At 47.9% G+C, this 283,699-nt stretch overlaps 5 protein-coding genes, 2 long non-coding RNA genes, 1 other non-coding gene and 1 pseudogene across 14 annotated transcripts in view; 5 read left to right on the top strand and 4 right to left on the bottom strand.

Moving 5' to 3' along the window:
- NPEPPS (aminopeptidase puromycin sensitive) overlaps positions 1-79,366 on the bottom strand; it is a 94,861-nt gene extending 15,495 nt beyond the window's left edge. Inside the window, exons 1-15 of the mRNA XM_047845909.1 lie at positions 79,001-79,366; positions 69,394-69,478; positions 25,708-25,785; positions 17,027-17,148; positions 15,248-15,355; positions 13,580-13,780; positions 13,038-13,134; positions 12,893-12,926; positions 11,936-12,050; positions 9,742-9,906; positions 8,809-8,913; positions 8,332-8,392; positions 5,610-5,719; positions 3,721-3,784; positions 1,606-1,745 (exon numbers count right to left, since the gene is read on the bottom strand). Of these exons, the coding sequence (XP_047701865.1) occupies positions 1,606-1,745; positions 3,721-3,784; positions 5,610-5,719; positions 8,332-8,392; positions 8,809-8,913; positions 9,742-9,906; positions 11,936-12,050; positions 12,893-12,926; positions 13,038-13,134; positions 13,580-13,780; positions 15,248-15,355; positions 17,027-17,148; positions 25,708-25,785; positions 69,394-69,478; positions 79,001-79,255 (1,740 nt within the window). The 5' untranslated portion in view covers positions 79,256-79,366. The remainder of the gene's footprint in view (positions 1-1,605; positions 1,746-3,720; positions 3,785-5,609; positions 5,720-8,331; positions 8,393-8,808; positions 8,914-9,741; positions 9,907-11,935; positions 12,051-12,892; positions 12,927-13,037; positions 13,135-13,579; positions 13,781-15,247; positions 15,356-17,026; positions 17,149-25,707; positions 25,786-69,393; positions 69,479-79,000) is intronic.
- Positions 29,731-68,917, bottom strand: LOC125158496 (ubiquitin-conjugating enzyme E2 variant 1-like; annotated as a pseudogene).
- A 32,061-nt stretch (positions 79,367-111,427) lies between the features above and the next one.
- On the top strand, positions 111,428-124,321 carry MRPL45 (mitochondrial ribosomal protein L45). Its single transcript, XM_047846061.1, has 8 exons — positions 111,428-111,603; positions 112,753-112,930; positions 113,773-113,890; positions 117,294-117,392; positions 120,985-121,033; positions 122,914-123,063; positions 123,507-123,680; positions 123,863-124,321. The coding sequence occupies exons 1-8, from the start codon at positions 111,538-111,540 to the stop codon at positions 123,947-123,949; spliced, it is 921 nt and encodes a 306-aa protein (XP_047702017.1). The 5' UTR covers positions 111,428-111,537; the 3' UTR covers positions 123,950-124,321.
- Positions 124,322-127,018: 2,697 nt separating this feature from the next.
- Positions 127,019-144,268, bottom strand: GPR179 (G protein-coupled receptor 179). Its single transcript, XM_047845318.1, has 11 exons — positions 143,475-144,268; positions 142,033-142,141; positions 139,696-139,783; positions 139,021-139,256; positions 138,105-138,173; positions 137,387-137,496; positions 136,853-137,088; positions 136,510-136,648; positions 135,722-135,827; positions 135,025-135,171; positions 127,019-133,187 (listed from the first exon to the last, which is right to left on the bottom strand). The coding sequence occupies exons 1-11, from the start codon at positions 144,266-144,268 to the stop codon at positions 128,079-128,081; spliced, it is 7,143 nt and encodes a 2,380-aa protein (XP_047701274.1). The 3' UTR covers positions 127,019-128,078.
- Positions 139,730-140,376, top strand: LOC125158380 (uncharacterized). Its single transcript, XR_007149372.1, has 3 exons — positions 139,730-139,807; positions 140,029-140,177; positions 140,344-140,376. It is a non-coding gene; the product is annotated as an uncharacterized LOC125158380 (long non-coding RNA).
- A 4,062-nt stretch (positions 144,269-148,330) lies between the features above and the next one.
- On the bottom strand, positions 148,331-150,109 carry LOC125158677 (uncharacterized). The gene is made up of 3 exons (XR_007149456.1): positions 149,856-150,109; positions 148,961-149,148; positions 148,331-148,853 (listed from the first exon to the last, which is right to left on the bottom strand). It is a non-coding gene; the product is annotated as an uncharacterized LOC125158677 (long non-coding RNA).
- A 250-nt stretch (positions 150,110-150,359) lies between these two features.
- On the top strand, positions 150,360-181,792 carry SOCS7 (suppressor of cytokine signaling 7). Of its 3 annotated transcripts, XM_047845768.1 has the most exons (10): positions 150,360-151,507; positions 158,449-158,513; positions 161,893-161,997; positions 162,446-162,547; positions 163,414-163,544; positions 164,054-164,222; positions 166,244-166,372; positions 173,697-173,832; positions 174,247-174,397; positions 177,613-181,792. In XM_047845768.1, the coding sequence occupies exons 1-9, from the start codon at positions 150,543-150,545 to the stop codon at positions 174,365-174,367; spliced, it is 1,923 nt and encodes a 640-aa protein (XP_047701724.1). In that variant the 5' UTR covers positions 150,360-150,542; the 3' UTR covers positions 174,368-174,397; positions 177,613-181,792. The 3 variants fall into 3 exon arrangements, with proteins under 3 accessions (XP_047701724.1, XP_047701726.1, XP_047701727.1); XM_047845770.1 differs by lacking the exon at positions 162,446-162,547; XM_047845771.1 differs by lacking the exons at positions 173,697-173,832; positions 174,247-174,397; positions 177,613-181,792 and adding an exon at positions 169,336-169,537.
- A 19,075-nt stretch (positions 181,793-200,867) lies between these two features.
- Positions 200,868-273,323, top strand: ARHGAP23 (Rho GTPase activating protein 23). Of its 5 annotated transcripts, none has more exons than XM_047845576.1 (25): positions 200,923-200,985; positions 217,677-217,808; positions 226,192-226,353; positions 228,933-228,960; positions 230,587-230,685; positions 230,869-230,947; positions 231,111-231,165; positions 233,758-234,922; positions 236,529-236,684; positions 236,896-237,007; positions 237,191-237,248; positions 238,751-238,894; positions 245,550-245,618; positions 246,920-246,981; positions 247,261-247,391; positions 248,049-248,170; positions 248,561-248,716; positions 253,943-254,021; positions 256,828-256,901; positions 257,209-257,298; positions 258,085-258,210; positions 263,963-264,004; positions 264,563-264,659; positions 266,780-266,811; positions 270,841-273,323. In XM_047845576.1, the coding sequence occupies exons 1-25, from the start codon at positions 200,923-200,925 to the stop codon at positions 271,873-271,875; spliced, it is 4,368 nt and encodes a 1,455-aa protein (XP_047701532.1). In that variant the 3' UTR covers positions 271,876-273,323. The 5 variants fall into 5 exon arrangements, with proteins under 5 accessions (XP_047701531.1, XP_047701532.1, XP_047701530.1 ...); XM_047845574.1 differs by having other exon boundaries at positions 245,298-245,618; XM_047845577.1 differs by lacking the exons at positions 200,923-200,985; positions 217,677-217,808 and adding exons at positions 222,141-222,162; positions 222,374-222,554 and having other exon boundaries at positions 245,298-245,618.
- Positions 249,398-249,531, top strand: LOC125158735 (small nucleolar RNA SNORA70). The gene has a single exon (XR_007149468.1). It is a non-coding gene; the product is annotated as a small nucleolar RNA SNORA70 (small nucleolar RNA).
- Positions 273,324-283,699: the final 10,376 nt, after the last annotated feature.

Genomic DNA, 283,699 nt, shown 5'->3' with positions numbered 1-283,699 from the left:
TCATTCTCTGTAGGCTAATGACCGACAGGCAAAAATATTTTTGATAATATTTATATACCAAATACCTTAAAGGTAAAATAAGGTAGAAGATATAAGTACTTCACTATTTATGTTTTTAATTTTACTACTTACATGTAAGTATTTTTTAAATTTTATTTATTTATTTTGAAAGAGAGAGTGAGCACGAGCAGGGAAGGAGGGGCAGAGAAAGAGGTGGAGAGAGCATCCCAAGCAGCCTCCACACTCAGCACAGAGCCTGATGCAGGACCGATCCCAGAACCATGAGATCATGACCTAAGCTGAAACCAAGAGTTGGATGCTTTAACTGACTAAGTCACCCAGGTACCCCTGTAAGTATTTTTTTCAAATCACCTCACGATAATACAACTGCTATTTTATTGATTCCCTCTACCTTTTACGGCAGGAATAATACCTTTATTTACCCAGTTACAATCACAGCATACATAGGTTTTTCTCATTTATAAGAAAAATTTCATATAGCTACATAATCTTCCAGATGTAATTTCAAATGGTAACATAGTATTCTACTGAGTATGTATATGTGTGTATCTATCTGTATTTTTAAAGTTTTTATTTATTTATAATTTATATTTATTTATTTTTATAATTTTTTAAATGTTTGTTTATTTTTTGTGAGAGAGAGAGACAGTGTGTGAGCGGGTGAGGGTCAGAGAGAGAAGGAGACATAGAATCCAGAGCAGGCTCCAAGCTGTCAGCACAGAGTTCAATGTGGGGCTCAAACTCACAAATCGTGAGGATCATGACCTAAGCCGAAGTCGGCCGCTTAACCAACTGAGCCACCCAGGCACCTCTTAAAGGTTTTATTTTCATGTAATCTCTATACCCAATGTGGGGTGTGAACTCAACCCTGAGATCAAGAGTCTCACACTCTTCTGATGGGAGCCAGCCAGGCACCCCTCCACTGAGTATATTTTTAAAAAATCATATATGTGTATGTGTATACACACACACACACACACATATACACATACAAAAGTCTGAGATAATGTATAATTCCTATTAGGAACCTATAATTGGGAGAAAAGTTTATAGTAGATACTTTTATTATGAATGGTACAGAGTACAGAATAATGAGAAATAATCTTTACCAACTATTATTTTTATGAAATGATTTTAAAACACCAGTTACAGGAATTTCACATTTCAGTGACACAAACTCATTATTATATGTGTGGCCTCGCTTGACGATAGCTGTGCATACACAATGAGAGCACATCGTGGAGGTTAACATCTTGTTACAATGACAGCGCAGCTGGAAGTTGCAAGACCACAGACCTTTTGATTAATGTGACTTTACACATAATCTACTATTTTTTCCCCTTTGATCATATCCCTTTTTATCTGCTTATGTACCACTCCCTTACCTAAGGGAAGATATCAGATAATATTATTTGAAAATTGGCCCTAAATTTCACACAGGACAGTTTAGTAATGTTTTTGTCTTTGCAAGTCCTCATCTAAACTAAAGCAGAATTTACAGCCGGCCATAAAATGTATAAAGGAAGTGAGAGAAATCAATTCATTTAGGTAAGATAAAAATGGCTAGGCCATTTATGGACTCACCTTTACCCACTGGTCTGGTTTGACATTTTTCAAAACCACATTCATCTCTGGCTTGTCCATCAGAATTTTCAGTTTGGCATGGTTGGGGTCTTCACTAGTAGAGATTGTGATAGGAACCATCCACTGGGGACAGTCTTCTCCTTAAGCAACAGAAGAACAAATAGAAAACTTGAAAAATAATTTGTCATTGGAAGAAATAGAAGGTAAGGTGGAGAGAGAGGACTGGTATCTTACATATGAGCTTGAGTCTGTTAAGCCAATAGCTCATTTTCAATGGTACATAAACTCTTCCATAACCTGAATAATACTAGTATAAAGGAAGAGAGAATTTATTAACAAAAATCACAATAGCCTAAAAGAGAAAAGGAGAATAGTTTATTTAGTGTTTCTTTTTTTTTTTTTTTAAATTTTTTTTTTTAATTTTTTTTTCAACGTTTACTTATTTTGGGACAGAGAGAGACAGAGCATGAACGGGGGAGGGGCAGAGAGAGAGGGAGACACAGAATCGGAAACAGGCTGCAGGCTCCGAGCCATCAGCCCAGAGCCTGACACGGGGCTCAAACTCACGGACCGCGAGATCGTGACCTGGCTGAAGTCGGACGCTTAACCGACTGCGCCACCCAGGCGCCCCTATTTAGTGTTTCTTAATTAAAATTCGTGTTAAATTAAAACACAGTGATTTTAATTTAATCATTTCCCTTTACAGAGTAACAGAGACAGTAATGATTTTACTGTAAAAGAAATTTCAAGTAGGTCAAAGTCTTCATATAGCATTTAAAAACATTCTAAGGTGCAGTCCTTAACAAGTATACATAATGAAGGGTTGACTTAATTTCTTAGATAGGATACACCCTAGAGCTGACGGATTCCATCACTAAAAAGTCATAGCTAAAACTCAAAGCTTTTGCAAGGCAGATAACATACCTGTCTTTTAGGGATCCGACAGAAAAACAGACTTTGAATTAAGATGCCAAACAGAAGAGAGTCCTTTGCCCATTGCCCAGTACATTTAACTACAATTACATTTAACTATTTTACTAAGTTATCTAGTTTTGTGCTATCAGGTTAAACCACAAATTAAAATTTCCTAACAATGGGACATTTCAGGTTTTAATACTGCCTATACTGGTCAGTCACAGAATATTTGAAAAAAACTGCAAAACCTCTCAGTCCTACGATGCAGACTGTGGGTATGAGGCAGAAAACAGAAACTGTGAGACTTAGGGATTTATTTTGGATAATAAACTTGTCATCTGACTTGTCAGACAGCTTTACTTAAAAAGTAATTCCAAATGCTAAGGAAGGTTAAGGATGAAAGGGTATATACCTCTTAACCCTAGTAGAGTGTACCCTATTTTGGAACATGAAAAGGATAGGTGATTCTGATATACGCCTCCCCCTACTAAGAATTGTTTTAAAGGAGGTGAGAATACTTTTAATTTCCTGAGCAAAAGAATCTAATGACCTGTAGAAATAATTTGAAAAGCCAGAGTCGAGTGGTATAAACTCATGGAATCCAACTATTTCGTTTGAATTCCTACTCTCTAACTCATCAGATAGGCGACCTTGAGCAATTTAACTAACCCAGCTATGCCTCAGCTCCTTCATTTGTAGAAAGGAAATAATACTACCTACCCAGTAGGGTTGCTGAAACTATAAAAGAAGGGTCAGTGATACTGCTTTAGCACAGTAAATGGTACATAATAACTCTAAATAATCTTTGTGCTTTATTTACTTGTTTACTTACTTAGTATGCCCAAGAATTAAAAAGAAGACAAAGAATTAGCCACCCACACAAATGTGCAGCAAGATTCTTGTAAGGATAGAGACATCGCTTCTTGGGTGTTCCTATCCTTCTTCATTCCTTGTAGCCTCCAATAACATACAGAGACATGGAATTTCAAAAAACTGAAGAATATCAAAACACCACAAATACCTCATGAATCTCCTCTTTTGATTTCCTAGATTTCATTTGTATTTTATTACCATTTCCTTGTTTTTATTTAATCCTATCAAAAATATTAAAAAATATGTAATTACTTCCTGTTAATTCGAACACTACTGGAATGGTGTCCACATTCACTCATCAGCTCCCACTTACAGTCATTTGCTTACCAGCATATGGTCCACTGGCACAGAACTTTCTTTGGGACAACCTCAATAATCTGTCATCTTCTACCTAAGAAAGCATAAACAAAGGCTATTAATAGTAGTATCAACACTTTTTTTCCCCTTCTTTTTGGAGGGGCCAACACTTCTGTGACAAAGTAGAAGGTGAAACCAGTACAGCCAAATGTCTCATGGGAACACAAAGTGCAACAGTGAGGAAGAGGACGATAGTATGGAATGGGAGAAAAGGCGCTGTTTCTCATTTAGGCCCCCAAATAACAAGCCTCTAAATAAAAGGCCATGTTCTATGTAATACGGCCCCTCAGAAGGGTTATGTATACAGACAAGAACCTTAAAATGTTACCATTTTCACAAGGATACGTAACAATAAATAATACTGCAGCCAGTTGTTTTAATCTTTATAGAGGGAGGTTATGTCTTTAGACTCTTAAGCTTCTAAAAAGTGGCAACCTTACATTAGCACATGGACTCAACGTTCAGAATTCAAAGGTTTAGAGTGACTGCTAAACATGAAAGAGGCACACATTTTGTTTCAAAGGATGAGCTTTGCAATGAAGCACAAAAAAAGTGGTGGAGGAAAACTGCAAAAACAATTTAAAACAACCGAAGTGCATATTAAAAAAAAAAAAAAAACTTTGCAAATATGCAATCGTTTGCTTTACTTATCATTTGTTAATACGTCCTGGAACATTTTAAATAACATAATATATAACAGATTAGTATCACCCAAATTCAATGTCAAATTAGGCCAATGACCTTTATGGATAAACTGACTACACAAGACAGAATTGAAAAGCTAAAAAATTTGAGTAAAGAAGCAATGACCGGGGGCGCCTGGGTAGCTCAGTCCTGCTGGGAAGACAACTCATTCTGAGGTACAACTCTCTGAATTCAGGTAACAGTTCAACTAATAACAGTGCAATTCTGATCAAAATCCCATTGCCACCCAACCAACATTAAAACTAATTTTAGGGGCACCAGCTGGTTCAGATGGTGCAGCATGTGACTCTTGGTCTTGGGGTTGTGGGTTCTACACCGGGTGTAGAGATTACTTAAAAAATAAATCTTAAGTGGTGCCGGGGTGGCTCAGTTGCTTGAGCGTCCGACTCTTGGTATCAGCTCTGGTTATGATCTCATGGTTGTGAGATTGAGCCCTGGGTTGGGCTCTGTGCTGAGCATGGAGCTTGCTTGGGATTCTCTCTCCCTCTGTCCCTCCCCCGCTCATGCTCTCTTTCAAAATAAATAAATAAGCATTTAAAAATAAATGAATAAAATATTTTAAAAAGCGCTGATGTTTAAGAATGATATTATAAATGGGTGTTGAATTTTCACAAATGCTTTTCCTGCATCTTATTGAAGTGATTATGGGGTTCTCCTACCTATATTCTGTTAGTGTAGTGTTTATGAATCAAAATACTGATAGTTTTTTTTAATGTTATATCAACTTTGCAGTCCTAGGATAAACCCGACTTGGTCATTTTAGAATTCTATCAAGGGGCACCTGGTTGGCTCAGTTGGAAGAGCATGCAACTAGTGACCTCAAAATCATGAGTTCAAGCCCCATGTTGGGTGTAGAGATTACTTAAATAAACTTAAAAAAATGAGTTATATCAACAAGTTTACAGTGTTTTCCTTGGGGACAGTAAGAGTAGACAACATTTTGTTTTCTACTATAAGTATGTATTATTTTGATGATGGCGGAGGGGGAGGCAAACCATTTAGTATACAGATAACAGATCACCAAGAAAACAATGCAAGGGCTAGTTTAAATGTTACCTAGAATACTTAAAGTACAGAAAAGCAAATGAGGTAACACGGCCTGAATTCCATGTAGTACAGTAGCAGACAAATTGGAGGACTTTTTATAAGGTTACCTGTTCTGCTTCCACATAAATGAGGGGGAATCCCATTTGTTTGGTCCAGGTATTCATCACCGCTGCGATAGGTTTACCACTAGCATTTTCTAAACTTTCCCAGAGGTCCTCTAGAAGATAAACACGAACAATGAAAATCTAAAATGTTTACATTTTTATCTTCTGAAACAAACCAGAAATTTTATATAGCTCCTGACGCTATCTTGCTAACCAATTCTTTGGTTCTTTCAGGTTCGGGAGATAAACGGGGGGTCAAGCTAATGTCCACTTGCCTCTCCATTAAATAAACTCTATTACAAAAACTGGTCTTATAGTTTAAGATGCCTCTAATTGTTCCAGTTTAATAAAAAAAAATATCACAAATTATTCAAAAAAAAAAATCACAAATTATAGGAGTGCCTGGCTGGCTCAGTCAATAGAGGGTGCAACTCTTGATCTCAGTTTTTTGAGTTCAGGCCCCATGTTAAGCCTAGAGTTTACTTAAAAAAAAAAAAATCCATCACAAATTATAGTAAAGAAAAGACAAACAGGGAAGTTCAAACAAGAAGATAACAGAAACAAACAAACATATTCAAGATCACCACTAAGCATCACCTACAAACTTAAAACCATGATATCCATTCAATTAACAGAGGTTTAAAAAACACTCAGTGCTCTAAGGCTGAAGTAAAACTCATATGGTCAAATGGCACTGGTGGCATGGTAAGCAAAACAGCAATACAATGAGATACACGCTATAATGGGGGCATGAACAGAGGAAAAGTCCTTAAGGAAAAATCCAAGGAAGGGGCACCTGGGTGGCTCGGTTGGTTAAGCATCCGACTCTTGATTTGAGCTCAGGGCATGATTTCACAGGTTTGTGAGCTGACAGTGAGGCACCTGTTTGAGTTTCTCTCTCTCCCTCCCCCTCTCTCTGTCCCTCTCTCCTGCTCGCACTCTCTCTCTCTCAAAATACATATGTAAACTTTAAAAAAAAATTCAAGGAAAATAAAGGCTTCACAAGAGTTGGCTTCTGGTCTGCATCTTGAAGAGGAGTTGTTCATTAGGCAAAGGGAAAAAGGCATTCCAGGTGGACAAATAAATGGTTTATATACAAAGAAAAAGTGTAAGAAAGACACAAAACATTACTAATAGCAAATGTTCAATGCGCTGAAGCTAGAAGGCATATCCAGCAATGAGGCTGAAACAGTAGGCAAGGGCTGACCAGCTAAGACTATGTGTGGCTTGGGGCACCTGGTTGGCTCAGTCAGTTAAGCGTCCGACTTTGGCTCAGGTTATGATCTCATGGTTCGTGGGTCCGATCCCCACATCGGGCTCTGTGCTGACAGCTCAGAGCCTGGAGCCTGTTTCAGATTCTGTGTCTCCCTCTCTCTCTGCCCCTCCCCTGCTCACATTCTGTGTGTATCTCTCTCAAAAATAAATAAAATTAAAAAAAAAAAAAAAAAGACCATGTATGGCTTAAAAAGAACAGACTATATTGTGAAGGGACTGAAGTATCTCAAATGTTTTTAATCAGTAGGTGATGCAATAATCAGTAGGTGATGCAATCAAGTATTTGCTTTAGAAAGATAACCCTGGCTAGCCTCAGAGTGACAGGGAGAACTGAAGAGAGTGGGGCAGGCAAGAAGTAGTGAGTTGGTAGGCAGCTGTGGAATTCAGCAGAGATTGTGAAGGCGTGAATTAAGCAAAGGGTAGTGAGGACAGACAGGATAAAAACCATGGATGGTAACTGCAGTGTCTTTGAACTGCCAACTGTCTTTAGAAGTAACATAAACCCAAAAAAGGTACATGGTCGGTGTTGCTTTTCAAAGTGTGGCCTAAAGACTAGTGGCACTGGCTTCACCTGGGAGCTTGTTAGAAATGCAGATCCTCTGGTCTCACCCCAGATCTACTGAATTAGAAACATTTTCAGCTCTGGGTTACTGCATGTACATTACAGTTTAAGAACCAGAAAGCTCTTTCCTCATGTATTATGTATATATGCATGCTAAAGACTCAGAAAATTTGCAAGAGCACATCCTTCTTTGGCTCTGCTTTAAGGAACAGAATGCCTCTCTATTTCATAAACTGAGATGGACATTTATGGCCAGGGGAATGGGGGGTGGGTGGGTAGAAGGGCAGAGTGTCAGGATTACATCGTGTCCTCAACAGAGAGGCAGAGAGGTGTATGTATTTTTCATTCACAGGTCATAAACCTCAGGAACAGCCCATGGCCGGGCTTCTCTGAACTTTTGTCATTCTATTAGATACTAATGACATTATATAAATCTTGTTTTCTAAACTTTTTGTTCACTAAGAACTCAAAACTCCAACTCCGGTTCTTTGTCATTTTCAATCAACACTTACACCTTTATTCTTTCTTTGGACTCCCATTCACAATAAGTCACAGACCACTATACACTATAAATCTTAAACCTTACTTCATTGAAACTCTGTTATTCCGTAAGTTTACTCCTAAAAATGGTTAATTTGCAGCAATTTTAATGGCCAAACAGAACTCTTCAGACTCTTGGAAGTGGCAGGACACCGAGCCATGGAGAGCAGACTACCAGAGGGCACCGGAAGGAAGGTCCTGATTCATGCTGATCCGTGACTTAACACATGGCACCAGATAAGTCAACTTGATTTCCTATGTTAAGCATTTAGGAAGAATTAAATGTCCCACTCTGGATTGAGTGCCAACACCTTCTCTCCACTCCTATCTCAAGCTATTAAAGATTACCTGTGGCAGCATTCTTTTGTTGGAACTTGGTTAAATACATGTTCATTCCTTTCTTAAAGTCCTGAGAAAACACAATTTTTAAAATCCAGGAGATTAAGACCTTGGAATTTATAGTGTATCTGCATATTAGTACTCAAATTACCTGAGTGTCAGATTTACTGAAAAACACATATCCCTCGAATGTCTACTACCTTTTATTTAAGAATGCATACGCTTTGCCTTCTACTTTTGCTTTTAAGTTTTATACCAGCCTCCCACACATCCTCCAAACACATTTACAAATCATTCATCTAAGAGACCATGAGAGTCAGTATAAAAAGAAATGGAGGTATAAGCCAGATCAGAGTATATTCTTCTAGAATCTAGAAAAATTACTTAGGAACTTAATTTAAATGAAAGCAGACATTTTTTTTTCCATGCAAAACTCTATGATTTCACCATAAAAGAATGGAAGATTTTTTTAAACTGCTTTTTTACCTTATCCCCAATGTAGTCATGGAGCATTCGGATGACAGATGCACCTTTGCTATATGATATAGCGTCAAATATCTCATCGACTTCAGAAGGATGTCCCACACTGACCTGGCAGACAGTGTGATTCAGGGTTATAACAGGAAGCAGACAGCCTGTAATACTGAATTACATAAAAAGCTTTCTAGGAAAACCCTCCTAACTCATAAGATACTTTTCTGCCTTTAGCTCACTGATAAATGCATAATGATGATCCTTAAAAAGCATGTAGTAACTAATACTAAATAAAGTGGAATATATGACATGATCCCCATCATCTCTGAGGGTCCTGGCTCCGCTTTGCTGGGAGGTAAATCACTACGGATCTATTTACTGGAAGACTGGAGAAGGAAGAAAGGAGAGATGAAAAACATTTTATTTCTTGCAGCTAATTGTAATGGCTTACAATTATATAGGATCCTCGTTAAATACATCAAAGTAGACTGTAAGTCTAGTTCTTTGGAAGCAAAATTCATTCATATAAACTAAGCTGAAATAAGTCAAGAGAAATAAAATATACATAAAAACAGATAATGACAACAATAAAAAAAATACATTCAGAATTTTCTTGGAAACAAACAATGGAATCAAAATGTTCCCTTATGCATACTGCCCAATAGGCATGGTTCTCCCATTCTATGCAAGAAAAATGTACTTAGTGAATGTTTATGGGTACATAGCACTTACTTCTACAAAGATCAAATTTTTATACTGCTTACCTTAAAAAGAAACATAATTAGAACTTAACCTTGTGAGATTTTTCAAGACCGAAAATATAAGCTATAAAAACAAGTGAACTGCTCATGTAATTTTCTTTTCAGAGTCCTAAGTATCTCTATAACAAATTACTTATTTCATTAAATATGAGAGAAAGGCCGATGGTTGAAAAGTATGGCTCACTTCAATAGGATGGCTGTTATCTAGAGCGTCAAGTTCCTGGGCACGGGTGTAATCAGCAGAAACAAACTGAGTCCAGATATCATACTCTGGGAAGCAGTGGTCTACACACAGATATTCAATCCATGATGCAAAGCCTTCATTTAGCCAAAGATGAGTCCACCATTCCTAAAAACAAAAGAAAGAAATGTGTAAGGAAAACAAAATGCTTTTCATTCCACTAACTTGAAAAAGTCACATGTCTCTTCCACTATACTCTACAACTTACAACTTTAATAAACCAAAATTCAGTGAAAAACATTTAGTAAGTCACATGTCTGAACAACAAAAAAAGTGTTTAAAAGAGATGCTAAGAAAGGCCTACTGGTGATATTGGCATTATGCCTGAGGGACATTTCAAAACATAGCTAAGTCACTTTTTATTACCAAAGGTAGAAAAGATGTAAGGAGAAAGGGGGGGGGGGCGCTTATATGGAAAAGGGGAAGAGAACAGATAAATGTAGGCAAGAGCCTAAATTGTCAGGTAAAAGTTAGTTTGATAAACCAGAAAGCTACCAGGACCAAACACAGAAAACTAGAAAGGATTTTTATAATGACTGAGAAAAGTTACTGTCAACTGACAAGTTAAACTTTCTAGATAAACAGAAAAGCAGTACTGCTTATATAAATATTAGGTAAAATGAACAGAAATATGGCAGTAAGTAGTTCAGTAATGAATGTTGTTTTAAGTATTTATGGAATACAAAATTTCACCTGTTAATAAGAATTAATAGTAGAGTGGACAAGGAATATAAGTGAGTCACAGATAAAACCAACTTTAAAAAAAACGAATTTTTTAGAAAGAGATCATAATCTAAGTTTCATTAAAGCTGATTAAATCTCTTAAAAAAAGAAATCAATATAAGAATCCACGATAGAGATGCTAAAGGACTAATGCAATGGTGAAAAACAAAAAGGCATTAAAATTCTGGAAAGATCAGATGTTTTCAATACTAGGTGATGAAAGGCTATTTGTCTAAGTGCTCTGTGCACTTATTTAACTAGTAGCTCCCACGAAGATAAGCTGGTACAGAGCTAGCTATTCACCAACCTATCATTAAGCCCTTAAATTTCACTTAATGAAACAACTGACATCTAACAACTAGAACAGTTACTCAAATCCAGTAAAAAGTTGTTTTAAAAGCAATATGAGAATGTGCACATATCCCCCCACTAAAATGTATTGCTGGTAGTTTACTAGCACACTTAATTCCACATGAAATTATATGTCAAAAATTTTTTTTTACTCCTACGTAAAATTGTAAACATCCAAAGCAAAAGGAAATGGTTTAATCTCAAGGGCTGGCTTTCTTTAAAAACTCTCTCAGACATGTAATAGTTGTTAAATGCCGTACTTTCTTGCTTATTCCTGTGACATATGGACTCAACTAACATCCAAGTCAGGTTCTGCTCTTTGGCAACCTAAAATGCTATCAGGGAATTTGGCTGGCTCCAGAATCTCCAGTTCTTTCTTTGCGGAGGTACTTCTAGTTCACTCATTAAACCCTGTGCTCCCAAGCTCTAACATAGTTGGCTGCCATTGATAGCACTTACTTAGAGTAAGAGGGGAAAGGTCAAGACTTAAGGACAGAGATCGTTCACTGTAAACATTATAATAAACAATAATCTCAATGGAACAGTTGGAAATTTTAATATAATTTACAGTTATTCCCTACTTTCTTTGCTTCCATTTCTATTAAATTTCAATGTAATATTTTAGTCAGTGAGACAACTGACCCCTAAAAGCATTTCAGCCTAATCAAAGATCACGTTGTTATTAATCAGGTTATTTTTCAGCTACTGGACTACATAATAAATATTCCCAAGAAACTAGTGTCAGGCTGGCATCTCACTGCACGGAATCTCTGTACCTAAAAGGAACCCCTGTCACCCAAATTAGTATGACTTCCCATTTGTAGGCAAACCCTACAACAGTTTAGGAAGTACTTTGTGTTGAATAAAGACTGTCCACGTGCTCCTGGTTAATACTGAGATTCTGATAAACACTTTTCAAAGTGGACCTTCTAAAATAAAGATTTTCTATGATTCATTTATTTTTTAGCACAGTGTGCCAGTCAAACCTGAAATACTATGTAGCCAAAATAATGTACAGCAGGATGAAGACAAATATATTTGAGCACTTAAAAATATTAAATACCATAGTAACAAGATTTCCAAACCATTGATGGGCGAGTTCATGTCCCACAACCAGAGCAACCCACTGGCGTGATGAAGAACAGGAGTTTTTTGGATCGATAAGCAATGCAGTCTCCCTGTGTTTAAAAAAAAATTTTTTTTAAACAATAAAAGTATTGCAACAAAAGCAGGCATGCACAAGTGGGGGAGCTCCCCCCACTAAATAAGATGGTCAAGTTAGGCTTTAGAGATATATCAAGAAAACATTTCCTCCGAGTATACAAAGGAGAAAAAGTTCTGGGAAGATTAAAAACTATTCCAACAGAATTCATACAACAGAAGATCAAAGGTGTGACACAAGTTAAATCATCAGTTTGTAAATAGGACAGCTGCCTGAAATTTTTAAAGAATTTAGTCTGAGGGATTAGACTATTGTGCTAGACAGAGACAGAAGACAGTCCTTCCATTAAAAGAAGGGGACTGGCAAATTGGGAGAAGATGCATTCCACAGTCCGGAAAAGAACACTGAACAGGCTGTCCAAAACTTAACTCATTGAAGCAGGCAGGGCAAAAACTTGTTTACAGACCCTGCTTTAAAAATTATACAACCCACATGTTTGTATTGTGGTGACAGACATGTAAAAACCTGGCCAGAAAATATTAAAGCAGAGAAGGTTCTTCAAGCTGGAAAAATAACTGAAACTTCTGGGAGGAAGAGAAGGCACTGAAATGAGAAACTCAGCCAAAAATAGATCTAAAAATGTTACTAATGCCAGATGCTCACTTTAAAATCTTACAATCTCAGATAGTAGCACCAGAGGGTGTTCATGTACATTCCTGAAATGTGCACAGAAGTGGGGGAGGTAGGAGAATTTACCGCAGATCATAAGGCAGAAGCTACTCAACTGCAAGTAGGTGTGAACCTCTTACGAAATCAGTGATTGAAAAGACAAGGCAGGGGAATGTATCATTAACATACCTATAAGTAACAAGGCCCCAGTTCTCCATGGCACCTTCATAAAATAAATACAAACATTTATTGATATATGTACATAACTCTTCCTCAAAATCACAAAATTCAAAAAAGGTATTACAATTCGGCAATAAAATGAAATTTACTTTACCAGCTGCAAAGTCTGCAATAGCAATGAGATCAATTTTAGGTAGAGGATAAGGAACATTGAAGTAGTCCTTATAAAAAGGCAGGGTTTTAGCAGCAACCTACAAAAGTATAAACAAAAGAACCACCTGATAAATATTTCATTGTAGTTCATATAGAAATCCACACAGGAATCCTGTTGCAAGCCAAAGCACCTCAAGTTACTAGAAACCAACCCTGGGGAGCCCTACCTCCGAAGACTACCTTAGCCCCAAGCTTTGTTAAGGTTGGCCATTTAAAACTTGGTATGAAAAATATATTACTTATTTTCCCACCCACTGTCTGGATAAATAAATGCCACCCTAATATTCTCTTAATCATTATCTTGTAAAATGTTAATATAACACCAAGGTTGGTAGTTCCAAAATTCTATTAAAAATAAAATCAACGTAGCACAACAAATTTCAGACTAAATTATAAATAATTGTACTAATAATTGATCAGAAATGTAAATTCCCCAACCTGGAGTTATGGACTGTTGGAACAATCCTCTTCAAGTACATTTACCTCTAACGCAAATTTTCCTTGCTCTGCTTTGCCAACAGGGGTGTAAACACGGACACACACACCATCTTTTGACCTTGTTTCTACAAAGTCATATTCACCCACAACAAATGCCACCAGATATGTAGACATGACAGGTGTGCGGGCAAACTTCACTTCCACTACATTTTCATCATCAGGGTACGGTTTCCGATCAATTACATTCTTTAAAAAAAAAAAAAAAAAAAGAAAAGAAAGAAAGAAAGAGAAAAAGAAACAAAGAAAGAAGTAGAAAATTTAAACAGGTTTACATTAAATACCTTAGAGGAAATACTAGCCATAAACTGTGCTGCCTCTCCGCCCCCCTTTCCAGTACTGCTTACTGGAATTCAACCATTGCTTTCATGCTGTCAAAACCTCTCCCATTAAGAAGGATAGGAGCACCTGGGGGGCTCAGTCGGTTGCGTGTCAGACTTCGGCTCAGGTCATGATCTCGCAGTCCATGAGTCTGAGCCCCACGCTGGACTCTGGCTGACAGCTCAGAGCCTGGAGCCTGCAGCCTGCTTCAGATTCTGTGTCTCCCTCTCTCTCTGACCCTCACCTGCTTGCGCAGGAGCGCGCACACTCTCTCTCTCAAAGGTAAATAAACATTAAAAAAAAATTTTTTTTAAAGGATACATTAAGAGGTTGGGGGCTAAAGTGTTAAAACTACCAAGGATCTGTGAGAGAAAAGCAGCAACTTTTCCTGGATAACCTATTATATGCCAGCACTGGGATGTAAGACCTCAATGCTTTTCAAGTGAAAGGATAGAGGGCAAATAACTATTAATGAAGTGTAATTGTGAAATCTACATTTCAAAGGGTACAGATTTCTAAATTTAGCGCATTCTCTATACCAAGGCTGGTTCTAAGCAAATTTGTGGAAGAATCTCCACTTTTACCTACAGAGTTCCTCATTTCTCTTTCTTGTTACCCCTCTTTTTCCTATTCAGGCTCTCCATTTCCTCAAGATCTCTCTATTCTTTCTTCCAAGGAAGACTTACTCAAGAACAGACCTGATAATTTCATTCATACTAAACGGTAAAAGAATATCTCAGTTTAATGTATTATTCTCCTTTTAGGAATATTCGAGAAGAGAATGGCATTCTATCTATGGAATTCTCTCTACCGATAAAGGAGGCAAAAGCCAGTTATTTTCAGGTACAGTAGGCTTTTCCAAGTTCCCCAGATTCATATTATAGGCTATAGGGTACTCTCTGTCTTAATCAATATACTTCATGTGGTAAATGCCTACTCTATTTATGAAAGAGATCAATGACATCAGTGAAAAGAGCATATTCCAAGAGTACAATCAACCAAAAACCTAAATACACACTTCATTATATGGCTATATCTTTTGGCATTATTAACAAGAAAGCCAGATTTTTTTTTCAGGTAATATTTATTAAACTCATCACTTATTTAGTTTTCCAAATTAAAGTTTATAAGGAATTTCTTCCATGAGGAGGGAAATTCCAAATAAGGCAGTTTTAAAAAAGAGGGCTTACTGGAAATAAGAAAACTAACATTTATGTTCCCATTCTGTATCAAGCATTGTGTGCTAGGTGGTTTCACGCTATTCCATCTAACCAGCAAACTAAATATTCTAAACACTTATTCAAAATTTAAATATACTTACAAACACATACATACCATATTTGATAAAGCTACTCTGTCTTTAGGAACAACCAACGAGATATCAAAAGTTGCTTTGATGGCAGGCTCATCCCAGCAAGGGAAAGCCCTCCGAGCATCCGTAGCCTTAAGAAAAGAATATGAAATCTAAATATTACTGAATTAACCTAACCAACTATTTCATGAAGTAACTGCCATTGTCTTATTTCTATCATCCATTCCTTCACTTGTTTAAATGTTTACTTTCTACTCTGTCAGGCAACAAGCTAGGCAGTGACTACAAGGAGAACATAAGGCTTACTATCACTGCCCCATCAGCAACCCCAAACAAACAGAAACAAACAATAAACAATAATCCAGGAATTAGGTCTGCTACAGGTCTTAACAGTCTATAGTATTAGACTATTTTAGAATATTTTTAACAAAACATTTCAACATTTCAAAAATTCAATGTAAATGGCTTCAGCAGTAATGTTACAAAACACAGAGCATAGGAGAGTCAACAAGTACACAGTAACGATTCAGAGCTGGGAACACAGGTTGCCTCTCTGGATTTATTAACCGCCCCCCCCCCGGCCCAGCCCGAATCTTCGATGTGCTTTGTTCTTCATCCGAAATGACAGCAACAGGAATAAAGACAGATGCCCTCATCAGTTCTAAACAGGTCATTCGTTTAATGGCATTTCCATATACTACACATAAAACTGCCACCACTTGGCCTACTTAAAGAGACCTCATTTTTTCCTTTAAAAATAAACAAAGAACAAATTAATTTGTTTTTTAAGAAAGGCATCTGGATGGCTCAGTCAGTTGAGCATGTGACTCTTGATTTCAGCTCAGGTCATGATCTCACGGTTGTGAGAATGAGCCCCACGTTGGGTTCCACACTGAGCATGTAGCCTGCTTAAGATTCTTTCTCTCTCTCCCTCTGCCCCTCTCCCTCGCTTGCACTCTCAAAAAAAAAAAAAAAAAAAAAAGGGAGCAAACTTGTTAAGCAAAATAACGTTTAGTGGTTCAGTTTTGAAAGAAACTTGAACAAAACAGAATGAAGTAAAAAAAAAAAAAAAAAAGAACCGATGACAAGAGGCTGTATCTTGAAAAGAAGGAACAAAATATGCAGAAGTAGAGGAAGCACATACTTTTGGAAAAAAGTTTCTCCAAGGAAAATGTTAGATGGCTGGCTGCACTCTAAAAGAAGTTAAGTAAATGATGAATTCATTCTATTTACTTATTTGAAAAGTAAATAGGGTATAAGGAAAGAAATGGTAGCACAGAAAACTTTTCGATTAGGAGCAGCAGCAGTAGGTAAATGAATTGATACCAGAAGAAATTAAATGAATTAACATGGGGGGCGCCTGGGTGGCGCAGTCGGTTAAGCGTCCGACTTCAGCCAGGTCACGATCTCGCGGTCCGTGAGTTCGAGCCCCGCGTCGGGCTCTGGGCTGATGGCTCAGAGCCTGGAGCCTGTTTCCGATTCTGTGTCTCCCTCTCTCTCTGCCCCTCTCCCGTTCATGTTCTGTCTCTCTCTGTCCCAAAAATAAATAAACGTTGAAAAAAAAATTTAAAAAAAAAAAAAAACATGGATAAGATTTAAAAGTTTCTAAAAAAAACCAAAAAACCAGTTTCTCAAATATCTAAAAGACAAAGTGATGAAAGCTCTCAAAAATTCATTTGAGGGACAGACATTAGACATAAACCAATATGAAGGGAACAGAATAATCATGCAAATAATAGAACAGAACTTTGTCAGAATGTTTATACATCAAGATCGTAATATTTTAGAGAAGAATACCATACCTCAAACTGTGTGACAGCAGCATAACGCACCTCTCCAGAAGGGGTAGTATATTTACTTCTGTAGAAGCCTTTCATTTTGTCATTCAGCTCTCCAACAAAATCTATCTTTAAGGTTCCTGTACCTGTGATTGAAGATGAATGAAAACCACTTTAATATAGATATTGGTTCAAGTTATTAAAAATATGTCCTTAAGACACTAACTTCGTTGACCTGTTACAATGTTCAACTCATTCTTTCCTTTCTCAAACACTTCTCCCAGCAAAGGAGAGAATACAGTATTTACTAAAGGAAATGGCAGACTAATCCTAAAGTAAATCTTAACATCATATTTAGGGTGACTGCTTATAAAGTTCTTTAACTGTATTGGGGCGCCTGGGTGGCTCAGTCAGTTGACTGCCCGACTTCGGCTCAGGTCATGATCTCACGGTTTCTGAGTTCGAGCCCTGCGTCGGGTCTGTGCTGACAGCTCAGAGCCTGGAACTTGCTTTGGATTCTGTGTCTCCTCCTCTCTCTGCCCCTCCCATGATCATGTTCTGTCTCTCTCTGTCTCTCAATAATAAATGTTAAAAAAATTTTTTTTAAGTTCTTTAACTGTATTAACTTCATCTCAAATCACCAATACATAAAGATAAAAACAAAAGAGGAAATGAACATCTGTTAATAAATGTATGACACGCTACTGTGCATGGTGCTTTAAAAATATTTAGAAACTTGAAAGTTGGTATAGTCTCCATTTTTTTCAGATGAGGAAACTGACTTCAATAACTTGCTTGAGGTCACACGATTAGTAAGCAGCAAGAATGAGATAAAAATTTAGGCCCGCTTAATCCAAAATTCATGTCCTTTGCCAATTATGCCATATAAATTGGTCCATTTAGATGAATTCATGCCAATTACTCTATCAGTAAGATAAGACCTTATCTGTTCAATCCAAATGGAACACTGATTCCCTACTTTTGTAAGGAATTATATATGGAAGATCAATGATTTGGCTAGCAAAGGGGCATAAAAACTCTTATAGTCACCTCAATCATTTGAAATGATAAAAGAAATACATTTAATCAATAATTACTAAATGCAAATAAAAATGCAACTTGAATATATATTCTATTATTGTATAAGGGCAAACCAAATTAGACAAAATGGGAGTTTTTGTGAGTATATATACTTTCTTTCACAACAGAAAAATTATTATCTATAGTCATCTATGAAATTCAGATGCATGACAAAACAATAATCCCATTCTACATTTTACAAATTAAACCCCCCCCAAAAACCAACCAGAAAAATGTTGACTTTTACTTGATCCTTTTAAAAGTGCCTATTTATAACAAGAGCTAGAGCATGGGAATCTAACAAATCAAAGACATAGTATGATTATAAAGTAATTAGGCAATCATTCTAAAACATTTTATACCCTAATGTTTTAAACTGTCATTTTGGAATGCCACAGAGCAATGCCACTGACATTGTTTAAAATGTTCTTGACTCTTTATCTTTCTGACATATCCTTTCGGATGTTCTCAAAGTCAAATCTTCACCTTGCAAAATTCAACTTTTTTAAAAAGGTCCAAAAGTCACGAAGAGTCCAAGTCTACAGAATAAGTGAATGACAAACTGCAAACTGTTTCTGGACAAAACACTGTGGTCTATTAAGTATGTCAATTAAGTAATTAAACTGATTTCCTTATGTACCTCAAACTCATTCTGAAAGTAATTTCAAGTGAAAATTTCAGACCTTTGTGGCAAAGTCATCACTCAACAAAGTGCCATGTTCTATTTTTTTTAATTTTTTTAAAGTAAGCTCTACATGCAATGCAGGGCCCGAACTCATGACCCCAAGATCAAGAGTCGCACGCTCTCCTGATGAGCCAGCCAGGCACCCAAAAGTGCCATATTCTTAAAATAATCATGCTGGGAAAAAAACTGAAGTTTATTTAAATAAATGTTTGTGACTCTGATTTTTTAAAAATCAGACATTCTGTCTGAAGGGGACAATGAATACTTTCTTAAAGAGAATGACAGATTACTGGGACAGTAAATAAGAATACAATAAAAGAATGTGAAAGAATTCTAAATGAGTGATACCAAATGATATGTATATATAGTATTATATACTAAAGAATTATAGTATAAAATGTGTTTTCTTTAGGAATTCACTAATCTTTAAAAAAGCAGATATAGTCACATCAATAAAGTTTATAAGGAATATCTAATAGATTCTAAAAACCCACTACCTTTAAAGGGAAGTTGTATGATGCAATGTTATGTTGCAATTCCCATAAATGGAAACTGCCAGTCTGTTTTCACTAAGTCAACTGTTAAAATTTCTTTTATGTAATTCATACTCCATGGAAAATCTACTTTTGCCTTTTCCTATTTGGAATACAAATGGATTCAAAACTCGTAACTAAATAAGAAAGGCTGCTTACACTTTTACTCGGTTTTAAATCTCCAAGGCCATCAAACCATAACAAGATACTGATAGTGACCACTTCCAAAAAAGTGGCATACTAAACAAAATACAAAGTATTGGAAAAGGTTATTACCTGAAATTCAAACAAAACACAAGTTAAAGTTTTAAAAAATCATTAATAAATTTAAGTAGTGTTACATACAATACTAATTACAAAATGCTTACACTAATATAGAATTTTAGGGCAAAAACAGGAGAGAAAAGACTTCTTAATAAACGTCAACTTATCAAATTTACAGCATACTGAAGAACTGATTGCCAGACTGTCTAATTTTATACCTGTTTGTGTACAAAATTTACATTGTTCCTCACATTAGACACCTTATTTCAATATCCAGTGTATGCAATACTTATCTGCTTGGAATGGTAAACCTTTTAAAACATACAATAAATTCATTTATAAATTAAACAACAGAAAAATTGCAACTTCTACCAAAAACTCTATTTGCTATCCTGCTTAGGATAGAACTGCTATAAAACCTCATGTAGACCTTGAAATACTTCAATAAAAATTTAATGAGCCTACTAAATGCTAAAAAATTAAAGACAGATTAATTTGTATAAAAAAAGAGTAAAGGTCTCTGCCTTCATGCCACCATTTCCTGTGAACCTGTTTTTCACTCTTCGAAATGTCAGTATCACCCGGTATTTCTCCAAATACACACACAATTAAGGGGAAAAGAAGGGTACAGAATATGATGTGTGGCATGCTAACCTTTATGGGTTTTTTTTTTTAGGTTGGTTTGTTTGTTTAGAGAGAGAAAGCCAACAAGGGAGGGGCAAAGAGGGAGAATCCCAAGAGGACTTCACCCTGTCAGCACAGAGCCGGATGCAGGGCTCAAACCCACAAACCATGAAATCATGACCCAAGCCGAAACCAAAAGTCGGACATTCAACCAACTGAGCCACCCAGGTGCCCCTAACGTCTGTGTTCTTAAACAGTATATACAGACATGTTTACAAAACTATGGAATAGTTTTGAAAGGATACATAGGAAACTGGTTGCTTTTGAGTAGAGCTGAGTTAGAAAGGACTAGAATGGCAAACACATTTCCACTATATATCCTATGAATTTTATTTTTATTATTTTTTAAACTTTTATGTTTTATTTATTATTTGAGAGAGAGAGAGAGAGAGAGAGAGAGGGCAAGCGAGCCTGCATGGGGGAGGGGTGGGAGGGGATTTTTCAGAGAATCTGAAGCACGCTCTGTGCTGACAGGCTGACCGCGGCAAGCCCAGTGCAGGACTCAAGATCATGAAACTGAACAGAAGTCAGACACTCAACCGACTGAGCCATTCAGGTGCCCCTTTATTATTATTTTTTAATGTTTATTTATTTTGAGAGAGAGAGAGAGAGAGCGAAAGAGAGAGAGAGACAGAGAGAGAGAGCGACAGGGAGAGAGACAATCCCAAGCAGGCTCAGAGCTGTCAGTGCAGAGCCCTATGCGGGACTCTATCTCATAAATGGGAGATTATGACCTGAGCAAAAATCAAGAGTCAGAAGCTTAACCGACTGAGCCAGCCAGGCACCCCAACTCTGTGATTTCTAAATACCTTGCTTATACAGCTATTTCTTCATTTTTCAATTTTACATATTATTTTCTTTTTACTATAGAAAGTAAAGTTTTAGCTAAATTACATCTCCCACTCCTTTATTTTTGACAGTTAATTTGTTTTTTATGACCATGCAAATCTGAAAATATCTTCATTTTACCCTCTTTAAATTCACAATTTGGCTAAGCACAGAATTAATTCTAGGTTGAGAATCATATTCATTCATAATTTTGAAGGAATGGCTTCATTAGGGTCTAGTTTCCATTGTTCCTGATGGTCTACTACTATCCCTTTTTTAAAAACAAAATATCATCCATTCAGGTATAGTTGACACACAATGTTACATTAGTTTCAGGTATAAAACATAGTGATTTGACAAGTCTATAAGCTTTGCAGTGCTCATCCAAGTGTAGCTACCACCTGTTACCATACAAACTATTACAATCCCACTGACTATGTTTTTTATGCTGTACTTCTAATCCCCCCCAACTTATTCTATAAAGGGAAGCCTGTATCTCCCACTCCTTTTCACCCATTTTACCCACTCCCCAGTCTACTGTTACTTTGATTCCTGAACTTGGAAGGTAACCTGCTAGCATTCCCTCCTTCCTCCCAACCCCCTGACTTTGGGGAGAAACTCTTTGAGAGCCTCACTTTTATCCCTGGAAGTTCTAAGATTTGCAATGATACGACATTTTTTTACATTTATTAAGTTAGTCCCTCTCGGTGGTGTACCTTTTCAAAATGAAGATTCCAATCCCCTCAGTTCAAAGGAATTTTCTTGTTTGTGTCTTTAATAATTTTCTCTTCTCATTTTCTCTGTCCCCTCTTCTACTAGATGGATGTTGGTTCTGATAGATTGGTCCTCAAATCTTCTTCCCGTTTGTAAGATTCCTCTATTTCATTTTCCAAAACTTCTATTGAGTTTTTTCTTTCTTTTTTTGTTTTACGTTTTTATTTATTTATTTTGAGAGAGAGGGCACAAACATGTGCGTGAGAGGGGGCAGAGAGAGAGGGGGAGAGAGAGAATCCCAAGCAGGCTCTGCACTGTCAGTGCCCAGCCCCACACAGGACTTGAACTCATGAACCATGAGATCATGACCTGAGCCGAAATCAAGAGTCAGACGCTTAACCGAATGAGCCATCCAGGCTCCCTAGGTTTTTTTTATTTCTACTGTATTATAATTTCCAAAGTTTTCTTGCTCTAATTCTGTTTGATAACATTCTGTCCTGTTCTTATTTGATGAATGTGCTATTAACAATATCTCTAAGGATATTCATTTGTTTTGTGGGTTTTTTTGTGACTTTATTTTTGTCTTCTAGCAAGTTTCTATATTTCTATTATTGTCTGGTTTTTGACTCTTTCATAGAAGTTTAGTCAAATATCTGGTAATTGTTGCCCCAGTGACTTTGGGCTTGGCCATGCTATTTGCTTCAACCAGTGAAATGAGAATGGACATCAAGTATACCACCATTCGTGCAGAAGCGTTAAATGTATCTTTTTGGTTTGTTTCTGTCCCCATCCCTGAGTTGCAGAAGCTGCTTACTACAGGTCCTAGAAAGAGAAGAGTTGTGAGTTGAGTGGAGCTCTTAGGTAAAGGTGGAAAGAAGGCTGCAGCAGTCCTCAGGGCTGTATGTAAGCAAGAATTCTCTGCTGTAAGCCACTGAGATTTGTCATCCCATTTGTAGATGAAAATGTATGTATATACTTCTACATAGATGAAATATTTATTTTTTTTTTAATTTTTAAAAATGTTTATTTATTCTTGAGACAGAGACAGAGCGTGAACAGGGGAGGGGCAGAGAGAGAGGGAGACACAGAATCTGAAACAGGCTCCAGGCTCTGAGCTGTCAGCACAGAGCCCGATGCAGGGCTCGAACCCACAAACTGTGAGATCATGACCTGAGCCGAAGTCAGACACTTAACTGACTGAGCCACCCAGGCGCCCCTAGATGAAATATTTCTTGAAGGATTCACCAGATGATGGAAGTGGAAGGGATCAGAGGAAGAGAAATCTCAATTTTTATGTTGTATTATTCAGTATCTTTTAATACATGTTCATGGCAAAACATTTATTTTTATGATCATTTCATACAAGAAATCCTAGTTAGAAAAAGGCAAAATGAAAAGAGGACTGAAATAAAAAATAAAACTTCTCCGATTTAAAATTTTTCTAGGGGTGCCTGGATGGTTCAGTTGGTTAAGTGTCTGACTTCGGCTCATATGATCTCATGGTTTGTGGGTTCGAGCCCCACGTCAGGCTCTGTGCTGACAGCTCAGAGCCTGGAGCTTGCTTCGGAGGCTGTGTCTCCCTCTCTCTTTGCCCCTCCCCCACTTGTGCTCTATCTCTCTCAAAAATAAATAAATGTAAAAAAAGGTTTTTTTTATTTTTTCTAAAAATACTAGGCAATATATTATCAGTATAAAAACTATGGAAACTGGGGCACCTGGGTGGCTCAGTCGATTCAGCATCCGACTCCTGACTTCAGCTCAGGTCATGATCTCATAGTTCACGAGTTCAAGCCCCACATCGGGCTCTGTGCTAACAGTGCAGAGCCCACTTGGAATTCTCTCTCTCTCCCTCTCACTCTCTCTCTCTCTGCCCCTAACCTGCTCACAGTCTGTCTCTCAAAGTAAATAAACATTTTTAAAAATTACGGAAACTAAAAAAAAGGTATAAATAAGAATAAAAATAATATGTCAACAACCAGACATACCATTTTATTTGTACAATTTTAGGGATATGATTCATCACCTTGTATATGTAATTTTGTATTCTGCTTTTCGATTTTACACTATAACAAGCACTTCACAGCATTAAGAATTTATAACCTCACTTTTAATTGCTATATATATTCCACCATACTGATATGTCATAATTAGCTTAATTATTCCCTTACTGTTGGGTAAATATATTCACTCTTATTTTTTACTGCCTTAAGTAATGTCTCAACAGACATTTCTAAGCATAAAGCATTTCTTGCATTTAGGATTTTTCTTTATATTCAGAACTGCTGAGTCAAAAGACATGAACATGTTTAGACATGTTTTTTAAGTTTATTTTTTTCTGAGAGTGCAAGAGAGAGCACGACCAGGAAAAGAGCAGAGAGAGAAGGAGAGAGAGAGAGAATCCCAAGTAGGCTCCATGCTGTCAGCACAGTGCCTGACAGGGGGCTTGATCTCACAGTTTGTGAAATCATGACCTGAGCCAAGATTAAAGAGTCAGAAGTTGCGATCTCGTGGTCTGTGAGTTCGAGTCCCACGTCAGGCTCTGGGCTGATGGCTCAGAGCCTGGAGCCTGTTTCCGATTCTGTGTCTCCCTCTCTCTCTGCCCCTCCCCCGTTCATGCTCTGTCTCTCTCTGTCCCAAAAATAAATAAACGTTGAAAAAAAAAAAAAGAGTCAGAAGTTTAACCAACTGAGCCCCTCAGGCCCCCCAGGCTTTTGATACATATTTCCAGACTGCCTTCCAAATACACTGCATGGATTTGCACTCCCACCAGTAATATCAAAGTAGTCAAATCATTAAGAATCTTTTTTTTAACTTTAGCTTACATAACAGACAAAAACTGGTGTATCAGTAAATGCTGTTTTCATATTTCTCATTACTAGGAAGTCAAATGTCTTTTCACATGTTTTAGTCATTTGCATTTTCTTTTATACAAATTACTTGTTGCTTTTTTTTTTTTTTTAACTTTTAATTCCAGTTAGTTCATGCACAGTGTTATATTAGTTTCAGATTTTCAATACAGTGATCCAATACTTCCATACAACTCTCGGTGCTCATCACAAGTGTACTTCACCTGCTGCTTTTCAAATTGATCATAAATCAAAGTCATATAGTGCTTTACCAATTGACTTGTATGTAATTTCTTATACTACATTAAGCTCAGTCTTCTTTTTTCTTTGTGTGTGTTTTTTTTTAATGTTTATTTATTTTTGAGAGAGACACAAAGAGACAAAGTGCTAGCGGGGAAGGGACAGAGAGAGAGAGAGGGAGACACAGAATCTGAAGCAGGCTCCAGGCTCCGAGCTGTCAGCACAGAGCCCGACACAGGGCTCGAACTCACAAACCATGAGATCATGACCTGAGCCGAAGTTGGACGCTTAACCACTGAGCCATCCAGGCACCCCTTTCTTTGTGCTTTTATACCTAATAATAGTATCGTATCAACAAATATTTCCTTTCGTGCCCTCACTTGCATAATATACATCAAAATCATCTGTGGGAAATTCACCTCAGACATGTGGATTCAAGTATGGAAAGACAGAGCTGGGTAACTGTATTTTTTTAAAAGCTGAAACTAAAAAGGTGAAAAACAATGCATTATGTTCTAGGATAGGATGATCATTAGTTTTGGTCATCTTTTTTCCTGGTATCCCAAAAGCTTTAATGAACCTCTTTCAAAAGCTTTGTCTTAATATTTAATCTGCTTAAAACGATGAGGGGATTGAGGAGGGCACCTTTTGGGATGAGCACTGGGTGTTGTATGGAAACCAATTCGACAATAAACTTCATATATTGAGAAAAAAAAAAACGGTGAGGGGAAAAAAAAGGCACACAACAAATTTCTTTGGAAGAAGTAAGATGTCACTACTTTGGAAGAAATGAGATGTCACATGGGATCTTACAAAAGCCATGACTCTTACCTGTTTGGAGAGTGCTAGGAAAAGACAAGGTGACTTTTTCATCTTCATTCTGATAATTAAATCCTGTAGCATGTATTTCTGGAATGGAAATAAAAAACATTACTTCACATATCTGACTGAACTAAGACAAATCTAGACTGCAACAATTAACTTTTTTAAGAGCAAAATCTCTACTAAAACTAAATATTCTTTTTTTTTTTTTCTTTAAGTAGGCTTCACACTCAACGTGGGGTTTGAACTCACAACCTTGAAATCAAGAGTCACATGCTCTATCAACTGAGCCAGCCAGGTGTCCCTAAAACTAAATATTCTTAATTTAATAAATTAAGTTTGTAGTTACAAAAGTATCATTTCAAACTAACCTATTTTAGGCCACATCCTAAGTTAAAAAGGCTCATGAAAAACAATTACACATCTGTATTAATACACAAAACTTTCATAACATAAAGGAAATAGGGCTAATATAAATATGAAAAGGTTTTCTACCAGATTCCCAGACATGCTTCATTCACATCTTTGTGTGACTAAGATATTTAAGTTTGCTTTTATTTATTTTGAGAGAGACTGAATGAGCGGGGGAGAGGCAGAGAGAGAGGGAGACAAAATCCCAAGCAGGCTCTGAGCTGTCAGCACAGAGCCTGATGCAGGGCCCGAACCCATGAACCATGAGATCATGACCCGAGCCGAAATCAAGAGTTGGATGTACAACCAACTGAGCCACCCAGGCATCCCTGTCCCAGACAAGATACTGCTTTCTACGTTGTAGTTTTACTCACGAACGTTCGAAAGATATAGCAAATTGCCAAGATTTCGGTGTTAAAATATATCAATGAAAAGTTCTGTCCCCTAACCAAAGATAGGTAACAATTCCAACCAAAATACAGGTCATACTGGGGTGCCTGGGTGGCTCAGTCGGTTAAACATCCATCTCTTGATTTCGGCTCAGGTCATCATCTCATGGTTTGTGGGTTCCAGCCCCACATTGTGCTCCATGCTGACAGTGCAGAGCCTGCTTGGGATTCTCTGTCTCCCTCTCTCTCTGTTCCTCCCCTGCTGGTTCTTGCTCTCTCAAAAATAAATTAAAAATTTTTAAAAATCAAATGTAAAATACAGGTCATACTTCCAATAAAATTCTTTGTTGTTGCATTTTACAGAAATACAGGTGAAAACAGATGCGTGGATTAAATTACAGCTTTGATTTACTCTCTACCAGTAGTAACAAAAGATTGCTTATTTGATACTTCAGAATGCTCAATTGACACTTGAGGGAAAAGAGGGAAAAGGTAGATCAACTTCAACCACATCACATTCCCAACATCAGAAGTCAGCCAAAGAGGTAGCCTTAATAAGCACATGAATAGATGCTCAACATCCTTCAACGTCAGGGAAATGCAAATCAAACCACAATGAAACACCACTTCACACCCACTAGGATGCCTAAAATCAAAAAGAGAGAAAATACTAAGTGTAAGGGAGGATGTAGAGAAATTAGAATCCTGGTACATTACTGGTGGGAATGTAAACCGGCGCGGCTGCTTTGGAAAACAGCCCAGCAGTTCCTCAAATAATTATTAAATAGAATAACCATAAGACCCAGCTCCCACTTCTAGGTATATATCCAAGAGAAATAAAAACATATGTCCACACAAAAACTTATACGCAAATGTTTGTAGTAGCATTATTCACAATAGCCAAAAAGTGGAAACAACCCTAATGTCCATCAAATGATGAACAGATAAAAATGTGGTATACAATGGAATACTGTTTGACAAAAAGAAATAAAGTGTTGCTATATACTACAGTAAGGATAAACCTTGAAAAATATCGTAGTAAGTGAAAGAAACCAGACACAAAAGGCCACGTATTTATAAGAAGTGTTCAGAATAGGCAAATCTATATAGAGACAGAAAGTAGATTAGGGGTTGCCTAGGGCTGGGAGTTTGAGGAGAAAGGGAAAGTGACTGCTTACAGGTACGTTCTTAATGGGGTGATGAAAATGTTTAAAATTGATTCTGGTGATGGCTGTGCAATTCTGTGAGTATACTAAAAATTACTGAATTGTACACTTTAAATGAGTGAATTGTATGGTATGTGAATCCTACCTCAATAAAACTGTTATTAAAAGAGAGGGTAAAAAGACAGAGAGGTAGGCTTATCAGTCATGGACTTAAGTTTGATATGGGTAACAATGATTCAGATTTAATAACATTCTGTAAGCCAGGCAAAATGCCCACAATTCACTGCTTTTTATGAATCACCCTGATTGAATTTTCAATGTTTCTAATACTATTATGGTTCAAACATGTCTTTATAAAGCTAAATCTTCACAAAACCATTAAACTATAATTTCAGATTTTGTTTAAGTTTATTTATTTTCAGAGAGGAAGGGAGCGCAGGGGTGGGGCAGAGAGAGAGAAGGAGAGATAGAATCCCAACAGGCTCCATGCTCTCAGCGCTGAGCCCCATGTGGCTCAATCCCATGAACTGTGAGATCATGACCTGAGATGAAATCAAGAGTCAAGGCTCAACCAACTGAGCCACGCAGATGCCCTACAATTTCAGATTTTAAAAGAACTTTAGGGGCGCCTAGGTGGCGCAGTCGGTTAAGCGTCCGACTTCAGCCAGGTCACGATCTCGCGGTCCCTGAGTTCGAGCCCTGCGTCGGGCTCTGGGCTGATGGCTCAGAGCCTGGAACCTGTTTCCGATTCTGTGTCTCCCTCTTTCTCTGCCCCTCCCCCGTTCATGTTCTGTCTCTCTCTGTCCCAAAAATAAATTAAAAAAAAAAAAAACAACATTGAAAAAAAAAAATAAAAGAACTTTAATCAAATATTTGTTTTAAAGATGAAGAAAATGAGATACATAAAAGTTAATGATTTGCCTAAGGTCACATAGTTGGACTAGAACTCAGTTCCCTTCCTACTGCCAAAATTGTTTCTACCGTCATAAACTAGCTCCTAAATTTGAAAAGAACTCATGACTTGGCATATATACAATACTGATGAAATCTTCACTGAAATGACTTGCTGGCAAAAACTCGAGATTTGCTCTAACTTGATTCCTATATATAGAATCATACTTAGCCTAGAGGAAAACCAAGAATCACCTTAATGTTTAAGAATGTACCCCTCTGGGGGTGCATGGATGGCTCAGTCGTTGAGCATCGGATTCTTGATTTCAGCTCAGGTCATGATCTCATGGTTCATGGGATCAAGCCCCACGGTGGGCTTCGTGTTGACCGTGCAGAGCCTACTTGGGATTCTTTCTCTCCTTACCTCTCAGACTCTCTCCTGCTCACTCTTTCTTTCTCTCTCAAAATAAATGAACTTAAAAAAAAAAAAAGAGTCACATGATCCACCAACTGAACGAGCTAGGTGCCCCAAGAATAGCAGTTTTTAAATTGAAACAAGTTTTGTGGGGCACCTGGGTGGCTCAGTTGGTTAAGTGTCCTACTTTGACTGAGGTCATGATCTCGCAGTTCATAGGTTCACGCCCCGTGTCAGGCTCTGTGCTGACAGCTCAGAGCCAGGAGCCTGCTTCGGATTGTATGCTTCCCTCTCTCTCTCTCTGCCCCTCACTCTTTCTCACTCACTCTTTCTCTCTCAAAAAATTAATAAACATTAAAAAATTAAAAACAACAATCAAGTTTTGTATTGCTGTATTCCATTCTAATACGGGCTTTCAAGTGTACATAGCAACTATATTACATGTGTAAAAAAAAGAATAAACCCTCCTCTAAAATTCTCTTAGAAAAAAAAGGGTAGTATGGGGTGCCTGTATGGGGTGGCTCAGTCCGTTGAGCACTGGACTTCTGCTCAGGTCATGATCTCTCAGTTCATGGGTTGGAGCCCCATGTTAGCTCTGAGCCTGAAGCCTCCTTCAGATTCTGTGTCTCTCTCTCTCTGCCTCTCCCCAGCTCATGCTCTGTCACTCAAAAAAAAAAAATAAAGGTTAGAAAAAAGAGTAGTAATCATATATTTGAATTCTTAAAAAGTCTCTTGTATTATGGGACACTCTTCCAGTCAGTCAGTCGAACTGGGGGAAGGGGGCTGTGGTTTTTCTTTTTGAATACTTGTAACAGTGTCCTTCCAGTGGCTGAGGCAGTTTCGTTTTCTTTAGACATCATTAGGCGCTGAAGCTCTCACAGGACAACTTTGATGCTATATGAATTCTGCCATTCTGCTAACACTGATATGTCTCTTGGGTCCACCACTCCATTAGAACTCTTAACTCCATTCATATTAATTTTTATTACAAATCTTACAGATGGGGGTACTCCTGGGTATTTATATTCACATTTAATTTTAAGACTGCATATTTGATTTTCATAAATTGTCCAAGGCCATAATGGCTGCAATCTTATGTCACTAATACTAATTCTTTTTTCTTTTCTATTTTAAGTAGGCTTCAGGCCCAGTGCAGAGCCTAATGCAGGGCTTGAACTCATGACCCTGAGATTAAGACCTGAGCTGAGATCAAGAGTCAGATGCTTTACTGACTGGGCCACCCAGGCACCCCTAATACCTTTTTTAAATAAGCACATACCACTATGAGGGAGCCTACCATTATCATTAAAGCCAATCTGTATTATCAGTGGATAACACAATCGGTAATTATAAGGTAACTCCTGCTTTACTTAATAAAATCTAGATGAGTTTTTCTTAATTGAAAATTTGCTAAATATGTTCATATATGCTAACAATCCTATATCTCAATTTAACCTTTTATTCAACCAACACTATGCTACATAAATAATAGATATAAAAAATAAAGAATATATAAAATAGCTTCCTTCCTTTGTGAACCACAGGCTTCCTGTAGGTCTCACTGATTCTCTGATCTCTTGCATTCACAATGTGAACATAAAACATTATTTACATGCTGAACTATCTCATATTTTTCTTGACTTTAAAAAATATTAGTAGTCATAAAAACCAAATCTATTTTTACTCAACACCCCAAAAGCAAATAATCTAATATAAAAATGGGCAGAAGAAAAAGAGGTTAGAGTGGGAGAGAGCCAAAGCATAAGAGACTCTCAAAAACTGAGAACAAACTGAGGGTTAATTGGGGGGTGGGAGGGAGGGGAGGGTGGGTGATGGGTATTGAGGAGGGCACCTTTTGGGATGAGCACTGGGTGTTGTATGGAAACCAATTTGACAATAAATTTCATATATTGAAAAAAAATGGGCAGAAGACATGAATAGACATTTCTCCAAAGACATACACATGGCCAACAGTCAGATGAAAAGACGCTTAACATCACTTGTCATTGGGGAAATGTAAATCCAAACTACCACGAGCCATCACCTCACACTGGTCAGAATGGCTAAAATCAAAAACACAAGACACAAGCATTGGCAAGGATCTGGAGAAAAAGGGACTCTCGTGTACTGCTGGTGGGAATGCAAACTGGTTCAGCCACTGTTGAAGACAGTAAGGAAGTTCCTCAAAAAGTTGAAAATATACCATATGATCCAGGAATCGCACTACTGGATATTTACCCAAAAAGTACAAAAACACTAACTCAAAGGGATACATACGCGCACCCCTATGTTTATCGCATTATTTACAATAGCCAAATTATGGAAGTAACCTACGTGTCCACTGACAGATAAATGGATAGAGATGTGGAATATATACATACAACGGATTATTATTATTCAGCCATAAAAAGGAATGAAATCTTGTCATTTGCAACAGTATGGATGGTGCTAGAGGGTATAATACTAAGGGAAATAACGCAGTCACAGAAAGACAAATGATTTCACTCATATGTGGAATTTAAGAAACAAAACAAATGAACAAAGAAAAAAAAAAGAGACAAAGAGAGAAACCAAGAAACTGACTCTTAACGACAGAGAACAAACTGAACAAACCAGAGGGGAGGTGGGTGAGGGGGATGGGTGAAACAAGTGATGGGAGATTAAAGAGTACACTTATCAGGATGAACACCGAGTAATGTACAGAATTGTTGAATCACATAATACTCAAATTATGTGGAGCTAAATTAACCTAAATTATGTGGAGCTAAATTAACCTAAAATTAACATAATACTGTATGTTAACTATACCGGAATTAAACAAAATTAAATTAAAAAATAAAAAATCAAGTCTATTTTAACATAGCACTAACCTCACAAAAGGTTGACCAAAATCCTAATCAACAGATACTAGAAGTATCAATTACATGAACTACCAAATGGAGCACTACAAAGCAGTGGGGAAAGGATAATGTTCTAGTAAGTAAGTCTAGTAAGTACTGAGTAGTCTAGTAAGTACTAAGGCACAATTCCCTTTGGGGGTTAGAAACCAAGCTGGACCTGGACTCATACCATACCTTAAGAAGTACATTATATAAATCAAAACAAAACTTTTCAAAGGTAATATGGATGGGGGCACTTGGGTGGCTCAGTCCACTGACCATCCGACTCTTGGTTTTGGCTCAGGTCATGATCTCAGTTTGTGTGATTGAGCCCCATGGGGCTCTGCGCTGACAGCACAGAGCTTGCGATTCTGTCTCCTCATCTCTCTGCCCCTCCCCTGCTCATGCTCATGCTCTCACTCTCTCTAAAAATAAATAAGTAAACTTAAAAAAAAAAAGATAATAGGGGCACCTAGGTGGCTCAGTTGGTTAAGTATCCGACTCTCGGTTTTGGATCAGGTCATGATCTCAGTTTGTGGGTTCAAGACCTGCATCCAGCTCTGCACTGTCAGTGCAAAGCCTGCTTGGGATTTGCTCTCTCTCCCTCTCTCTGCACCTCCCCTGCTCGCTTACATGCTCTCTCTCAAAATAAATAAATACTTTTTTAAAAAGGTAATATGGGGGCGCCTGGGTGGCTCAGTCGGTTAAGCATCCGACTTCGGCTCAGGTCATGATCTCACGGCTCGTGAGTTCGAGCCCCGCGTCGGGCTCTGTGCTGACAGCTCAGAGCCTGGAGCCTGTTTCAGATTCTGTGTCTCCCTCTCTCTCTTTGACCCTCCCCCATTCATGCTCTGTCTCTCTCTGTCTCAAAAGTAAATAAACGTTAAAAAAAAAATTTTTTTTAATAAAAAATAAAAAGGTAATATGGATGATATCTTCATGATATTAGAATCGAAAAAGTTTTGTTTTTTTTTTTAAGACAAAAAACAATAGTCACAAAGAAAAAGAAAAGGGGAGGGGGGTGGTGCCTGACTGGCTCAGTCAGTAGAGCATGCGACTCTTGATCTCAGGATTGTGAGTTCGAGTCCCACACTGGGTATAGAGATTATTTAAAAATAAAATCTTTAGGGGCGCCTGGGTGGCGCAGTCGGTTAAACATCCGACTTCAGCCAGGTCACGATCTCGCGGTCCGGGAGTTCGAGCCCCGCGTCGGGCTCTGGGCTGATGGCTCAGAGCCTGGAGCCTGTTTCCGATTCTGTGTCTCCCTCTCTCTCTGCCCCTCCCCCGTTCATGCTCTGTCTCTCTCTGTCCCAAAAATAAATAAACGTTGAAAAAAAAAAAATTAAAAAAAAAATAAATAAAATCTTTAAAAAAGTTTTTAAAAAGAAAAAAATGATAAATTGTATTTCTCATGAAATAAGAATTTCTGTACATTAAGAGGCACCATTAATAAAGTTAAGATGCAGGGAGGGGCATCTGGGTGGCTCAGTCAGTTAAGTACCTGACTCTTGATTTTGGCTCAGGTTATGATTACACGGTTCATGAGTTCAAACCCCGCATTGGGCTCTGCACTGACAGCATGGAGCTTGTTTGGGATTCACTCTCTCCCTCTCTCTCTGCCCCTCCCCTGCTCTCTCTCTCTCTCTCAAAAAAAAAAAAGAATTTAAAAAATTAAAAAAATTAAACTTAAGATGCAGAAGATATTTGTGACACATAAGTGGCAAAGAACTTACATCCAGAACATAAAAAGAACTCCTTTAAATTCCAAGAAAAAGACATAGAACTCAGAATAAAAATAGGCAAAATACTTTGACACAGTAAAGGAAATATGTATGCCCAATATATATACAATAAGGTAACCAACTTCATTAAAATCAGGAAATGAAAATTAAATCCTCAGTCAGATACCATTACATACCTACCAGATTAGCTAACAGCAAGAAGTCTAAAAACACCAAGTGTTAATAAGAATGTGAAGCAGCTGGGGTGCCTGGCTGGCCTAATAGAAGAGCATGCAGCAGTGAATTCGTGAGGGTCATGAGTTCTAGCTCCACGTTATGTGTAGAGATTACTTAACTAAATAAACTTGAAAAAAAAAAAAAAAAAAAAAAAAAAGACCGAAGACCGTGGAGCAGCTGGAACTCACTCTTGGAGGTAATGTAACTGACATACCTTGAAAATAATTACACCCTATAGCACAGAAACTCCACTCCAAGGCATATACTTTATGGCAAAGTATGCCTATGTGCACCAGGCTGAACATTAAGAAAATACATAGCAGGGCATCTGGGTGGCTCAGTCGGTTAAATGTCCAACTTCAGCTCAGGTCATGATCGATTTGTGAGTTCGAACCCCACATCCATTTCTGCACTGACAGCGTGGAACCTGCTTCAGATCTTCTGTCTCCGTCTCTCTCTGTCCCTCCCCAGCTTGCTCTCTAAAATAAATAAACATTAAAAAAAAAAAAAAGTATGTAGCCACATTGTTCCCAATAGCCTCAAACTAAAACAATCCAGATGTCCATCAATGTCCACCAATGGAAGAAAGGATAAATATATTTTGGTATGTTTCTATAACGGAATGCAGGGTAGTGACAAAAAAGAATAAACTCCATGGGAATGCAAGCTGGTGCAGCCACTCTGGAAAACAGTACGGAGGTTCCTCAAAAAACTAAAAATAGAACTACCCTCTGACCCAGCAATTGCACTACTAGGCATTTATCCACGGGATATAGGTGTGCTGTTTCGAAGGGACACATGCACCCCCATGTTTATAGCAGCACTATCAACAATAGCTAAAGTATGGAAAGAGCCCAAATGTCCATCGATGGATGAATGGATAAAGAAAATGTGGTGTGTGTGTGTGTGTATATGTGTATATGTATATACACACACACACACACACACATATATGTGCCATTTGCAACTACATGGATGGAACTGGAAGGTATTATGCTAAGTGAAATTAGTCAGTCAGAGAAAGACAAAAATCATATGACTTCACTCATATGAGGACTTTAAGAGACAAAACAGATGAATATAAGGGAAGGGAAACAAAAATAATATAAAAACAGGGAGGGGGACAAAACAGAAGAGACTCATAAATATGGAGAACTGACGGTTACTGGAGGGGTTGTGGGAGGGGGGATGGGCTAAATGGGTAAGGGGCATTAAGGAATCTACTCCTGAAATCATTGTTGAACTATATGGTAACTAATTTGGATGTAAATTTTAAAAAATAAAAAATAAATAAATAAATAAAATAAAAATAAAAATAAAAAATAAAATTAAAAAAAAAAGAATAAACTCCAGCTGTATACAACGTATGGGCAAATCTTAAAAACTTAATATTGAGCAAAAGAAGCCATACAGTATTTTACTGTGTGATTCCATTTATATAAAGTACAAAAAACGTAAACTAAGCTATATTATTCATGAATGTGTACTTATGTTGTCACACTATAAAGCAAAAGAAGAAAATCATTACTTTGAAAGTCAAAGTAAGGTAAGATGGGATGTGATCAGAAAGGGGCATGGTAATAGGTCTTTAGGATTATAGTACTAAGCTGTACAATTGCCATAGGCACTTTTTTGAGGTACACAATATTTTTCACGATAAAAGATCTAAAAAATTTAAGGAAACGCCAAGTCATACTAAAAACAGATGGGTGTCATCTATCCTAACTCCAAAACATTTCTTATAGTTGCTTTAAACACAACTAAACTAGTTCAGTAAAAACAGATTAAGAGAAAAAAATAGTTTACCCTATAGATGCTGAAAACATGATTAAATGTTCATCAGCCACTCTTGGTAAAAACTTAGTAAGTATAGATAAAGCTGTATCAGTTATGAGACTGTATTTCAGGAAAATCCAAGAGAATCAAGTGAAAAGAAATGATTTAAAAAATTCAGTAAGGTAAAACAAGATACAAAATTAACACAGAGTGGAGGTGCCTGGCTGACTCAGTCAGTAGAGCATGTGACTCTTGATCTCAGAGTCATGAATTCAAGCCCCACATTGGGCGTAGAGTTTACATTAAAAAAAAATTAACACAGAGAAATCAAGAGCCATAACTAGAAGATATAACAAAAGACTTCATAATAGCAACAAGAAGTATAAAACACCTAGGAATACATATAGTAAGAAATGTGTAAAATCTTTTTTTTTCCTTGGGGGGGTGCAAGTGAGCGAAGGGCAGGTGGGGGTGAGGGGGGGGAGGGAGAGAGAGAGAGAGGGAGAGGGGGAGAGGGAGAGAGAGAGAGAGAGAGAGAGAGAGAGAGAGAGAGAGAGACAGGGAGAGACAGAAATGCAGCTCACCTGAAATGGGGCTTGTGCTCACCTGAAGTGGGACTCGAACTCATGAACCGTGAGATCATGACCTGAGCCAAAGTCAGATGCTTAACAAATGAGCCACCCAGGCACCCGAAATGTGTAAAATCTTTATGAAGATAATTTCAAACACTACTCAGAGACACAAAAGACAAACAATGGAAAGGTAAATAATAATCTTAGGGATAAATCTCATTGTTATTGTCTTTAGGTTACATATCATATGATCCCAATAAAAATACCAAGTTTTTCTTTTTTAATGGGACAATCTGACACTGATATTCATATGTAAAAATAAATAAGAAACTCAATGAATTCAGAACAAGAAATGTAATGAGAGGGCCTGTTATATAGCTATTAAAACATATTACAAAATTACAATAATTTTGAGTATGGAACTACACTTAGCAATACAGAATATTCAGAAAGTAAAAAGGAGAATCAAATACATATGATTTAACATACAATAAAGGTGGCATTTTGAATATGAGGGAAAAGATGGATTATTCCATAAAAGATGTTGTGGCAAAAATTTAAGTTGGATTCATACCTTATATCTAATATGAAAATAAATTCCAAGTGGAAGAAAGACTTATGTTTAAAACCAGAACTATAAAAATACTGCCTTTTACAAATAACCAATGCCTGGAAAAACCTTTCTAAACATGCCTTAAAATCTAGAAGTCATAGGGGCACCTGGGTGGCTCAGTTGGTTAAGGGGCCAACTCTTGGTTTCAGCTCAGGTCATGATCTCATGGTTGTGGGATCGAGCCCTATATTGGGCTCCGCACTGAGCATGAAGCCTGCTTGGAATTCTCTCTTCCTCTCCTTTTGCCCCTCTTCCTGACTCACACACACACACTCTCTCTCTCTCTCTCTCTCTCACTGATAGAAAAAGGGTTACTCTCCCTTAGATTTAGTATTGATTTTTTTAAAAAAATCAGTAAAAAAGGACAGCATCCGATTAAAAATGGGCAATGATATGAACAGGCACATCACAGAAAATTCAAACAAGAATTGTTTTAATTGTTTATTTATTTTGAGATAGAGAGAAAGCATGAGCAGGGGAGGGCAGAGAGAGTGTGAGAGAGAGGCTCCCAAACAGGCTCCATGCAGTCACTCCAGAGCCTGATACATGACCATGAAATCATGACCTGAGTTGAAATCAAGAGTTGGATGCTTAACTGACTGAGCCACCCAGGTGCCCCGAATATGAATGGTTTTTAAAACACACAGATTCTTAATTTGATAATATAAAGAAATACAAAGTAAAGGCATTATAAGATTACCTTTTACCTATCAGATTACCAAAGATAAAAAAATTTGAGATGATACGGTACTGAATAGAGTGTTTGATTAACAAGTTTCTGGATATTAGTATAGTCTCTATAAAGTGCAATTTGACAATATCAATCAACATTACAAATATATATACCTTCTGAACCAATAATTCAACTTCCAGGAATTTATCCCAAATACCTTCTCATATATGCAAAATGATGTGTGATATATACAATACTATTCACTGCAGCATAGAATTCCATATAAATATCCATCAGCAGTGGACTGGCTTAATGAATTATGATAAATTCATTTCACAGAATACTAATTAACCATTAAAAAATGAGGAAGCTTTTTATGTACTGATTTATAACAAGCCCCAAAATAAGCAAAGTTCAGTTTTTCATGAAATACTACTTTTGTATTAAAAAGTAAGTTTCTGGAGCGCCTGGGTGGCTCATTAGACTTCAGCTCAGGTCATGATCTCACAGTTCGCAAGTTCAAGCCATGCATTGGGCCCTGTGCTGACAACTCAGAGCCTGGAGCCTGCTTCAGATTCTGTCTCTCTGTCTGTCTGTCTGTCTGTCTGTCTCTCTCTCTCTCTCTCTCTCTCTGCCCTTCCCCCACTTGCACATGCTCTCTCTCAAAAATAATAAACATGAAAAAAATTTTAAGTTTTCAATTAACTAAAGTTGGTGTTTCACCAGGAAAATTCAGCAGAAGCAATAAGTATTAAGTTTAGGACAAAAGCACCTCTTCTCCACTCCATTTAACTTTTTCATGTTAGCCCTCTATATATGGCCTCTCTGTCTGCATCAAAAAACTCTTCCTATATTAATATTTGAGCATGAACATCATGCACTAAAAGGTAAAACATTAGTTGAACCATGCAACACTTTTTTCCTCTTTATGTTTAAACATGATGAAATTTAATCACGGGAAAGGAAGTACAAAGAGAGAAATACAAGAGAGTATACTCAGAAAGCCACATTTTTAAAATGATTGAAATAGAAAAAAAAATACATAAAGTCAGCCAAAATTGTTATAGCTTACATCATCTACACAAGCTTCGAGTGGATTCTGTTCTCGTATTATACTGAGATACAAGTATACAATCTTCTAAAAATGCCAGTAACAGAAGTTCCAATTCAACTGTACTTCAAAAGTTCCTTTATAAATGGTCATTTGGAGACATTTTCCAAAACAAGACATGCAGATGACCAAGAGACACATGAAAAGATGCTCAACATCACTCATCATCAGGGAAATACAAATCAGAACTACAATGAGGTATCATTTCACACTAATCAAAATGGCTAAAATTAACAACACAAGAAACAACAGGTGTTGGCAAGGATGCAGAGAAAGGGGAATCCTCTTACATTGTTGGTGGGAACGCAAACTGGTGCAGCCACTCTGGAAAACAGTACCGCAGTTCCTCAAAAAGTTAAAAATAGAACTACCCTATGACCCAGCAATTGCACTAGGGAGGTATTTACCCAAAGGATACAAAAATACTAATTTAAAGGGATACACGCACCCTGATGTTTACAGCAGCATTACCAACAAGAGCCAAAGTATGGAAAGAGTCCAAATGTCTGTCCATTGACTGATGAATGGACAAAGATGTGGGGTATACACACATCTGTCTGTCTTCTCTCTCTCTCTCTCTCTCTCTCTCTCTCTCTCTCACACACACACACACACACACACACTATGGAATATTACTCAACCATAAAAAAGAATGAAATCTTGCTATTTGCATCAATGTGGATGGAGCTAGACAGGATTATGTTAAGTGAAATAAGTCAGTCAGAGAAAGACAAATACTCATATGTGGAATTTAAAACACAGTGGGAGGAAAAAAAGAGAGGGAAACCAAGAAACAGACTCTTAACTATAGAGAAAAAACTGATAGTTACTATAGGGGAGGTGGGTGGGGGATGGGTTAAATAGGTGATGGGGATTATGGAGGGCACTTGTTCTGATGAGCCCTAGGCATTGTATGTAAAACTAAATTCTATACCTAAAACTAATATTATACTGTATGTTAACTAACTGGAATTTAGATAAAAACTTTAAAAAATAAAAATAAATTAATGGTCTATTTGGAACTCAGAATATCATTTCTTCCAAGCCACATCTGTATGTAACCTAATTAGGCAACCTAATCCACATAATTCTAGATAACCCACATATGCCTATATATTTCAATACTAAATCAAATGTGATTAGGTTTTGTTTTGTTTATTCAGATGGCAACCTATCGACCATAGTGTTTCTGTGGTTTCAGAAAGCAGTTCATGGTGCAATGAAAAAGAATCCAAAGTTCAACAGACGCTTCCAATAGCCACCTGCTACTTGCAACATACCTTGTTTTTTCATAAAAACCAAAATGGTTTTGCACTGGGAAAAAAAAAAACACACCATTCTGGAGGAATTACAGGGGAACCTACAGAGAACATGGAACCAAGAACTCAGTGTGAGGGGAGCGCTGCTGTCAAAAAAATAATAGCCTAGAACTGACTTTGTAAGGGTAACAATGGAAGGAGGAAGACAGTGGAATAAAATAGCCAATGTACTGAAAGAAAATAACTGCCAATCTAGAATTTGACGGCAAGGAAAAGTAATTCTTCAAAAATGAATGCTATGAAGGTGGGGGGTGATGCTTGGGTGGCTCAGTCAGTGGAGCATCCAACTCTGATTTCAACTCAGGTCATGATCCCAGGATTGTGGGATCAAGCCCCATGTCAGGCTCACATTGAGCATGAAGCCTGTTTGGGATTCTCTCTCTCTCCCTCTGCCCCCGTCCTCTGCTCAAGATCTCTCTCTCTCTCTCTCTCTCTCTCTCTCTCAAATTAAAAAACAAAAAAAGGAATATTATGGGGCACCTGGCTTGTTTAGTTGGTAGAACATGCAACTCTCGGGGTCATGTGTTTGGGCCCTACATTGGAAGTAGATTTTACTTAAATTTTTATTTATTTATTTAATTTTTTGAGGTGGGGGAGGGGGAGAGAGAGAAAGAAACAGGATCCCAAGCAGACCCCTCACTTTCAGTGCAGAGCCCAAAGTGGAACTCAAACCCATAAGCCACGGATGAGATCATGACCTGAGCTGAAACCAAGTCAGACACTTAACTGGCTGGGCCGCCCAGGTGCCCCATGTATTTAAAATTTTGTTTTAAGGGGTGCCTGGGTGGCTCAGTCAGTTGAGCGTCCGACTTCGGCTCAAGTCATGATCTCACAGTTCGTGGGTTCGAGCCCCACATCAGGCTCCGTGCTGACTGCTTGCTCAGAGCCTGGAGCCTACTTCAGATTCTGTGTCTCCTTCTCTCTCTGCCCCTCCCCCGCTCACGCTTTGTCTCACTGTTTCTCAAAAAATAAATGTAAAAAAAAAATTTTTTTTTAAATTTTGTTTTAAAAAATGAATATTATAACACTGGTAATACACATCTGTCAAAACTCACCAAAATGCAAGATGAACACTAAAAATTAAGTGTTAATAATATCTTAAAATTAACATATTATTGCATGTGAATTATACTTCAATAAAGTAGGAATTTATTTTTTTAATGTTTTATTTATTTGAAAGAGAGAGAGAGCAAGCAGGGGAGGGGCAGAGAAAAAGGGACAGAGAGAGAATCCCAAGCAGGGTCCGTGCTACCAGCACAGATCTCAACTTGGGGCTCAATCCCAGGAACCATGAGATCATGTCCTGAGCCATGATCAAGAGTTGGAGGTTTAACCAACTGAGACATCCAGGTGCCCCAATAAGGTAGGAATTTAAAATAAAGGCTAAAAAAATAAAGCAAAGATATGCTCAAAGAAGCAAAATCAGAGACTTTGCCATCAACAGACCCATACTAAACATTGTAAAAGGTATTCTTCAAACAAAAAAGAATAATTCTAAAAGGATTGCTAGGATGAACAACAAAACAACAAATATTTTGGTAAAGCTAAGGAAATATTATACTATATATAACAAAATAATGTCTTATGACTTAAAATTTTTAAAAATGGAGAGAGAGAGGAAAATTAAACTATACCACAATGACACCATGTAAGTCAGATGGAGATACATGGAGATTAAGTGCTCCTAAGATCCTTGTAGTGTCCAGAAGAAGGGTGAAATGATCAATTACCACTGGATTTTTTTAGTTAGGGATGGCTGTTGTAATTCCAGGGGTACTGACATACATCCAAAAAACAAGCATTACTTTTAGGACCTTTCTAATTAAAAGAATATGACAAAACACATAAAATATGGTAGATTTAAAGAAAAATTACAGTAATTACATTAAATGTAAATGGATTAGCAGCTTTATTTAGAAGACAAAGGTTTTCAGATTGTAACTCAAAGAAAAAAAAGTACAATGAGCTCTTTACATGAGGTATACCTAAAACACAATCATTCAGAAAGGTTAAAGGTAAAGAATAAGAAAAATCGTGACAAACACCAACCAATAATTCATAAAATAATCAGGGAAAAATCAGTAAAAATGAAGATTTAAACAAAATTAACAAACTTGATTTGGTTAAGACATATATAAAACAGTGCATCCAACAATTACAAAACCACACTCTTTTCAAGCACCCACGAACATTTTAGAAGTGACCAGGGGCGCCTGGGTGGCGCAGTCGGTTAAGCGTCCGACTTCAGCCAGGTCACGATCTCGCGGTCCCTGAGTTCGAGCCCCGCGTCAGGCTCTGGGCTGATGGCTCAGAGCCTAGAGCCTGTTTCCGATTCTGTGTCTCCCTCTCTCTCTGCCCCTCCCCCGTTCATGCTCTGTCTCTCTCTGTCCCAAAAAAATAAATAAACGTTGGAAAAAAAAAAAAAAAAGAAGTGACCAAATCTTGGTCCATAAAGCAAGAGCAAGTCTTAAAGTCCAAAGAAGTAAAATCATATACGGGCATACGTCATTTTATTGTCCTTCACAGATATCATGCTTTGCTTACAAATTGAAGGTCTGTGACAACCCTGTGTAGAACAAGTCTATTGGCCCCATTTTCCCCCCAAAGCATTTGCTTACTTTATGTCTCTGTGTCACATTTTGATAAGTCCTAAAATATTTCAAACTTGTATATGTTATGGTGATCTCTGATGTAACTATTATAATTGTTTTGGGGTGCCACAAACTGCACCTATGTAAGACCACTAACCTAATCAATAAATGTTGAGTACACTCAGAATGCAGATGTGATGGAAACAGCAAAATAACTAGAAATGGAGCCTGAAGGTGTGAGTAAACTGCTGCAATCTCATAATGAAGCATGAATGGATGAGAAGTGGCTCCTTTGAAAAAAAAAATATTTTAATGTTTGTTTATTTTTGAGAGGGAAAGAGACAGAACACAAGTCGGGGAGGGGCAGAGAGAGAGAAGGAGGACACAGAACCCGAAGCAGGCTCCAGGCTCTGAGCTGGCAGCACAGAGCCGGACACAGGACTCGAACCCACGAACCGTGAGATCATGACCTGAGCTGAGGTTAGATGCTTAACGGACTGAGCCACCCAGGTGCCCTGATGAGGAGTTGCTTCCTATGGGTAAGCAAAGAAAGTGGTTTCTTGAGATGGAATCAACTCTTGGTGAAGATACTTTGAAAACTGTTGAAATGACAAGAGCAATCTGGAATATTACATAAACTTCACTGATAAAGCAACAATAGGATTTGAGAGGACTGATTCCAATTTTGAAAGAAGTTCTACTGTGGGTAAAATGCTATCAAACAGTATCACATGCTACAAAGAAAGCATTCAAGAAAGGAAGAGTCAACCAATGCAGCAAACTTCATTGTTGTCTTATTTCAAGGAAATGCTACAGGGGCATCTGGATGGCTAGCTCGGTCAGTTAAGCACTAGACTCTTGGTTTTGGCTCAGGTCATGATCTCACGGTTTGTGAGATTGAGCCCCAAATCGGGCTCCATGGAGCCCACTTGGGATTCTATCTCCCCCATCTCTCTGCCCCTCCTCTGCTCGCATTCTCTCTCTCTCTCAAAAATAAACGTTAAATAAATAAAAAAGAAAATGCCACAGCCACCTCAATCTTTAGATCAGTCAGCATCTATCAACATCAAAGCAAGACTCTCCATCAGCAAAAAAAAAAAAAAATTACGATTTGTTAAAAGCTCTGATAATGATTACCATTTTTTAGCAATGAAGTATTTTTAAGTTAAGGTATATACATTGTTTGGGTTTTTTTAACCACATAATGCTACTGCACACTTAACAGACTATAGTATAGTGTAAACATAACTTTTATATGCACTGGAAAACTAAAAAAAAAACTCATTTGATTCACGTTACCATGATGATTTACTTTATTTCAGGGGCCTGGAACCAAACCAACCTATACTATCCCCCAGATATGCCAATAGTGTGTTACTTGACCATAATACAATTACTAGAAAAGCTCCAGGTACATCTAAATATTCCATGAATCAGAAAGTATTTTGAACTGAATGATAAAGACACTGTATGTCAAAAAAACGTGGAAGCAGATCAGTGGTTGCCTGGAGATGGGGAGAGAAGGGGAAGAATGGATCACAAAGGGGCATGAGGAAACACTGCAGGGGTGATGGATATGTTATCTTGGTTGTATCCATTGGCAAAAAGTATCAAGTTATACATTTTATTTATTTTAAGAGAGAGAGAGAGAGAGAGAGAGAGAGAGAGAGAGAGCACGAGTCAGTGAACAGGGAAGGGGCAGAGGGAGAGAGAGAATCTTCAGCAGGCTCCACACCCAGTGCAGAGCCCAACAGGGGGCTGGATCTCACAACTGTAAGATCATGACCAGAGCTGAAATCAAGAGTCAGACACTCAACCGACAGACCCATCAAGGTGCCCCCAAATTATACATTTTAGTACACACGGTTTATTACATGTCCAATATTACATAAACCTTATAAAGCTGTATTTAAAAAAAGGAAAGAAAAAAAGAGGAGAAGGCAGGAGGAGTTGCAGCTGCATCAAACCACAGTCACTACCTGGAGAATTTTCCCCAAAACAAACTAAAAAAAAGTGTGGGATGCACCTAAAAGTGGTATATTTTTAGAAGGAGACTTTTTAGCTTTAAATGAATGTATTACTATAAAAGCAACTAATAAGCCAAGCAACCATCTCAAAAAGTTAAAAAAAAAAAAAAAACTGCAAAACAAACTTAAAGAAAGGAGAAGGAAATAATAAAGAGCAAAAGTTAAGGAAACAGAAAATAAACATGCAATTGAGGACTTAAAATCAAAAGTTGGCTGGGTGGTTCAATCAGTTAAGAACCCGACTTCAGCTCAGGTCATGATCTCATGGTTTGTGAGTTCAGGCCCCGCATCAAGCTCTCTGCTGTCAGCACATAGCCCACTTTAGATCCTCTGTCCGCCCCCCTCCTCTGCCCTTCCCCAGCTTGTTCTCTAAATAAATAAACAAACAAACAAACGAATAAATAAATAACACAAAAGTTGGTTCTTAGACTAATAAAACTGAAAAGACTTGGGGACTGAAGGGGAAAAAAGAAAAGTCATGAGGAAATAAAATACGGTTGATCCTGAGCAACACAAGTTTGAACTGTGCAGGTTAACTTCTACATGGATTTTTTTAATAAATACAGTACTGTAAATGTACTTTCTCTCCTTTATGGTTTTCTTTTTTTATTTTCAATTTTTAAAATTGTATTTTAATTCTAGTACAGTTAACATACACTGTTATATTAGTTTCAGGTGTACAATATAGATGTTCAGCAATTCTACACATTCTCGGTGCTCATCAAGACAAGTGTGTTCTTCGTCCCCTTCACCTGTTCCCCCCGCCCCCTGCCCTGTAGCCATCAATTAGTTCTCTACAGTTAAGAGTCTGTTTCTTGGGGCACCTGGGTGAGCATGAGCCCCGCTTCAGGTGAGCCCCACTTCTCTTTACCTCTTTCTCTGCCCCTTGCTCACTTGCCCCCTCTTTCTCTCTCAATAAAAAGAGTATGAAAGAGTTTGTTTCTTAATTTCTTTTTTCCCCCCTTTGTTTCGTTTCTTAAATTCCATATAAGAGTAAAATCATATGGGTTTTGTCCTTCTCTGACTTATTTCTCTTAGCATAATGCTCTCCAGCTCCATCCATGTTGTTGTCAATAGCAAGATTTCAGTTTTAATGACTGAGTAATATTCCACTGCACGCGCACGCGCACACACACACACTACATCTTTATCCATTCATCCGTTGATGGATACCTGGGCTGCTTCCACAATTTGACAATTGTAAATAATGCTGCAATTAACATAGGGGTGCATATATCCTTTCAAATTAGTGTTTTCATATTCTTTAGGCAAATACTCAGTAGTGGAATTACCGGATCATATGACAATTATATTTTTAATTTTTTGAGGAACCTCTATATACTATTTTACACAGTGGCTACAACAAACTGCATTCCCACCTTATGGTTTTCTTAATAACATTTTCTTTTCTTTAGCTTACTTTATTGTAGAAATACAGTATATGATACATATTACACAAAATATGTGTTAACTCTAGGTTACTGGTGAGTCTTCCAGACACAGTATGCTACCAGTACTTAAGTTTTGGAGGAGCCAAATTATATGCAGATTTTCAACTGCACAGGAGGTTGGTGCCCCTAAACCCCGCAATGTTCAAGGATCAACTATTTATTAAAAAGTACAGTAAATTTATAAAGTTATTACTTATGTAAAAATATATATATAAATAAATAAAATGATATTTTGTTACATGAGATTTAGTAGCTAAGATCCTTTGTAATGTTAATATGTTGAAACAATTTACAGTAGAGTTTTTCAGTGTTTTGTGGCAGCTCCAAATATGAATTACAAGTCTGCCAAGATGCTGATTTCCTTGGCCCTTGGGTCCGCCAGATAGTGCTTGAACAATAAGATACTTCTGTCACCCTCCTTGTGTGAGACTCTTCTTTCCAGTATACCAAGAACACATTATCATTTTCTATGAATGTCTTGAGGAAAAAAAAGTTAAGAAGCACTGATTTGGAGAATAATTCTTCCAGCTTTGCCTTTAAGAACAGCATACATACTATCAAAAAGACAAAGATACTGGGGCGCCCGGGTGGCGCAGTCGGTTAAGCGTCCGACTTCAGCCAGGTCACGATCTCACTGTCCGTGAGTTCGAGCCCCGCGTCGGGCTCTGGGCTGATGGCTCAGAGCCTGGAGCCTGTTTCTGATTCTGTGTCTCCCTCTCTCTCTGCCCCTCCCCCGTTCATGCTCTGTCTCTCTCTGTCCCAAAAATAAATAAACGTTGAAAAAAAAAAAAAAAAAAAGAAAAAAAAAAGACAAAGATAATAAATAGGTGGTGGCAGGATGTGGAAAAAAGAGAACTCTTGTATAGTGCCAGTAGAAATGTAATTGGCACAGCCATTATGGAAAAGTTATGAAGGTTCTTCAAAAAATTAAAAATAGGGGTGGCCTGGGTGGCTCAGTTGGTTAAGTGGCTGACTTTTGGTTTTGGCTCAGGTCATGACGTCACAGTTCATGAGATCAAGTCCCGAGCTGGGCTCTGTGCTGAGCCTGCTTGGGATTCTCTCTCCCTCTCTCTCTCTGCCCTTCCCCTGCTCATGTGTGCATACATGCTCTCTCTCAAAATAAATAAATTTTAAAAACTTAAAAAATAAAAAATAGAGCTATCTTATGATCTTGCAATCCCACTTCTAGATGTATACACAAAGGAAATGAGATCAGTATCTCCCACATTCATTGCAGCATTATTCACAACAGCAAGACATGGAAACAACCTAAGTATCTGCCCCTAGATGAATGGATAAAGACAAGGGGGGGGGGGGGCGCACGTGTGTGTATGTACATAATGGAATATTATTCAGCCTTAAAAAAGGAAATTCTGGCATTTGAGAACATGTTTGAGAACAACATGAATGAACCTGGAGGACACTATGCTAAGTGAAACAGGCCAGAAACAGACAAATACTGAGCAATTATTACTTGTATGTGGAATTCAAAATAATCAAACAGAAGCAGAGAGTACAACGGTGGTTGCCAAGAGCTAGGGGGATGGGGAGACATTAATTACAATGTACAAAGTTTCAGCTATGCAAGATGAATACTTCTGGAGATCTAATACATAGCAATGTGACTATAGTTAACAAAACTGTTTTTGTATAGTTGAAATTTATAAGAAGGTAAATCTTAAATGTTCTCACCACACACACACAAAAAAAAAGAAATGAAGAAAATTAACTGTGTGAGGTGACAGATATGCTAATTAGCTTGTGATGATTACTTCATGATGTTATGTATCATAAAACATCAAACTATGGGGGCGCCTGGGTGGCGCAGTCGGTTAAGCGTCCGACTTCAGCCAGGTCATGATCTCGCGGTCCGAGAGTTTGAGCCCCGCGTCAGGCTCTGGGCTGATGGCCCAGAGCCTGGAGCCTGTTTCCGATTCTGTGTCTCCCTCTCTCTCTGCCCCTCCCCTGTTCATGCTCTCTCTCGCTCTGTCCCAAAAATAAATTTAAAAAAAAAACGTTGAAAAAAAAAAAATTAAAAAAAAAAAAGAAACATCAAACTATGTATCTTAAATATATATATAATTTTTATTTGCTAATTATACCTCATTAAAACTGGGGGTGGGGAACTCAGCAAATACAAAATTATAGAATCCATTTTTCTTTTCCATTTAATCCAAAAATTACATAATTTACAATTTTCATGCTCTTCATTGTCTTAATATTTAAAACACTGGGGATGCCTGGGTGGCTCAGTCAGTTAAGCATCTGACTCTCGATTTCAGCCTACGTCATGATTTCATGGTTCGTGAGTTTGAGCCCCACATCTATGCTGTCTGCGCAGAACTTGCTTGAAATTATCTCCCTCTCTCTCTGGCCTTCCCCCACTCACATTCGTGTGCTCTTTCTCAAAAACAAATAAACTTAAAAAAAATGAAACACTAGGGGCGCCTGGGTGGCGCAGTCGGTTGAGCGTCCGACTTCAGCCAGGTCACGATCTCGCGGTCTGTGAGTTCGAGCCCCGCGTCGGGCTCTGGGCTGATGGCTCAGAGCCTGGAGCCTGCTTCCGATTCTGTGTCTCCCTCTCTCTCTGCCCCTCCCCCGTTCATGCTCTGTCTCTCTCTGTCCCAAAATAAATAAACATTGAAAAAAAAATAAAAAAAAAAAAAAAAAAAATGAAACACTATACAAAATCATCTTTCTAACTTTAGGGACAATCTTTTTTTTTAATGTTTATTTTTTTAATAATTTTTAAAATGTTTATTCATTTTTGAGAGAGAGAGCACACAAGCAGGAGACGTGTAGAGAGAGGGGGACAGAGGATCCAAAGCAGGCTCTGTGCTGATAGATGTGGGTCTCAAACTCACAGACCACAAGGTCATGACATGAGCCAAAGATGGACGCTCAACCAACTGAGCCACCTGGGCACTCAGAGAATCTTAAGCAGGCTCCACACTCAATGCAAAGTCCCATGCGGTGCTCAATCCTCTGACCCTGGGATCATGACCTGAGCTGAAATCAAGAGTCAGACACTCAACTGAAGAGCCACCCAGGTGCCCCAGTACAAAATCTTTACAATTAGCAAATATTTTGACTGTATTCCTCAAAGGGAATAAAATACAAATTAAAGTCAATGACAAAATAATCCCAAATATAATGTAATTTTGTTACCCATAAAAGTCAATACCATATGAAGAAATTCAGTCCTAACAAACATGACACTCCATCTCTTTAGATTTTACTTCATTTTACTAAATATTTACCTATTATATATCAGATACTATCAAAGACCACAGAGGAAAAAGAAGGAATCATGGCTCTTGGTCCTTAAGGAACTTAGATTCTAATAAGCATGGACACAAACAAGTACTTACAATATGGTGTCGTTAAATTAATAACCAGCAACAGACTGTAGACCCTAGAAGCCAAACTACCTGGATTTGCATCAATTACCAGTCTTATGACCTACCATACATTACATGACCTCTCTGTACCTAAGGCTGTTGTCTCTATGAATATGTAATACACTCTGCCTGGCATACAATAAACCATGAATTCTCCAGTATTTTTATCATTACTACTAAACATGATCATTATTACGAAAAATGACACACGTGACTGGGCCCCTAACCTGGTCTACAGATTATAGGGAACCTAACCTAATTTAGGAAGCCAATGTATCTTTTATAATCAAATGACAAGTTATCTAAATTCTTAAAAACAACAGCCACTAAAGTAATCCATATCACGTTAAAGCTGTTTAAATAACGTTAAAAACCCACTAAATACAGATAAGATAAATTTTGAAACTATGATACACTGATATACTTTATATTCGTACATAACCGTATGGAACCTGGACTACTCCTTATCAGAGTTTTCCATTACCGTTCAAAACCAACTAAAATGAAAGCGAAAGAATTTAAGTGTGCACAACTCCAAACGTCATGTTTCTCATTTCTGACTTGTACTAAAAAGGAAGAAAAGCGTTGACTAGCAGTATCGTTTGTCCCTCCTTTTTTAAAAAAAAAAAATTATTTAATCTCTACACCCAACATGGGACTTGAAGTCACAATCCCAAGACTGAGTCATATGCTCTTTCAACTGAGCTGGCTCAGCTGGCACCCCCAATTTGTTCCTTCTAATGCAAGAATATATTCAATCTGACGCCAAGTTGAGCTAATCGTACTTACAGATTACTTATTTTAAAATGCATACATTTTGTATAGAAAGCAAAACACAGTTTCATATATAAACTTAGATATCCTAATAAGATCAGGAATTACAAATTTAAGATTTTATCTTGGGGCGCCTGGGTGTCTCAGTTGGTTAAACATCTGACTTCAGCTCAGATCATGATCTCACAGTTCTTGAGTTCAAGCTCCAAGCTGGGCTCTGTGCTGACAGCTCTGAGCCTGGAGCCTGCTTCAGATTCTGTGTCTCCCTCTCTCTCTCTGCCCCTCCCCCATTCACATTCTGTCACTCTCTAAAAAATAAACATTAGGGGCGCCTGGGTGGCGCAGTTGGTTAAGCGTCCGACTTCAGCCAGGTCACGATCTCGCGGTCCAGGACTTCGAGCCCCGCGTCAGGCTCTGGGCTGATGGCTCAGAGCTTGGAGCCTGTTTCCGATTCTGTGTCTCCCTCTCTCTCTCTGCCCCTCCCCCATTCATGCTCTGTCTCTCTCTGTCCCAAAAATAAATAAACGTTGAAAAAAAATTTAAAAAAATAAATAAATAAACATTAAAAATTTTTCAATTAATTTTAAAAAAATGTTTATTTATTTTTGAGAGAGAGAGAGAGAGAACCATGAACCACCCAGGCACCCCTACTGTGTCAAATTTTTAACACATATCAAATTACCTGCTGTAGATATGATTATCAAATATCCTCCTAAAGAATTGCTTCATATTATATGTCTATGAAGAGTACGAGACTGTGTTCTGCTTTTTATGAACCCGTTAGTAGTAGGGTTAAATATTTTTTCATCAACTTATTGGCCTTTTACTTTTTGTAACAACTATAAATCTGTAGTATTTCTGTCCAATTTTATATTGCTTGAACATACATTTTATATACTGTATTTATTTATACAATAAAATGTTCAAATAAAAATATTATTTTTTCATTTCTTAGATTAGAATAGAAAGACTGATAATAACATCCGGTGTGGTGACAGTATAGATTGATAACAATACTCAGGATAAATGGCAATATAAGGAAATGAACAGTCCTGGGATGCCTGGGTGGCTCAGTTGGTTAAGCATCCAGCTCTTAATTTCAGCTCAGGTCATGATCTCAGAATTTGTGGGTTCAAGCCCCGCATCAGGCTCTGTGCTGATGGTGTGGAGCCTGTTTGGGACTCTGGCTCCCTCTCTGTCCACTCTTTCTCTCTCAAAATAAATAAATAAACTAAAAAAAAATTTTTTTTAAAAAGGATATGAACAGTCCTATATTCTTGACAGGCATGTAAAATGACACAACTTTTTAGGAAGGATACTTGATAATCATAGCTACAACAGATAATTTGATATGTGTTAAAAATTTTTAAAGTACTTTTATGCGTAATACAATTTATAACTATATTCTCACTGGTACACAAGATATCCTTTGCACTACCGTTTACAACAGCCAAAAAAGGGAGAGATAATGTGCATTAAGAAATGGCTTTGGGGGGGGCTCCTGGCTGGCTCAGGTGGGAGAGTATGTGACTCTTTATCTCAGGGTCTTGAGTTCGAGATGCACGTTGGGTGTAGAGCCGACTTTAAAAAAGAAAAGAAAGAAATGGCTTGTAAAGTGACACATTTATACCAGGTTTTTATGAGACAGATCTATGTATATTGTCCTAAAAAGTGAATATCATCTTAGTTTAAAAAAGCAAGTTCTAAAGCCCTGTATATCAAAATCTCACTTCTGTAAATTAAAGGGAAAAATTTGCACGTATAAAATAATTCATATGACATTATTAACAGTGCTTACTTCTGGGGCTAGAGGGTAGGTGGTACAATGAAGGGAGGGAAAAAAAGGACTTTTTATTTTATATTATTATTTTTTTAATGTTTATTTTTTTATTTTGAGAGAGAAAGAGAAAGTGAGCACAGGGGAGGGGCAGAGAGAGGGAGAGAGTCCCAAGCAAGCTCCATACTGTCAGCACAAAGCCCGACATGGGGTTCAATCCCATGAACCATGACCTCATGACCTGAGCTGAAATCGAGTCAGATGCTTAACCGACTGAACCACTCAGGCACCCCAACTGTTTATTTTATATTCTATGTTGTTTGATTTTATGACAACAAATATAAACTTTCTTTGTCATTAAAAAAAAATAAAATAATATATTAAACATCATGTTAATGAAGATAACCTATAACTGTTTTGTAATTGTTCACATTTTAAAAATTATTCGTATGCAATGTTTACAAAGTATTTTAACCTTTAATAACAATCTTCAGATCATTAAACCATCATATTAATACTGATGATAATGTGTATCCAGATTAAGGCCAATAATTGTACCTACAAGTAGCTGAATGAGGGGCACCTGGGTGGCTTAGTCATTCAAGTGTCTGACTTGATTTTGGCTCAGATCATGATCTCGTGGTGTGAGATCAAGCCCTGCGTGGAGCTCTGTGCTGAAAGCACAGAGTCTGCTTGGGATTCTCATTCTCTCTCTCTCTCTCTCTCTCTCTCTCTCTCTGTCTCTGTCTCTCTCTCTCTCTCTCTCCACCCCTCCCCACTCATGCTCGCTCTCTCTCTCTCGCTCAAAATAAATAAAACATTTAAAAAATATATTTTAAACAAATAGTTGAATGAAATACCGTCTTCTACAGATCTCATAATGAATTGTTTCACTTTTTTTTTTTTTAATTTTTTTTTCAACGTTTATTTATTTTTGGGACAGAGAGAGACAGAGCATGAACGGGGGAGGGGCAGAGAGAGAGGGAGACACAGAATCGGAAACAGGCTCCAGGCTCTGAGCCATCAGCCCAGAGCCCGACGCGGGGCTCGAACTCACGGACCGCGAGATCGTGACCTGGCTGAAGTCGGACGCTTAACCGACTGCACCACCCAGGCGCCCCTCACTTTTTTTTTTTTAAAGCAAGCTCTTAGCCCAATATGGGGCTTGAACTCACGACCCCAAGATCAAGAGTCACATGCTCCACCAACTGAGCCAGCCAGGCCCCAGTTATGTTTCGCATTTTTAAATGATGCATCTAGACTTCTGCTTCTGGCTATCACAGCTTAGGTGGTATCAGAACATTTATAAAAATCGGATTAAAGAACTTTTAAGTATTTGAATGGGAATCACACAAAGAACAACTCTATATTCACAGGTTCTTTATTCCCTTGCTGCATTTTCTGACTCCTAAACAGAACACAGAGGCCAATGAAGAAAGGAGAGCCATAAAGCTTGCAGCAGTCTTGCTGGGCTGAAGACACAAAAATTGGAATTCAGAACTACCAAAGCAGCCAGAATTCAAATGGCCAATATCCCAGAAAAATGGAATAACAGATTGTCTAACATTCTTTATTCAATTTTCCCTCAAGACATTTGGTGACTCCTAGATTTCAGCAGTTTTATGACGGGAGGGAACTAAATACTGAATTTCAGGGCCCAAAAGGGAAAGGAAAACCTTAGTAAACACCCCTGACCAGGCTACAAACCCGGAATAAGAGCAATTTAGAAAAAACAAACAGATTCAATTGTATCAAGATGATCTCGCTTATTAATAAAAGATTGAAAGCTTTCCCCCTAAGGTCAGGAATAAAACAGGATGGCTGCTTTTGCCACTTCTATCCAACATAGTACTAGAGGTTCTAGACAGAGTAATTAGGCAAGAAAGAGAAATAAAAAGCATTCAAATTGTAAAGAAAGAAGTAAATGTTCTCTGTTCAGAGAAAAATGACCTTATATATAGAAAATCCTCAGGGTTCCAACAAAAAAACTATTAGAATAAGCAAATTCAGGGGCGCCTGGGTGGCGCAGTCGGTTAAGCGTCTGACTTCAGCCAGGTCACGATCTCGCGGTCCGGGAGTTCGAGCCCCGCGTCAGGCTCTGGGCTGATGGCTCAGAGCCTGGAGCCTGTTTCCGATTCTGTGTCTCCCTCTCTCTCTGCCCCTCCCCCGTTCATGCTCTGTCTCTCTCTGTCCCAAAAATAAATAAACGTTGAAAAAAAAAATTAAAAAAAAAAAAGAATAAGCAAATTCAGCAAAGTTGTAGGACACAAAATCAACATACAGAAATCAGTTGTATTTCTACACACTAACAATGAACAATTTCAAAAGGAAATTAACAAAACCATTTCATTTGCAATAACATCAAAAATAATATAAACATACTCAGGAACAAATTTAACCAAGGAAGTGAAAGACTCATACACTCGAAACTAAAAAATGTTGCTAAAAGAAGTTAAAGAAGATATACAAACAAATGGAAAGACATCCCTTGTTTATGATTAAAAGTCAATATTAAGGGGCGCCTGGGTGGCTCAGTCGGTTGAGCATCCGACTTCGGCTCAGGTCATGATCTCGCGGTCCATGAGTTCGAGCCCCACATCCAGCTCTGTGCTGACAGCTCAGAGCCTGGAGCCCGTTTCGGATTCTGTGTCTCCCTCTCTCTCTGATCCTCCCCCGTTCATGCTCTGTCTCTCTCTGTCTCAAAAGTAAATAAAACGCTAAAAAAAAAAAATTAAAAAACAAAAGTCAATATTAAGATGCTCATAATATCCATGGGGCACCTGGTGGGCTCAGTCAGTAGAACATGTATGACTCTTGATCTCAGGGTTGTGAGTTTGAGTCCCACCTTGGGTGTAGAGATTACTTAAAAATGTTTTTAAACTTAGAGGCACCAGGGTGGCTCAGTCAGTCAAGTGTCCAACTTCAGTTCAGGTCATAATCTATGGTTTGTGAATTCGAGCCCCATGTCAGGCTCCCTGCTTGTCAGCATAGAGCCCACTTCAGATCTTCTGTCCCCCTCTTTCTTTGCCCCACCCCTGCCAAAAATAAACAAACATTAAAAAAATGTTTTTAATTAAAAAAAAAAGATGTTCATAATATCCAAACCAATCTATAGATTCAGTACAATTCCTCTCAAAAGCTCAACAATGTTTTTTGCAAAAATTTAATAACCCATCCAAAAAAATCACATAGTATATCATAAAGACCTTTAGAGCCAAAACAACCTTGAAAAAAAAACAAAGTTGGAAGTTTCACATTTCCTGATTACAAAGGTATAGTAACCAAAAAAAAAAAAAAAAAAAAAAAGTGTGGTACTAGCATACAGACAGACATACAGACTAATGGAATAGAATCAAGAGCCCAGAAATAAACTCTTGCATATATGATCAAATGATTTTCAACAAGGGTACGAAAAGTATTCAATAAGGAAAGGTAATCTTTAAAAAAGAAATAGTGCTGGGGGGCACATGCACCCCAAAGTTTACAGCAGTGCCATCAACAATAGCCACAGTATGGAAAGAGCCCAAATGTCCATTGACAGATGAGTGGATAAAGAAGATGTGGTATATATATATACAATGGAGTATTACTCAGCATTCAAAAAGAATGAAATCTTGCCATTTGCAACTACACAGATGGAACTAGAGGGTATTATGCTAAGAGAAATTAAGTCAGAGAAAGACAAATATCATACGACTTCACTCCTATGAGGCATTTAAGATACAAAACAGATGAACATAAGGAAAGGGAAGCAAAAATAACATAAAAACAAGTAAGGGGACAAAACATAAGACTCTTAAATACAGAGAATAAACTGAGGGTTGCTGGAGGGGTTGTGTGTGGGGAGGTGGGCTAAATGGGTAAGGAGCATTCAGAAAGGCACTTGATGGGATGAGCACTGGGTATTATACATAGAGGATGAATCACTGGAATCTACTCCTGAAATCATTATTGTGTTATATGCTAACTAACTTAGATGTAAATTAAAAAAAGAAGAAGAAAAAGAATAGTGCTGGGAAAACTAGATATCTACACACAAAAGAATAAAGTTGGGCTTTTAAAAAAATGTTTATTTCTTATTTATTTTGAGAGAGAGAGAGACAGAGCATGAGAGACAGAGCATGAGAGAGAGAGAGAAAGAGAGAACAAGCAGGGGAGGGGCAGAGAGAGAGGGAGAGAGAAAATCCCAAACAGATTCCACTCTGACAGCTCGAAGCCCGATGTGGGGTTCCATCCCACAGTCTGTGAGATGGTGACCTGAGCTGAAATTAAGAGTTGACACTTAACTGACCAAGTCACCCAGATGCCTCTAAAGTTGGACTTGTTGAATCACCATACTGTACACCTAAAACTAACACAACACTGTAAGGGTTCCCCCTGCCTTTTTTGGGAATCTCTACACCTAACATGGGGCTCAAACTCACAACCCAAGATCAAGAGTCACATGCTCTTTAGACTGAACCAGCCAGACACCCCTATAACACTGTATGTTAACTGTACTGGATTAAAATACAAAACTTAAAAAAATGAGCTCAGGGTGCCTAGATGGCTCCATCAGTTAAGAGTCTGACTCTTGATTTCAGCTGAGGTTATAATCTCATGATTAGTGGGATTGAGCCAAAGTCAGGCTCCAAGCTGAGTGTGGAGCCTGTTTGGGATTCTCTCTCTCCCTCTCTCTCTGCCCATCCCCCATTTGCGCTCTTTCTCTCTCTCTCAAAAATAAAATAAAAATAAAACTTTTTTAAAAAATGAGCTCAAATGAATCAAAGACCTGAATGTGAGAACTCACACTACAAAACTCTTAAAAGAAAATGCAGGTGCACCTGGATGGCTCAGTTGGTTGAGTGTCCGACTTTGGCTCAGGTCACAATCTCACAGTTCATGAGTTCAAGCCCAATATCAGGCTCACTGCTGTCAGCTTGTCAGTGCAGAGCCCACTTCAGATCCTCTATCCCCCTTTCTCTGCCCCTCCTCTGTTTGTGCTCTCCCAAAAAATGAATAAGTGTTTTTTAAAAATGCAAAGTTTCAGGGGTGCCTGGGTGGCTCAGTCGGTTAAGCATCCAACTTCGGCTCAGGTCATGATCTTGAGGTTTGTGAGTTCGAGCCCTGCGTCGGGCTCTGTGCTGACAGCCGAGAGCCTGGAGCCTGCTTCAGATTCTATGTCTCCCTCCCTCTCTGCCCCTCACCTGCTCACGCTCTCTCTCTGTCTTTCAATAATAAATAAACGTTAAAAAAAAATGCAAAAGTTTCTGGGAATGCAAGCTGGTGCAGCCACTCTGGAAAACAGTATGGAGGTTCCTCAAAAAACTAAAAATACAACTACCCTACAATTCAGCAATTGCACTACTAGGTATTTATCCAAGGGATACAGATGTGCTGTTTCGAAGGGACACATGCACCCCCATGTTTATAACAGCACTATCAACAATAGCCAAAGTATGGAAAGAGCCCAAATGTCCATCGATGGATGAATGGATAAAGATGTGGTGTGTACATATATATGTATATATATATATATATATACACATATGTATATACATTTATACACACACAGTGGAGTATTACTCAGCAATCAAAAAGAACGAAATCTTGCCATTTGCAACTACGTGGATGGAACTGGAAGGTATTATGCTAAGCGAAATTAGTCAGAGAAAGACAAAAATCATATGACTTCACTCATATGAGGACTTTAAGAAACAAAACAGATGAATATAAGGGAAGGGAAACAAAAATAATATAAAAACAGGGAGGGGGACAAAACAGAAGAGACTCATAAATATGGAAAACACACAGAGTGTTACTGGAGGGGTTGTGGGAGGGAGGATGGGCTAAATGGGTAAGGGGCATTAAGGAATCTACTCCTGAAATCATTGTTGAACTATATGCTAACTAATTTGGATGTAAATTAAAAAATAATAATAAAATTAATTTAAAAAATGCAAGTTTCATGACATTGGATTTGGCAACGACTCCTTGGATATTATGCCAAAAGCACAAGCAACAAAACAAAAAGCTGAACCTCATCAAAATTAAAAACTGTTGTACATCAGAACACAATCAACAGAGTGAAAGGCAATGTACAGAATGTATGAGCATGCATGAGCCAGGAAGAGGCAGAGGAGAAGGAAGAGACAGAATCCCAACCAGGCTCCACGCTGCCAGCGCAGAGCTTGACACAGGGCTTGAACTCAACTGTGAGGTCATGACCTGAGCCAAAACCAAGAGCTGAACACCCAACTGACTGAGCCACACAGGTGCCCCCCATCTCATTATTAAAGACCTATTTCCTGTGGTTCTTTTTACTCAGTACATCATGTCTGGGTCTCAAAAACTATTGGAAGGCATACTAAAAGGCATAAAATGCAATTTGAAGAGACTAAATAAACATCAAAACCAGAGTCAGTTATGACAGGAATGTTGGAATTATGTGACCAGGATTTTTGTTTTAAACTATGATTGATAGGGGCACCTGGGTGGCGCAGTCAGTTAAGCGTCCAACTTCAGCCAGGTCATGATCTCGCGGTCCAGGAGTTCGAGCCCCGCGTCAGGCGCCGGGTTGATGGCTCAGAGCCTGGAGCCTGTTTCCGATTCTGTGTCTCCCTCTCTCTCTGCCCCTCCCCCGTTCATGCTCTGTCTCTCTCTGTCCCAAAAATAAATAAACGTTGAAAAAAAAAAAAAATTAAAAAAAAAAAAAAAAAGTTCTTTAGAGAAAAGGAAAATTATATAGGTCAGAAACTTGGATCTATACAAAGGAAGAGCATTATAGAATGAATAAATGAAGGTAAAATAAAAATATTTTTGTTATTTTTAAGTGATCTAAACAATAATTTGTTCAAAATATTAATAATAACAATGTATTTGATTAGGTTGGCTTTTGTGTGTGTGTGTGTGTGTGTGTGTGTGTGTGTGTGTGCGCGCGCGCGCGCGCGCACGTGCTTATGCATAAGGGAAATGAATGATAGCAATGATACAAGGCATGGCAGGAAGGAATTGGGAATATTTTGTTATTACATGGTGCCTGTACTACTTGGGAAGCATGATGGTGTTATATGAAAGTGACTGAATTAGTTATAAATGTATACTGCAAAATCTAGGGAAACCACTTAAAAAAATTTACAGATTAGAAGTAAAGGGATGGAGGGGTGCCTGGGTGGCTCAGTCAGTTGAGCGTCTGACTTCAGCTTAGGTCATGATCTCACAGCTTGTGCGTTCAAGCCCCACGTTGGGCTCTGTGCTGACAGCTCAAAGCCTGGAGTGTGCTTCAGATTCTGTGTCTCCCTCTTTCTCTCTGCCCCTCCCCCATTCACGCTCTGTCTCTCTCACTCAAAAATAAACATTAAAAGAAAATAATTTTTAAAAATTTTTAAGAAAGTAAAGGGATGGAAGCAGATACACTAACACTAATGAAAACAAGTGCAAGTAGCTGCATTAATTTCAGACAGAGCTGATTTCAAAGCAAAAAGAGAGGAACATTACATAATGAGAGAGGGGCCAATACTCCAAGAAGACATAACAATCCCTATTGTGTATGTGTCTAACAATAAAGCATCAAAATACATGAGGCAAAACCTGACAGAATGGCAAGGAGAAATACATGAATCTAGTATTAAAGCTAGAGACCTTAACATCCTTCTATCAGAAATAAATAGACTCAGCAGCAGAAAATCTGTAAGGATACAGTTGAACTCAACAGCACCATCAATCAACTGGATATAATTGACATCTATAGACTATTTCATTAAACAGAATGTGTTACACATTTTACTCAAGCTCATTTGGAACATGCATCAAGACAGACCATATTTTGTGTCATAAAACACACTTTTAACTAATCTAAAAGAATACACATCAGGGCGCCTGGGTGACTCCGTCAGTTAAGTATCCGACTTTGGTTCAGGGCATGATCTCACGGTTCATAGGTTTGAGCCCCACATCAGGCTCTGTGCTGACAGCTCAGAGCCTGGAGTCTGCTTTGGATTCTGTGTCTCCCTCTCTCTCTGCTCCTCCCCCACTCATGGCTCTGTTTCTCTCTCAAAAAGAAACATTTTTTTAAAATTAAAAATAAATAAATAAGAGAATAGAAATCTAAAACCTCTGCTTTTTGACCACAGAGGAATTAAACTAGAAATCAGTAACAGAAAAATAGCTGGAAAAATTCCCAAATACTTGGAAATTAAATTTTATATATATATAATATATTTATATTATATATAAATATTATATATTAATATTAATTATATTAATTAATTATATATTAATACATTAATATTATATATAAGTTATATAAGTTATATATATTATATATATATAAAATAACACACAGGTCAAAGAAGAAATCTCAAGAGAAACCTTTAAATATTTTTAACTAAATGAAAATGCAAATACAACTTATCAAAGTTTGTGGGATTCAGTGAAAGAAGTGCTTAGAGGGAAATTTATAGTACTGAAAACATATATTAGAAAAGAAGATCTAATTTCAATTATCTAGGGGTACCTGGCTAGATCAGTCAGAAGATACAACTCTTGATCTTGGGGTTCTGATTCAAGCCCCACGTTGGGTGTAGAGTTTACTTATAAATAAATAAATAAAATCATCTAAGCTCTCACGTTAGGAAACTAGAAAAAGTTTTTTAAATCCAAATTAAATCCAAAATAAGCAGACAAAAATAAGTAATAAAAATTTGAGCAGAAATCAATGAAATTTAAACTAGAAAAACAGGGGGCACCTGGGTCACTCAGTCAGTTAAGTGCCCAATTCTTGATTTTGGCTCAGGTCATAATCTCATGGTTTGTGGGATTGAGCCCTACATCAGGCTCCATGCTGACAGCACAGAGCCCGCTTGGGATTCTCTCTCCCCCTCTCTCTCTGCCCCTTCCCTGCTTGCACGTGTGTGCTCTCTCTCATTCTCAAATAGACTTTAAAAACATAATAAAAGAAAATAAAATAGAAAGTCAGTAGAGAAAAATCAACAAAAAAACCCCACAAAACTGATTCTTTGAAAAAAAAAATCAATAATCCTCTAGCCAGGTTAAGGGAAAAAGAGAGAAGACACAAATTACTAAAATCACAAGTGAAAGAGGGAACATCAGTACAGACCCCATGGACATTAAAAAGATAATACAGAAATATTATAAAGAAGTCTCTGCCCACAAATTTAAAAACCTCAATGAAATGGACCAATTCCTTGAAACACACAATCTACTAAAACTCACACAAGAAGAAACAGATAATCTGAATAGCTATATATCTATTAAAGAATTCAATCAATAATAATCCTCCAAAACAGAAAGCACAGGCCCAGATAGGTTCACTTGTGAATTCTACCAAACATTTAAGTAAGAAATTATATACATTCTCTACACTCTCTTCCAGAAGATAGAAGCAGAACTCATTTTATGAGTTCCTAACTTCCTAACTCATTTTATGAAGTCAGCACTACCATAACATCAAAACAAAAGACATACAAGAAAACTATCAACCAATATCTCTTATGAATGTAAACACAAAAATCCTCAACAAAATATTAGCAAATCAAATGCAGCAACATATAAAAATATAAAAAGAGGGCTGTCTGGGTGGCTCAGTCAGTTAAGCATTCAACTTCAGCTCAGGTCATGATCTCACAGTTTGTGAGTTTGAGCCCCATGTTGGGTTCTGTGCTGATAGCCAGAGCCTGGAGCCTGCTTCAGATTCTGTCTCCCTTTCTCTCTGTCCCTCCCCCATAAATCCCCCTCACTCAAAAATAAATACATGTTTAAAAAAAAGAAAAAGAAAAAAATATATAAAAAGAGTTATGGGCCATGACCAAGTGGAATTTATCCTAGAATGCAAGGCTGTTTCAACACTCAAAAATCAACTAATGTACTTCATCATAACAGCCTAAAGAAGAAAAATCACACAATCATCACATGTACAAAAAGCATTTGACAAAATCCAATGCCTATTCATGATAAAAACTCTCAGCAAAGTAGAAATGGATGAATTTCTTCAACTTGAAATTCCAAGCTTTCCAGCTAAGATGAGGAACAAAGAAAGCAAAGATATCCCTTCTCATCACTGCTTTTCAACGTTGTACTGAAAATCCTAACACAGTAAGACAAGAAAAGGAAACAAAAGGTATACATACTGGGATGGTAGAAATAAAACTGTCCTTGTTCATGGATGACATGGTCATGTAGAAAATTCAAAAGGATTAGCAAAAAACTGGAACTAATAAGCAATTATAATAAGGTTGCATGATATAAGATTAATACATATAAGTCAATCACTTTTCTATATGCCAGTAATGAATAAGTGGTATTTAAAATTAAAACCACATTATCATTTACATTATCATATTCAAACATGAAACAATGAGGTATAAATCTAACAAAACATATAGAAGATCCATATGAAAAAAACACAAAACTCTAACAAAAGATACCAAAGAACTAAATAAATGGAGAGATATTCCATGTTCATGAGTAAGAAGGCTCCATACCGTCAAGATGTCATTTCCTCCCAACTTGATCTATAGATTCAATCCCAATCCCAATCAAAATCCCAGCAAGTTGTTTTGTGGATACTGAAAAACTGATTCTAAAGTTTATATGGAGAGGCAAACAACCTAGAATAGCCAACACAATACTGAAGAACAAAGTCAGAGGACTGACACTACCCTACTTCAAATCTTACCATAAAGTCTACAGTAATCAAGATAGTGTGGTTTTGGAAAAACAAAAGGCAAGTATATCAATGGAAGAGCATAGAGAGCCTAGAAGTAGATAAATACATAATTTAAATACATAAGTATTTAATACAGTCATAAATACAGTCATATTGATTTTTGACATAGGAGAAAAAGCAATACAAGGGAGCTATCTTTCTGATATATGGTGCTGTTAACTGGACATCCACATGCAAACAATCTACACATAGACCTTACATCTTTTACAAAACCTAACTCAAAATGGATTATAGACCTAAATGAAAATGCAAAGCTACGAACCCCCTGGAAGATAACATTGGAGAAAACCTAAATGATCTTGAGTATTGTGATGGCTTTTTATTTTTAAAAAATTTGTTTTAAAACATTTATTTTTGAAGGAGAGACAGCGTGAGTGAGGGAGGAGCAGAGAGAGAGGAAGACACAGAATCTGAAGAAAGTTCCAGACTCTGAGCAGTGAGCAGAGAGCCAGATATGGCACTCCAATTCACGAGCTGTGAGATCATGACCTGAGCCAAAGTCAGACACTTAACCGACTGAGCCAACTAGGTGCCCCAGTGATGACTTTTTAGATAAAACACCCAGGATATAATCCATGAAAAAGAAATGATAACCTGGACTTAATTAAAATCTAAAAATTCTGCTCTGAGAAAGACAATATCAAGAGAATGAAAAGACAAGCCACAGATTGGGAGAAAATATCTGCAAAGGACACAGCTGATAAGGACTATTATCCAAAACACAAAGGATTCTTAAAACTCAACAATAAGAAAAAGAACAATCCAGTTAATATTGTGTAAATGAGCTGAACTGACATCTCACAGAAGATGATACACAGATGACAAGAAAGCACATGAAAGAGTTTCAACATCATGTGATTAGGCACCTGCAAATTAAAACAGTAATGACATACCACTCTACACCTACTAAAATAGCCAAAATCCAAAACACTGATAACAACAAATGCTTGGGAGCATGCAGAGCAACAGGAACTCTCACCCATTGATGGTGGGAATGCAAAATGATACAGTTACTTTGGAAGACAGTCTGGCAGTTTCTTACAAAACAGTTTTGTTTTTTAAATAATCTCTACATCCACTGTGGGGCTCAAACTCACAACTTGGCAAACAAGAATTAGATGCTCTACCAACTGAGCCAGCCAGGGACCCCCTAAATGCACTCTTATCATAGGATCCAGCAACCATGCTCCTTGGTATCTATCAAAAGGAGCTGAAAACGTACATCCTCACAAAAACCTGCACGTGGAAATTTACAGCAACTTTACTCCTAACTGCCAAAACTTCAGAGTAACCCAGAAGTCCTTCAATAGGTAAATGGACAAATAAACTGGTATATACAGACAATGGAATATTATTCAGAGCTAAAAAGAAATGAACTCTCAAGCAATGATGAAAAGACATGGAGAAACTTAAGTGCATTAATACTAAGTGAAAGAAGCCAATCTGAAAAGGCAACATACTGCACTATGACTCCAACTATATGACATTCTAGAAAAGACTATGGAGACAATAAAAAGATTAGTGGTTGCCAGGGGTTAGGAAGGAAGATTGGCAGAGCACAGAGGATTTTTAGTTGTGGTGGTACAGTAATGGTGACTACATTTGTTAAAACCCATAGAATGTATAACACCATGTAAACTATGGACTCTGAGTATTAATGAGGTGCTAATGTAGGTTCATCTACTGTAACAAATGTACCATTCTGGTTCAGGATGTTGATTATGAGGGGAAAGGGGGTGGGTGGGACAAGGAATACATGGGAAATCTGAGCTTTTTACTTGAAACCGCTCTAAAAAAATGAAGTTTACTAGCACAAAAAATAAAATCAGAGGCGCCTGGGTGGCACAGTCAGTTAAGGGTCCAGCTCTTGATCTTGGCTCAGGTAAAGATCTCACCGTTTATGAGTTCAAGCCCCACATAGGGCACTGTGCTGATGGTGCAGAGCTCGCTTGGGATTCTGTCTCTTCTCTCTGCCCCTCCCCACCTGGGTGTGCGCACATGCTCTCAAAAGAAACTTTGAAATGAATGAATGAAGGGGCGCCTGGGTGGCTTAGTCAGTTAAGCATTCGACTTTGGTTCAGGTCATGATGTCACAGTTCGTGAGTTCGAGTCCCGCGTTGGGCTCTGTGCTGACAGCTCAGAGGCTGGAGCCTGCTTCAGATTCTGTGTCTCCCTCTCCCTCTCTCTCTCTCTCTGCTCTCCCCGACTCGCACTCTGTCTCTCTCTCAAAAATACATAAACGTTAAAAAAAAATTTTATAAAATGAATGAGTAAATAAATAAAATCACCATTTAATTCAGAAAACAGGAGGTCCTGAAAGTTACCAAAGACCTGGGAAAATATCCGGTTCTTCAATACAGCCTGGAGTGGTGGTTAGCTTCTGCATTTACATACCCATTCTTCAGAAGAATAATAGCACATGATAGACTTTTACGTTCAAAATCCCCAAAACTCAGTATACTCAGGACCGGTAATTAAACCAGAGACAAAATAAAAATAACAGCTCAGAAATAAGGCCATTTTAGTGCCCCCAAAAAGCTAGCTACCTAAGAAGAGGTATTATGCTAGATTCTGAATCTTTAAAAAGTATATACCACTGGAACACATACAGCAAACTAACACAGTTTGATGAATATATTTAATAGTAATACAGCACAGTATACATCAGTTTCAATTAAAAACTAGAAAAATTTCGCACGGGGTTTTTGCTCTTCTTTTTTTTTTTTTTTTTAAATGTTTATTTTTGAGAGAGAAAGAGACAAAGCATGAGCAGAGGAGGGGCAGAGAGAGAGGGAGACACAGAATCCGAAGCAGGCTCCAGGCTCCGAGCTGTCAGCACAGAGCCTGACGCAGGGCTGCACCTCGTGAACCTCAAGATCATGACCTGGGGTGAAGTCGGATGCTTAACTGACTGAGCCACCCAGGGGCCCCGGGGTTTTTGCTCTTTTTAATGAGACCGCTATGCTCACGTCTTATTTTCATGTCCAAATGATAAAGAATATGCATAACACACCACAGTTCCCTGGGAGGCTGCAAATTCAAAAGAAATCAATATAGCTCACAAAAATGTTGCTGGCCAGAAAAGTTCTTTAAAATTTGAATATTTACGTGAGACGTGCACTCTTTGGTTTGGCCTCTGTTCCAACACACTTGTTTTCCTATATCCAGTCCAATTCATTCATCTTTTATTATTTGCTTAATCCCAACAGTAACTTTGGTTTTAGGCTCCTACTCTACACTGTTATTTATAATTAAACTCATACTTTGATTCTTTATTTAAAATTTTCTTATGGGGGTTGCCTGGGTGGCTCAGTCAGTTGAGCGTCTGACTTCAGCTCAGGTCATGATCTCATGTGTCATGGGTTTGAGCCCCGCGTCAGGCTCTGTGCTGACAGAGCTCAGAGCCTGTGTCTCCCCTCTCTGCCCCTCCCCTGCTCATGCTCCCTCTCCCTCTCTCAAAAATAAACAAACATTAAAAAATTAAAAAAATAAAAATAAAGTTTCCTTATGAAATTCTGTATCATATTTCAATATATTTGTATTAAAAATGGGTATTTTCCCTTCTCTTTCAATTTTCCAGATTTGAGGGCTAGCACTTAATTGGTCATGCATGTATTTTCCGAATGATGACAAAAACAACTCTATTGCAAAGAAATGGTAGTTTATTAATGTTATTCCTCAACCACACTTAACTGTATGACAGAATATATATTACTAATAGGCTTATAAAGGCCTATTGAAGCTTATGATCAAGTGTTAGGAACCATTCCTTTTTTTCAAGTTAATAGTTTTGTTCTGAATTATTAATATCTGGCAGTATTTCTGACTAAGCTGTTTCCTTTCATTAAACCCATGCACACACTGAAACTCTTATGCACACACTGAAAAATAGAATTCTACTTCAAGAATAAATGTGTTAAAATTTACATGCCTTACAAATAAACCAAAGTGATACTAGTGGGCCTGAAAGTATGTATTAGAACCTTCTATGAAATATTATGTCGCCAATGGAAAATTGTTTCCTTATACAGCTAATGCCACAAACATACCTGACAGAGTATACACTAAGGGAAAAGTTGGTACAAAACTTTCAAGTGATCATTCTCCATGTGCTTATGCCCAAGCCATCTATTAACGATAAATTAAAAAACTCTTTACCTGTCAGGACCTGAGTTCAGGCACTCAAAAGTTTCGTATTTCTCTTGCAGAGGCTGATGACAATACTAATCCCTGCCCTGTGTAGGGAGGTGCACTCCTTGTACTGGGGCTTAAGTGCTAGTGATTTCACCAACCCTTGAAGTGCAGAACAGTAAAAAAACAGTTTTCAGCCGTTTTTCTTACTGACTTCTCATTTTTTAAATACTACAAAGATCTCAATTAGGTTTTAAAATAAATTATTTCTGTTTAAAAGGCAGTGCCTTAGTTTAAGGAGACACATGCCAATAGGTCTTTCTGGGTTACTGCACATATCATAAGATGGCCTTTTCTCATCAATTAAAAACTTACACAGAGAAGCAACAATTTTGTGCTTTCAAACGATTTTCTGATTTTACCTTAAAGCACCAAGATTTAGTGGGTACAGATATGTAAATCAGTTTTGCAGAAGGCAATCTGTAAGTATTAACAAGTACCGGACTAGATGAGATTAGTTGGGTTTAAAAAATGAGTCCTATTGACTCAAATATTCCCCTGCCAACTCATACAGTCCTAGAAGGAGCTGGCAGTCAAATTTCCAACTACTAATTTCTAAAGAAGCAATGTGTTGTACTCGCCCATAAGGTAAAAATCAAGAAATGCTATTCTGTCCAAGGGCAAAATTAAGCTGGGTATGTATCTAGAAGGCCAAATCTATCTGTTTCTGACTGAAACCTTAAAATACCACATTAATATAATTTCCCCTCTTCTTATCCCTTAAATTAGAGGTGCTTGCACATGACCCTAGGTTTTTCCCATTGCTGTAGGAGAAATGAGTTGAAAAATATACCTTAGCTAGTTTTGAAGAAAACATTTTAAGTACCTAAAAAAAATTAATATTTTATCTGAATCTCTCTCCAAATCCCCTTACTTCCTATAAGCTTTCATTTCTCTTCTGACCCTCTTAGTGAGAACACAAACACTGCTTCCTTGATATTCAGGCTGGTATGAGCTTGGCACCATTCAGTTATGCATATTCAAAGCATTTAAGTTCTCTGAATTCTTTCCTGGCGTTTTAGTAGAGGAAGATAAAAACAAACCTGAGCTGAAACCATGCCAGCTGGAGGGTGAACATGTATTTTACTGGGCACCATTTAAAAACTCTGTATTAAATTTAAATGTTCTCTACCTGTAACAAAGCATGTTTGCATTGATATGCGTGGCTAAGGTGCTTATATTTTTCTTCACAGGTAAAGAAATTAAATCATCCCTCTTTCATTTACCAAACAATTGCTTTAATGTTGGCACTCACTCAAAGTCCATTGGAAGGATCTGTTCCTCTAACTTAAAATCACTGCAGTTTGATCTCACATACAATCAAACATCAGTACTTCTTGGCAATAATCCGCTCAACTGATACTTTTTTTTTTTGTCTTTCTATGGACAAAACAATCTAAGAAAAACTCACGAAATAAATACTGCCTGGTCATAAAATGTTACTTGTATGCTTCTTTTCAGAGTAAAGGAGAGGGGAAAGAGCAATACTAAATGGAAATTAAAGGGTCAAATTCCTAACTTATTTGATATCAAATGAAAAGATTTTTTCTTTTCTTTTTAAAGTAAGCTCTACACACAACATGGGGCTTGAACTCACAACCCTGAGACCAAGAGTCACATGCTCCCCCAACTGAGCCAGCCAGCCAGCGCCCGGATATCAAATGAAAAGATTTTATGGGGCTTCTGAGTGGCTTAGTCGGTTAAGCATCCAACTCTTGGTTTCAGCTCAGGTCATGCTCTCGCAGTTTGTGAGTTCAAGCACTGTGTTGGACTCTGTGCTGACGGACTGGAGCCTGCTTGGGATTCTCTCTCTCCCTCCCACTCTCTCTCTCAAAATAAATAAATAAACTTAAAAAAAAAAAAAAAGTAAAAAGCACTTCAGTTCCAGTATCAATATACTTGTGAGTTTTTGCCAAACTTGACAACTTTTTAAAAATGTAGCTTATGTGGGAATAGGATTTCAGGCCAAAACTGACTACTCAATTTAATCCTTACTGTAATTACAAGGTCTAAAATAGTTCTCATTTTAAAGATGCTAACTGAATTCCCATGTGTTCTATATAATGTTTCTTTTTAACATATTCTTACCCTGTAACTAACTTGGTCATCTAGCGTCTAACCTCCACATTCAATTTCATAAGGCCAATATTTTTCTCTCCATTACGAGTAAGATTTATTATCCCTGTTGTAATCTATTGCTCAAGAAGGAAAAAAAAAAAACTTTTAAGAAAACCACATATGAACTAAGCCGCCTGGATGAACCAATCTTTCATGTTCAAAGTACTTATTTTTAAACTAACTCTTTGGCTTTATATGCATGTTACTATATTATATATATTTTACATTTATAAAAATGTAAACTGCCTAGAGTCAAAAAATAAGTTAATGTTTGAAGTAGAATTAAAATTGTGGCATTTCCTTAATCTCATAATATAGATTATTAAAATATTTCCCATGAACATCTAAAAATGTTTCCTATTTCTAAAGTAACAAACACTGATATCTTAATCTGAAAATGTATATATCACCATACACACATCATACACACAGAGAGACAGCAAATCAAATGGAAAACAGCTCTTACCTTCATCTCCCTCTGGTGCATATGAAGCTGTAATAATGTCAATATCAGCACAATTCATCACAATCTGATTGGTTGCCTGCCTCACCTAAAGGGAAAAGAAAAACCAGCAGTGTCAGAAATAGCCTAGATTAGTAACATGTACATCTTCACCTTAGCCTAATGTATGTCACAGGCAATTTTTTTAAAACCCAGACATCACTAAAACCTAGACTGAGTATACATCACCATGGTAAAAATAAATGAGTTGTTTTAAGTAACCCAAGGCAATTTACACTTTCCAAATTATATTAAAAGCAATAATAAACACAAGTATTTCACAGAATTTAAACATCTGACCAATGAGCGAAATAAAAGCAATTTTTTTCTACTTGAACCTTTATTTAAAACAATTACAATTTTTCAAATTAAAAAAAATCAGGAAACATTTCTCATAGGTTGCAATTAATTATGTATTATAACCTATACATCAAGCCCATCATAAGACCTTCTATAAGGATAGAGGAAGAAAAGTGATATCATAAACCATGTCAAAACTTCATAAAACTCTTAAATTTTTTGCTTACCAAAGAAACATTTTGGATGTAACAGACACTAATGACTCACCATCAAGACCAAATAAACTTTTTAAGATTTTGTCTTATGTGCTTCAGATCCCCAAAATAAAATACAGACATAACGAAAGCCCCATCCTCTCTTCCTCATTCCCTGCAGCCACTCTCCAAAGGCTAATGTAGCTCTTTCTCATGTATGTATAGTACTTCTGCTACATATATAAATACCAGCAAGCAATGTTTTTAACTTTATACAAATAGTATCAAAGTGTATATAACCTTTGCAACCCGCTTTTTTCATTTAACATTGTTTCTGAGATGGGTAAATGCAGGCAGATGTAGATCTAACTCACTAGTTTTAACTTCTGCCTAGTGGTATTCCATTCTGTAAGTAAACCACAGTTATCCATTTCTGTCCTGAAGGAAGTTAGTTTAGTTCCATTTTTTTTGTTGTTATTTAAAATAGTGCTACAATACACATCTTGGTCCATGTTTTCTTATCCACCTTTTTCTTTACCAAGAATTACCCAATTATCCTCTAGAGTATTTTCAGTTAATACTCCAATGAGCAAAGAATAAAGAAATTTCACTTTCATTATCCTCTGAAAACTTAAAAATTTTTGACAATCTGATGAGTCTTAAATGGTATTTCACTGTTGCATTAATTAGAATTTCCCTTATTACTAGTAACACTAATAAGCATCTTTCCTAAAAGTTTCTTTCTTCCTTTTTTTTTTTTTTTTTGCCATTGTTTTTCCTCTGCAAATTGTCCATTCATAACCTTTGCCCATTTTTCAATTTGGTTGTAACCATGGTTTTACATACTTGTTGCATTAAACAGAAACTCAAATTCATTTTCAGACATTTGAAAAGTCTAAATTTAAAGCAATAAATATACAGATGCCCTAAATCATCAACAAATGTCTACAGAGGCCAGCCAAGCAGGTGAGTACAGTAGGCCAAGTGAAGGCTCTGTGTAAAAGTAAGGTGGAAGTAACCAATTCTTGGAGCCAACCAATTATTGCTATACTGAAAAGCAGACTTAGTAGTGACAGATCTTCCAATTAAAAAAAAAAAAAAGAAAAGCCACAGGGGTGCCTGGCGGGCTCAGCCAGTAGAGCATGAAAACTCTAGATCTCAGGATCTGAGTTCAAACCCCACATTAGAGACAGAGATTACTTAAAAAAAAAAAAAAGCCACAAATTTCAGATTTCATGTGCAATCTCTCAAATTTTAACTAATGGCAATGAATGCAAAATTTGCAAAAACACTGCATAGTCCAAACAAAATCCACGTGTAGGTCAATAGCGCCTTGAGATCACCAACAGACCACAGGTAAGGACAAGAGAGTAGTGTAATATCTGTAGGGAAAAGCTATACCATAATCATTTTATTAATAACTAAACATGATTAATCTCAAGCTAAAATTATCTAACCTAAATTAGAGAGTATGTTATTAAGCCTGTAACACACTGTCAAAATCTCTAATATATAACATTAAACTATTTTGGCTCATTAAAAACAATCCTTTCCGGGGGCGCCTGGGTGGCGCAGTCGGTTAAGCGTCCGACTTCAACCAGGTCACGATCTCGCGGTCTGTGAGTTCGAGCCCCGCGTCAGGCTCTGGGCTGATGGCTCAGAGCCTGGAGCCTGTTTCCGATTCTGTGTCTCCCTCTCTCTCTGCCCCTCCCCGGTTCATACTCTGTCTCTCTCTGTCCCAAAAATAAATAAACGTTGAAAAAAAAAATTAAAAAAAAAAAAAAAAAACAATCCTTTCCAGGGGCTTGACTTGCTCGGTTGGTAAAATATGAGACTCTTATTCTTGGGGTCCTGAGTTCAAGCCCCACGATGGGTATAGAGCTTAGTTTTTAAAAAATCCTTTTCATAAGTCCGTTTCTAAACAAAAATATCATTTAATGAACTTTAAAAAATTTTTTCAAGTAGTAGAGGCAGCTGGCTGGCTCAGTCAGCAGAGTATGCGACTCTTGATCCTGGGGTCGTGAGTTCCAGCCCCACATTGGGTGTAGAGACTAATTAAAAATAAATCTTAAAATAAATACACACATACATAATAAATTTTGCGAGTGGTAATATTCCTTCATACCATTTACTTCACCAAGATCATATCGTTCCCTTTTTTAATACTCATTTATTTTTGAGAGAGAGGGGGGAGGATGGGTAGAGAGAGAGAGAATCCGAAGCAGACTCCAGGCTCTGAGCTGTCAAAACGGAGCCCTATGTGGGGCTCAAACTCACAAGCCATGAGATCATGACCAGAGCCAAAGTCAGACCGTTTAACCAAGTGAGCCACCCAAGTGCCCCTACTTATTCATTTTGACAGAGAGAACGAGCATGTTCTCTGTTTCTCTCAAGGTGGGGGGGAAGAGCAGAGAGAGAGGAAGATAGAGAATCCCAAACAGGCTCCTTGCTTTCCACTTGGAGATGGATGCAGGGCTTGATCCCAGGAACAGTGAGATCATGACCTGAGCCGAAACCAAGACTTGGACTCTTAACCGCCTGAGCCACCCTGGAATCCCACACCAGGAACATTCCTAAACAGCAGTAAAACTTTTGTGTCCCAACTGGCCATTTAATAACACATCTGAACAAAAACAAAAAAACAAACAAACAAATCTTTGCCTATTTATAAAGTGACTTTAAAAAAATTCAGAAACAGAGAAATGAAGCACTTAATGAGGCTGCGGTGAGGGGCAGGGAGGTGTCTCCAAAAAGTTGAATGAATAAAAGTCTTCCAGAGTTTGAAGTTTATGCCAACAGAATGACAACAGTAGTTTAGTTACGCATCTTAATCTTTATCTAGGCAACCGTATTTTCATCCATCAACAGCTTTGGTGAATTTAATGGTAGCCAAGCAGTTAATCTGCCAATGTCAAGATACCTGTACAAAACTACATATGCCAAATGACATTTATCTCACTACTACTGTAACATTCTGAGGGAAACTGCTTGCGTACTTTGGAAAGGCACAGTGTACAACATCCAGTTACCAGTACATTCTAATTTCTCCTGTGTTGAAGGAAAACCCACCTGTTTATAAGCTGCTTGTTGAATAACTACTAATTTTTTTTGCAGGGTGGCAGGGAAGAACCAAAGGAACAAAAACACTTATTTTAATAATAGAAAGCTACTCAAATTTTAAAAACCAGACAGTATATTCTGCTTCATATCAGACCATGCATTTTAAACAGGATGGAAAGTGCTTGTTTTAGCCCTTAGTGCCTGATACACAGTAATTACTTAATAGATGTTATTATTAAGACACACACACAGAGGAGCACACAGCTGGCTCAGTTGGTAGAACATGGAACTCTTGATCACAGGGTTGTGAGTTCAAGCCCCACATTGGGCACAGAGTTTACTTAAAAAAAAAACAAAAAAAAAGACACAGAGACCAAGATTAAATGCACTCTAATCATAAAAATGTTAACTCTGAATATCATCTAACAGCATTCACCTAACAGTTTATAAAGTGCCTAGGAGAATGATATAAAACTTAAAAACTATGTGCTATTATATAGCACCATGGGTATCAGCATACATATACTGCCGAAGGTTTAAAATATCTCCGTGGACTTAAGTGCTTGACTACCACAATATAACACTACTCTTTTTGATGCTTTCCCAACAGTAGCACTGACCTGATGATTCAGTATGTGATTTCTCACATATTAACATCACCATGTTAGTGAATGTTACCTGTGTGTTCCACTATTAAAAATATGGGTAATAATTCAAAGGAATTTCAGCATTAAGACCTTCACAATTTACAAGCTTAAAATAGAAGCAAAAGGCTGAAGTTGGCATATATATTGTGTGGATAACAAACTCATTTTCAACTTCTCCATTTGATTCTACTAAAGAATGGAACAATAATATATCCTTTCCTTGTTTCAAACCTAGGGTTATGTCTTCTTGAAGTTTGATATAGACTGTATTTCAACTGGACCAAACGCTAATAGCTCTACTGAAAAGACAGCTTTTCAGTGTTACCACTGGTAACACTTTTACAGTGGAAGTTTCCTATGAGCTAAGAAGGCAGCAACATGAGATAATTTTTTTTCCTGAATAAGTCTTTATTACAATCACCCAGAAATACATCTTCCAGGTACTGTAAGACTCAAGAGGGTTTTTTTCTGATTGCCAAAGTCCTCAGATTTTAGTAAAAGGAAATCTCCAGTGTAATAACTTCAAATACCAATCAGTCTGAAGCCTGAGCCACTTTGCCTCACAAGCAGTTTCATAGTTAAAATTCTGTAATAATCATTGCTTCTGCAGAACAGGGCTATAATTTCTAAAGACAATAAGGAGCAAATAATTAGCAAACACAAATTGAGCCAAGTTTTTTAATGAGAGACATTGACAAGAAAAGAACAAGTTGCAGAAAGTCAAATGTAGTAATGTTTTCCATTACCACTAATGTAAAAATTTTTAATGTACAGAACACTGCTGTGTGTTGTTGGTGGCTACTTACATATGCAATAAAAGTTTAACAGTTGGTGGCTACTTACATATGCACATAGGAATAATACTCACCTACCTAAAAAGAGAAGTTACCCCTGAGAGTAGGGATGGGAAGAGATGGAAATGGACTTCAGTGGTATCTGTGACCTTTTATTTCCTAAAAAACATTGTGCACAGTCTGAAGCAAATGCTGGGGGGGGGGGGGGGGGGAGCATTAATATCTGCTCAATCTGAGTGGTGAGTTACTCTTCTGTATTTATAAAATGTTTCCTAATTTAAAGTAAAATTTTAAAGTGATTACAAGTGGCCAAATAAACTGAGAACTACAAACTTAAATGATGTTCAAAACTGAATCTCCAAGATCTGGAGAACGAATCCCAGTTAGCAACAAAACAGCTACCTAGGAAGACTCAGTCCTTTGCCACTGACTCACATACAGATTAGAGTAGGATTTACCTTCCAATAAGAATAGGCTCATTTATGTAGCAAAGTTCGGAGAAGTTGCATAGATAATTTACTGCTCAAGATCACATGTGGCCAGGTTGTACTGGACAACACCAATTATCCAGAACCAGGAAGTTTAAAAAAAAAAAAAAGAGCCTGTATAGAAGCCAGAATAGATGATACAAAGTCCATACAATAAAGCTCATACCCTTCACTCAGAAGAGTCCATCAAACTCTCACTTAGAAATTTCTTTTTAAACTCACAAAAGCCTGTTTATCTGGTTAGTTAGACCTCTTCAGATCAAGTTCAATAAAATAGAAGAGGGAAGAAATTGCACAATCGGCAACAACCAGGCACCAGAAGCAGCAAGAAGTAATAACCTAACAGTAAGAAAAACAAACAAAAAGACTTTATAGATATGAAAGTAGCAAATTATAGTAATAATTGGGTAAATCTGTGGTTACAAGTATCAGTGACAGATGTTCAGAACAATGTCCAGTATTTAAAAAAAGAGGAAAGCAACAAACCTAGATTATAAGGAACTAGAGTTTTAAAAAAATACATTTTTGGCATATTTCCATCCAAATCAGTAAATATTTTTTTTAAGTGTAAAGTGCCTCAAAGGGTAAACTTCATTTATCCGGAAAATTCACTGCAAAATTCATTGCCAGATGATAGTAGATAAAGCTTAACATATAAAAGCTGCTTATATTTAGGTGTTTCTTCATACATATAATTCAAGAAATAAAAGAAAATCTGAACAACTTCAGTTCCTTATTACCAATCTTTCCAATTTAATTTCTTAAGATCATTTAGTGATTCCACACAATGCTGCACAAATTATTAATTTTATCACTTTTTTAAGTAATAAAACACAACCAAAATAACTGCATAGAAAATATGCAGGAGCGCCTGGGTGGCTCAGTCAGTTAAGCATCCAACTCGGGCTCAGGTCATGATCTCTTGATTGGTGAGTTCAAGCCCTGCATAGGGCTCTGTGCTGACAGCTCAGAGCCTGGAGCCTGCTTGGGATTCTGTGTCTCCCTCTCCCTTTGCCTCTCCCCTGCTCACATTCTGCCTCTCTCTCTCTCTCTCTCTCTCTCTCTCTCTCTCTCTCAAAAATAAATAAACATTAAAAATTTTAAAGAAAATATGCGAAATTTGGGCATAAAATTCCATAACACAGGGTTGACAATAACATCCATTTAGGTGCCAGGTTTTAGCCTGCCAAACAAACTACTATATCTGTAACTCTCCGCTAAGTGCCAATTTAGTCATCACCAACATGAGTATTTTGTTGGCAAAGACCAAGGATTGTCTACTATATCCTGACTTCTGGCCTTGAAGGATGAAGTTAATTTCTTTGGCACAGGTTAACTATTTCCATAAGAGAAAGCCCAATTACTGTATAAACCACAATACACTAGTAACAAGAAAGTGCAGCCACTCACATAAACATCTTATCTATTTTTTATTAATTATCCACAAAGCAAGAGAAATTAGAATTTGAAATAGCTACAAAAGCTCTCAAGTATCCTAATGTAAAGGGGGATGGGGGCAGTGGTAGTAGAAATGTCCCATTTCTCTAGGCCCTTGATAACACATTTGCAAAAAAAACCTGCTGACCTAGACCACACTCACTTATGTAAAAGACAACTGCTTTTAAAATTGGTGCACGTTGACTAATTTCTTCACCTTCCCCAGGAGCCCACACCCCAGACCAGGTTAAAAATCCACTAAACTTCTAATATGTAACCTGTACAAATACTCTGAGCTTATCATAAAATTTTGCAACTAAAGCAACCAAGCAACTTGCATACTTTGTGTAATATGATCCCAACTGTTAGGAAACTGACCCAATACCAGTTATAAATCTAGATTTCTAGAGATATAATAATCTCGTCCACATTTTTAGATCTCCACAATAAGATACCATCTAACGCCACAATTGTTGCTCTAAACCATGTATCTCAAAAACATGACTATGTGCTTTTTACTACTAATGCTAACTTTTTACCAACATTAACTCCTTTCCTCTTCCAAAGGTGGCAATGTGTGCAATTAAAAAGTCCAATCATTCTTTAATCAAACCTGTTACAAGTCACTATCATACCATCTTTCATTCATGTTACCACCTAACCTGCAAAGAATTTCTGGAAAGAATTGCTTTGAAAAGCTCCTGTTACGAACAAAGATCCATTTACTTCCTTGTATCAAATTAACAATTCCCCATTAATATCTAGTACGTTACCATGTGCTCCCTCAATGGCCCAAAGCAGTCTTCCACATAGTTTTCACCACTTTGGAAAAGCAAGTAGAAAGGCGGTAAGGAGAAGCATGTCACTGCATCTTGTTCTGTCCCAACACTTAAACAGAACTGTCACTTCACTTCCTAACAATCACTGAAAAATCTTTATTTAGATAGTCTTTTTCTGAAAAATTCCCTTAAACATGCATACCTCTCAAAACTCGGAACCCACGTTGCCAACTAACGAGGTAAGGAAACAAATTATTTTTTAAATCTAACTCAGTCTTTTCACATAATGCGAACTCATTCATCATAGGTCCTTCTTCCCCCAGGTTTGCCAAGTCACAAGACACTACTGTTTACAATCCCTCCCATCTGCCCCCTGCCAATATATATCAAACACTCTAGTCACTTGGCTTAAACAAACAGTCTCCCAAATAACCCTCTCAAATCCTAATTTAGACTGAAGATACACTCATTCTGATTCATATTCTTAGTGGAAATTTTTTTAAATCACCTGACTTTCAAACGGGTTAAGCTTTGCCTTTTGAAACAGCCAGACCCTAGAGCCCTCGTGCTTTCCCACAAGCGCTTCATACGTGACACTATACTTTTTAATTCTACACTTGTAGACGTATTTTCAATCTGAGTACTCGGCTTTCAAAGACAACTTCAAACTTTCAATTCATTCCAGCACCATACATTCCTTTCATTTCGCTGCGATATACACCCTGTTCTTCAAGCTTGAGGCCTACTGGTTTTCCCTCTCTGACTGCAGTAGAGAAAGAACTGAAACAATATATTTGCCATCATTCTTTTTAAAGATAACTGCTAAACGGTTCCCATTTCTCACCGCAGACTTCACATAACACATCATAAAACATGGTATATCACAAATGTCTATTGTTCGGGACCTTTGGAGGGCATCGGTACTAAAAGTCTCCAAGATCAAACAATACTTAAGATAATGGGGGGGGTGGGGGCGGGGGGCATGATTCACCAAAAACTGCAATGAAGAGTAATGGAATATTTTCAACAGTGGTATGCTAAAACTAACAGCTTCTTTCAGAGGACTGTTACTGCTAAGCAACCATCGCGGTAACAATAAATCCACCTGCTTCACAGCCTGCAAAGCTAGGAAAACGGGAGGAAAAGCGGAGATGGGGTCCTCCTTCAGCTTCTCTAGAGGTTAGGAGAGAACAAAGTCACTGCTGCACTGTCACTTGAGGGGAAGGGGGAGGGGGCGGATCATCTTGGAAACCCAGCCCCTGGGCCGGAGCAGGCGGGGAGAACTCAGCAAGGCTGCCCGGGATTAGCATTCTCCTTCTCACCCTCTCCCCCCCTTCTAGAATCTCCCGTCCACGCTAACGCGCGGCGGTCGGAGTCTCAGATGACCGCCCCTTCCAATGTGTCCTCCGTGGGGCGTAGGGAGAACCAGAGAAAAGAACTGAGTCAGGAGGGTGAGACGGAGCGTGGACTCCCATGACCCCTCTGGCCTCCCCCAACAGCCTCCAGCCTCGCCCAGAACACTACCGAGCCCGGAAGGGCCTGGGGTCGGGGGGAAGCCCAGCACAGGTGTGCTCGCCCGGGGCAGGGGTGGGGAGGGGGGGGGTGCGGGCGCTCGGGCAGGGCCCGCCAGCTCCCTCGGCGCTCCCCGCAGCGCGGCCCGGGGCCCCAGCCCAGCAGGGCAGAGCACATCGGCCGGGGCGCCCCGCGGCCGCCCCAGAGGGGCGCGCCGCTCCCCGAGCCGGCCTCGCCAGCCCCAGGCCCGCAGCGCCCAGGCCCGCCGGCCTGCCCGCCCTCCCGGCCGGGCCCCCAGCCCAGCCCGCGGCCTAACTGCTTGCCCCGCAGCTCGCCCCCGGCGCCCGAGGGTCGCCGTACCTGGGCGGCGGCCTCCAGCTTGCCCTCGAAGGTGAAGTCCAGCAAGTCGGGCTTGAGGCAAAGGCTGTAGTTGATGGGGGAGACATCGGCAGGCAGCCGCTCGAAGGGCCTCTTCTCCGGCATCGCGGCGCGGCCCAGGCTGTGGAGGCGGCGGCGAGAGGAGCGGCTGAGGAGGAGAAGGAGGAGGGGAGGAGGCGGAGGGCCGAGGAAGAGCAGGCGGCGAGCGAGGGAGGGGGCGGCGGCTGCCAGCCACATCCACCGAGCGCGGGCGACCGCCTGAGGAGAGCGACCGGGGAGCCTGGGGTAGGGGGGGGCGGGGGAGAGACCCAGCCGGAGCGCTCGCGGCCGGGAGGGAGGCAGTGCGGGCGGGCGGGCGGGCTGCCTACGGGGAAGGGGGCGGAGGGGAGGGCAGGGGAGGAGGGCCTGCAGGGAGGGAAGGAGGCGGCGGCGGCGGCGGCAGCTGCGTGCGCGGCCCCGCCGGCCGGGCGCGCCCCCGCCGCTGTGCGCGCGCGCGCCGGGGCAGGGGGCGGAGCGGCGAGGGCGCGGCCGGCTGCGCGGGAGGGTGCGGGGTCGCGGGCGCGTGCTGGGGGCGGAAGGCGGCTCCCCGCGCTGCACCTGTCGGCGCCACTGGGGAAAGCCGGATCGTCGCGAGCCGAAAGGAGCCCAGAAGGGTTGGAGAAGCGGAGGGAAAGCCGCGTGAGGACCCCCCCACACACACACCCCACCCCCAGCTACATTTGGAAGTTGAAGTCTGTGCAATTGGCTGGTACATCAGGGTAAAATGTTAAAGTATCAATTCAGAGCAAAACCCCAAACTGGATTTTTACCTCCAGATCAGCGGAAAGCCCTGACTGGAGGCTATTTGGCAGTACTTATTGCTGTTATTTTAAACAGCAACTTGAAGGGATGATTATGAAAAAAAAAAAATTGCCAGAAAACTTTTAATAATCCAGGTTACTTAAACCAATGCCATTTGGACCTTTGAGGGAGTGATTTCAAAAGTTAGGAAGATTTTCGTTTCCGTGATTTAATGTTCACAGTAAGATATGTTTTTCATCTTTTTTCCGTTTTCATCTTTGTTTCTTCTTTTTTAAACTAAAAGACCCTTTGCCAGTTGTGTCCTCTTTAAAGTTAAACTAGCTGTGGTTCCCTCCGTAGATAGTAGTTCTGTAGATATCTCACAAATTGGGGTTATATATATTTTAATAGAAATGTATATTAATCATATATAAATATGTATTTATACATATATATAAATATGTATTTTTAAAGTGTCAAGGACAAAGAGATTCATCCATAATCCCCATATTCCTTTATAGAAGCGTCTCATGTAGTACCCCTTGATTTCCAAACTCAAATGCTGAATGACATACGGACCAGCACTGTACAATGGAAATATATTGGAGCCAACTAAGTAACTTTAAACTTTCTAGTAGCACATCAGAGAACAAATGACCACTCTAGGTCATAGATATAATAGTAGTAATAACTTCTCTATTACCACTATGACCACTTCTAGGTCATAGATATAATAGTAGTAATAACTTAGTTATATGCTAATAATCTAACTAGTAACTGAATAATAATGTATTGAACGCTTACTACACACTTTTCACATATTAATTCATTTAATCCTTTCAACAGCCTGTTTAGGTGGACCCCATTTTTCCCATTTTACAGATGAGAAAACAGACACACATAGATTCAGTGACTTGTCATACAGCTAATAAATGGCAGAATTGGCAGCAGAACACAGCCATTTTTATTTCTCTCCTGAAAAATTTTGCGGCAGCTTCCCTATTTTTCTAACTCTTCAGTTTTGTTTTATTCCAGTCCGTTTGTATCTCTGCTTCTTAAAAAGTTATTCTCATTATGTGAGTACCCATAAAACTCCCTCTTGTCTGTTAAAGATAACTTGATTTATAACCATTTAAGGCTCTCCATGAACTGTCCTTAGATTTGTTTTTTCTCACCCTGTAACATAGATTCTCCAGCCTTAGCAAGCTAACCTGTTTACTATTTGGCCCTTATAGTTCGCTCATTCTCTCCTCTCTACCATTGCCATGCGTTATTGCTGGAAAGACCTCCTTATCCTCTTTTGCCCAACCCATGCTTCTTCCTTCAAACCTCACCTTTTCCAGAAAGTTCTCATTGACTAACTCCACTCAACTCTAACCCCTTTCCTGTCAGCTCCCAAGTACTGGCTTTTGCTGATTTGTTTGTATTTCGTCTGTTGTTCTGTAATTATATTTTTAATTTGTTTATATGGATATCTTTTCAAGATGTACTTCTAATTCCTTCATAACTGTAGGTATTGAGCCCTGAACAAATACATCTCAATTGTTATTGACCCAACTAACCGATTGATCAAGAGAGAATATTTTATCCAGTCTGTAGCCTTTCCTTTTTGTACAAGACGTATGCCCTATAGAGAAAGTATGTGAACCTAAGACTAGAAGCAACATTTTTTTTTAATAAAATCACAGAAGCAATTAAAAAAAAAAATCACCAGGGCCATAGACTTCATAGTAGCAGTAATTGTGACCCTGCTGAGGGAAAAGGAGAGAATCTTACCTGGCCCTCTCCGTAGTCCCATGACCCAGGAAGTTCCAATGTAGCAAGTCAGGAGTGAAGCCATACTCACTACCTATAAATTGGGATTGGGGAATGGAAGGTTGAATTGGGGTATGGGCATACAGTTCTCATAAATAAGACTGGCTAACAATCTAATATGCTCCAGGCAGGCCTCTCTGGAATAACTGAAATGAAGAACACGAGGGCTCTTGGAAATTCATTTCTCTCCACGATGCTTCAGAAGGAATGGGGCGGGGTGGGGGGGGGGAGATTCAGTAATGTCTCAAGGTCATTAGCCTTACTTCTAGCAGATCTCTAGGCTTCTGTTTAAGGAAGCCCTTGAAAATCTAAATCCCCCCCCCATTCCCCCATTCAATCGTGGCTGCCACAATTAGACAGAAAGCGTGAGGACAATTTTTTTCTTACATCTGTAATAGGAACCTTAGCAGCAGACAATAACTGCTCCAGGTCTGTCAAATAGATGCATGAAAATCTAAATTTCAAAACCCATGCAAATTGTATACTTCAGTAAAAAGTTAAGAAAGAAAAACGTAGGGGCATCTGGGTGGCTCAGTTGGTTAAGCCTCTGACTTTGGCTCAGGTCACAATCTCACAGCTCAAGACTTAGAACCCCGCATTGGACTCTACTATCAGCAGGGAGCCTGCTTCAGATCCTCTGTCCCCCCCTCTCTCTGCCCCTCCTGCACTTGTTCTCCCTCTCTCTATCAAAATAAATAAACTTGAAAGAAAGAAAGAAAGAAAGAAAGAAAGAAAGAAAGAAAGAAAGAAAAAAAACACCAAAGTTATTCTAGGGGCTCTTGGCTGGCTCAGTCAGTAGAGTATGCAACTCTTGATCTTGGGGTCTTGAGTTTAAGCCCCACATTGGATGTAGAGATTACTCAAATAAGTACATAAACCTCAAAAAATAAATAAATGAAGTCATTCTAAGACATTTTTGTCCTTAGATTTTAGGCACTAGCCTGAGTCTGAGGACATAAGTCCCAATCTTACCGCTGACTTTGTCTATGGCCTGGAACAAGTCTTACAATTTCCCTGCTTCAGTTTCCCCATTCGGAAAGGAGACAAGTGCATGATGAATGCTTTTCTCGAAGAAAAATATTATGTTACCTGTGGGTTAGGAATTTCTAAAAGAAGTCTATCATGTTCTTAATGTCAGTATGGTCTTCATAGCAGGAATGCTAGATAAAGAGCTGGGAGAAATGATATGTCGAACAAACGTAAATCATTGGAAAACATGTTTTAAAGCAAAGATAATATAAAGGAGTTGGGACAGGAAGCCAAAATATTCAGGGAGGAGGGAAACACATCCTGGCTGTGGAACGTTGAAAGGAGAAGAGAAAGATGTGGAAGACTTTGGGAGACCATTACAAAACCCACTATATTAGATCGAAACTAAGCATAACTACTAATATGTAACCTCCCTGACGTAGAAATTAAAGCCTTCAATGTCACTTTCAAGCATGGAAATTATAATTCTAATTTCGCTATTATGAGTCTTAACCTGCAGAAGGTAGTGAGGGGGTTCCAAGCACCAGGAACACAAAAAGAAAGAGAGCAATCCATGGGAGCTTGGATGCCATGAGATCCCAGCTTTGACTCTTTGTAACGTAAAATGGCTGTTGGAATGACTGTTGGAAAAGTGGGGAGTACATCTACCCATCCTGTGTTTTTCATGAAAGGAAATCAGATTAATTCCATATGCTTTTAAATGTATACTATACCAATGGATACTACCTATAACAGGTGGTGTGTATGTTTGCATGTGTATATAAATACAGCTGAACTTTGCAAAAGGCAGGGATTGAGGCACAGACCCCTGTGCAGTTGAAAGTGCATGTAACTCTTTGACTCTGACTTAGCTACTAATAGCCTACTGTTGACTGGAAGCCTTACTGATATCAGTCAATTAACGTGTAGTGTGTGTGTGTGTGTGTGTGTGTGTGTGTGTGTATTTAAGTTTATTTATTTTGATAGAAATAGCACAAGTTGGGGAGGGGCAGAGGGCAAGGGAGAGAGAGAGAATCCTAAGCAGGCTCTGCATGGTCAATGCAGAGGCCACTGCGGGGCTCAAACTCAAGAACCACGAGATCATGACCTGAGCCAAAGTCGACTGCTCAACCAACTGAGCCATCCAGGTGTGTGTGTGTGTGTGTGTGTGTGTGTGTGTGTGTGTGTTTAAGTTTATTTATTTTGAGAGACAGAGCATGTATAAGCAGGGGAGGACCAGGGAGAAGAAGAGACTGAATCCCAAGCAGGCTCCACACCAACAGTGCAGAGCCTGATGTGGGGCTCCAGCTCACAAACCAGGAGATCATGACCTGAAGCCGAGGTCAAAAGGCAGATGCTTAACTGACTGAGCCACCCAGGTGCCCCTGTGTTTTTTTTTTTAATTAATGTATTTATTTTAAGAGAGAGAGAGAGAGGGAGAGAGAATGAGTGGGGAAGGGGCAGAGAGAGAGAGGAGGAGAGAAAAAATCCTGAGCTGTTAGCACAATCCACACTGGCAGCACAAATCCTGATGTAGGGCTCGAACTCATGAACTGTGAGATCATGACCTGAGTTGAAACCAAGAGTCAAATGCTTAACCAACTGAGCCACCCAGACACCCCAATTAACATGTAATGTGTATGTTATATATGTATTACATACTGTATTCTTACAGTAAAGCTGAAGAAAGGAAAATGTTTTAAGAAAATCATAAGGAAGAGAAAATACATTTACAATACTGTGTTTATGGGGGAAAAAATCCATGTATAAGTGGGCCCTCACAGTTCAAACCTGTGTTTTTCAAGGGTCAACTTTATATATATTTGGTGGCAATTTGACATTATTATATATACATCCAGATATGGCCAAAGAAGGGTCCTCAGAGTCAGAAGGAGTTTTATTTCTTTTGGTATCTTTCCATCAGGAAGTTGAAAAAGTCATACATTTCCACCTACCGTCTTTCTTTTCTAGCTCCTCCCAGCTTTTTTTTTTTTTTTTGTCTTCAGTACTTCTGCTTCCTTTTCCCCAGCCACTACTCCAGGATTAATTACCAATCCCGAGTGACTGACAACTACAGGACTAAACCCAAGCCCTTTGTTGCTGATCTTCATACTGAGATGAGCCTTTCTGACTGTACTTTTAGGAGAGATTAGCCACCAGAGTCTCACAAGAAGATGAGTTAAGCAGGAACACCAACACCCTGTGCTGCAGGCGAGAATGCATATGTCTGTGTCTGATGCGTAGGTCTCTGGAATGCTGCTGCAACATTTCTCATGGAATCCCAAGTCTTTAAAGGTTACAGTGTTCTGGAGCTGGCATGCTGGAATTGACTTAGCAATGTTGTTGCCTTGACCTCTCATCTAGAAAAATGAGTGAGGGCTCAGCGGGAACCAGCCCGGTAGAGTAGCTGAGAGGATTAGAAGTCTCAGCAGCTTGGCAACAGTCAGATAGCCTCAGTTTCTCCACCCTTGGCTCTATTTCTGTTTGCTTTTTAAATCCCTGACAAAAAGAATGTACATCAGAGTTGGCCCTCACTCAGGACACTCAGTCAGTTGAGAGTCGGATTTCCACTCAGGTCATGATCTCATGGTTGGTGAGTTCAAGCCCCATATCCGGCTGCTTGGGACCCTCTGTCCCCCTCTCTCTCTGCCCCTCCCCAGCTCATGCTCTCTCTCTCTCTCTCTCTCTCTCTCTCTCTCTCTCTCTCTCTCCACCCCACCCCCAATAAATAAACAATGGGGCGCCTAGGTGGCTCAGTTGGTTGAGCACCCATCTTCGGCTCAGGTCACGATCTCACAGTTTGTGGATTCGAGCCCCACGTCAGGCTCTGTGCTGTTGGCTCAGAGCCTGCTTTTGATTCTGTGTCTCCCTCTCTCTGCCTCTCCCCTGCTTACATACACACACTCTCTCTCTCTCTCTCAAAAATAAATAAACATTAATTAAAAAAAGATTGCAATTCTAAAATAATAATAATAATAATAATAATAATAAAACATTAAAAAAAAGGAATTGGTCTTCACTCAATACCTGATGCCATGCCTATCAAAGAGAATACTCTCAACCTCTTTGCAACCCTGAGTTAAGGGTGAGGTGAAAAAAGAGACCCAAGACATTTAGGCCTGCCAACCTGGCGGGATCACATCTTATGGAGTGAGATTTTATAGGAGCGATTTATCTTGGAGTTTAAATAAGTGAGGATGAAAAAAATCTGCTGCCAGCTTCCCTACAGAATTTGCATAGGAACCAAGATTAATAAACACTTAAAAAGTGTAGAGAGAGCTAGAAATTGGCTTGTGGCCTGCTTATGCACAGGACTGAGCTGAAAGTCATCTTGTCCCCAGTAAACAAGTAATTCTAGAGCTGAAGAAAAACTGTAAATTATGCATCTAGGTCCCTGTCATTTTCAGATATTCTGTATTTTCTGGGAAAATGGTCTCAGTATGGAGGCTAGCCTTTGGGATATGGTGCCTTCCCCCCTCCCCCAAATAAATCTATATGGTAACATCTCTGTATTGTGAATTGACTCAGTAAGAAACCAAAGAGACAAAAAGCATTCAAACTGCTCACATTCTTTCGTCCTAGGAAGCCGTACCAGCCGATTTCTAGATATGATCTATTTTAGCTCAAAGTGCGATCACACTGTATAAAATATACATTCACTGAGAATGAGACCTAGCACAGATCACAGATACCCCAGGGACCTGACATCAGGAATTAGGACAGGCCAAAAGAAAAAAAAAAAAAAAAAGACAAAACTCTTTAGGCAACAAGGCACAATTCAAACATTCAAGAGAGATTTATATTTTTGCCGCCCCAAACATGCATTAACTATGAAGTGGAGACCACAGTTTTAGGAGCTCTGCATCAGGAAACCTGAACTCTTGCTGTGCCCTATCCTGATGGGTCTCAGTGACAAGAGATGCCAGAATGTGGCATCTTTGTGTTTTTTTTTTTAACGTTTATTTATTTTTGAGACAGAGAGAGACAGAGCATGAACGGGGAAGGGTCAGAGAGAGGGGGACACAGAATCTGAAACAGGCTACAGGCTCCCAGTTGTCAGCATAGAGCCTGACGCGGGGCTCGAACTCACGGACCGCGAGATCGTGACCTGAGCCGAAGTCGGCTGCTTAACCACCTGAGCCACCCAGGCACCCCTGTGGCCTCTTTTTTTAGTCCTGTGTACTTTTGCTAGAGTGATTCATTACTGTCTTATCTCAATTTAAGAGGACATTAGTATATGGAGGGGAGGTAACAGGATCAAAGGAAATGAAGAGGTTGAGTGGAGAAAAAGGAGTCACTATTTCCTAGAAAATACTTTTCTTACTGTCTGAGGGGGTAAATTACTTTCTTTAATTTATAAACCCCTTTTCATTTTTTTCCCAGGAATGAGAATACTATGGCTCTATCCAGGTTAGGTTCAGACTTGAAGTTGACAAATGGCAGTCCTGAAAGCAGACGCAAGTTTCATTCTCCTAAACAAGGAAATCAAATGGTAAAATCTTTAAGAGCTTTGTTTTCCATAACTTCTCCCCTTTCATGGTAAAGAGAAAGAGAAACCCAATAAACCAAGTTACAAACGCTAGGTTTCAAACTCAAATGTTAAGGCTAGGCAAAGTAAGTCAGAGATGAGTGCCTTTTGCTCTGTTCTTTTTTTCTTTAAGCTTATTTTTATTATTATTACTTTTTTGGTACAGGGGGCTTCAAATTCAAGGGGATCAGAAACAGGACAGAGGTAGCGGCAGTAATTTGCCCAAGGTTAACTACAAAGCAGTGATCAAAGCCATGTTGAAAAGAATTCTGACTCTCAGTCCTGTCTCCTTTCCAAATATCCTCACCGTTGTGGGTAACTGTCAGAGGACAAGTGTTGAAATCTTGGGGAGACCACGTGTCCTAGATTTTACAGGAAAAGTCCTGATTTCACATATTCTCTACTGTTGGTACAGCCATGTAGCTGTCCTAGAAATTCTAATATTCTGGCATTTGAGTTTAAAGAAAATGAAAGAATTGTGTGTCTGGGAGTCAAGGCAAAGAGGGTACATGATAGCTGGTGTCAGGCCGGGTAACAGGAAGGAGACAGAAAGATCTGATTGCTAGAATAACCAGGCAGCTCAAATGAGGGTAACAGAATCCTGTGCTGCAGAGCATCAGCTGATGCTGAAAAGAATGCTCTCCCTAAGAGTGTTAAAACAGACTCAGCGAAGTATTGCTGTTTGCAACCCACCTCTGGAGTACTGGTACCCCAGACTCCATCAGAAGCAGGCTCTCCTCTTGGAAACATAGTATATGAGACATCTCTGACATAATGTAAGTCTTTTTTTTTTAATTTTTATTTTAACATTTATTCATTTTTGAGAGACACAGCACAAGTTGGGGTGGGGCAGAGAGAGAGGGGGACACAGAATCTGAAGCAGGTTCCGGGCTCCGAGCTGTCAACACAGAGCCCAATGCAGGGCCCAGACTCACAAACTGGGAGATCATAACCTGAGCCGAAGTCGGACAATTAACTGACTGAGCCACCCAGGCGCCCCTAATAGAAGCCTTATAAAGCAAAACAATGTGGGCAATCCTTTAGTAAAAGGGGTGCGGGAATAACCTCATTAGGAAAAAAATACTTTCATGTGGCGATTTGGAAGTCTTTAAATCGCTTTACAAAGTCTGGTCTGTTCATTCCTTACTAGGAAAAGCAAACCTAGCAAGGGAAATGAGTTCTCTAGGTTTATAAATCCGTATGGTAAATCCTAGGCACTTAGCCCCTACACAAACCGTAGAGTTCCAATATCAAGTGTATTTATTTAGTACAACCAATTCATTACCACTTAAAAAGACTGGAAATACATTTCAATGCTTTTCACCATATTTTTCAGTGTGACAGAGTAAAAAATCCAGGAGCACAAGAAAGGTTCAGGGGCAGCTGGCCGGCTCAGTCAGTGAAGCATGTGACTCTTGATCTCTGGGGCATGAGTTCCAGCCCCACATTGGGGGCAGAAATTACTTAAATCTTTAAAAAAGAAATGGCGGGGGGGGGGGGGCGACACCTGGGTGGCTCAGTCGGCTAAGCGTCTGACTTCAGTTCAGGTCATGATCTTACGGTTTTGGGTTCAAGCCCCGCGTCGGGCTCTGTGCTGACCGCTCAGAGCCTGGAGCCTGCTTTGGGTTCTGTGTCTCCCTCTCTCTCTGCCCTTCGCCTGCTTGTGCTCTCTCTCTAAATAAATTAACTAACAACAACAACAAAAATAAAGCTGTGCCAGGGGCGCCTGGGTGGCTCAGTCGGTTAAGCATCCGACTTCGGCTCAGGTCATGATCTCGCGGTCCGTGAGTTCGAGCCCCGCGTCAGGCTCTGTGCTGACAGCTCAGAGCCTGGAGCCTGTTTCAGATTCTGTGTCTCCCTCTCTCTGACCCTCCCCCGTTCATGCTCTGTCTCTCTCTGTCTCAAAAATAAATAAACGTTAAAAAAATTTTTTTAAAAAATAAAGCTGTGCCATTCCTTCAGATTAGATGAGAATAAATATTTAAAGAAAGAAAAGAAAAGAAAAGAAGGGCGCCTGGGTGGTTCAGTCAGTTAAGCGTCTGACCTCAGCTCAGGTCATGGTCTCATGGCTTGCAAATTCAAGCCCCGCCTAGGGCTCTCTGCTATCAGTGCAGAGCCCGCTTGGGATCCTCTGTCCCCCTCTCTGTCTGCCCCTCCCCTGCTTGTGCTCTCTCTATCTCAAAAATAAATAAACATTAAAGAGAAAGGTTCAGTTCTTCTTTTACCATAACCATCGTTAACCTTGTAATTCCACGTACTAACCGCAAAGCCTCATCCCCCTCAGCCTGGTGGGCCCTCTTGTCCTGCAGGGAAGTAGCACTCAGCGTTGCTGGATGAAGTACGGGATGCCTACTTAAATTTGATCTTCAGATAATACATAGCTTTTTAGTATAAATATGTCTCAAATATTTCATGAGACGTGCTCATACTAAAAATATGCAATATTTGGAGGGAACGCTTCTATTAAAAACTGTTCATTGTTTTATCGGGAAGTCAAATTTAATCGAACATCCTATATTTTTATTTGCCGAATCTGGCAACCCCACCAAGTATCTACTTTCAGATTTTGAAGATGGCAGCCAATGGCTTTTGAACTGTTTGATTTTATAAAAGGGAATTTTATCAACGTTTATTTTTGGGACAGAGAGAGACAGAGCATGAACGGGGGAGGGGCAGAGAGAGAGAGGGAGACACAGAATCGGAAACAGGCTCCAGGCTCCGAGCCATCGGCCCAGAGCCCGACGCAGGGCTCGAACTCCCGGACCGCGAGATCGTGACCTGGCTGAAGTCAGACGCTTAACCGACTGCACCACCCAGGCGCCCCTAAAAGGGAATTTTAAAATAGCTTTGCATGTTTGCGACAATCTTTTTCTTGAGAGTCGATTGGCATTCTGTCATGTTTACTTTTTTAGGCTGTGAAACCCCCAGAAGGATTCTCTGTCTCCCCTTTAATTTTCCTGTACCCCAGGGTATTAACCTTAGGGCAAAACAGCATAGGTTAACATCAGCTGGCTCCATAAACCTTAGCTCGTCTCTTGAAACCTTTCAAATACTTTAAATACTTTTTTTTTTTTTTGAGATTAAGTACCCATGTTTAAAATAGGGTGGTGATTGTGCCATATTTTATAAGAGAAATTGCTTTGAGAGTGATGTTGGCAGGATTATGTGGAAGAGCAGCCAAATGCTGATCTACCTCCCTGGGAAACCAGTGATGGTTTTTAACTTCTTTCTCTCACCGCTGTTACTATCTTGATAATACTTTTAGTGTTTCCACTCACCTGCAAATGATGCAGACAGACATCATAGACCTGATTCTGCCACTCCTGTAGATATCAAAGCTTACCCATTTTAATGGGGGGAGGAAAAAAACTGCCGTGAAGAATAAATATTCACAAGCTTTTAATCAAGGGGTATCCCAAGAGACTCTCACATTTTACCATAACCCAGGAGAAGGAAATCTTTTCTATGATTATTAATAATTTGGTTTCCTTAGAAAAATCATCTCCGTTTGTTCATTAAACATTTGTTGAGTGTGTCTGTGCTACTCTTTGTGTATGTAAGCTTTTTTAAAAATATAATCTACATACAGTAAAATGGATAAATCATAAATGTGCAGGTCAGTGCCTATTGACAATTGTAACCACTATATAACCACCACACAAAATAAGATAAAGAATATGTTCATCACCCCGGAAAGTTTCCTCATGGCCCCTTCAGTCAATCCCCACCCCTGACCCCACTTCACCCAAGCAACTACTTTCTGATTTCTATCACCATAGATTTGTTTTGCCTATTCTTGTACTTCATATCAATGGAATCAGTCAATATGTGTTTGGTGTGTGTGTGTGTGTGTGTGTGTGTGTGTGTGTGTGTGTGCACTTATGGCTTTTTTTTTTATACAACCATGTTTTTGATCTAACATGTTGTACATATCAATGGTTCATCCCTACATATTGCTGAGTAGTATTATAGGACTGCGGTTTATTTATCCATTCTCTTATTGATAGACATGTGGTTTATTTCCAGTTTTGGGGCTATTATAACTAAGGCTACCTATGAGCATTCTTGTACAATCTTATAGCTACATGTCCTCATTTCTCTTGGGTACATACTTAAGAATAGTCATAGGTTAAGTGTGTATTTGACCTTCTAAGAAGCTGCCAAACAATTCTCCAACGTGGTTGTACCATTTTACAGCCCCACCACCACCACTGTATGAGAGTTCCAGTTTTTCCGTATCTTCATCAGCATTTGGTGTTGTCAGTCTTTCTTCAAAGCCCTTCTAGTGGATGTGAAATGGCATCTCCTTATGATTTTAATTTGCATTTTCCTGATGATGACTGATGTTGAGCATTGTCACAGTTGGGGTTCCCTTGGAAGCCGACTCCGAGAGGGAGATTAGTCAGCAGGAGGATGTTTTTGGGAGTGCACTTGGGTTCAACACCTATAGTGTGGAAGGCAAAAGGATGATTGGGAAGAGGAAAGGCGAGCTATGATGTAGTCTCAGAGGCTTCAGCTGACCCTACAGAGAGCACTGAAACTGGGATGACCCTTCAAAAATGTTATGAGTTTGAGCAAGTGGCTAGGCCTTTATACCTCCATGTTGATTTGTCATTGGATACAGGCCACTGTGTAAAGAAAGAATGACCTTAGGCAAGTCAGGGCTCTTCAGCTGAGGCAATCAATCATTGAGATGGACTGGACAGTCGAAGGCTGTCTATTGGCAGCCTTTCAACACCTGAAGAATAAGTCCTTCGTTCCAAAAGAAAAATCTGGGTGATGTAGCATTTACCATAAGTACCCTTTCATGGCTTATTGGCCATTTATGTTTCTTTTTTTGTGGTGTCTGATTAAGTCTTTTGACCATTTTTTAATTGGGTAGTTCATCTTTTTTTGTTGTTGGTTTTTAGGCATTCCTTATATTATCTGGGTATGAATCCTTGGTCAAGTAAATATACCATGAATATTTTTCCCTGTCATTTGTCTACTCATTTTCTTTTTTTTTTAATTTTTTTTTTCAACTTTTATTTATTTTTGGGACAGAGAGAGAGAGAGCATGAACGGGGGAGGGGCAGAGAGAGAGGGAGACACAGAATCGGAAGCAGGCTCCAGGCTCTGAGCCATCAGCCCAGAGCCTGACGCAGGGCTCGAACTCCCGGACCGCGAGATCATGACCTGGCTGAAGTCGGACGCTTAACCGACTGCGCCACCCAGGCGCCCCTGTCTACTCATTTTCTTAATGGTGTTTTTTGATGAGTAAACATTTTTAATTTTGATGAAGTCCAATTTTTCAATTTTTTCTTTTATGTTTAGTGCTTTTAGTGTTCTGCCAAGAAATCTGTGCTTCCTTCAAGCTTGCAGTGATATTTTTCTGTATTTTTTCTAGAAGCTGTGTGGTTCTTGTGCTACTCACTTTCAAAAGCAGGGGTGCCTGCTAGGAATTTACCCAAGGGATACAGGAGTACTGATGCATAGGGGCACTTGTACCCCAATGTTTAAAGCAGCACTCTCAACAATAGCCAACTTATGGAAAGAGCCTAAATGTCCATCAACTGATGAATGGATAAAGAAAGTGTGGTTTATATACACAATGGAGTACTACGTGGCAATGAGAAAGAATGAAATATGGCCATTTGTAGCAACGTGGATGGAACTGGAGAGTGTGATGCTAAATGAAATAAGCTATACAGAGAAAGACAGATACCATATGTTTTCACTCTTATGTGGATCCTGAGAAACTTAACAGAAACCCATGGGGGAGGGGAAGGAAAAAAAAAAGAGGTTAGAGTGGGAGAGAGCCAAAGCATAAGAGACTCTTAAAAACTGAGAACAAACTGAGGGTTGATGGGGGGTGGGAGGGAAAGGGGTTGGGTGATGGGTATTGAGGAGGGCACCTTTTGGGATGAGCACTGGGCATTGTATGGAAACTAATTTGACAATAAATTTCATATATTGAAAAACAAAACAAAACAAAAGCAGGGGTGCCTGGGTGGCTTGGTCGGTTAAGCATCTGACTTCGGCTAGGGTCATGATCTCACGGTCCGTGAGTTCGAGCCCCGTGTCGGGCTCTGTGCTGATAGCTCAGAGCCTGGAGCCTGTTTCAGATTCTGTGTCTCGCTCTCTCTCTGCTCCTCCCCTGTTCATGCTGTGTCTCTCTCTGTCTCAAAAATAAATAAACGTTAAAAAAAAATCAAAAGCAAAGGTTATTGTGAGGGTGTTTCTGTTTATAAAAGTATTGCTTGATCAACACGTGAATTAAGAGAATTTAGATGAGCATTAAGAAAACAAAAATGGCAGGGGGCACCTGGGTGAGACTCAGTCGATTAAACATCCAACTTCGCCTCAGATCATGATCTCACAATTCGTGAGTTTGAGCCCCGCATCGGGCTTTGTGCTGACAGCTCAGAGCCTGGATCCTGCTACTGATTCTGTGTCTCCCTCTCTCTTTGCCCCTCCCCTGATCGTGTTCTCTCTCTTTCTCTCCCTCTCAATCTCTCTGTCTTTAAAAAATAAACATGAACAAATTTTTAAAAAAGAAAAAGAAAACAAAAATAGGGTGCACCTGGCTGGCTCAGTCAGTAGAGCATGTGACTCTTGATCTCAGGGTCTTAAGTTCGAACTCCACATTGGGTGTAGAGATTACTCAAAAATAAAATCTTAAAAAAAAAAAAAAAAGAAAACAAAAATAACCAGTAATTCCATAAATATCAAATAATTGGTAATTCCATAAATATCACTGTTAACATTTGGTATACTGTCTTCCTGTCTTTTTTCTATGCACATATACATTACACACACACACACATACATGCATGCACACCATACTGGGATCATAATATATTTTGCTTAATATGTTATTCATGTACTCATGCTATTAAATATTCTTCAGTATGACTTAATAACTGTAGATGATCACATCTTAATTTAATCTGTTAATCTATAGATTCATTTATTTAACTAATTTCCTATTCCTGGATATTTAGAGTGTTTCTAATTATTTTTGCTGTTTTAGATATGATCCACGTAAAACCAAGCTGATAATAGCCCAAGCTAAGATTTTAAAGAAACATCACTCCAACAATTAAAGGGGCGCCTGGGTGGCTCAGTCAGGTGAGCGTCCAACTTCGGCTCAGGTCATGATCTTGCGGTCTGTGAGTTCGAGCCCCGCATCAGGCTCTGTGCTGACAGCTCAGAGCCTGGAGCCTGCTTCGGATTCTGTGTCTCCCTCTCTCTCTGCCCCTCCCCTGCTCATGCTCTGTCTCTCTCTCTCTCAGTCAAAACTAAATAAAACATTTTTTAAAAAAATTTAAAAAGAAAAAGGGGGCACCTGGGTGGCTCAGTTCGCTGGGCGTTCAACTTTCGATTTCAGCTCAGGACATAATCTCACAATTTTGTGAGTTGAACCCCCATGTCTGGCTGTGCACTGACCTCACAGAGCCTGCTTGGGATTCTCTCTCTCCCTCTCCCTCTGCCCTTCTCCCTCCCCTACTTGTGTTCTCTCACTCTAATAAATAAATAAATAAATAAATAAATAAATAAATAAATATTTTAAAAATAAATGAAAAAGAAAAAGAATAATAAGAGAAAAGGAGGATGACAAAGAAGAAGAGAAGAGAGAGAGAGAAAGAGAATGAGAATAAAGAAAAAAGAAAGGGGTGCCTGGCTGGTACAGTCAGAAGAGCAGGAGACTTCTTAATCTCAGGATCATGAATTTGAGCCCCACATTGGGTGTAGAGATTACTTAAAACAAATTTGGGGTGCCTGGGTTGAGCACCCAGTCGGTTGAGCATCTGGCTTCCGCTCAGGTCATGATCTTGCAGTCCGTGAGTTCGAGCCCCGCGTCGGGCTCTGTGCTGACAGCTCGGAGCCTGGAGCCTGCTTGGGATCCTGTGTCTCCCTCTCTCTCTGCCCCTCCCCCGCTCATGCTCTGCCTCTCTCTGTCTCAGAAATAAATAAACATTAAAAAAAATAAAAGTAAAACAAATTTTTTTAAGAAAAGGAAAAAAAAACAAGAAAAGAAAAAGTAAATTTTGACTCTCTCAAGATAAAACCTTGCATTAATAAGACATAATTAATTAGCATTAATAAGCACTTCTCAGAATCCTCTCTTCTCTCTCCTGTCTCTTCATACCTCACACATAGGACAATTATTTGAAGCTTCTCTCAGCCAGCCCCTTTTTTCCTGTTTCCACCTTCCCTTCCTTCCTTTGCCCATCATGTCTTCCTCCCTCTTAAAATGTTCTGATAAAATTCCTCTCACGTTCCTGTAAATATCTGCCTTCAAGGTCAATTAAATCGAAGCTGTATCTAATTTTCTCCAGGACCTACTCATCTAGCAACAAAGCATTCTTCTTACCGTGTAGGAAAGAGGAAAGTTGTGAGAACTCATCCTTACTGTATTTCTTCCTATCCTATAAAGCATCTATATGAACTAAAACTCCACACGTGTAATTGTTTCCTTAGGCAAAATACCTAGAGTAAAACCCTGAATCAGAGAGCATAGACTTTTCTGCTAAAGATTTTATTTATTTTTATTTTAAGTTTATTTATTTTTTGTAGTAATCTCTACAGCCAACGTGCGGCTCAAACTCATGACCCTGAGATCAAGAGACACACGCTCCCGCAACTGAACCAGCCAGGTGCCCCCAGAGCAGGAACATTTTTAAAGTTCTTAACACACATTGCCCAACGGACCTCCGGAAATTTATCAATTGACACTCCTTTCGGCAATCTGTGAGAATATCTGCTTCCACCCCTCCCCTCCAGTGTTATTAGCTTTGTTTTCATCTTTGCCAATTTGGTGGGTGAAAGTGGTACCTCGTTGCTCTTTATTTTGCATTTCTTTGATTCATGGTCAGGAAGAAGTTTCGGTGTTCTTTTCCTATTGGCCATTCTTATTGCTTTGGTGAATTGCTGTACACTTTATACTATGTATTCTTTCCCTTACACCCCCAAGTATCATTTGAAGCAGATGTTACTATTCTCGTTTTGGAAAACAGAAACACTTGGATTAACTGATTTCCTGCGATCTCAGTGGCTGGTAACTGGTAGAACCCGTACAAGAGCCCAAGCTGGCTTGACTTAGAACAGGCATTCTTTTCTCATCTTCTCATGATCTTCTTCTGTAAACTCCAGAGCTGATTGATGTAATTCAATGCAAAGAATGGCTGGAGAGTACGCGACTCAATCTCAAAGTTATGAGTTCAAGCCCCCTGTTGGGTGTAGAGATTACATAAAAATAAAACCTTAAGGGGCGCCTGACTGGCTCATTCAGGGGAGTATGTGATTCTTGATCTTTGGGTTGTAAGTTCAAGCCCCACACTGGGTGTGGAGATTACTTAAAAATAAAAAATAAAATAAAAATTTTTTAAAAAGCAAGGGCACCTGGGTGGCTCAGTTGGTTAAGTGTCCAACTCTTGATTTTGACTCAGGTCATGATCTCACAGTTCATGAGATCAAGCCCCACATTAGCACAGAGCCTGCTTGGGATTCTCTCTCTCTCTCTCTCTCTCTCTCTCTCTCTCTCTCTTTCTCTGCCCCTCCCCTGCTCGTCCTTGCTCTCTCTCTCAAAATAAATAAACTTAAAAAAAAAAAAGTAAAGAATGGCTGGAACAGTAAGACTAGAGCTTGAGTCCCCATTTTGCTCCTCCCTAACACACAGTTCAGATGAGTTTTCCTCACCTGTTTAATTTAAATTTCATTTAAAAACTTTTTTTCACTGTTTACTTATTTTTGAAAGAGAAAGAGAGACAGGGCGCGAGACGGGGAGGAACAGAGAGAGAGGGAGACAGAATCCGAAGCAGGCTCCAGGCTCTGTCTGAGCTGTGAGCACAGAGACAGGGATGGGGCTCGAACTCCATCCCGTGAGAGCCAAACCGTGAGAGCATGACCTAAGCCAAAGCTGGATGCGTAATCGACTGAGCCACCCAAACGCCCCAAAATTTCATTTAAAAAAAAAAAAAAATAGGCTTCACTCCCGGCACAGAGCCTATCACGGGACTTAAGATCAAGACCTGAGCTGAGATCAGGAGTTGAACGCTCAACCAATCGAGCCACCCAGGCGCTCCTCGTTTAAATATTGAAAACTTACTAACAGACGTCATTTTCTCTTGATGGTCACCACAATCTCTTCTTGGTTTTCCAGCAGCACCACCCAAATCCTTTTATTTGTCTCTAGAACCTCTCAGTCTTTAGTTTCTTCATCTGTAAAGTTGAGTGTTGGACTAGATCATCTTTAAAATTCTTTCCAGGGGTGCCTGGGTGGCTCAGTTGGTTGAGCGCCGCACTTTGGCTCAGGTCATGACCTCTCGGTCTGTGGGTTCGAGCCCCGTGTCGCTCACAGCACAGAACCTGGAGCCTGCTTTGAGTTGTGTCCCCCTCTTTCTCTGCCCCTCCCCCACTCACACTCTGTCTCTCTACCTCAAGAATGGATAAACATTAAAAAAAATTTTTAATAAATAATAAAAATAAAGTTCTTTCTTGTTCTTAGTTATAGTTCTTACTACGTTTCTATTAATTTTCTGTAGAAAAAGCTAGTATGTTCCCATCTATCAGCTTTGGCTAATGAAGGATGCGTCCAACCGTCTGTGAAGTCTAGGAAATTCCCCTTAATAAAAGTATATGCTACAAGCAGTGACAAACTTTGAGTTTCTTTCTTTAAAATATACTCACTATCTAAATCCAAGTTGGGCATGGGAGATCAGTGTTGAACATCGGGTGTTTTGTGTTTTATATTGATATTATAATGTTCAAAATGCAAGTATAACATTTTAATATTTGTCAATTACTTTTACAAAAATAAATCCTAAATTACTAAAAAAAAAATGCTTTTTTCTTTCTGACCTCCCTTTCTGTCCTTCTCACTGTCCTTTCCTCCTGATCTGTTGCATTCTTTTCCAGAGGATGTCTCTCTCTTCCTATGTCTCTCTGTTCACTGGATTTGGATATCGCTCCCCCACCCCAGTTTTGTTTCCATGGTCACATTCTGTGTGTTTCTACTTTTACCCTCCATCATTCTCTGAACTCGTTACTGTTCTCCTTGCTTTACTATTTTTTACTATTCTCTGTGTTCCTCTCCATCAAAGTTACAAGATAACCATAAAACCTAGAAACATAGCAAATAGCTTAGTTTTTACAGATTGAAACCCCTTGATTACTTCTTCTGAGGTATGTAGGTTTATTCATTGAAAATGAAAATCAGAGGCGCCTGGGTGGCTCAGTCAGTTAAGCATCAGACTTTGGCTCAGGTCATGATCTCACGGTCCCTGAGTTCGAGCCCCACATCAGGCTCTGGGCTGACAGCTCAGAGCCTGGAGCCTGCTTCAGATTCTGTGTCTCCCTCTCTCTCTGTCCTTCCCCTGCTTGTTCTCTCTCTCTCTCTCTCTCTCTCTCTCTCACACACACACACACACACACACAAACATTAAAAGAAAAAAGAAAATGATGGGGTGCCTGGGTGGCTCAGTCAGTTAAATGTCTGACTTCGACTCAGGTCGTGATCTCGCAATTCGTGCGTTTGAGCCCCACATTGGGCTCTGTGCTGACAGCTCAGAGCCTGGAACCTGCTTCAGATTCTGTCTCCCTCTCTCTCTGCCCCTCCCCCTCTCATGCTCTGTCTATGTCTCTCTTTCAAAAATAAATAAACGTTAAACAAACTTTTAAAAAAGTTTAAATAAAGAAAATGAAAATCAAAGTTAAATTATATGAGACAAGGCATCACAGACTCATTTCAGGGATTGATAGAAACTCCATTAGTGCTTCATGCACTGTGGATTGGCACATCACATTGAACTAAGCATTCCTAAGGCGGGGCATTCTATTGACCACGTGATGTAATGTTATTGAACATAGCATGTATGGTAATATCCATAAGCCTTTTATTATGTATGTTCGCCTGTGTTTCCAGATTTTTATGGCCATTTGTAGCTCATCAGTGGATTTTTTTCCTTGCCTTTTCTCTCTCTGTGTGTTATCCATATTTCTTCATAAGTGTGCTCTTCATTAGAACTCGCCCTTGTTTTAATGATTTAGCTTTGAAGATACAACTGAATGCTTAAGTGGGGTCCACTGAGAACCAGAAGTTGTAGAATGGTTGAGTTCTATTTTGGCCCTTCTTATGTTCCTGTCAACTGCCAGAATTTCTGTCCCAATTAAGAGGAGGAAGTTACTCAAGAGAGGTCCCTCAGCAACTCTCAACCTCCATTTAAAAAATAGCATATCAGCCATGGTCTTTTTACTTTTCTGAAACAGTCTGAGAAATTATTAAAAACAATAAAATACGTCTCTACAGAGTACTATTTTTCCTGAGGCCTTTAAATGTGTATCTATGAGTCCTCTCTTTCCTTTTTCACAATATCATTGGGAGACAAACATTTATTATTCCCACAGCACAAAAGAGAAACTGGATGTACAGATAGGTTTTGAATTTCCAAAGCTCTCCGTAAGTTGGACCCTATCTGAAACCAGAAACTGGGTGTCCCTGCTGGCTTAGTCTCTTGTCCAGAGCTTTTAATCCTCCCACAAGAAGCTGTCCGGTTCATGTAGAGGATGTGGCTTGCTTATTCATTGCTGTTGGAAAATGAACCTCTCTCTTCCTTCCTACCTTTTACCTCTTATTAAAAAAAAAAAAAAAAAAAAAAAAGCCAAGGGGCGCCTGGGTGGCTTGGTCGGTTAAGCGCCCGACTTCGGCTCAGGTCATGATCTCACAGTCCGTGAGTTCGAGCCCCGTGTCAGGCTCTGTGCTGACCACTCAGAGCCTGGAGCCTGTTTCAGATTCTGTGTCTCCCTCTCTCTCTGCCCCTCCCCTGTTCATGCTCTGTCTCTCTGTGTCTCAAAAATAAATAAACGTTAAAAAAAAATTTTTTTTAATAAAATTAAAAAAAAAAAGCCAATAATACCCTCACTTTATTAAATAAGAGAAAGAGAATGAAGAATCCATAGCAGCCTGCCATCTGGAATGGCTCAGGTGATAGCCAGCCACCTAGAGGCAGGGAAATGGCCATAGTCACTGGTGATTTCAGTGATTTTTTTTTCCCCCACGACCAGCTGTCATCACAATTTCCAGAAAACCTGCCAAGAAAAAACAGGAATTCGCATTTCATGGAACCCCCTCCCCCACACTATTATGAACCTTGGAACTTATTCTGACTGCTCCCTGCCCTCCTACCTTCATTCCCCCACTGTTCGAGATAAACAGGCAAAGTATTTGACCTCACCTGCCTTTGAAGAACTTAGTATTCAGGAAGGTGCCTCCCTTCTGCCAGAAATACTTACCGAGACTGAGTTATTATTTCTTTCCCTAATCGAGATTGTTTTCTTAAAATAAATCAGAACTCCCAGGGATAAGCACCTTATCCACACTTTCCCTTTCTCCTCTTGTCCTCTCGCCCGCCAGACAATACACTCAGGTATGTAGATGTAGGTAACTGGCGGTTGGAGTGCTTATCTTTGCTTCTAAAGCATGTGACTTATTTATGTTGTACCCAAACACAGCACAGTGCCTGGCCCATTGTTGGGACTCAGTGAATGTTTGTTGAATGGAACTTGCCTAAATTGGCCTTAGGCACCTCTTGCGTTTCACAGTGTGCTGAGTTCCAGGGAAAATCAGACTGACTAAACCAACTGCTCCCTTCCTGTCTGAGGAGACCCACCCAGAGACCAGAACAGGGAGGCCACACCTCTGCAAAGGGAAAGGGCTTGACTGATGTCCCCTTCTGCCTGTGATCCCACCCGATACTTTTTCCTCTGCTGCAGGCTAAGTAAAGCCTTCCTGAAACTTGTTTTTTCCAGGCACCCTTGTGGGGCAGAAATGCCAATAGAACAGGCTGTGGGCTAGATAGGCGTCAAGAGTAAATACCAGAACCTGAATTGTATCACTGGCATTGCTCAGAAGGGTTAGAATTTGATGGGGACCTAAGTAGACTAATCTCCCAAGAGAGGTATCTGTCTGCAGTGGTTAAGGGCATGATCTTTAGAGACCTACTGTGTAGGTTTACATAATTTTTGCAATTTCTAAACTGTGTGACCTTGGAAAAGCTAAGGATAACAATGGTACCTGCATCATAAGGTTGTTGAAAGGATTAAATAAGTTAATATTTAATAATAAGTTATAATAGAGTTCAATACTGCTATTACGAAGGAGGATGGCTTTGGATGGTAACAAATTTATTCTCTTGAGGTTTGCATGTGCAAATCCAGGTCTGGGTCAGAGTTAAGAAGGGGAGTCTGGAGATAGCAGAATTATTTTGCACAAATGAATGAGAAGAATTTGGAATTCAGCGTAGGGGGACAATCAGAGGAGGGTGTAAAGAGGAGAAATGAGGGAGAAGGGAAAGATTAAAAGCAATTCCAAATTTACAATAGTATGGCAAGATATCTTTTAAGAACAGGCTTTTTTTTTTTTTTTTTTTTTTTTTTAAAGCGTTTATTTATTTTTGAGACAGAGAGAGACAGAGCATGAATGGGGGAGGGTCAGAGAGAGGGAGACACAGAATCGGAAGCAGGCTCCAGGCTCTGAGCCATCAGCCCAGAGCCCGACGCGGGGCTCGAACTCACGGACCGCGAGATCGTGACCTGGCTGAAGTCGGACGCTTAACCGACTGCGCCACCCAGGCGCCCCCAGGCTTTTTTTTTTTAAGTTTATTTATTTATTTTGAGAGAAAGAGAGAGTGAGCAGGGGAGGGGCAGAGGGAGAGAGAGAACCCCAAGCAGGTTCCGTGCTGTCAGGGCGGAGCCTGATGCAGAGCTAGAACTCAGGAACCATGAGATCATGACCTGAGCCAAAACCAAGAGTCAATTGCTTAACTGACTGAGCCACCCAGGCTCCCCAAGAACAAGCATATTTAATTTGAAACTGGTGATGTTGCTGAGATCTGAACCACTGCTAAAGTAAAATGGTACAACTCCTCCGAGAGCAATTTGGCGCTATTGAAATTAAACTGTACATATCTTTTGACCCTTCAATTCTATTTCCGGGAATTTATCTTACCTAAGTACTTGCAAACAGATTCATGTCTTCTGTGTTTATAACACCAAAATCTTGGGAGTCACCTAAGTGCTCATTAATGTAGTATACCTACACAGTGAAATACTATATAGCCACTAAAAGATTGAGGCAAGGTTATAATACTATTTATGGAATAATACCCAAACTAAAAAAACAAAACAACAACAATAACAAAAAAAACCAGTTCTATTGTAGGCAGAGGGAGAGCACCAAGAGCCAATGGGAGGAGCCATGCCCAAGTCCAAGCCAGAGTCTATATTCTAGAGGAGTATAGAGACATCATGTTTGGAGTGGCTGCTAGGGGTGATCAGGGTTGGGTCACAAAGCCTCCCACAAAGTTGCACAGAGGAAAGATCCCCATGACAGCGGTTGGGGAATTATCAAGAAGGAAGGCCTCTGATGATTCCTTTTAAAAAACAGCTGGTGCAGAACACCTGGGTGACTCAGTCAGTTGAGTGTCCAACTCTTGATTTTGGCTCAGGTCATGATCCCAGGGTCATGGGATTGAGCCCCACGTCAGGCTTCACTTTGGGCTCCCCGCTGACCATAGAGCCTGCTTAAGATTCTCTCTCTCTCCCTCTGCCTCTTTCCCCCACTTGCACTCTCTCTCTCTCTCTCTCTCTCTCTCTCTCAAATAAAAATAAATACTTAAATACATAAATACATAAATAAACAAGATGATAACACGTTATATATATATAAAAACAACAACAGCTAGTGCTTATGGCCCCCTTATAGAAATCTGTAGTTGTATGGTTCCTGGGTGGGTTTGGTGCTTAATGGGCCAGGGGCAGATCAGAAAAAGGTAATCAAGGAGCAGGAAGATGGGGCTAAGAAAATGAGGCAGGGGAGTTGTGGGTAGATAATCAGTTATGTAGATTTTTAACTAGCCTTTCAACTGAACGCAAAGGATATTGATTAAAAGATTGATATCAACAAAGAGAGGCCTCATTGTCCGATTGAGCATTTAAAAAATCAATAACTTGCATGATCTAGCTGGGAAAGATAATTAATAGAATGGATGATAGTAGCAAGATTTAAAATCATCTTGACAGATTGGAACCAAGAGCCAAAATCAACGAGATGAAATTTGACAGGGATAAAGTGAAGACCTACATTTTGGTTTAAAAAAAAAAAAAAATCAATTGTACAGGAAGCAGTGGTACTGGCTTGGCAGCATTTTATGTGAAAAAGGTTTAGGCCTCACCAAACCCAGTGCGGTCACAGTTTCATGAAAACACACAATGTCAAATCAAGAGAGATAATAATCTCACTGGGTTTTGAACTGGCCAGTCCTAGGTGCCCCATATTGAAAAAGACATTGATGGATGAGTGTATACCCATTGAGAGAACAGGTTGGAACAGGATCCAGTAACTTTACCAGGTGAGGAAGCATTGGGGGAGTTTAGAGATGTTACACATGGAGAAGAGAAGACTAAGGTGGAGAAGTAATAGCTGTCCTCAAATAGGTTACTTTGTCAAGTGTAAGGCAAACAATATGAAATCGACAATGTTCAGCCATTTTTAATATAGAAAAATGGCAATTTCATGTGGCTCAACCTGAATAGAAGATGTCAACTCATTTTGTAGTTCAGCAGAGGGCAAATGAGAATCATTGGGTGAAAAGGGGAAGCCAACATTACATCAATCTGGAAGGAATTTGTCACAATCAGATGCTCAACAGCAGGATGAACTGCCTTACCAAGTTCTAGGTTCCCTGTCACTGAGACAGCTCAGGTAGAGCTGGGCAACAGTCTGTTGGGGACATTTAGAATTTTCTGTATTTAGTGGGAGACTCTCCATGATCCAGACTGAATCTCCAGCTTCTCCAGCTAGGCACCAACAGTATCGCGACAGCACGCCAGAGTGCCCTGGCCATCCTACGTTCTGAGATATCCATAGGGAGAGCACAAAATTGGAACGGGGAGATACGTAAAGAACAAAGAATAAGCAGAATGTCCTGAAGTGGGACAATCAGGACAGATAAGTACATGTGAAAGATAAAGGAATGGGGTGAAAATAAATCCTGGGGAAGGGTTAGGAGGAAGGAGAAGGTATAATACTGCTGAGTCAGGATTTTAAGCTTGCAGATCTGATTTTCTTTTCTGACTATGGAGTTTGGGGTTACAGCCCGGTAGCTTTCTTCTTCCCTCTCTATAGCTCATTCTCCCTTCCTCCCCTTAGGCAGCCCTTATGGAAACTCTGAAACTCTTTTTCTCTTTTCTTGCAGATGGGGAGCTCTGGCAGAATGTTCTGGCCTGTGTGCAATGACTGAATTCTCTCTGCCAAGGGATAAAGCTAAAATCTGCTTTCTTGGAAACCAGCTAATGTCTTTAAGAAGCATGACCCCGGTTAGGGAGAGACTGGGAACTTTGAATAAAGCGGAGGGTAAGAAAATAATTTTCAGCGTTCACAGGTACGGTAATTTACAAGGATATTAGGATCTGAATACCAAGAAATAATTTAAAAATAGAATTTTCAGTCTTGAAATCTAACCTCACACAGACTACTACATTGGCCTTCTTTGAATCTTCGATAACTCTAAGTGTTTTCAACAATCTGTGGAGGAGGCAGTAAACATATCTCACATTTCCATAGGACAGATATTGAAAGGGACACGTATGAAATAAGCAAAATACAATCGATATTCTATTGAACCCTCAGGAATTTGCGGGCTTTATAAAGTCCAGAAAACCCAGAATATTGCTCGAGTCCATAAGTAAGGAGGCTGAAGGAAAAAGAATGGAATTTGGGGTGGGGTTAGGAAACCTGAGTTCTGTCCCTAGTTAGGCCACTGACTCACTATGTGATAATGGCCAGTCACTTCCTGGCTCCGTGTTCCAGTCCCCATCTCCCCAGCCCCTGTCCCTGTCCAAATAAAATAAAAGAACAATTTTATTCTTGCTTGAGAAAGTTAAGCATGATTGTTTCTATAAAGCAATCTGGAAAATAGCCATTCCCTTAGTGAGACGATTGTTCATTTTATAACCAGTGCAACCTCCTGGGTGGCACATAAAGTCATAAAGACCCTACATTTCTTATTTGTTTTGGGGATCCTCAGATGGGGATGAAATAAGTAGGTGGTCTGATTTCCTCTTCTGCCTCTTCTGCCTTCTGGGATGACATGGTCCTGTTGCTAAGGAGGGCTTCTGGAGAGAGATTTGGGAGATAACTGGGTAACACCCAACTAGGTCAGGGAGTGAGTCAGGGCTCAAGGACTCGATACCAACCTCTCCCACTCCTGCCAGGAAACCTCTGGGGTAAGACAGAGATGAGAGAGTTGCTGAGGGGCGGGCCTCACGGCAGCTTGCCCTGAGGCCTCTGGCTTGTGGTTTCACCCTGGTCTGCCCTGCAGCTGTAACGTGTCTGCTGACACGCAAGCCCTGACAGGCCTTCCCTCTCCCTTTCCCAGACTTCTGCTCAGTCCCAGAAACAGATGGCACATTCCACCCTAGAAGTGAGTATGGGAGAAAAGAGAGGAAAAGGGAAGAACAGAACCAGGAGGAGATGGGACGCTTCAGAACACACAGGACAGAACACAAGAGGCCTTTGTCCAGGAGGTGAGTAGGAGGTAGAAACTAAACTCACCTCCAAGGAAACCAGGATAAGAAAAAGGCAGAAGAGTCCCGAGTACCGCAGCTGGGCTGACACAGAGGGTAGAACAGGACTGAGGGCTAAGCCTGAAGAGTATTCAGCAGCACTAGCCTGGAAACCTGTAAGACTCAGAGCAAAATGGCCAACTGTGACATTTCTTGTTTGGAGGTACTCAGCTCTTGCAAATCCATCCCTCTTTCCTCAACTCCATTCCCAGTTTGTGGCAATTCTTAGAACTCTTCTCCAGTGCAAAAGCAGTTTTGGCCACCTAACTGGCTGCCAGTCACATTTTCCATATGTGAGTTCCCTTAGTGCTCACAACAACCCTGCAAGGTAAGTTTCACGATCCCCGTTTCACAGACGGGTACATTGAATTTGGGAGTAGTGGAGCCAGGTCTGTATCAGTCGCCAGAGCCCTCATGGATCCCACTCTGCCAAGCTGCCTTTGATTTGAAGTCAAATCAGATCAAAATGATGTCAAGGTAGTAGAGACTTCTTAAGCCCTCCAAGGAGCAGTCAGGAGCAGACCAGTGAAGGAACAATGAACAGAGATCTCTAAATCTCTGAATGTAGTATTTGAAAATTCTGAAATTGTTAGGATTGCTAGGCCTCCCTGCAGTCTGAGATCCCAGCGCAGACTTGATGCCCTCTAGTGGAAGTTTTCTGCATTCACACAGCCTCTCTGGCTTCAACCCCAAATCGCTGCGAGGGAGGCCCTCATTCAATCACTGGAGAGCATCCCAAAAGAACAGTCAGCTGAAAGATACATGTTTCTATGTCAGTGTCCATGGGGGACAGAGGAAAGACTATAGGGTGGAGGGGAGATGTACTGAGCACTTGGTTCAGAAGGCACTCTAAAGGAAGTCCTTGTTGGTATATAAATGAACTCAGATATTTGTATGTTATTAATAGGAGCTCAATACACATCGCATGGGACTTTGGTTTTTAGGGCTCTAGAGAGTGACTTTTTTTTTTTTTTAATGTTTATAATTATTTTTGAGACAGAGACAGAACACGAGCAGGGGAGGGGCAGAGGGAGAGGGAGACACAGAATCCGAAGCAGGCTCCAGGCTCTGAGTCATCAGCACAGAGCCCAACGCGGGGCTCAAACTCACAAACCACGAGGTCATGACCTGAGCTGAGGCTGGATGCTCAACCGACTGAGCCACCCAGGTGCCCCGAGAATGACTTTTTTTAATGGTGAAAATTAGTGATCAGAGCCACAAAGTGACTTGCCTGAGACCACAGGGTAAGTAAACATCAGCAATGGTGGGACTAAATCCTTGTCTCCTGTCTCCCAACCCAGAGCTCTTTCCAGTATATGACACTCCGCTATTTGTGGGTCGATTGATTTTAGCCATTAGTTGGTGTGCATATAAGGACATGAGGTTGTAGGCATAATGAGGGAATTGTTTTTGCCCACAATTTATTTCCTGCCCGCAATCTATATACTTTGCATTCTTTTGTTCAGCACATTTATAGAGTGCCTGTTATTGCCAAACAGTACTCCAGGCATTGCTTTTCAGGTTTGTGGACTTTCCTAGGGTGCCCAGCATTTGAAAACAGGCTCCCAAGCTCCTGAGCCCCATGCCTGCAGCCATCCAAGCCCTTCTGGAGTGTCTTCCCCAAGTTCCCAATGCTAAGGTGTTAGATTTATTTCTGTCTCCCTCCTCCTGCAGAGGTAATCCCTGAGAATGGAAGTGGGTTAGAAACAGATTACTCTGATCCAGGGGCTTTGCCTTCTCCTCCCTGAATGTGGCATGGTGGGGGGGGGGGGGGGAGCGGAGAGGGGAAGTTACAAATAGCCTGAAATTCCCTTTTAGGATTATTGCTTGATTTAGCCAGCTGGGGTGAAAGGGGAGCAAGAAGAGGCAAGGGATTAACTCTAGACTGGGCTTGAACAGCAGGATACATGGGCTTCTTTTCTGGCTGAGCCAGATGAGCAATATCTCCTCCCAAACATACCTTTAGAAATAAGGAATTTGAGGCAGGGCAGAAAAAGGTAAAGGAAAAGGCCTTTGTCCTCAGCAGCAGGGATGAGTGGAAGGACAGATGAGAAAGAACAGCTCATAGAAGAAAGTTGTGCAGCACAGAAATAAAGGGTCACGTGTGGGCTTGGAAGTTACCAGCATTCCAGGGATCTTAGCTTCAAAAGAGGTGAAAACTGCTCCCTAGGGGAAGACAGCTAACATACAGGGCTTCCTGAGGATCTCTAGTTAATATCTAGGTTAGGGACATAGTGTTTCATAGCCTCGCTTTAGTGACACTGCACTGGGATGGACACTGGGGGCAGGGACGTGATCTGTGTCCAGAACAAAGAGCCGTTACACTTATCAGGATTCTGCTAGGCTCTGTTTATACCTTCCAGGCCTATCACAAAGCTTGGAAGCAAGAGCCATAACTAACCAGAGTGGAAACATGCATTAACTCATTTAATGAGTTAACAATTCTGTGATTTCGGTATTTAATTACCCCCTTTTTATAGGTAAGGAAAAAAGGTGGAAGGAAGATGTAAATTCAGGTGCTATAATGTTCTTAACCACTATGTGAAAGCTATAGACAGTTAATTCTCGGAGTGACCGAGAAGTTTTGTTAACATTGTTAGCTAAAGATCGGTTGAGAACATTTCTTAGGAAGTCAGAATTCTTGGTTTCTTCTGTCACTTTATCTTGAACCACTCACTTATTTTGCTTTTCATGCTTTCACTCAAGGGAGGGGAGTACAATATAAACACATGCCAAGCCTATCACTCGCTTCAATCCAAGTATCATATTGTTTACTGTCATCAATAAACATTATAATCAGAATCTCCCAGTTCTCCAGAAGGATTTTCTTCATTCAGATCAACTGTGTTTCTAGAATGTAGGTCACTAGGCACAATTTCAGAACTTTCAATCTTTGATGTCATCTGCCACTGGGAGGGGGGAGAAATGCAAGTACACGTCCCACTGCTCAAGGGATAGCCCATCCTCTTTGGCTCCCTTTAGAAATTTCAATAGGAAAGCAAGGGATTCCAAGGAACCCCCTGTATTTGGAGAAATGGATATCAACTTTGCTCTCTGTCTTATCATATTCCATCTGGGATTCTACTCATCCATCTATTGAATACATATTTGAATATTCTACTAGGCGCAAGACTGTTTTTCGAGAGGCAGAGCTCCCAGCCACCTTATCACTTCCTCTAATTGCTTTTAATTTTGCCTTTTCAGAAAGGCAAACTACTGGGGTCGTAGGATTTGAAAATATCCTTTTGGTGGTTGGTGTTACTTCCCCAAAACACAGCTCCCAGTGTTCTGGGGAGTTAATGAGGTAGGAATATAATATAAATTTTCCAAAAGAGCAGTTATTTTAAAAAGCCTACTTATGATTCATCTCAGAATGAATTGATATTGACTTCCCTTAATATTTCACCCAGGCTGATATAGAACAAGTTTTCATTCCCTGAGAATCTGATCAGAGGGGCACCTGGCTGGCTCAGGTGGTGGAGCATATGACTGTTGATCTTGGGGTTGTGAGTTTGAGTCCCACTTGGGTGTAGAGGTTACTTAAAAATAAAATCTTTAGGGGTGCCTGGGTGGCTCGGTCGGTTAAGCATCTGGCTCTTGGTTTCGTCTGAGGTCATGATCTCACGGTTTGTGAGCTTGAGCCCACATCGGGGTCCATGCTGAAAGTGCAGAGCCTGCTTGGAATTCTCTCTCTTTCCCTCTCTCTGCCCTTTCTCCCCTCAAAAAATTAATAAACTTAAAAAATAAACTTAAAAAAAAGAAAAGTAAAATCTAGAAAGAAAGGAAGGAAGAAAGAAGGAAAGAAAGAAACTGGTCAGATGGCAGACAGAGGTGACCTGGGATGTATTGGTTACCATGTGGGTACATGAAAACTCAATGGTGGAGGAGTGCCTGGGTGGCTCAGTCAGTTGAGCATCTGACTCTTGATTTCGGCTCAGGTCATGATCTCACAGTTTGTGAGTTTGAGCTGCGGTGCAGAGCCTGCTTGGGGTTCTCTGTCTCCCTCTCTCTCTGCACCCTCCCTGCTCTCTCTCAAAAATAAATAAATACACATAAAAAATTCAACGGTGGAGGAAATAATCTCAGATAGACTATGTCAATGTTCTGTATTAATAACCATTCTCATGGAATGGAGTTTCCTCACTTCAGTGGGGAGACCAGTAAAAAAAAAAATCATGTTTTATTTTCTGGGGTGTAGACAGACAAGAGTCTATTAAGAAATAATGAGCTGGGGTGCCTGAGTGGCTCAGTCAGTTGAGTGACTGACTTCAGCTTTGGTCATGATCTCATGGTTCATGAGTTTGAGCCCCACATAGGGCTCTGTGCTGACAGCTCAGAGCCTGGAGCCTTTTCAGGTTCTGTGTCTTCCTCCCTCTCTGCCCCTCCCCTGCTTGCACTCTCTCTCTCTCTCTCTCTCTCTCTCTAAAAAGTAAATAATAATAAAACATTTAAAAATTAAAAAAAAGAAATGAGCTCTCATTTAAATGCTTAATAACACACATTCTTTAATTAACACATACATATAGCACCTAATTTCATGTCACAATTAATGTGTCATGCTCCAGGTTCAATGCTGTGGCTAGGACTTGTGGGGAATTCTTACCCTTGAAGAATTTACAGTATAATTGAGAAGTCAAGATTTTAGGCAATACAAGTGATTCCCAAACCCAAAGTAATCCCTCTCTTTTGATAGTCCATAGCATTTTATTTGGACTTTCGTGATAATTATATTTTGGCCTGTAAGCTCTTGTATGTACGTACCACGAGCTCTTAACTCATTGCAAAATGCTATAGACATGTGCTCAATAAACAGTAATTGACAGACTACATAAGAACCTATAGGTAAGTGTGGAAGGTGTTTGCCATTCAGCAATGATTATAGTATGTATTTTCTAGGATGAACTCAACATCATAAATCCTTTAACAACTGAATGTGAAGCAATACAGTATAGTAATTAGAGCATGGTTTCTGGATTTAGTCTGCTTGGATTTGAATCCCAGTTTTGCCAGTTATTAGCCGTGTGACCGTAAATAAATTACTCACTTAATTTCTCTGTGGCCCAACCTCATATGTAAAAGTAGGGTATTACTCTTGTTTGTGGTGAAGAGTAATTGAGTTAATATATGCAAAATGTTTACGAAATTGCCTGGCACTTGGTAAACATTTCTAAGTATAAGCTATTGTTATTATTAAACTGGTGCCTCTTTCCCGAAAGGACCAACAAGAAACGTCTTTGTCAGTCCATGTGTCTTTTGCTTCAATAAACAGTAGTCATTATGTTTGTTCAATAAACACAGTAGTCATTAATCTCTAGTTTGACAGAATTTTCTTCAGGTTAAGGCTGAGAAAACTAGGGCTGTTTAAGGTTACACAGCATATTGAGGTCAGATCCAGATCCAGAAACTATTCATTTTTGGTCTTTTCGTGATCAGAGGAAAACACTTGTCTCCGAAGGGCAACACCTTTTTTAGGGGATGGAAACAAGGTGCAGCAACGTCCCAGTCTTGCAAGAATGCGGCAACTCCTGGCGCCCAGAACACCTCGAGCGCAGGCGCAGCTCCCGCTCCGGCGCTCTCCGGCGCGTGACAGCCGTGCGTTCCACCCTACCCCCAACGCCTCTTAGTGCGCACGCGCGCAGTCTCTACTCTCCCCCTGCCCTCCTCCCCTCAACGCGCACGTGCGCGTTCGCGCCGCTCACACTTCGGCTGAGGGCGCGCGCCCTGGAAAATTCCACACCCAAGCTAGCTCCACCCTTTGCGCCCTTTCTTCAGCCCCCGGCTCTTCACTCCTAGTCCCCATCCCAGCGGCCTTTGCGGGAACAAAATGGCAGCCCCCACGCTGCGGGGTTTGTGTTGTTTATCCAGAGCTTTAGGATGGTGGTCTCGGCAGGTGGGTAGGGACTGGATGAGTAGGACTCCTGGGGCCGGATGAGGACCACAGAGTCGAGGGGGATACTCGCTTTGCACTTGTCGTTGGTGGGCTTGGGCGATACCAGTCACACCTAGCTACGAAAGAGTTTGAGGTAGACGCGACCCAACGACTAAGCTAAGTGGCGGGGTGGGGCGAGCCCGGGTTAGGCCACGAAGACGGGCAAGTTCTCGGAGACGAACTTTCTCCAGTTTGTTCTGCGTCTCTTTGGCGGGGGGGGGGGGGGGGTATTAAAGGGTAAAGAAGTAATGATTTGGAAGTTGGGCTCGCTACCCCCTTGGTTCTTATAAATACCTTACGTTGAACAGCAGCTGGGAAGGAGGGAGTCTCCCGTTGTCCGTCTGACTGAACAAACCTCACGGTCATAGAGAAAAGAGATCTGGCCTCTAAAGAGGTTACTGATCATTTGGGAGCCAGAATGACAGAACAGAGTTTACAGTTAGCCTCCCAGTGGAATGGGCAGTATGTTATCTGAGTAAATATAAAGGAGATGCCAAGAACAGGACTTTTCTTAGGCTTTAATAATAGCATTCCTCTCATTTCAGTGTTGGGTTGATGTTTAAGTTTCCTATGGGATTGAAGGTTCTTTGAGAGCAGAAGTCTTGCTTTAATCAACCGTGCATCCCTGGGACTTGGCATAGTCGTGTGCTAGGGGAAAGCCTTTAGTAAATGTTGAGTGCTAATAAAGGTTGCTTACAGGCTTCTGGTTAAGACACCCATAAGTGGTCCCTGCCCTGGTATGTGGCTTTGTAATTGTTTCTAAGTCATTCTTTGAATATGTCCTTTCTGTCTTTGCTTAGAGTTTGTTCAAGATAGATTTCTTTCCAGGGACGCCTGGGTGGCGCAGTCGGTTAAGCGTCCGACTTCAGCCAGGTCACGATCTCGCGGTCCGGGAGTTCGAGCCCCGCGTCGGGCTCTGGGCTGATGGCTCGGAGCCTGGAGCCTGTTTCCGATTCTGTGTCTCCCTCTCTCTCTGCCCCTCCCCCGTTCATGCTCTGTCTCTCTCTGTCCCAAAAATAAATAAAAACGTTGAAAAAAAAATTAAAAAAAAAAAAAAAAGATAGATTTCTTTCCAGGTTACCTTCATCCTAACTTTTTCCTGTCTTGCAGCCAGTCCTGGTGACTCAGTCCACTGTTGTAGTTCCAGTGAGAACTAAAAAACGTTTCACACCACCTACTTATGAACCCAAATACAAATCAGAAAAGGAGTTTATAGAACATGCCCGGAAAGCGGGACTGGTCATTCCTCCGGAGCGTTTGGAGCGTCCTCTGCACCTGGCCTGTACAGGTGAGGCCTGGTCTTTCTGAGACCCTGACCAAATCTCCTGTCAGAGATAGTCTGGAAAGTGGAATGATTTGGACTGTGATTCATTGTATTTAACTGACTACAAAATCAGTTCAGCCCTGATAGTGATTTACTTTATGTACACCATATTTTATGAGGTCATCTTTGATCTTGTTTTCACACTGTTCCTGGAAGTCAAGGGTGAAGTTGCTCTATTTTGTACAAGAAGAAATTGAGGCTCTAAGAGAAAACTTAAATTATCTTATTTTTTTCTTTTAATTTTGGGGTTTTTTTTTAATGTTTTTAAATGTTTTTATTTATTTTTGAGAGTCAGAGACAGACAGAGCGTGTGAGTTGGGGAGGGGCAGAGAGAGAGGGAGACACAGAATCCAAAGCAGGCTCCAGGCTCTGAGCTGTCAGCACAGAGCCCGACGTGGGGCTCGAACCCATGAACTGCGAGATCATGACCTAAGCTGAACTTGCATGCTTAACTGACTGAGCCACTCAGGTGCCCCAGTTTGTTTATTTTGAAAGAGAGAGCGAGAGCGCGCGCAAGCAGGGGAGGAGCAGAGGGAGAGAAAGAATCCCAAGCAGGCTCCTCGCAGTCAGTGTGGAGCCTTATGTGGGACTTGAACCCACAAACTGAGATCATGACCTGAGCCGAAACCAAGAGTTAGAGGCTTAACTGACTGAGCCACCCAGGTGCCTCTTACTCTGTTTTTTCTAATGTAACATAGTTCCCTCTACACGGAAGTCTACTTTATGTCCATGATACTTCTCAATTTTATATGACCTCAAGATGACTTTTTAAGCTTTTGATGCCTTGTTTTCTTCTTTCATTACAGCTGGTATCTTTGACGCCTATGTTCCTCCAGAGGGTGATGCTCGCTTGTCCTCTCTCTCGAAGGAAGGACTGGCACAGAGAAGTGAGCGGTTGAAGAAGAAGGTGACCTCCCAATTGTCGTAGGTGTCGGAGACAACTGGGAATCCATATTAGAATACAAATTTCTTGTTGCTGCTTTATTCCAGAGAGGCCGTTGTAGGTTAACTGGGTTGGACATAACTCCCTTGATGACTTGGCAGTGTATTTTTTTCTGTAATAGAATTTAGTTAATGTTGGAGAATATGGGCATTTTGATTTCTTAGCATCTCAACCTTTATTGGTATTTTTGTCACTTCAGTTAGAGAGTGACTTAGAAGTTTGTAGAACACTTTTTTGATCACATACTTTAAATTTTAAAGTAATAATAAAAGCATCTTTCTTTGAGAAGTACCTTAGAGTTGGAACTACAGAGAGTAAAAAGTCAAAAAGGGTCAAGAAGACAGACCTGGCCTATGGAGGTAGCTAGGTCTTAACTAAGGAGCAGAAGCCAAAACCTTCTTAGTCTTTCTTTTAATTGAAAGGATGGAAACATTTATATTTGTCACTCCAAAGTTCTTTAGGGTCATTTATAAATTTCTGTGCACAGGCTTATTGAGTCATTGTTAATACTTCATGTGGCCATAATTTACTTCTCTAAATTCACATCTTATCACACCACCTTTCTGTTAAAACTCTTTTATGTTTCCTTATTACCTGTAATAAAATCCAGACTTCTTCAGTGGTATTCAAGGCTTTTTGTAAATCTGGTTCTTGCTTAACCTTTCTACTGTCATCTTACTCCATTTTTCTCATCCTAAACTTCACCGTTTCCAAACTAATTGCCACTTCCTTGACGGTACTGTGCTATGACTGTGTTTTTGCACATTCTTTCCTTTACCTGAAAAATGCCTTTTTCCTCCTTTACTTGGTAACTCCAACTCATTTCTCAAAAATGAGTAGAGCATCGTGTCTGCTTTTCGTCTTTCCCGGACTCTTTTTGGAGCTGCCTTTACTGTAACTGTAACTATACACTTCTAGTAATTGTACTGCGATGGTTTCCTCTCATGTATTTCTCTCTGGGACTGTGCTCTCTTTTGTGGTAAGGTCCATGATGATGATGGACAAAACACATGTGATTTTATCATTGAGTTATCATTTAAGGGAGGAAAACAGCCATTAAATACTGATTACACACAGTTAAATAATTATAGGTGTGGTGAAGTAGGGGTGTTATAGGATCATACGACAGGGAAAGATAACTTGGTTTAGGAGTTCAGGGAAAGCTTCCCGAGGAAATGACATTTAAAGGTGGCGCCTAAAGAATTGCTTGCAGTTAGCTGGGTAGAGAGGTGTGGTGAGGAAGAGCATCCTAGGGAGACAGAACAGCACAAGCAAGGCTCTCAGGTGAAAACAGTGTGAAGTGGGTGTTGGATTTTGTCAAATGCTTATTCTGTCTGTTGAGATGGTCATGTGATATATGCTTCTTTAGTCTGTTGACATATTGTGTTACGTTAACGGATGTTTTAATGTTAAGCCAACCTTGCATTCCAGGGATAAATTTCAGTTGGTTATGGTGTCTCTCATCCTTTAGTATGTTCAACACTTTGATTAGATCAGAATTCTCTGTTTACATTATAACTATGAGAATATTGTTGACCGCTGAGTCATGCAGTACATTATCATGACTTTTCCTGCCTAATATTTCTTTTCTGGAGTTAAGTGTGAGTGTTTTTTTTGTTTTCTGTTTGTTTTTCCTCATTTGCTTACACAACCTCGCATTGTGCAAATTTCTTCTCAATACGTTGAAAACATTAAGTATTTTATCAGTTTCATCTTCAAGAAGAAATCCCTCCAGGAGTTTTCTTACCTGCTTTCAGTCTGGACTGGTTGCTTTATTATTATTATTATTATTATTATTATTATTATTAAATGTTTTCATTTTATTTTGGGGAGAGCGTGAGGGGGTGGGGGACAAAGGATGGATCCAAAGTGGCCTCTGTGCTGACAGCAGAGACCCTGATGCAAGACTTCCAACTCATGAACTGTGAGATCATGACCTGAGCCTAAGTCAGATGCTCAACCAACTAAGCCACTGGTTGCTCCTGGACCAGTTGCTCTATAGGCCCACTGTACATCTTGGGATCTACTTTTCTCATCATCTTGATAACTCCTTTTGTCTTGCCCTTGTGTTGTGTTCCCTGTTTCCTGGATCTTATGTCTGTCTTTCATAGTTTATTCTGTTATGTTGGTGGAGCACATCAGCTTCCTGAGAAAGAGGGCATGGTAAATAAATGAGATCTTTCAAGTCTAAGAAAAACTCTTTTAATTTTTTTTTTTAATGTTTATTTATTTTTGAGCGAGAGAGAGACAGAGTGTGAGCAGGGGAGTAGCAGAGAGAGAGGGAGACACAGAATCTGAATCAGGTTCCAGGCTCTGAGCTATCAGCACAGAGCCCAATGTGGGGTTTGAACCCATGAACCGTGAGATCATGACCTGAGCCGAAGTCAGATGCTTAACCAACTGAGCCACCCAGGTGCCCTAGGAAAAGCTCTTTTGCTTACTCTCCTATTTCATTTATAATTTGCCCAGGTAAAGAATTCTGAGCTCAATAATTTCCTCAGTTAAAAGCACTGCTTCATTGTCTTTCTAATTTCTAATGTTGATGTTATTCTGATTCTTGAGTCTATGTGTGAAACCTGTGTTTTCTTCCTTAGTGTTTATAGGATGTTTTCTTTGAAGCCAGAATTCTGAAATTTCACTTTGGGAAGACTTGGTCTTTCTTTAGCATGATTAAGTGTGAGTTAGAAGGTTGAATTTATAGGGCTTGGCACATTCAGAATTTTTGAATAAGTGAACAGACATTAATGGAGGTTAATGTAAGCTTTGAGTTATGGATATTGTATGAAGTCTTTAGAGATGATTCTTGGGGTGCCTGGCTGGCTCAGTTGGTAGAGCATGCAGTTTTTGATCTCAGGGTCGTGAGTTCAAGCCACAGTTGGGCGTAGAGCTTACTTAAAAAAAAAAATAGGCAGCTGGGTGGCTCAGTTGGTTAAGCATCCAACTCTTGATTTCAGCTCAGGTCACGATCTCACGACTCATAAGATCAAGGCCCACATCAGGCTCTGCACTGAAAGCGTGGAGCCTGCTTGGGATTCTCTCTCTCTGCCCCTCCCACTCTTGCTCACTCTCTCTCTCTTTCCCTCAAAATAAATAAATAAGCATTAAAAGGGGGCGCCTGGGTGGCGCAGTCGGTTAAGCGTCCGACTTCAGCCAGGTCACGATCTCACGGTCTGGGAGTTCGAGCCCCGCGTCAGGCTCTGGGCTGATGGCTCAGAGCCTGGAGCCTGTTTCCGATTCTGTGTGTCCCTCTCTCTCTGCCCCTCCCCCGTTCACGCTCTCTCTCTGTCCCCAAAATAAATAAACGTTGTAAAATACTCTTAAAAAAAAAAAAAAAAAAAGCATTAAAGGAAAAGAAAGAAAGAATTCTTATACTTAATTTTACAGAGTCCGGAAGATAAGAGAACATGATCCTAATTTCAAAATAAAGGACTTCCCTGAAAAAGCTAAGGATATTTTTATTGAAGCTCACCTTTGTCTAAACAAGTAAGTGAACTCGTATTTTATACCTGTTATGTTTTTAGCAGTTATTCTAGGCACAGATTTTTTTTTTTCCTTTGGTTAAGAGTTCTAGAGTGACCCGGGTACCTGAGTGACTCAGTCAGCTGATTTCGGGCTAGGTCATGATCTCATGGTCAAGGGATCAAGCTCCGCATTGGACTCTGTGCTGAGCGTGGAGCCTGGTTAAGATTCTCTCTCCCTTTGCCCCTCTCTCCTGCTCGTGTATGTGTGCTCTCTCTAAAAAAAAAATATATAGATTGATTGATTTAAGAGTTCTAGAGTGACCTAGATAGGTCTAGGTGTGTGTTTGAGCCAGCCAGTTTTTAACGTTAATTTCTTATCTTAGGAATTCTTATACAGGTATCATAAATTCTGTCTTCACATCTGAGCATAATGTGGGCTTATGACTTTATTAGCCGCTCCCGCCGCCCCCATACACGTACCCAGCCAGCCCTAGACAGAGAGAAGCTTTATCTCTCAGTTGGTGAACTATTTTTGTAGTCTCCCTTTGCTGCAGGTGCAGGATTCTTAAGGGTCCTAGCTTTGTGCAGGGATCTCAGTTCCAACTTCCTGTTCTTTGAGGGTTCAAGGATTTAGGAAGAGTCTGTTCCTAGCCATCAGATCCTGTTTCTTTCTTTTTTTTTTTTTTTTTTTTTTAATTTTTTTTTAACGTTTATTTACTTTTGAGACAGAGAGACAGAGCATGAATGAGGGAGGGTCAGAGAGAGAGAGGGAGACACAGAATCTGAAACAGGCTCCAGGCTCTGAGCTGTCAGCACAGAACCCAACGCGAGGCTCGAACTCACGAACCATGAGATCATGACCTGAGCCGAAGTCAGATGCTTAACCGACTGAGCCACCCAGGCGCCCCTGTTTCTTTCTTTTTTTAAAGTTTTTTTTAAAGTTTATCTTATTTTGAGAGAGAGTGAGAATGAGTGGGTGAGGGGCAGAGAAAAAGAAAGAGAGAATCCTAAGCAGGCTCTGTACTCTGCACTCATGAACTGTGAGATAATGACCTGAGCAGAAACCAAGAGCCGGATGCTTAACTGACTGAGCCACCCAGGTGCCCATCAGATCCTATTTCTAGATCCCTTTAATCATCCCATATGCTGTCATGGTGTCAAGTTATATTCCTTCCATTCTGGTTTTAGTTCTCTTTCCTTTTGGCATCTAGTGACTTACCTTTCTTGTGAAGTAGGCTGGAGAGTTTAAAAATGTATGTATGTTTGTGTGTATTCTATCCTGTCCCAACATTTCTAGATGTTTATAGTGGGAGTAGTTTTATATGAGCTCAGTCCATTGTGTTGTTAGAAACAGATGTCTTCCTCTTATTTTTCAGTGTAAGTTTTATCGTAAATGGTAAGTGAACTCTTAGACAAGGGAATTTATTTCCACTGAAGATTTTTAGGTCAGGATAGTGAGGAGGAAGAGTTCATTGAGAGGTGCCTGGCCTGGTGGTCATGGTAGCTGTCACCACAACTCAGGTTAGTCCAGTCTAGTCTAGTCTAGAGCTACAGTGGGGGAAATGACTTGAAATCTTTTCTTTTGTTAGGAGTAGAGGTGGAGGCAAAGCACATGGATAAAACTAATCCCATTCTAGCATTAGGGACAAGATTTAAAAAAAAATTTGTTTTTTAATGTTTATTTTTGAGACAGAGACAGAGCATGAGTGGGGGAAGGGCATAGAGAGAGGGAGCCACAGAATCCAAAGCAGGCTCCAGGCTCTAGGCTGTCAGCACAGACCCTGACATGGGGCTCAAACCCACAAACCATGAGATCAAGACCTGAAGTTGGACACTCCACCAACTGAGCCACCCAGGTGCCCCAGGGACAAGATTTTTTAAAGGAACAAAGACTTAAACTTCCCAGGAGGTATTAAACTGTGGGGAAAAGTCATGAATGTGGATCTGAAAGACATTAATCCATGCATGACCTTAGGTTTACTTGAAGCCTGTCTGTTAGGAACCTCCTAAAATTCTGTATGTACAGGAGCTGGGGTTTGCTGTCTGTTTTCTTACTATTGCTGCCTACTGCATAGAATCAGCATAACAAGTCACTGTGGTTGCAGCAAAGGTGGTAGGGGAGTAGAAGGAAAGGACCAGAAAAGACCGATGCTTATCTTTTGGTTAGGTTCACAGATAAGAGTGTAAGAGATGGGGTATCTGATTGGCTTAGTTGGAGGAGCACGTGACTCTTGATCTCAGGGTTGTGAGTTTGAGCCCCACATTGGGTGTAGACATTAATTTTTTTTATAAAAAACATTTTTAATGTTTTATGTTTGTATTAGAGAGAGCGCACATGTGTGTGGGGGGAGGGGCAGAGAGAGTTGAAGACAGAATCTGAAGCAGGTTTCAGGCTCTGAGCCATCAGTACAGAGCCCCATGAGGGTCTCAAACTCATGAACAGTGAAATCATGACCTGAGCTAAAGTTGGACGCTTAACTGACTGAGCCACCCAGGTGCCCCTAATTTGTTTACATGTTTATTTATTTTTGAGAGAGAGAGAGAATGCATGCGAGTGGGGGGAGGAGCAGAGAGAGAGAGAGATACAGAATCAGAAGCAGGCTCCAGGCTCCGAGCTGTCAGCATAGAGCCCAATGCAGGGCTTGAACTCACAAACTGCAAGATCATGACCTGAGCCGAAGTCGGACATTTAACTGACTGAGCCACCCAGGTACCCCAAGATTACTTTTAAAAAGGAAAAAAAAAAAAGAATAGTGAAACTTGCAAGGCCAGTCCATTTGGTATTGATGATGTGTTTGAGGTAAGAGAAGATGAGAGGAGCTTTTGATTTTTTTTATGATGGATCTGTGAGAGTCTCTTACCCATCGTAAGGATGTATAGTAATTTCTGAGAAATTGGTTTCTGCTCCTGAGATTCAAACATAACTTCAACCTGCAATTAGATCTCAGGGTATTCTATTTTTTTTTTTTTTTTTTAATGTTTATTTTTGAGAGAGAGAGACAGAGCATGAGCAGGGGAGGGGCAGAGAGAGAGGGAGACATAGAATCTGAAGCAGGCTCCAGGCTCTGAGTTTTCAGCACAGAGCCTGATGCGGGGCTTGAACTCACGAACTGCAAGATCGTGACCTGAGCTGAAGTCAGACAGTTAACCAACTTGAGCCACCCAGGCACCCCCCCAGGATTGTTGTTTTTTTGTTTTTTTTTAAATTTTTTTTTTTCAACGTTTATTTATTTTTGGGACAGAGAGAGACAGAGCATGAACGGGGGAGGGGCAGAGAGAGAGGGAGACACAGAATCGGAAACAGGCTCTAGGCTCTGAGCCATCAGCCCAGAGCCCGACGCGGGGCTCGAACTCACGGACCGCGAGATCATGACCTGGCTGAAGTCGGACGCTTAACTGACTGCGCCACCCAGGCGCCCCTGTTTTTTTTTTTTTTTTTTTTTTAAATCATGTTCATCTTTGTGTGCCAGGTAACATAGCACGTTACGTGGCTTACAGTATGTATGCAGAGAATGTTTGTAAAAAGGAATTGTTTTCCATTTTGAGGGCTATTTTCAGCTTTTGTACAGTGTCATAAAGCAAGAGCCAATGATCTGTATCTCTTTCTTTTTTAGCTCAGACCATGACCGGCTTCATACCTTGGTAACTGAAAACTGTTTCCCGGTAGGTTCTCCACCTCTTTAGAACTGTGGGAGTTCTGAATGGATAGATTCTAGACATTACCTCTGGGTTCTTTTTTTTTTTTTTTTTTTTTTTTTTTTTTTTTTTTTTAATTTTTTAACATTTATTTATTTTTGAGACAGAGAGAGACAGAGTATGAACGGGGGAGGGGCAGAGAGAGAGGGAGACACAGAATCGGAAGCAGGCTCCAGGCTCCGAGCCATCAGCCCAGAGCCCAACGCGGGGCTCGAACCCATGGACCGCGAGATCGTGACCTGAGCTGAAGTCGGACGCTTAACCGACTGAGCCACCCAGGCGCCCCTCCTCTGGGTTCTTAAGAAGGGCCGATTTTGAAAGTACAGGAAGTTTAAGGCAAATGCTGAGGTTCCATTGTTTTTTGACTGAATGGTACTGACTTGACATGGACTTTGGTAAGGGCCAGGCAGATGAGGTAGGAGGAAGTCCCTCAGCAAGCAGTACTGAAACCTCAGGGTATGGATGCTCAGGTCAGGGTGTGGACCACGTTAGGCAGCCCTACAAACCCCTGCAGTGTAATAAAGGATTTAGCATTTACGAGGCTTACATTTTGTGTTAGGGTGCTAAGGTACTTTGGGAGACTTCCCAATATCGGGACTTTGTGGTTCAAGAATAAGAACAATAAGAACTTCAGTTTCTATCAACTTAGCCTCATCTTCCTGTGGTCAAGTATAACTAATTTGGTCTTAGCAGTTTAGCCTTTATTCGCTATAAAATTCTATTCTTCACTGATACAAGGCAAGGGGCGGAATAAAACAACATATATGCAGTCAACAGAAACATGTACAAGAACTAGCAGATTATAAAAGTGTAAGGGAGGGGCCCTGGAGTTGGTAGAGCATGTGACTCTGGATCTCAGGGTCATGAGTTCGAGCCCCATGTTGGGTATAAAGATTACATAGAAATAAAATCTTTGGGGGGCGCCTGTGTGGCTCAGTGGATTGAGTGGCCTACTTTGGCTCAGGTCATGATCTCATGGCTTGTGAGTTTGATCCCTGCATCAGGCTCACTGCTATCAGCATGGAGCGCATTTTGGATCCTCTGCCCCTCTCTCTCTTTCTGCCCTTCCCCGACTCGTGCTCTCTCTCAAAACAAAATAAATGAGTAAAATAAAATCTTTGGGGCGCTTTGGTGGCTCAGTCAGTTGAGCATCCGACTCTTGATTTTGTCTCACCCATGATCCTAGGGTTATGGGATTGAGCCCTGAGTTGGGCCCTGCGCTGAGTGTGGACCCTGCTTGAGATTCTCTGGTTCTCTCTCTCTCTCCCTCTGCACCTCTCCCCAGCTCACACTCTTTCTCTAAAAAAAAAAGTTTTTTTAAGGAAAAAAATTTTAAGTGTAAGGGAGGGGTAATGGGGTATTTTAACCGGCAGTTTGGAGTATGTTTTTCATTGATTTGGAGAAGGTTCCTTGAGGAGGTAGGTGGGTCTTGATTTGTTGATTTAGATGAAAAGAGTGGTTTCGAGGTGGACTTGAGCAATAAATTAATCAAAACTTGGAACGGTGGGGTGTCTGGGTGGCTCATCGGTTAGGCGTCTGACTCTTGATTTCAGCTCAGGTCATGATCTCACGGTCGTGGGATTGAACCCGGAGTTGGGCTCTGTGCTGAGTGTGGAGCCTGTGTGGGCCCCTCTCTCTCCTCTCTCTCTCTGCCCCCCCCCAAATAAATATTTTTTAAAAAAACTTGGAAAGGTGAGAAACAATAGGCACAAGAAAGCATTTGGTGGGAGATGTTAGGTGATGCCTGTAGTATCTCTGGAAGTGAGAATAGGTGTGGAATTCCAGAAGCACCAGCTTTCCTAAAGGAAAGTAAAACCCCAGTTGAATTTTTTCTCCTCTGCCCTCAGGACATGGTCTGGGACATCAAATATAAGACCGTCCGTTGGAGCTTCGTAGAATCTTTAGAACCGCCTCAGGTGGTTCAGGTTCGCTGTTCAAGTCTGATGAACCAGGGCAACATATATGGCCAGGTCACCGTCCGCATGCACACCCGGCAGGTAGAGGCACCAGTCTGCTTTCCTCCTAGCTTTTCTTCATTCTCAGGTTGGGTATCTACCTCTGGAGTCCTGGGTACAGTTTCCCAGGACTGTGGGCTCTAAGGAAAGGTTCACCATGGTCTTCCTTGCTCTGTCAGGGTGCCCTTCCCACTGTGGATGTTAGCTCTGCTAAGACAGGTGTGAGGACACTCTCCCCCACCCTTCTTGATCCTCCCTCTCCCACCTTCCTATACCCTGTCCCCAGTCAAAAACCCTCTAAGAGTAAACTGTCAGTAGTTGATCACTTAGTCTGAATTCAGAATTCCGAGGTAATTTTTTCTACCCATTAAAATTTTTTGTTATGGTTGTTTCAGAATGGTTGTGTGGCATAGAAAAGGAAAAAAAAAAAAAAAAAAGCAAACCAACTGAGTACTAATAGGCCAGATTTGCTTTCATCCTTGCAGACTCTGGCCATCTATGACCGGTTTGGCCGGTTGATGTATGGACAGGAAGGTGTGCCCAGGGATGTCCTGGAGTATGTTGTGTTTGAAAAGCATCTGGTAAATCCCTATGGGAGCTGGAGAATGCATGGCAAGGTCATCCCCCCATGGGCACCCCCTAAGCAGCCCATCCTTAAGGTAAGTCGTGATTTGAGAGTGCTGTGCAATCTTAAGCCACTCCTCTTGGGCTCCTCCTAGTGGAGAAACGGGGTGATGCAGCACCAGGGAAGGGGAATCCTCCATAGAGGAGGTGGGGGTGAATCTCTCCTCCGTAAGTCATGGGCCTGGAAGGTAGATAACTCAGCTTCCTGCTCTTTCAGACGGTGATGATCCCTGGGCCCCAGCTGAAACCTGGAGAAGACTATGAGGAGCCACAAGGAGAGGCCCATAAGCTTCAGCAACCCTGATGGCAAAAATGACTCCTGGGGTGAAACATGGCTGATGAGATGGCCAGAAGCTATGGAGTCTGGGAACTGTGAAGTCAGTCATCTTTTCATCATGCTGTAGAAAGACCTACCTTTGTCCTCTCCTGTCCTGCTTGGGTGTTTTCAGCTGTCTCCTTGGCAACCACGGCTGATGGCTGGGCCCAGGTGGGTGGCTGATATGCACAGCCACGAACCCACTTCTCCCTTTTTAAACTGTGTTTCTAGCTGCTGAGTCTCAACGAAAATACGTTTGGATACCTGTTTTTTCTGCAGCAGAGACTGGCAGAATTTTCTTTTTAATTACAAGGCAGGGATCAGAGTTTGAAATAAAACACTGTCAGGGTGTTGGACAAATTGTGGCGGGTTCTGTACCTCTCCCAGGGTTTACGCTGGAAGTAGACCAGCTTTCAGATGGCACAAACGGAAGGTAGGCTGAACTGAGCGATGTGACTTCCGGGAGATCCAGGTTTGGGACACATAATTAGCGTTCATTGAAGAGGGTCTTTTCTCATATACTGACTCACGTAGTCATCATTTGTACTTCGTAGAAGAATGTAAATCCAAAGAAATCATTTATCTTTCAGCCTTTCGATCATGTTCTTAATTATCGGCTGCATCCTAGTGCGATCCCAGGAAGCATGGTAGGAGGCAGGGGCCATGGAGGAGTTGATCCATTTGAGAATTCCATCTGTAAGACTTCCCTGATTTCTAGCCCCCTTTGGAGATGGTGACCATGCTTTTCAGCCCCCATCGGTAAAGCGATCGTACTAGAATATGAACCTGTTGAGAGTGAAGCAGTCCAGCTCCTGCTTGTTCCTGGGCTCTAGCTGGGCTGTCCGGAGGAGGTTGTGGGGCTTCACCTGCTTGTGTGTCTGGGTCATCTGAGGTACGACCAGGGAAACCACTGTACCAGCAACAAGCTTGGCTTTTACTATTTATCAGCCCACTGGGGGCCCCCCTTAAAAAATAGGACCTTAATTCTCATACTTTGTATTTTTCAAGCCTAGAATTTTCTTTTTTTTTTTTTTTTAAATTTTTTTTTCAACGTTTATTTATTTTGGGGACAGAGAGAGACAGAGCATGAACGGGGGAGGGGCAGAGAGAGAGGGAGACACAGAATCGGAAACAGGCTCCAGGCTCTGAGCCGTCAGCCCAGAGCCCGACGCGGGGCTCGAACTCACGGGCCGCGAGATCGTGACCTGGCTGAAGTCGGACGCTTAACCGACTGCGCCACCCAGGTGCCCCTAGAATTTTCTTTTAACAAGTCTGTCCCTTAGGGTCAGGATTAATCTGTTCTGATCTTATCCTGAGAGCAGAATCCAAAGAGACCAGAATCAGTTTCTAGTAACTGATGTAACTCCTCTACATCTAGTAACTGATGTAACCTAACTCCTCAGTCTCTCTACAACTACCGTCTCAGCAAGGCAGACAACAGACCAGTCCTCACTGGGGAAAGCTGATCTTTTTACAACAGCTGTTGAATGCAGACTGTGGGAACAAGATGTGTATGCCCCGGGGAGAGGCAGCACTGGCGGCTTAATCCAGAGCAGCCACTCTTTATCATATACCGTTTAGTCTCAGCCCTTTTGGCTTAAAATGTGCATCAGTCTGCAGCATGTCTGAAGTGAGGTCTGGCCACATCCTATTTGCCTGAGCCCTGGATTAAGGCAAAATGAGAAGGCAAGTGCTTTCAGCAGGATCCACAGCTGGGGAGTATGGAGGAAGGGGAAGTAATCCAGGGAGGGCAGGGAAGCAGAGATGTGAAGAAACACGCTTAGTGGGCACATGACCGATTGATTTCTCTGAATATATAAAAACAGTGCTTCAAATAAGCTGTTTCATCCCACTCCCCTAGATCTGTCTCAGGGGTCTCTAGATAATCCTAAATAGCAGCTAAGCGGTAGCTGCCACCAGGGAGCCAGAGGATAAGTGCAATTTTCATTTCCCCTTGGGATCAAATCCAGCTGAGCAAATGGCCCAGATGTGAAGGATTTGCTTGAAGGGCCAGGCAGAGACCATCTGCAGTGCCAGCCATGGAGCTGGATACAGGCCGAGAATTAGCCAGACCACCTCAAAGTCCTGAAGGCCGCAGTGTAGTTACCTCCGGCTTGCTCTTGTTTGACCGATCCGTCCCTCTCTAAAAACGTTGGAAAAAAGAAAATCACCATAATGAATAAGCTAGAACCCACTGCTTAGTGGTCAAGAGAAAACATTCTTTATTTTTTTTCCCCCATGGTTTATTTCACAGCAGTGAAAGGAATCACTTTTCTGTTCCCAGCTAGACCAGACACAATGGAATTGTTCTGTTGTGCGGTTAGCAAAATTCTCACCGACTTAGGAGCGGTGAGGTTAACTAGCAGGAGCCCAGAGCAACACTACATTTTACTCCCCTGAAATCCCAGGCCAAGGGACCAGGTAAGTGGGAGAGGCTAGATATGGGAACAGGGGCATCTGGTCCCTGAATGACAAAGTTTTTCCATTCCTTCTTTTTGGAAATGGAGCATTTTGCTACTTCTGTAAAGTCCTGAATCTGCCTACAGTATTTGTATGCAGACTCCTTTTTTCCCTCCCCATTGGGTATTTGGTCTTCTCGTTTTGTCTTTTTCTTCCCCGTGAATGGCATCAGTATCTGTGCAGTTAGAGGGTGGGCTTACTGCCATCTTCAGTGCCCCTGCCCGGCTCAGCCTGTTTCCTCCCCCCACCTCACCCCTGCCAATTCCAGGGCTTTTTTGACCAGTGCTTTTCTCCTTCCTGGTTTCCCTCTGGTTAACATCCTCCTATTCCGGCACTGGTCTCTAGGATTACTTAAGCCGGGGTAGCCTGAACTGACTTGAGAGGATAGAGCCGAGCTCACTAAGAAGAAAACTGTTTACATGATGCCTTTTCACCGGTCCTCAGGACAACCTGCCCTGTAGCGCTACTCTTTCTGAGGGTAAATCTTGTGCTGACTGCAAACAGGACCTTCTTTCTCGCTTCTCAGGAAGGTAACTGTTGTGGGCCTCTTGTTACTGAGCAAGCGGTTTGGAGTGCTTCTCACATCAGAGCCAGAAATTCCCCTGCCTCCAGTTGCGTGGACAAGCAGAGAGGGGTCCCATTGGTGACAGCCCTGAAAGGCTGGGAGGAGAATGAGCCAGTGAGATGAGCTTGAGACTAGCCAAAGATGGGGCAGAAGTGGGGAGGAACGATTTGAAAAAGCTGGCAAGAGGCACACTCCTTAAACTGGAGGGGGTGTCTGGAAGGGAGAACTTTCCCTTGGCCAGTGTGGGGAGGACGTGGAGCCGCTGCCTTGCCTTCTATGCTGTCTCTGGTGTTGCTTTGGATGGCAGATGTTGATAAGGAAGGAAGAGTGCTTGATTGGCTCTACCTGAGCAGCCAACAAGGGCAGGCATGAGGATCAACACAGCAGAAACTGGAGCTCCAAAGTCAAAATGACAAGGTCTTTAAGGCATTTGGGGTACTTTTTTTGAGCCATTAAGTTTCCCCCCTGCTTTGCGCTGATGGTGTGGAACCTGCTTGGGATTCTCTCTCCCTCTCTCTCTCACTCCCTCACCTGCTCTGTCTCTCTCTCTGTCTCCCTGTCTCTCAAAATAAATAAACTCAAGGTTTTCCCCCTGATTTATCTTTGAACTTGAGTTAAGTGGCTTCTTAAGCTTCCTGTGACGACCTTTTATAGCATTCCTCAGACCCTAACGCTGCCAGTGCCTTGCATGGTTTATAGTTTCTTCTCAAAAAAGGGGTCTTTTTATGAGAAAATGTGGGCTGGGCACTGCTGACTTCCTTTCATCCCAAACACTGGCCTTATGAGTGTCCAGACACAGCTGTGTTGAGTCCTCTAGCTGGATGGGGGGATTCGTCAGAAGCAGAGGGTCTCGCCTTTGTTCCCTGGAGCAGGACGAAGAGTGGGATAATGAGAGGACAAGACTTTCTGTTGGGGTCTGAGCTGCACCCTTCTTGTACAATTTGTTGTCCAAATGATTGACTTCTGGCCTTCATGGAGAGGGCAAGTGGCCAAGTGTCTTTGACTCGGCTCTTGGGGAACATGGAGGACTTGGAAAGGACTTTGGCTCTTGAAAACCAGCCACCAGATGTCTGGCCTCACCCGATGGATCTGTTACTCACAGTCCCAAGGATAGACAGTTGGAGGGGAGAGTTCTTCATATGGAGCTTTAGAAGCCACTTCTTTGTCTTCAGCGAAGGAGGAAGACTCGTGAGCCTCAGCTTCTTGGAGACTTGGCTCTGGGACTGAGCTGGTCCTTGGCTCGTGTCCTGAAGCTCCTTGGAGTTCTCGGACCCCTTCTAGAGTAAAAGTAGTGGCTGCCTTGCTCCCCTCAGGGCGGGGGCTTTTGCTCTCTGGAAGGAAGCTACCCGGAGGTCTGTGGACTAAAAGGCATGGTGGGTTCTCAGGGGCTGGGGGGAGAAATATTTCTGTCTGAGTTGCTGTTAAAGCCAGAAGGCCAGATTCCTCAGGTGGGGCTCCGGTTCCCTCCCAATCACAGATGTCTGCCATGGTGCCCTTTATTTTATTTCCTTCTGGATCTGTGATTTCCCATCGACACAGCTCTGCCATCCTGCTCCCCATACTGCTTACTCCGTGGGGACTGACTTGGGGTTGGTCAGTGTCCGGAGCCTCTGGCTGGGGGAGGAGCTCCCCGGAACCTGAACAGACTGTCTCCTGCTCTCTGCTGACTTTTGCTGCTGCTTTTGAAAAGTGTTCTTCAGTCCTCGGAGATGCCGCCTTTTGAGGGATCATCTCTCCTTGCCCTTGGGATTTTCCGTCCACCTCTTGTTCCAGTCCCCCTTTCTCAGCAGCTTCTGTCTTCGCCTCCCAAGGGCGGATGTCTGCTTCTTTAGCAGATGGAGACTCTCTTGCTTCCCACGGACACACTTCTGCCACCCTGGCCCCCACACTGCCTGCTGCCTCCGAACTGCCTTCGCTTCTGGCAGAAGCTTGTGGGGCTGGTTGCGGAGACGGACCCCCACAATCCTGACTCTCCCAGGGACACACCGCCTCCTGTTTCCCATCTGCCCTCTCTGGCTTTTCCTGAACTGCCACAATTTGGGGCTCTGGTCTTCCTGGGACCTTCCCCTTCTCTTGAGGTGTCCCTTTCCCATCCTGTCTTGCCATCCCTTCGTCAGGGACCCTTTCAGTCACCTCCCAGGGGCAGATATCAGCTTTGGCGCTGCCATCAGGGTTAGGATCATCCCACGGGCACACCTCAGCAAGCCTGCCCCCAACGCCAGCCAGGTCCTGAGAGCCGGCCTTAGGTTGGTCACGGCATTGACCGTCCGGGTGGGAGGAAGCACCTGCCGGGGTCATGCTCTCCCGTGGACAGACAGATTGTAGTTCTTTGCTTGCTTTCCCCCTATCTTCAGTAGTGAATTCTGCTTTTGAAGATGGGGCTTCTACTGGGGTTCTGTGTTCTGGGAAGGAGCCCATCTTTGCATCTTGTGTCAGGTTCCCTTCCTCCACTGCCTCATCCCTCGCTTGCAAGGAATGTCCCTCTTTCACATTGCCACTCGTGCTGAGGAATGAGTCTGAGACCTCAGGGCCCTGAGCAGAGGGAGCCCTCAAGTCCTTCTCCCAAGGACAACTAGCTTCCTCTTCTTGACTCTGTTTTGTCTCCCATTTTGATCTGTCTTCTCCCAGGGAGGTGAGTCTCCCCTTTTCTAGAATTTTCTCCTGTCCTGCTGAGTCACTCCCCCTTTCTTGTTCCAATCTTGTCCCAGTAGCTCCTTCGTTCACCTCCCAGGGACAGATCTTGGCTTTCTCACTGGTAGGTGCTTCCTCCACTTCCCAGGGACACACCTCAGCTGCCCTGCACCCCACATGGTCCATTTCCTGGAGTCCACCTTTTGGTCTGTCAGTGCCCAGAGTGTCCGAATGCTGAGAGGAGCCCCCTGGATCCAAGCTTTCCCAGGGACAGGCCACCTCCCGCTCCCAGGCTGGCCTCTCCGGCTTCTTTGGAGAGGTAACAGCTATCTCGCCGGGTCCAGGACCTGCAGAAGCCTTTCCTGTGTCATTTGGAAATTTCCTAATGGCCTCAACTCCCAAAGCTCTCTCCTGCCTTGCTCCAGCACTCACCTCCCAGGGACAGACCTCAGCCTTCTCAGCACGCATGGTTTCTTCCATGTCCCAGGGACAGATCTCAGCAGTTTTGCCTCTCACGCTGCCTGACATGTGGAAACTGGCTTCGGCTCTACCTGTGTCTTGAGGACCTGGTTGTGGGGAGAAGCTGCCAGGGTCCACATTCTCCCAAGGACAGACTGCTTCCGTATTTTGGAGCTGTCCCTCAGGCTTTTCCCAAGCTGCGCCATCTTTGATTCCTGATGTTCCAGGCATTTTCTCCTTGTCCTTTGGAGATTCTCCTGCTTTTGCTGCCTGTCCTGATGTCCAGTCCTCTCTTATTCGTTCATTTACCTCCCAGGGACAGAGTTCTGCCCTGGCAGGTGTTACTTCCCTCAGCTCTGGCCTGGGCTCTTCCCATGGACATACCTGTGTTGCCCTGCTTCCTCCATTGCTGAGGAGTTGGCCAGCACCTTTGGCTGAGAAATTATCTAGACATGGGCTGGGGTGCCCAGGGGCTGTGCTGTCCTGGGGACACACTGACTCCTGCTGTTGACTACTTTTCTGCACTGCTTTTCCAGTTTGTCCCCCCATCTCTCCAAAGAGCCCTTTTCTAGAGGCTTTCCCCTTTCCCTGGAGAAATTCTCCACCTGTCCCCTGACTCGGCAGTTCCTTCCCCACTACCTCATCACCCAGCTCCCAGGGACAGACCTCTGCTTTCCTGACGGGAGCATCTCCTGCCTCCCATGGACACACCTCCGAGATGCTACTGCCCAAACTCCCGGAGCACACAGGGGTTCCCGGGGCCGGAGTAGAGACTGCTGAGGGACCCCGGAAATCTGTCCTCTCCCACCGACAAAAAGACTCCAAGTCTCCACTCAGTTTCTGTTCTTTCCAGAAGGTTGCTTTCTTGGGGGTTTCCTGCTTTTCCTGGGGAAGCTTCACTCCCTCCTGGAATGGTTTTCCATTCTCTCCTTCACATGCCTCCCAGGGACAGAGCTCTGCCTTGGTAGTGTCAGGTATACAAGCTCCTGGGCCTGTGGCTCCCTGCTGAGGCTTCTCCACCTCTCTAGCATCTAGCCGGCCCGCTGCCTCAGACCTGCCGTCGTTTCTGTCAGCGTCCTGAGAGGCTGACCAAGAGCACAGACTCCCAGGATCGGCACCCTCCCAGGGACATACCACCTCCTGCCCCCTGACCAGCCTCTCTGGCTTTTTCCGAGCAACGACAGCCACGATTTGGGGCCCTGACTTTTCCGACTCCTTCCTTCTCTCTTGGGAGTCATCTAGAGCTTGTTGTTGTGTCCCCTTCTCAGGGGCCCCTTCACTCACCTCCCAGGGGCAGATCTGGGCCTTGTTGCCACGGTCAGGCTGACTTGCTTCTGACTGGGCGACTTCCCTGGGGCATACCTCTGCCATCCTGCGGTCAGCACTGCCCGTGGGCTGGAGGCCAGCTTTGGGCGCTTCCCGCCAGCCCACGGGGGCTTCTTTTGCTCGCTCGGCAGTTTTGTCCCCGACTGTGCCCTGCCTGGCTTGCCTCAGTGCAGCAGACCCCGCTTTACCGTCTCTCTCTACTTTTGCCTCCCCGGGACCTTGGGATGCCCTCCTGCCTCCCTCTTCTTGTTCCCTGCCGCCCTCCTGGTGGTACACTTGGAGCATTCTGCTGGTGTGAGCGTTCTGTTGGTTCTGGAGGGTCTCCTCATCGTCACAGGGTGCGAGGGCGGCCTGCTTACTCACGGCCTTGGGCCGGCCTAGCCTGGGAGATCGGGGGCAGGCCCCCACGCCCTCTCCCGAGGCTCTGCCCTTCTCCTCCGGCTCAGGACTCCCTTCCCCGCTCTCCTTCTCTCTGTGAGTGCTCCGAGAACGGGTCAGAGCTTTGATAGCCAGGCCGAGACTGTGCATGGAACCCTGCTGAACAGGGGTCTTGAGGCTGTGGGATTTAGAGAAGACCTTGGACTTGTCTTCGTCCCCCTCACCGGCTTCCCCTTGGAGACGTCCATCCTCTGTGGCCATCCCACTCTCCCCCGTCCCTCTTCTCTCAACTGCAACCGAGAGGGCCCTCCAGAGCTTGGCCCGAGCCGGGGCAGGGGAGTGGTTGCCTCGCTCTGGCCCCGCGGGGCCCTCTGGAGCTACATTTCCTTTCTTGACTGGCAGTTCTGCATTCTCCCAGGGGCAGATGAAGGTGAGCAAGCTGGGGCTCTGGGGGGGTACTGGGACTGGTGCCAGGGCGGGCAGCGGGGTCGGGGCTGGGGCTGGAGCCGGCATCAGAGCGGGAGCCAAGGTGGAGGTGGGGGAGAGCATCCTCGGCTCTCCCAGGCAGGCCCCGGACAGGGCCATGATGGGTGTGGAGACCTGGTGCCGGACGGGCGGGTGAGGCAGCCTTTTCGTGGCCTCCTCCTGAAGACTCCCGGCGGCGGCGGCGGCGGCATGGGAGCCGTGCACACTGCGGCTCTTGGCAGGGGAAGGTGGGGCTGACAGGGGCGCCCCTCGAGCTCGCTCCGGCCTCCTGGCCGATGGCCTCCTCACTGGGCTGGCCGAGGCTGCCTCGGCCTTCTTCCTCTCCTCTCGCTCCTTCGCCAGCCGATAGGTCTCCTCCAGGTAGGCCTGGCTGGCTAGGAGCAGGGCCTGTTCCCTGGAGCCCGCCACCACGCTGAGCGACTTCTGCAGGGACGCGGGCCGGGCCCGGGGCAGCCTGTCGCCCACCGTCAGGTTGTGGGCGCTGGCCGACCTGAAGCCCAGGCCCAGGGGCCCCTCCGCCGCCTCCCGGCTCTCCCTGCTTTCCCGCGAGGCCTTCTTGGCCAGCTTCCTCCTCAGCAGCGAGTCGAGGAGCGGCGGGTCCTGCTCGCGGCGGCGGCTGTGGCGGTCGTGGTCGTAGGCGCTGCGGGACTTGCGCAGGGCTGGGGGCCCCTCGGGGTCCTGGAGGCTGGAGCTGAGCAGCCGGCGGCGCGAGGAGCCGGGCAGGCTGCCGAGGCTGGGGGAGCCCGAGTCCCGGGAGTGCTGGCGGGCCAGGGCCTCCGGGAACTCGGCCAGGCACCTCATGAAGGAGCGGCCCAGGCCCTGGCGCCAGCTGCCCCGCTTCTTGGGCAGGTGCGGGTTGTTAGCGGCCATCTCCTTGGTCTTGTGGACCTCTAGCTGGGCGTAGAGCTTCTTCAGCTCGTCCTGCGGGAAGGGGAGGGGTGGGGAGAGCAGAGCCCCCGGTCAGATGCACGGCTAAGCTCTCTCCATCCCCCTGGGGGCTGCCCTGCCTCCCCCTCGGCCGTTATTTGGACCACTGTCTCTGCACATCTCTTTCTCACCAAGCTGTGTTCCCTCCCTGCTTTGCACACTCTCAGAATTCGCCTGTCCACTCCCAGCCAGGTCCTCTTGGACCCAAGGATGCAGGGTGCACCCCTTCCTCTGGGGGCACTGTCATCTGATGGGAAGCCACCGGCTTGGGGGGTGGGAAATCTGGGTTTGAGACCGGTGACCCATCATGTGCCTGGAGGCTATTTCTAGAGCTCTCTGTCTCTCTGTTTTTTTTGTTTTGTGTGTTTTTTTTTTAATTCATTTTGGAGAGACAGAACGTGAGTGGCAGAACGTGGTTGGGGGCAGCGGCAGAGAGAGGGAGACACAGAATCAGAAGCAAGCTCCAGGCTCTGAGCTGTCAGCACAGAGCCTGACACGGGGCTCAAACTCAGAAACCATGAGATCATGACCTGAGCCAAAGTCGGACACTTAACCGACTGAGCCACCCAGGCTCCCCTCTCTCTGCTTCTATGGATTCAGTCCGTCAAGCAGCCGACGTCCAACTTCAGCTCAGGTCATGATCTCACGGTTCAAGAGTTCGAGCCCCGCATTGGGCTCTGTGCTGACAGCTCAGAGCCTGGAGCCTGCTTCAGATTCTGTGTCTTCCTCTCTCTCTGCCCCTCCCCTGCTCGTGCTCTGTCTCTCAAAAATAAACAAACATGGAAAAATATTTTTTAATTAAACAACAAACAAAAAAAGAACCGGCCACCTACTGTTAGCTTCCTTAAGAGGATCGCATGAGCTCAATGGTGTGAAAAGTGTCATATTCAGGTGCAAGTGAGGGAATGGGACTTTGAGAGTCTTACACTTTTGGGTTTCTCCCCAGAGTCAGCATCGGGAGAGAGACTGGGTGCTGTTCCACAAAGCGGGGGGCCCAAGGCAGCACTGCTGTGGCAGCGCGCCCCCATACTCTCTGGCCTCCCTGCTCGACGGGGCCTCAGGTCAGCCTCTTCCCAGGGGAGCAGAGCCCAGAGGGTGAGGAGGACATGGGGGAAAGCCAGGCAGAGACACTTGGGACAAGGAGGGAATTGGGAGATGCAAACAAGTCAAGTGTACAGAAGCCCCGTGGAGACAGAAGGAATGGACAGATGGCTTCCAGAGATTGTTAACCACACCTTACGTTTTATCAGACAACGGGCTTAGACCACCAAGTTTCCTTATTTCCTACCCACTGAGCCTCTCATTTGGGTTCCGTGACTATGACCCTCCTAAGCAGAAAAAGAAGAGTAAAGACGCTCTCCCGAGGTAAGACTCAGGAAGAACTCCCTTCCTCTAAGACCGCCAGGTCCAGGGAATGGGTATCCTGTTGTGGAAATCTCTGGTAGCCGCTAACTGCCTGAACTACCCAGCCCCATAGCTGGCCCTAGGGTCACCTGCAGCCCGAGTGTAATGGGGACTGAGAGGCTTCTTAATCTGCCCCTCATGATGCCTCTGCTGAGTGGGGGTGGAGCTCCACTCATGGGTCTGCAGCCTGGGCCACAGGGACTTTGGGGGTCTTTCCACTTGGGTGGTTTGTGACCTCATCTGAATAGAGTCAGGGGGAAGCAGCTTAGGGCAATGGTGGAGAAGGGAGGGAGGCAGGTCTTAGAGAGACAAGCTGGGGACAAGAGGGGACCTGCAGTGGTACACAGCCCAGCTGGCAGGGCAGCAGCGATCCTGGCCCAGTCCCGAAAGGCTAGCATCCAAAGGAGGCAAGGAGGGCGGCGCATACCCGAATGTCTCCGGGGTCCAGGCTGCGCTCGCTCCAGGCCGAGGCGATGCTGCTGTCCAGGTAGGAAGCTGACCGCTGGAGGTCCAGCTCGTCCTCATACACCTCATCCACAATCTCCTCTCGGGGAGGAGCCCCCGGCTTCTGGAACTGGCCAGGGTGGGTGTGACAGGGAAAAAGAGTCAACTTCGCTCCCTGTTCACGCCTATTCCCACCTGCCTCATGAAATCCAATCTTCACAGCCTCTCTAATTTGCAATTCTGAGGGCGTGGAGACTTTTGCTCCCCCTCATTCTCCCTGAGTTTCTCTAGCTCAGAGACCGGGGAGGGGAGGTCCTGAGCCCCTGCCCCCACAATTCCTAGCCATGTCCTTCAGCTCCCCAACCCATCCCTCTGTAACTGCTTCCAAGATGATTTTTCAGGGTCCACCAAACGAAACTGCCAGTTGTGTTACAAGGACCCCTACAGCCCTAGCTCTTATTTCCTTTGCCCTGAGAGTCGAGGCGTTGAGATACAATAGCTTCCCCCCGACCCCCACCCCAAGTGGGCTTCCACTCAGCGCCCTGTGGCTCCGCCCTCTCACCCCCGGGTGTCATCCTCACTCTGACCTGGAGAGGGCGCTGAGGCAGCAACAGATCCACGGCGCGCCCCTTTCAAAGGGGCTGGGGTCTGGCTCACAGCCAGGAGGGGCAAGACCTCACCTTAGGAATGAAGATCAGAGCCAGCGTGGTGGTGACCGTGCTGTGGGTGTGGAAGAAGAAGAGGAGCAGAGTCCAGTCCGGGTGCAGGGAGGGAACCAGCACAAATCTGAGGGTGGGAGGGGAGGGGAACGAACGTTACCGGTGGGTGGGAGGGAGTGGCCTGTTCCCTCTCACCTGTCTCACTGGCCCACCACCCAGCCTGAGCCCTGATCTCCGTGGAGGTTCTGGGTGGGTTGGAAAGGGCAGTTTTCCTTCTTCCTGCCCTCTCTTCGGATGTAGGTCCCACTTCAAGCTCACGTTAACCCCCACCTCCGAGAAACCCTCCCAGACTACTCTTCTCTGGTTGCCTAGAGCACAGACTTGTCCTCCACACCTCTGTGATGGGCTGTCCCGTGGGTCGATTCTGCCTGTACCACAGGGCCAAGTCCTAGCAGACCCTCATAGCAGGCCTGTTGCTGGATCGGCTGAGGTGGGAGGGTGGTGGGGAAAGGCAGGGAGAATTGAGCACGTGTGGGAAGGAGCATGGTGGAGGTGCCGGAGACGGGGCTTGGGAATAGGAGAGGAGTTAGGAGTGCGCATGCTTCCTCTTTCTGGGTGTCGGGTGAGACACGGGGTGCAGGAAGGGTGTCTGCCGGGTAGGGAGAGAGCTACAGATGAGAGGCCTTCCTCGCCTTGCCAAGTCATAGCTGTGCTGCGAGGATGGCTGTGGGATGGGGTTCCCTGGCCTGGGAGAGGCAAGGAGAGGTGTGAGGGTGGGAGGAGTGGTGGGTAGGAGGGCCCGTGCTCACCTGGCTGCATGGAAGGCCGCAGAGAACAGCAGCTCATTGTGCAGGGCGATGCCCATGTAGCGCGGCTCATGGAAGGCCGAGGGGACAGCTCGGGTGGCGTAGCAGAGGAAGCTGCCCCAGCACAGGAGCAGCATCTCGGCTGTGGGAAAGCAGGGGCCACCGAGTCAGGCACCGCCTCAGCAGCCCCTTTCTCTGTCGGGTGTGCTGGGGGGAGCCTGGGCCAGGGGTCTGGAGACAAGGCAGGAGGACTAGGTCAGGAGCACTGCCCCCCCCCCCCCACCCCCCCCGCCGGAGGTGCAGGGCTGAGGGCCAGAGTGAGGCGGGCTCGGCGGGAGCAGCTCACCCACAACCATGATGTAGTCCCAGCGGTCGTGGTGGCACAGGTAGAAGTGGCGGCCTGCGAGAGTGTGGCCTCGGGTCACCAGGGGCGTGTGGATGCCTCGTTCCAGGGCCCCCGCCGTCCACACGGCCAGGAAGCCCAGCACTAGCAGCAGGAGCAGCCCCAGACGCTGCAGCAGCCGCCCGTTGCTCAGGTGGGGGCCCCGCTGGGCCGTTCGGGACAGAAACAGCTGGAGCACCCTACAGGGGTGTGGGGCATAGGGGGAGGACCAAGGAGAGGGGGGCCAGGTCTCTGGCCTCTGTCCGTGGCTTCCTTCCCCTCCGTAATACCCATCCTCCTGTCCCTTCCATGGTGTGCTGCCTCCCCACCCCACAAAATGTTGCATGCTGGGGAGGGCTACTGTGACAGGGGCAGGCCTGGGGGGGTGGGCCCCGCACAGGGGGGTGGAGCTGGCTGGGAAGAACTCCACCCTGTTCCAGATGAGCTGGGGGAGCCCGGAGTGAGCAGCATGAGAGCAAGGTCTGCCCCAGACCCTACCTATAAAGCTTGAGTATAATGGTGCCGTAGACAGTGGCAAAACCCAGCAACCGGACCCAGCGGAGAACGATGCAGCGGAAAACACTGGGCTTGAAGTACAGGATGAACACCTGGGGGGGGGGGGTGAGAAAGGGGGGGGCAAAAATAGCTGCTCTTAGCTGCACTTCCTCTTTAAAAAAAAATGTTTTATTTATTTTTGAGAAAGAGTGTGAGCGGGGGAAGGGCAGAGATGGGGTGGGGAGGGACAGAAGATCCAAAGAGGGCTCTGTGCTGACAGCAGTGAGCTGATGCAGGGCTTGAACTCACAAACCGTGAGCCAGTGACTTGAACCGAAGTCAGACGCTCAGCAGACTGGGGCACCCAGGTGTCCCCACCACTGTACTTCCTCTAATGTGCTAGGCCTATGCTAAGCCCATTGCTGACCTTCCTAACAGCCTTGCAATAGAGGCATCATCACCTCCCTTCTGCAGAGGAGCGGCTCAAGTATCAGAGAGGTTAGGTAAATTGTCCTAAGTCACACAGTAAGTCATAGCGCTCTTTTTAGCCTGGACTCTTTGGCTCCAGAGCTCACTAGGCCAGCCTGTCATTTGTAGGTTATGAGTATGGGGATTTGGAGGTCTCTGAATCTCCCCAAGAGAGCAGAAAGGAGGAAGGATTCTGGGTTGTGGAGGGCGCCAGCCAGGGATGAGGCGGGGCCAGACTCTGGCCACAAACTCACAGGGAAGTAGAGAAGCAGGGATCCAAAAAGGATGGTCTCCAGCAGGACAACTCCAGAGGCTCGGATCCTCTGTGAACCCAGGAAAGAGAGAGGCGTATAAGCAGGGCAGTGGGAGGACAGAGGCTGGACGATGGTGGGAGGAGAGTCTCGGGCCTTTTTTAGGGGTCACTTTTACTGGCCTTGAACCAAGGCCTTGCCTTGGAACATCAGCTCCGCCCGCTCCGCCCACAGCCACGGCCCCACTCCCACCACAGGCTCTTAGTTCCACCACGCTAAGCGGGGTGCAGGTGGCATAAAGCTCGAGTCCCCCAGCCCCATGCCTCTCCCAATCCCAGCCTGGGCCTCGCTGGAGACCTGGGCTCAACTCACAAGTTGTTGGAGCTAGAAGGGATCTCACGCGTTCCCTCGAAATTTTGGGTCAGACCGATTCTTTGTCTAGGTAACCTCTTCTCTGCCTGGTAACCATTTAGCTGGCCCTCAGGCCTGGCTCAAGCGTCACGTTCTCCGGAAAGTCTCTCCCGGACCATCTTCGGCAGGACAACTGGGGCCTTTCTCTGAGCTGCCACAGCTATACCAATACCCACTTTCCCCCCTCGCCTCTGTTTTGCTGCGCTTTTTCCTTACTTGCCTGCTTCCTCCTTTCAACTGGGAGCCCCACGAGGGTCCAGATCACTTCCCCCGAGTACCTACACTGTGTTTTGAGCCAAGTCCAATGCCTCCATTTTCCAGGTGAGGAAACAAATCTAAGGCAGCGGGGCCACTTTGCCTAATGTCACACAGTGGGTGAGTTGAAGAATTCAGACCAGAACCCATTTCTTCTGAGCTCTAGTCTTAGGTAGTCTCTGGTCTCCAGTTGATGCTGGGGACTCGAGGTGGGAAGGACGTGGGTAGGGCAGAGACGTGGGGCCTTGCTTGCCTTGCTTCGGCGGCAGCGGTAGGAGGCCAGCATGCTCAGGAAGACGGCCAGCATGCAGCAGGCCTGGCAGGCCAGGACCGCGGCCCGCAGCCCCAGAGCTTCCTCCACCAGGCACGGCGTGGCATCCACGCAGCTGGTGCAGCCCTCGGCACATGGCCGGCACCGCAGCAGCCTCCCAGAGCTGCCCTGAGGGGACCCGAATTGCCCAGTAGGCTGGGCGGCACTCTCTTCTAACCCTATAAAGAACAAGATGGGTGCAAGGAGAGGGGCATGGCCCGGGGCATCCCAGCCTGCTCTCGCACGGGTCACCGTAGCCCTCTCCCTCTCCGTCCGATGTCACCGCTCCGATGTCGTCCTTGTCACCGCCAGGGCAAGGGCTGGGAAGGGGAGGAACGAGGAAGTGGATGTTCCCAGGGGAGGACAGGGTACTAGGAAGAGGTGATGCCAGGCTAGGGTTCGCTGCAAGGTCAACTTGCATCCGATTGGCCTGTTGTGGGGTCATTTTCAGAAGGCGCGGACACCCCCAAGTTGGACCCTGCCTGCCTCTCCTGCTTCTCTTGACCTTCTGCCCTTGCCCCACAAGTCTCCTCCCAGCCTGCCTTTTTCCCTCAGGTGCCCCGTCCGCCCGGCCCAGCCTGACCCTCACCACAGTGACCCTCACCACAATTAACATACCCCCGGAGTGGCTTGCCCCGTAGAAGCCCGGTCGGCAGCGGCACAGGTAGTGGCCAAGGACAAAGCCCTGACTCTCCAGGGGGACACACTGCGGGGATGACAAACATGATAGGTATTTATATGGGGATTTCCCTTTTGGGAAGAGGTGGAGGGTACATGTACCTTCCAATCCACGGCCCCTGGTCCATACGAGGGGCCCCTCCCTACCGGAAGTCCTCCCTAGTCCTTAGGAAGCCTTCCCTCCCTGGAAGCCCTACTCTAGCCCCGCGGTTACCTCTTTTCGACATACAGTTTGGGGACAGATCACCCTTTTATTCTGACTTGCAATGACAGGAGCCATACAGGTCTCATTTCCTAGTGCCCAGCTGTCGGAGCGAGGGACTGGGCGAGGTGGAATTTGGGAGAACTCGGAGTCCGATCGCACCTATGTGCCTACATCCTGCTTCAAAGGGTCCCCATCAGTCTCCCTCTTTGGCTCACAGGTGAGTTGAAAAGGCCCCCACAGAGGAGCAGTTTCCCCTACCAGGTGCCATCTGGCTTTGGCACAGGACTGCTTTCCCCAGCCCTAATGCCAGGCTAATGCCAGGCCAGTGGGATGCCAAGGCCAGCTCTTTACTCCACCTTCACCCATTGATGTTTGCCCAGCAGGGGACCGAGCAGACCTCAGAGCCAGGCAGGGAAAAGGAGCACGTGGATGAGGTCAGCTCTGCTGCAGGGAGTGGTTAGGGACAGACAGCAGTGGGATAAAGGAAGGGGTTCACCCTGGGAGATTCCATATCTGGCACCTTTTACCTAGAAAAGTTAGAGGGTGATGCTTCTGAAATTGGGGCCCAGCTTCCCCTCTTGCCCGGGGCCCTAGAACACGCTCTGTTTTTGCCACAGTCTGCAGAGTCAGACAAATGCGTATGGAGACGAGCCGTGGCTGGGTTTAATAAGGCACCGAATAATGGCGGCCCTTCTCCATCCCTGGACTTACAGTTTCAAACACACGTGCCCTGAAGAGCAACGGATGCCCAAACCCGCCCCACCTCCCAGCAGCCTGCAGGGCTCGCCTTGGCTCCGCTTCAGCCTAGGAACAACATGCAGTCGAGTGCAACCGTGGAGCGGATTAGTTCACTGGCCTCCCAGTTTCCCAGCCCTTGGCTTTCAGGATTACCAGCCATTGCTTTCCATCATCCAGATTCTCCTGCATCCATGGCTTTGATTCTGCCGGCATCTGGCTTTGGTTCCATCACCTTTACTGGTCCCAGAGCTCTTCAAGCTCCTTCTTTGGTTAGATTTCTCCCCTACTCCAACCAACCATTACACTTGGATCAACAAACACCAACAGAGCATCCTTTGTGGGTCAGAAGGAACCCAGAGCTCTGTCGACAAGGAGAATGTAGTCCAGGGGAAGGAAAGGGGATGACTAATAGGGGCTCAGGTTGCGGTCCTGGGGATGGATGCTGGAGCACCCAGTACCAAAAGGGAGAGGCACACTGAGATTTCAAAGGAATGAGGGTGGCTGTCTCCAGTGGGAGGTGGGGAGTAAGCTGTAAGTGTCCTCACTGTTTTTTTAATGTACGCTCTACGCCCACTGTGGGGTTTGAACTCAAGACCCCGAGATCAAGAGCTGCATGCTCTACCGACTGAGCCAGCCAGGAGCCCGGTCACTTTCTTTTTCAATGTTCATATATATATATATATATATATATATATAATATATATATATATAAATATATACAATTATATAAAATTTATATAAATATGAATATATAAATATTCACATATATAAAAATATTATATATATATAAATGTTCATATATATATATATATATATATATATATATATATATATATATATTTAATGGCTCCGAGCTGTCAGCAAAAAGCCAGACCTGGGGCTCGAACTCACACACCGTGAGATCATGACCTGAGCTGAAGTCAGATGCTCAACCAACTGAACCACCCAGGCGCCCTCAATGTTCATATTTTTGATTATTCATTCAACCTTAAGCGCTATTGCGTATCAAGCCGGGGGAGTTGGGAATTTCTCAGAAATGACCATCAATGCATCCTTTCTGAATTTTCTTCTTCCTCTTTTTTTTCTTTCTTTCTTTTTTTTTTTTTAGTTTCTGTTTTTTATTGAAAGACAGTTGACAGTAAGTGCCCTCACTTTTAACAAGCCTGGTATCCCATCTCTGTTTATCTCATCACTAGGGATTCCCCCGAGGCCCTGAGAGGCTGGTACACTTTTGTCAGCTACTCCTGGGAGCTGGGTGGTGGCAGTGACGGGAAAGGGGAAGGGAGGCAGGACCCTAGCGCCCCACCCCACGTCACCATCCTCCTTATCCTTACCTGGGTGCTGTTGAGGTCACACAGGTGTGTGTTAGAGTACCAGCCCGGCCCATTGGCACACTGATTGATGTCCACGCTCTGAAGATCGACGATCATCTGCACCTGCCCCCTAGGGCAGTGAATTGGCAGTTAGGGGTACCATGAAGGATGCCAAGGTGGACGTGTGTCCTTGGGCCCCAGACTAGGGAGGAATGCAAGCTTTGCAACCTTCAGCCTAGTGGCTGCAGTGTGTCAGGAGAGAGGGCAGGGCTGCATTCCATGTCTCTAGAGCTATTAATCCTCACTGTTTCTGTGGGCAACGATCTGCTTTCCTGGAAGGTTGTCCCCCCAACATCCCTCGGCTTTTCAACATCCTGGCATGTCCTGGTTTCTATCAATGGGTGGAGGGAGGGGGCATGTCAAGACATGTGGGAGCGGGGGCTCTGATGATCTGTCTGAAGGGGATCTTCACACTTCTCCACTGCATGGACACACACACACACACACACACACACACACACACACACACAGAACTCAGCTATTAACCACACCCCCCACACTCTGCCCAAACCAGATCTGAATTGATCACAGCAAAGGAACTGTGGAATGGAGCTGCCTGGTCCAAGGGCTCCCCACCCCTGCTCTGGGCTGAGCGGGGGAGAGCGCTGGCTAGGAGCCAGGCTGCTGGCTGGCACGAGGGAACCCTGCTAGGAGCAATGAATGGGGACACATAGCTGGGAAAACAATGTTGATTGTCGCATGCCTTGCAGTTCTGTGTCCATTTGCTGCCTCCTTCCCACCAGGGCTCCCAGTGACCTCTTTATTCTGAAGGAGAAAGTCGGTTATTTGAAGAGTACCAGTCAGGACAGGCAGGACTGGAACCCACTTGATCTAAGAGTATAGCCATTGGGAGTGACCCTGGGGACCTGGCCGACTCCTAGACGGAAAGGGCAATGGTTCCAAGCTTCCCCACCACCCCCGCCCCCGCCCCCCAAAGAACTTTTCCTCCCTCGGAGAAGTCTCCTTTTATAGTTCTAGACGGCTAGAGAGCAGCAGGTTTGGCTCCTGGAGTGCCCGCCTGGCTCTTCTGAGACGTCTCGTGCCTGGGCCATCACTGTCATCCACATCAAGCCTTCCCCTGCCTTCTCCCCACTACTCAGACGTGGACGCCAAGACCTATGCCCTGCTACATCCACACGTCCATACGCACACATGCGTATCCCCACATGTAAGTGGATTGATTCATACACACTATGTCACTATGTATACTCGCACCTGTGTGTGCTAACAGTTACAGAATACCAGAGTCAACTGCAAATACACACAGCTGAATGCGAATACGCACATCTGTGCCCCCCAGATACGCATGCGTGTGCCAAATGGCCCACGCACAGCTGGCTGGACTCGAGCCCCCCACCCCCACATACCCACAAACGCGTCGAACACTGCACAAACGTACTTACCTGACCTCTGGGCTGAGGTCTGGCTTGAGTCCATAGAAGGTGGCAGAAAGCGTGATAAGCCAGCCAGGACGGAGCCGGCCGGCCTGGCATTCCAGAAAGGGGGGAGATAGCTTCACATGCTGCATGTCTCCCACATAGCCGTCCCCCTGTGGCCACTTGGGGCTGCCGAGGCTCCCTAGGTCATTGGTCAGCACCCGCTTCTGCAGGGCAGAGGTGTCCGGGGCCCCGGTTGGGCTCTCCTCCTGTACCCTGCTTCCAGACAAGTCCTGAAGGATGGTCTCCTCCCCTATCCGGGTGGCCTGCAGGGCCAGCTGCAGGTGGCTGGCCCCTGGTGGAGGGTTAAAGATCAGGAAAGCCCGGTACGCCCTTGGGTCCCCCTCGGCCACGCTGCGGACCAGTGCCTGGTACCACTCCACATCCTCCTCCACACTGGACTCGCGGATGTCGTTGGCTTGTAGCAGCATGTTGAGGAAATTGGCGGCCTGGGCAAGGGTGCCCGCTGCCCTCCACAGGACTGGGGGGAGCCCCGGTCTGGCTCCTGCGCCGTGGGCTTCGTAGCGCTCAGTGCAATTAGCCCCTGACAGCTGTTGGGCATCTCCAGAGTAGAGAAAAGCCAGGGCTGCCTCAGCCCCCTCTGGGGGTACCCACATAGGTACGGAGCCCGGCTTGACTTGGGAGGACAGTGGCGGCAGAGAGCGGAGGGGCCGTGGGTCCCCCAGAGCCCAGCTGCAGAAGAAACAGCAGCCCAGCAGCCCCCATACAGGGTGGGGCGCGACCACTGCCCTGGTGCCCATCTTCGGGGCAGCTCTCGGGGACCCCGGGGTCCAGGCTGCCTGGGGGATCAGCAGGCTCAGGAGAGCCCAGGCAGAGGCTGGCTGGCTCCCAGCCTCCTGTCCTGGCTTTCTCTCTTCCTCTCTCCCTCTCTCTCTCACACTGGGCTGTCTTGCCTGTTTTTCCTTCTCTCTAACGTCATCAGCAGGCTTCTGGATGTAGGCATGAGGGCTCTGCCCCTCCTCTCTCAGTGTGACCCACCCCCCCATTGGAAACCCTCTTAATCCTGGCACCACCCCTCTTCCCTCCTCCTCTCATCCAGCATCTAGGCTCCCTCCCCCCACTCCCCACCCTGCATCAGCTCCAGAGAGACATAAATGGGAGGGGAGAGGAAGAGACCAGTTGTTCTCTCCCTCCCTCCTCCCTCCCTCTGCCCTTTGCTCCATTAGGAGCGATGGGCAAATCCTGGATGGGGCGCCATAGCAACCACAGATGAGCTCGTGCCCCTCTCTCCACCCCTCTGCTCCACTCAGCCTCCTGGCAGCAATTGCGACGGGCACGATAAAGGGCCAAGCTGCGGGTCCTGGCAACCTGCTGTGGCTGCCCGTATCCCCCTGGCACCGTGCTGCCGAACTGGAATTTGAGATTGGGGGTGGCCAGGGTGGGGAAGAGAGCCTAATATAACTACAGTCAATCTTTGTACAAATGGTGGCAGTTTATTAAGTGTTTTTCATGTACGTTATCTCAATGAATCTTCCCCACAAGCACGTAAGTAGGGTCAATATCCTCATCCCCATTTCACAGATGCAGACACTGAGGCTCAGAGACTCACCCAAGATCACATAGATGCTCACTTTAAGTTGAGACTCAGGGGCGCCTGTGTGGGCTCAGTCGGTTAAGCGTCCGACTCTTGGTTTAGGCTCAGGTCACGATCTCGCGGTTCGTGGGTTCGAGCCCCTCATCGGGCTCCGTGCTGACAGTGCAGAGACTGCTTGGGATTCTCTCTTTCTCCCTCTTTCTTTCTCAAAATAAATAAATAAGCTTAAAAAAAAGTTGAGCCTTAAACCCAGACTTCTGACTCTCCACGCTGCCCCCCCATCAAACCCACCACGACCTTGTTCAACCTTAGAGACCTTAATAAAGCCTCCTTCCTGAGGAGTAAATCAAGGCCCAAAGAGGTAAAGACTTCCCCTAGGAGCGCACGGTTGTTCGTTACAGAGTAGGGGCCTCCACGAAGTCTTCACCTCCACACTGGGGGGAGCCTTTCTTCTCCAGCACCACGGAGGTAACAACCACAGCCAATGGGTGTGTGTGTGTGTGTGGTGGGGACAGGGAGAAGAGAGCAAACAACGTTTTGCTTCTGCTTCTTCCCCTTTCATTTTGTCATCCTAAGTCCTGTCTCCTCCCTTCCTTCATGAAAACTGTGCCTAACCCCTCTTGCTCTCCCCCCGGTTTCTTACCCCTCACATCCTTCCCTACGCTGGACTCTTGCAGGCTGTCATAGAACAAATCTCCTGCCTTCCTCTCCCTCCCTCTTCCACCACTCGTGCTCCCCACCCACCCAGAGACCTGGCCTCACTTACACATGCTGTCTCTTGGCTTCTTCCCCTCTCGCTCTGCCCACTCCCTTGAACCTTTGATGTCCCAGAGCACCGGAAGTATGTAGGAAGGGATGGGTGGTGGTTGCTAAAAAACTTCCCTTCACAGGGAAGAGCTTTACAGGCAGGCCCTGCACACAACTCTGCCTTGGAACCTAAGTGGGGACGGAACAGGGGGGAGGGCGAGGAGGGGGGTTGAGGACAACCCCCCAGCAGAACCGCTATGATGTCAGACCTGGACGTGCCTATAGCCCAGAACTTCCTTGGATAGAGAAGGAAACTAAAACCAAAACTGAAGGCCAGTGAAGTTGTGGCTTCTCAAAGCCACAAAGCCAGGGAGTGGAGGCAGGCCTATATCACACATCCATAGTCTCTCCGCGGCCTCTCTGATTCCATGTGCTGAGAGAGAGAGATGAAGGGCAGAACGACCCATTCCAAGTTCTTGGTCTTACTGGTGACTGTTAGCGGAGGGGCAACAGACACACTGTATAAAGACATAATAATAATCGGTTTTGCCCCCCAAGAGGCTTTTCATAATAATGACAACCAACGTTTGGGTAGCGTTTTACCATTTCTGTGTAAGCTTTCACGTAACCCCCACAACAGCCCCGGCGGCGGGGGGATTATTATGGAACTATTTTTACCAATGAGACACAGGTTCAAAGGTACTAAATCATTTGCTCTTGGTCATACATCTAGGAAAGGGGGTGATTAGGGCTCAAGCTAGCTGGGAAGCTCCAGAGGGGCAGGGGCAGTGTTGATCGCCTGGTCACCACACCCCCGAAGCCCAGCCCATTGCTGAATGACTAAGCGAACCTCAGGACTGGTTTAAGTTCTCTGAGTTTTTATTTTCATTTCTTATGTTTTTAAGTAGGCTTCATGCCCAGTGTGGGGCCCCGTGGGGGGCTTGAACTCACAACCCTGAGATCAAGACCTGAGCTGACATCGAGAGGCGGACGCTCAACTGACTGAGCCACCCGGGCGACCCATTCACAAACCTTTTAAACTAGGGTCCTACCACTTCAGGGACCCCCTAGATAGTCCTCAGTGAAAGAGAGGTGTAGACACAAAACTTGCTCAGCAAATGCAAATCCAGCTCCTACAAAGATATACTTCCTTTGCTCGGGCATTTAAGGAAATGGAGAAAGGCAGTATTCCTCGCCCAACCTTAGAAAGAGCCTGTGTGGGGGTGCCTGGGCGGCGAAGTCATTTCAGCCTCCGACTCTTGATTTCACCTCAGGTCATGACCTCACGGTTTGTGGGATCAAGCCCCACGTGGAGCTTTGTGCTGATAGTACTGAGCCCGCTTGGGATTCTCTCTCTCCGTAACCCCCCCCCCCCGCCCCTCCCCTGCTCACGCTCTCTCTCTCTCTAAAAATAAAGAAAACTAAAAAAAAAAAAAAAAAAAGAAAAGAGCCTATGTGCGTTTCCCTGTGCTTCTGTGTGCTCTGGAGGAGAGCCGAGATACCCCAGATGGGGACACACCAGGTGGGGACATAGCTTCCCTCCCCAACCAAGAGAGTAGCTGGACAGCAGAGGGCGCTGCACAGCTACAGACCTTGCATTCATGGGCTAACCTGTTCCGGGGCCAGGAAGGTTTGCCAGAGACAGCCAAGGACCTTGGGTGATCTCCTTTGGCTTCAAGTGTTCTGTGATCCTATAGCAACTTCTCTTCTTCTCTCCAGAAATCTGAGTGACACCTGAGAGGTAGCTGAAGGAGAGAGGGTGGTTTTGAAATCCACTGTACCTTTTTGAACTGTGTGACCTTGGGTGAATAACTCTCTGAGCCTGTTTCTTCATGGGCAAGGAAAGATACTGTGTTGTGCAGAATTAGAGATGAATTTGTATCAGGAGCCCCTTGCAAGGCATGGGGTTGAACAACCATTCCCTGCTTATGTTCCAGCATCCCACTCTGTGCCAGGAACAGTCCTTGGCCCTGGAGAGTCCATGAATGGGCCAAAAGCAAACCTGGCCCCTGCCCTTACAGAATTTACAGCCTAGTAGGGAAGGCAGATTTTAATCAAATAACCCCACAGACAGATGAAAAATTACACGTGTGCAAGTCAGTGCAACAAAGGAGTGGTTTTGGAGCTGGGTGGGGAGGAAGTACCTAGCAGGGAGATTTCTCCAAGGTGGTTGTTGGTGGGAGATGAAGCCAGAGAGAAGCAGGGATCAGATCACACAGGACCCCATAGGCCTCCTTAAGGAGTTTTGTCTTTAGCCTAAGAATGATGGGAAACTACAAAGTGTTACAGTCACAGGTTATGGACAAATTTCCATTTTATTTATTTAGTTAGTTTTAAATAGTTGTGAGAGAGAGTGTGCACAGGGGGAGGGGCAGAGAGAGAGGGAGACAGAAGATTCAAAGTGGGCTCTGTTGCTGACAGCAGAGAGCCCGATGCGGGGCTCGAACTCATGAACTGTGAGATCATGACCTGAGCCGAAGCTGGGCACTTCACTGACTGAACCACCCAGGTGCACCTCTATTTTCGCTTTTAATTTTATTGTTAAGTAAAGTCCACACCCACTGTGGGATTCGAACTTAATGACCCAGAGATCAAGAGTTGCATGCTCTAGCAACAGAGCCAGCCAGGCGCCCCAACAAATTTCCATTTTAAAAAGGTCTCTCTGGCTCCAGGACTCATATCTTCTTCACCTCAATGCACCCTGAGGTGCAGAGTTGCTAAGTTCTGCTGGCTGATCCTTCCTCCTCCTCTCTTGCATCCCTCAGCATCTCTCATGGGATTGCAATGGTTTCCCAACCGATCTCTCTGCCTGCAGTCTCCTGTCCAGTCCTCTCCGTCCCCTCCAGTCCAGTATCCTCAACAAGCTTTACCTTATTTGATCTTCACAACAGGCCTGCAAGTAAGCGAAGCAGCGGTCCTTATCCCTATTTTGCAGATGAGAAAACTGAGGCGTAAAGCTGTTGGGGAGCTGGCTTGTCCAGGACCGCGAAGGCCAACTGTTAACACTTCAGGAATTTTGCAAGCCAAATTGTTAAACACAGCCACTATTAAAAATGAAATTGTACACACTTATAATTAAATGAGGTTTAAGACAAAGGTAATAAAATTTCAAAACTCATCACTTTCTAATAATTTTACTATTACTACTTACCTATGCTCTTGGAGTTGTTATTGTACCTGCATGAGGAAACTGCTACGAAAGGGTATGTTACCACTCGTCTCTTTCCTTCAGTAACAATGTGTGCGGCAGATTGAAATCAGCCATGGTGGGAGTATTTACACCATGGATATCAGCAAATGCTACAAATCAGGGCCTTGATTTATTGTTGTGTCGATTATCTAGATTTAAGAAAGTGATGGAGAAAAAGTTAACAGTTTAGATTTTAATTTAATGTGCTACGTATGCCTATAGCCATTACAATGTGAATAGCAAAGAAACTGAGGAAATGTTCTTTCAGTATTTGAAAACTGTTTTCTGATTCAGCAAGCAAGTCACTCCCATAATAAGACCCTCTTTATTTTTTTTCACTCTCCTCTTACACTGACATTGAGGAGAACATCAACCAACATTCATGCTGCAATTCCATACCACAGGCTACCCATACAAGAGACTGCCAAAAATCAATGAAAGGATTCTTTTTTTTTTTTTAATTTTTATTTTTGGGGTTCTTGGGTGGCTCAGTCAGTTAAGCATCCAACTCCTGATTTTGGCTCAGATTATGATCTCCTGGTTCGTGAGATCGAGCCCTGCATAGGGCTCCACACCGACAGCACTGATTTTGGGATTTCCCCCCCCCCTCAAAAATCAAATAAATAAACCTAAAGAAAAAGATTCTTATTTTTAAGTAATGTCTACACCCAACGCGGGGCTCACAACCCCGAGATCAAAAGTCGTATGCTCTATGGACTGAGCCAGCCAGGCGCCCCAATGAAAGGATTCTTGAGAATCAACGAGTTATATGGAATTTGCAATTGTACTATTATTATTTGTAAATTGTGTGCTCTACATCCTTTACATCAGTGAAATTGGGAATAAATTTATGTACCATATATATGCATATATTGCTCTCTTCCCTCCAGAGAGTCGGCTGTCGAACACTTATCAGCACACCACTGGCTCTAGAACACACATTATTCATGTGTCATTCCATCAATATTCACTGGATGCCAGCAGGGATACAGATAGTCAGTGTAGAAATGACTCGGCCACGGCCACACAGCGCAAGCGGCAGAGGCGGGACCAGATCAGAGGTCCTCCCAAAGCCAGCGGCTCTCGGCCAGGGCTAAACCCGGCTTTCCAGGGCCCCTCGAGCGTACCGGGGAGGGGCGGCTTTGGCCTCAGCGCCCGGGAAGTAAAAAGCAAGGGTCGGGGCAGGGGACCAACGGCCAGGCGAGAAGCAGCCCACGGCCAATAGCGGCCCAGGCCGCACTTCACGTCACGCTCCGTGGAGGCAGGCGCGAGCACGCCCTGGGGGAGGGGGCGTGGTCATAGCCTCCCGGAAGTGACGCCATCCGGGGGCGGTCCTCGGCGGCGGCGGCGGTGGCGGCGGCGGCGCGCGGCCTGGGCTCGCGCTGGGCTCCGCGCGCCCCCCGCCCCCCTCTATGAGGCAGAGGCCGCGGCGGCCGTTAGCGCTGTCGCTCCGGGGGCCGCGGCGGGCGGGGCTCCGGCGGGGCCCGGCCTAGTCCCCACCCCAGCCCGGCTCCCAGCCGCCCGCCCTCCCTCCCTCTCCCCGATGCAGGGGGCCGAGCTCCGGGATGGCGAGGCGGCGGCGGCGGCCGCTTCGTACCGCGTCCTGAGCCGCCTGCTCGGCTATGGAGAGGCGGCCCCCGAGCCAGGCCCGCCGCCGCCGCCCCCGGGCCATGGCCCCCCGCCGCCACCCTTCCTCGCGCGGCCCGGTCCGCGGGGCTCCCGGCCGCCGCAGCTGATGGTGTTCCGCAACGTGGGTCGGCCGCCGGAGGAGGAGGACGCGGAGGCGGCCCCAGAGCCGGGACCCTCAGAACTGCTGTGTCCCCGGCACCGCTGTGCCCTGGACCCCAAGGCCCTGCCGCCGGGGTTGGCGCTCGAGCGGACCTGGGGCCCGGCGGCTGGACTGGAGGCGCAGTTGGCGGCTCTGGGGCTCGGGCAGCCGGCGGGGCCGGGGGTCAAGACGGTCGGTGCGGGTTGCTGCCCGTGCCCGTGCCCCCCGCAGCCGCCCCCTCCGCAGCCCCAGCCCCCTGCTGCCGCCCCGCAGGCCGGGGAGGACCCCACGGAAACGAGCGACGCGCTGCTGGTCTTGGAGGGCTTGGAGTCGGAGGCCGAGAGCCTGGAGACGAACAGCTGCTCAGAAGAGGAGCTCAGCAGCCCGGGCCGCGGAGGAGGAGGGGGAGGCCGGCTTCTGCTGCAACCCCCGGGTCCTGAATTGCCCCCGGTGCCCTTCCCGATGCAGGACTTGGTCCCCCCAGGGCGCTTCAGTAGAGGGGAGCAGCAGCAACCGCCCCCGCCCCCGCCTCCTCCCGGGCCCCTCCGGCCACTCGCGGGCCCTTCTCGGAAGGGCTCCCTCAAAATCCGTCTCAGTCGCCTCTTTCGCACGAAGAGCTGCAACGGCGGCTCCGGAGGTGGGGATGGGGCCGGCAAGAGGCCTTCTGGAGAGCTGGCTGCTTCAGCTGCGAGCCTGACGGACATGGGAGGCTCCTCGGGCCGGGAGCTGGACGCGGGGAGGTGAGACTGGCTGGGGGCGCTGGCCGACAAACTTCCTTGTTTCATTTCCCTTTCATTCTGCGAACAAGATCCTGACCATTCTTAACGATATGCTTTTCGTAAAGAGGCAGAGACTTGGGGCTAAAGGTGGTGACCTCGCCCATAAGGTCAGAGCTCTAATTGTGGGAACAGCTTTCACTCCAAGGGTCCACTCCGGTGACACTCCTCAGCTGGTTAGCATCTCTCCTGTTGGGAGATGATTTGAAACCAGCCCCCCACCCCCACCCTGGCCTGGATTTTAAAGTTTTCCAAGGTGTCTGTCTACCATTACTCTTGGTAGGGAGGTTGCTGGAAATGATTGGGGCAAATCTTTGGGGCAAAAAGTTGGTGTTGTAACCACCTTGCTTAGTATTCTTTCCGTGCACCAGCACCCCCACTGTTTTCACACTCAATCATACAAATGATGTGACACACTTGTGCAGTTGTAGGCCAGCAATTGTTTGGGCATCTCTGTTCCAAATTTATTTTTTATTTAAAGTTTTATTTATTTAAGTTATCTCTACATCCAACGTGTGGCTGGAACTCACAAACCCTGAGATCAGGAGCGGCACACTTTTCCTACTGGGCCAGCCAGGTGCCCCTCTGCTCAAAATTTTAATGTTTTCCTGGGTGGTCCCTTAGATGTACTTGGTATCTCAAGCCTGTGTGCGGACACATTGTGAGAATAGAAAATAGTTTGCTCTCGGGGTGCCTGGGTGGCTCAGTCGGTTAAGCGGCCGACTTCGGCCCAGGTCATGATCTCGTGGTCCGTGAGTTCGAGCCCCGCGTCGGGCTCTGTGCTAACAGCTCAGAGCCTGGAGCCTGTTTCAGATTCTGTGTCTCCCTCTCTCTGACCCTCCCCCGTTCATGCTTTGTCTCTCTCTGTCTCAAAAATAAATAAACGCTAAAAAAAAAAAAAAAAAAAAAAAAAAATAGTTTGCTCTCAAGCCCATGTGAGTATTCTAAGTGTAAGGTATAGACATGGGTGCCTGAGTTCTAGGCCAAGTGATGAAAATTCCAGACTTAGATGTTGATTTTTTTTTTTTCTCTGCATTTCTGAAGGACGGACAGCACTGTGGCAACCAGTGTTGGGTGTGCATATGGGTTTAGAAAGCTTTCAACTTTTGTCTCAAGAAGTGAGACTTGTGGTAACTGCCATTGTGGTTTGCACTGCTGAGTGGGTTCTTACAAAGATAGGAATTGGTTTTGGTGCCGCTCATATGATGGATTCTTGAGACACACGGGCAGCCACAACCCAAGGCTGAAGAACGGGTAGACCCATAAATTTGAGAACTTGACTGTGCACCAGAATCACATGGGAGAACTTTGGGCAGAGATCAGTCTGTCTGAGGGCCCAAGAATTTTGAATTTCTGCAGAGTTTCCCACTTGACCCCGAAGTATGACCTGGACTGGGAACCACTCATCTATGGACTTCTCCTTTCCCCGGAGTTTGGGTACCCCAGGAGGAAAGTGTGGGGTCAGTTTTGACTTCGCTGCCCTTTTTGACCAGCTGTGCCAGGGGCTCATCTTGGGGATCCGACCAAACCCAGACTGCCTAAAGAAATCAGTAGGTTGATGTGTGTTGCCTCCTCAGGTAGACCTGTATTTCTGCATTTGCTTCCCAATGAACTTAGGCTGGGAGCTCAGGTCTCGAAAAATGCGTGGCTGCCGGAACAGCTTTTTTTGTAGTAGGCTCTGCATTCGATGCTCCACTTACCAGCATAGGTGAAATTTTCATCACGTTGGGGGAGGGCAGGATTGAAGCTGTGGGTAATGACATAGGATAGACTGCTAATTTTCTTGTGGTTTGTCTTGTCTTTGTTCCATATTGACCAGGACTTGGTCTAAGATTCCAGAGACGCCAAATATGAGGTGTGGCGTGAAATTGGCTGCTACGTCTAATAGATTAGGAAGAGGAAAAGGCATATAACATTATACGGTTTTTTGCCTTTGGAAGCAGAATTTAATGGTCATTGGCTGCTCTGTTACCAACCCTCACGCTAAGCACAATACAGATTTCTGCTGCAGAGCAAATTGGGCTGGAGCTCTGCAAAGAAGCTTAGTTCAGGGCACTGGAGAATTACATTTTTTGGTCCAAGGGCTTTTTCTGATGAATTGGAGAAGAGCTAGGTATTTGTGTATGAACAGTTGGTTGACTGCTATTAGGAGGCAGCATGTTGTACAGAGAACAACAGGAACATCTGGATTCCCCTTCCAACTCCAACATCAGCTGGGGAATGTAGGCCAATTTTGTCTTCTTCATGCTTCCTCTTTTTTTCCATCTGTAAAATGGGAGTGATTCTTGTCTTGTTCCTGTCCCTGTAGGAACAGACTGAAGACAAGATAAATTGAGATGGAATATTTTGTGCCTTTGGAGAAGTAATAAGATTGAACTGGTAGTGTTTTTTTTTTTTTTTTTTTTTTAATGCTTAGGATTTGGTGCCTTTAGATTTGCTTGTTAGCTTTTCCACAGCTTACTACGTGCCAGTCTTGTTGGCAGCCTCGCAGCTGTGAGAAACTTGGTAAGTCTGGCCAGGGTAGTTGTGTGATTTCTATGGATCTGCACCTCCTAAGTAAGTCCGCCCTGTTGGGAAGAAGGATGAGTTTGGAATTTTAGCTTGTTCTCTTGTTTTGATTGGTAGGGACCTGGAGGCTGTGAGAATTGTCAGTCTTTTGCCAGAAGGTATATGCCTCCCTCCTTATTGTTGGTTGGAGTTAATTATGAGTCTCTGCGGTCTCTGCTGTATCATTTGGAGCTTTTCAGTAACCTCTGGGTATGATTCTCTGTGCCCTTCTTCACACCTACCTTTCCCACAGCTGTCACTAGAAAGTACTTCCTATAGTCATTTTATAAGCCTTAAGAGTTTCCATATTTTAACATGAAACAAACCTTTAGTTCCTTTCAGGTTCTTTAGAGTCTGCTAAGTGGACCTGCCTGGATATACTGAGTCTTAAGTCTCGTATGAATTAGCTTAGAGAACTCTTTTCAAGTGAAGGAAGAAATGGGCCCAGCAACTAATCAGGTTTCTGTTCTGGAGAACTGGGCGAGGCCTTGTAACACACATATGTTGGAATTCAAAGAGCTGGGCTTGATGCCTGTGGGCCTTGGTGTGATATAGAATTGCTATTTCAGGAAAACCAGTGAAGTTCCCTTGTCTGTTTCACATATGTTGAGCTGATTGTCTTCCTTTGTATTTGGTAAAGAGTAGCATTTGCTCTAACCTTTTCAAATCATCACGGAATACACACATGGTTGGAAATGGGTACCTTGTTCATTTTTCAAGGTTTGTCTTTTGTGAGTTAACAGTTGAGGCTATTACTGGCAGTTTTGAGAGTTGTGAGGTGGAAAAATGGAGAACGGTTATGTAGTGGTTTGCTGTCTATTTGTTTGGAAAAAAGATACGGTTCTGGAAAGAGAGGCAGCCTGCCTTGGCATCAGTTTGGGGCCCTGTTGTCGTGGACAGACCTGAGATGTGAGGAGACATTGGAAAGCCTTTTCTGTTTCCTTGGGTCTTCGGGTCTAAGGGGGGTCTTTTTGAGAAGTAGCATGACATGCCGAGAGCAAAATGATTTTATGGTGTGTGCTGAGGAAGTTCTGACTTTATGTTTGGGTTTTGGGTCAATACTCCGTTGATCTTTTCAACTATTTTTCACCAAGCGGCTGTGGTTGGCATCTCTCTTTCAGAATGAGCAGCCTAGCTTCAGAAATCTCTGTCCATTTGGGCCCGTGTCTTTCACTCCTTGACATTTTCCCTGCTAATATTTTAAGGTTTTAGATCTTGGACTACGTCTCTTGGCTTTCCCCTGGAAGTTCCCTCCATAGGTTCTTGGTTTATGATGGAGTTTTGGATCTGACCTTGCTGCACAGATGTCTGTGTATTGGAAGTAAAAATGAACACATGGTTTTTGTGCCTGTAGCACATGAACAGACACTGGCTTATGACGTGTTGGAAATGGCACAGGCTGGCTGACTTGGCACTGTGTGCGTTAGCAGGGGCAGAGGTAAATTGTGGCCACAAAACCTGAAATTTGGACATCCTAGTTTGGGAGTTACTGTAGAAAAGGACATGTTGGAGTCTTAGGACATCAGTGGAGGGGATTCATGGACAAGAGAGGGAGGACATTATTCTTGCGTTGTTCATATTTTAGGTTTCAGGGAATTTGAGAAGTGGCCAGTGGTTTTATCAATGTGTTGTCGGCCCCATCTAGCCTAATGCTTTTAACTCATTTTATCCCAGGGATCTGTTGCTGTACAATTAGTAATTTGCAGAGTGGAAATGGACAGAGGCCTTCTCTTTGTTTTCTGTAGCACAAGCCATGCGTAGCTGACACAAAGGACTGCTAGCCCCAAAGAAGACCTTTGCCTAAGGTCTTCTGCTGCCCCTGTGCTTTTCTGCCACCTGAGGTATAGCCCACCAAATCCTACCCCACCCTACCCCTCAAGTCTTTCTGCTGCTAAGATGCAAGTGGCCCACTGGCAAAGTTACGATGACTTAACTTTACACCCTAATGCTTATCAGGGTGATCTGGGGAGGAAGCAAATAACACAGGAATGTAGTATAGAAGGGTTTAGTTAAAAATGTTGCTGGACCTGAATCATTTGTGTCGCTTTCCAAAAACAGCACATCCAGCTTAGACGGGCTTTTCCCATTTTAAATGCTTCATATATACAAAAGACACATAAAGTGCATGTACTATAATAATAATGAATTGCATACTTGGGTACCCACCGCTAAGCTCAGCAAATAGAATGTTATCAGTATCTTTGAAGACCCCTGTGTGTTGCTTCCTGATTACATCTCTTCCCTCCCCCCCGCATAACCACCATCCTCAATTTTATGCTAATCGTTCCCTTGCTTTGTTTTTTATAGTTGTCTAGATTGGTCTTTTCATGAATGACTGCCATTAGAATGCTCTCAGGATCCTTGAGACAGAAACTGCCTTAGACTGTTAGTTAGACCGTTTCCACCCAAAGAAAGAAGGAAGCACTCATTTTTATTATTAGCCTTTCAGCCTCCTAAACCTTCTCCCTCTTCAAGCTTCCAGCCCTGCGGCCCCCTTATTTGCCAGAATAAGCCATCCCAGGGCTCTCAACTGGCTCTGGCAGTGTTCAGATTCATACGTATTTCTTTTTCTAGATCCTAGAAACTATGGCTTTCTCCTTCACAATGCCGGGGGTGGGGGAGAAGATGAGCTGGAGTGAGAAGGCCCCCGCAAGATGTGGGCATTTGGGTACTGCCGTTCTTCAGTGCTTGGCACCGAAGAGGCGCGTCCCCAGCATGGGCAGATGGCAGAGTAATGCAGCTTCCTTTGAAAAGAGGCAAACGGCCAAATGGCTGAGGTGCGAACCCTTTGAGAGGCCAGTGCTGTAGGTTTCTACTTGCTGAGTTTAACGTTGGACCCACAAGTTATCACATAAAAATCAGCTTGGAAGCTCTTCAGTCTCAAAGTTCATGTCCAGTGGAAATTAACTTTCCATTGCAGCCCTCTGGAGTGTTGGAACTAAGCTGCAGCCTGTCATGAGCAACTTGTACAAACAGAGGACCATGTGTGGCTGTGTCTCGTTTGGATGCGGCCAGCTCTCCTGTGCGCGCCTTGGGTGGGGCAGGCGCGGTGTGCGCCATCATCAGATGAGAAGTCTCAGCACGGAAGAAGATGCAGGGGAGTGTGAGATAAGAATCCAGCGTCTTGGCTGTTTCTGAGGAAGGTCTTCACGAGACGCTTTTGAAATTTTGTTTGAAGTGAGTCTTGAGAAGCTTGGGCATCTGTGTTAAAACAAACGCGCAAAGATCTTCCGAAGTCAAATAATTTTAAGTAGGGTTTCTATTTTGGACTTCCTATGCTTCTCCTCTATGGTGCATTTGAAGTTTTATTTAGTACTTTGGGTAGAGTTAATTTTGGAAGGTGAGCCAGGTGTAAGGCCTAGAGGCAGGCACTCAGTTCATGGGATTTTTTTTTTTTTGTTGAGGTCTAATTTATGGCCATCTAAAATTTACCTCTTTTAGGTGTCTCGTTCTATTAATTTTGACAAGTGTATTCAGTCACATAACCTCTGCCACAGTCCAGATATAGCATATTTTTATCATTTCGGCAAGTTCTTTCCCTTGTCGTCAATTCAGTCATCCTGAGGGGAGTTTTTTTGAGCTTAGCACATTTCTTTCCAGAAAGTCTTTGTCAGAGTCTTTTGGATTTCTTTCATTTCTCCCTGAAAAGCTAGTTGAAATTGGTACAAAGTGAAGTTACCTTTGGTGCCTCTTGTCCCAGGGTTTTCCAGCGGGGTCCCTGGAGCAGCATCCAGAAGCCCTGGGGGGAGCTGTGTGATGGGCAGCTCAGAGAGGGGAAGGGGCCATTTCTTGGGGTGCCAGGCAGAGCCCCTGACCCGAGGGCACCCCCTTGTTAGCTGGTGGCTCTGCCCCACAGCTCGGGGACATTTGTGCTTGTTGTAGTGCTCTTCTCAAGGCCAGGTCTCTTCCCTGCTTCACTGGGGGGCCTCCTGCATGTTGGGGCAGGGCCACAGGGAAAACTTTTGCTCTGAGATGGCACCTGTTCAGGTCAAGAGCCTTTTTCTTGCTTCCTTGTGAAAATCAACCCTGCCTCTGACTTCCCTCCTCTAGAAATGGACTTGCTAATTACCACCCAAGGTGTTTTACTCTTGTAATACGCTGGGTGTGGAGACATCCAAAGGGATTTCTCATTGCTTTGTAGGCCGAATTGTGTAGCCAAAGCTGTGTAGAAATTGCCTTGTTTCATTCTCCCCCTTTAAATGTCAGGCTTTATTACAAAAGTGTGGCTGACAGTGACTAGGATTTGCTTTTTGTTTTTCAGTGCCTCTGGAATTGAGTGTTGTAGTGATTTAAATGCATATGTGTTCATTTCCCCCACCCTCCATTATTCTCTCTCTGTGTGCTTTCTCACCCCCTAGGAAACCCAGGTTGACAAGAACTCAAAGTGCCTTTTCTCCGGTCTCCTTCAGCCCGCTGTTCACAGGTAAGGGTGATCTCTTTCTTTTTCTTCTGACATCTGAAAGCAGAAGTGTTCTGAGACCTGTCAGGAAACACCTGCAGATGCATCACGGCGGGAGCTTCAGGCGTGTCTACAGTTACTGTCTTCATTCCATACCCGCTGGGTTTGGGGTGAGGCTATTTTTATGGTGTGGAATGTGTTCTTGACTTTGGATGCTTTATAGTTTGAGATAGAGACTGCTTACTGGTAATTAGGTGGCCCTGGCAGTTATGCAGTGCTTAGTTCAGGGTCATCACATATAAATTAAAAGTAGGAATTGCAAATTTATAGGCTCACAGTGCATAAAGGACTCTCTAGAAGGCGTACAATTCCTGTCCCTGCTTCCAAGGGAGTTCACGGATTCTCTAATAAACACGATCCACGATTATCTGGTCTATTTTTAAGGACTTTGGGCAAAGGGGATTACGTGAACTCTTGTCTTACCCATTTTAGGGGCCAGGAGTTCTTGCAGCTGTTAGAATTCTTCATCACGTCTAATTTAAGTCTTTCCTCTTGCAGCAGGGAACACAGTTGCTCAAGTAGAAGAGTGGCTGGATCTCTCTGGGTAACTGCCTTCTCTTTAGTGGGGGAGCTTGTTCAGATAGGGAGCCTTTTTGTTACATCAGTCCCATACAGAGCTCCTGCTTGAGTAAGCTGTCGAGAAAGTCTTTAGCACGCTGCCTGAAGTCTCAGGAACTGAGTACTCCTCAGTGCGGACTAACCAGAAAGGCCTGACTTCAAACTCTTTTGGAGATGGTATCCCTCAAAAAGATGCCTGGAAGAATTATGATTTAGGAATGGACATTTCCAGAAGCAAGCTAGTGGGACCCCCATGACTGCATGGAGTCCCCCAAGTTGCCAGAACAAGTGTGCTGGTGTCTGTAATAGGCACAGGTGGAGAAGGAGGCCACTGTTCTTACCCCAAGCCCAGAATTAAAGATTCGTATCTTGTAGCAGCATGTTTTTCTCGTTAATCAGTGTTGCCTCTTTAAAGCAAGGAACACCTAGGGGAGCCTGGGTGGCGCAGTCGGTTAAGCGTCCGACTTCAGCCAGGTCACGATCTCGAGGTCCGTGAGTTCGAGCCCCGCATCGGGCTCTGGGCTGATGGCTCGGAGCCTGGAGCCTGTTTCCGATTCTGTGTCTCCCTCTCTCTCTGCCCCTCCCCCGTTCATGCTCTGTCTCTCTCTGTCCCAAAAATAAATAAACGTTAAAGCAAGGAACACCTATCCACATTTGTACTTTAAGGTTTGGTATTCCTGTTTTTTAAGCAGCCTTATTGGGGCGCCTGGGTGGCTCAGTCAGTTGAGCATCCGACTTCGGCTCAGGTCATGATCTCGGCTCCACGTCGGCTCTGTGCTGACAGCTTGGAGCCTGGAGCCTGCTTCGGGTTCTGTGTCTCCCTCGCTCTCTTCCCTTCCCCCACCCACGGTCTGTCTCACCCTGCCTCTCAAAAATAAATCAGTGTTAAAAAAGAAATTAAAAAAAAAAACAACAAAAAACTCCAGCCTTATCTCTCTTGAATTACACATTTTATATAAATGCTATATCTACCGTCCAGACCTCTGGCCCTTCAGTAAACATGCTTGTCTGGGCTTACTGTGTTACTCTGGGCTGCTCGGCTCTCAGTCACTAAGCCATGTGATGATTTTGGTTCCTGCTTCCAAGAACTTCTGATGACGTTTAACAACTTAAAAATTTTTTTTCTTTACCTTTTACTCATTTTTGAGAGGCAGAGACAGAGCGTGAGTGGGGGAGGGGCAGAGAGAGGGAGACAATGCAAAGCAGGCTCCAGGCTCTGAGCCATCAGCACAGAGTCCGACATGGGGCTTGAACCCATGAACCGTGAGATCATGACCTGAGCTGAAGTCGGATGCTTAACTGACTGAGACACCCAGGCACCCCTCCACTGATGATTTTTAACCCAGCTTTTCTTTTTTCTTTTCTTCCTTTCTTTCTAAATGTTTATTTATTTTGAGAGAGAGAGAGAGAAAACACATGTGCATGTGAGCAGGGGAGGGGCAAAGAGAGAGGGAGAGGGAGAATCCCAAGCAGGCTCTGTGCTGTCCCTGCAGAGCCCAGTGCAGAGCTTGGGGGTATCACAAAACATGAGATCGTGACCTGGGCTGAAATCAAGAGTCGGATGCTCAACCAACTGAGCCACCCAGGAGCCCCTCTTTCTTTCTTTCTTTTTTTTAAAAGTAAGCACAACACCCAACATGGGGCTTGAACTCGCAACCCTGAGATCAAGAGTCACATGCTCCACCAACTGAGCCAGCCAGCCGCCCCTTGCAGAGCTTTTCTGCTTATCTTGATTAGTGCTCAAGACCTTTGTGAAAAACCATGTATTAGATTCTGAAAGCCCAGCTCTTGGCCTTTTGGAGATACTGGTTACCTCATTTTTCTTAACTGGGAAATAATAAAATTCTAGCTGAAGGGTTCAGCCTCCCAAATGAGAAAAAAAAAATTGTCGGAAATAACACCCTAAGGGCCAAATTAGAGAAATCTTAAATTCTGCCCTGTAGGTCAGACCTACCAAAATTTGGCTGTCAACCTTTGTTAATAAAATACCCTCTTGTTAATAAAGTCACCCTCTGGTGACTGAAGTAGAGAGAGGGTAGATGGGGTTGGGTGGCAAGAAGGAGTGTATATGGCAGAGAATAGAACTTATGCTGGAAGTAAGGGAAACCATGTGCCAACCCCCATCAGGCTCCTATGGAGCTTAGCTGATTTGCTGACTGTGGAAGTAATTCATCATTAAGATTGTAAATGCACTTTTCAGCCTTTGTAGCCTCAGCTTGTTAGGAGCTAGTTGATAGCTGAAATGATTGCTTCTCTTATGAGTGAATATTCTGGAAAATCTAGATATGGAAAGCCATTTAAGAAGAAGTTGGGGCTCACATTGGGACATTTATCTGCATTCAGTTTACCGTGCTGTTCTTATGTTTTTCTGGCACTTGCTTTCCATGTCCATTTGGACCTCTAACAAGCTCCTTGCCTTGCTCCCTCAGGCAGAAATTGGTATACATGTCTGTAAAAATAAATGGTGTGGGCTCTATTTGAATAAAGAGCCCTTGTTCAAGGTTACATAGTGGCGCAGCCACAATTAGTTGGCCTTTCTACTGTCGATCCCGTGTTTTTGTCCTAAAGAATCCTTGACCTTTAACAGGGCAAAGAAATGATAGAATTTAAAATGGACTGCCCAGGTGTTTGGGAGTGATTCCAGCTCTGGGAAACATTAGATTTTTGGGGGTTTTGAGAGCTGAGGACCTCGAGCCTTTCTCGCTTGCCCTTTACCTTTTTCCACTTCCGGCCTCGGCTTCAGGCAAGGTGCTTCCATAACATGCTCGCTCCGTGAATCCCTCAGGTGAAACTGTGTCGCTTGTGGACGTGGACATCTCTCAGCGGGGCCTGACCTCTCCACACCCTCCAACTCCCCCCCCTCCTCCGAGAAGAAGCCTCAGCCTCCTAGGTATGGTCTCTGACCTTCTCTGCCTTCTTGCTTTAGTGGGAGGGGGTGAGTTTTAGGGACCTGTTGTTCTTTTCCAGAAGGAGCAAACAAGCTCCTGAGCTTCTAATAATGACCCAAATATTCCCTGTCCCTTGTCATCTCCCTGAGCAGTTAAATGGGTGTCTTATCTGCATGCTGTAACATTTGCTGTCCATGTGTTGATTAGATCTGTATTTATCTGGCCCCGAATCTACTGCTTGTAGACTGCTCTAGGGATATCCTTACTTTTCTGCTTTCGACAGAGGAAACCAGGTTAAGATGATTGTTGCCCTCTGTGCAAAAAGCCAGGGTGAAGGTCAGGCCATCTTGCTCCAGAGGGCAGCCTGATGATCCTTCTCCCTCTCCTGTGCTTCACCTCACTCATCTGTGCTCATATTTCTGAACCTCTTGCTTCTGTTCTCTCTTCTAGATGATATCAGTGGGACGCTGCCTACATCTGTCCTTGTGGCTCCGATGGGGTCTTCCCTGCAGTCTTTCCCCCTACCTCCGCCTCCTCCACCCCATGCCCCAGGTTAGCTTAGCTTAGAGGCAAGCCTTGTAAAAGTTGGGAGTACCAAGTGACGTACTCTTGAAGGATGGGAGAAGTCTATTTATGGAAGTAACAGGACTTACGAGAAAGCTTAAATCTTATCCCCTTGGCTGGGCCAGAACTCCTTGGAATTGAGGCCAAGAACTGGTTTTTCTGACCCGTTTTCCCTGTGGAGGTGAATCTGACTTTTGCTAGGGATAAAAAGACTATTGAATTTTTCCCCTCCTTGTTGCTGAGACTGGTTTGCAATCTCTGAGTAGATCTCACTTGGGAAACTTCCCTAATCTCAGGATGGTGAGGAGATTTAAAGTTTTCAAAGTTCCCTGGTTTTTCTAAGCTTTTAATGTTTACTGCAGCCTTGTAAATAAGTACCAAGCCTTTAGTAGCCCATACCTGCTTTGCCAGCCTCCAGTACCCACGGAGTAAAATGAATGAAATCGGCATTCTTTTCTACTTGCCTGGCAAAATGGTTCTTCTTCCTGGGCAAGTAAGCGAGTCACTATTTCCAAGGCTGCTTTACCGGCGCTTCACCTCGAGGTGGGAGAAGCTGGAATCGCTCTAGGCTGGTGAAGCCCCTGAAGTAGTCACCTTAGTCAGGTTAGTGAGCAGCCCCCCTCCCCCTCTCCTGGGGCAAAATGCCCCCACCCATCCTTCACAGCTTCCACGAGCCCACACAGCTTTTTGTTCCAGCCCATCCAGCTCTTTTCCACTGCTTTGGCTTCCACCCTTTCCAGCTTAGCTTCTAATGCCTTGCCCCTCTTCAGTTAGCATCTCTGTTTTGGGGGGAGGATCTGCTTGTGGTTGGGAGCAAGGAGGGAACAAGTGACCATCACCCTTTTGCCCTGCAGACGCATTTCCCCGGATCGCTCCCATCCGAGCAGCTGAATCCCTGCACAGCCAGCCCCCCCAGCATCTCCAGTGTCCCCTCTACCGGCCCGACTCAAGCAGCTTTGCAGCCAGCCTTCGAGAGTTGGAGAAGGTGGGTGGTGCCTGGGGACTGGTGGCTGGCCTCCTCTCCCACTCCCCTTCTTCTGTACTGGGCTCTCGTCTCATTATTTTTAGAAGAAGAGTAGTTATCTTGCCTCTGTATTTACAGCGCCAAAACAATTGTGCTGCTCTGATCAATTCCATAAGAGACGTTGTAAAATTAAATCTTGGAGGAAAAATATTGAACGTGGTAAGAGAGGTTGTGGAGAAATGTTTACGTAGTTGAAGCTGACTTCAATAGATTAACTGACCCAGTTCCCGCTTCTCTTCTTCGGAGGGCTTCAGTAATGCAATTGTAGGCTTATTCTTCTGTTACTTTGGAGGTCTAAAACAATGAGCCTGCCGTTCGTTGCTAATGGTTAAGACACTCTTAGCTTTTGTCTAGCGAAATGTTTAGGAAGTGATAAGAAGGGGGCTTCTCCTGTGGTAAAATAGATTGTGCTGAGAACTTGAACATTTCCCTGTGCTGTAAATCACTTGACCAATTCTTATCTTTGGTAGTGTGGTTGGTACTGGGGACCAATGAACTGGGAAGATGCAGAGATGAAGCTGAAAGGGAAGCCAGATGGCTCTTTCCTGGTACGAGATAGCTCTGATCCTCGTTATATCCTGAGCCTCAGTTTCCGGTCACAGGGTATCACCCACCACACGAGAATGGAGCACTACAGAGGTAAGAGGTGCTGTTTGAAGAAAGCCTTCTTCCCCCTTTGCCTGCCTCTACTTGTGCTGTCCGGCTTTGTCATAGGAAGGACTTGTAGAAGTGGAACTATGAAGAGGGAGGAGAATCTCATACTCAGTTGAATGTTGTTGTGGGTACTGGTTTCAGTCACTAGAAGAAATGTTGGCGGGGGTAGGGAGGAAGGTAAGGGTTCCATTTAGTATTCTCAGCATTTTGTCTCCAAAATAGGAGGGCCTGCACAAGACTGCTGCACAGAGCAAAGCCAGTGAAATTCTCTTGATAGAGGGAAGAAATAATCTAGGACCACTAGATAAATTCTCCCAAGCTTCATTCATAATTGAACTTAACATCTAGAGAGACTTTCTATTAAATCCTATACACAAAGAGGAGAATTTAGTGTCCACCCTGTGACTGTTCTGTAGTAAATTTCTTTGCCCGATAGTCACATCCGCTCTTCCTGCCAAGCAGCATGGTGTTAATTTCTTTTGGCCAGCTTATGTAGTCATCAGAACTCAGAGACTTTGCGGGGTCAACATGCTTTAGACTCTCTGCCTTCCTCCCTAGTGGTGCCTCCACCTTTGTGGCCTGCTTGTGCCTCATGCTGCGGTCACATCTAGAAGCTGATTTGTTCAGCACCACTGTCGGAATTGGCTTTGCATCATGGCATTCTGGGTTTGACATGTGCCAGAAACCTGTGATGGTCACAGGTGGTGGGGCTGGGTAACACGGTAATCCATCCTTTGTCAGAATAACTGCATATGTTACAAATTTGCTGAGCGTAGGGAACTTTGGGGAGTTTCAGGGACTTGCCCCTCCTATCCCTCACACTGTCCCCACACGTGATCAACATTAAACAAGCGGTTAGACACAGCATCTCAAAGGGAGAGTTTTTTTTCATGCTCTTCTCAGCCACCACCACGTCTTTTCTGCTCTCGGCCATGTTGTGCTGTGTTTATCTGGTTTGCTTATGCGAGTCAGGAAGGTAGCGTGTTAGGCCAGCGTAGCTTTGTCCATGGTTTTCTCTGTCACCGCCTCTGCCTTAAAGATGCATGAGGAGAAAGGAATTTTGGTCCACAGACCTGAGAATTAGTTAGATAACCGTGGCATAGACTGCCTGTGCCCTCCTAAAAGCCAAATAAGACCAGCAGAAAAACAACATGCAAAATAGAGCATTTCAGAATGAAGTATTTTTATAAATCTGTGAAAATACTGAATGACTAGGCTAGGAGAATGATGAATAAATGCCTGACCTCTAGGTCCCTGATAGATGAGATGCCGGTAACGAGAGAACTTTCAAATGGTTCTCCAGTTACTTTTTGTTCAAAGCGGCTTTTCTTTCTTGAATGAGAGGGATTTTTAATAGAAGCCGTGTGGGTCTTTCCGTTGCCAGTTTGCAATGGAGCATCTGTCTTCATCTTTTTAAGTGATACCGTAAGAGTGGCTAGAGAGACTCAAATCTGCAGTTCTCTTGAGTGATTTTGTCCCTTTTGTGGGTGACTTCTTTGCACTTAGTGCTTGGGTTTTTGTGTTTTTCTTTGGCTTTGGGGACTTTAGAATTTGGGGTGGGATCTTTGCAACATGTTTGGGGCGGGAGTGGGATTTTAGAAGTTAAAGAAGACCTAGAATTTGACTTTTTGTGCCTAACACATGAATGAATGAGACTTGCAGAACTGCTGTTCCGTTCTTTCCACAACTATTCCATGAATGCTTGAAGACAGGTAGACAGATCTTTAGAGGGGATGTCATTTAAACTTGCTTTTGCTATGGCAGTCTTTTCTTATGGTCCATGATTTAAAGATTAGTGTGCATTCTAATATCTTATTAGAGGCAACATCTTTTCTTCCCATTCATTGTGGAACAAACAGGAACAGGTGGCTTCAGGACCTTTGTCCGACAGCTTTTGCCCACAAACTACCCTCCCAGAACTGAGAATTATTAAAACGTTCAAGGTAACTTCCCAGATCTTTTGAAAGTAAGTTTCTACATTTTTACCTCTCAATTTTCCGTGGCAGGAACTTTCAGCCTGTGGTGTCATCCTAAATTTGAGGATCGCTGTCAATCAGTGGTGGAGTTCATTAAAAGAGCCATCATGCACTCCAAGAATGGGAAGTTTCTCTACTTCTTGAGATCCAGGGTTCCAGGTAAGGCTATAGTTACATTAATTATTTAACATGGTCATGATGCAGTACAGTACCAAAATGTGCCCCCCCTTCTCCCCAGAAAAAGCCATACTTTGTTGAAGTTTTCTTTCTGGCTCTTACGGTAACCACTCTTCCTAGAGTCTAGTGGTTAGGTTAATCCCCTGCCCTTGAACATTAATCCTTCAATATATTGAGAAGGAATCTTTGCTTTTGTGACCACATGAATGAGAAAACGGATCCCGCCTCTGATGTCCAGGTGTCTTATGATGAATATTTAACATTCAGAGGTGTCTCCTTGTCCTTGAACCAGGGATCTCACACTTCTGTGTGAAGCAGAGAGGTGAGAACTTGCTCAGGCAATTTCTATGGGAACAGGGAAGCTACAAGAGTATTCACTAGAAAGCCAATGCTGTGTGTCAAGGAGGCTGAATTCAGTGGCAGTCTGCTGTGGATTTTGTCCTTCTGCACTAAACTTCCTATTAAAGAGTAGGTAGTCTTTGTTGTGCCTCTTGTCTCTACCGGCATTGACTATAAAGATGTCTCTCCATCTGGGTGCACTGGGAAGTTCCCGTCCTTGCTAGTGCGATTACATAGTCTTTCTGCCCACTTAGTAGTGCGGTATCTAAATAAACTTTACTGAAAGAATGGTTTGAAAGAGCCTGCTGTAATAGGGCTGGGGAAAAGCAAAACAAGCATATTAATTGAGGAGTTTGTAAGTTACAAACAGAACTGAAAATGAGAACTTTATCCATTCCCAGTGAATCAAATTAAGATTCTTAAACACACTGACTGCCAAGAAATTGCTCTAAAAAGAAGTTCCCAGTGGAGCCTCAGGCAGAACATCAGTAACAGGATTGAGCCAGGTTATAGGAATGTGTTTTATAATCTTGGTGATTTAAATAAGGCATGACAGGGTGCGAACTGTATTAATTCTCACTTCATTTAATATTTGCCTCAGCGCTGTCAACACAGTTGGGTCTCATGCAGTTGACTTGGTTAAAGAGAAAAGTTAGAATCCTTTCTTACAGGAATTGACTCTTTAGCAGTTTTTTTTAAGTTTGTGGCTTTTGAGGGGCTGGGTTAAATGGGTGACGGGCACTAAGGGCACTTTTCGGGATGAGCCCTGGGTGTCACATGTAAGAGATGAATCACTGGGTTCTACTCCTGAAAATAAGACTACGCTGTATGTTAACTAACTTGAAAATAAATAAATTTAAAAAAAGAAAAAGGAAAAAAAAAGAATTGCTAGTCAAACTTCATAAAAAAAAAAAGTTTGTGGCTTTTGGGGGTTATCATTATCAAAAATAAGCAACATCTCTACCCTCAGAGACCTCGTTTCCTCAAAGGGGAGACAGGTAGGAAGATAAAGGCAGAAGCACATGTAAAACTCAGTACAAGGCACGGCGGAGATTGACAAGGGCAGAGACGCAGCTGTGTTTATGGGTAAACCAGGGAAATCCTCTCACAGGATTCTGAAGTCTGGAGCATGTATCTACTTGTAGAGTATTGAGAGACTTTTTTGGACTCCTCTGGTATAGCTCGTTTCCTTCTACAAATGTGCCCTGTCTGCAGAAATTTTAACTAAGATTCTTACCATTGTTAACTAAGCGGCTAGAACTTTGAACAACGGCTACTATTTGTTGAGATCGTATCGTATCGTGTGCCAGTTATTTTGTCAGATTCTTTATTTAAACATCTCTGATTACTTACAACAACCTAATAGATCGGTCCGTTTATAGATAAGACCATTTTCATTTTGCCAGCGAAGAAACTGAGGCTGAGGCTCAAAAGTGAAGTTCCTTACTCTAAAAGTCACTTAGCTGATGAGTGCTGAAGTCAGAGTTCAGACCCAGGCTCAACTAACTCCAAACTGTGCGCTTTATTTGCCGCCACTCTGTTAACGGGGCAAAGTAACAGCAAGCAAAGTGAAACGCGAGCTTGCTGGGATTTGTGGAGACTACAGGGAAGACAGCAGTGTTTTTATTAGTGGAGGGTGTCTTTTTAGGACCCATGAGGAATGCTGCAGATAGGATATCTGTTTGCACTTCGAGCTGTAATCAAGTTGAGAAGGCAAAGCAGAGTTAGTATTTGCTCCTAGACTGTAAATGACCGCTCTCAGAACGACTGGGACAAAGGGCAAAGCCAGTGTTCTTTACCATTGTTTGCTGTCCTCCTTTGCTGTTGTAAAGGTCTAGACTTTCTGTGAGATTGATTCTGTGAGGGACTTGGTGTGAAGAAGAGGTAGTCATTAGCATTTGGGTTGAGCTTTCTCAGCCGGCACCAGGGATTTTAACTCCGTAGTTTTTAAAAGGAGCCTATTTGTTGAGACTTTGGGATGATGGTAACTGAATGCCTACAAGGGGCCAGGTATTATTTCATTTAACCTTGACAAGATCCTTTATTATTTATTAAAAAAAATTTTTTTTAATGTTTATTTTTGAGAGACAGAGACAGAGCATGAACGGAGAGAGAGGGAGACCCAGAATCTGAAGCAGGCTCCAGGCTCTGAGCTGTCAGCACAGAGCCCGATGCAGGGCTCGAACTCATGGACTGCGAGATCATGACCTTAGTCGAAGTCGGATGCTCAATAGACTGAGCCACCCAGATGCCCCAAACCCTTACAAAATCTTAAAGGCATACTACAGTATCCCTTCTCCCTTTCCTCCCTCCCATCCTTCCGCACAGATTAAGAAACTGAGGTACAGTGAATTGCAGAGCCAGGATTCAAAGTCAAGTTTTTCTGAGTTGGCTGCACTAACAGGGCATGCAGGCTGGTGATAAAGGGATGCTAGGGATCCTAGGAATCATAAAGCTAGGACTAATGGGAAAGTTCTGGATGGTGGCAAGTAAGGAGCAGAAGGAAGGAAATTAGAACAACTATAATAATTGACATCAGGGGAGGGACCCTTAGTGAAAATAAAAATGATGGCACCTGATGTTGCTTTCCCCTTATCTCTTTTTAGCACAGTGGAGCGTGATTGTCACAGATCCGAGGTCACTGTTTGCATCTCAGTCTGGTCCATTCCACAGTTATAAACCAAATGCCTATACTACGGGGCAGCAGTCTCAGAGAGAGACTATGATTGGATTAACACAGAACTCCTGATGCTGTTCGAGTCAAACTGAAAGTGAACATATCTTTATTAGTTGGGAGAATCTTTGTCAAGTGTGAAGTACATGAAAAGAAAATGTTTTTTAAAAAGATTTTTATTTTATTTTATTTTATTTTATTTTATTTTATTTTATATGTTTATTTTTGAGAGAAAGTCATGAGCAGGGAGGGACAGAGAGAGGGAAACAGAGAATCCAAAGCAGGCTCCATGCTGCCAACGCGGAGCCCAGTGCAGGGCTTGAACTCATGAAATGTGAAATCACGACCTGAGCCAAAATCAAGAGTCGGACGCTTAACTAACTGAGCCACCCAGGTGCCCCTTAGTTTATTTTTAAATGTTTATTTTGAGAGACAAAGTGCACGAGCGAGTGATGGGAGATGAGACTGAGAGAGAGAGGGAGAGAGAGAATCCCAAACAGGCTCCATGCTGTCAGCACAGAGCCTGACGTGGGGCTCGATCTCCCAACTTTGAGATCATGACCTGAGCCAAAATCAAGAGTTGGACGCTTAACCGACTGAGCCAGCCAAGCACCCCATTAAGATTTTATTTTTAAGTAATCTCTACACCCAGTGTAGGGCTTGAATTTATAACCCTGAGATCAGGAGTCACACACTACCAACTGAACCAGCCAGGCACCCCAATACCTTTTTTTTGTTTTTGTTTTTAATTTTTTTAAGTTTGTTTATTTTGAGAAAGACAACATGAGTGGGGGAGTGGTAGAGAAAGAGGAAGAGAGAGAATCCCAAGCAGCCTCCATACTGTCCACGCAGAGCCCAATGCGGGGCTTGAACCCACAGAAGTGAGATCATGACCTGAGCTGAAATCAAGAGTTGGATGCCTAACCGACTGAGCCACCCAGGTTCCCCAAATTTTCGTTTTTTTAATCACACTTTGAATTACACAACCCTAAGGAAATAGGTCTCTCTTTTGTAACCATCATTAATCTTATAATTGTTTGTTCAGTGACAGGTCTGTATCCCAGGATTTCTTTTTTTTTTTTTTTTAATGTTTATTTATTTTTGAGAGAGAAGGAGAAAGCACATCCACGCAGGAGAGGCAGGAGAGGGGGACGGAGGCTCCAAAGTGGGTTCCATGCTGACAGTAGAGATCTTGGTGTGGGGCTCGAACTCAGGAACCGCGAAATCATGACCTGCGCCGAAGTTGGCCACTTAACTGAGCTCCTCAGGTGCCCCTCCCAGTACTGTTGACGTTTTGAGCTGGATAATTCTGGTCTTCAGGAAACAGTTTGGTTTGGCAGAAAGACCTATGTGTTGGGGTGCTCAGACTTGGGAGAGATTTGTCACCCCTAACCTGGTCCTTGAGGTGGGGGGGCAGGGGGAGAGAAAATAATGAAGTGGCTGGAAACTGTATTGGAGCCCAGGTCCCCTGGTATGAAGGACCAGAGGAAAGTTCCTGATGACCACTGTTCCATCTTGTCCCTTCCCTTTCAGCTGACCTGGTGTCTTGTCTTGGATTTCTTTCCATCTCTAACCTCTTCCCTTAACATGCTCTGGATGCAAGAGCTCCAGTTGTTTGCTGTGTTTGGAGGCAAACAGTAAATGGTCAGGTTGACACCAGGGGATATCAGAGAATTAACAGGTTTCAAATCGCTATTTGTGAACCTAAGGCTATAAGTAACACAATTAAATAGGCAAGTATATGTGGTCATTAAAATTCAAGTAGGCAAACAATCAGATAATTTTTTGCTGCATATTATCCTGGTCTCTTTAACCACAAGTCTGATAGTACTGTGTCTTTGGGAATAAATAATTAGATACATAAATTACCTTTATCTCTGAAACATCATGTTGAATTTAGCGTTATTATAACCCATCCCCAAAAGCTTTCTGTTTGCCATAGTTTAATTCACTAAAGAATATTTTTAAAATGCAAGAGAGAGAAAGGGTAAATTCAAAGAGGCCTTTGAACCCAATACCATTTTAAAACCACTTGAGTTTAAATATATTCAAGAGAGAAATCCATGTGTGGATTTTTTTTTTTTTTTTTTAATAGCATGTGGGAGGAGACGACCAACCATGTGGGTGGAGGAGGGCTACAGTGCTTCAGAATATAAGCCCTAGGATTGAAGGGGTAGGAGCAAGGAGAAGACTGAGAGCAGCTGGTCATGAATCAGAGTGCTTGGGGCTGCCCTGGACAGCGCCCCCGTCAGACAACAGAGGGAGAGTTGCTCTGGAGAGACTCCTGGAGAACCTTCCTTTGAGGTTCTGTGGGCTCAGCTTTTCCTCAGAGCAGGTGTTCATGGCAGGCCAGCTTTGTTGGTTCTGTGCCATGAGAGAGTGCTCTAAGCCTGGCCTCAGCTTCATCATATATGAAATGGGGATAATAGTGATATCTGCCTCAAAGTATAGTTTTAATGACTAAATGAGTTAAATTTTTTTTTTAACGTTTATTTTTGACAGTGTGTGCCAGAGGGGGAGGGGCAGAGAGCCAGGGGGACAGGGGATCGACAGCAGAGAGCCTGACTCAGGGTAGGAACCCCTGAGCTAAAGTGGATGCCTAACTGACTGACTCGGGCCCAGGCGCCCGAGTTAGAAGTTTAAAAAAATTTTTTTAACGTTTATTTATTTTGAGAGAGAGAGAGATAGAGAACAAGTGGGGGAGGGGCAGAGAGGGAAGGAGACAGAGAATCCCAAGCAGGCTGTGTGCCGTCAGCACAGAGCCCGATGACGTGGGGCTCAAACTCACAAACCATGAGATCATGACCTGAACCGAAGTCATGAGTCCAACACTTAACCGACTGAGCCCCCCGGGCACCCCTGGGTTAAGTGCTTTTTTTAAATTAATTTTTTAAAGTTATTTATTTACTTATTTTGAGAGAGCCTGAACAGGGGAGGGGCAGAGAGAGAGGGAGAGAGAGAATCCCAAATAGGCTCCGTGCCATCAGTGCAAAGTCGGACGTTGGGCTCAAACTCACGAGCCAGGAGATCAGGACCTGAGCCGAAGTCGGGTGCTCAACCGACTCAGCCACCCAGGCGCCCCATGTGGTAACAGCAGAATACGTATTCGGACTTTTTTCTTTTTCAGAGAGTCCATTATCAATGACCACGAAAAGGCTTTGGGAGATAGTCCACAAGCTTTAATTTTTTCTTCTCATGCCTTCAAACAAAATTTTAAAACTGTTTGAAATTGAACTCCAAAAACAGTAGATGTGTTATTTTCCAACAAGTTGTGTCTACAGAATTTCTTTTGATGGGACGGTGACTGAGAAAAGAATTCTTTCAGAGCCTTTGCACCTGAGCTGCTTTCTGAGAGCAGTTTGCTTATTGGCCTCCAGTAGCCCCTTGTGTATCGGAACCAGAATATTCTTTGCTCCCTTGAGCCATTGTCCGTGTTCCTGCCATTCTGGAGGTCTCCGTTCTGTGGCATTGACTCTCGAGGGGGGTTGGAACTCCCCAGCACCAAGCCTGCTGATGCTGACGACACCAGGGTGTGGGACTCCCCTTGGGCCTGGCTGGCATCAGTCAGCAGGCACTCTGGCACGGAGCAGTACTGACTCCAGCCTGCCCAAGCTACTGTAGTTGCTTCTCTTTTAAAAGCATCCTCTTTTTTTTTTCTGTTCCTGCACCCGGGCTAAAATTTCAGGAGCAAGAAGGGTGGGAGGAGGTGAGGGGGGCAGTGTGTGTGGGAAATAAGAGGTGGTTAAACCTGCTTGTCCTGATTTGAAGTAAATGGTAGGAGTGATAGGCTTATAAACTCTGATCCCAGCCGTTGCCTTCTACTTACCAGCCTCTTAGCTGGAATCGGCTGGGGACCCTTCTGAGCAGCCCCAGTTGTCCCGTGCAGGATGCTGCTAGATGTGCTGCGCAAGTACGTCCCGTTCCTAGGAGGGATGCTTTGATTCTTGCCCTTCACTGAGAGCCTCGGGCCTGGGATTGGCCACTTGGCTCCAAGTCAAGTCTGTGGCTTGGCACTTTGCATTGGGCTGTTCTGAAGAGCAAGACTGTCAGCTGTCACGAGTAATGCTCGGGGGGCCCTTGGTGGGGGCGAGTAGAGTCCCTTGAGTGAAACACAGCGGTAATACTTCTGACAATGGAAATCAGCAGGTCTTTGTGGAAGGGAGCTTTTGCACAGAACGCACACATAAACTATAAAGAAGCCCCGTTTCCCTTCCCTGGATTCTCTTCACGAGGGCAGTGGTAGTTAGCTGCATTGTTCCCTCTGAATATGTCTCTTGGTTTTCGTTCCCAAAGGACTGCCTCCAACTCCAGTCCAGCTGCTCTATCCGGTGTCTCGATTCAGCAACGTCAAATCCCTCCAGCACCTTTGCAGATTCCGAATCCGACAGCTCGTCCGGATAGATCACATCCCGGATCTCCCACTGCCTAAGTAAAGTGGGGTCTCTAGGGGTGGGGCGGGAATGGAATGGAGGGTTGGTTGTAAATGTTAGTGAGGCCCGCCAGCTGATCGTGCCGTCAGTGTTCACAGGCGTCGCCCTTTCACTTCTCACGTGTCTTAGCACCCAACTCTGGAAATGTCAGCTGGCAGCCAGAAGGGAGGAAGGTGTGTGCGTGTGTGTCAGCCCCCCTTCTGCAGTCGCTATGCAGAGTGGAGTGGAGGTGGTAAGAGGGAGGGAGACAGAACTGTAATAAGTGAGAAAGTGGGAATTTTCTGAGGTCGACAGCTTTTTGTGTAGTCTCGGCCATCCAGGGGTTGAAGAAGAAGGAAGGATTGAACAAAAGCGGCCTTTTGTTTATGATCTTCGTATGTAACACTTTACGTGTATCCCTCTTGTGTTCACAGACCTCTGATCTCTTATATCCGAAAGTTCTACTACTATGATCCTCAGGAAGAGGTGTACCTGTCTCTAAAGGAAGCGCAGCTCATTTCCAAACAGAAGCAAGAGGCTGAACCCTCCACGTAGCGAGGGGCCCCCTGCTAGTCGCCACCAAGGGTATGAGCTCTCTGTCTCGCTGCCCAGCTAAGTGTTTCTGGACAGTTATCATCGTGGGCCTTGCACCCCTCCTCCACACCCCACGCATATACTCTCGATCCAGGCATCTGCCCATACAGTTACCAGATCTGGTCATGGAGTCCAGGGGGCACATACGCCAAATGGGAGAAGAACAGATAGACATGAGAGGCCTCAAGAGTATTTGCCAAGCAGCATGCAAGCTAATCACTGAATATAAATAAGGAGGAGGGCACACGAGTGTAACTAAGTGTGCGGTCTTCTCTCCTACTTTGACCACTCTTCTTGCTGTTGCACAAATGACATGTAAAACAGGACACCAAAGGGGAGGAAACTTCATCAAAGGGGAGGCAGACGTGCCTTTAATTGCAACAGGCATGTGCTTCGGTGGGAACTCCCGAGTCCCATGGCTTGGCATGTGAGGGCGAGAGCAAAAAAGCTCACCACTCTTCTACTTAGATTTCCATCCGGACCACTGAAAAGTAAATTATTGAAAAGAGTAAGTGAATTAGCTAAGGAATTCATTTATCTAAGTGGCTGTTCTCCCGTCACTACATTAACTGACTTCTAGTCATTTATTCTCCCCATAAAATATCTTGGAATACTGGTTTGTGCAGATGAATGGTAATTAGTCTCTTAAATTGCAGTTACGTGAGCATTGAAAGGTAAGGATGAGTAGGGAACAAAATTGCCAGAGAGTTGTGATTTTTGGTGGTGTGGATTACCTGCAGGATCTCACGTTCCGGTGATCTGCAGGGTGCGGTGATCCCCCGTCTTTCACCTTTGCGTAGAGTGTCCTCTTGAAGCACCCACTACGTCTGCTTCCCTCTAACCTTCTCTGTTCCCAGTGCCCCCTCCCACACCGAGCAAACTAGGGGAAAAACCGGCAGAGTGACAGCCTTAGAACCAAGGGAGCCATCATCTCCCCATGCTCTCTGCTGTCTTTATAACCGGAGAGCGTGACGGCTGGCGTTGATGTCCCACGGGTTTTCCTGGGCCATGACCAAGGTGATCCCAGCTGTGTGTCTCCCCTTAGCTCTGGACATCCCTGAGCCTGTGCTCTTGGTGGAAAGCATGTGAGCTGGCCTAGTAAAGATTAACAAGAGGAGAAGGAATGAAAGGAGAGTGATCAAGAAATGGTGACCCTGGGAGGCTGCGTAGCTTTAACTTAAAGCATCCTGGGCTGGGTGTGCAGTCTCTTGTCGTATCTTCAGTTGTAGGCAAGTTGTATGCCCTCAGAAGCGACTCCTACAACATCGAAATGCTCCGATGTCTGGGAGGATTTCTCTGCTTGGTGGCTTTGCAGTTGAGATTAGGAAGGGAAGGCAGGCGGGAACGGCGGCACCTGCACGGTGGCACCCTGGTGGAGTAATTAGGACCCTTTAGTCAGAGCACTGCTTCTGTAGGCGCCGTGCCTTGGGAGGAACCCTCACAGCACGTTCAGGGGTGGGCTCGGGGTGGCCGAGGGCTCCAAACTTCATCATATGGGGAATACCTGATTAACACGGAGCAGAGAAGTTTTGAGGTGAGAGGGGCTTGATGGCTGAAAGAAATACAAAGGAAGAGTGGTTGAACTTAGTCTGTGTGGCTCCAGGGACCACAGTGGATGGAAGTTATAAGGAGCTAGACTCTAGTCCAACTTTAGAAGAACTGGGTTTTTTTTATGTTTATTTTTGAGAAAAGACAGGAGAGACAGAGTGCAAGCAGGGGAGAGGCGGAGAGCGGGGAGACACAGAATCCGAAGCAGGCTCCAGGCTCTGAGCTGTCAGCACACAGCCCGACGCGGGGCTTGAACTCACAAACCGTGAGATCATGACCTGAGGCAAAGTCGGATGGTTAACTGACTGAGCCACCCAGGTGCCCCTAGAAGAACCGTTTTAACAGAGAGGTCCAAAAGTGGAATGGTTTTCCAGAGGCGTTAGTGAGTTCCCCCATTTGTTTATGCACTTAGCAGATATCTGTCTACTTGTTGAGTACCCAAAGTAGGTTGGGAAAAGTGCTGTGCGGGATAGTCCCTGGCCCTGACCTCGCTGAGCTGCAATTCTCATAGGGAGAGACAGACAGACAGCAAACATGTAAATAAGTGAATAGGCTGATTTCAGTTGACTGTACTGTTACGAGGAATAAAACTTGGTGAAGTTTAGTGATTAGGGGTGGGAGAGTGGTACTTAGGTTTGGATGATCAGGGAAGGCCCCTGTGAGGAGGTATCCTTTCAGCTGAGATCTGAATATCAAGGAGTCAGAAGAGGATCTGGGAGCAGAGCATTCTGGGCAAGCGGTCCAATAAGCATAAAGGCCGTGAGATGGGAAGGGGCTTGATCTGATAAGGTACAGGCCAGGGGTAGCCATTTGTCGTGAGTATGGGGGACGGTCGTGTATTGGCAAAGGATTGAACTGAGCTCCCAGGGTCTCTTCGCTCTGTGTGACACCGGGACTGTTGCCTGTGGCAGAGAGTAAGCATCATGCCGTACTCCCTCCAGATTCAGACCTCAGGGCCCCTTGAAAAAAGGGAAGTACCACTCCTGAAGGGGGACGGCCCTATTTTGTGAAATTCAGCCCTTATGACTTCTTGTTGGTCAGCCTGCTTTTAATTTGGGAGTTCTGAATGGGCCACTTGGTCTGTGCGTACTGTCACCTGGGGAGTTTCGTGTCAGGGTGCTTGGAGTCAGCAGACAGAAGAACAGTTGGGACAGTGCCCTCATTAAGTCAGGAGGTAGAAGCCGCGTTGGCATTTGTGATTATATATCACTCCTCTTCGGTAGCCAGAAGCTGCAACGACCTATAGCGTTTTCTAGCCAGGCTCACCAGGGGTTACTCCAGGGGCTCAGTTTTTTCTTTCTTTTACTTTCTAGTCCCTGTAGCAGACAAGCCTCAGGAAAGGAGGGGGGGGGGGGTGGAAGTGGGTGGAAAATTAAAAGGTGAGGGAAAAGGAGAGAGAGAGGTTAGGCAATGTGATGGAATATGTTTATTAGTCATTTTAGGACCTTTTTTTAGCGTCCAAGTCCTAGGCCGCTCAGGTCCCTGCAGCAAAGGCCGTTGCCACATCCTGAGCCGGGCAGCCGTGTTGGTGGGAGCCGTTGGCTTTTCAGGTCTCCGTTCTCTGTTTGAGCTGTACTTTTCCCCAGCCGAGGCTGGGCTGCTCTCCATCTTGGTTCCACTCCAGTGGGCTGCTCTGATTTTTTCCTTTTTTCATCTAGGCATTTGGTTGCCAAGCTCCAGTTTTGAAGAACCAAATGAAGCTACCGTGGAGGGGAGTGAGGAAGAACGAGGGAACGGGAAGGGCGGAGACCCTCTGTGCAAGGACTTTGGCTCCCCTCGCCGCTCTGGGGCTTGGAAGAAGCACACAACCACACTCTTTGAGCGGGGGCTCCGCCTCTTCGTGTCCAGCCCCTGTGCTATCCTGGAACTGGACGAGCTCCTTGGAAAACTGGAAGAAGTCTCAACACTGTTCCTTTTTTAGAAGTTTTGTTTTGGGTATTTGCATTTCTCCGTATGGAAAACTTCCTTTAAAGGCAGCTGGGGTTTGTGCCCCATTGGGCTGGAAGTGGCACCAAGGGCGAGACAGGTCCATGGGAGGGGAGAGGAGGAGGGATTGCCAGTGACGGTCATTCAGCTGGTGCCAAAGGCAGAGTGCGCGCGTTCACCATTGACCTTGAAGAAGGAGAGAGGAGGAGTCAGAAGTGTAAATCAAGTGGGGAGTTTCTGAGAGATGAGAATCTGCCTCTCTTTAAGCATGGGTAGCCTCAGTAGCAGCAGGAAAGAAAGGAGGGTGGGTGGTCTCGAACAGAAGACAGCTGAACAAAAACCGGCAAAGGGCCCGCCCCTGCTGGGGAAAGCAGTGGCTCCTCACATCCTTTCCTTCTAAGGTTTTAAACGTGATTTCAGCATCACCTCTCATAGAAGCTGTGCTAGTTTTGTCTTACGGAATTCCTAAGTTCTGTGACCTCAAGCCAGTCCCATTCTTCCTCCACCCGCTACCCTCCACCCCTCCCCTCGAGATGACTGTACATTTCACTCCGATCATGGCAACATCGTTCCTATTGCCTCTGCCAGCTGTCAAGGCAGTGGATTTTCTCATCACCTGAGCAGTTGAGAGCCCTCATCGTGAGCTGCTGAAGTTAATGGAGCATGCTTCCAGATTCTTAACGGCAGGCTGTACCCGTGACTTAGGAGTCAGTGGTACTTCCCTCCATATGTCTGTCAGCTAGTGAGAGGGAACATGGAGGACGGTGAGAAACGAAGCTGTTGTACTTGTGCTCTTCCGAGAAGAAGCTCTCCAGTGTCTCAGCCTTAATGGAACGTCATTGGATCAGAGAGGAGGAGAGCATTACATCTCCTGTTTTTAGGTTTATCGCTGTTGTCCCACTTCCGTGACGGGAGGTAGCAAGAGCTTTTTTATTTTCCTGTGTCTTTTCTAGCAACCCAAGCATTTTCGTGAGTCAGATCCTGTTGGCCCCCCTTCGTGGGGCAGTGTGTCAGATGCTGATTTGGGAGTTGCCCACCTTCCAGGTAGAAGTGGAGGAGGAGGGAGAAAGACTCCAGCGCTTTTCAGTGGTCTTTGATTTTTTTTCTGAAGCGGGCCATTGTCAAATCATACGATATTATGAGTTTGCTTTTCTATAGAGTTACTCTGGGGAGAGGTTTGCTATTAAGATGTGAAAATCAAGCTATTTTGGTCTTTATTGTTCTTTTGTAGTAATATTCCATTAGACTGCCTTTTTTGGTTCCCCTGTGCTTATATCTGCCTCATCTCATGAGATAAAATAATATGGTCAGGTTTGTGGTTTCCTGATGGTTTGGGGGTGAGGCCCCAGTGTCTCAGTAATTTATAGGACTGTCTCATCTAGAAGTGTTGGCCTTCTGCCTTATGTCCTGCATGGAATGGCCAGTCTTCCTCCTTGTAGTGGGATTGGGAGGAGACTTGCAGTGTTACCTGTGTGTAAGCATAAGTAAAGAGGGGGCCCACAAAATGAGCTTGTAGTGTAAACACAGCCCACCTTTGTTTTGTTGTGAGGTACCTCTTCTCTCCTTGAATTCTGTGTGGTACTGCCCGCCAATTAAGATAGTGATCCCAGAAATTGGCTTAGTCTGTGAGTCTTGCCTCTTGGGGGTGCAGATTAACTTGCCATCTTGCAGAAAGTGCCACCCAACAGTAGACCATATATCTGGAATCCAGTGGGATCCTTGAGTGGCTGATGTGCAGCTCTTTGGGATTCTTTTTTTTATATATATATATACCATTTCACCCACCCATCATTTAAAATTCTTTTTCTTAGTGTGTTTGCCTGGCTCTGGGCTAGATACTGTGGAAAACACAAGAGGGGAAAGACATGATGTCTGGCCTAAGGGATCTTTTAGGTGACTGCCGTCCATGAAGCAATTGGAGAATGTGGCAGAAGAGTCAAGGGCTGTCTTTAAAGAAATTCAGATGGTTAAGATCGGGGTAGATGAGGTAGTCTAGGAGAGCTCTTTGGTGGCGGGGCGTTGGGTCCTGGGCGAGGGTAGGACAGTGAGACAGGAAACACACGAATGGAAGGCTGGAAGCGGAAATCTGCAGGCTGTGTGCTGAGTAGTGTGTGCAGCCCCAATCCAGAGCAGCAGCGTCAGTCCCTCCTTTCTCAGTTTAGATGGAAACTTCCTAGCATCAGGCAGATCTGAGTACTGAGGGCTTGTGATGGTGAATTGGAACCCAAAGCCAGAAGTCAGCTGGCTCCTGCCCACGACCAGGGGCCTCACTGCCCTCAGCACAGTCTGGGTGCTACCCTTTGTGGGACCAGGGGTTTCCGCTGGAGTATTCAGACAGTCAGGTCTAGAAGCAAACCTTAGCTGAAGAGGCATGACCCAACCTCACCACCGTCCTTCTTTCTCCTCCTGGCAAAGGGTAACATAGACCTGTGTCCGTGATCTGTTGGTGCGCTAGTCATGGCCCAGGCTGTAGCCTCGTCCTTCCTCAGGGTGGGCTGTGAGACAGAGTTGCACAGAGGGGAGACAGACTCTCTCCGGAGATGAGGGGGAAGAAGAGGCGGGAGTGGGGCAGCCGGCTGAGGGACCGGCCTGGTGAGAGAGCAGAGAGAGAGCAGGAGCGGCTGGCCTGTCGCCAGCACTTCCGCTCAGCTCTCCGGGCTGGGCCCACTCCTCCTTTGCCAGTTCTGTGTCGTGCTCGTTGAGAGGCGGTCCACAGACGGAACTCATTCCTCTTTGTTGTATTTTAAAGTCACAAACTGGAAAAGGTTCTCACCTCTAGGGACCCACCATTGATTTCTAAGTTGTGGATGGGTCCTTGCTCGTGTGACCCTTACTTGTTAGTGGTCAACCTACTGCAACCTTCCTCAGGACAGGTGTGAACCACCGTAAGCTAGTGACAGCTACTGCTACAATTTGCTGTTACTTGAAATTCGCGTGCTGTGGCAGGAACACAGAGTGAGGAGGGTGGGGCTTTGCTGTGAGGACTAGGCAAGTGGGGGACGACTGGAAGTTTGGGACCATTGACGGTGGCCTTCGCCTGTTGGCCAGCTGGTGCCTGGATCTAGTGAATGTGAGCCACGGGCGGCGGCGTGCAGGCCCCTGAGAGGAGAGGCTGGGCGGGAGCTCGCCACCAGGTTTCCTCTCCCCTTGTCCTTCCTTTCCCTGGGGCTCATGGTGGCCCTCGCCAAGGATGGGAGTGGTGTGGGGACGGCTACAAACACAGGGTGCCCATCCAGGAAGATCGGGGGAGCAGGGATGGTGCTTGGTGTTGGCAGATCCGAACGTGAGAGCCTAGAGGAGAGCTGGATGCCTTGGGGTGCCCTCAGCCGAGGCCCTCAGGGGAGCCAGGCTGCTCGAAGCCCTCGGGTCCCAGCAGGAAATGGGGATGGGACTTTTCCCTCCAGTTACATCCTTTTGCACTGATGCCTCCTCCTTGGCCTCAGGCCCTGAAGTTGGAGGACTAGGTGCTGGGATAAAGCTCCATGGCTGCAGGAAGGAGGTCTGAAAGTCAGCGTGCGTCTGCGTGCGTGCGTGTGTGTGTGTGTGTGTGTGTGTGTGTGTGTGTCTTCATTTGCGGAGGTCTTGCCACCAGTTGGGGTGTTGAGAGCATCTCCATCGTGGGGAGACCTGCCATTTGTTTTCCACTTTTAAGAGAATGACACGCCCCCTGTCCCTAAGGGAGGAGCTTCTGAGTTAGACATTTTCCCTATGGGAATCCTCTTGGTTTGGTTTGTGGGAAAGGGGGGAATGGATAAATGATTTTTATCTCTAATTGTCAACACAGCTGTTCTTACACTGAATTTGTGCTATTGCATACATGTAGCCATCTTTCTTTTTCACTGCAGCAGTGTTTATCAGTAGTTCAAAATGATTTATTTGCTCCTGGGGAGTAAAATCTTTTTTATTAAAAAAGAAAAAGAAAAAAAAAAAAAAGAAAGAAAGAAAGAAAGCAAAGCGTGGCTCCCTCCCCCTGTGATAGCTGTAGGATTAGTGGGCCTCAAAGAAACTCAAGAAGGCAAAGTCGAGTCTGCCAGTCCCTGTGACCTATCCCGTTTTGCCATCGGAGCCCTCGTGCTCAGCACAAAAGGACAGGAGGCCTTGAGAAGATGGAGAGCAAAGCATTGGGAGGAGTGAGGTGGGGTTTGGGCCGTAGAGACGGAGGCACTGGGGACTCAGGTGCTTCATTCGAAGAACAGAGTAAAGTGTATTTAAAATACCGATTGTCTAATCTGCCAGGGAAAGACCTTTCTTTACATACAGATTCCATACTGTCTTTGTCCTTTCCATCGCTTCTTGACCTTCCTGGGAGGTGCCGGCCCAGTTGCTCCCTGCTTCCCGTCCGTCCTGTCCTCTGTACCCCTTCTCTCCTCCCTTCCACCCCCATCTACCTCTGGGAAGCCAGTCCTGCATGCTGAGTCTGTAACTTGCCTTCATGCTCATTTCATCTCAGTTAGAGGGTACCTGGAGCTGCTCCCTCCCCGCTCCCTCCCAAGTGCCAAGAGGCATGAAGGGGCAGGTAAAAAGCAGCCAGCCATGGAAGACGCAGATGTCTGGTTGCAGCTGGACTGCAGCCTTGGCTCCTGGAGAGAGAGTGTGAAGAAAACTTAGGACACTCTTGTTCGGAACCCAGGATAATCACACACCGCCCGCCCAGCTCGGGTGGGGCAGGAAGGCTGGTCTGGCTACTCCATCCCTGGTGCTCCCTTGAACGGGGACCTGCCCCTCGCCGTTCAGCCCAGAACCTTTTTCAAGGGACAACATAATCCAGGCACCGCTCTGTGGGCAGGCCGGTCGTCGGAGTGCCCACGCTGGTGCTGCCCGTGGCACAGCCACTGCTGTACATTTTTTGGTTGTTTTTAAGAAACTCAATGAAGAGGGGTGTCATTCTGGGCTCAGGGTGGTTGCCAGTTCTTTCCCAGAAGGGGAGCCGCACCCCCTGCAACCGCCTCTGTCCTGTTTGCCACCCTGCCCTCCTCCAAGCCAAAGTGTGGCCTGGCTTTTGTCTTCCCCTTTAGTTTTCCTCCTCTCTCCCCCCCCTCCCCTTTTTGTGCTTAATTTATTAAAATAGTTGCTGTATAATTTATTTTCATAAACGATAAAAAATTACTAAATGGTTAAAATAGACTTGCAGGCCAATCTTAAATGGGGCGGGAGGGTCTGTGGGGCGGGTGGGGTGGGGAAAGGGAAAGATGTTTTGATATAAACAAATGCACTTTGGGTGTGTTTTGGTATTTTTCTGGGGATAGATGGGTGGGTGTTGGGATGTCCCTGTAGATCAGTTCCAGAATGGGGTGTCTGTATATACTGTATTAATAGGCATGTTTGACTCTCATAAAGGGATGTTAGTAGCTCTGCTGCAGGTCCTGTTTGGAAACCCCACGTACAACTCCCAGTTTTTGTAAGTGTCAGTGCGGGGGACATTTGACTCTTGTGTTTGTATCTCCTTTTTATGATTGCTGTACTGACCCATGTCTTTCGGGGGAGGGGTGAAAAGAGATTTGAAATAAAAATGTTTAGAAATTACTTCACGTTATTTGGGTTCGTGTTTGTCAATCTTTCTGCCCTCTCCTACGGCTCCTCACCGCCACCAGCCCCGCAGGCTCACGCGACCCACCCCTGGTGATCATCGGGGCTTCTCCGCGATGTCAGCCAAGCCGCACACATCCGGAACTGGTCTGGTCAGAATTCGAGACGTTGGAAAGTTCCCCCAGACCAGTGGCCATTGCTCAACGCTGCTTTCGCCTTCCCCGGCAAGCGCAGGAGAATTCCAGAGCGTTTTCTGGGGCCAAGCGCCCATGGCCTTCCGGTTGGTGAGCAGTGGTGCGGGACTGTCGCGAGGGAGGATGCATGTTTCCCCTAGGGGTCTTCCCCGCTGTCTTCCCCCCCAGGCTGGCAGTCAAGGTTTCTCGAGAGTTTAACCTGCATCCCTCGCGCCTCTCCAGCCCAGTCTCTTCTGGAGCTGCTCCCTTTGGAGACAAAAGGAACAGAATGTTTCTCTGATGGACAACCAGGCATACTTGGAGCCACTCGAAACTCTCCTCTTCACTTTCCCTCCTAATCCCTCTCCCAAGTCCCCCACTCAGAGGGCCACTGTGCCACCTTGGCACATCGAGGGGAACTTTCTGCAATTTCTCTGCATCTTCAGAGCAGGAAGCATGTGAGATGAAGCCCGGTTTGGAGGAGTTGTGTTTTCATAGGACTGGTTAGAAGCGCCTCACGGGGGAGTCTGGGAATCCCCACTCGCGCCAGTCACGGGTCGTGTGGGGAGGAAACGGCGTATCAGTTCTGACAGCCGTTCTATGATAGCATGAATTCCCCATTAAAGTTTTCTGCCCTTTTGGAAGGAAAGGTGCTCCAAGCAACGAAATTGAACAACACTACAAGGGGAAAGGCTTAACTCAGAACCAGCAATTGAAATGCTCTAATGGCTGCCGTTGGGACACAGTTGTCCATCATAAGGAATCTTTGCTAACACCATCAGTCAAGAGTGTTAGTGTGCATTTCTTCAAAGGAGAGACGTAGGTTTTCCTCATTTCCGACCAGCATTGTTGATATTAGTAATGACTTATTAGGAAAGATAGAGCCTCTGACTTGGGCGATACAGCCCGGGAAAGGCATTCTTTTGGTAATAGTAAGCCCCAAATAAAAAATGACCCCCTGCCATCCTCTTTACCCCCAAAACTTGACCCCACCTGCATCACCCCCTGTGTTCCCTGGCCGTTCTCTCCAGCCACCACTTTCTGGCACGAAGGCTGTTCCATCTCCCCTGTGAGTGGTGCCTCGTTGTGCACCTGCCTGACTAGAATTCAAGTACAAGCACGCGGCAAGCGGTGACCGTGTGGGGATTCCCCTCCTCGTTCTGTTTGTTGCGTGTCCCCTGAGGAGGAGGTGCGAAGAGTGAATTTGCTGTCTTGGTTCTCTCCAGCCTCTCGTGAGCATCTTGTGCATGACGATTCTTGCGCCACGTGGATTCTGGAGACCAACCCTTTTCATCTGGCGCTCAGCCAAAGGCACAGGTGTTGACTCCAGCTCTGAAGAGGCGTTAGCTGAGTTACCGCTGGCCTTTAGTGGAGCCCCTTCTCGGGAGATTTTCAGAATGAATTTTGATCAATCTAATCCTACGCACTGATCCCCATTTAAGCTGCCACTTCAGACTTCATCCTGCTCTAGCCGCCATTGTCATGCCCCAATTTATACGTCCCCCTTTTCTCACCTGGGCAAGTCCAGCGACTTCCCAGCTGGTCTTTCTGCTGTCTCCCCTCTCCAGTCCTTCTAAAAAAATTTTTTTTAACGTTTTATTTATTTTTGAGACAGAGAGAGACAGAGCATGAACGGGGGAGGGGCAGAGAGAGAGAGGGAGACACAGAATCGGAAGCAGGCTCCAGGCTCTGAGCCGTCAGCCCAGAGCCCGACGCGGGGCTCGAACCCACGGACCGCGAGATCGTGACCTGAGCTGAAGTCGGCCGCTTAACCGACTGAGCCACCCAGGTGCCCCTCTCCAGTCCTTCTAAAAAGTCCTTCCATGGGCGCCTGGGTGGCTCAGTCGGTTGAGCATCTGACTTCAGCTCAGGTCACGATCTCACGGTTCGTGGGTTCGAGTGCCGCGTCGGGCTCTGTGCTGACAGCTCGGAGCCAGGAGCCTGCTTCGGATTCTCTGTCTCCCTCTCTTTCTGCCCCTTCCCTACTCTCAATCTGTCTCTCCCTCTCTCAAAAATAAACATTTAAAAAAAGTAAAAAAAAAAAAAAAAAAAAAAAGAAAAAGAAAAGTCCTTCCAAAGAAGGTGCTCAAGTTCCTTTCTTAGTTTAAAATCATCGGTGGCTCATCCTAGAGAAGAAAATCTTAACTCCTCAACCTGACATTCCAGGTTGTTTTTCCTCCCCCGGCCACACAGGCTGCGCTCTGGTCATGACACGAGACTCAAAGTCCCCAGATGTTGGCATCCCTTCCCCTGCCACTCCAGCTTCTCTCATGCCGGAGGACCCCGACCTGTCACCCTCTTCATTTGAAAACTCACCCTTCAAGGTTTTGCTCCAGGGTCACCTCTGGAATTTTCGCCAGCCGCTTGTGGCCAAGTCCTCCGTCCTCTGTTACTTGTTCATGTGTCTGCCCGCTTGCTCCTCTGTGACCTCTGGTCTGAGAGGGATGGAGCCTGTGTCCCGCTCAGCTTTCTCCCTGCTCCCAGGGCTGGCACAGTTGGGTAGATGTGCCAAGGTGGTGGTGGTGGTTGAGGAAAGGTGAGATCAGCCCCCTGCCCAGTCAGCCAGCCTTGAACCTGGATTTTCACTGTTCACACGGGAAAACTTGTTGGTAATGAAATAGGGATTCTTTGTTAACTGTCGGGCTTCTTCGGGATTTTCTCAAGAGATTGGAGTTTGGGTGGTTGAAGTAAGAGTGGGAACTATGTGACATGACTGTAACCCAGGATAGTCCAAAGGTGGGGTGTGGACCCCTTCCTCCTGGTGTCAGTGCTGGCAAAGCACCAGAGCTGTTGCTGCCCTTTGGTGGAAGATGTTCCCCATGTAGGGTCAGCAGGCTTTGTCCAGTGACCAGAAATTGCACTGAACCTCCCCCCCACCCCACTGAATTCTCTGCCAACAGAAAGCCTGCATTGAGGGGCGCTGGGGGAGGGGGGGCTCAGTCAGTCAAGCTTATCTGACTCTTAGTTTCAGCTCAGGTCATGATATCGTGGTTCATGGTATCGGTATCGAGCCCTGAGTTGGGCTCTGCATTGGGATTTTCTCTCTCCCTACCTCTCTGCATCTCCCAGCTCTCTCTCTTTCTCTCTCTCTCAAAGTAAAAATTAGGGGCGCCTGGGTGGCTCATCGGTTGAGCATCTGACTTCCACTCAGGTCATGATCTCGTGCTTCATGAGTTTGAGCCCCGCATGGGGCTCTGTGCTGATGGCTCAGAGCCTGGAGCCTGTTTCAGATTCTGTGTCTCCCTCCCTCTCTGCCCCACCCCCACTCACACTCTGTCTCTCTCTCTCTCAGAAATAAAAATAAACATAAAAAAAATAATAAAGAGCTCAGCTCAGGCACCCTTCTTCATGTCCTGGGCTTCTGGTCGCATCCTATGTGGTGTCACAGCCTGGCTTTCCCTGCCCACTTCTGAGAACTTGGTTTTGTTTCTAGGCCTTTATTCTGCAGATCCAGGGGTGATAAGACAGGTGGGGAATAGGAGATGCCAGCTAGGTTTATACTGGGAGGGAAAAATCAGTGTGAGCAGGTCACAGCTGAGTCCTGGTGGGTGGGATAAGACTCCTTTCTCCAAGTGGAGGGAGCCTTTGTTCTCTCAGTTCCCAGGCAGAGTGGGGAGCTGGTGGAGAGCACCCTCAGGGCAGGGGGGCTGTAGTTTGGAAAGTCTGAAATGTGAGGGACAGTCTGGTAGCAGCCATTCTGTGTGGGACATTGGTAGAGCTAAAGGAGATTTCTAGAAGTTTCTTCCTTTCTTTGTTTCTTTCTTTCTTTTTCTTTCTTTCTCTTCCTTCCTTCCTTCCTTCTTTCTTTTCTTTCTTTCTTTCTTTCTTTCTTTCTTTCTTTCTTTCTTTCTTTCTCTTCCTTCCTTCCTTCTTTCTTTTCTTTCTTTCTTTCTTTCTTTCTTTCTTTCTTTCTTTCTTTTCTTTTCTTTTCTTTTTAATGTTTATTTATTTTTGAGAGACCGAAAGAGAGTGCAAGGGCAGGGAGGGGCAGAGAGAGAAGGAGACAGAGAATCCAAAGCAGGCTCCAGGCTCTGAGCTGTCAGCACGGAGCCCGATGCAGGGCTCGAACTCACAAACAATGAGATCATAACCTGAGGCGAAGTCAGACGTTTAACCGACTGAACCACCCAGGCGCCCCAAGATTTCCAGAAGTTTCACTGCACCTTGGCTGTCATCTCTTGGCACCCCTTCCCTGCAGTTGCCACCCCCCCCCCCACACACACACACACACATGCCCTGGTGTCAGTGAAGGAAACAACAATAGGAGTAGATACCCTTTTCTTCTAGGATGTAGGGCTATTTCTCTGAATGGACGTCATATGCAGAAGTGAGCACAGGCCCAGCTTTCAGTGTGAACTCTTATTGCATCTGGACAGTGGGTGCTGCGTCGCGCTCATCTTCTGCTCTGTCCCCCCCCCCCCCACAGCCCAGGGCTGTACCAGCGCACCAAGAGATGCCCACAAGAACGAGTGCTGCAAACAAGGGAGTGGGTCAAAGACAGCCAGGCCGGAAGTGAAGGTAGGGGAAGGTCCTCTGGGCTGGAATCCCCTTTGGTCCTGAACTGGGGCGGGGGGCGGGGAGATGGGGGGGCAACCATACCAGAATGGAAATTCACACCGGAAGCAAGGTGGGTAAGGAGAGAACCCAGAAGGCCGTTGTGGAGTGTGAAGCAGAAGCATGAAGCTAGGTTGCGGTGCTTCTCAGCCAGAGCAAGGGTTTGTGAGCCTGAATCACTCAGGCAAACTTTTTAAACTTCACACTCACCCTGAGACTGAGACACCTCCCCCCCCAACGCTGGCCCGCTTAGAATCTCAAGGGGTCAGGTATGGGGGGGGTGGGAGGGGGTTAGAATGGTGGACACGATGCATCTGAGAGGTCCATGCCTACACCCGCTTGTGAACACTGTTAGGGAGGACCCTGCCCGGCATTTGTCCACCTGGTTCGAACGTGGGCTCCACCACTTGCTAGTCATGTGATCTTGGGAGTCTATTTATGCTTTCTTAGTCTGTTTCCTCTCGAAAAGAGGGAGAGGGTTTTTACTTACTTCAGGAGCGAGTCAATGAGATGTTGCATGCATTATTAGCGGCATTTTGAAGAGAAAGGCTGAGGGCTTTCTGCCTTCTGTAAAGCAGAAGGAAACGTGATAAGACTTCAGGGCTGTCGCCGCCGGAGGCTGCAGTGAGGAGTGGGTTGGAGGAAGAAGGGAGGAGGGAGGGAAGGTTGCTGGAGGGTCAGGCTGGCAGGGGGAGGGGGGAGAGGGTGGCGGGAACAGGTGTAACCGGTGAGTTGCTGGGCTTTTTCTGCCACCTAGTGGCTCCTCTGGGCTATGCCATCCCCTCCTGCCTGGCCGGGCGCAGTGGGGCGAGGCTGGATTGAATATTCCTGAACTCCGCGTCTCCGGTTCTCTTCTGCTGCCCCCATTTAACGCCCTGTCCCCTCGGAGACCCTGGCCTGTGACACATCCTCCACATGGTCCTGGTGTGTGGGACAAGACTCCTTTCTCCTAGTGGAGGGAGAGGGGGGAAGCCTTTGTTCTCTAGGCTCCTAGGCAGAGGGGGGAGCTGGTGGAGACCACCCCCGGGCCCCAGTCTGCCCTGCTGGCTTGATGACTGCTAATGGTATTATGCCCTGGGGGGGTGGGGGTGGGTGCCAGGCCTTCTGGCACTGGGGGCCCAGACCGGCCCGGGGTCTGCGTTGGGTTTTATTGAATTCTATGTGTGCTACTGTGTGCAGAGCCTGGGTCAGGATTCTCTTGAGCTTGGCCACCCCACTGTCTCCAGAGGATTTCGCCTTTGTCTCCAGGATGAGGGGAAGGGGACAGAGAGCCGCAGCCCGTGCACCCCCTGACCACCCCGCGGAGGGCCCAACGGGGGAGGGGGCCTCTGAGCCAGCTCTGCCTCTGGGTCTCGTCATCTCCCTCCCCCAGGAGAGGTGCCAGCCCCTCGGAGGAGGCTGCCTGGAATGATGTCCTACTTGCATCATGTCTGGCTCCCGCTTCAAAGGCAGCTGTGACTGTTTGGTGAGGGGTCTGAGCTTGGGTGAGGGGCTTCAGGAGGAGGCCAGGAGCTACACGTTGGGCTGGGAATCCGGGGTCGGGCGTCCACAGGCCCCCTGCATCCGCCCTGCTGCCCGCTGCCCTCCCCACCCTCAACACCCACTTTTCCTCTTAGGGCCTCGCAGCCTCAGCTGCAACCAGGCCAGGATTGCATCATTCTTGGCTTTGTTCACAGAGCAGCAGGTGGAGGAGTGGGGCCCGCTGTCCGCGCCCCCCCCCCCTCCTGCTCATCTCCTTCCGCTCCCTCCTGGGTAATCCTCCTTCCTCCCTTCTCCGGCTCACCGCACCCCCACCCTGGGAGTTGTCTGCCTCACCCGTGGCTCTCAGATCCCTTTCCACCTTCTCCTGCTCCCCAGGGAGCCCCTGAGGCAAAGGGAAGGAGGCTGGGGCGGGAACGCAGAAATCCCCACGAGGCTGGAAACTGCCCTCATCATGTCCCCCACCCAGTTGAAGGCAGGTGCCACCCTCAAAAGCAGCACCTGGTTGCAGTCAGGGTAACGGTCTCTCCGAATTTGGGAACAAGGTTAGAAACCGTCACCTGATAAAGCTAATAATAATTAACATGAGATGAATTAATTCAGCTCTCTGGAGAAAGTACTTCACTTTTATCGATGATTTATGTGCCTGTCCGTGAACCAAGAATGTTATACCAATCTTTCACCAACCCTGTGAGATGGTACTATTATCACTCTCGGCTTACGGAGGAGGAAGCCAGAGCTCAGACAGGTGAAATACCACACGGCCACTAAATGGCAGACGTGGGACCTGATCCTTGGTCCGTCTTCCTCCAGCAGAACTCAAAGCTTCTTGAAGAGATGGCTGGAAAATTAAATGCTGACCAGACTGGGATTGTCTTTTTACCCCCTAACTAGACGTGGTTTTTTGTTTTTTTTTTTTAAGTTTTATTCGTTTATTTTTGACAGAGAGCATGAGCATGGGCAGGGGTGGGGTGGGGAGGGGCAGAGAGAGAGGGAGAAAGAGAGAATCCCAAGCAGGCTTCACACGGTCAGCACGGAGCCCTACACGGGGCTCAGACCCACGAACTGCAAGATCATGACCTGAGTCAAGACCAAGTGCCGGAGGCTTGACTGACTGAGCCACCCAGGCGCCCCTGAAAGGAGGTTTTTGCCCAAGACACTCATCAAGAGACGAGACTACTGTCCTCTTTTAATCTTAGGAAGGAGATTCTATAAGACCTATGTCAAATGGCCTGGGCAGGGCCCTGCCCCCATCCCCCACTGCTGCCCGTCTGAGGAAATGCTGTTGCTGATGATTCTGGCCCTTGTGAGGCGTAGCAACAGGAAATGAAGAGCTTGTCCAGGATGCAGGCTGCCAGGGAAGAGGGAGGACTGGGGGCTGCCCGCTTGGATCTTGCAGTCCTTCTTAGGGACCCTGCTCGCGGAGCTTCCTGCAGTGCTCAGGTGTGTTGATAAACCAGCTTTGGGGTTTAGCAATCGAGCCACCGTGACTTTGACTAGTAGGAGTCTATTTGTCAGGGCCAGATCAGCATCTTTGGGGACAGACAGTTCTCAACCGCGCGAAGCCCAACCCCAGACTTTAGGTCTAGCCAAGCAGCAGCTGTTCCAGAAGCCCATCGTGGGTGGCTGCTGCCTTGCCGCCACCTCCCCCTGCTTGTTTGCACTTCCCAGTGGCTGCTTCCGCCCTGAAAAAGAATCACAGGGAAACGGACTGGGCAGACTGGAGCCTGCCTTCACAGCCCAGGGCCCAGCTCCACCACGACCTGGGGGGAGGCCGGGTCAGGGTCTGGGGGACTTGCTTGCTGGCACTCTTCTCAGCTGCTTGTCTCTTTAGCCCAGGACAGACTCCGTCTGAAGAGACAAAGGGCCCCATTGACCCCATAGCCTTGTGACCCCACCCAAAACTGTCCCTCCCCTCCCCAGGCAGCCGAGGGCACTCACTCACTTGGGTTGCGGACAGGGCCCTCGAGGCCACTGAAAGGACCGGTGGCCGGGGACAAGCGGCTGCCAGGACGCCTGGCTGTAGTCCCAGGAGCAAAGCCACAGATACCCCACAGGCCAGAGAATGGGTGGGGGTGGGGGGGCACTGGGGGAGTCCAACCTCAGCCCTAAAATGGGCTGCCCATGAGCTCAGGGCCTCCCCGGCCTGCATTCCTGCCTCCCTCCCCCCAGATGTCCCCCACACCCAGCCTATAAAGCCCCCTTTGTCTGGGCCCACTGAGGATCTTAACTCTCCCCATCTCAGCTTCCCGCCCCCTGCCCCCTCACCCTCTGGTGCCTAACAAAGAGGCCAGGGTGCAGTGAGAGGTGGTGAAACCCCCTCCCTGCCAGCCTGGGCAGTGGCCCAGGGGGTTTGGGCAGCCAGCCCCTACCCACCGACACTCTCCCCCACCTCAGGACAGGTTAATTCCCACCCCTGTCCACTCTGGACTCCACACTCCTGGGCAGCATGCCTGCCTCTCACATGCCTGCTCATGTGATATCACCCTCAGTTCAGCCCTGCCCTGTCAGGGGCAAGGCACAGGGGCAGTGGGCAGGCAGGAGTCACCCCTGATGGGGCAGGGGGAGGGGGTGGGTAAGGGGAGTGGAGGAGGCAGTCTCTTTGCCACCTCTTTGGCTCTTTGGCCTTCACCAGAGTGGGTGGCCCCATTGCCACAAGTCAGGTGCCTGGCTGGCATCTGGGGCTGCAGATGACCCTTGTCCGGCAGTGGGCAAACGGTTCAGCCCCTCTTCCTGCTTGGCATATGCCTGGGGCATGGCACACGGTAGGCGACAGGAATCTCCATCTCTGCTCCCCACCCCCAGCCAAGGGCCTCAGAGCACGTTTGAGCAGAGGCTGGATCCTGGCAACAGGGAGGGGCGCCTCCCGACCATCTCCTGCGCTCACAGGGTCATAGGATCCAGACCCCTGCTCACAGGGTGGGGGCCGCTGCCGTGTCTTCCTGTGTTCCAGGCTCCGTGGGTGTCTGTGACCTGCTCGAGGAGGGGCATCGGCCTGGGAGACGAGTGGTTTGGGCCACGGGGTCAGCTCTGTCATCAAGCTGCTGTGTGACCCCTGGCAAGCCTTTCTGTGGCCCCTGTAGGATGAGGGGTGGGGCCCCTCTCACTCATAAATCTCAGAAACGAAGAGAGGGGCTTCCCTTGGACGGATGGTCCTCTCTGGACTAACAATGCCCCCAGGACAGGCAGAACAAGGGGTGCTGGCAGGGATGCGGCCCTGGATGTGTGAGTGGGTGTGCATTATGCGTGTGAGATTGTGAGTGTGTGGGTGTGTGACCGGGCGCGTGCGCGCGCGCGCGTGAGCGCGGCGCCTCCACCCGCGGGTGGGAGGGGGAGGGGGCGGGGCCTGCGGGGCGGGGCGGGGCGGGGTGTAGGGGCGGGGGGTGTCTGGGCGGCTGACAACCGGTGCTCCTCGCGCTGGGCGGTCGCCGGGTTGCCTCACCGACAGGGCGACAGGGCGCATGGAGGGGCCGCCGCCCCCGGCGCCCCCCGGGGCTGGCGCGGCGAGGACGGCGTAGAGGGCAGCAGCATGGAGCAGGTCGGCGGGCGCGGGACGCGGGTGCGTGTCTGGGAGGGGAGGGCGGGGGCCGTAAGCAGGGGACGAGGGTGGGCGCGCCAAGGGGGAGGGGGGGTTGGGGCGCTGGGGCTGCGAGCGGGGCCGGAGCTCTGGGGGGAGGGATGGGGCTGGTGTGACACACAGCTGGTGGTACACACACACACACACACACACACACGCACACACGCACACGCACACACGCTGACACACAGGGAGGCGCGCACAGAGGGCGCGCACGCTGCCTCTCTCCCCACCCAGGAGAGCACCCGCATTTAGAAGCCCCCCTCCCCACTCGGTGAGGTCTCAGCCCTGCCAGGATCCTAGGCCTAAGGGGGCTGCAGGCTGGGCGGAATGAAGGAGGCACAGGAGGTCGAGGTAGCTGTCCAAGGCCACAACGACCGCTGACCCCCTAGCGAGACCTCAAGATCCAACCCCCTCCCTCCCCCACCTGCACCTCGAGGGGCTTCTCCCAGCCAGCCTCCTCCTCCCCTCCCAGTTACAGCAGCTGCTGCAGCTGCCGTCACCATTTCATGGCAGTGAAAAGATGGGGTGGGCTGGGCAGTTTCTCTATAGGCGCCCCAAATGCACACCTGCAGCCCCAGCCAGGCCCTGGGGGCTGTCTTTTCCTTTACACAGGCTCCATCGCAAGGGGGCAGGGGTGAAGACCCGCTCAGGTTGGAGCTCCTCACCCCCTCCGGGGAGCTCAGCAAATGGACAAGTGGGGCCAGTCCCCTTAAGTGAGCGAGGGGGGCCTCTATCCTGACTTGTAGTCTCCCGCTCAAAGAAGGGCACAGCCTGACGTGGGCAGGAGTGAGGGGGCTGATCCTGAAGCTGTCTTACTCCCTTCATAATCTTCATAGTCTTGACTTGGGGTGGGGTCTGGAGTGGTGGGGTTTTCTGTTCCTGGGCTTGCTGAGTTCAGCTGCACTCCTGGGCTCATTGGGATTGATCAGCCTAACGCAGTAGCCTGGGGACCCGGGCTCTGAGACCCCTCCCCTCCAGGCTGAGCATGGGCCCCCTGCCTCTGGCAGAGGGGTTCTTGGGTTGTCTGTGCCGGTGATGAGGAGGGGCAGGAGGAGGGATAGAGGGTGAGCAGTTGGTGGCGGGGGCGGGGGGGGGGGGTGTGCGACGATGATCCTAAGTTCTGGGGAGGCATGAAGTGCTCTGGGCATCTTTCCTGGGCTGCGTGTGCTCTTTGGGGCGGAGTTGTGGGCTAGTCTAGTCTCCAGGCCTGTTTGGCATCTTGGTTGTTAATTTAAATGGCTGGTGGCAGCACCAGGCCTGGCAGGGGGAAGGGGACTCCATTCGTCATTATCTGCTGTTGCTGTCATTACTGACTCTACCCTCGGCTCCACTCTGAGTGCAAACAAGTGGGGGGTGGGGGGACAGTACTAAATGCCACTGAATTAAAATAGTTAATTTTATGTTATGTGAATGTTGCCTCAATTTAAAAAAAAAAAAAAAGGAAGGGTAGGGCTAGGGACCCTCACTACTTTCTGCCTAGAGGACCCTAAATGCATTTCACCGGGAGTGCTGCTCTGCCCAGATTGCTCCCAATTGCCCCCATCTGCCTTCCCTATACGTCTTCGGGGGGGTCAGCTGTTTCCCCTTCCCCAGAGGAGAGAGCCTGGCTCCCCTGTGCCCTGGCACCGTGGAAGGGAGGAGAGAGCTGGAGGAGAGAAGGACATTGGGCTCCTGCCCGTCCCCATCAAAGGGACACTGGGAGGTCTTGGATATCTGTCCTCTCTCTGGGCTGCTGTGAAATCCCTGCCAGCTGTGCTGAGCGGTGGCTTTCCAGGTCCCTTCTAGGTGTCCTAGGACACCTCTGCTGAACAGCACAGCAGCCAGCCTGTGACTGCTAGACTGTGAGACACCCGCCCCCCCCCCCCCCCACTCCCGCAAGACAGGGACTCTGGTGATCAGCACAACCAGGGAGGTGCCCAGGCTGATGGCAATGTCTTAAGGCAGCCCCAGCCCTGCTGGCCCCATGGGCGTCACCAGCTTTCTGGATGTGCCGGGAGCACGGTTTGTATGGGGTACTTCTGAAATCGGAGCTTCTTTCACCAGGGGAAGCTCCTATTTTAAGTTTCCCATGTGCTGAGCCCTCTTGTAAAGCAAAGAATCCTTTTATAGTGCAAGAACCGCCCCAATGTGTCTGTGTGGTATGTGTGGATTTTGGCATGTAGGTTTCTTAAAGGGGAGCATGCCTGGAATCTCTCACAGGGGCTGGAACTGCCAGGTGGGGTGGGTGCCAGGACTGAGGGGCTTGCCCCCTGCGGTCGGAGCCCTGCCCCTCTTTTCTCTCCATCCAATTCCCCTCTCCCTCCCAGGGCTGGCTCAGAGCCAGACAGAGGAGAGGGAGCAGCTGCCGGGGATTTCCAGAGCTTCCAGGGGGAGGTGGGAGCTACCCTTCCCCTCCTTCTTCACCCCTCCCCTCTCTTTCTCTTCCTTCCCTCTACGTTTCCCTCTTCTCCCTTTTCCTCCTCTCCACCCCCCTCCTTTCCTAGAAGGGCAGAATGGAGACGGGGAGGAGAGGGGCCAGGGCCCTTCTGTGTGCAGGATGCGCAGTGGTTCGGGACAGCCAGGCGGGGTCTGGGGGCCCGTGGCAGAAGCAGGACTGCAGGCCAGTTGCTGGAAGAATTTAGAAGCCCTCACACAGAACCTCAGAATTTAGCGTCCTGGAACTGGAAGGGACTACCTGGCCTAGCTCCTCCCGGAGAGATCCTGCTTCGTAGAGCAACAGCTTGGCATCAGACCTCAGCAAGTTACTTAACCTTTTCTGAGCTTTGTGTCCTCATTTATATAGCGGGGCTAATAATGCCCCCCTTACAGGGTGGTCATGGGGAGTAAATCGAATAATGTTGGTAAAGAGCTTGGCACACAGTAGGCACTCGACACATTTTAACACGTCTTCGTGATGTCCTAGGTGGTGTCATCACCCGTATAAGTCATCTGTTAGCCTTGTACACTCAGTCCAGGCCACCGGGTCCTCAATCACCCAGTGTCACACAGTTGGGAGCCTGCAGGGCTGAGACCCCAGCCCAAGGCCTCTTCTCCCTGCATCCCGACAAACACGGGTCCCCTGAGGGGCTGCCAGGGGAGAATGGCAGGACGGGGCATCTTTCATCTGGGCCCCTGCTCTGACAGCAGGGTTTTATGGGGTGTGGCTTGTTTGATAAACATCTCTTGACTTGAATGAATGGGCCCACACCTGCTTTGGAGATGAAAATTTCGGTGGGGGTAGGTTCCTTTGAGGACAACCTGGGGGCCCGAAAGCCAGAGAGGCATAAGAACAGGCTCTCCCCTCTGGTCCTGCCCTCTCGCCCTTCTCCACCAGGGGGTGCTCTTTCCCCTTCAGTGGAAGGGCCGCCCCTGTCGTCCAGGTTTAGGGCTGCCGGTCCTATAACCCTGATCCTCTGTTTCTCCTTCGCAGCTTACGGTGTGCTTTGAATCCAGTATCAAATGTGACCCGCACATGGGAGGCAGGCCGAGAAGGTCTTGTTGTTCCCATCTTACAGAGGGTGAAACAGGTTCAGAGAATGTCCTTTTCCTCAAAGACATAGAGCTATCAGGTGGGCAGGATGGGAACTTGAACCCAGGTCTTTGGACTCTCGAGTCAGTGCTCCTTGATGACACCATACGACTCCTAGCTGGCTCCTGGGCTAGGCCTGATCCTGACTGGATGGCTCTGGTCCGAGGACTCCTCCCTGACGGTGGGGAACACAGGTTCTCCCTCTGGAGCCCCACACGCTCTGCTTTTTTCTTTACTCCAGGTCTCTCTCCCACCCAAGTCTCTCCCACAGCTCACCTGTGCTGCTTTCTTTCTTTCTTTTTTTTTTAAGTTTATTTATTTATTTATTGAGAGAGAGAGAGAGAGTGCGGGGAAGGCAGAGAGAGAGAGTCCCATGCAGGCTCTGCGCTGCCAGTGCCCAGCCCAAGTGCAGAGTTCGATCCCCTGAACCATGAGGTCAAGACCTAAGCCCAAATCAAGAGTCGGGCGCTTCACCGACTGAGCCACCCAGGCACCCGTGTGCTGCTGTTTTTTTTTTTTTTTTAATTTTTTTTTCAACGTTTATTTATTTTTGGGACAGAGAGAGACAGAGCATGAACGGGGGAGGGGCAGAGAGAGAGGAAGACACAGAATCGGAAACAGGCTCCAGGCTCTGAGCCATCAGCCCAGAGCCCGACGCGGGGCTCGAACTCCCGGACCGCGAGATCGTGACCTGGCTGAAGTCGGACGCTTAACCGACTGTGCCACCCAGGCGCCCCATGCTGCTGTTTTTTAACAAGCCCGATTCCACTTCCTCACCCCTGACTCTTTCTGCCTGTATGAGCTGGCCTCTGCCTCCTCCAGTCCCCTGAAAGTGCCCTCTCTGCCCAACACAGTGCCACTTCCTCTGGCCCCCTGCTTCCACTCTGTCTTCTCTGTCGTCCTCACGCCCTCTTCCTTCCTCACGTGCCCCTAAAGGTGGGTGCTCCTCATGTCCTGTCACCTACCCAGTCTCCTCCCTGCACCTGCTCTTGTAGAATCGGAATCACACTCCTGGTCTGCTGACGACTTCCAAGGCCATGTCCCCCGCTCGGGCCTCTGCCCGCAGTTGCCCACTGGCAAAACAGCCTGTAGGTTCAGTGTGTGGACTCTGGAGCCCACATGCCTGGGTTCAGATCCTGGCTGGACTTAGGTAAGAGACTCAAGCTCTCTGGGCCTCCGTTTCCTTATCCGTAAGTGAGGATTATAGTATCTCTTTCACAGCTCCTTTGCAAGGCTGACCTGGAATAATACATACAAAGGCCCATATGGGGCCTGGCATGCCCCCTCTCCCTCGAGAACACTCTCCTTCCCCCAACTCCCAGTTGGTCACCGCGTCCTGGGGTCTCTGATGTTTCTTGCCCCTGCCCTGGTGCAGTGTCTCCCCCACCCCGCTCCCCACCATTCCCATCTCCTGGTTGCCCTCCTTCTTTCTGGCGACGTGGCACATCTCTGCTTCAATCCCTGCCCCCGGCCAGGCTAGAATCAAAGTGCCTCAAGGCCCAGTCACTCCCTCGTCATATCCCCGCCCACATTTCCTTCCTCTTCCCTCCATGCTTCCTGCCCACGTATGTACCTTCCATACCCTCTGCTTGGTGCCAGCCACGCCACTAGACTCTGCTTTCTCCTGCCTCCCTGCCTTTGCCTATGAGAGTCCTTTTCCCTGGAGCGCTCCCCCCATTCCCCACTCCACCCCACTGCCCCCCTCATCCGTGAAGCTCCCAGAAGCTCAAGGCCACCTCCTTGTGGAAGCCTTCCTCTGTTTCTCTAGCCTCCCTTTGCTCCTTTTCAGAGATGTCACTACAGAGTGAGGATTGGTAAAAGCCGAGGACTCCTCAAGGGAAGGAGCTAGGTCTAATCGCCATCTTCCCAGGGGCGACCTCCACTCCCTCAACCCTTCATCTACTAGGGTTCCCAGTAAGCATTTGTGAACAGAGGCAGGTGACTGGGCTGGGGGGAGGGTCTTAGAAAGAGGGGAAGTATAAGGAGGGTCCTCAGTGAGGGACACCTTCTGCCCCTGTTCAGCGGTACTTCTAGGACCCTCTAGAGCAAGAGTGTGCCCGCGATAGAGTGGATTTGGGGGCGGGTAGTGGGACCAGGGAGCGAGACCCGGGGAGTCTGAGGGAAAGGATGGGAGGAAGAGGGGCTGGAGAAGTTCGATGGGGGGAGGGCCGGGACAGGATGGGGGTGCGGGGTCAAGGTGCAGGAAGAGGTGGGAAGGGCAGCAGGGTGGGGGAAGAGCGCACTTTCTGGGAAGTGGGAGAGGGTGGGGGAGGTGAGCGCAGTGCATTGTGGAGGGAGGAATTCATCTGCTGGCCGGTGTGAGCTCATTTCCTCTCACTGCCTCCCGCAGGGTCTGAGGGCATCAGACTCTGGAAAAAGTGAGCCAGGGGCACCCCAGTGGTCACCTCCCTCCTCTCCTCCCCTCCCCCACAGCCTCAGTTCAGCCAGGATCCCTGATGCTACTGCTTCCCCCTCACACAGACAGCCCGTTTGTTCTGAGAGAAAAGGACCCCGAGCCAGGGTGGCAGCAAGCCTTGAACCACAGGAACCATGGGACAGAAAGAGGTAGAAACGGGAACGTTGTTGAAAACGAAGCAAGAGAATACAGGCAGCATGACGGATTACAGTTAGATAGCAGGAAGCACTTCTCAGAAGTGGGGGATAATTCCAGCTGCATGTGACCTTGATGGAGAGAGGAGGACAGGAAGAGGGGTCATTAAGTGCCCTTCCGTCATCGTAAAAGCATCCCTCTGCATGGACTTCCAGGGGATGTAAAAGAAATGAAATAAAACATCAGATTTAAAAACAAGTCAGCGTCTCCTTCCTCAGACTCACAGGAGCAGGGATGGCCCAGTTAGTGGCTGAGCCCCTCAACCCCCTCCAGGACCTGAGTCCCTGATCTTGCGGGGACTTGGGGTTGGTGATGGTGGTGAAGCAAGCAGGTTTTTTGGTGGTCTCCTTGCCCCAGAGGGGTTGGGTGATTCCAGTAGGTAGAGTCAGCCTTCCACTTTCGTTGCCTGTCTTGTCCAAATCAAATTCCTATCTGCCTGTGGCCTCTGCTTTCTTTTCTTCATAATCTGGGAGAAGGAATACAGGAGCCCTTGAAAACTGCAAGAAGGCATGGGAAAGAGGTAAGCATGGGCTGTCGGAAATAGGAAGTAAGAAGGATGTCAGTTAGATAGCAGAAAGAACTTTCCAGCAGAAATGGAGGACTGAAGGACTATCTCTTCCTGGCTCATCAGGAGATGGCCTGATGAGGGGTCCTGCTTGGGGGCAAGGAAATGAACTGGCTCAAGACCCCAGTGGCTCTTTGGGCCCATCTTGGAATGAAGCCCCAAAGGGAGGCTGTGGAGAGCGCGTAACTGGGAGGCCTGGGGGTATCTGGGCTCTCACTGTTGTCTACTGCAGAGCAGATCTATGGGCTGGTCCAGAGGCCTGAGCCCCAGGCTGGCTGGCTGGGGGTCTGAAGGGTTGGGGCACCTGCCCACCTCTTTCTTCCAGCCTCCATTCCTCTGTCTCCCTGGGGTCCTGGGCCGAGACTCTCCCTGGGACGGGGGCCCTAGATAGAGGGGCCCTATCTAGCCCCTTCCGCCCCCACCCCCGTGGGCATCACCATTTCTGCCCTGTCTCCATGAGGATGGAAAAGTTCTGTAAGCCTTCTTCCGTCTTTCCGTCTCTTCAACCCGCGTTTCTCTTCATCTTTGTCTCTTTCTCTGCCGCTCTCTACTCTGTCTCTATCTTGTCTCTGCCTCTTTCATGCTTTCTGTGTCTCTCAGTCTTTGTTTCTGAGCACCTCTGTCTGCGTGTGTTTCTCTCTGCTTCTCTCTGCCTTTCTTCCTCCTTGCCTCCCTCTCCCTGTGCTAGTTCTGGGTTCGGTGCCCTTGGCCTCTTTCCTGGGCCGGCCAGGATCACCATCTATCTGGGCCGGTTCCCGGGAGGCTAGTCCAAATTGTCTCCCTGAGACCACCTCCCTTCTCCGGGCTATACTGCCCTCTAGCTCCGCTGCCGGCGCAAACCCCTGCGTGAGCCCCCTTTACCAGTCAGCTGCCCTGGGGAGAGGCGGCGGGTGAGCCCCGTCGAGCGCAGGGGGCGGAGCGAAGGGGCTGGCCCCCGGGGGTGGGGGCGCTCCGCGCTCGGCCCCGCCCCCTCCGGCCCCGCCCCTCCCGGGTCCCTGCCCGCGCCCCCGGCAGTGCCCTGGCCGCAGAGCCGCCGCTGCCGCCCGATGAATGGAGTCGCCTTCTGCCTGGTCGGGATCCCGCCCCGCCCGGAGCCCCGGCCCCCTCAGGTGAGGGCGCTGGGCCGGGGGAGGGAGCGGATCCTGGCGCTGCGGGGGAGCTGGCCGCGGGGGGTCGGGGTCGCGGCGCCCCCGCTCGGCGGGCACAGCCGGGGGCGCACGGTGCGGCCACCTCGGGCACGGCTGCTGGGAACTTCGGCTGGTGGTGGGCCGGGGAGGGAGCCGGAGCGAGAGCTGCCCTGGGCAGGGGGCGGGAAGGAGGAAGGCAGGCCGGGGGCCGGGACGCTCACGGGGCTGCCAGGGCAGAGGGCACCGACCTGGGCAGCCGTGCCAGGCCCCCAGCGGCCGGGCAGCGGGGGCGGGAGGCCCGCGCCTTTTGTCCGGGTTTTTCAGGCGGGGCGCCTGCCGCTGTTTCCTCTGCCCGAGTTTTCGTTTTCCGTTGGCGAGGCCCCGGCACAGCTGGAGCGAGAGGGAGTGGGGGAGGGGGTTCCCGGAGCGGGATGTCCTTGGCCACTGGGGCCGGACACCCCCCTCCCCGCGCCACACTCGCCCCCTACCGGGCCGGGCCGCACGACGAGCTTCGGGGGAGCTGGGTCAGCCGCCCCACTGGCTCCTGGGACCGGGATCCCGGGCCCCGAGGGCTCCGCTGCCCTCCCCTCTGTCCCCTCGGGCTGGCTGTGGGTGGGTCTGGGCGCGGGGTGCCAGGGGCATTACTCAGCGCTGGGCTGCTTTGCTTGGATTCTTTCATCTGCCAGCTGCTGAAGCTGGGGATGGGCCAGTAAAGGCCTCCGGGCCCCTTTGGAGCCAGCCCCCTACCTCGGAGCCTGGCTGCCCTGGGGCTACTGGAGTACCCCAACACACACCACCCTCCTTCCCAAGTTGAAGGGCTGGGCACTGTCAGGCCAGCTCTTTCCCAGTTTGGAAGAGTTTCCTAGGGGTCCAGGTTGTGGTCAAGGTCTGGGCTGAGGCCTCTTCCTCTTCTGACAAGGCTTACTGATGGATGTTCTTCCCTAGCTGCCTCCCCTTCCCACCATCCCACGTTGGAGCTGGGGTCTGGTGCTTTGCAAACTCTTTCCGAGACTGGTGTGTTTCTCAGGAGCTGGATGTATGCTCAGTTCTCCCTCAATCTGCATCTCTCTTCCTGGACTCTCCCTGCGCCTTTCAGCCAAAGTGTTTCCTAATTACAAACTTGAATTTCAGGATGGACAGGGGGTGGGGGTGGAGGTCATTAAGCCTGAGTCCCTTGGAGTCTCCCCCTCACCAACACATACTTCATCTCCACCCCCCCTACCATGTCCACCCCCACCCCCCACCCCTACCCCAGGCCCAGCTGGGGGTGGATGGAGTTTGATTCCCTGTGGTTCTCCCCCTCTGCCAGGGCAACAGCCTTATTCCCCAAAGTGGCTGCTCTCCCTGAGATGTGCTCATTGGCATGCGATTTGAATCTCCATTACATAACCAGTCATTTCGCCTCCAAACACAGCCCAAAGGTCCCCCAGTCCCAGCCTCTTCCACTTGCTCACAAGGTGATTGGGTCTACCCCTAGGTGCCTGGAAACTCCAGTTCCGCCATCTGAGGCCTTGCCCTCCCCTTGGGAATGATGAGAGCAGTAAATCCCTTACCTCCAAGGCTGGTTTCCAGGACCTCCAGAAGCCCGGGAGCGGGCAGGGTGGGTATCAGGGTCTGAGACTACACAGCGATCGTGCCCGGGCTAGAACCTGGGTACCCTGATGAGAATCCTGGCATTAGGTGAAGCTTTGGAGAGGGGAGTGCTGTTAGGAAAGTGGCTCTAGGACACCGTGGGGAATGGGGCAGGCTTTCAAGGATCACAGCCCGAGCAGAGAGGGACTGAACCCAGTCGCTCTTGCGTAGGCCTTGTGCTAGGCTGCCTGGATGGGGACTTCTCTGCCCCCTCATCAGGTTGCTCCTGAGCCCCTGCGGAAGGGGAGTTAGCTATCCAGGGGAACTTGTAGGGAGAGGCTTGTGAGCCAGTCTGGCTTGGATGTCACTCTAGGAAGTTTCCTCCGGTATAGTGGGTTACATAGTGGGTTACGTAGCTTCCTGCGATGTTGGCTTCCAGTGCAGGATTCTGGAGAGATTCATAGGGGATGCCAATATATTCAAATGAGTATATGTTCTTTGCGGGGGGGGAGGGGGCTTGTTTTTAAGGGAGGGAGTTGCTTTATTAATACAGCTGAGAGTTAAGAGATAGGTAGCAAGGTCAGGATTTTTATAAATTACCTCATTTTATCCTCACAACACCACTGTGACGTGGGTCCCGTTATTATCGGCATTTTACAGTTGAGGACACGGAAGCATAGACAGCTAATCGCTTGGCCAAGATCACATCGTAAACAAGTGTTAGAGCCAGGCAATCTGGCTGCAGAGACCACACTCTCACCCTGCCATCCTGCTTCTCGGGACCTCCCTTGCCCTGCTGTCACTCCCACCCCGAATCTGGGTCCATCGTGGACACAGCCCAAGAACAAGGTTAGCCTCTCGCTGGGTTGGAGCTTGGATGCGTGTTGTCAGGCTGCTACCGGGAAGGCCACCGGAGGCCTCAGGGTGGCGAAGCCCCAGGCGCCCATCCATGTTGGTGGGTCTGGAATCTGCTCATTTTCTCCTCCAACACCCCCACCCCCACCCCATGTCGGCCCATAGCACTTGGACTGTGGCTCAGTTCATTGGTGTTTTCCTTCCAAAGGGACATCAGCCCTGCTCTGTTGGCTGCAGGGGTTCAAAGGTGAGATATTGGCTTGGTCAGGGATTTGGACAAAGCCTGGTTTTAATTATCCTGCTGTGTCTCCCTCCCCAGGGAGAGCTATGAATAGGGCCTGTGGGAGCTGGCTCTGCCTTTCCCCAGCACCCCCCACCCCCTTCAAACAACCCGCCTTTAGATCCAGGCCCCCCTATTTCATGTGAAATTGTGCCAGCTCTTCAGCAAGGCAGTCCCAGTCAGTGCCAGGCAGACATCTCTTCCCCACTGCCTCAGTGGGCCAGCCAGCAGGCTGGGATGGCCTAGGGACTGCACTTGGGGTGAGTTTCAAGCTCTGTGGGAGTGGAGTTATTCATCACCTGTCAGAAGTGGGGCAGGACCAGAGGGGTCATCTTGTCCAACTCCTTCATGCCACAGTGGGGAAACTGAGGCCAGAGAGGGCCCAAGGTCAGGTACCCCGTGCGTGGTGGACATGAACCCAGGTGTTCTGATTTCCAGGCCTTGGTTCTCTCCACTTTGTTCTGTTCATGATGCCCCCCCCCCACCCCCCTCAGTGCAGGGTTCTGGGATTGGGCCTTGGGAGAGCGGGGAGGAGCACGGATGAGTGGACAATGTGTCCCGTTCATCTCTGTGTCCCCAGTGGCCAGCACAGCGCCTGGCACAGAGCGGCTCTCTATAAATGTTTATGAAGTGCAGGCCAGGGAGCAGCCCTTCTCCTGGCCTCCCAGGGTGCCCCGTGCCCAGCTCTACCCCTGGCATTGTGACAGTTGGTCTACACATCAGTCTCCCCCATTATCCTGGAGTTATTTGAGGACAAGAAAATAATAATAGGAACCACTTCCATAGTGTTTACCACTAGGTAGATGCATTCTCACTATCCCGCTTAACAGGTGAAGAAACTGGCACAAATAAATTGTGTCTCCCTAAGGTCACGCGGCTTAGTAGTAAGTGGCAGGGCTGAGGAATTGACTGTGCTCTCAACCTCATTCCAAGCAGCCCCAAAGGTGCGGTGTTTGTCTTGTTGTCCACAGGGCCAGGCACACAGCCGGTGCTCAGAGAATGTTTGTTGACGGACTGATTGACAGGATATGGAAAAACCACAGAACCCTGTAATCTCACCCTTTGGAAGTAGCTGGAGTTGGAGTCTTGGGAAGGCAGCCTAGAGGTGCATCACTGTGTTATCTGTGCTGGGGGTGCCTGATCTAAACCTAGAGAGGAAAGGAAAGCTACTCACACCCGGTCACGACTGCCTTCTAAGGCTTAACAGGGGCCACTGGGGGGCCTCAGTCTTCTAGCTTCTGTCTTGCTCTCACTCCCTCCTTCTCCACGCCCCCCCCCCTCGAATTCTAAGGGGATGGTGCTGAGCATCGGGCACATGGGTAAAGACTACAGGTAGGATTACTGAGTTTCATTCCTTTTTTATCTCTGTGGCCCTGAGATCTTCAGCCCAAGGCATCACCTTGGTGGAAAATTCTGCCCTTTTCAAGTTGGAGGGTGGACAGAGTGTTTGGTTTAAGGCGTGGCTTATCATAGCTGCCTCTCTACCTCTCCTCCATGGGAAGAGGTTGAATTTCCAGCCACCTCCAGTCCTAAACCTTAGCCCCAGGGTCGTCTCCTCCACCCTCCTCAAACCCACGTGCCCCTGGGCAGGTGGCTTCTTTCCCTCTGACTATCCCTCTGCTCCCCATTTGCTGGTCTGAAATAATATCAGTCATCCGCCATGCCCAGGCCACACTTCATCTGCTGGCAAAGGCTGCTGGGAAGGTCTGTAAGAAAAACGAAGACCCCCGCCTGGGGATGTCCTTTTAATACAGACAGGCAACCGTGGGAGACAAGAGGCCTGGGCCCCTCGGCACGTTGGGAGGCAGGTTGGTTGTTCGGGCCCTGCCTTCCGCCTGTGAAGGTTCAACTTTCAGCTTTTACCCTTTACTCACTGTGTGACTGGGACCTTGTGACCGAGTTATTTAGTTGTTTTTAGCCTCAATTTTCATATCGCTGAAATCACCCCTCAAAATCATTGACAGGATTCAAGGGGGTGATGCAGGTAGAGTGGCTGATATGAGATAATTTCACCTACTAGGAGCAGCTGTTATGAAACAGATAATCACGGGGCGCCTGGGTGGCACAGTCGGTTAAGCATCCGACTTCAGCCAGGTCACGATCTCGCGGTCTGGGAGTTCGAGCCCCGCGTCGGGCTCTGGGCTGATGGCTCAGAGCCTGGAGCCTGTTTCCGATCCTGTGTCTCCCTCTCTCTCTGCCCCTCCCCCGTTCATGCTCTGTCTCTCTCTGTCCCAAAAATAAATAAACGTTGAAAAAAAAAAAAAAAAAAAAAAAGAAACAGATAATCACCAATGGATGGAAATGAGAACAACATGCTTTTGGCGCAATAAAGAGAATCCCGTCTGGTCCGAGCAAATGAGCTGCCCCTGGAGGTAATGAGGCGCCCGTCAGTGGAGGTGAACAAGCACAAGCTGGTCTAGAAGGAATTCAGGCATGGGGTGAGGAGCTGAGACAGAAACTTTAAGGGCCCTGCTTTGGGAGCAGCACCGTGTGGTAGGAAGTTAGAGGAGCGGGTGAGACCCGGTTTCTGCTCTGGGGTACTGGGGAGAAGGGCCAGAACCCCAGCGTCCTGGGAACCTGAGATGGCTGCTGTGGTTTGGGGCTGTGAGGCTCCTCTGAGGAGAGGGAGTCCTGGGAGGCTGCCTGGAGGAGGCTGTGGTTCTGAAGGATGGGAGAAGGAGGAGGCCACCGCAGGCCTGGGCAGGGCTTGGTGGTTGAGGGGCAGTGAGGCACATGGGCCACCAGTCCTGAAGTCGGCTCCAAGGCTGCCTTCACATCCTGGCAGCCCGAGGGGGTATGGTGGCAGTGGTGGGGGATCTGCCAGCTCCCCGTCCCCCCATGCCCCAGCCCTCTCCTGAAGGAGGGGCCAGGGTTACTCCCAGTGGCAAAGAGCTGGGGCCTGTAAAGAGCGGAACTGGGGGAAAGAAAGACTTCTTATGCCCAGTGCATTTGGGGGCGTCTGGGGGTCGGGGGAACAGTGGGGCCTTTGTCCCCAGCCTCCGGGAATCTGGCCGAGGAGGAGCCGTGTCCCTGGGTCTGGCTGGGCCCTCAGCAGGCAGGTCCTCTTTGAAGTGACCCTTTCAAAGCTCAGCCTGAATCCCTGGGAGGAGAGACAGCTCAGGGCGGGGCTTAGGAATGACTGGGACCCGCAAGCCAAGGATGGAAACAGACCCAGTGCCAGCCTCTTTGCGAGGGCAGGCTGGCAGGAGGGGCGTGGGCTGGAGGAATTTGGCCAAGCTAGGGGGACATGTGGAAGCCATTTAGGAGGACAACCACTCCAAGAGGCTCGGCCCCAAGTGTGGGTCAATATAGAGAAGGGTAGAGTTCACTTTGGCCCTGTGCCCGGTTTCTATCAGTCCCCGCATTGATTTCTGTCTGATTCTGGGCTCCTAAATCCATAGCTGCGTCTTCCTTTTTAATTTCCTCAAAGAGCACGAGCACACTCCTTGGAGGGAATCTGGTGCCAACACAGGACTTAGAGCCCCCGGTAGGAGGCACGGTGGCAGTCTGGCCTATTGGAGCTTTTCCTGCTCTTGAGAACCCCCCAAAAGGCTGGAGACTCCCACCTCCCTTCACACTCTCCTTCATTCTCAATGTGGAGGAAACTCTGGATTGTTCTCCAAGAGAAAGGGAGGGAGGGGAGAGAGAAGCCAAATGAAGGGGAGACATCTTTGAAAATTTCAACTGGAAGGTTTTTATAGGCAGCACCCCCCCCCCCTCCCACCACCTCCCAACTCCCTGCTTGACTCATGGGGGAGCCAAGGCCTAGAGAAAGGCCAAGGTCAAAGGGATAAAGGCAGAGGGAAGGGACAGGCAGAAGTGGGAGGAAGATGAAGGACAGAAGCCAGGTGGGGAGATGGTGCAGGTGGCTGCATAGTTATACGTAATCCCTGGGTAGTGGAGAAGTTTCCAGAGTCTCTTCAGCTCTGACCTGCCGTGACTCTATGAAAGGAGGGAGAGGAAGGAGCGGGTGGCCGTTGGTGGGTTTTTTTTTGGACTGAGCAGTAGACAGTGGCACCTTGGTGAGCCCAGGTGAGCTCGGGTGAGAACCGTACCCCACCCTGAGGCTGTTTTCTAGTTCATGTCCCCACACCCCGATCTGTCCTTGGCATCCTGGCACTCTCTATACTTGAAATGATTCTTCTAAATCTTCCTTTCCTCTTCTGAGGGTGTGGCCCCTGGTTCCTCCCCAAGAGACGGGGAGGAGGGAACTGAGCACCCCCGGGCCCTGATGGGGGGCTGTGGGTGGTTCTGGTACTCTCCTGTATCTCACACTGGCATCTGCAGAGCTGAGCCTTCATTAACTCTAATGAATCCTTGGCACTGGGCCCTCCCACTGCCCTGCAGCTCCTGGTGGGGGTGAGGGGGCAGCTGACATTGAACCCAGAGCCCAGGAGGTGGTGAGATGTCTGCTAGAGGGGAGTAGGAGGCAGCAACCAGACCGAGACTGCTGCTGGGACAGAAAAACAGCCCTCTTTCCTTCCTTCCTGGGAGCTTTTCCTCCTCTGGTGGCTCCCACGCGCTTAGGTCCCCACTGTGCTGGCTAAAGTGTTATCTGAGAGACTGGGTGCAGCCTGGGGCGCTGAGGACATTCCCAGGCCTGGCATAATACATAGAGTGTCCCTATGTATATGCCAGTCGTGGGGGTTAGAAGGAGCAGACTCCAGGAACTGGAAAATCAGGCAGTGGCCAGATCTCAATGCAAACCGACCTTTGTTCATTTGGTGACCATTTCCTATGCACTGTCTGTGCTCTCAGCTCTCTCTGTGGGTCTTGGGATCTGGATGAGTAAGACACAGCCCTGCCCTCAAGGGGTTCATTGTCTGCCTTCCCTACCACCCAAAAGCTCCAGTACAATGTCATTAAGCATGGGGTCTGAGATTTATCTCTATACCGTCTGCCAGTCTAGAACATTCTTTGCTGCCCCCTGCCAAAAATATTAACAGAAAAATGGCCTGGCCTGACTGGGGAGTCAGACAGACAGAAGCAGACACAAGGGGACATCATCAGAGTGTGAATGGGGTCACAAAGGTGGAAAGACTGTCGGTGGGTAGAATTGCCATACGAGGTTAGTGAAAAACCAGTTGGTGATAAGATTAATCTCCTTTCTCTCATGTCCTGTTTCCAAACCTACCGTTGAGGATTTTTTTTTTCTTTTTTTTACTTTGAGAGAGAGAGAGAGGCAGAGAGGGAGGTAGAGAGAGAATCCCACGCAGGCTCTGCACTGTCAGTGTGGAGCTGGCTATGGGGCTCAATCTCATGAACCACGAGATCATGACCAAAATCAAGAGTTGGATGCTTAACCAACTGAGCCACCCAGGCACCCCAAGTTGAGGATGCGCCAAGTTCTTTTATGAAACGGCCATCATGCAGTGGTTGTATGTTTACTGATACAAGAATTGAGACCCTGAGAGGGCAGACAACTTCATCAAAGGTCAGCTAGCATCTGAATTTAAATCTGGGTCTTTCTGAATCCTAAGCCTGTCCTGTGGTCACTGCTACCCTCCTCAACAAGAAAAAAGCCTGGAGGACAGCCACCACACTCTGGGAAGGTAGACCCTTCCCCCTGTCCCCAGCTAAGCCTTGAAATCCAAGTAGGGGTTGATATAGTGAAGGAGAGGGGGGGGCAGACATCACCTGGCCGTGGATGCAGACAGGACAATTGTGTTCTGCTTCTCCATGACTCTGCTGTGTACCAGGGTTCTCCCTGTGCCTGCTTGGAATCAGCGTTTGCTCTTGAGCGGTGTAGGGGTGCCCAGGGCTCCATCAATAGATATGGGCAAAGCCCCTGCCTCCTCAAAAAAGGCTCCAGCTCTGCGGGGGAAAAGGCTTCACTGAGGAAGCTTGCCAGGGCTTGAAAGATGTCTGCAAGAAACAAGAGGGACTCACGGAGTGGGGAGAGAGTGCCATTCCAGACAGAGGGGTTTGGCATGAGCAAAGGTGTGAAATAGCCTGGCTTCTTATGGCATCAGTGAGTGCAAGACCGAGAGTAGAGATGAGACTGTCAAGGCCAATGAAGGCCAGATCCTACCCCTCTCCTCCACCATCATGGCAGACCCCTCATGCCACACCAAGGAGCTTACTTGCTTCCATAGATACTTTGGAACCACGGAGGGTGTTAGGCGATGGGATGCTGCAGACCAAGCGAGAGATGAGGGCTGAAACGGGAGGTGGAGGTGGAGAGGACAAGGCAGGAATGGGATGTATCACCCTTTCCCCCTTACCAGAAATGTCCCATACCATGTCTTCCCCTTCCTTGCCTCCTCTGTTTTTTAAACTCCTATTCATCCTTCAATGTCCGGTTCAAATATTCTCCTCTGTAAGCGCCGCCCCCCACCCCCCCCCCCACCCCTGTTTCCTCAAATATATGGGGATTTCCTCCTCTGGGTAGTAGAGACCTTAAACCCCATGAGGGTAGGGACTTAGTCCTGTTCGTTGCTTTAGCTCCAACTTCTAGACCAGGACCTGTTGTCCGATGAAGGAACATTCCCGAAGCACCTGGCACGCATTGTGGGAACCACATATTTGTGGCAACTAGCATTTATTATTTCCACCCCAGGAAATACTACTGTGCACAAGATTATTTCTGCTTTATGATTGTAGAAACCTCAGAGAGGTTAGTAACTAGTCCAAGGACACACAGCTAGGAAGTGGGCAGTTTGGGATTCAAACCCAGATCCCTTTGAATCCTGTTTAAGAATGTTTAAACACTAAGCTCTATGGCCTCTTTATCTGTTGCATGCCTGTCTCTTCATAAAATCAGGGGCTGTTTCATTAGTTAAAAAAAAAAAATCCTTTGTGGACTACTGAGCTCAGATTTGTTCAGCAACTGGTACGTATCAAACACTTAACACTGAACCCTCTCAAGGACCCCATTTACAACCCCATTTACAAGCCTCCAAGACAGGCTTGGAGAGGGAAGAGACTTGACTGGGGACACACAGCTGGGACTTGATCCTAGGTCTCTTTGCCTCCTCACTCTCAGTGACACATAGTCAGTAGTCCTAGGATGGGACTAGGGGCTGGGCTCTGAGGTTGACTGACTTGTTTGGGGACACACAAGGGGCAGCACTAGGCCAGGGACTGAGTCCCCAGCCCCTAGCCCAGTGTGCTCCTTCACCGATGAAGAAAGGAGGGGGGGTGGGGGTGGTAATCCAAAGGCAGGCCTGGGGGCTGTTGTAATTTCCCAAGTGACAGCCCTCTGTCAGACAGGTGAGTTCCAAGGTGGGGGAGGGGGTGACGTGGTGCTGGGGTGGGCAGGGGCCGTGTCTTTTCTTTATTTTTATTTTTTTGAGAGAGAGCGCGCGAAAGCGAGAGAGCGGGCGGGCTATCTAGGGAGAGGGGCAGAGGAAGAAAGTGAATCTTAATCAGGCTCCATGCTCAGGGCGGAGCCCCAGATGGGCTCCATGCCATGATCCTGGGATCCTGACCTGAATGGAAATCAAAAGTCTGACCCTCAGCGGACTGAGCCCCCCAGGGGCCCCCCAGGGACGGTGTCTTAAAGGCGGCAGAGCCTTACAGGGCCTTGATGGAAGAGGGTGAGAGGATTCCATTGGCTGCACAGCATCAGTGTGGGTATCAGCCACGGGGTGACCTGAAGGACCTCCAGCCGCCGGGAAGGACGCGGGTGTGAGCTGGGGCCCGGGGTGGTGCTGGCTGTGGGCACCGCCTCTGGTGGAGCGCCCCTTCCCCGCTCGTTCCCAGGCCGGCCCCCACCCGCCAATCAGACACGCGCGCTGCTCCTCATTCGCATTTCATTTGCATGGCCACACCCCTCCGCTCCTGCCACTCAGCCCCCGCTCCCCTGTGCTCCTGGCAGGACCCCGCCGCCGCGTTTCTGACCCCCAGCACAGGGCTGGCGTGGGCGGGCCGGGGCTGGGGGCTGCAGGGCGGGAAGGGCCGACCTGGGCTGCCAGCCTGGCCGCACTATTCATAGCTCGGGCTGGCGTAGTTCGCATACTTGGCGTTTCTCACGTCTGGCTGGTCTGAGGCTGCCGCCCCTCCGCGCTCCTCCCACCGTGCTCGCCTCTCCCCTTACCCTTTCCTCGCCCTGCCTCCTCCGCGACCTCCTACCTCTCTGCCAGTCTTCCAGAAATCTAGAGGTGGCCCAGCCCACAGGAAGAAACTGAGGCCCAGAGAGGGGGCGTGTCTTTCGCCCTGGCCTCCGGGGAGAAACTGGTAGTAATGAGGCGTGTAATGAGGTGGCTAAGAGCCTGGGCTCTGCCCGCAGACAGACCTGAGCTTGAGTCAGAGCAGCCACTAGCTGCGGGACCCTGGCAAGTTCTTTAGCTTGCAGTCGGGAGGTTTTTTGGAAGAGACCTGGAGGCCGAGGGTTCATCAGTTAAGAGAATGTGGGGGAGGGGGAAGAGAGATCTGGGAATGAGGTGGGCCAGCCCTGCCTGGGTGGACAAAGTCCTGGCCAGCAGGGGTGGGGGGACAGAGGACACTGAAAAGGGCATTGGAGCAGCTTCCCTTTTGTTCCCCATCCCTTACTCCCTTCTTCCAGCACCCCCACTTTATCAGTTTCCACTGATAAAGGGGCAGGGGTACAAAAACATGGCCAACATCTGAAGCAGCCCCTGCCCCAGACAGACTCCTCTTGGAGACAGGGTTCTGGCCACCGTGGGTTGTCCCTGAAGAGAGGCTCTTTGATTTCCTTCGCATTCAGAAACAGTGTGCCGAGCACACTCATAAATATGTAGACACTAACTCAAGAGTGATGTGAGTCAAGACGGTGCACAGGGAGCTGACCCAGTCTGGCGCCCAGAGGAGGAATCCCTGGGGAAGTGACTTTTTGCTGAGAACTACTGGATAGGTAGGAATTAATTAGGGTGTGGGTTGGTGAGGCGCGGAGGGAGCTGGGGAAAAGAGAACAGCATTCCAGAAACAGCGTGTGCAAAGGACCTCAGGCTGGAAGAGTGCCTAGTCCCTAAAGGAACTGGAAGTAGACCAAGGTAGCAGAACACAGAGGAAAGGGGGGTAGTGGGTGTGGAACCCGGAGGCACGTCCCACAGGGCCTGGTGGTCATAATATGAAAGCAATTAGTCTGGACTCTCAGGGATCAGAGGAGTGATAGCAGCTTGGAACAGAGTGAAGAACATGGTGAAATGGTGAAGGGGGTATAGACTCGGGAGACATTTCGGAAGCAGGGTCCTCTCTGATGGGTGGGATATAGGGCCATAGGCCCTCAAGCCTCCCATTTGTTGGTTCCCAGAATGCTTTCCCAGCAACTTTGTCAGGCTGTGATCCTTACCTTCATTTTGTAGCTGAGGAAATAAGAAAACTGAGTACGCTTGAGGTCACACAGCGAGAAAAGAGCAGGAGCAAGTGGGATCCTTTCTCCACATCAGCCTTCCTGCTACGACAGTGATCTCTCTCTCTCTCTCTCTCTCTCTCTCTCACTAGCCTCCTGTCTTCCACTCCTCAGTGCCCTGCACCAAGCATTCCCTACCTAGGACCAGTCAGGGTGGGGGACCCAAGGGGCCAAGGTGATGAGTGTGTGTGTTGGGGGGGGGGGGGACACTTGTCCCAAGAGGCTGTTCTGCTGTTCAATGAGGTAATGCGTGTGCAGCATGCCCGGCATATAGTAAGGGTTCAATCTTAATTACTGCTGTGACAGTCACTATGTCCCAAATTCAGGGCCAGGCAATTGGTGAGGGGTAGGATCTGAGGCCAAAAGCGATGCCATCTGTCTTCTGACCGCAGGGCCCAGCCCAGAAACCATCCCGGCTCTCGTGGGCAGGAAGCAAGGGAGGTTGTTTGTCCTTGCAGAGCCACCGTCCCCCTCCACCCTTCCAGCTGCCTCTGGGGCATCATGGGCTGGATTAGGGAGAGGTTCAGCTCACAGGCTGGGTGAAGGGATGACCCAGGCGGGTTGGGCAGGGCCTGGGATGAGGGGGTGGGTGGTTTCAGGGGTGGGGCTGAGAGCCTCTCCCTGCAGGGAGCCCCATGTACCCTGGGGGAGACTTTCGGAATCTGCTGAGACCTGTTCTGGGAGGGGATGTGGTCTCAGCTTGAGTAGAACTGAGCGCTCCCCTGAAAGAAACCAGTGGGTGCACCTGTTGTTTCTGCCCAGGTGGTCGGACAGCAGGAAGAATTTCCCGAGAGGGATGTGTGGGGCCATAGGGCGAGCTCCCAGAGTTCTCCTCTAGTCTCTCCCAAAATGAGCTGTCCAGTGTGGAGTAGGAGAATGAATATAATTTTGGAGCAGAATCATTGAAAGTATTCTCCTGCCTCCAGGGATGACTGCCCTGAATATGATCTAGTCTGAAAAGGGGTCCTGGCTTCTCTCCGGTACTCCTTGATGAAGGGAGACCCTTCCTAAGTCTCACAGTCGCTCTGTCTTTCTGCAGGGAACCCTGCTGTCTGTAGGAGATGGGGCAGGGTTGGGGGCTGAGGGGCCTTAAGGGGCAGGGTTGGGGGCTGAGGGGCCTGGAGAATGCAGTGGGGAGAAGAGGGGTGGAGGGAATAAGGGCACCCTGCCCACTCTGGGCTGTGAGGAAGAGAAGTGTGCCAGACGTGGGCCAGCAGGGGGCTCTGCTGCACAGGGGACCTGCCAGCATCGCTCACCAGAATGTGCGCCCTCCAAGGTGTAGGCATGTTTTTCTTGGAGTGTGCGCCTGAGAAAGCATTTGAGAACAGGGACTTGCCTCTGCGTGCACACCCTTGTGTGTGTATGTGTTACAGGTGGTGTGGAAGCATGTGTAGTCTTGGAACAGACGTGTGTGCTGAGGGAGGTGAGGCCGCAGGAACCCCACGGTTAGCCCAGCTTTTGCTAGGGAAGCTCTTCCAAGGTTCTGGTGCCCTGGGAGGTGACATCCCAAGAGTTTGTTCATCCTTTGGTCCAGATGGTAGGTCTCATCAATGCCAAAGACTCACCGTGTGCAAGGTTCAGACCCCCCGGGCAGCCTGAGAGCTCCTCCTATTCGGGGACTACTAGGGCCCCAAAGATGACAATAGGGTCTCTGAAAAGGCATAATGGAGAGGGGTGGGTGGGTGGGTAAAGCCCTCCGGACAGGAGGTGCCCAGCTTTTCTGGGCAACCTCTGTGGGCAGGATCTGCTCCTCTGCCCCCACTGGGAGACCGGTTCATTTGTTCCATATTCTTTCAAGAGCGTGCTTTAACATTTGAATTTGAATGTGACTTTGTCATTTTTTTTTTTTTATTGTAGTAAAAGACACATCCTGTAAAATTTACCATCGTGAGTGCTCGGTTCAGTGGCATTCAGTACATTCCCACTGTGCAACTGTCCCCACCGTCCATGTCTAGCACGTTTTCGTCTTCTCAGACTGAAACTCCATACCCATTAAACAGTAACTTACTTTCCCCTTTCCCCTTGGCAGTCACCATTCTATTTTCCGTCTCTATGAATCTAGATATCTCATACAAGCGGAATCATCCAACGTTTGCTCTTTTGTTCCCGGCTTATTTCACGAAGCATACCGTCTTCAAGGTTTTTCCGTGTTATGTGGGTTAGAATTTCCTTCCTTTTTAAGACCAAATAAATTCTATTGTATGGAGATACCACATTTTGTTTATCCATTCATGCGTCAATTGACATTTGGGTCGTTTCCACCTTTTGGCCATTGCGAGTAACGCTGCCGTGAATATGGGTGTGCCCGTATTGCTGTGAGTCCCTGTTTTCACTTTTTTGTTTTTAAAGGTTATTTATTTATTTTGAGAGAGAGAGAGAGAGAGCACGAGCAGGGGAGGGGCAGAGGAGGGAGAGAATCCCAAGTGGGCTCCACGCTGTCAGTGCAGAGCCCAAAGAGGGGCTCAATCTTACAAGCTGTGAGATCATGACCTGAGCTGAAATTAAGAGTCAGACACTTAACTGAGCTACCCAGACGCTGCCCCCCTCCAACTCCCCCTCCCCACTTTCACTTCTTCGGGAGACCTAGCCAGAGTGGAATTGCTGGATCCTGTGTTAATTCTGTTTAATTTTATGAGGAACTGCCAGGCTGTTTTCCACAGCAATGGCACCATTCTGCGTTCTAATATACAGGTGGAGCACCGGGTGGCTCAGTCGTCTCACTTCAGCTCAGGTCACGATCTTACGGTTTGTGAGTTCGAGCCCCACACTGAGCTTGCTGCGGTCAGCACAGAGCCTCTGTCGATCCTCGAGCTTTCGATCCTCTGTCCCCCTCTCTGTCCCTCCCCAACTTGCATTCTCCCTCTCTTAAAAATAAATAAACATTAAAAAAAAAAAAGCATACAGGTTCCAGTTTCTCCATATCCTTGTCATTAACCAATTGTTTGTTTGTTTGTTTTGGGATTTTTTTTTAGAGACGGGGGTGGTGGGGGGGGACAGGGAGGGGCAGAGAGAGGTAGAAAGAGAATACCTGCTGACAGCACAGAGCTTGATGCGAGGCTCAACGAGGGGCTTGAACTCACGAACTGTGAGATCATGACCTGAGCCAAAATCAAGAGCCGGATGCTTAACCGAGTAAACCACCCAGGTGACCCAACAAATAATTTTTGAGAGTCTCCTGCATTCAGAGCGCTCTCATAGTAAAAACCCATTTCTGAAAAGTTGTCCTCAGGAAGCTGTCAGTCTAATGAGGAAGACTTAGGCCATGGCCTTGAGCAGTCTCTAATCCGAGGGGAAAGACACAAACCGTGACCTCTGGGAGACCCTGGACTGATATGGGACAAAACCAAAAAAACCAAAAAACCCACAGAATATACCAACAACAAAAACCCTGTCTGCTCTCGGGGAGCTCCTACTCTGATGGAGGAGTCATGGCCTCTGCCCTCTAGGGAGTCCCAGATGGGCCCGGAGACCAGAATGGATACATCGAGACCATGCATTGAGACAGCCAAGGGCTGCTGAGTGGAGTAAATCAGGGGGTGGAGTGACCTGTGGTGGCCCTGTCCCACACCGGCCTGTGGTTGCCTGGGCAATGGCCCTGCTGTTTACTTTGTGGCTGGCTCCAGATTTACCCTTTTCTGCAAGTACTCATTTCCCACCATAAGGAAAGATGCTCTTTAGTCTCCCCTCTCTCTGGTGTCCCTGAGGAGGGGACCGGCTCTCCTGCTGGGCGGAGGCCCTGCCAGCCTGGCACCTTGGCCACGTTCCTTGCCTGCTGGGGTCTCACGCTGCCTGCTCCTTCCCCACTCCCAAAGTGTCAAAGTTCTGCTCCGGAAGTGGGGGCTTTTGATGATGCCCGCGTGAATGGGACCACCGGAGTCACCGGAGTGCAGACCTCTGTGAAAGTCTGTACGTGTCACTGTGTCCTTGTATACATGTGCCTGAGTTGTCTGCCTGTCTGAATGTGCGTGTGGCTGGGTGCGAGAGTGTGTGAATATCCAGAAGGCAATCAAAACAGCTTGCATCGCCCTCCAGGGCATTATGCTAAGTGAAATAAGTCAAACAGAGAAAGACAAATACCTTATGGTCTCCCCTATATGTGGAATCTAAAAACAAGGACAACAGCACAAACCAAGCTCAAAGATACGGACGGACACCAGATTGGGCGTCAAAACAGGGCGTCAAAACAGGGTGTCAAAAGGTACAAACTTCCGGTTGTAAAATAAATAAGTCATGGGGATAAAATGTAGGGCATGGCGACTATAGTTACTAATACAGAATTGCATTTTTGAAGGTTGCTAAGAGAGTAGATCTTAAAAGTTCTCGTCACAAGATGGGGTGCCTGGGTGGCTCAGTCGGTGAAGCGTCCGACTTCGGCTCACGTCATGATCTCACCGTTCGTGAGTTCGAGCCCCGCGTCGGGCTCTGTGCCGACAGCTCAGAGCCGGGAACCTGCTTCAGATTCTGTGTCTCCCTCTCTCTCTGCCCCTCCCCCTGCTCACGCTCTGTCTCTGTCTCTGTCTCTCTCTCAAAAATAAATAAACATAAAAAAAAAAAAAAAAGAAACGACCAACAACCTATGAGGCGGAAATTAGTGTCATTCCTATTTTATTGGTGAGGAGCAGAAGCTCAGAGAGGTTCCACAACTTGCCCAAGGTCTTACAGCCAGAAAGTGGACCCAGAAGTGGAGGACTCCGGAGGACTGACTGCAGAGCCCATGCGCTAACCACAGAGCCATCGGGATCGCGTGGATCCCTCCTTGAGATGGCATTGGGACGGCTGGCAGGGGCAAGTGTTTCGTCCTCTCCTTTTCTCTCCCCTCCCCTCCAACCTTCCGTGGCTCTGGCCCAGTTTGAGTGGGGCGGGGTGGCGGGGGAGAGGAAGTGTCACAAACACCCCAACTCAGGGCAAGATTGGCTCTGGATGGGGAGAGTGTGGGGTCCGGAGAGGCCCTTTGGACCGCCCTCTGCCCCACAGGCCAGACTGAGTGGGGTCCCCACGCTCCCGGTGACGCAGGGTTATGGCACATGGAGTTTGTTGAAGAGACGCGGGCTTGCTGGGCCGGCTCCTCTGCTTGGCCTGTTAGGGCATGCCAGGACGGCATACAAGTGGTGCTGGGAACCAGGCATCTGAATGGGGCAAAGGGGTGGAGGAGGACTGGGGGGGGGTGGGGTGGGGGAGGCCGCCTGGAGCGGGGAGACTGGGGCAGGGGTCAGAGGCCCAGGCGTGGGCTGGGCGGGCATGCCTTGGGTATCACATTGCCTGCATGCCTCGGATGGCCGGGGACTGGCGGCAGATTTGCTCTGTCTGTGTGTGGGGTTGTGGGGGTGGTTATTGGTACGTGCCTGGTGGTGTGTGATGAAGATATGGGACCAGTTGGAGAGTCATCAATGTGGGATGATTCGCTTGGGGTAGGGGCCTTATTTGTCATGTGGTTTGGGGGCCTACATTCTGGGGGGAGGCGCTAAGCAAGCCAGGGGAAGGGAAAGCAGGCAAACTGACCCTGAGCCCCTCCCTCTCACTTCCGGAACCACAGGCCTCTCTTCTTATATGTCCCGGGACCCTTGGGCCCAGGATGCTCTCTTCCTTCTCCCCCGTGGCTGGTTGTCAGGCCCGTCCTGCAGCCTTCCACTTCTACAGCCCTCTTGTTGGAGGCCTAACCTGGAAGGCCCCTGACCCCACCCTCAAATTGTCCCCTCATGGAAAGAAGAGGCCTGGAGCCCCTGCCACGGGGGCTCCCTGGGTGTGTGTGGGTTTCCCTTGGTGGGAATGAAGGCAGCTGGCTCGGGCCTGAACCTGGAACTTGGGGACCCCTAAAGGTTTCAGAGCTGGGATACTCGTAGACATATAAGCATCCTGAGGGCGAGATGGGTACTTGACTTATTCTCCAAGGTGTCTCAGCCCCTGGCACAGTACCTGGCCCACAGCAGCCCCTCAAGATGTGGTATTTGAACGGATAAACAAGGTGATACAGGAGATCTGAGTGAGTCCGGGATCAGGTTTCAGCTTAGTAAAAGTGAGATCTTGAAGCAGTCACTTTCCCTCTTTAAGCCTCAGTTTCCGCATCTGAAAATGGGTGTAAAAACAATCCTTGCATATCCAGTCCTTAGGGTTAGAGCCACATGAGATCCAGTGAAAGTGCTTTCAAACAGTCAAAGGATGATGATCTCATTTGGAGGGAGAAAGACTTGATGCCCTCCCCTTGGAGGTGTAGCCCCCAAGCCCTGCCCCAGGGACCCTCAGGGAGATCAAGTTGAATGGATTTTGCAAGCTGGTCAAACCAGAGGATGACGGGAGGGACTGCTCAGCGGGGTAATTCCTGATTTGGGGGGAGGAAGCTGGCAAGGGTGTAGGGGAGGAGGACTCACACTAGGCAGGAAGGCTTGGAATAGAATCTCAGCTACGCCTGGTATTTCCCAGCCCTTGGCCCCATCCCCCACCACCCTCTGGGATCCACCCCACATTCCTTTCCCAGAGGAAATGGGGGAGGGGGCTGAGAGACTCCCCAGGCCTGTAGGATCATTTATTCAAACTGTGTACACCCTTCAAGGCCCTACTGTGTGTACCCCCCACCCTGCTGACATCCCTGTGAGCCAGAGCTGAGCAGAGGAGGTGGGGTGGGGAAGGTGCAGGTTTGTGTTGGAAGAGACTGGAACCTCCTTGCTGCCCGGCCAGGTTAGAGGGCAGGAAATGGACATCACATGTGGTTTAACATTTCCCAGGTCCCTGAAGCCCTGAACACAGAAACCCCCTGCCGCTTCTCCGCCTTGCCCCTCCCTGTAGCCCTCAGAAACCTCCGCAGTTTCCAGGGAAGTGAATTCTTGATCCAGACCCACAGCAGCACCTGTTGGCCATGAAAGGCTCCATGGAGCACGACGGGGGAGAGTCACTCCATTTCCTCAGAACCAGAGACTGGGCTTGAAGCAAGAGGAAAGGAAGTTAGACAGCTGGAAGGACTTACTGGCTGCTTACCGGGAGAGTGGGCCAGATTCTGAGCGAGGACAGCCCTATGGTGGTTGCCCTCTGCTTGGGGCCACAGACTCTGACATAGCTGAGGACGGCCTGGCGGTGCTTCCGGCTGGTCTCCGAGGGCCTGGCCTTGGTGGAGGCTGGCGGCGTGACAGGGAGACCCAGGGCAGGCGAGGGCAGGAGTGGGCCTGACCCAGAATCCTTGGTTTTCTAGTGACAGAGGGGTGGGGGAGGGTGCTAATGGAGGTGCCAGGTCTCCACTCCTCCTGACTACAGTTCTTTCCCATTCTGCCCCTAAGCCCTCCTGACTCAGCGCTGGAGGCAGCCTTGCTCTTCCCGTCAGGCTTCCGCCAGGGTGGGGGTGGGGGTCCAGCTCCTGCACAGGGGGCCCAGCAAGCGGCAAACAGGAAACAGGAGAACAAAACCGCTCCCTGGCCCCCACTCACCCTGGCCCTGCCTCACCCTCACCCTTCCTCCTCCCTTCCTTCTCCCTCCCTCGCTCCTGCCCGGCCCTGTAGTCCTCTAGTCCCCCTCCCTCTGCCCTGGCCCTTCTCCTCCCCTACCCCTCCGTCTTCCCGCCTGCTGCTTCCCACTCTGTCCACCACTTGACCCAACCTCGATCCAACCTTGATCCAACCTCAGCAAGGGCTGTCCTTGCCGAGGACACAGGTGATGGGATGCGGGTGAGCAGGGGGAGCTACCCCTTCTGTAGGGTTCTCCCTTCTGATGTCTGCCCTACAAGGGCCCAGCCCTATGGCTCTTCCTCCCCAAACCCCTAGATTTGGGGGCGGGGGGGCAGGAGCTGCTCCCCAACCCCAGCCTCCCTTCCCTGGCTACAGACTAGAATTTGGGTAGAAGATTCACAGTTGGAGTGAGGGGCTCTGGGTTTGGAGTCCCATGCTGCCATAGCAAGCTAGGTGCTCTTGGGCCTCCATTTGCTTCCCTGAAAATTGGGTCATGGCAAGTGGCCCTGGGCCACAGCGAGTGGCTGTGTCGAGAAGCCACCGTGAACAAATGAGATAGAAAAGGTGGCGGTGATTGCACGCCCACTGGCCAAGGCCTCTACTGGCCCCACCCGGGAAGGGGCCTGGGAAGGGAGCCAGGAAGGGGAGGCAGGCAGGGTCTGCCATCAACATGGGCTTCCTGTCTGACTCACATGCTGGGGGTGGGGTGGGGGCCAGCTTGGAGCCCATTGTCAGCTTGGTGGTGGCCCCTCTGGGTGAGACTAATGGGCAGGGTGGCCCCGGGGGGGAAGAGGGTTGGTCACAAGCCCCTACAGGTGGTGACGGGGACTTCACCTGCAGCCTGAGGTTATATCGTAACTCTGGTATGAGAGTCCGTCTGCTCTCAGTGCTGGGCAGTGTGTGTGTGTGTGAACTGAGGGGGCAGAGCACCAGTGCATGGAGTATGTATCCTGGACAACGTGTGCGTGTCATCTGGCTTGCCTTCGTGGGTGTCTCTGTGGGGTGGGGTGTGTGTGGGGCGTACAGGTGAGTGCCTGGGGCGTCTGGTGTGCTTTTAAGGACACAGTGGGTATGCTTGCAAACGCGTGCGTGTGGGGTGCGTGGACCAAGTATGCACGGGAGGGTGTCCAAAGTGTGTGTGCATATGGAAAGGTGTCCACACACGATGTGTACGTGAGGGGAATAGTGTGTTTACGTGGGGTCTGTGGACAGAGGGAGAGTGAGTGTGTGTGGGTGTGGATGGGAGGGTAGCCGGTGTATAGGTGTGTGGGGGGTGTGGGTCCATACAGGGTGGGCAGGACTGTGTGCGTCCCTGCGAGGAACATGTGTGCACCAGTGAATGTGTGTTTCTCGGGCACAGCCAAGCTGGATGCGCGTGTGTACTGTCGAGTACAACGTGCGTGGGCCGGGGCAGTGTGCGTTTCCGTGTGAGCGGGAGGGTGAGGGTGTGTGTGTCTGTGTGTGTCCGTAGAGGGTGTGCAGTGTGTGGCTGCGCGGGGGCGCTGTATAGTGCCTCCCGGGCGCGTGTGTGTGTGTGGGGGGGGGGGGGATCTGGGCGGCCGCGCACAGGGGCCGCCCCGGAGGGGGAGGTGTCTGCCCTGCCACTCGGCGGCGTGTCCGGGCTCAGGCGCCTTCAGCCAAGAGGCTCCGGAGGCGCGGGAGGCGCGGAGCTGCCCCAGCCGTCCTGCCGCCATCCGCGCGGGCCGTCCGTCCCCTCGGGGCCCCTGGGTCCCGGGCCCGCGGCTCCGGGGGGCGGGCGGGGGCCTCCGGGGCCCGCCTGCCGCCCGGGGGGCCGAGGACGCCGCCGGCCGGGCGCCGTGGAGCGGCCGGGGGCCCCCGCGCCCCGCGCCCCTCTCCGGAAGCCGGGCCCGCGGCTCACTGGGGCGGGGGTGGCGGCGGCGGCAGGGCCCGGGCCCGGGGGCCCCCTCCGGCGGCGGCGCTCGTGGGCAGCGCCGTGTGGCGCGTGGAACGCGCGGGGGCCGGGGGCTGGCGCTGGGAGCGCGCCGTCGGCGTGGACTGCAGCGCCCCGGAGCCGCGCTGCCTCTGGCTGCCCTGCCTCGTCCACAGGGACCGCCGCGCGCCGGGGCCGCGCCGCGCCAGGGTGAGCGCCGCTCGGGGGGTGGGGGGGGGGTGGGGGGGGAGGCTGCCGGGCCGGGGCTAGGGGGCAGGGGTCCGGCCTCGACGGGGCGGGTGGGATCGGGCCACCAACTCCCTGGGATCTTTGAGCTGAGTGCGCCCTGCATTGTGAGACGGATGCCCCAGGAGTGGGGAGTGAGCGAGGAGCTGGAGACACACGCCGGTGAGGGTGGCAGGTTGTGGCTGGGAGCTTTTCCCGGGGTGCTGGATGAGGACTGGCCAGTCTGGGTGGTGGCCTCCAGTGGCTCAAGCCTCTTGGTTTATAGGCAGTGGAAGGACGGAAGGGACCAGGGTTGTTTGAGGAGATGCCGGGGCATGGAATCCTGAGGAGTTTGGCTGGCAAGGACCCCGAGTCGGAGGCAGGCAAGGATCATACTAAGTGGACTGGTGGGCACCACTCCGCCCTCTCCCTGGTAGGGGCTGTGGGCACAGGGGCATGCACGGGTTTCCTGGTGGGCAAAGGAGGCAGAGGTGGCAGGTAATGAGTGATCTCAGGGTGAGGACTGACAGGGCTGGAGATAGGGGGTGGGGACAGTGTGTCTGATGTCCGGGATCGACCAGGCTGGTAGGGCGTGAGTCACAGTGGGCGCCGTGCCCAGCATGAACGCCGTGCTCCCTGCAGTGACCTCTTTATGCTCCTAGGGGGGAGGAGCAGGACTCCTGGGTTCTGGTTCCTGGTGTTGCCAACCCACCACGTGTCCAGTTCTGTCTAATTTGTGGCCCTGGGGCCATCTGCCCTCTTCCCACCATCAGTTGGTATTTCTGGATGTCTCTTTCGTTCCTGGCATGAGGGCGAGAGCATTTGGAGATGGATCTGGGCCAGGAGAGCCGTAATCAGTGATGTCCCTGTGTCCCCCGAGCGTCTCCCTCTCCATCCCCTTGTCTCTGTGCCTACCCCAGAGAGGCAGAGTTGTGGATGTGTGTGAGCTGAACCCCTCCCCAATCTAGTCACCTTTCTGTTCCCATTGCTGACTCATTCTCTGTTTCTGTGTCCATCATCTCCCTCCCTGTAAAGATGAGAGCCAGACCCAGGGGTGTCCCAGGTCAGAGGGGAGGAGAGGAAATGTGTGAATAATAGTATGAAGCACTGAGGTTAAATCCAAGGAAGAACTTCCCACAGGGGAGCCATCAGGTCTGGCTGTCCATGGGGGCCGTGGTATCTCCTCTTCAGGCTGGGGTGTGGGAGCTGTGGCAGGGGGATTACCACACTGACATTCTCAGGAACTGGTTGGAAGAGATGGGGGAAGGGGGACTGGAAGGAAGCATAAGAGGAAAGGGAGAGGCAGAGATAAGGGAGGGGGTGCCAATGGTGTTTGGGCCAGGAGGGGGCCTGAGAGAAGGCCTGCCCGCTTCCCTGGGTTACATCCAGGCCCCTAGAGAGTGGCACCCCAGGCAGCTGGCAGCTCCAGGCAGGATGTGTGCTGGAGGAGGGGTGGGGGGCGTGCGGGGACCTGTCCCAGCCACTTCTCGTCACTGGGGCAGCTGGTGGCTTAAACCTTAATCCAGGACACCGGCAAAACAATGGGCCCTGCAAACAGCCTCAGCTCTGAGCCCCGGTGGAGGGCGTGCAGGGGGAGGCAGTCCACGCTGGGGAGGCATAGGGGCTTCTGGTAGGAGCAGGCAGGGGGGATCCGCCAGGCCCTCTGCTCTCCCTGATCAGTTCCTTGCCAGGTCAGCAGAGATAGGAAATCCAGGGGATTTCGGACCTCAGCAGAATTCCCAGAGAATTTTCTCCTCTGGACTCTTCGGACCCTCATGGGGGTGTGGAGCTCAGTGGACAGGCTGGGCTGGGGCTACAAGTGGAAGGAGCCGAGGGGCCATCGCTGGACCTCCTGCCCCATGCTGGAATCTCAGCCGCGGCCTCCCAGACTGGGGATCATCCAGCTTTGGCTTGAACCCTTCAGGAGAATGAGCGCTCACGTCCTCAGCTGGTAGTTTTCCAGACGGAGATGATGAGAATGGGCTCCCTGGCCTGGAGCTTCACTTGTTCCCTGTACCTTCCACCCTGGCTGTGTTCTCTGGGACTGCACGAAGCAAGCCTACTGCCCCTGTCATATTGTTCTTTAGTCTTCTGAAATTTGAGTCTCAAGTCTGCCTGACTACAACCCCACCTCCCACCCCAATACAGAAATCCCCAGCGAAGGGCTGGACCCAGGGCTCTCTTCTACCAGAAATGTGAACAGGCTGGCGGCGGGGTGGGGGGGGGCTGGGGGGGTGGATACACGAAGGAGCTTCTTAGCATCAGTACATCCAAGCGCCAATTTGAGCTTTCTCAAAAGCAGTTGGGCGAGGGAGAAAGGGGAACTTAATAGAGAAGGGGGGAGGCCCTCACCCCAGAACTGGGGCTTCCTCCGTCCACATCCAGCCTGCCTTTCTTCCCCTGAAGACTCCGGGCTCGTGCCAAGGAGCGAGGGGGTTGAGGAGACTGTTGAGGGTGAGGGTGAGCCCTCTGAGGTTTGGATTAGGGCCCCCCAGACAGGTTAGGATGCCTGAGGTCGGGGGTTAAAGCCCCGAGGGAGGCATCCTGGCTTTTCACCAGGCAGCCCGCCCTTGTCTTCCGTCTTGGCCAATCTGCCGGCCGCCTCCCTGTGCACACAGGCATCTCTCTGACGCCCTTCTGTCACCCTCTCTGCATCTGAGCAGGGAACCTGAGGTGAGCGCTCTCTCAGGCAGTGTCCGCGCTACTCTCTCTCCCGCCCCAGAAACAGACCTGTGCGCCCTCAGACCCTGGTCTTCAGACATCCCCTGCCTGTCATCTTGGGGAATCCCAAGTATTCCAGCGGGTCGGCCAGAGGGCAGCCGAGTATCTCCCGCCACCCCCACCCGGTTCCCCTCTCAGATCCGGTGACCGGCCAGGCCTCTGGCTGGGCTCCAGAGCTCCAGGAAGTCCCTTCAGTTGTCTGATGTCCAACCCGCTCCCTCGTGGCTCTAGTCCCTCACCTGTTGCTGCCGCTGCTCCTGAAGGATGCTTGTGCGAGCCAGTCTGTGTGTGCGTGCGTGTGGGTGTCTGTCTGCAGCATATGTTGTGTGCGTGTGCCTGTATGTGTAGGCATGTGTGGGAGACTCTGATCATGTGCGATCGTGTGCGCACGTGTTTGTCTACATAGCCTGTGTGTGTAGATTCATCTGTGCCTCCGTGTGTACCTTTGCACGTGAGTGTGCTTCTCTGGGTGTGCGGATGTGTCTGTCTGCGTGTGAGATTGTGCAGCAGGCGGGAATGAGCTCAGCTGGCAGCAGGCACTTCCCAGGCCAGAAGGCCCCGTGTCCAGATCCTGGAGCGTAAGAGGTGCTTGGCGAACATTTGCTGAGCCGACCTGATTGAGAACCTGGCTGGCGGCAGGGAGTTACTTCCCTGGGAGCAAAGGTGCCATGAGGCGATCGAGGGGAGAGAAAGAAGCAGCTTTGGACTGACGAGCGAGGGAGAGGAAGGAAGGGGGTGAGGAGGAGGTCAGGGAGCAGGGGAGCATGCGTGGAACCCCAGGGCCCTTGCCCCCCTCCCCCTCCCCTGCTCCAGGCCCTCCCCCTGGCTGCGGGAGGCAGTGTGCACACCTGGGAGTGTGGGTCACACGGCCACTCAACCCTGGTTCCCTGTGCTTCCACAGCTGCCGCTGGGCCCGAGAGATGGGTGCTCCCCTGGGCGCCCCCTCCCCTGGCAGGGGCCGCGGACACTGCTGCTGTGCAAAAGTCTCCAGGACGGCTTTGGCTTCACCCTGCGCCACTTCATTGTGTACCCCCCTGAGTCAGCCGTGCACTGCAGCCTGAAGGTACACCCACCTTGCCCGCTGCCCTTGCCCGTCCTGAGGAAGCTTCAGTGGGGGGATGGGAGGTTCGTCTGCACTGTCCCCTCCACAGCCCTTCTTCCGTGGCCTTGGGAGGAGGGTCCCTGAGAGGCCGGGGCAGCCCTGGCTGGGTCACTGGCACTGTACGATTGTGGAAGAGATCCCTAACTGCCCTGGGTTTGGTCTTCCCAGGAGAAGGGTGAACGGGTTCAGGGCGATGAACTTGGGGGTGGGGGAAGCCAGGACGCTCACACGCACCCCCAGACTCTTGGCCTCTGAAAACTGAGCCGCCTTCTTGAAGAGGTGAAGTTCCTGGGACTCTTTGTCCTGTGGCCACTTCTGAGCTGGCTTTGTTGCTCCCTCCCTAGCCTGAGCTCTTGGGGAGTCCATCCTAAAACACCTCTGGGACTCCTCCCAGAGTGCCCCGGGCCGTGCACTCGCCTCGGCTCTGGGCTCTGGGTGCTGGAGAGCGCCAGGCCGGGAGGGGGGCGCCCTGGGTTCTAATCCTAGTGGAGCTCTTTACGTAACTTTGGTCTCACTCACCGGTCACTTCTCCTGCTGTAATGTGAGGGCGTCTATGTACTTGACCCCCACGAGCCCTCCTGGCCGTAGTATAAATGTCAGGTTCTCTGTGCCTAACCTACAGTGTGGGCTGGGGGTGGGCCAGGCATGCGGGAAGAGCGAGGGTCCTCGGCAGGAACTGGGGCCCCCCAGGAGGGCCCCCCTCCCTTCCCCCACCTCTTTCCCAGCAGGGCCGGAGACAGACTTATTTTGGAGTCAATGAACCTGTTACTCCCCCCCCCCCCCCCCACCTTCAGGGCTGAGACCAGCTGTTTGGGGCTCTCCTCTGGGGAGCTTGGTCCCACCTGCCAGAGAACCGGGGCCTTGGGTTTCACTGCCTGTGTCTGTGTACTTGCATGGCTCTCTTTGTGTGCACTTGGGTGCCCAGTATGTGGGTCATATGCATGCATGTTTGTGTATGTAGGCGTGGGTAGACAGGTGTCTCTAAATACACGTCTTCGGTATGTGTCCCTGTGCACTCTCATCCGTGTCTCAATCCGGGAGCACCTGCGTAAACTATTCCCATTGGCTGCAGCCGTGCTTAAGAGTGTAAGTGGGGGCTGACGGTGTGTGAGAGAGGCACAGCCCCCTGCCCCTTGATGCCCAAGGACACCAACCTTCTAGTTCCCTGGAACCTCCAGTCCTTCCTTTCCTCTTCCCCCAGAATGTCCCTGCTGCCTGGCCCCTGCCCCCTTTTCTCAGGGGGCCCTGCTGAGGGGTGAGCGGGGCGGATGCAGCCTGAGTGGCCTAGGCTGGGTGATAGACCTGTTTCAGAGAGACCTCGCTCACGTGGGGCGCTGGAAGACCCTGGGCGGGGCAAGCCAGGGGTGGATTCCATCCCCTTTCCGGAACCTGCCCAGGGCTGGGAGCCTGCAGGGAGCTCAGCCGTCTAAATGCATCCATCTGCCTTTGCCACCCGCTCACTGTGCTGTCAGCTCACATCAGCAGGCGCGCACCCCACACAGGGAGGGCAGGGGCAGAGGGACTGCTCTCCAGCGGTGCCCCACAGCCTTCATGTCCTGGCTGGGGTGCCAGAGAGTCCTGGGTTCCAGCCCTGGCTCGGAGTGGCCCTGGATAAGTCACGCCCTGTCATCTGCGGTAGAATGGATGGTCTGTGGACAGGGGTAGATACGATGATGCTAAATGTCGGATCCAGCTCTGACGTGGGACCCTGTCTCGCTGGCTTCCTTTCCCTCATTCCAGTTCCCTCCCCAGATCCAGCACCCTCCCTCTCACTACCAGGATGACCCCAAAGGTCTCCCTAGTGGGTCTCCTGGACTCCATTTCTTAGCCCTGCCGGATGCTAGAACCCTGTTCCCTCACTGGTATGTCACATCCACTCTCTCCCACCCAAGAACCTTCACTGGCTCCCTCTTTCTGTCCTTTCAAACCTGAATGCTTTAGTCTGACTTCTGTCACTTGCTGGTGTTGCTTTCTTTCTCGCGTCGGCTCAGCTGATGCTGTCCTACAAATGCTTGTTTATTTCTGCTGCCCAGCGCCTGCGTACTCCCCTCCCCTCACCCAGACCTCCCTCTCCCCTCCCTCCTCAAACTTGCCTTAAAATCCCCTCCCCCAGAGGGGTGCTAATCAGCCTTCCCTCCCCATTCTCTGAGAGCTGATAGCCACTGTTTGCACTCGTCACGCCTGCTTATCTGTGTCTGCCTGTGTGTCCTCCCTCTGTGCATTACGTTTAGTGCCTCCTTCCTCGGGCTTGGAGCTCCCCAAAGGAAGGGGTCATGGGTCCCCCAGTGGATTGGGGGCGAATGGCTGAAATACAAGGTGGTGGGATCAGCAGTCATGAGAGGGGGTTACTGTTGTTGGGGACCATTGCATGGCGCTTGATGACCGTCCCCACTGACACCCCTCCTGCCTCGTCTGGGCGCCAGGCTAGTTGAAGGAAGATAAGAGGGGAAGCCTTGGGTGGGGGACATCGAAGGGCCCGCCCAGGTGGAGCCACTGAGGGCTGGACCCAGGCCCCACACCCACCTCTCTGTCCCCTGCAGGAGGAAGAGAATGGAGGCCGAGGAGGAGGTAAGGAGTGGTGGGGGTGGGGCCCAGGGCTGGGGCTGGGCTGGGGCCCGTTTTCCAGCTTCTGTTTCTCTCCCGCTACCCAAGTCAGCCTGGGTTTTGCTGCCTGCCCTCCCACCGCCCCCAGCCCTGACTGCTGTCCAGTCTTTGCTCTTCTCTGTGTCTGTGCTTTCTCTCCTCAATCCTTTTTCTTTTCTTTTCTTTTCTTTCCTTTCCTTTCCTTTCCTTTCCTTTCCTTTTTTTTTAAGATTCCAAGAGGCAGCACATTTATTCTGGGCTCTAGGGGAGAGCTCCCTGAATTTCATTCCTACTCGTCATCACCAGTGACATGAGGACAGATCTTGGGCCCGCCAAGGCCCTGTGGTCCCTTCGATGCTTCCTTTCTTTTCTCACATTTGTCTCCCTCTGAGCCTGTCTGTTCCACACTGGGGGTGGTGCTCTGGGGAGCAGATGGCTTTCTAAGACCTGGCCTCTGCCCTGGAGTTACTCCCAGCCTAGGCTGAGGCACAGACACAGGGCGGCAGAGGCTGGGGGCTGGTGGTAGGGTGCAGCTGACCAATGGCTGTCCTCCGAGATGGAGACGCTGGGGTCCTGTTGGGTGTGAGGGGAGCCCTGAGGTCTTTATCTTACCAGATGTGGGCCTGCCTCCCCTGGCTCTCACCCTCGCTATCCCAAAGGGCCCCTTTCTGCCACCCGGGGTATTCAAGGCAAAACTCCTTTTTTTAAAAAAAATTTTTTTCGATGTTTATTTATTTCTGAGACAGAGAGAGACAGAGCATAAGTAGGGGAGGGGCAGAGAGAGAGGGAGACACAGAATCGGAAGCAGGCTCCAGGCTCCAAGCTGTCAGCAGAGAGCCCAACGCGGGGCTCGAACTCACAAACCGTGAGATCATGACCTGAGCTGAAGTCGGCTGCTCAACTGACTGAGCCACCCAGGTGCCCCAAGGCAAAACTCCTTTAACAGGCAGACTTCTTTCTCTGCCGTTGGGGCTTCTGCTGGGCAGTTGTGGTGACACTCCTGAGCCTCATCGCAGAGGCCCCTGGGGGCAAGGGGAAGAGCCAGCTGACCTAGAACAGGCCCCTTTCTCTGATGGAGACAGTTAGCAGCTGGGGTGTAATGTGATGTCATGAGGGGGTGAGTACTCATCTCAGGATCTTCGGGCCTCTGCTTAGAATCCTCTGCCCCTAGGGAAGGGGGTGGGGTGGGAAGCATGAGTATGGAGTGTCTGCGAGCCTCAGGGCCTTTCCGCAGCTTTCCCCAGGTCTGTGGGTGTGGGCATTCTGCATGTGTGGGTGTCTGCCCCACTAGACAGGGACCTTCACGAGGTCAAGGCCCATATCTGTCCATCCTTTTCAGTCTACTTTCTGGCACAGTGCTGGGATGAAAGCACCATTTAAGGAGTGATTCTGTGTGTCCGCGAACGTGTTTTCCCCACACTGGTCTTTGTTCTCCCAGGGGCGGATCCTCTTGTCTTATCCTATACATCCACGTCTCTGTGAATGGGTGGGTCCGTGTTTGTGTCCGTGTGAGTGTGACCGTTCTCTGAGTGTGTGTCCCCTGTGTGCGTAGCTGTGCATGGGTGTGACCTTCAGCAGCCACCCCCAGCTAACCTGGCTGATGCTCACCAGGACCCTCCCCCCGGCACCACCGCCTGGAGCCCATGGATACCATCTTTGTCAAGAATGTGAAGGATGATGGCCCCGCCCACAGAGCGGGCCTTCGCACCGGTGAGCTGTCCTTCTCTGGGTCTCTTCCAACTGCTCTCTGGTTAGGATGGGATTCTCAGATCCAGGTGTTGGGGAAGGCCCTGTCCTGGCGCTGTCATCCATGCCTGGTGCAGGGGTTCTCAGGAGGGGCCATGGTCACCCGTTGGCCTGCTCACGTGTGGTTCTGCCCCCCCCTTTCCCCAGGAGACCGGCTGGTGAAGGTGAACGGGGAGAGCGTCATTGGGAAGACCTACTCCCAGGTCATAGCTCTGATCCAGAATAGGTGAGTGCCCCCTGCCTCCCTTCTCCTGTAATAGCTCCCAGCATGCTCATTGAGTCCCTGCACACCACCCCCTTGACCCTGGGGTTGCCCTGGCGACCAGGATCCCTGTTCTCCCAGACCCTGTTGCCTCAGCCTGGCCTGACCCCCTGCCCTGTCTCTGTAGCGATGATACCCTGGAGCTCTCCATCATGCCCAAGGATGAGGACATCCTCCAGCTGGTGAGTCCTGCCCTGCTGTCTGAGGCGGAGGGGCCCTGGGGCCTGGGGGCGGGATACATCTCTCCTCCTTGGGGCCTCCCTTCTGCCTTCGGGAGGCAGAGAAGAGTGTAGGGCGCCGCACCAGTCCGGCACTGCCCAATCAGGGATGCCAGGCCCATCCCTGGGCTGGGGCCGGTTGTTGCTTCATTCAGGGCTGCTCTGTGCTGGGGGGAGGGGGGGGGCGCTGGCCTTGGCAGGCAGGATTCTTGCCAGAGTATCTGGAAGGAGGGTGGCCCAGCGGGCCCTGCCAGACTGGCACGTTCTTGTCAGCTCCCAAGAGACTGTTCTCCACACCCCCTCCCTGCCTGGCCCCGAGTGAGCATGTCTTCTGTAGCTGTGTCCACACACACACACACACACACACGCACGCACGCAGACTTACACACGCCTACATATGCTATCTTTCTGTGCACACCGACCCCAGGCCTGTCCCAGAGCCCAGGGCAGTCCTCTCTGCCCAGTGTCCAATTTCCTGATCTCATGGGTCTTAGCCAGATGCCAGCTTGCTTGCCCCCAAGGTCACTGCCCCCCTGGGGGAAGGCTGAGGGCCAAACCCAGGAGGCCCTGGGAGCCGGGCTGGCTTCTGCCCTGGATGTGCTCTCATAATCACTGTAATCACGGTGCCATGCTTGGCACCCTGCCCCTCTGGGAACCTCCACCCTCTGACCTGGATTGTCCCCTTGCCCTTCCTGGGGAGGGGGAGGTAAGCCTGGAGGCCCAGAGAGGTGGATGGCTCTCCACAAGTCTCAAAGGCCCTGCGGGTACACTTCCCCCAGGCCGAGGCAAGGAAAAGCCAGGAGGGGGTGACAGGGCGGGATCTAAGGCTGCCCTCCATCTCTCCAGCCGGAGGAGGAGGAAGAGGGGGGCAAGGGGTGGGGAGAGCAGCAGCCTTGAGCTCTGTTACCGGGGTTCGAGGTTCGGGTGGGCTGGCGGCCCCAGATGTCAGCCTCTGGGGCCCTCCGCTGGCCCCCTCCATCCTAGGCCAGCCAGAGGGTGGGGCCCAGGCATTCCTGTGGTTGCGAGCCAAGGCTGGAGGCCAATGGGGCCGCGGCAGCTGCTGACGCCACCGCCGACGCGGCGAGGCCCCTCCACACCCATCTTCCCCTCCCTCCTCCTCCCGCCAGCCAGCCGCTGAGAGAGAGAGAGAGAGAGAGAGAGAGAGAGAGCCGGTGGGGGGCCGAGGGCAGCCGCTGGGAGGGCAGACTGGGGGTGGAGGACAGACGTGGGGCCAGCACAGTGGTCAGTGGGGGTTCACCCCCCGGCCAGGGAAGGCGGAGGCTGGCCGCGATGCTGTCGCCAGCGCCTCCGCCGCCGTGGTGATGCGGGGAGCCTGGGGAGCCGGCAGGATGGCAGGAGGGAGAGGTATGTGAGTGTCCCCCGGCTGGGTGTGTGGGTCCGAAGGGGGCTGAGTGTGAGTACGGGGGGTGTGGTCTAACTTGTCCTCATCACATGATGTGTGTGCCTGGGACTGGAGGTGTAGTTTATATGTGTCTCATTGTGTTTCGCTCTGTGTGTGTGTCTGTGTGTGTGTGTGTCTTTGGGTGTGTATTTTCCAGTATCTCCTTGTGGTGTGGCACACACATGCGCGTGCGCGTGGGAGCGTGTGTGTGTATGTGTGTATTGTGTTTCACTCTCCCACCCTTTGATACTTCACCCTGAGAGACGCCCCTGGGCACCCATCAAGGGCCAGGCTAGGCCAGGGCCACAAGGCCTCTGTCCCTAGGGGCTGCCTCCTTTTTTGGCTGGGCCTGGGCACCGGCCCTGTCACTCCTCAGCAATGCAGCGTCAGCCTCGGCTCCCAGTGCCAGATTCCAGGCCTGGGGTGGCAGAAGGTGGCCTGAGGCCCCTTAGACGGTCCGGCCCCTCCCCCAAGCCTGGCCCAGAGGGAGCAAGAGGCGGGCAAGTTTCTCTTCACTCCGGAGGCCTAGGAGCCAGGCCCCGGCTCCCCGGGGCTCCCCGTCCAGGGGACGGAGGGACGGCGGGGCTTTCCCAGCCCCCGCCCACCCCCAGCCCACCCCGCCGTGGACACACCCCTTGGTCAGCTGCCGTCTCTGTCTTCTGCCACCTTGACTGGTCTCTGGTGGGTTTTCCGAGCCCAGCCCGGGGGGCTGTGGGCACTGTTGGATGTAAGGCAGCAGGGAGGCGGCTGAGGCCAGCATGGGGGAGGACCCCAGAAAACAGATGTTGGAATGTTTGTGGCTACAGGCAGTCCTTGTCATAAGTCTTAGAGAAATCCTGGCTGTTTCTCTAGTGAGAGAGAGAGAGGGAGAGAGAGAGAGAGAGAGAGAGAGACAGAGAGTGAGAGAGTGTGTGTGTCTGTGTGTGTGTGTGTGTGTGTGACTCTCAAAGGCCTCTAATTTCTTTGTTCTCTCCCTCCCTCCCCCCGACTCTCTCTGGAGCATGCCTTCCGGCTCCCACCCACTCAGGGCCCCCCTGCCGCTTGGTCCTTTCCCTCAGTCCACTTCTCTAGGGTCCTGATCTCCCAGGGCTGATGTAACTCCGCCCTGTGGGACTCGTCCAGCCCTGCTCACCTGCCTCTGTGTTCCCGGCCAGGCCTACTCCCAGGACGCCTACCTGAAGGGGAACGAGCCGTATTCTGGAGAGGCCCGGAGTATCCCAGAGCCACCTCCCATCTGCTACCCTCGCAAGACTTACGCCCCGCCAGCCCGGGTCTCCACCTGGGCCACTATGGTGCCTGAGCCCCTCTCAGCACTGCCCAGTGACCCCCGGAGTCCTGCCGCCTGGAGTGACCCGGGGCCCCGCGTCCCTTCTGCCACCCGTACCCATCCGGACAACTCTTCCTTGGGGATGAGCCAGCCCCGCCCCAGCCCTGGTGCCTTCCCCCGCCTCCCCTCGGAGCCCCGGACGCCCCGTGCCTTCCCTGAGCCTGGCAGCCGGGTGCCCCCCAGCAGACTGGAGTGCCAGCAGGCTTTGTCACACTGGCTGTCAAACCAGGTACCCCGCAGGGCGGGGGAGAGACGGTGTCCTGCCATGCCCCCCCGGGCCCGCAGTGCCTCCCAGGACCGGTTGGAGGATGTGACTGCCCACCGCCCATGGCCCTGCTCCACCTCCCAGGGTGCCTTGAGCCAGTTGGGTCAGGAGGGCTGGCACCGAGCTCGCTCAGACGACTACTTGAGCCGGGCCACCCGCTCAGCCGAGGCGCTGGGTCCAGGAGCACTGGTGTCACCCCGTTTCGAGCGCTGTGGCTGGGCTTCCCAGCGTCCGTCTGCCCGCACCCCTGCCTGCCCACCCAGGGACCTTCCTGCGCCCCAGGCCCCACCCCCGCCTGGTCTGCAAGGCCTGGATGACATCGGCTACATCGGGTACAGGAGCTACAGCCCATCATTCCAGCGCCGGACTGGCCTCTTGCACGCACTCTCCTTCCGGGACTCACCCTTCGGGGGGCTACCCACCTTCAACTTGGCTCAGTCCCCTGCATCGTTCCCGCTGGAGGCCTCCGAACCACCCAGGGTTGTGCGCCCAGAACCCAGCACCCGGGCTCTGGAGCCCTCCACCGAGGATCGCCGCGACGAGGTGGTCCTGAGGCAAAAGCCTCCCACGGGCCGGAAGGTCCAGCTGCCCTCCGCAAGACAGATGAACCTTGGGTTTGGTGAAGAGTCCCCAGAGCCAGAGTCCAGTGGGCGAGTGGAACGCCTGGGCAGGAAGGTGGCCCCTTTGGCCACTACTGAAGACTCTCTGGCTTCTATCCCCTTCATTGGTGAGTGACAGTAGAGGTGACTGTCTTGGGAGACTGGGTCGTCTGTGCCCTGTTTTACCCCACCCACCTGTCAACCATAGGCAAAACTCTGGGTTGAGTGCCGATTTCTCTGTTTGTCCGTCTGTCTGTCTGTCCATCCATCCGTCCTTTTGTTCTCTCCTGCATCCTGCCACCCTTCCTTTCATTCATTTCTCCCCCAGCCGTCTTTCTTTCCTCCCTCCCTCCTTCCTTTCATCCTTCATCCACCCGTCCGCCCACCCATCCATCACTTCTCTTCTTTTCCTCCTCCCTTTCTTCTTCCTCCCTTTGTTCATTCATTCTTCCTTCTCGTCTTCCCTCATTCTTTCTTTTCATCCTTCCTTCCACCCTTGCTTTCTTCTACCCTTCCTTTGTTCCTTTTACTTTTTGTTCCTTCCACCCACCCTCCACCCATCCATTCATCCAACAAATATTTGTGTCAGGCACCGTGCTAGGCTTCAAGCTCTTCTGGAGCGTGTGGTCCAGCAGCCGGACAGATGATCGGACAAGAGCAACCCCATGGTGTGTGTGTGTGTGTGTGTGTGTGTGTGTGTGTGTGTGATGGGAGTACAGGGGACTCTAGGAGACAGAGAAGGGTGCATGGTCCAGACTGGGGCGTGGTAGCCAAGGAGAGAATCTTAGAGGAAGGAGATTAGGGCTCAGATTTGAAGGATGAGAAAGAGTTAGGGGGAGAACGTAAAGGGAGAGAATAGAATATGCCAAGAACCCTGACGTGAGAGAGGAGGGTGCCTTTCGAGGTCGCCAGAAAGGGTCCAGAGGGGCTGTGTCAGTCTCTGGGGAGTTGGGGACGTTATCCTGAGAACAGAGGGGACACTGAGAGTTTGCTGCCTGTGGAACAGATGTTGGATAAGGGAGAGGCAAGAGAGAGGAGAGACAGGGTGGTTCCCAGGTTTCTGGTCTACCTAGAGGATTGTGCCTCACCCCTGCATCGGGAATGAGAGTGGGGGCAGGAAAAGGTTTAAGGTTTGCTGACTGTGTCTATGAGGGTGCAGGATAGGCTGGGCTGGGTCTAGGGGCTTGAGATAAAGACCAGATACAAGATCATGAGACTGGGACCAGAAGTGGAGAGACAGTACCTGGAACTGAGCAGGGTGAGCTCACCCTATGGTGGTCATGGGAGTGAGGGAGAAGAGGCCAGGCCAGACCCAGCCCTGGCCTCCCCTGGTCAGCTTTCGGTCAGAGTGGGCAGACACAGCGTCAGTAATTTCCCAGTGTGAGGGGGAAACGTAGCGCCTGCCCTCAGGGAGCCCCCAACTGACGGAGGAGACAGTCCTTATCCTCAAGAGACCCCCGGTCTGGTGGGGGAGATGGTCCGAAGCTCTCAGGAGCCCAGTCCAGGGAGGGTGGCTCAACCTCAGGCCTGGGTGTGAAGGAGGAGGCAGGGGCGGAGCCTCCATGCTCACAGTCTGGGGATGGGGGGGCCCTTGGCCACGGGCGTATTGCCAGCAGGGCCTCGGAGGACCTGAGCCTTGGGCACGTGGTCTGGGCCAGGACGCGAGGCTGGGGGCGGGGGGCAGGCAGGTTTAGCTTTCTGCCACCTTTATCCCCCACTCCCCTCTGCTTGCAGATGAACCCACCAGCCCCAGCATTGACCTCCAAGCCAAGCATGTCCCTGCCTCCGCTGTGGTCTCCAGCGCCATGAACTCAGCCCCCGTCCTGGGCACCAGCCCATCCTCCCCAACCTTCACCTTTGCCCTTGGCCGCCATTACTCCCAGGACTGCAGTGAGTGCTCCCTGAAGCCCTTGCCCCGTCCTTTCCCTGGCTGCCTGGTCCTCAGGGGTCTCTGCTGGGCTTGCTGCCTGATGTATGGCCTCTTCTTGCCGGCTTCTGCTACTCCAGGGGCCCCGTGGGTGGTCACCTCCTGGCCCTGCCCAGACAGGAGGGCTCCAGGGAAGCCCTGGCCCTCCTGCTGACCCTGTGGGTGGCTTTGCAGGTAGCCTCAAGGCCGGCCGCCGCTCCTCCTACCTGCTGGCCATCACCACAGAGCGCTCCAAGTCCTGTGACGATGGGCTCAACACCTTCCGGGAAGAGGGCAGGGCTCTGAGGTGAGGACAGCGTGTGGCCGTCACAGCCACCCTGACTGGGCTGGGACGGGGCTCTCGGCCCTGGCGTCCTCTATGCCGCCCAGGCAATGAGCTCCCTCCCTGGAAGGCTTCTGAGCCTTGGGATTTGAGGAGAAGTCCTAGCTGTGCTTCCTACCTCCCTCACACTCAGTTCTCACTCGCCAGGCGCCTGCCAAACCGAGTACCCAGCCTGCGGATGCTGCGAAGCTTCTTCACTGATGGGGTGAGTGGTGAGCGTGTGCGGGCGAGAGTGTCCGGGGAGCTGGGGAGGGACCGATGCCTCGGCTGTGGAGCCCCGTCTTGGGGTGGGTTTCTAGGCCTCTGGCTCCCGGGGCGGGAAGTGGTCTACTCTGGCTCCTGTGTCCCTCCTCCACCCCCGCCCCCCAACCCTGTAGGTGATCCCCTGGTGTCAGCTGTATGGGCTGTGTCATCACTTAAAGACACCCGCACCCTCCACCCACCCAAGGCCTTGGTCCGTATCGTTCCCCCACTTAGAATGCCCTTTCCACACACTCCCCTCCACAGCCACATGACTCACCTTTTAATTCCTTTTTTTTTTAATTTTAATTTTTTACATTTATTTATTTTGAAGAGACAGAGAGGGACAGAGCATAAGCGGGGGAGGGGCAGAGAGAGAGGGAGTCACAGAATCCGAAGCAGGCTCCAGGCTCTGAGCCCGACGCGGGGCTCGAACTCACAAACCGTGAGATCATGACCTGAGCCGAAGTCGGATGCTTCACCGACTGAGCCACCCAGGCGCCCCTCACCTTTTACTTTCTTCGGGTTTATCTCCACCTTTTCTGAGATTTTAGCCTTCACCCCTGACATGTGATGCCTACTTTCTCCTTAGCACTTCTCATGTGATACAGTTTATGCATCTGTCCCCTCTCTTGCTCGTCTCCCAGATAGAATGTAAGCTCTGTGAGGGCAGGGATTTCGTTTCGTTTGCTCGCTCCCTGTGGGTGCCAAAAACTGCCTGCACAGGGTGGCCTGGGGCAGTATTTGTGTGGTGTCTTCAGGGGAGGGGGGACACTGGAAAGGAGGGGGACGCAGGACTGAGAGTGATGGACAGGCTGGAGTTTCCAGGCTCAGACCCTGGGGAGACGTGGGGTCAGTTCTGAAATGGCCTTAACTCTTCGTGATTACAGGTAGACTAGAAAAGCCACTTGATTTCAAACCCTCGGTATCTTTGGTTCATTTAACACCTTGAGGATATTGTCACCTGGCTTATTCCTTATCGCTTCCTCTGCTTACTTAACTCTCCCTTGACCTGTCACTTCTGTTGCTGGAGTCGTGTTGACACTATCACTTCCTCTGTTTAACTCCTTGTGGACATGACTACATGCTCCACTAACTCAGCCTTTGTTGATGTTTCCACTTCCTCTGTTTATGTAACTCCGTGTTGTCACAATCACTTCCTTTGTTTCCTTAGTTGCTTCAAGTCCATAAAATTAAAGGAGGTACCAGATTGGCTTTTCTAGCGTGGTGAGACATGTGGTCGGCAGGTCATAGCCTTTCTTCCTTTCTGGCTTCCTCGGCACATACGTCCCATGACCTCAGCGCGGTGGTTCAGAGAGGGCAAGCGGGGCCTGTGAGGCCACACAGCACAGCAGAGCGTAGCCCAGGCATCCACCGGGCCCGCGTGGCTGTGCGAGGTCCATGGGCCTTCTGGCATGCTGGCACCGTGGGAGCCCCCCTAAGTTGCCCTCCGTTGTGTCCCTGCAGTCCTTGGATAGCTGGGGTACTTCCGAAGATGCTGATGTTCCTTCTAAGCGACACTCAACCTCTGACCTCTCGGACGCAACCTTCAGCGATATCAGGAGAGAAGGCTGGTTGTATTATAAGCAGGTCCTCACCAAGAAGGGGAAGGTAAGGTGGTTGGCAGCCTGAGGTGGAGGTGGATGGACGCTGTCTCCGGCAGAACTCTCCGGCTTTTATACCCGCCCCACAGCCTCTGGAGCCAGAGGGAACCAGCTGAGGCTGTAGCCTGAGGGGTAGAGGTTAGATGTTAGGAAGAACTTCCTGGGGTGCATAAAGAACTCACGAACAAGAGGGGTTAACCAGAGAGGTCGTCTCTGCTGCTGCGGGAGGAATCTGGTCAAACTGTGCCTGGAATTCTGACAGAACCATCCCACGGTGATCCTTGGTTGGCTGATCGCCCCAGAAGGGGTCACTGGGGGCTCACGGAAAATGAGGGAGCAAGGCCAGGGTGATTCTTTCGGAGGAGCTGAGACCCCAAAAGTAGGCAGACGTTAGCCTTTTCGGGGCCTTGCAGGGCCAGCAAAGCTTTTAGTCTTTATCCTAAGAGCCACTGAAGCCCCTGGGGTCTCTTTCATTTGGCTTCCTGGGGAATGAATTAGAGAGGGGCCCCGGCTGGGGCCGGCTGGAGGCAGGAGGACCAATTAAGGGCGACCACAGCGACGGCTGGGCATGCAGGTGGCAGGGGGAGACAAACAGGATCCCAGAGCGAGGAGGCCGGGGCCCTGGGTCCACGGAGGCGACGCGGCCCGGGCGAAGCTGAGCGGAGCGGTTAGCATCGACCTGGGCTTGGCCCTTGCCTGCATCATGAATTGCCCGGGGGAAGCTTGGGTGACTCACCCGCCTATGACTCAGTTTCCTCGTCTGTAAATAGAGCTAACAACAATCCCTAGCATATACACCTGTTGCTGAGGATTAAACGAGATGATCTCAGCAAAAGTGCACCCAGTGCCTGGCACGGGGAGCTGCTAGTCCTCTGCTATTAGTTGAATTTTCCACCCCGCCTTCTGGGGGTCTTGTACCTGGAGAGAATGTAAGCTTTGAAGTCAGACAGACTGGGAGCTCCTGCCCAGCCACTTATCCAGCATATGGTTTTGGGCAAGCCCCTTAACCTCTGTACCTCACTCTTCTGATCTGTAACGTGGGGACAGTGCCATTCTATGTCCCGGGCTGGTGGGAGGTGAAGTGAGATGTATGGGCCAGGTGGGGCTGGCATCCATCTGTGCCCTCATCCAGTCCACGATAATGACCGAGTGCCTGCCATGCTCCCGATTCTCGGTCGAGGTTCTGGGTATTTAGTGGTGTGGGAGGCAGGCCATCCCGCCCCGCTGGGGCTCAGGACAAGCAGAGGAAGCACCCGGTGCATAATAGTTGCCAGCCCACGACTGTCAGGACTGGAGAGCTGAGCTGAATGGCACGCAGTAGGTGACCCCAGCCTAGGCGGGGTTGGGGGAAGGTGTCAGGGAGGCTGTGACATGAAGGGTGTGTGAGAATCCACAGAACAGGGAGGGGGTGGGAAGTGCTCTGACAGTGGAGATGCCCTCCTGGATGGTCTGGGAGAAAGGAACAGAGGGCGTGCTGGGTGGCCGCGAGCCAGGTGAGAGGTGGAAGCCGAGGTGGGGAGGCAGGTGCCTGCTTCGGGACCTTATCACCCAGGACAAGCCTTTGCAGGGGTTTAGATGGGGATGGGAGGTGTGTAAGCCCAGGAGGCAAGGGTCACATCTGTGATAGGAGATGACAGTGCCAGGTGAGCCAGGGCGGGGGCTCTAAGGTCGTGGCATGGGGTGGAGGGGAAGGGACAATTTAGAGACACTGAGGGACCGATGGGTTTGGCTTGCTGATGGCTGGGAGGTGAGGGAGGGTGGAGGAGGCAGATGATGGCTGCGGGGGCGATGGGGCCTTCCCCTGAGCCACAGGGCACTGGAGGGGCAGGTTGGTGAGTGGAAGCCAAGGGTTCCTTTGGGGACTTGTGGAGTCCAAGGGCCCTGGGTCATGCCCCGGTGGGGGTGTCCTGGGTTCAGAGGCTCTAGGGCTGTGGCACTCGGGAGGGAGTCAGTCTATCAGGGTGTGCACTTGTAGCCACAGGTGTGGGAGCACTGAGGGAGAAGGCGAGAGACTGGCTGCACCTTGAGAGGAAGTGGGGAGAGCAGACCAAAGAGGAAAGCCAGCAAGATGGCAGGAGGGGTTGCCTAGGAGGGCAGCAGGGGCCAGCTGTGTGAGCTGAGGAAGGGGAGATGAACCCTTCCAGCCCCAAGTTTGAGCTCCTCTGAGGGCCAGGGGAGAACTGCTGACTCCAGCCTGCGAGGTGGCCCATCTCCCAGCTCTGGATGGCCCCAGGCAGCCGCATCACAGTGTCTCCCAGGCAGGGACAGGAACTGGGCCCTTCCTGCTCACTGACCTGTACTGGAGGACAGGGGCTTCCACTCCTGGCTTGGCCAGGACCCGATTTCACTTGTCCCCTCAGTGCTGTGGCCTGGGAGTTAGGAGAGGGGTCATTAAGTCAGCTTTGGGCCCTTAGTCTGTCCAGGGAACTGATGTCCAGCCGGATGTTGTCCGCTCTGGCAAGTCTAACCTCTCCTGGGTAACCCCCACCCAGTCTCCAGGCTCTTTCAGAGACCATTCACTGTCGGGCAGAGGGAGGTAGGTGTGACAGGTCCCTGCAGTCACAGACCTACATTTGAGCAGGATGTAACCTTGGGAACTGGCTAGTTCACCTTTCATTTACCAGTAGGGAACACTGATGCCAAGGGAGGGGGCTTGACTTATCCATGGTCACCTAGTTGGTTCGGTCTCAAAGGGTCACCTTGTTGGGGCGCCTGGGTGGCTCAGTCGGTTAAGCGTCCGACTTCGGCTCAGGTCATGATCTCGCGGTCCGTGAGTTCGAGCCCCGAGTCGGGCTCTGTGCTGACAGCTCAGAGCCTGGAGCCCGTTTCAGATTCTGTGTCTCCCTCTCTCTGCCCCTCCCCTGTTCATGCTCTGTCTCCCTCTGTCTCAAAAATAAATAAACATTTAAAAAAAAAAGGGTCACCTTGTCACACACCCCCCCCTCACTCTGACATAAGAAATTCCCCTGGAGGGGCGCCTGCGTGGCTCAGTGAGTTAAGCATCTGACTCTTGATTTCGGCTCAGGTCACGATCTCATGGTCGTGAGATCGAGCCCCGAGTCGGGCTTTGTGCTGAGCTTGGAGCCTGCTTGGGATTCTCTCTCCCTTTCTCTCTGCCCCTCCCCACTTGCACGCCCGCTCTCTCTCTCTCAAAATAAAAATATAAACATGAAAACAAATTCCCCTGGAGGGTCATGTCATTTCCTGCTCTGACAATCCTGTCTGGGTCCAGCAGGTCTGTGGTGGTGGGCAGGGCTCATGGTCAGATGTGGCCGTGTTACCCGCCAGCCACGGAGTTTCCTCATCTGGCTCGTTCTGAGGGCAGAGGCCCCTGTTGGATGAGTGGTAGGTAGGCCACCAGTGCAAGGAAGGGAGCCCTGGGCCTGATGGGGGAGAGCCTCTGCCCTCAGGGTGCTCCGAGGATGATTAATTCATTAATTCATTTATTCAATAAATATTGATGAGCACTTACCCTACGCCTGTGGAGGCTGTAGGCTCTTGGCTAAGGATGTGAGAGGACAGACCAGTTCCCGGCCCCCATTTACTGGAGAAATCCGCAACTAGCATTAAGCGGAGGTTACAGTAAGCACTCAGGGAAAATGAACAGGGTGATGTGAATTGCCTTTAATTCTGGAGGTAGCAGGGAGCTGCCTTTATTAAAAAAATGGTCAATGGGGCTCCTGGGTGGCGCAGTCGGTTAAGCGTCCGACTTCAGCCAGGTCACGATCTCGCGGTCCGTGAGTTCGAGCCCCGCGTCAGGCTCTGGGCTGATGGCTCGGAGCCTGGAGCCTGTTTCCGATTCTGTGTCTCCCTCTCTCTCTGCCCCTCCCCCGTTCATGCTCTGTCTCGCTCTGTCCCAAAAATAAATAAAAAACGTTGAAAAAAAAAAATGGTCAGTGGGGACTCCCGGGTGGCTCAGTCGGTTGAGCGTCTGATTCTTGATTTCAGCTCAGGCCATGATCTCACGGTTAGTGAATTCGATCCCCTTGTTGGGCTCTGTGCCAGCGGTGTGGAGCCTGCTTGGGATTCTCTCTCTGCCCCTCCCCGACTCATGCACACTCTCCCCCCCCTCCCCGCCTCAAAATAAATAAATAAATGTTTTTTTTTTTTTTTAAGAAAGAAAAAATGGTCAGCGAAGTCCTCACTGAGGAAGTGACGTTTGTGACATTTGATCTCAGATCTAAAGGGCAAGAAGGAGGCCACATGGAGAAGTGAGGGAAGGGGCTCTGACCAGAAGGGACAGCAAGAAAGAACAAAGGCCCCAAGAAAGGAAAGGGTTGGCTTGTTCACTAGAGAAGGGCCCCTGTGTCTTGACACAGCGAGAAAGAAGTCGGTGGAGAAGCTGAGTTTGGAGGGGGAGAGACACATCATGAAAGTTGTTGGGTTTGATTCCAGTGGCGGTGGGAACCTACCAGGGAGGGCTACGCAGGGGAGAGACACCATCTCGCTTACATTTTAAAATGGTGGCTGCAGGGGCGACTGTCTGACTCAGTGGGTAGAGTGTGTGACACTGGATCTCAGGGTCGTGAGTTTGAGCCCCACGTTGGCACAGAGATTACTTAAAAAAAAAAAATGTTGGCAGCTGTGGGGTGGAGAGTGGATTGCAGGAGATGAGGGTGGGGACTGGGAAGGTTTGTGTAGTTGTCCAGGTAAGAGGTGTTGGTGGTATAGACAAGTTGGTAAATATCGGGAAAAGGTGGAGACAGGTGGTGTTTTGGAAGCAGCACAGGTGTGACTTCCTGATGGGTTGGATGTCAAGGGTGAGGAAGGGGGGCGGTCAAGGGCAAGTCCTAGTTTTCTGGGCAACTGGGTGGATGTGTTGAGCTGGAGAAGTTGGGGAGGGCTGTGGAGGAATGAGTTTGGTGACAAAAATCAAGTACCCCGTGGAGTGCCTATGAGACATGCACATGGGGACACTGAGTAGGCAGTGGGAGGTGCAGGACTGTGGCTGGGGGGGGGGGGGTCGGGGGAGGATGCTGGACCAGGGATACGTTTGGGAATCCCCATCAGTAGACAGATGGGATTTAAAGCCACAGGTGTGGATGACATCACAGGAGAGACATTCAGGGAAAGGGGAGCCCAGAACAAAATTCTGGAGCTCCCCCTCCTGTAGGGCAGGGGCTTAGCCTCCGCTCTAGAGTCATGTGGGGCCCCATGATTCTTTGTTGTGGGGGGCTGTCTTGGCCATCGGGGCGTGTTTAGCAGCATCCTTGGCCTCTACCCACTAGATGCCATAGCACGTCTCCAGGTGTGACGACTGAAAATATCTCCAGATAAATGTCCTCTGGGGACCATTCGCTCCAGTTGAGAACCGCTGATGAGAGCATGTTGTGGGGGGCTAGGGTGGGGGCGGGGAGAAAACCAATGGAGGAGACTGAGAAGGAGCCAGTGGAATGAGGAGGAAAACCAGGAACCACGGGGTCCCGGATGCCAAGAGAGGGCTTGGAGAAGGAAGGAGCTGCAGGCTGGTAACGTGCCTCAGAGAGGCTAAGGAAAAGGCCAGGCCGGACGGAGAAGCTGCTTCGGCAGCACGAGGGGCCAGAGTGACCTTATGAGTGGCCTCTGAGACCAGGATACAGAGTAGAGTCTTGAACGAGGGGCAGACAAGCTGGGAGAGCAGGTGTGGTGGGGAATTCTTGATCAGTTTGCTGCGCAGGGGGCAGCGTGTGGACTTAGGAACGGCTTTACGAGGATTTTATGTAAGGTGGGCTAGGCTGGGTGGGGGCCTCGCTGCTGCTGTGGGGGCATTGCTGACCAGATGCTGTTGATGCTAGTATTTTTTTTTTTTTTAATGTTTATTTTTGAGAGAGACAGAGACAGAGTGTGAGCGGGGAGGGGCAGAGAGAAAGGGAGACAGAATCTGGAGCAGCCTCCAGGCTCTGAGCAAGCTGTCGGTACAGAGCCGGACGCTGGGCTTGAACTCCCGAACTGCGCGATCATGACCTGAGCCGAAGTCGGAGGCTTTAACTAACTGAGCCACCCAGGTGCCCCGTTGATGCTAGTATTGATTGATTGATGGATTGATTTTTGAGAGCGTGAGAGAGAACTGGAGCAGGGGAGGAGCACAGAGAGAGGGAGACAGAGGATCTGACGAGGGCCTCACCAGCTGTGAGATCGCGACCTGAGCCGAAGTCGGATGCTAGTGTTTAAAGATGCTGGTGTTTAAAGGAAGGTTGGGGGACTGAGAATGGTGGGTAGGGGTGTCCAGGCAGGTAAGGGGCTGGGCAGGAGGGTGGGGCAGGGGGCTCCTGGCCGTGGGGCGGGGTCCCCACTGCTGTGGCCGCCTGCAGCTCCCGGGGCCCCCTCGCGCTGTGGGGGCGGGGAGGGCAGGCCCCGCCTCTCACACCCTCCCCCTTCCCATGTCTTCCCCCCCCCCCCCCCCCCCCCCCCCCCCCCGTATCTCCCTGCAGAAAGCGGGCGGCGGCCTGCGCCAGTGGAAGCGGGTCTACGCCGCGCTGCGGGCGCGCTCCCTCTTGCTGAGCAAGGAGCGGCGGGAGCCCGGGCCGGCGGCGGCGGCGGGGGCGGCGGCGGCCGTCGCAGGTGAGGACGAGGCGGCGCCCGTCTGCATCGGCTCCTGCCTGGTGGACATCTCCTACAGCGAGACCAAGAGGAGGCACGTGTTCCGGCTGACCACCGCTGACTTCTGTGAATATCTCTTTCAGGCTGAGGACCGGGATGACATGCTGGGCTGGATCAGAGCGATCCGAGAGAACAGCAGGGCCGAGGGCGAGGTGAGGGCCCGGCCGCCCACCAGGGCTGGGGTGGGGTGGGGCGGGGCGGGGTGGGGGTGGGGGTGCAGGGAGGCCCCAGGGCCGCCCCTCCCCTGCCGCGGACCTCGCTTCACCGCTCTGAGCCTCAGTTCCCTCCTCCATAAAATGGGCCAACAGGGGGTACCCCCTGCAGCCCTACCTGCCGGGGCTTTGGCGTAAAGAGAAAATACAGACAGCGGCTCCCAGAGCCCTCGGCACCCTCAGTGCTCCCTGGCCGGCAGGAACACTAATAACTACAGGGAAGGCACGAATTATTATCGTTATTATCATTATTATTACTGCCTTGGGCAGGCTGTGGCACAGAGAGGTCAGCTCCCGGCCAATCTTAGGTCTTGCTTCAGAAAGCCGGGGTTTCTTATGGAGTGAATTACAGAATGCGGTGCCCCTGTGCCAGAACCGTGGCTGGCCCTTCTGACAGGGCTGGCCTGTCAGCAGGGCACCAACACATTGACCTTGGGAGGAGGCCAAGAGGATTGGCCTTTGGCAGCAGGCTGCACTGGTTGAGCCAAAGGCTTTGGCAGGGATTTCAGGGTAGTTTCTCAATGGCGCCCCCTCTTGGGCAGCTGCAGCTGCACACCCAGAGCCAGGGCTGAAGTTTCTGTTTCACTTGCCCTCCCCCCTCCAGCAGGGGCTTGCACCGAGGTGCTTTTGCTCACGTGCACACAGCTCTGTGGGGGTCCTGAGCTCCAGGGCTGGTCTCTGCCATGAGGATGCTGGGCCAGGGGGAGAGGGGTGCCAGCACCTGGCCTCTGGGCCACAGACCCTCTTACTGACCAGAGACACATCCTTTGGCTGAACCAGGCTCTGCTCCCCTCAGGACATTGTCTTTCCTTACTGTAGGGAGGAAGGTACCTGGAATGTGTGGCCCTGTTCTGGGGGGCCTGGCTGGGCTGTCCCCAGCAGGGTACAGTCAGGGGGTCCCACGTGACTTCCATTATTGCCAGGGCTGCCAGTCCTAGGGGCATCTCCTCTGTGCCTGGCCAGGAATGTGATGAGTGTTACATGCACAATTCTGCAGCCCAACCGTGAGGTTGCCATGTTATCTTCTTTGTTACTGTGGAGGAGACTGAGGCTCAGAGAGGCCAGTGGATTACCTAGGTCACACAGCTGGTGAGGGGGTGCTCGGGAGTCCAGCCCTGGTCTTTCTCGCTCCAGGGTCGGAGCCCTCCAGCTGGCGAAGCCGAGGCAGGGGCCAGGGATGAGGCCTGAGTTGGCTGGCTGTGGGCACTGAGGGGGTCTGCTTTCTCTTTCCTTTCCTCCAGGACCCCGGCTGTGCCAACCAAGCTCTGATCAGCAAGAAGCTTAATGATTATCGCAAAGTAAGGTGAGGTCCAGCTCTCATGAATAGTCTTGACCGTGAGGCGGGGGGCACTCCAGACAGAGGTCATCCTCCTGGCCCACCTCTGGGCCCGAGGCAGCCTCTGAATCACCCTCTATGGGGGTGGGGGTGGGTGGGTGGGTAGGCAGAGCCTCCAGTCCCCAGAAGGACAAGGAGGGATTTGTCAGGGCTGGAGGGGAGGTCTAAAGTGGTAGGAGGCTGGGGCAGGTGGCATGTTGGGTGACCCCAGATGAAGACTTTTCCTCTCCTCCTTTTCCTACACAGCCATAGCTCTGGGCCCAAAGCTGACTCCTCCCCCAAAGTCTCTCGTGGCCTGGGGGGCCTCAAGTCTGAGTTCCTCAAACAGAGTACCGCACGTGGCTTCAGGACTCAGGACCAGTCCGCAGGGAGCAAGGGTAGGAAGGTGGCTGCTAAGGGGGCAGTATGTGTGTGTGCACATGTGGGAGGGTGGGGGTCAGTTCTGTGGGTCTACATGGGAGCCAAAGGCTTGTGTGTGTGTGTGTGTGTGTGTGCATGTGTTGGGCTGGATGTGTGCCAAGATTATCCTGGTATGTCAGTCTGTGTGTGTATGCCTGTGAGGGTCTAGGGGCTTCCAGAGTCTTAGGGCTGGAAGGGCCTGGAACCTGATTTTCCTCCGTGACATCCCAGCTGGGTGTTCTCCAAGTCCCTGCCTGTGTCCCTTCAGGAGCAGGAGGCTCATGCTCTCTGGAGGCGGCCTTTTCCCTCTTTATACAGTTTTGACTATTAGAAAGTTCTTTCTTTGGTTGTATCAGAATCTGCGACCCCCACCTTGTTGTTTTAGCCCTCGAGGCCATATAGAAGTCCTTACTTTCCTCCGAGGGCTGACTCCTCAGGAATAAACCCCCTCATCTCTGAGGCCTTCTCTCAGGATATAATTTCCCATCAGCCCTCGGCATTCCAGTTGCCTTTCTGATGGAGTCCCCACATGTCCAAACATGGGTGGGTGTGTGTGACCAAATGTGGCTGCTGCCCCTCCCCGGCCGCCCCCGCCCCCCGCTCACCCTGACTTTGTCTGCCTTCTCCAACCCCAGATGACAGTGCTGCCACTCCCAAAACCCCATGGGGCATCAACATCATCAAGAAGAACAAGAAGGCAGCTCCTAGGGCGTTTGGGGTCCGTCTGGAGGAGTGCCAACCAGCCATAGAGAACCAGGTGAGCCCCCGCCGTACCCCAGGACAGGCAGAGAAGGGGGCAGACCAAGGCACAGAGGGTCAGAGCTGTGAGGGACTTTGGAACCAGCTCTCCGCCTCATCTTAGAGACACCGCGGTTGTGGGGGTTGTCGGGGGGCAGAGCCCAGGGAGGGAACAGCAGAACTGAGGCAGAGCCCGGAATCCCCACCCTCCAGTCAGTGCTCCCGTGCCCACCATGGTGAGGCTCTGGTGCCCGGAGATGGTGAGGGCTTTCTGTTCCCCTGCATGGGGCCCCCGGGCAGCAGCTCCGGCCGTGTACCGCTCCCGTCTTGGCCTTCCCCCCTCTTCTGGCTCACCGGTGGGGAATCCTGCCTTTTACCTTCCTAACACGTCTGCCCTGCCTGTCTGCAGCGGGTCCCCTTGATCGTGGCTGCGTGCTGTCGCATCGTGGAGGCACGGGGTCTGGAGTCCACAGGCATTTACCGAGTGCCTGGTAACAATGCAGTGGTGTCCAGCCTGCAGGAGCAGCTCAACCGTGGGCCCGGGGACATCAACCTACAGGATGAGGTGGGTGCAGCCGGGGAGTCTGTGGAGGCGGGGAGGGGCCAAGGTGGCGTGTGTGTCTGTCGTGTTCCTTGTACCCTGCAGCGTGCCTGGCAGCGGGCCGGGGCACGAAGAGGGGTGAGACGGGACCTGTCCTTGCGGGCCAGGCCCGGGGATGGGCATCCCCCCCAACTGAGGCCTGACAGGTGCAGTCGTGGCTAGGGAGCCTTGAGGCAGAGGCTCGCAGGCAATAGTTTGGGGGCCTTGAGGATGAGTAGAGTTCATTAAAAGCCGGTGAAAGCCGGGCTAGGGCATTCCGGGCCGAGGGAATGGCCTGGGCAAAGGGGCGGGCCCTGAAGGTTTGCCAACAGTCGACTCACCTTCTCTGTAAAGGACCAGGTAGCAGATGTTTTAGGTGCTGGTTACCACGCGGTCTCCTCCTCTTCCTCTTTCTTTTTCTTCAGTCCTTTAAACACGTGAAAACCGTTCTTAGCTCCAGGGCCACACAAAACCAGGCCGCAGGCTGGACTTGACCCGCAGGCTGTGCTCCGCAGACCCCTGGCTTAGAAGGGGAGCCTGTGGTATTTTCTGGAGCAGCCAGGACTTTGAATGGTTGCAACGTGGGAAGAGGAGGGGCCGGTCAGATGAGACAAAGCCGGCTCGTGAAGCAGTCTGACAGCCACACTTAAAAGTTTGCAGCAGGTTCAGCAGCCGGTTAAGCCGACTGTGCTCTTTCCCCACGGGGACCCAGGGTGCCGCAGCTGCAAACAGCAGCCTCCTTGGTGGTATATGCAGCCTGTTGATTGTATAGGCTGCCCTAAGGGACCTTGGGGACAGCCTTTCCCAGTGGACATTGAGGTTTGGCCTCATGCTGTCTCCGGTCTAGGCTCCAGACGGGTATGCGGTATGGGGGGACGGGGCACCTTTGGAAAGCCCCCGGTCACGGTGGCCAAGGTCTGCATCGGCCAAGTCATCATGTCCATCTGTACCAAGTTGCAGAACAAGGAGTCTGTGATCGAGGCCCTACATAGGGCCAAGTTCAAGTTCCCTGGCCGCCAGAAGATCCACATTCCCAAGAAGTGGGGCTTTACTCAGTTTATTGCGGATGAATTTGTAGACGTGGTGGCCAAAAAGCGGCTCATCCCAGATGGCTGGGGGTCAAATACATCCCTAATCGTGGCCCCTTGGACAACTGCTGGGTTCTGCATTCATGAGAACCTTGGCGCTGTCCCTCCCTATTCATGCCCACCAATAAGTTCCACTTCCTGTAAAAAAAAAAAAAACAAAAAACTCACTTAAAAAAAAATGTCAGTTATATCTCAGTAAAGCTGGAAAAAAACTAAAGAAATATATGTTTTTTAAAGTATTTATTTTGAGAGAGAGCGAGCATGAGCAGGGGAGGAGCAGAGAGAAAGAATCCCAAGCAGGCTCTGCCCTGTCAGCACAGAGCCCAACGTGGGGCTTGAATCTACAAACCATGAGATCATGACCTGAGCCAAAACCAAGAGCCAGACGTTTAACTGAAGGAGCCACCTAGGCGTCCCCTCAAAAAATATATATTAAAAGAATTTAAAAAAAATTTTTTTAATGTTTTATTTATTTTTAGAGAGAGAAAGAGACAGGACGCAAATGGGGGAGAGGCAAAGAGGGAGGGAGACACAGAATCCAGAGCAGGCTCCAGGCTCTGAGCTGTCAACACAGAGCCCGACGCGGGGCTCAAACTCACACAAGATCCACAAGATCGTGACCTGAGCCAAACTCAGAGGATTAACTGACTGAGCCACCCAGGGGCCCCCCAAAGAGATATTTTAAATTTTTTTTTCAACGTTTATTTATTTTTGGGACAGAGAGAGACAGAGCATGAACGGGGGAGGGGCAGAGAGAGAGGGAGACACAGAATCGGAAACAGGCTCCAAGCCATCAGCCCAGAGCCTGACGCGGGGCTCGAACTCACGGACCGCGAGATCGTGACCTGGCTGAAGTCGGACGCTTAACCGACTGCGCCACCCAGGCGCCCCAACAAAGAGATATTTTAATGTGAAAAAAAAAGAATGTGCAGCAGGGTCAGTGTTTCTCAAACTGTATTCCCCCAAAAAGCTGTGGGAGGCTGGGAGCAGGTCAGGAACCCCGGTCTTTGCTCAAACTAGAGAAATCTGCTTTGTTCTGTTTTTAATGTCATTTTTTTGTTTTTTCATATTGGGTTTTCACGTATGATTCTGTCTGGCAAAAAGGGGCTCTGCTGAAAAAGATTTTTGGAAAACCAGGAATCTGGGCAATGAAGTCCCATGAGTCACATATTTAGTGAAGCTTTATGTGATACCTGACCGTCTTCCTGCCCTTGGGGAAAACATGGGGAGAGAAGATAAGTACGTGTGGGACAGTGGCCAAGGGAGAAGGCTGCTCTCTCACCAAGGGCCAGATTGTGCGACGAGGAAGGAGAAGATGCCGAGGGCCGGAGCAGGTGGTAGACTTGAGTGTTTGAATCTTTGAAGCGTGAATGGGAGGGGGCAGGTGGACAAGAAGGCAGTCCAGGCTGGGAACGATGGCATTTTCCAAAATCCCAGAGAAGGGTCTGAGTGTCGAGACAGAGAACAGGCCCATTTCATTCCTCCTTCCTGGGCTTGCCAGGGGGGAGGATGAGGCCCGGGGCAGGAGGTGGAGGGCTTTTGATGGCTCCACTGAAGTCTTTGATCTTGACAGTAGGGACAATAAGGAGCCTTCAGTGGTTCTTCAGCTGGGGAGGCATAAATCAGAGTGGAGTCTGCTTTAGCTTAAGTCTGACGGATACAAATGAGGGAGGCCCAGAGCGGGGCATCCAAGGGAGAAATTGCTGACATGTGGGAAGTGCCAGGGGCCAGGAGGACACGGTGGCCCCAGGGGAATAAGGAAGATGGGAGCAGCTCTAGGAGTTGACCACATGAGAGGGAGGAAGGGGGGTGCAGGGAGGAGCCAACATTTGAGCTGGGGGCTGGTGGTATCTCTCTGGCAGAAACTGGGGAGTAGGGCCTGAGAGGGAAGATGTGTCAGGCAGGCCCCCCCCCCCCGGATTTGGGGTGATGGCACAAACAGGCAGTCCCCAAGAGTGCACTGGAGGATGGACACGGTGGCGTTGGGGCACAGAGTGGGACGATGGAGGAAACTGCTGTGTGGGCAGAGGGTGGGCAGCAGGAGTGAAGGGCCAGGCTCCGTGTGGGACAGAGGAGAGGGGGGGCTCAGGTGAGGCTGGGGATGAGTGTGCACGTGGGAGGGGTCCAGAAGCCTTGGGTTTGGCAGCTGGGAGATGAGAACAGCCAGGAGGTGGGCGGGCCCTGTGCTGGCTTGGGGTGGATATGCCCAAAAGCACATTCGCTGGGGCTTAGCCAGGGAGAAGCATGGCCGGGGCTGGGGGGGCAGCGGACCCAAGTCAGGGCCCAGAGTGTGCTGGGCGTGTAGTTTTGTCTCAGACACCAGTCCTGTCCTCTGTCTTGGGGATTGCTGGAAGTTAAGTGCTGTGGGTAGGGTGACCGTAACTCCTGATGAACCTGAGGGGGAGGGTATTGTTCGTGGGATGGTGTGGGGCCATTGTACTGAGTGTGTGTGTTGTGGAGCTGCGTGTCTTTGTGGAAAGTGTTACCTTGTTTTCCGGGCCTGAGTTACTCTGAGCCCTTCCGGTCAAGGCTGTTACCCTGGACTTTGCACGGGGTGGTGGTGCCCCCTCGTGGACACAAGGGATAGTGACCGGCCATGCTTCATTCATTCTTGCATTCAACAATCCATTTATTTAAAAAAAAATTTTTTTTTTAATGTTTGTTTATTTTTGAGAGAGAGAGACAGATTGTGAGCAGGGGATGGTTAGAGAGAGAGGGAGACACAGAATCCGAAGCAGGCTCCAGGCTCTGAGCTGTCAGCACGGAACCCGATGTGGGGCTTGAACCCACAAACAGATCAGACCCGAGCTGAAGTCGATGCTTAACCAACTGAGCCACCCAGGCGCCCCAACCATCCATTTATTTAAAACAGGGTTTCTTGGGGTACCTGGGTGGCTCAGTTGTTTAAGCGTCTGACTTTGGCTTAGGTCATGATCTTGCAGTTTGTGAATTTGAGCCCCGCATCGGGCTCTGTGCTGACAGCTTGGAGCCTGGAGCCTGGAGCCTGCTTCAGATTCTGTGTCCCTTTCTCTCTGCCCTTCCCCTGCACTCTCTCTCTCTCTCTCTCTCTCTCTCTCTCTCTCTCTCTCTCAAAAATAAGTAAACATTAAAAAAAAAAAAACCCAGGTTTCTCAATCTTGATGCCTTGCAGAATAATTCTTTGTTGTGGGAAGGTGTCCTGTGTATCACAGAAAGTTTAAAAGCATCCCCAGACTCTGGTGTTGTGGAAACCAAGGGGGTTCTGTCCCTGGGGGTGTGATTCTGCCCCTGTTGAGAACTACTCACTTAGGGTATATAGGTGCCAGGCTAACTGAGCTCACTAGGTGATAGGAGCACAGTGGGGGACAGGGCAGACAGGACAGGACAGACAGTCCTGCCAGGCAGGTAGGCAGGGAAGGAAAAAAATGCATACAACGGTGACAAAGTGTGGTAAGTGCCATGGAAGAAACAAGGTCAGGGCTGTTGTACAGATGAAGGGGCAGGGGCATTGGTGGCTGTGTTAGCTGTGACTGTCCGGGAAGGCGTCTCTGCAGAGATGGCATTTGGGTAGGATGAGGAGGCTGGCCTGTGAAGGGCAAGGGAGGAAACTTCTAGGGGAGGGAATTGGCATGTGCAAAAGGCCTGAGATAGGCAGGTGCCAGGCATGAATGACTGCTATGTCATGGATAAGGAGAGGGGGTCCAAGGGTGGCTCTCCACTAAATGGGGAGCCCTGGGAGGCAGGATTGAGTGTTAGTAGGTCCGAGGAGGTCCAACCACCAAGGAGGTTTCCCTCACTTCCGTCCCATAGTGCTTGCACCAAAGAAGGTACCTAGTACTTGCTGTGGGTGGGCAAATGCGGGAGCTCACTGGGCTTGCTGGAGCAGGGAGGGGTCGGGGCCAGCTGGTCAGGGGGCCAGGACCTAGCTGGGCGCTGTTCTGCTGCCACCACCCTGATGAGTCTCCTTAGGCCGGAGATTCCCTGGTCGGGGCAGAGCTTGGTGTGGGTGTACCCCAGGGAGGGCCGGGCCGGGCTAGACTAGCATGGAGGCGTGGGCACCTGGGCTGGGCCTGGGGGGGAGGGGGTGGGGTTTGTGTACCCCGCTGGGCCTGCCTGGGACCTGACGTCTTCGCCCTCTCCCCAGCGCTGGCAGGACCTCAATGTGATCAGCAGTCTACTCAAGTCCTTCTTCCGAAAACTGCCTGAGCCTCTTTTCACCGACGGTGAGTGGGGGTGGAAGTGGAGGACGGGAGGAGGAGGGACACCTGTCTGTGCTGCACTCTGACCACTTCGTTTTATTGGGTTTGTTGGCTTTACTCATTGGGTTTTTGTTGTTGTTGTTTTTTAATGCTTATTTATTTATTTAATTGTTTTAACATTTATTTTTGAGAGACAGAGTGTGAGCAGGGGAGGGGCAGAGAGAGAGAGAGAGGCAGGTACAGAATCCAGAGCAGGCTCTAGGCTCTGAGCTGTCAGCACAGAGCCTGACGTGGGGCTTGAACTCAGGAACAGTGAGATCATGACCCAAGCCAAAGTCGGATGCCTAACTGAGCCAACCAGGTGCCCCAGTGTTTATTTTTTTTGAGAGAGAGCAGGGGAGGGGCAGAGAGAGAGAGAGAGGGAGACACAGAATCTAAAGCAGACTCCAGGCTCCCAGCTGTCAGCATAGAACCCGACATGGGGCTCGAACTCACAAACCGCGAGCTCGTGACCTGAGCCAAAGTTGAGGCTTAACCCCTTGAGCCACCCAGGCACCTGGGTTTTTGTTTCAATACAAGAGAAACATGGGCTTGTAACAAACTTAGTATAGATGCAAATAAAGAACACCCGAAGGTGCCTGTCACTCTCCTAGTCCCCATCCCTGGAGACTATCCTGACCCTTTCTGAGCATTTGCTGTGTGCCAAGTACTGCTCCCTACAACAACTCCATGGAGGGGGTATAGCTCAGGGGTAGAGCATTTGACTGCAACAACTCCATGGAGTAGGTACTATTATCTCCATTGTACAGATGAGGAAACTGGGGTTAAATCATTTGCCCAAGGTCACGCACGTTGTCAGTGTCAGAGCCAGGATTCAGCCCCAGGCGTCCGGCTCCAGAGCCCAGCTCTTGACCGTTCGCTGATCTGTTTGTTTCCCAGACCCTCTTACACCTGTGACGGAGACAACCATGCATAGATAGGGTCTAGAGTTGGGTGAGTTTGCCTGCGTGCTGGCAAATGTTTGCCATCTGGCTCTCAAGGGAAAAAAGCCTTGATCGGTAGTCTCCATGGTACAATTACTCCTACTGCGCCTTATTTCAAGCTACCGATAAGCTGCCACCAACGTGGAGTCAGAAGAGAGATGAACACCTTTGGCCCTCAGGAGCCGGTGTGAGCAGGATTCAGCACACCCCTGGAGGTGGGGGGGTGGGGGTTCTTAACAAAAGGAGGCTTGTCATTCTGAGATTCATTCGTGTCTGTACAAAGAGCTCTACCCCGTTCTTCTTTTAAATCAACCACCTGGTAGTTCGTAGTCGGAATAGACTATAATTTGCCTAATCACTCCCCTATTGATGGATATTCAGGTTGTGTTCAAATTTTAGCTCTTACAAAACGCGTTGCAATGACTTTCCTTGAAGGTGTCCCTACATGCCCGGATCGGTGTCCTAGAGGTGGGTTCCTAGACTGTAGAATTTCCAGGTCAAAGTCCTGGTCAACATTTTTGAAAGCTAATGTCAAGCTGCCCTCTGAGAAGAAGGCCCTAGTTCATACTCTGACCAACAGCATAGGAGAGAATTGGCCCCATCCACCCTAGATGTTATCAGCATTTTATTAGACTTCTCTTAATTGGTTGAGGGAAATGTCATCTCATTATGTTTTCATTTTCATTTCTTTCATTATTAGGGAAATTAACTATCTTTTCATTAGTTTATTGGCCTTTTCTGTTTCCTCTCATTTCCTGTTCAGACTGTGTGCCCATTTTCCTATTGGGCTGTTTGTCTTTTTTGGTATCGATTTGTACGAGACGAGCTCTTGTGTATTATGGGTATTAACCCTTTGCTAGTTTTTGCGGAGATTTGCTCTCGGTCTGCCGTTTGCCTATTAACTGTTCAGGGCAGAAATTGAAAACAATTAAGTGTAGTCAAAGCTGTTCATCTTTAATGGATCTTGCATCTCGTGTTTAGGAAGGCCTTATGGCTGTAAAGACGTCTTCTTGGTTTTCCCAAGATTTTAGCAACTTTGACATTTGGCTCTCTAATGCAATCACACATGTTTGTGTATTATTATGTGGGCCGGAAATGGATTTTTGTTCCCCCAACAAGATAGCTAATTGTCCCAGGGACATTTATTGACCCCTCCATCCTTCCGCACTGATTTGAAACGCTGCCTTTATCACATAGTAAAGATCCACGTGGCCTGTTCCCCTCCTTTCTGTGTCCTTGTCCTTGGCCAGCCTCCTCCGTGAGGCCCAGGCTGCTGAAGCTATGCTATCTTTTTAGCGCGTTTCAGTATCGGATAGGACAAGCCCTCCCTCGTGATTCTTCCTTTACAGACTGTTCTCCGCTCTCCTTATGCATCTACTCGTCAGATGAGTTTCAGAATAAACTTAGCCTGTTCCCATGTTTTAAAGTTCCCCATGCACTTCTTCTGAAGGGAGTTGGGGGGCATTTTGACACAGGTGGGGTGGGCGTCTGGAGGCTGAAAGGGCCCCTCCCTCTTTCTAGGTAACCTCTTCTGACCTTGTGGTGTCCTTGTCCCGGAGCCTGGGACGAGGACCTCTTTTCCAGTATCCACGTGCAGCTCAGGTCCTGCTTCTCCCCAAACACACCTGGGCTGCCCCAGGTCCGGTGCGCCCCTGAGTGCAGCTGTAGTGGGTTTGGTCACATAGACACAAGGTCATGGAGCACCCCCCACCCGACACCGCCCCCCCCCCGCCCCCCCCCGCCGACGCTGAGCTGGAGCAGCCTGGGCCTCCTCAGCTTGGAAGCACCATAAGAGTGGGAGAAGGGACTGCCTCCCACCTCTCTAAAGAGTCTTCACTGTGTTCTAGACAAATACAACGACTTCATTGAGGCCAATCGCATTGAAGACTCGAGGGAGCGGATGAAGACGCTCCGGAAGCTGGTAAGGAAAGAGAGATGCCCTCGGGCAAAAGGCACACTGGGCCTGGAGAGCACCCCCCCGCCCCCCCCCCCCCCCCCCCCCCCCCCCGCCTCCGGCGGGGAGGCCTGGAGCCCAGTGCCGCCACTGCCCTCTGTGACCTTGGAGATGCCCTTCTCCGCTCTGGGCCTCCGTTTCTCCATCTCTCCAAGGGGGCTGGCTAGAGGGTGGTTTCCAGACTCCAGAGGTATGGCGGTGGGAGCCCCTGTGGGGTGTGCTGGGGAGATGGGGAGGCCATCACAGCCCCATGCCCCTTCTCGCTCCCGCCCAGATCCGGGATCTCCCAGGACACTACTATGAGACTCTCAAATTCCTCGTGGGCCATCTGAAGACCATTGCTGACCACTCGGAGAAAAACAAGGTGGGGGGACTCTGGCGTGGAATGTGGGGGAAGGAGGCATATAGGGTCCTTTCAGCATATTCTAGACTCTAGGCCCTCTAGGCACACCCTCCTCCGTAGTCACTCTGTCCCCACCCCACCCTTCCATGCCAGCCAGTGCTTCTTCCCCGGAGAGCCATCTCCGGAGTTTCTGAAGGGTCTCGCAGAGGCAGAGAGCCACAGTCCCTCTGTGTCTGATGGAAATCTATCCTCGGATTTAGCTCAAATCCCTTGCATTGCATTTTTCTTTCTTTCTTTCTTTCTTTTTTTTTTTTTCCTTTTTTAAAAAATATTTTAAGTAATCTCTACACCCAACATGGGGCTCGAACTCATAACCTTAAAATCAAGCGTTGCTCACTCTACAGACTAAACCAGTCTCTCATGCCATATTGTGTTTTTCTAATCAGACCTCTGTATTTTCTGGTTCTGCAAAAATGAATGGAGCTATAGGAATGCTCCCAGTTTTAAAATACCCTTAGAACCTCCAGCAGGTCCCTATTCTGGCATCTGTCACTGTTAGCACGGTATGGGTGAGCAGGCTGGGCACTGCTCTCGGCTGCTAGGCCTGGGGATGAGCGAGGCTGAAATCTGGCCTGTACTCTACTTGTGAGGCATTGCCTTACCCAGCAAGGAGGTGTCCATCCCCTAAGCCAGGCATAGCTCAGGATGGGCCTTGGGCCTGAGGGGCCTGGGGTGAGGGAGGTCTGGGGGACTGGAGGTCAGAGCTCATGGAGTGTTGATGCTGACCTGCTTTCCTCCCCTGCCCAGATGGAGCCCAGGAACCTGGCCCTGGTCTTCGGGCCGACGCTGGTGAGGACGTCTGAGGACAACATGGCGGACATGGTGACCCACATGCCTGATCGCTATAAGATCGTGGAGACGCTGATCCAGCACGTAAGCAGCCACTCCAGGCCGAGGCCATGTCCCCCTGGGCGTTTCGCTCCTGCTTGCCTGGGCGGATATGCTCAGTGGAGGATGAGGCAGCTTCAGCAAATGCTCCTGGGATGGCACATGCCCTTCCGAAGCGATGGGCTGCGTTTCCGGACCAAACAGGAATGGATCCTAGAATCCCTGTCTTTCTAGGATGTTCCATTCCCAGCAGGAGAATCAGGAGGCCCCTGAGCTTCTAAGATGAGGGTGAGGGTCAGAGGGCAGAGGATGGTCAGGGAAAGTGCGGCTGGGTTGGACAGCCAAGGGGTGAATGCAGGGGCACGTTCAGAAGGGGGCCCCAGGAAAAGTGTCCTTGTAGAAACACGCAGACGGGTGTAGGGAGCAGGGGCAGAGCTCTGCCTTGCCACCCCACTGAGGCTTGGGGGAGCAAATGGTGATGCCCGGGGAGGGGACGCAGATGAGGCAGGGCGGAGCAAGGGCTAAGACAGGATCCTGCACTTGTCCTCTGTATGTCTTGGGCTGGTCTCCCCCCTTCTCATGGCTCCCAGAAGCACCACAAGCCCTGTTGTGTCTGAGTCTAGTTATTGTCCAGGATGGGATGAGAACCTAGAGCGGCCAGCAGAGGGCGCAGGAGGCCTTGGTCCTCTAGAGCCAAACTCGGGGCAGCGCCGCCCCCTTCTGGGGCCCTAAGGGATGCTTTTATAAATCCTAGATTTTCAAGAAAAAAAAAAAAAAAAAAAAATCACAGATTTCCCATTTCCAAATCTGCCTGTGGATGGAACCCGACCCCCTCCTGCCAGGAGAAATAAGACCGGCAGCTGGCCAGCGGAATGGGGTCCTCAGCGTCTGCAACGTCACAGATACTTTAGGGAAGGGAAACCAGGCCATGTTACTCCCATTTTACAGATGAGGAAACCGGTGCTCAGAGAAGCAAAGCGACTTGCTCAAAGTCACGCAGCTTATTAAGTGGCAGCCCCAGGATTGTAAGCCAGCTTTGTCTGACCGAAGTTGGTGCTTTCCTCGGCCCCTGCTGGGAGGCCAGATTCCGGGGTCCATCCTAGAGCTGGCCTGGCCGGCCAGGGTCAGTGACGTGAGGCAGTGGGGTAGACTTTGGTCACGCCGACTGGCCTTGCCCGCTTATTTCCTTCCTCCACTGGGTGGTCAGGGCTCTGAGCCTTGGGAGGGAACGTCAAAGCCTGTTCTCATTCCAACATTTCCCTTAGTCTGGGAAAACTTATCCCTTGGAAAATCTCAGCTCCCCAGTCTAACACGTGGCCCCCGGAGCCCCTGGAGTCGCGGGCCCAGGCAGGATCGGACCTCGGCAGAGACTTCTCTGACTCTGGCTCTGAGCCCCTGGCCCGTCAGCGGATGGCTGTAGGTCGTGGGTGACTTTGCGGCCATCACCTGGCCTCCCTACCCGGGGCTCCTGTCCTCCCAGTGACAAGTCACCAACCAGCTCATTCCCATGTTTACTAAGTCAGCTGCAACCCAAAGACCACGTCAAGGCATTTGTTCGAACATGATTGCCGCTCCGCGTACACTGGGGTCTCTCAGCCTCCGCACTAGTGACCTTTGGGGCCAGATGATTCTTTGTGGGGCTCTGTCCTGTGTAGCGCAGGATGGTTAGCAACATCTCTGGCTAGATGCCAGGAGCCTCCCTCCAGTCGTGACAACTGAAAGTGTCTGCCGACTTTCCCAAATGCCCCCCCCCACCAGGGGACGGGAGGCAGAGGCACCCCGCTTGAGAACCGCTGAGGTAGCAGTTGAGGGCACTGGCTCTGGAGCCCGCCTGCTTGAAGTTCAACTCTGGCTCTGCTCCTTACATGCTGTGGGGCCTTGAACAAGGGACTTACCCTCTTTTTGCCTCAGTTTCCTCATCTGTAAAGTGGACATGATAATAATGCTCACCTCACACGGTAATTGTGAGGGTTACATGCGTTAATGTCCGTGAAGCACTTAAAATGCCACTTTAGCGGGTAAGAGGTGTCATATGAATTAGCGACCTCATTATTGACCTCATCGGCATGCCAGAGGCAGGTGCAGGTGCTGGGATGCAGAGGTGACTGGAACCCAGGCCCTGCTGTGAAGGAGCAGTGCCTCAGTGAAGATGTCATTTCTTCATTCTCTGGGCTATCGCCAGGGAAGCCCATGGAAGGACCTAACCCTGCCCCGGCTGTAGGGCTGGGAGCGTAGTCAGGGGCGAGTTTAACTGTCTTATGACACCTGGAGGAATTTAGCCATTCAGAGCAGGGAGAAAGCGTTCCAGGCACAGGGATGTGCAAAAGCAGGGTGGCACCAGCTAGCGTGAATTCTTCCAGAAAACTCTGGGCTACCCGGTAGCTTCTGGGCTCCCACAGCACTTTTGGGTACCTCCAAACCGAATTAAAGGCTGGGCTTCTTAGGGCTCCCTCTATTCAGCCTGTCTCCGGGGACTGCACTTTTTCTTAATGATGGCTAACATTCATTGTACATTAGCAATGTGTTGTACTAAATATTTTACACACGGTATTTCATTATTTTTGAAATGTTTAAGTGGAGGGTATAATTGACATGAGATTAGTTTCACGTGTAACAACACGACCATTCAGTATTTGTATATATCCCGTGAGATGATCAGCGCTATACATATACCGTCACCATACATAGTTACAATTGTTTTTCTGGCCATGAGAATTTTTCAGTCTTGTTCTCTTAGTAACTTTCAAAAACACAATGCAGTATTGTTAACCACAGTCATCATGCTCTAGGCTGCGTCCCCGCGACTTATTTATTTTGCAACTGGAAGTTTGTACCTTTTGACCCCCTTCACCCACTTTGCCCACCCCCCACTCCCGGCCCCACCCCAGCCTGTTTTCTGTACCTATGAGCCTGGATTGCGTCTGTTTGTTTGTTTTAGATTCCACCTGTGAGATCATACGGTATTTGTCTTTCTCTGTGTGACTTGTTTCATTTAGCATACGTGGTACCTTCAGGGGCCATCCATGTGGTCACAGATGGCAAGATTTCCTTCTTTCAGTGGCTGAGTTGTATTCCATTTTATATACACGCCACATCTTCTTGACCCATTCCTCCATCAGCGGGCACTCAGGCCACTTCCGTGTCTTAGTTGTTGTAGATAATGTGCTGTAATGAACAAAAGGGTGCAGATATCTCTCCTTGGTGTTTTTGTTTTCTTCAGAAAAATACCCAGAAGCAGAATTGCTAGATTATAGGGTAGCTCTTTTTTTTTTTAAAGTTTATTTGTTTATTTTGAGAGAGAGAGAGAGAGAGAGAGACAGAGAGAGAAAGCACAAGTAGGGGGAGGGACAGAGAGAGAGGCACAGAGAGAGAATCCCAAGTAGGCTCCACGCTGTCCGTGCAGAGACTGACTCGGGACTGGAACCCACGAACTGTGAGGTCATGGACCTGAGCAGAGGTCAAGAGTCGGATGCTTAACTGACTGAGCCACCCAGACATTCCTGGATCGTAGGGTAGTTCTATGTTTAATTTTTTGAGGAACCTCCATGCTGGTTTCCGTAGTGGCTGCACCAATTTACATTCCCACCAGCACTGTGTGACAGTTCCCTTTTCCCCACATCCTCATCAACACTTGGTATTTCTAGTTTCTTATAATAGCCATACCGGATTTCATTTTCCTTCTCACCACAATTTTAGAAGTAGATACTCCTGTTATGCCCATTTACAGATAAGTAAATAGACTCAAAGAAGTCATTTACCCGAGGTGGACTTGAGCCCGAGAAGACTGACTTTTCGATCTTGCATTATTTCTTATCCTCTCTTCTCTTTCTTGTTGCTCTCCTTTGCCACTTATTTGAGTTAATAATATGCCAGATTGTGGCGAATAATAACTGAGGTTCATGGCACATGGTCATAATCAACCTGCAAGCCTCCTTGTTTCCCCCTTCATCCCTGACCCCACTTTGCTCCCGCCATAATTACCCAGTCTGATTGGGTAATACGTATCCTTTCAATCCACGTTCCTTGTCTTATTGTATTTATTTATTTTTTAACAAACAGTATTTTTTTTTAAGTAATGCCCAATGTGGGGCTCGAACTCATGAGTCTGAGATCGAGTTGCACACTTGCAACTGAGCCAGCCAGGCGCCCCTAATATTCTGTGTGTGTTAACTTTCGACCAGTGAGCTTAACTCATTGATTCTAATTTCTGTGTTGTTGGGACTTCTCTCTGCCATCTTAAGTGTCGTTTTTTGTTTACCCCATGTTCATGTTATTTCTTTTCCATCTGTCCTACCTTGCTTTCGATGGATTGATTTTTGTTTTCCTGATATGAAAATGACATAATTTAGGGGAGCCTGGGTGGCTGCTTGGTTAAGCATCCAGCTTGATTTCAGCTCAGGTCATGATCTCACAGTTCATGAGTTAAAGCCCCGAGTGCTGACAGCGTGTGGAGCCTGCTTGGGATTCTGTCTCTCCCCCTCTCTGCCCCTCCCACGCTCGCTCTCGCTCTCTCAAAATAAATTAAAAAAAAGAAAGAAAATTACACAATGTATAAAGCCCAATCTGTGTTTAATTATACAATTATAACAGCCCATACTTATGCTTCACTCTCACTGATTATTCCTAAAGCTCATCAATATCCATTGTCTTCCTTCCACCACATCTAAAAACCAAGTGCCTTAGTGTACTGTCACCCATCACCGGTTTCTCCCTCTGTGTTCGAAATCCACAGTGTCATGGATATACTTTGTGTGTGTACAATTGTATGTGTATATGAGTATCCTTGCTTGGATCGACCGTGGACATTCATCCTTACCTCTCCGAGCTGGTCACTCCACCCCGGGGTCATTTCTTAACTGTGCTCATATACACAGTTAAGAGAATCTTTGTGCAGCAAGCTTTCTGATGTCTTCAAGTAGCTTTAGTTCACACTCAACTGAGAGTTTAGCAGGGTATAAAATTCTCGGCTCAAAATTCCTGCGTTTGTAATCCAGCAATACAGGAAAATACTACCTATCTTCTTATGTCTGCTGCTGCTGCTGCTGCTGAAAGTTCTAGTTACAGCTGATGCTCGTTTGTAAGCAACCTTTTTTTTTTTCTCCAGAAAACTTTTAGGCTTTTATCTTTAAGATTTTCAAATTTCACCAAACATACTTACGAATCAGATTTTTACTTTATTTTCTGTCCTGTTTGGCATTTATGTGAAAACTCTTTCCTGCCTTCCCTTCAGGGAACCTCCTAACATTTGCCTCCCGGCACTTCTGTCTTTCTGGCTGGGGGAGAGAGTGGCCACCCCAGTAGCTAATGTGGTGTCCAGGGCTCTTCTGGCTGCCGCAACAGGTGGGCCTTCTCTCTGCAGTGGACCCAGCCTGCGCTAGATGGCACTGCTGTCCCCGCTTCTGGCTTGCGGTTGGGAGCGAGCCCCAGAGATGTGTTCTGGACAATATCTAGTGAAAAACAGGCGGAGAAGCTTTTCCTGAACTGGCCCTCCATCAATCCTCAGCCCTTCCCATTCCAGGCTGCATTTCCCTCCAGCACTGGGGTCCAGCCTTTTCTCTCCCCAAGGGTTTCTCATAGTCTGTGGGGTTTGGTCCTGGGAATCCATGTTCCCTTGGGAACATCCAGTGACCAGGCCAGCCTGGGGGTTGTTGAGAAGAGGGAGAACCTTCTCCTGCCCCATTCCATATGGCGTCTGAGTGGAGTCCTCTGGACTGTGCAGGTCCAGAGCCCGTGTCTCCGTCTTCCCTCAGCCCCTTCCCACGCTGAGTTTCACCACTTCCTTTTGTCTCCTCTGCAGTCAGACTGGTTCTTCAGCGATGACGAGGACAAGGGAGAGAGAGTAAGTGACGCAGAGGGAAGGTGGAGTGGGTCTGGTCTGAGGTGGGCCTGCATCTCAGGCTGGGGGCCGGAAGGGGGCAGGCAGTAAGACTCAAGCAGGGGAAGGTCCCTGCCCTTGGGGCTTCCCAGTCTGATGGAGGAAACATAGGCCCTCTTCTCAGGAGCCTCCAGTCTAATGGGAGACACAATCCTTGCCTTCATGAGTCCCCAGTCTAAGGGGGGAGGTATAAGCCACTCTAAGGAAACTGAGTCCAGTAGCAAAGGCAGACTCCACCTTCCAGTCTTATGTGGAGGATATAGATCTTAGAAAGATCCAGTCTGATGGTGGAGACACAGCTCCGGCCTTTGGGGTTCAGTCAAGGTGTTGGAGAAGGCACAAAACAGTCTAATGGGGTACGTGTAGGACCTGCCTTCAAGAGTGCCTGACTGATGAGAGAGACAGTTGGTGAGCCCCAATCTGATGGAGGAGTCATGGGCCCTGCCTCAGGTTACCCTGTTTTGCGGGATCCACGGTCCAGCCATCTGAGGACATGCTGGCTGACCCTCCTCCTGTTTGCAGACTCCTGTGGATGACAAGGAGCCTCAGTCAGTGCCCAACATTGAGTACCTCCTGCCTAACATTGGCAGGACAGTGCCCCCTGGTGACCCAGGTTCAGGTGAGTGCAGGGGCTTGGGAACGGGTGGGAGTGGGGGTGGGATTCGCATTCCCAAGGGTCCCAGATGCCTGGCCAGACGCCCAGCTTCCCTGCTCTGCCCCAGCGGGGCCCTTCCCTGCCCCCACCACAGAGACCCGGGCTGTGGCAGGGCCTTCTCCACTCTGGGGAGGTCTGCTTGCCTGTGGGCCCGCTTCCTTGTCTGCTCAGCTGCCCCTCCCCGGGCTGGGTAGGGGCTTTGTTCGCCCTCCTTCACTGGTTTCCTTCCTGAGCTTTTTATTTCTCATGGGCTGTGTCCTTCTGGGCATGTTCCTCTTTTTAATTTTTCTTCCTTTTCTCCTTGCACCCCTCTGCCCCCTTCTCTCTTCTCCCTGTGCTCTCCTCCCGCCCCTGAACCCTGCCTCTCTCTTCTCCCCTTCCCCTCCTCCAGCGGACCTGTTGGAGATTTAAAGGGTACAGTGTGGCATTTGCGGCCTCGGTCACTAACAGTGGCGGGTGATTATAAGAAGGCTGGGCAGGCCCAAGGGGCAGGCAGAAAGGTCCCGGGCTGTGAGCACCTCACCCTTGACATACCGGCTACCCCCGCTTGTGAACAACATACCCCCACCCTAGCCCTCCCGTCTGAAGGCCCCTCCTCAGGAGGAAGGAGGCATTTGTCGGAGCCAGATCCTGTCCCCTTGCCGGGAAGTCTGGGCACCGCATGACTGCTCCCTCACCTCTGCCGCGGTCCCCAGACTCTGGGCTTTTCTCTGTGCTGAACCCGGTCACCTCCGGTTATCTGGACAGGGGGAGGCTTGGCTGGCAGGGGGACCCAGCCTGTCGGGACACGAGTGATGTCACCCTCAGAAGCCTCTCTATAACTGCAGCTCCTGCCTTGGTGGGCTCCGAGGGCTGACTCTTCCCGCTTCTGAAACCAGAGCCCCTGGTCACTCAGCCCCTAAGTCCTGTTTCAGGGCCGTAGACTCTCGTAGCAGAGCAGCCCAGAGCAGCCCCTCGGCCCAAGGCATTAACTTCTCCTGCCCTGTGGGCGGGCCGCCCTTCGTATTCTGACGGCTCCTGTCTCTGACAGAGGCCTAGCGCAGCACCCCTAGTTATAAGAGGCAGGCTGAGGAGGGAGCCAGGGGACAAGGTGGGTGGGGATGGCAGAGAGGAGCCCCCTGTTTCTTCTAATCACCTGCTGCCGCTCCCCTGCCTCGTGTGTGTCACTGTGTGGTTGGCCATCTGCTCCTCTCACCGTGTGCAGGGGAGGGGTGGGGAGGAGGACTCACTTGCTTGCCAGAGAGTGTGGATTAACTGTGCCTGCCCACTGCCCCGTCAGACCCCGGGAGGTCCTTAGATCAGCCTACCCCCTCCCCTGTCCTGGAGAGGACACTGCCAGGATTTGGTTGTGGTTCCTTCTCCACCCCCAGTGATCTTAAAGGAGCGGGACCCCAGTCCTACTGATGTAATGATTTTACTCGTTCTCGTAACTCTGGTGATAAACAGGGCCTTGCCCCCGGGAAGGCAGATGGACGAGGAGTCTGGAGGCGGAGCCTATCAAGGCCCTAGTCACCAGCGCGCTCTGCCTCCTGGGTCCCACCTACTTGGTGTCTGCCCCTCGACGCCATCATTCACGGGGTCCCTCTTCTTCCTCCTGTCCCGGGAGTGGGGGTGGTGGTGAGGGTGGAGGTAGGGCGCCCCCTTGTCTGTGCACTGTGTGGTCTCCATTTCTCCAGAGCATCTGTGATTCGCTGTGTTTCATTGTGGTTTCCGTGGACTGCGTCTGATATTTGGCATTTTCTCTCTAGTGCTTCAGAGTAACAGGGACAGGAGGGGAGGGGAGAGGACCTAGGCCCAAAGAGAAGCCCTCCTTGCCCTTGACCCTGACAAATGAGGGTCTCACAACTGGCAGCCTGACGTCAGTCACTTCCTACCTCGAAAGGAAGTGGCGATTGCCATCAATACCGTCCCTGGGCCATGGGAAATGACACCAGAAGCTCATCACACTCCCAACACCTGGGGAGAGCTCAGGTGTCTGATCTCCCTGGTTCCTGAAGCCTCCGGGGAGAGGGAATCGTGTGCACAAGGCAGCCTTCTCCTGCCCCGATTTAACTTTCCTTTGTATTTCTCTCTCTCACCGACAGATTCTACCACCTGCAGTCCAGCCAAGTCCAAGGTAAGTGCCAAAGCAATTCTGAAGCTTTCTCCCTGCTTAAGCCGTCCCACTTCTTGATTTTGGCCAAGGGAATGGGGAGAATTGCCGCTGGATGCTGAGGAAGTTGCTGGTCACAGGGAAGGAAAGCAGGAGGTACTGTGCGTACCGTGGTAAGCAGAGAAGTCACTCACCGTGGCCGTGCTGGGTGAGGCATCTGGTGGAATAGAAGTATCCGGCCTGGGAGTTAGGTGGCCAGGTGGCCAGGGGCAGAGCTCCCAGTGGCTAAAAGCGCACAGTCCGCGGCGCCTGGGTGGCTCAGTCGGTTAAGGGTCCGACTCTTGATTTCGGCTCAGGTCATGATCTCACGGCTCATGAGATCGAGGCCCGTGTTGGGTTCCGCGCTGTTAGCGCCTGCCCCTCCCCCCACTCGCGCTCTCTCTCAAAATAAATAATTTAAAAATTAAAAAGAAAGAAAGAAAGCACAGACAGTCCTGGGTCTGAGTCCTGCCTCCACCACTTAGCTTCAGGACATCAGGCAAGTTGTTTAACCCCTTTCTGATCCTCAGCTCCTCACCTGTCAACGAAGCCTAATATTTCTCCTTATAACCACAAGTATGTCTGCTGTACTTAATATTCTTTTTGGAGGGCCCAAAGCAAGCAGAAGGAAGGGAGTAACAAAGAGGATAAATCAATGAAATTGAAAACAACTGAGAAAATCAATGAACCTGAAGCTGGTGTTTTGAACCAGCTCTCACAGCCAGCTACTCGCCGTCCAGGGCCTGCCCTCTGAGACAGAACCCATTAGGCAAGGATGTAGAGCTTGATGGCCAAGGGGGTTGGTGTCTTAGCTCTGGCTGCCATAACAAAATACCACAGACTGGATGGCTTAAACGAGAGAAATTTATTTTCTCACAGTTCTTTTATTATTATATATTTTTTCGTGTTTATTTACTTTTGAGAGAGACAGAGACCGAATGTCTCTTGAGAGCGGGCCAGGGGCAGAGACAGGGAGACGCAGAATCCGAAGCAGGCTCCGGGCTCTGAGCTGTCAGCACAGAGCTCGACTCGGGGCTCGAACTCATGAACTGTGAGATCATGACCTGAGCTGAAGTCGGACGCTTAACCGACTGAGCCGCCCAGGCGCCCCATTTTTTCTCACAGTTCTTGAGGCTAGATGTCCAAGATCAAGGGGTCAGCATGGTCAGTTTCTGGTGAGAGCTCTCTGTCTTGTACATGGCCGCCTTCTTGCTGTGTCCTCATACAGCAAAGAGAGATTACAATAGAGAAAGCTCTCCGGTGTCTCTTTTTATAAGAGCACTAATGCCACCACAAGGGCATGACCTCATTACCTCCCAATGGCCCCATCTCCAAATCCTATCCCACTGGGGGGTAGGGCGTCAGCATACGAATTTGGGGAAGGGGACACAATTCTGTTCATAGTAGTGGGTGAAATCACTAAACTCTGGTGATTGAACTGGACTCCTGTCTGTCCGGGTCTCTAAGCACTGGCCAGGTCCCAGCGAGCCCAGTGTGCCTGACACGCAGTGTGCCTGGGGGGACGGGGAGCTCACTCCCATCATAAGACTTCTACGGCAGGGAGCAAGTTCATTATAGTGACCTGAATCTAGCCCACCCATCGCTCCTGCTAGCCCCCTGGTTTCCCGTAGCCTCTCCTGGGCTGACGCCTTGGCCTTTATGTGAATGTACCGACCTCTACATTCCTGGAAGTGACCATTATGACTGCTCTGCCTCTGTAACTAGCTGGGATGAGAGGATAATTTGATCTGATGGTCCTAGTGGCCTCGCAAGCGCCTCAGAGAGCACTGGCCAGAAAAGACCGTGGCACTGGCTACCCTGTGCCTCAGGTTGATCAGAGAACTGCCAGATCGCACAACTCTGGGGATTGCCTTCTGGAGCCGTGCAGTGTTGACCGCCATGGCCCAGGAGCCGCATGCCTATGAATCCTGACTCCCTGACATGCTTCAGCTTCCTCAGAACCAGCTGATGTGAGAGACAGTACATAGGATGCGGTGGCCACACGAGGCATCTCTGTGTCTCCATTATTATACCGTGGCTGAAACAGGAGGTGACCCGTGAGAAGGGGTCACAGGGCAGGTCATTCCAGCCCAGCAGGGGGACCAGTTTCAGCCTGTGCTTGTGCACGGCCTTCTGTGTTGAGGGGACTGCATTCACCCATTTGTCCATTCACTTAACGTTTATGTATGTATGTATGTATGTTTGTATGTATGGGGGGGGGGGAAGGGGCAGAGAGCGAGGGAAAGAGAGAATCCCAAGCAGGCTCTGTACTGTCAGTGTAGAGCCCGAAGCTGAGCTTGAACTCATAGAGTGAGATCATGACCTGAGCCGAAATCAAGAGTTGGATGCTCAACGGACTGAGCCACCCAGGCGCCCCCAGTCACTTAACGTTTAGTGAGCACCTGTTATGTGCGGGCACTGCACTAGGAGTCATGGACACAAACACAAAGAGGCCACAGACCTTGCTCTCAAGGAACTCTGAGTGTGATACAGATGATGTAGAAACAGAGCTATTCCGATGGGAGAAGAGCAGGTGTAGGTGTGTTTTCAAAGGGCCATGGGAGGGCTGAGAGGTGGCTGTACAGAGGATGCCTTATTTGAGCTGGGCCTAGGAAGAGGGCTAAGAGCTCATACAGCACATAGGCGGGCAGGGAGAGGGGGCGGTGTGGCTCAGGGCAAGTCAGTGTGGCAGGTGGGCATCGCCAGAGTGAAGGGTGTGTTGAGGTTAGGGTAGGGAGGGCTGGCAAAGCGGGTAACAGGTTGTAAAGGGCCCTGTGTCTGGGCTTCATCCTGGGGAAGGTGGGGGGCCCTGCAGAGTCTGGAGGTGATCAGATTCCTCCCTTGCCTAGAAGGACTGACTGCTCTAGAGGAGGGGGGACTGGGGTAAGGCAAGGCTGGAGGCAGGGACCCCTATCAGGCGATGGCAGAAAGACCCAGAAAAGGCAGAGCAAGGGCCTGGACAGAGGATGGTGAGGATGAGCTGGCTTTGGGAGTCACTTCAGGAAAACTGAGAAGCAGCAGGGAAGGAGGAGGAGGCAGGGAACCACCTGAAGGTGGGGAACATGAATGCAGGTCGTTTGGGGCAGGCGTAGGGAGCCTAGTGTAGTAGTTGTAGATAGGTGAGTTTCAGGTGCCCACAGACACTTTGCTAGAGATGGATTTGCCATTGGAAGAAGAGTTCTGGAGCTCAAGAGGTAGTTTGGTGTTGGCCCGTGAGGGTCACCGTGGGCTCTGCTGGGGCATCACGGAAGGACAGGACCAGAAAACACTCACAGGAGTTAGCAGTGACATTGCCCCGCATGGGGTTGGAAATCACTGTTTGGGGTGCCTTCAATCCGATCGTTCAGATTGTTCAGAACTGGGTAGCCACTTCTGGCAGCCGAGCCGGCCAGATTGATGTGGGGTTGGGGACTATGGGTGGGGGCCCCGGTGGGATGGCTGAAATGCAGTGGGCTGTAGTGGGAAGGGGAAGTGAACTTGGGCCGGTTGCCCTGGAGAGGCCCATACCTACTGCCTAGGTGGAAAGGCAGGTTTCCCAGGTGGGAGTGAGTGGAGATGGAGGGGGTAGAAGCCATGGGGGGAGGGACATCCCTGCCAGGCTCTGGTGATTATAATCTGGGCTGGTATATATAAAATGGGTTCAAACTGTCAAGTGTATTCGCTGTTGAGAGGCTATTATCACCAGAGCTGTGTCTGCAAGGATTAATCTAGCGCTGGGCTTGGGGAATGGAGTGGAAGTTGGGGTGGAGGTGAGGGACCAGGCCCCAGCTCACAGGAAGGAGCCGAGAGTCTGGATTGAGACCAGAGTGGGTACCGGAGGGGACTGGGATATTGAGGGGGGCCGCGTCTGGCCGGCTCCCGGCTGGGTAGGGACGCTCCCACTGGGACAGCCGTCAGGGAGGAAGGGCTTAGGACGCCGGCCCTGGGAGTTAGGGGGGGGGGGGGAGCGGGGCCGGCTTGGGACCTGTCGCGGTGCGGGGGCGCCTCCTGCATGCTGACCTGTCTCCCGCGCAGGGCTCGTGGGCCCCCAAGAAGGAGCCGTACGCCCGGGAGATGCTGGCGATCTCCTTCATCTCGGCGGTCAACCGCAAGCGGAAGAAGCGGCGGGAGGCGCGGGGACTGGGCAGCAGCACCGACGACGACTCGGAGCAGGAGGCGCACAAGCCCGAGGCGGGGGCGCCGGCGCCGGGGGCGCGGGACCAGCCGGAGGGGCCGCTGCCGGGCGCAGCCGCCTCCGAGGCCCCAGGGCGCCTCAGCCCCCCGGCGGCGCCGGACGAGCGACCGGCCGCGGACACGCGCTCCATCGTCTCGGGCTACTCCACCCTGTCCACCATGGACCGCAGCGTGTGCTCGGGCGCCGGGGGCCGGCGGCCGGGCGCGGGGGACGAGGCGGACGACGAGCGCAGCGAGCTGAGCCACGTGGAGACGGACACGGAGGCCGGCGCGGGGCCCGGGGGGCGCCCGGCGCGCCGGCCCTCCTTCAGCTCGCACCGCCTCATGCCCTGCGACACCCTGGCGCGCCGCCGCCTGTCCCGCAGCCGCCCGGACGGCGAGGGCGCGGGCGCGGGGCGGGGCGGCCCCCGGGCCGCCGAGCCGCCGGGCTCGGCCTCGTCCAGCAGCCAGGAGTCGCTGCGCCCCCCGGCGGCCGCGGCGGTGGCGGCGCTGGGCTCGCGGCCGTCGCGCATCGAGGCTCTGCGGCTGCGCCTCCGCGGCACCGCCGACGATATGCTCGCCGTGCGGCTGCGGCGGCCGCTGTCGCCGGAGACGCGGCGGCGCCGGAGCAGCTGGCGGCGCCACACGGTGGTGGTGCAGAGCCCGCTGACCGACCTCAATTTCAACGAGTGGAAGGAGCTGGGCGGGGGCGGCGCCCCGGAGCCCGCGGGCCCTCGGGCGCACAGCGACAACAAGGACTCGGGCCTCAGCAGCCTGGAGTCCACCAAGGCCCGGGCGCCGTCGTCCGCGGCCTCGCTGCCGCCCGGGGACCCGGGGGCCCTGCAGAGCCAGCCCCCGCGCCGCTCGGCCGCCTCCCGCCTCCATCAGTGTCTGTGACCAGCCCCCCGCCCCGCGCCGGTCCCTCTACCCCAGTCTTCTCTGGCTTGCGCCCCCTCTCGTGTCCCCGGTGCATCTGGCGCTGCAGGCCGCGTCTCTAGTTTGTGTGCGGGATCGGTAGGGGGCGGGCAGACGAGAAGGCCCCGGCTGGGACAGGGAGCGGGAGCGGGAGAGAGGGGGACACCCCGGAGGTAAGAGGAGTGGGGAGCGGAGAGGGGACAGGCTGCTGGAGCTCTGTGACAGAGTGGGCCCTCTGGGCCCTTCTGTGTCTGCACTTAGAGACCCTTGTTGGCCATGGGGTGTGGATAGGGAACCACCCCCCTCCCGGGTCTCAGTCCTGGACTAAAGGAAAGACCCGGGGTGATGCTGGCTCTTCGCTTCTTTCCTCCGTGCCTCTCCATTACCTCTTGGCTCCTAGCTAAGGTGGGGGAGGTGATGTAGGGTCATCATGTCCATGGGCGGAGGGGGTATGTGTGCGAGTGTGCTAGTCACTGTCAGAAGGTGTTTCCAGTAGCAACTTCTGCCTCTCCTGCCCCTTGCTGCCCAACCCCACCACATACAGCAGCCCCCCACCCCCACCCCTCCCGCCTTCGGTGCATCCAGGGATCCTGCCCCTGCCGCTTGTCAGAGCCAGAGAAGGAAGTTAGGGCCACTCCACAGAGGCGGAACTGAGACTCCTCCCAGGGTTGTTCCCCTCACCAACTTTTTGCCAACCTCTAAACCACCCTCACTAAGCGTGTTGACCATGGGAGCTGGCTGCCGATTCCCCAGTTTTGGGAAGGTCCAGGGTACCCCCTGCTAGATCTCCCTTGTCCCTCTCTTTGTTCTTCCAGCTGTGCCTGCTGCTTCCACAATTCAGGCACACAGACCCCCACCTTCTTCTCTTTAGGAGGGGGTATAGTGAACATCCCTGGTGTCTCTCTCTCTCTCTCACTCACTCATACACACACACACACACACACACACACACTGATTTATGGGGTCTGAGCTGGGCTGTTCCTTCAGGATGGGCGGGACCCAGCCCCCTCTTCTCCCCACACGTTGTAAATAGACCTCAGACCACCAGGCCTCCCCACACACGCCCTCACTTACCCCAGGGAAGCCCAGGTGGGGTTGTGAACCCCACCGCCACGTCTGTCAGTCTTGTTTTATGCAAAGATTTGCTGTAAAGTAGATTTCTCTTTCCCCCCTCCCCCACCCTTTTACTGTAAATATTGTCTCTAAATGTGTAACATATTATAAAGAATTTATAAGGATTTTTAAAGATGTTTTGCTCATTTAAAAAAGTGTTGTAACAGTGTTGGAAAAGCCTCTGGCCCCACGTGCGCATGTCTCCTTTCACTGTGTCCTTGACACACCTCTCTAGGCGACAACTAAGATTTCCTGCTTCTGAAAAGTCCTGTCTTAAAAGTATAGTCTATATCTTGGAAATAAATGGCCTTCCTCGAGGCATGAGTCATCGGTGTCATTTGATTTGGAGGGAGGAAGGGGCCAGAGTGGGGCCGGCTGGGGGAAGTGGGGAGGGGCTGGCCCACGGAAGGAGGGCAGTGGGGGCTGGACCCAGTGGCGGCAGAGTGGAGGCAAGCCTCTACCTCCTGGGAGCTTTGTAGGTGTCCCTGGGGACTCGTCCTGGGTCTTGGGAGTGGTCCAGCGGTGCTGCCCAGCAGATGCTGTTGATGGGCCCATCCTGGCTGGCTGCCATCACAGGCTCTCCAGGCCCGTGCAGTATCCCAAGAGGACAAGAATGGGTTTTGCCCGTGGTCTTAGTCATGCGTAATTTACAACACGGGATGGGTTTCCTTCAAAAGAAACATTTTTACTGTTTTTCTTGAGAGAGACAGAGTATGAGTGGGAGAGGGGCAGAGAGAGGGAGACACAGAATCTGGAGCAGGCTCTAGGCTCTGAGCTGTCTGCCCAGAGCCCGACATGGGGCTCGAACCCGCGAACTGTGAGGTCACGACCTGAGCCGAGGTCGGATGCTTAACCGACTGAGCCGCCCAGGCGCCCCAAGGGGTGGGTTTCCTTCATTGTCGTGGTTCTACAGTTGCCCCTGCCAGCTTCCGGGCTGCCTCTGATGAGCCTAGTATCTTGTAGGAAAAACAGGTGACATTCATCAAAGAGAACCTTCGAGGAGAGCCCTGGAGGTGGCTACAGGGGTCTCACCGCCGAATGCTCCTTCCTTTCTCTGCCCACCCCCCTGTTGTTTTGTTTGGCAAATGAGCCAACAGCTAGTGCTGTGGGCTCACACCAGCCCCAAGGGCTTTACAAGTCCTGAGTCCTGCAACACTTTGGAGCGCTGTCTCATTGTTATCTCCATTTTATATACGAGGAAACTAAGGCACAGAGAAGTGACGTGACCTGTCCAAGGTCACACAGCTAGTACGTTGGTGGAGCCAGGTTAAATCTAAGCCCAGAGAAAAGACATAAGGATAAGGTCACCTTCTCCCCACTGTAGTTAGGCTTTGGATGAAAATGGATCAAAACATTGTGCTCTCCCAAAACAAAGGGAAATGACATCTCCAGTAAAGAGAGACAATTTGTCGTTAGCAGGCTTGCTCTATGAGGAATACTCCAGGGGGCTCTGGAAGCTGAAATAAAAGTACACTAGATGGTAACTTGAATGCACACAAAGAACACCAACAAGGGTAACTACGTAGGTATTATGAAAGTATAAACATTTTCATTTGTAATGCTTTTTTTTTTTTTTTTTTTTGCCATTAAAAGGCAACTGCATAGAGGAGCCTGGCTTAGTAGACCATCCAGATCTTGATCTCAGGGTCATGAGTTTGAGCCCCACGTTGGGTGTAGAGATTGCTTAAAAATAAAATTTCAGGGGCACCTGGCTGGCTCAGTCGGGAGAGCTCGCGGTTGTGAGTTCAAGCTCCACTTTGGGCGTGGAGCCTACTTTAAAATAAAATAAAATTTCAAGCCTATTATTTAAAAAAAATAAATAAAAGGCAACTGCATAAAGCAATAATTACAAAACTGTGTTGGCAGGCTTGTAAGGCGTAGAGGTGAGATTTCTATGACAATAATAGTACAAAAGTGTGGGAAGAAATGGAGCTGTACTGAAGCAAAGTTTTTGTACGCTACTAAAATTAACTCAGGATTTATCCAAACTATATTATTACTATTTTTTAATGTTTATTTTTGAGAGAGAGAGAGAGAGCGTGAGCGGGGGGAAGGACAAAGAGAGGGAGACGCAGAATCCGAAGCAGGCTCCAGGCTCTGAGCTGTCAGCACAGAGCCTGACGCAGAACTTGAACCCACAAACCTGTGAGATTGTGACCTGAGCCAAAGTCAGACCCTTAACCTACTGAGCCACCCAGGCACCCCCCAAACTGTATTATTTATTTTATTTTTTAAGTTTATTATTATTATTTTGGTACTAGAAAATATCTAAACAAAAGAAGGCAGGAATCAAGAAATAGAAGAGAACAACAAAGAACCCCATAAGACATGGAAAAAAAAATAGCAAAATGGCAGACATAAATTCTACCTTCTCAGTAATTACATTGGATGTAAATGGGGCAAACAGCCCAATCAAAGGCGGAGATCGGCAGAATAGATTTAAAAACGTGATCGGACTGCGTGCTGTTTCCTTTAGATTCAGAGACACAAGAAAGTTTAAAGTAAAAAGATGCCACGCAGAGTTACCGACAGAGAGCTAGAGTAGCTATGCAAGTTTGCGACAAAATAGATATTAAGGAGGCAAACACTATTCCTCAAGACAAGAAGGACTTTTATAATGATAAAAGGGTTTATCAAGAAGATGAGATTATTGTAAATACGTATGCTTCGCACCACAAAATTTGGAGCAAACACTAACAGAATTTAAGGGAAAGCAAGCCATTCAAAATAATGGTTGCAGACGTCGGTACCCACCTTCAGTAACAGAACAACGAGGCAGATCAGTAAGGAAGTAAAATATCGGACGCTGCGGGGCGCCTGGGTGGCTCAGTCGGTTAAGTGGCCGACTTCCGCTCAGGCCATGATCTCGCGGTCCGTGGGTTCGAGCCCCGCGTCAGGCTCTGTGCTGACAGCTCAGAGCCTGGAGCCTGTTTCGGATTCTGTGTCTCCCTCTCTCTGACCCTCCCCCATTCATGCTCTGTCTCTCTCTGTCTCAAAAATAAATAAACGTTAAAAAAAATTAAAAAAAAAATATATCGGACGCTGCAAACCAATTAGACCTAACAGATATATCTAAAGAAGATTCCACCCAACAACAGCAGGATACACACTTTTTCTCAAGGGCACATGGAACATTCTCCAGGATAGACCATATGCTAGGGTGTAAAACAAGCCTCGAGAAATTTAAGAGGATTGAAATCACGCGAAGTTTGCTCTCCAACCACAGTGAAGTTAGAAATTAATATAACAGAAGGACTGTTGGGAAGTTCACAAATAGGTGGAAATAAAAAAGTTCACTCCTAACTCAGTGGGTCGAAGGAGAAATCTGAGGCGAAATTAGAAATACCTTGGGGCGCCTGGGTGGCGCAGTCGGTTAAGCGTCCGACTTCAGCCAGGTCACGATCTCGCGGTCCGCGAGTTCGAGCCGCGCGTCGGGCTCTGGGCTGATGGCTCAGAGCCTGGAGCCTGCTTCCGATTCTGTGTCTCCCTCTCTCTCTGCCCCTCCCCCGTTCATGCTCTGTCTCTCTCTGTCCCCAAAATAAATAAATGTTGAAAAAAAAATTAAAAGAAAAGAAATACCTTAAGATGAATGAAAGCAAAAACAGAACATGTGTAAGTTTATGGGATGCAACTCAAGCAGCACTTCAAGGGAAATTTATAGGTGTAAATGTGTGTATAAGAAAAGAAGAAAGATTTCAAATCGATAACCTAAACTTTCACCTTAGGAAACTAGAAAGAGGGGTGCCTGGGTGGCTCAGTCCGTTGAACATCTGACTCTTGATTTTGGCTCAGGTCATGATCCCCAGGTCGTGGGATCGAGCCCCGAGTCAGGCTCTGCACCGAGTATGGAGCCTGCTTAGGATTCTCTCTCCCTCTCCCTCTGCCCCTCTCCCCCACTTTCTCTCTCTCTCTTTCAAAATAAAAAAATAAAAAGAAACTAGAAAGAGAAAAGCAAACTAAACCTAAAGCAAGCCAAAGGAAGGACATAATAAAGATAAGAGTGGAAATAAATGAAATCGAAAATAGAAAAAAAAAATGGAGAAAATCAATAAGACTACAAGCGGGTTCCTGGAAAAGGTCAAAAAAAAATTGACAAATATTTAGCCAAACTAAGGGGAAAAAAAAGAGGGAGAGAGAGCAAAGTCTCTGTCAATTCAACTCTTGGTTTTATTAATTTTTATCATTTTAAATTAATTTTCTGTATTTTTCTAGTTTCGTTGCTCGTTAAGGAAATGCAAATTATAACCACAGTGAGATACCACCTCACACCCACTAGGATGGCTTAAATCAAGAAACTAGAGGGGCGCTTGCGTGGCTCAGTTCAGTGTCTGACTTGGGCTCAGATCTTGAGCTCATGGTTCGTGAGTTTGAGCTCCCCACTGGGCTCTTTGCTGACAGCTCAGAGTCCACTCCAGAGCCTCTTTCCCCCTTGCTCTCTGCCCCTTCCCCGTTCGTGCTCTCTCTCTCTCTCTCAAAAACAAACAGAAAAAAAATAGAAGAAAATAGAAAACAACAAGTGTTGGTGAGGATGTGGAGAAACAGGCACCCAGCTCGATGGTTAGTATGTAAACTAACACAGCCGCTGCGGGAAATAGCTTGGCGGGTTCCTCAAAAAATTCAACACAGAAACACATGACGCATCAATGCCATCGCCCCGAGAGAAGTGAAAACATACGTCCGCCCAGAAACTTGTACGTGAATGTCTATAGCAGCATTATTCATAGTAGCCAAAAGGGGGAAACAACCCAAATGTCCATAGATGAATGAACAGATAAACCGTCGTATGTATATACAACACTGTACTATTCGGCCGTAAAAAGGAACAGAGTCCGGATACGTGTGACAACTTGGGGAAGCCTTGAAAAGTTATTCTGAGAGAAGCCAGACACAAAAGGTCACAAATTATACGATGTCTTTTGTATGATATATGTGGAGAGCAAACAACCCCCTAGGGACAGATTAGCGGTTACTAGGGAATGGGGTGGGGTGGGGATGGGGCAAGGTTGCTTAGGTATGGGTTGTTTTATGGGGTGAGGAAGAAGTTTTGGAACCAGAGAGAGATAGTGGTTGCCCAACATTGTGAGTACACCGAATTGTACATTTTAAAAAAGGTTAATTAGGGGCGCCTGGGTAGCTCAGACGGTTAAAGCGTCTGACTCTTGATTTTAGCTCAGGTCACGATCTCACAGTTCGTGAGATCGAGCCTTGTATCTGGCTCTTCACTAACAGTGCAAAGCCTGCTTGGGATTCTCTCTCTCTCTGCCCCTCCCCCTCCTCTCTCAAAATAAATAAACATTAAAAGTTTGTTAAATGGCACTCTTTAAAAAAAGTAAATTAAAATGTTAATTAATTGTATGTGGTGTGAATTTAGTCTCAGTAAATTTTTTTAAATTTAAATTAAGGACGCTTATTAATATGATAGCATTAGAAATTAATGTGAATACTAAACTCAGAATAATTTTGGAAGGTTTTTTTTTTTTTTAAGAAAAGGAAGTCTTGGCGGGAATGTAAATTGGTGCAGCCACTATGGAAAACAGTATGGAGGTTTCTCAAAAAATTAGAACTAGAAGTCCCACTTCTGGGTATTTGTCCCAAGGAAAGGAAAACATTAACTCTAAGAAATACACCCCCTGTTCATGGAAACAACTTAAGGGTTCATGGAGGAATGGATAAAGATGTGGTATTATACACACAATGGAAGGGGCGCCTGGGTGGCTCAGTTGGTTAAGCATCCGACTTCGGCTCAGGTCATGATCTTGCGGATTGTGAGTTCGAGCCCTGCGTTGGGCTCTGTGCTGACCACTCAGAGCCTGCAGCCTGTTTCAGATTCTGTGTCTCCCTCTCTCTCTGCCCCTCCCCTGTTCATGCTCTGTCTCTCTGTCTCAAAAATAAACGTTGAAAAAAAAATTATACACACAATGGAATATTATTCAGCCATAAAAAAGAATGAAACCTTGCCATTTGCAACAAATGGATGGATCTTGAGGGCATTAGACAAATACTATACGAGTGCACTTATATGTGAAATCTAAGCAACAAAAAAACCCCTCAGTTAGGTGTCCAACTTCAGCTCAGGTCATGATCTCACCATTCCCAAGTTCGAGCCCCACGTTAGGCTCTGTGCTGACAACTCAGAGACTGGAGCCTGTTTCAGATTCTCTCTCTCTCTCCCCCACTTGTGCTCTCTCTCTCTCAAAAATAAATAAACATTAAAAAACATTAAAAAAAAAAAACCCAACCAAACAAAAAACAAGCTCATAGGTACATTTCATAGCTACAAAGGCGCTGATACTCAGTTTCCCTTCCCTCAGCCAGAGATTTGTTAGCTTGAGTCCAGGCTGGCTTCACACCCCGGCCAGATGGCTCTGCACTTACCCCTGCCCCTCGCCCGCCATCTTTTCTTGGCATCGCAGCCAGAGGTAACTTCTGAGATAGGGTCAGGTCATGTCAATGTCTGATCGGTTAAAAGCGTCTGGCTTTTAAAAGCGTCTGATCGGTTTCCGTGGCTCTGAGATGAAATCCACCTTCCTTAGCACATCCCGCAGGATGCGGCTCCTATGACGGGGTTTCTGCCCACCGCTCTGACCTCATGGCGTGCACCCTTTCCCCTCCTCACTCTACTTAGGGTTCCATCCATGTTCCAGACCCCACAGATTACTTCCTACCTCAGGGCCTTCTGCCTGGGGCACTTCCACCACCAGCTGCCACATACCCAGGCATCACTTTTTAAATTATTATGTTTATATATTTATTTTTCAAGGGAGAGAGAGAGAGAGAGAGAGAGAGAAAGCTGGGGAGGGGCTGAGAGCGAGCGCGAGAGAGAAATCTCAAGCCGGCTCCATGCGGTCCGCGCAGAGCCCAGTGTAGGGCTTGAACTCACAAACTGTGAGATCGTGACCCGAACCGAAACCAAGAGTCGGACGCTCAACGGACTGAGCCGCCCACAGTCGTCATTCTTAAGGTCACCACTCGAATGTGACCTCAGAGCTGGTCACCCTGTCTGAGTGGTCCCCCTCACTGTCACAACCTGTTTCCCTACGGCACTACTCACCGTCTGTCACGATTCTGCTCGGTATCTGCGTTCGTGTATTTTGGCGGGCTCCCCTCCTAAATGCTGCGCCCCAGTCCCAGTGAGGAAGGGACGAACAGCACCGGCAAGCAGACATGCGGGAGGTGTTTGAAGGATGGATGAGGCGCCCGGCATAATTCCTGGCATGCAGTTGATGGTCCCGTTTGTTACTTGATCTTGACCCGTGAGTGAGTGGGGTGATTCTCGGAGATGAGGGGGGCTTTTGGCTACTTTCCCAGCTTTCTGGACATAGGATGCGGGAGGGAAGGCAAGACGTGCTGACGCTTTAAGAAGGACATAAGGGATGAGGTCTGGCCATCGGAGGGTCTGAAGGGCCACTCAGCCGGGGGGTGACCCATGGAGTCCAGACAGTGAGCCGGCCTCAACTTCTGTCCCCAAAGACGTTATTGGCCTTTAGGAGAAGACTGGGGTCCAGCGAGGCCTGGGAGAGTGTTGCTCCAGGACACTGTCATCAGCTCAGGGGATAGAAAGCCCGACGAGCGTCAGGGAGGTATAGGACACACAGTAATACCCCAGGCCTCAGTCAAGCAGGAGAGTGCCTAGAAGGACAGCCTCAAGGACCCCTTAGCACACGCTGGAACCATGGCACAGCCTTCAGAATTCCTGGAAAACCTGGAAAACCCTATCAGGACATCTGGCCCACTCACCGGCGGGACAGGCGGGACTCTGATGTGGTTAACCTGGAAGGTTCAGGCAACTTGCTGGCTACAGGGTCAGGGCCCAGGACCCCCATCCAGCCAGAATCGAGGGTAAATCTCCTCTCAGGGGTCTTGACGACACCAGTCTCAAACGACACCACGGGGTTAAGTGGGGTCGGCAGGCCTTTGAGAAGGAGAAAGCAGAAATGCACCGTGATTGGGACTGAGACTAGATCTTCAGACAAGTTGTTTTTCGAACTGTGTGGGTCTTGACCCATTAGCGAGTCATGAAGTCGATTCCGTGGTTTGGGACCAAAACGTTTAGGATTTAGCAGGAAATAGCAGAGTGCGTTGTATACAGTAAGTGGTGTTTCAGTGAATGCGTGTGTACACATCTACATCATAAAGATGCAAAATGTATTTCTTGCTGTTGGTTTTGTTTTGTTTTGTTTTGTTTAAGTTTGAAAGCTGCCATTGAAAGGGTGGTTGACATGCTGAAGGATCATCCCACCCAAAGGGCAGGAGGCCAGGCCCCAACACAGGGAGGTAATCAGACCCTACTTGGTGTGGCGGGGAACAGCACTGGGTTTGGGGGCAGGCAGAGCTGGATTCGAATTCTGACTCTGCATCTTACTAGTGGTATGACTCCAGGCAAGTCACCTCCCGTCTCTGGCTCTGTGGTCTCAGGTGTAAGAGATGCCCGTGGCTACCTCACCGAGGGCGGTGACGCGAGTCAGCGGTGTTCTTCTCCCGTGTCCATGATGTGGGTTCTCATGGGCCTGTGGGACGGCGACAGCCCCAAGGGTCCCTGTTCCTGCCCCCTCCTCTTTCAATGCTGCAGGGCAGTTACCTGCCAGATTCCCCATCTCTGCCCCATCCATCCCAACACCTTCCAGGGTGAAGGTGAGAAATAATGAGACAGCAGCCTATAGAAAGGAGATCCAGGAGAGGAAAAAGAAACAAGTTTTATTTAAGCCCCAAACACTCGGCTAGAAAAACCGGAAAGGAAAGAGAGCAGGGAGGTGAGGAGAAGAAAAAGGACATTAAAAAAGAGAGACAGAGAAAACACAGCAATCCTTTTCCGTTTAGAAATTGTCAAGTTACACTGACAGAGGTCACAGAATATCCACAGAAGCCATCACTGCTACACCAACACGGGCCCTACGGGGTGGACGGGGCGGGGGTGCGGAGCCGGGGCTCAGCCTGGGGTGGGGGTGGGGCCTCACCTGGACCCCCTCTCAGAGCCGCGGGCCGGAGGCTCCTGGGGAAACAGCATATTGTGGAAGGGCGGGAAAGGAACCCCCCCATGCGAGTAACACAGCACAGTGGGTGGGGGCGGGGGGACCAGGTACAGGGACCCCCCCGGACGTCTTAGTTTTCTCTTGGTCAAGCACACACTGATGGACAGAGCAGCGAGGCGCATGCAGCTGGGGGGCATTGACGTGCTGCGGGCTTGCAGAGGGCCAGGGGCTAGGGGCTTGGGAGGGGAGCCAAAGCGAGCGGTGCAGGGCCGATGGAACACACACGCAGGCATTCCCACGCGCCTGAGTCTCCACACCTGTGCACACGCACACGCCCGCACACAGTCACATGCACCTTCACGTACACCCCTGTCCACGCGTATGTGGCCCGCACACATACGAGTCTCTCACAGTCACGCGTGTCTGCACACACACACTACACGCCTTCTCATGCGCGAAGCTCCCTGGACTGACATGCAGGGGGGGCACGTGCCGACGCCCCAGCAGGGTACATGCACTTAGTGCGCATGCCTCCCCGCACACCCGCGTAGAAGGTCACGCCTGTGCACACACATGCTTCCCTCCACACATGGGTAAGTGGACCTGTGCCAGTGCGCGCGCGCGCACACACACACACACACACACACACAGGCTGCGCACAACTCCACACAAACGCCTCTCAGCCCGGAAATGTGCAGGAACCAAAGGGAAAGAAAGATGCAAATCCCACTGGGCTCTCCGTGAGTGGGTGGGGTGGGGCCCACGGCTCCCTCCATCTGCCCCTCGTGGATGGACACCTCCTCCTCCCCCCACAAAGGGACGTTCAACTCAGGACAAAGACGGTGGGGCACACGTTCAGGTCACAGGGCCGAGGGTGGGAGGTGGGGGCAAGCGAAAAGTAGCAAGCAAAGAGTCATGGAGTGGAGGGAGGAGGGGGCACCACTCCCCCCTCCCCTCCCAGTCAGGGGGTCTCTGTACAGCCAAATCAAAGCAAACCATTTCACTGGACCACAGAAGCCAGGCCGATGTGCCCATCCTCCAGCCCCCCTCCCCCGCCGAAACAGCGGCCAGGGAGAGAGCGCCGTGGTTTTTTTTTTTCTTTTTTTTTTTAAATATTTATATATATTTATATTACGTATATTTTATATATATAATATGTAAATATATTTTTAAAACAATATAAAATGTTAAGACACTTCACTTAAATGTAAAGAGTTGCCTGCAATTAAAAGTAATTGCATCATTTATGAGGTCCTTTTTTTTTTTCTATTTTCCAAGGGTTTTTTTTTTTTTCCAGGAGGGATTTTTTTTTCCTCTTCTTTTGTTATTTTTCAAAAAGGCTTGCTTGCCTTTGTACAAAAATGATCCAAAGCTAGAAAACAAGGATGAACCACCAACAACAAAAAAAAAACCAAAACCAAAACCAAAAGAAATGAAGAACCACAACCCTGGTTGCCCCTCCCTCCCCAGCCCTCAACAGCTCCCCTGGCTCTCCCCAGGCACTGACCTTCCAGCCAGGCCCCAGGGACTAGGGGGTTCTGCCCCTTCAATGGCTCCTTCTTTCTGTGCTTACTTGGGGAGGCTAACTCCAAAGTCTCCCCTGTGCTTACCCCACTTTGTGCTCCAAATAAGAATCCTACTCCCTGGGGACCCTCCTTGCACCACCCCCCCACTCGTGTAACCCCCTTGCTGGCCCCTCACTGTGCCCTTGGGTGGCCTGGGGC

The sequence above is a fragment of the Prionailurus viverrinus genome, unplaced genomic scaffold, assembly GCF_022837055.1.
Source record: "Prionailurus viverrinus isolate Anna unplaced genomic scaffold, UM_Priviv_1.0 scaffold_35, whole genome shotgun sequence".
NCBI lineage: Eukaryota > Metazoa > Chordata > Mammalia > Carnivora > Felidae > Prionailurus > Prionailurus viverrinus.
The sequence above is the reverse complement of the archived record's forward strand: the minus strand, read 5'-3'. Positions and strand labels throughout refer to the sequence as shown.

What these genes read in the sequence shown, in the direction of transcription:
- MRPL45 (XM_047846061.1), top strand. Translation starts at nt 111,538, where the DNA reads ATGGCAGCCCCCACGCTGCGGGGTTTGTGTTGTTTATCCAGAGCTTTA. An exon ending in TAACTGAAAACTGTTTCCCG is followed by an intron (nt 121,034 to 122,913) that starts GTAGGTTCTCCA and finishes CTCTGCCCTCAG; the next exon opens with GACATGGTCTGGGACATCAA. An exon ending in TCCGCATGCACACCCGGCAG is followed by an intron (nt 123,064 to 123,506) that starts GTAGAGGCACCA and finishes TCATCCTTGCAG; the next exon opens with ACTCTGGCCATCTATGACCG.
- ARHGAP23 (XM_047845574.1), top strand. Translation starts at nt 200,923, where the DNA reads ATGAATGGAGTCGCCTTCTGCCTGGTCGGGATCCCGCCCCGCCCGGAG. An exon ending in TCCTCACCAAGAAGGGGAAG is followed by an intron (nt 238,895 to 245,297) that starts GTAAGGTGGTTG and finishes ATCTCCCTGCAG; the next exon opens with AAAGCGGGCGGCGGCCTGCG. An exon ending in TGGAGACGCTGATCCAGCAC is followed by an intron (nt 258,211 to 263,962) that starts GTAAGCAGCCAC and finishes TCTCCTCTGCAG; the next exon opens with TCAGACTGGTTCTTCAGCGA.
- GPR179 (XM_047845318.1), bottom strand. Translation starts at nt 144,268, where the DNA reads ATGGGCACCAGGGCAGTGGTCGCGCCCCACCCTGTATGGGGGCTGCTG. An exon ending in ATTATACTCAAGCTTTATAG is followed by an intron (nt 137,089 to 137,386) that starts GTAGGGTCTGGG and finishes ACACCCCTGTAG; the next exon opens with GGTGCTCCAGCTGTTTCTGT. An exon ending in TGGACCCCGGAGACATTCGG is followed by an intron (nt 133,188 to 135,024) that starts GTATGCGCCGCC and finishes CCCTTCCCGCAG; the next exon opens with GACGAGCTGAAGAAGCTCTA.
- SOCS7 (XM_047845768.1), top strand. Translation starts at nt 150,543, where the DNA reads ATGCAGGGGGCCGAGCTCCGGGATGGCGAGGCGGCGGCGGCGGCCGCT. An exon ending in CGGGAGCTGGACGCGGGGAG is followed by an intron (nt 151,508 to 158,448) that starts GTGAGACTGGCT and finishes CTCACCCCCTAG; the next exon opens with GAAACCCAGGTTGACAAGAA. An exon ending in GCCTTCGAGAGTTGGAGAAG is followed by an intron (nt 163,545 to 164,053) that starts GTGGGTGGTGCC and finishes TATCTTTGGTAG; the next exon opens with TGTGGTTGGTACTGGGGACC.